We start from the raw sequence: 227,681 nt of genomic DNA on the forward strand, positions 1-227,681 counted from the left end.
ACAAGGGCCCATGGACATGTGACTATTCTGCTGAGGCTCTGATTGGTGAGACCAGGCAAACCGCCTCACTGCCCCCAGTGGGTTGATGTAATAATATACTGGTGTGACATCACAGGGATTTCCCCACCTAAGCAAACCCTTTTTTATACGTCTTTGAATACCTTTCTGTAGGGTGGGGCCCGTTCCAACTTCTACAAAAACTACCGCAAAATTGATGGTTCACAAGGCTGGTCGAAATCCATGTGACTTGGATGTTACACCTTGTGCTGGGGGTGGGGGGGCACCGAGGGTGACATTTGGTGAGGGGCAGGGGGGTTGCTAAGTTGGTAACCCCAGAGACAGATTGGTGGAATTTATTTGTGTTAGTCAGAGCCTTGTCCCAAAATATCAACGTATGTATCTCAGCTGATTTAGCTTATTATGATCCTGTAGAGCACATTTTTAAAAATCTGCCCCCAGTCAGCAGTTCCTACAGCCACACCACACCTCACCAGAATTCTAGATTTACCTGCAGCATATTCTCTGATTAAACAATGGATGTATAAGGACCTCTCTGAAATAACTCTTTTGTGTGGTACTGAGCTTGCTCATTGTTAAACTGCAAACTTGCCCTGTTTATTATTGATTGTTGCTGGTTTTCTGGACATTTATCTATTTGCTGAGTAGGATTTGATATACGTATTGCCTCCGATTGGTTTCTGGACTTCTGTATTGACCCTGATACCTTGATTACATTTTTCCCCTGGTGATTCCTCTCTTTGCTTCATCAAACCTACTTGATCTAGACTTGAATCACAGACCTTTTTCATCACAACAGCAGTTAAAATGTTGGATTCATTGCGGGTTGTCTAAGTTTTGCAGCCTACAATTTTGGTGAAATGGCTGATAGCTTAAGTTTCATGAGGGATGCTTCCGTAACATATTCAGTAAAATCATCAGTTATAGGGCAATTTGTCGATTCAGGGTTTGTTGATGACAGGAAAGAATTATGAGGGTATGACTCATAATTATAAATTATTATTATAAACAATGATGCTCATCCTCAAACGTGCAATTAATTTAATGCAAACTAATAAAATCAACACTAAAAACCTGGATTATATCTTTGTTTTTTCAAGAAGCAAACTATATTAATTACTTTATTTTATACTGAATATTTAATGTTACTCTGCCAGCATTAGTAAAATATCAGCATGCATTACGAGGCAAAAAAGTGTTCTGTAATTATGCATAAATAAAATGTGTCTGTTTCAGTGAATATGCCCCCACTTCTGCCTTGAAATTATGCTCCCCGTGTTCAGATGTGTTCACAACTTTTCACAACCCCTGCTGACAAACAGCGGTACAGATTTCATTGACACAATTGCAGTAACGCCTCCACGACACTAGAGGGCTTCAGCATTAAAACAGTAAAGTCCACTTGCGTAAGGGACTGGGAAATTATTTTCTCTTGACGACGGTAATTTTTTTGTCAGTGACTCAGTGAATATAGGAGGAGTAAAGATGGCGGACAACGGCGGCTCAGACCCTGTGAATAATAATAATAACAACAAGAATACCGCTCCGGAGGGCACTATAATCAGGGTCACGGTAAAAACCCCAAAGGATAAGGAGGAAATTGCGATCTCGGAGGATGCTTCTGTCACACAGGTCTATTATTTGAGTCACATTTTATTCCGTTAATTGCGTATGCATTGCTACTTTGCCCCCCCCCACCGCCTGGTCGTGTGAACCCTAGCTAGCTAACGATGGCGGGCTGCGGTGTGGTTGAGCAATTTTACATTACGTGAAATTCACAGTCAGAGAAACACATGGCGGAGAGAGCGATATAAGACGTTTAGACGGCATCTGCGTTGGCATGTCGCTAAGCGGTGTCTGCCGAATTGTGTCGGTGTAATTTCTAAGTGATGGCGATCGCACCTCAGTCATGTGCAATCAAATGCGCAATCGATCGCAGACAAATGTAGGAAAGTGGTGTATTTCGGCTGTTGACTAAAAGCTGCGTCTAGGTCGTTGTACAAACCACTTCTACCGATAATAGACTATCCTTCTGGAAGGTACTTTGCTGTTGTGTACAGTCCCCGTCAGACTCGCCGGGTGAATGTTCTGGAAAAGGCACTGGTAGACGGCCGGTGATCGCCCAGGTCCGCTGGTAACGCACGGCCTGCCGGAGTCTACAGATCATGCTTGTCACTGCGGTTGAAATTACCCACAGGAGGTATTTTCTGTCAGCTCCGCAATGTTAACCCTGCTGATAATACTAGTTCTAATTTGAATGGCCATTTAAGGGTGTTATGGTAATATAAGTTTTTTCCCCACATACATGAACTAGCTGTATTGAACAAGCATGAAGGCAATAAATCAAATCCGATGCGAGAAGCCGGCTAGTTGACTATTTCAGCGGAAGCTAGCGTTTAATTCGGGCGACTTTAATCAGACATGGGGTTTGGTCATTATGCGGAATGGAGATGCAGTGTCTAATTTTTTTTATTAGTACTTAATTAGATTGTTGCTTGGCTAACGTTGTAATCATATTTATGATTTGTGATGAGTTTGTATGCTGAATTCAAATATCTCTGTTCAGAAAACTGCTGTATTGTAGCTGTAAATAGTGTAATTCAAGTATACTACTCTGTAGAATTTCTGGATAACAATTTTATTCATATAAATGAAGGTATCTGGTTATGTACCCTCCAGTTGTCATGGTAACTAAACTGGATCCATCAAAATATCCGCCAGGTCAGCCTGCTTATGTTTGACATTTTAAATTTTTAAAATGAAAGTGAATGTATAGTCGTTATGAAAATGCTATGTGTAAGCATTTGACATTTTCAAATGACATTTGCTTGCAGGATAAAAGCTTTAAATCAAGAATCCCGGCTAGTATTAAAGTTCATGTGCATCATCTTTGGATTGTTTTGCAAAGGTGAAATAGCTCTGAGGTTGTTGATGTCTCTTGCTTTTGTGCCGTTATCAGAGAAATGAGTTTTCAAAAACCTGGATGTGCGACAGTCGATCATCTAGCTTAAAATATTTTTTTTGCTCTTCGCATTCATCCAATTCTGAGATCATGGTAATCTCACCTGCCATGACATTCAGGCTGATTTCCAAAATCCGTCATGTATGTCCCGTTCCAGTCGGTTGTGGAATTGTGGACATGGTGTTTATGGTGTGTCCCTTTGAGCTCTTTATTTCTTTATATGCTGCAGGATTTAAAAATTTTTTTTGCATTCCATTCAAGGAATAATTTGTTGTTCTGTCGTTTCTCTTGCAAATTTGTATTTGTGATTCTTAATTATTGCGTATGAGGGTGCGGATTTGTACCAATAAAACTTGTCTGAAGGTGAGGATATTTTATGTGTGAGGTTTTTTTTTTTTCTCCCCTGAGTATTTTAGGTGTCTATCCTGCTATGTTTGAGCTCTCTTTGGAGAGTGTACATTGTGGCGTAAAAACAGGGATGCTAAATTGCAAAAATATTTACTGTAATATACTGAACTACAAAACATCACTTGTCACTGAGAACTGTAATCATTTCAAATTACTGCAGAAGGTTGTGTAATTGACATTGTTTTTGACAACTCTTATAGACTATTGTTTTTCTTTCACCAGTAAAATCCACGAATCGGTTTAAGTTTTGATGTAGTAAAGATAATAAAGAACCTGCTTAAATTCCTTTTAACTTTAGGGGTATTTGTGTATACATATAGCATAATATTTTTCTATTGAACAGCAAACTGTATTTTTAAGCAAGGTGCATTTCAAAGAAATTTTGTTTCATTTATGTTAATCATGTTTTTTAATGTTTGTAAAGTTCCCATCCTTTGATGTTCAGGTTCTTACATGCATCTGGATTTTGCATGTCTTATTCTAATGTTTTCGTCTTGTTTCTCTTTACTGCACAGTTCAAGGAGGAGATCTCAAGAAGGTTTAAGGCCAAGCAGGACCAACTAGTGCTGATCTTTGCGGGGAAAATTCTCAAGGACGGGGACACGCTGAACCAACATGGAATCAAAGATGGCCTGACAGTGCACCTGGTCATCAAGACTGCACACAAGTAAGGCCTTAGATCTCTAGGAAAGTGTCCTCCGTACTGACACTGTTTCGGCTCAGATTATCACGTAAAGGATTTGTTAAAAATAGTTTGATTTTGATGTAAACTTCAAATTTTGGGCCTCCAGGTCTGCAGATGGCGCCAGCTCGCAGACTTCAGCCGCCTCGAGTTCAAACAGCCCACAGACGAGCAGCAATAGCGCTTCCCCCACTAGCACCAGCCCGGCAGTCAGCTCCTCATCAACTGGACCCAATGGCAGCGCCACCACACCTGTTCCCCCACAGCCAGCCAGTGTACTGAGTAAGTCAATCCTAATGGGTGGGTAGAGACCTGGAGTCCTACTGGTGTTGGTAAATGGTGCTACAGAGCTGGAAACCTGAAGGTGGGACCCCTGTGAAGCACTCATCCTCGATATGGTCTGGATTCTATCAGATACACCCTAGAACATGGGACAGAAAAGAGGTGGGGCCTGAATTTGACCTGTTGCTCTGTCTCATGCTTCTGATTGGACAAGCAGAAGCTGTTGTTACTGCTTAATGTACGTTTGGGAGCACTGCTGGCGCCCCCTAATGGTAGGTTTATTGTGTTCCCAGCCGGCTTCGGGGATCTGTCAAGCTTGAGCTCCCTGGGCATGGGCTCGGCCAACTTCATGGAGCTGCAGCAGCAGATGCAGAGGCAGCTCATGTCCAACCCCGAGATGCTGTCGCAGATCATGGAGAACCCGCTGGTGCAGAGCATGATGTCCAACCCGGACCTGATGCGGCAGATGATTGTGGCGAACCCGCAGATGCAGCAGCTGATGGAGCGCAACCCAGAAATCTCACACATGCTCAACAACCCTGAGCTCATGAGACAGGTGAGGTAATGGCTGGTTACATCTGGAGATCTTCTGAATCACGGTCTCCATCCATCCATCCATCCATCCATTGATCCTCCTGATGGGTATCGTAAGTTTATAGGGATTACAGTGTTAATCTCAAAACCTCACTAGTTAAATATCTATTCTGGTTCAGTACCTTCAGACCAGTGATTTGAGTTGACGGCTGGCAGCCTGTTAACCAGCTTCTTAACCAACACGGCCCATTTAACACCACGGCAGACCATGGAGCTAGCGAGGAACCCGGCCATGATGCAGGAGATGATGCGCAACCAGGACCGGGCGCTCAGCAACCTGGAGAGCATCCCTGGAGGCTACAACGCCCTGCGCAGGATGTACACCGACATCCAGGAGCCCATGTTCAGCGCCGCCCGCGAGCAGGTGCTCACGCCCGTCCTGTGCTGAGCCCTGACTAGAGAATTGGGGGGGCAGTTGACCTGTAGCGGGCTGTGATCCCGCAAACACCCGGCACTCACACAAAGCAGCACATGATTCCTCTTTTGCTTGCAGTAACCAGGCATCTGTTAAATGGGTTTATAAGTAATTCCTCAGCATTGTCCATTACTATATGATGATAATTGGAAACCACGTTTCTTGTCAGTTTGGAAACAACCCCTTCTCTGCCTTGGGAGGCAACACTGAGGGCTTGGGGGGGCAGCCGTCCAGGACAGAAAACCGAGAACCTCTCCCCAACCCCTGGGGGCCTCCTGGGACGACAGCTTCCTCAAGCGGGGGCGGCACGGGCGCCCCGACGCCGTCCTCGACCGGGACCACCCCAACTGTGTCAAACCCCCTGGGCATCAATGCCGGCAGTCTCGGCAACGGTACGCCCAGCTCCGAGCCCCGAAACACAGGCGTGCGCCTACTGCTCGGCTCCAGGTCAGGCTGAGGAACGGCCACAGCGCAACTCCTGTGGCTCTGAGTTAGTGTCCTTTTCCTTACCGCACACATGCGGCCTATCAGGGTTTGGGATACAGCGGTATGAGATTTTCACGGCATGATAGCCATCACAGGAAAAAATCACGTTTTCATGGTGTACAGTATTTCACAGTTATAATGATCAGGCAGTTTGTTTCCTTACATACGTAGTTGGAGCCATTCAGCTGCATGACTCCAGGTAGATAGTTAGCAACTATGCTTTTGGGAAAGACTCCCAGTAACAGTGACTTTTAAAGTAATGAAAATGAGAAGATTTTTTGCTTGAATAAACGTATCATAGTTGAAACTTGAAGCGATATTTTCAAAATAAAATGTTTAAAATACGTAAGTAAGCTGTACATATCCCATATGAACAAAAGAAATTAGGATAAAAGTGCAGGATCTTAAAATAAGCTCTTTAGATAATCGTAATAACAAAAACATTTTACTATCGAGCTAAATAGACATAATTGATCGTATAGAACATGTCAATGAGACAATTCTTAATGCACTAAATATACAGTTATCCATAAAACGTATCGCTGTCTAGCTAAATGTTCATTAATAATCGAATAAATCATGTCGATTATACAATCAAGGTAAATGTAAGCATTTTTTATACTTATTAATAACACTCCTTTTAAAAAACATTCATAAACATATTTTATTGATGCAAATGCTTGCTGAAACATCTTTTTTCCTGATCCTACTGATTTGGAGCCATATAAATATGGCTGCAACAAACGCTAAATACGCCAGACATTTTTTTAGTTCAGTGAACAAAAGTATACAAAGTACCATGTCGCTGGATAGCAGTAATTTCAACTGATGGAAAAATCCGGTGCGGGTTTTTGGGATGACCTGTTAATCAGCCAATCCCCAGGACTGGAATGGAACCGCTGCTTTATTATTGGCTGATTGAGAGGTCATCCCAAAAACCCGCACCGGCCCTCCATGGACCAGGTTCCCCACCTCTGATATAAACAAATTTTTCAGATGTGGGGATATTTAGCTAATAGTGTTCATCCAGAAACTGGAAATAGACGACCATAGTCAATTCTGAAATCAAAGAAAGAGTGAACACTTAAAATGACAAAGAAAACCGTTTTTTTTTTCCAGTCAGCAGAAACATTATTCGCAGTTTTCGCTAAGCAATAAAGCCACCGCTGTGGTTTGTTCTTAGACAGGTTTATCATGAAGTGGCAGGGTGAATGGTTTGGGCAGCGCCAGTGTAATGTGGTGCAGGCCTGCTCAGAGATGCATGTGCAGACGTGCGAGGTACAAAATCGGGCAGGTGGATGTCATAGTGACACGCTGGAAGAGATCTGGCGCGACGGCGCCAGTTGCCGATTAGGAAGGACCATGCGCATCTGCAGGTTAGATTCCCTGTTCGCTTGCATTTTTTCCCCAGTAACGGTAATAAGCAAATGTACATGGTATGATATCCATCCATCTTCGCAGCATGGTGTAGCGTGAGAGCAGTACACGGCTACAACCCTGATCAGAGTCACATGAGTATTGATGAACTTTGCTTGTGAATGGAGGGATACATGTATCCCCCGATATTTGTATTCACGTATTCCCCTCCCCCCCAAATAAATAGGCCTTTGTATTTAAATTAAGATGTAAGGTGCCCCCCCCCCCACCCCCCATATCAAACTGTGTCCTACACTGTTGGAAACTGGATGCCCATTGTTTGAAATAGACTCTCATTTAGTTACATTTATGTAGCGGACGTTCAAGGGTTAAGGCCCATGAGTGAAGTCATTCTCAGCCATGGGATTTAAACCAGCAACCATCCCATCAGAGATGGAGTGTCCGAGTCCACAGAGCCACAGCCTGCCCCATGAGCAGAGGGGTGGGGGTGGGGGCAGGGGCACCAGGAACCACAAAGCACCAAAAAAACGTGTCCAAGTCACCTTGGCCCTCACATCTCCTTATGCTCCTCTGCTCTCCTCAGGCATATTCAGCAGCCCCGGCATGCAGAGTCTGTTGCAGCAGATCTCCGACAACCCGCAGCTGATGCAGAACATGCTGTCTGCCCCTTACATGCGCAGTATGATGCAGTCACTGGCACAGAACCCGGACATCGCGTCGCAGGTCTGCGCCCATCGCCGTCTCCGCGGTGCAGTGGTGGAAAATCTGGTCCAGACAAACCATGCAAGATAAAACTGTAAAGCAATATGCTGTGCAGCTATTATGGGATGGGAAACTGAGCCCCTGAAACAGAAAATAATGCCCGTTTGTCTCTGGAGAAGGTATTTCAATGGGGTCTTTCAGTACTGTAGGTCTCCGCATCCTGAATGATGTCAGCTCTTTTTTTCCGGAGCTTTCAAAAGCCTGGAATAATTGGACACGGTTGTACAGCCGGTTAGTGTGTTCTGATTGGGCGGGTTTTCCCCGAATCAGCGTTTGCATCTAAAGACATCTTTGTATTGTTTGAATAATTTCATACTGTGCATATTTTTTTCTTCTCTGCCATTCTCACAGGTGATGATGAACAATCCTCTCTTTGCTGGCAACCCCCAGCTGCAAGAGCAGTTCAGGCTCCAGCTGCCTGTTTTGTTGCAGCAGGTAAGACGCCTGTTGCCACTTGTGGCTGGGGGGGGCGGAGGTGTGAGCGCTTAGCTGCCCAGTCTTCTGTGGAGAGGCTACTCTATACGTTTGGGTTCCGACAAGTCTAATAGTCATGAAAAGTCTTTCGTGTCACAGACATTCAGGGGGGGGACATATGCATTTGCCTCTCAGCGATGTGGAGGCTGGAAACTTTCTGGACCTTGCCTCAGCTCTGTTAGGAATTTTGTGTCTGCGAGACGCTCTCTGTTGAATAGTTGTTCTCATTCGGTCGCTGCCCAGATGCAGAACCCGGAGGCCCTGGCCGTGATGACCAACCCACGCGCCATGCAGGCTCTCCTGCAGATCCAGCAAGGACTGCAGACGCTACAGACCGAGGCCCCGGGGCTCATGCCCAGGTACGTCCATCTGCCCGGCTGGCGTCCAGTGAGCTGAACAGCGCCATCTGCAGGAACACATGGTTTCTTAAGTCTATGATCAGATGATATACTTCTGCACATGAAAAAGGCAACAAAGTGGGAGAGCAGCTGGATTCTTTCCTTCCGCTCATTAGAGTAGCTTATTTACATCTTGTTTATTTAGCATATGCTTTATCAAAGCGTCGTCACCCAGGGGGCCAACATGAAATGTCTCTGCCGTCCCTGGGATTTGAACCACCAACCTTCTGATCACAGCCAATGGCGTCCCAGCCCCCTGAATCTCATGCTACTCCGTTTTGCTATTTGACTATACTATTATATGAAATCACTGTTGATTTATGATCATTGAACAGTTAAGTTAAGATAAAGTTTACTCTCTAATGCACTAGTAAGGACCTAAAGATGTAAAATCCAGTTGTAGCTATTTTCCGATTACTTTTTCGTGCAATTATCTGAACGTTTCACTTGTGTCTGCCGGAATAACCGACAACCATCTCACCCTGTTTCTGCAGCTTGACCCCTGGAGGAATTCCAGCGCCAACTCTGTCCACTGGAGCCATGCCCTCCGATAACTCCGCCCCCACGGGCGGTGGCCCCGCCCCCACCTCTGGGACCAGCTCCGCCCAACAGCAGCTCATGCAGCAGATGTTGCAGATGTTTGCTGGAGGAAGTGGTTCGGTGAGTGAATTGTTAAGAGTGGCGTTTTGTTTTGGGTCGTTTTTGGGTTTTTGCTGGTTGATTTTGTTTATAGTGTGCTGGAGAAACTGTAATGGTCTCAGTACTGATCTGAGATGCTCTTTGCTGATGCTGCCTCTCTCCGTCCGCCCACCGCTCAGAGCCAGACCCCGGAGATTCGTTTCCAGCAGCAGCTGGAGCAGCTTAGCGCCATGGGCTTCATCAACCGCGAGGCCAACCTGCAGGCCCTCATCGCCACAGGGGGCGACATCAACGCTGCCATCGAGAGACTGCTGGGCTCACAGCCCTCCTAAACAACCCGCTGCGGTGTGGGGGTGGGGGGGGGGCCTGGAGCAGTGGAGGGGTGGGGGCAGAGGGACCAGGAACCACAAAAAAGAAAAAAAAACAAATCGGAGAAACCAAAAGCATCCAGTCCAACCCAGCAGTCTCAACTGTGGCATGTATCTTGTACCCATGGCCCCCCCAGCCCCCCCCCCACATCCATCCTGCTTACCCCCAACCTCTGTCCTCCTCCACTGACAGACAGCCTCTGCCATCTGAAATGTGGTGGTACCCCCTCACTACTTGAGGTCCAATCCTCTTATTACCCCCCCCCCCCCCCTTCCTCTCTGTCCTTTCGGGGTTGGGCGGCATTTGTGGGAAAGTGGGGGTGGAGACAGCTGCCTCCACGGCAAATGCCAGCTCCACCCCCCGCATCAAGCAAAGCCTCTTACAATAATATTCTGATTTGCCGGTTTATTCTCACGATGACCAATTGAATTATTTCTTTTTTTTTTTTTTTTTTAAATCATCACATCCATTTGGGTGGTTACAGGGCAGGCAGAACCCTTGAAAGTCCTAAGTGTTAGTTTGCAGAGAGGGTGGGCTTCTTCCACGGGATGTCTTGCTTAATTCCCTCGCCCCATTTCACCTATTTAATCTCTTAAATCCATGCCTACCAAACCTCACACTATTTATTGCAGATGTTTTAAAAGCTTCCCTTCTGCATCCTGAGTAAACATTTCTCACTGATATACGCCTGACAGCCTGTCATTCCTAATCCAATGTGGACGAAGCATCTGGAATCTCACAGGAGATGCCGTACAGGCCTCTCTGCTCTGCTCTTCTTTCTCCCCAAACCCTGCCTTCATCCTTAGGGAATGAAAGGAGCACAAGGCATTTAGTGGGACTCGCAGACAATTTAATCAAGGGGTGAGTGTCAGCGGGCAAAAGGGAATCCTGATTTAGGGAGTGTGGGGTTCTGTGACAAATAAAAAAAATCAGTTTTAAAGCTGAAATCTGTTGATTGATGATGAGTTTCTTTCATTTTAACCTGATCACTATGTATTATTTGAGGTGCTGTAGTGCCTAGAGGTTACCTGTTGTCTATCTCATTTTAACCTTTTAAGACGACAAAATGGCTTTACATTTTGTATGGTGGCACCATACCTTAAATTCTAGGTTGCTCTTGAAATACCAGCTTTGTAGTCGTGGTAACCTTGGTGACAGCTTAAATCTAGGCTTCTTCTGTTACGAGTTCCGATCCATCATCCAATTGAACATGTTGAAACTAACATTTAAAAGTACTGTACTAAAAATAAATAAGGTTGGTCAATATGTCCTCTATGTTGACTGTTGCCCCTCTATTTTCGTTACCTAGCTCTTTTTTTTTTTGTGGTGGATGTGGGTTTGACACAGGACTAGCAAACCGAAAGTATATTGCTTTCAATTCCTACTTGATTTTTATCTCTTAATTTGCAAAGTTGCTAATCATATTGGGGGAAAAAATCTTTAGTGATTGTTTTGCCAGTTTGGAGTATGTGCCTTATTATATGGTACACTGAATCTTCTCTAAATTATATATACTGAAACCCTGTTACATTGTTACAATTAAATCCGCATGATCTGTCTCATTGTACAGTGTTTCAGGAGTCAAGCTGTTCAGCAGGGTCATCCTATTACTATCCGAAGTCGATTAAGTGAATCTTTCGGTTATGTGTCTGTGGAATAAAAACTTCATCGGCAATTCTGTTCACAATATTTACCGTAGCGCTAAAGGTTGTCGACAAGTGTACTCTGACTAGAGTTCGCAGTTTTAATACACGTGGATTTTCTCTCTTGTCTGCCAATTGATCATACAAAGTTGATTGGAAAATCAGTAGATAGAATCGTATGTGGGTTAAATGCCACACATGAGGGAGTTGAGACGGCAGTTTGCAGTCAGCAGTTTGTTTTCCGGTTTGCATCAAGTAAAAATCGCGTAATAAAGTAGTGCATTTATCCAAGACAGCGAGGCGCTGCAGTGCACGGCGACTCCAGTAGGTTCTTTTTGTTTTGCTGGAAGTTGAAATCTTGTGTAGTATAACATGTACAATAATTCATTTAAAGTCTTACGACTGCATATTGTTGTCTATGCTCATCGAGTTTAAAAATACTCTCTCAGTTTTCTCATTTATTTGCTGCTTTACTGTGTAGTCCACACATGCGCAACACATTGGCTTGGTGCAAATGTCTTTCCTTGCTATTCTTACGTATTCGATTATTGTGAAATATACATTTCATGCATATTACGACAACATTTGGTTTGCAATTCTCAAGGTATGCTTTCAGGGTTTTTTTTTTAATACTCACAAAACCTCGATTCTACGTTGCAGCTCGTTAGCATTGGTTGTGTAGTTAAATACATTAACCGTAATTACTGCACCGTATTTTGCATATTGCGAGATGTTGAACTGACATACTTTAATGTATTACTCGATTTTAACACAAGTAGGTATAGCACGTCCGATATCCTGCTTCCTATACTCGCGTTTCTTGCTATTTCTGCTATGGATAAAAGACCCAAGGAAAAATTGGCAGCCGGTCTCCGACTCGCTACGATGGATTAAAAAGCAATGATTGACACGCGCATGCAGTATTATCACACGAGGAAATTCGTTTGGCAGAAGTTACAGTACTGTCTCGATCCAGTAAGCATATTAATGCATCAGTTTTAACACTGTGCAATTATGAATGAAAAATAAGAACCTTTTTGTAAACTCAAAATGAAACACCACCTAAAAGTAAATAATGATTGTGAAGGGGAACTTTAACTCAGGGTTTCTAATCGAGTAATATGAAGCTGTATTTGTAAGAAAATATTTACTTAGGAAAGCAGACCCCAGGACAGAGAAATAATGTTAATTTCATTTTCATGTTCTAGAAATGTTATTCGAACCAGTCACTGCTCGTCCTATGGGTAATACGTGCTAAGAGTGAGATGACGGCTTCCAGAAGCAAAGACCTAGGCAATGGTTCCTTTTAATGTAATAATACTTAATCAACGATTCAAAGGGAACTGTCTGACAAAATGGACAGAATAGGTCACACTAGGCGGTGACTGGGGCGGGGGGGGGGGGGGGAGTCTTGTTTCCCAAATATGGACGTGATTGGTTGCCTGGAGTCACAGCTACAAGGGCCAGATTAGTTGCTGGAGTAGGCGGGGCTTATCTACATTGACTGGACCTGTGTGGTGGTTTTACCTGTTCCACCTGCCCTTGTTTCGTGCCGCCCAGCCCCTCCCACCCCCTTTCCACTTCAAGCTAGTCTGCTGCACGATCAAACGGCAGGTTCCTTGTACAAACAAGCTGACTTTCTACCAAGCAAGGGGAAGGGCATACAGGACTAGCCTTGTCCCTGTTCTCACACACACAGGTCCCTCCTGGTGATTAGAGGTTCGTAAAGGGGACCTTTTCCTCTTTTCTGTCGAATGCTGCGATCTAGTCAGAAGGTGGTTGGTTCCTGGAAGAACGACAGACATTGAATGGACTGAGAATGGGGTCAGATGAGCCATATAATTTTGTCTTCAAAGGTGAGTTTTCATTTTTATAACATAAAGAACATTTAACCCAGGTGTTACGTTGAACTATCTGAGCATTGATATTTCTGCACAGTAGATGTGGATATGAATGAGGGCTGACAGAAGTCCTGGACCTTCTGCTTATCTGGATCTTCTGCTGAAGGCTGTCACACCATTAAATAACGTGTCTACAGGGACACATAGCAACAAGTCGTTGGCTTCATAGTTATTCAACGGACGGCATTTCTGTTTTTCCAAAGATTTCATGGCTTACCTGTTGAATCAGGAAGTCACAGACATGTGATATCACCTGATAAACACCTGCTATATTGACATAAATGGTCCCCGTGGAGAGAGGCTGATATGCACCCGTTGTCTTGAAGTTCCTACATTAATATGTTTTAGGCAGCTGAAATAGATTGTCACCATAATAGTTTGCCACTATAATGAACATATATTGCCTTGTACGTTCTTTCTTTTGTTATTCATCCAGCATTTAACACACAAGGACTGCAAATACACTTTGTGATTTACACATTTGTATGGCCTAACAAGCATACTTGCCAAAAATTTGTTACAGGTCCTACTGAATCTTTGGAAATCTTCAAGACAAATACAGGCCTTGTTTGTTATATATTATATTTTGAGGACTAAATGTCCCCACAATTTGATAAAAACCGGCTATTTTTACGTTGTGGGGACCCCCTTTTCAAACCCCACAAGGGGAAACTCAATTTTATAAAAATCTGTCAGTGCAATCAAAAAACTAAAAACGCCAAAACTCTTGTATTTTGTTTGGTTACTTATGGGTATGATTAGGGCTGGGTAGGGGTTAGGCTTGTCATTGTTGGGGTTAGGGTTTTGCCCATAGAAATGAATGGATAGTCTCCACAAAGATGTGAATATAAGTGTGTGTGTGTGTGTGTGTGTGTGTGTGTTTGTGTGTGTGTGTAAAATGCCAAAGAAGTGACAGTCACAGAACTTGGAAAGCCACAGTCATGGAGACCCATTGTTTTCAGAGGTGTCTGCCTGAGGTGCATTTCCCCGAAAAATTAATGCTCCTTTTGAACTGACGTCACTCACTTAACAAGGTTATTCGTGGTGACAAGAAATCTACAAACATTTATTCCATCTAAAGGATGTGTCTGCTGTTGAAATGAATTCTTCTGATACAAAAACATTACCTGAATGAAAACTACACACGTGTACAAACAAGACACACAGTCTGTTTTTTTTTTTTATGTACTTATTTTATATTCCCTCCAGGTAGAGAAGGGTTCCAGGATTAATGCGATGAAAGATTAGTAATACAGTTTGTTGTAAAAGAAGTCGACAAAGTGGGCACTTTAAGCTTGCCTGCTTGTTAACACAATCTGCCTGCTTATCTTAGCAGCGATTCATGTAACTGAATCCATGCTACATGCATGGAGACGGAGTCAGGAGGTTCTGTTACTCTGCGGTTAAGTGTTAGAACAGCTAAGATGTGTGATCTAAGTGAACTGAAACATGCCAGACGTAGTAGTTCCAGAATCTTAGAAACCACTAGCTGGGATTTCTTCCCCCACACTACAGTGTATAGAGTTTACAGAGAAACGGTGCGATGAAACCCTTTCTGATTGAGGAGGTCAGCTAACAGGAAGACTACAAGTGTAAAAATAACAGCCCAGTACAGCAGTTAAATGCAGGAAGGCATCTGTGAACATATCCTTAACTGAATTGAATTGAATTGAATTGAACAGAAACCTCCACAATGTTTGAGGTGGTTCTGGAGACCAAAGCAGGGATTCTACCTGGAATTACATAGGGGCCCTAATAAAGTGGCCAAGGTTGAGTATATAATGGCTGACTGAGATATTAGGCCATTTTTGGATTGTCTTTTCCTGCCACTGCATAGCCACACCTCCATTATCACTCTCAACCCACCATTACAACATCCTCAAACAGTCTCTCACAGTGATAAAATTTTTCCTTACAAATGGTGCCTGTGGAATCTAACTCACCCACTGTACAGCTTCTTTTGTAAAAAAAAAAAAAGTCCCCATCAGTAGGCATTAGTGTGCATGAGTGAAACCAGGAATCCTTGAGCCGTTTTCTGCATTTTACACGTCATTCTTGAGGCCGGTCTGCAAGCAAAACGTAAGGGAGCGGCAATCATTGCCATAGATACAATGTGGCATTTTGTCCTTCACAAAGAGCCAGAGTTTTGCTAGGTTTGGTGTGATGGATCCCAGCATGATGTGGGTATAAAAAATCATAGGGGAAGAAAAAGGCCAGCAGAATGTGCCAAAGGCAGAGTAATGTGACCTCGAGAACAAGTGGGAACTGGTGCACATCTCCCATTATATTACCATTGCTCATTAGGGGGCCATCATTTTCCAGTAAAATCATTGTATTCTTGCTGGGAAATTTAACTCTTTAAATATCCGACCCAGCAATTTGATTAGAGAACCCTATCAAACAGGGAAATGAAGTAAAACATAGATAATCATCTCAGCATTTGATTCCCTGGTGTCAGGTATGTTTACCTTAGCAGCAGATAGCATTACATGCAGGATTATGGCCTTTAAAGCTGAAAATTGCCAGTTAAGGCCCCAGAGGACACCTGTTGTTATACTCTGTAGATAGGCAAAAAATATCAACTGGTTTTCAAACCAGTTAAAACTAGTTTTGAGCTAAGTATTGAAATTATGGCTGAAATGGTTCTGAAAAGTTAGCCAGTTGCTTAATTACATGTCTCGTGGAAATCGGCAAATTTATTGCACAAGCTGTGGTACAGCACAAGAGCAGGCAGAAGTTTAACGTCTTCCCCTTAGCCGATTAAATCTAAAGCAGAAGTTCGGAGAATAATTACCAGAAACTGAATGGGAGAACAAATAAGTAAATCTAGTATCCCACTTTAACTGGATTTTGGAGAATGCTTGATGTATATAAGCTGAACTAACAATGCTATCAGAAAACCTGAGTGGAATGGACACTAAGACAAAAGGATTTATTATCTTCAGTTTTAATTTAAGTGCAGTTTAAGTTCATTAGTAGGAAACAGAAGCTGTTTATGAATAAAAGGTAAACTCTGAATGACTGTCTGCTGGGAACTTAACTGGCTCTGTCAGGAATTATTCAGCTGGTCTGATGCATTTCGCTTGATTCTGAGTGTAGCCAGTGTTCATATAGCCAATTATTTTAAGCGCTTACTTCACTGCAGCTCATTTCCGTACCTGGTAAGTAACAGCATTGAAAAATAGCTTTGAGGAAACACGAAAATTCCGTTTCACAGGAAATGAAAAAAAGGCTCACATTTTATTTGGCAATGGAGCAATTGCTTATGCCTCTGGGTCACTGATCATTAACTTGATCACTGGGAGATACACTGCTCCCCCCCTGTCCCCAAACCCCACTATGTCCTGCTTCAAACTTCACTATGGTTCAGGTATATTTCAAGTGCTGATGAGCCTCTAGAACTGCAGTCAGGTGGAAATAAAAAAAGACAGACACAAGGCTGCTTAGTGATTTAGGAGTGTCTGTGATGTCATGTTCCTGTCCTGAATGCCTGATGAAGGCAGTGAAGTCGAGCTTAGGAAGGGTGAGGCTGGGCAGAATAAGCCAGATAGGGAAGGGCCTCTCTGTGATTGTGAAACAGCCCTGGGAATGGAATTGCTAGGCCTGACTGCTCTCCATTGACTGATCCAGGTGTGTCGACTCTGACTTGCAGTGAAAAGTGGGCAGGTTGAGTTTTTGGGGCTTATTGGTTTGCCTTTCTGACGTACAGTGAATTAAGCATGCTGATCCGAGGCCACTCCAACTGCACCGGCCCGCATTTTGGATTTGTAGCCATAAAAGTTGCAAACTACCCCAAAAAACATTCTGTCTGTAGGAAACCGAGTACAGCCATGAATTTAATTTTAGATTGTTTCATGTTTGCGTGTATTGTGATTTGGTCTGGTAAAATAGGCATAATCTAAAATGTAAAAAAAAAATGTAAAGGTCAAGTAGAATGTAGGTGGATCAGGCTGCGTGCTTATCTTGTTTTCAGATGTGTTTTCATTTGACTGTAATTTGCATGAACCATCCCGCCTCTGATTATCCATTGTCATACGGCATGTCTTTTATTACAGATATTTATTTGTCGGAGACGTGTAGTTGAGCCACACAGGGCGTAGCTGTGTCTGTGTTTGACACACTTTAAGTATTAACACTTAGTTATCCTGCTCTCAGTAGATTTCGGCTGTTGCTCCATTTCACCTTTCTCAATTTGCCGCCTACCCTCTCTTTCCCAATACCATGAGACCATACTGAAATTTTTCTTCTTAAAACATGAGCATGTTGCAACTGCATTTTGTGCAGTGTTCCAGCCTGGAGCATTAAAAATGAAAGCAGTTTTTTTTTTTTAACCCTGTGTAACTATCTTCTTGTTCCTTCCAGTGGTTCTGATTGGAGAGTCAGGAGTGGGCAAGAGCAACCTGCTGTCACGGTTTACCAAGAATGAATTCAACCATGATAGTCGCACCACCATCGGGGTGGAGTTCAGCACGCGCACGGTGCAGCTGGACTCCATCACCATCAAGGCTCAGATCTGGGACACGGCCGGCTTGGAGCGTTACAGGGCCATCACCTCCGCGTGGGTCCCCTGCCCCCTCACCCCCTCCCAGAGGATTTCCCATAATGCTTTTCCAGTGTTGCAGGTTTAATAAAACACATTGTAGAAAAAAGACAATTATCACGAAATTTCTGGATGTTAAGAAATTCTAAATGACTTTTGACATTTTGAAACATGGGTATGAAGAAATGGTTCTACTTCTTAAATTAAATTTTGCCATTTTACATGAAAAATGTTTCGTTCTCTGTTTTAAATGTAAACATCTGACATACACTGCTATGATTTCAGAATGTTAATTTTATCATTTAGGGTGACGGTACTGAATCAGGCTATTTCAGGAACACTAAAATTCCCCCCCCCCCCCCACACACACACACATACACCCACACATACACACAGTAATGGAGAATCTGTGGACTCCTTCCTCTTCTCCACAGGTACTACAGAGGGGCAGTGGGGGCTCTACTGGTGTACGATATCTCCAAGCACCTGACATATGAGAGTGTGGAGCGCTGGCTGAAGGAACTCTTCGACCATGCTGACCCCCACATCGTGGTCATGCTGGTGGGAAACAAGACTGATCTGGAGTCAGTGAGGACGGTCCCCACTGAGGAGGCCAAGGATTTTGCAGGTGTCTGACTCGGATGTTCTTAGTGTCAGGTGTTGCCTAGACCTGTATATCTCTGCCACATAAGCATTGTCAGAGGTTTTCCACTCCGCTGGGAGCTCCACCAAGCTGAGCAGCAGGTGAACTACATCACAAACCAAATCTAGTTGTACCATACAGGTATGGGGCAGTTCATGATAATGAACAGCCCAGTTGGCCAGTTTTCCAGTTATGGTTCATAATTATAATGGAATTGAATATTGTAACATGAGGATTTGAGTCAGGCTTTCAGGTTTGGATATCTGATGAGCTTAAATATTTTGTTAAATTAACCTAAGGATTATTTCTGACCTTCACTGCTAAAAAGCTTATTTTACAACTCCACTATTCTTTTTTTTATTGCCCATTTTAGCATGAATGTCCCATTTGTTTTGATGGAAACTAGTTGGGGACAAGTTTATGTTTGTTGCATTGTGTTCTTGGATCTCTACTGAGAGTAAAGTACGTATACCTCCCTTTCAAGATTATACCTGGCCCATTTACTTTCCATAATTAATCAATTACATTCAATTGCATAAATCAGTTTTTCCCAGTCAGGTCCTCTGGGAAAAATGTGAATTGTCTGGCATGGAGCTGAGAGGGAGCAAAAACATGGACCGTCTTGGGGTCCTTGAGGACCGGATTGGGAAACACTGTCATAAATCAATTAAACTGAATAGAGAAGTGGAGAATACTTCACAAATCTGCTTTTCCTCTAAACGCCTGGCATCTGCTGTGTGGATGCTTTGGCGAGCTTATTAAATCAAGAGCCAATTGTGAACAGGCAGCCAACAATGTTTGTCTCTCTCCAAATTCAGAAAAGAAGGGCTTATTGTTCATGGAGACATCAGCTTTGGAATCGACAAACGTTGAATCTGCTTTCATTGATGTACTTAAAGGTAATTTCCTCTCCTACAATTTACCGCCATTTTTTATAGGAAATTTGACTGTTTGCGCTGATTTTTTTATCTTGTACAAAACTGAAATCCTGTGAGTATGTATAAATTCTGTTTAATCATATTTTAGTTTGCTATTTTGTATAGTACTACACATGCTTTGCCAAGCTGAAGTGTAATGCTTCTCTATAGAACCATAGTGGTTAAATAGCAAACCACCATTATCTTTTTGGTAGATGTTAACCATTAATGGTTGCAGAATGCCAGTTAGACATATAAATATAATATATTTAAATTTGACCCTTATTAAGTAACCCACTGTAACAGCTTGTACATGCATGACGTATAGAATTGTAGTTTCTGAAGTCTTGAATTAGGTTTGAGATGCACTCCAAGGTTCCACAGTTCAAACACACCTGATTGTTTTCAGAACTCTGACAAAAAACAAACTGATAGTAGTTGTCATAGAAACAAGGAACCCCCCCCCAGAGGTTACAATGAAGCCATTATAGTGCAGTATCTAAAAAGTAAGGATATTGTGAACAGCTATTGAAGTGTGGAGAATAGTGAATGTTGCCAGCTGGTTTGATTTATTTACTGTTCTTGAAGGCATCTGTGGTTCATTTTTCTTCTCTGCATAAGAAGTATGTTGTAGTAATACATGAGCTGGTTTGTTTTTAAAGCAAGTGTAGTCTGGGCTGATGGGTTCTCAAAATGGCCATTTCACTGTTTCCCGCAGCGATCCACAAGAAGGTGGCTAGTAGAGAAGTGACTCGTGGGTCCATCAGCGCCGTGACCCTGTCCAACCCAAACGCCATGAGTGGAGAGCAGGAAGAGAAGAAGCCCTGCTGTAAGAACCTCTGACAGTGCAGCACGGCTGACCACACCCACAACAAGAGCGCCTTTTCCTCCCAACACCCTTGGATACTGGTGTCTCATTCATAAGTTTTTCTTGCATCGGCTTGGTTCAGTCCTGTTACTGATGTCATACAGAGTTTAAAAAATGAGTGACGTCAACGGTTACGTTGTTTCAACGTAAAATCAGTCGAATATTGTAAGTGATAATATTCCCTTTAAATGCTTTGGCTGTCGAGGCCTGTCTCCAAGGGTGCAACTCCAGGAACGAGGGCCAAAAATATGAGGGCTAACAGAAAATTTGACATGACTTGAGAGTGGTTTGTATTTTGTTTTACTCCATTGTGGGCAGTAAGAGAACTGGCATTAGTTACCATTATTAGAGGATGGTGCATGTAGAGAATTTAAATGCACTACTAATGATTCAATTTGGCCTGGTGCTCACTGTAACTCGGCAGTTGTTCTCAGCTGTGGTAAAATTGAGAAGCCATCAATATCTTGTGTAAAACCATTACTTCAACAGAATTTTACCTTATTTTTTAACAGGGGCAATTTTACACTGTGCTTAAATGAAAACTACTTGAAACAAGTTACATTTGTATCAACTTTAACAACATAATTATATATGGAATTATTATGCTGGATTTTTTTTTTGCTCATATTATTGGATGTGTTTCCTGCAAAAGCAATATGAAGAAAGTATTTTACATATGAGGAGTCTTTATTTGATGAGGATTTGAAAATCTTCTGCGCTTAACTGGCCTCTTACTAGTCTTGGCTATAAAATTAACAGCATGAATATTTACATTAATCCCTGGCTGAGCAGTATGACATCTGAAATTAAGTAAACTGCATGAGCAAGCAGTGTAGGATGTGCAGAAGTAAATTACGGAGAAGTAATTAAAATGTGTTATTTAATGTTTGGTTTGTGGAGGGTGGCGATCGGGGATTTGGTTATTTTAATACTGTTCAGAAAATATGTCCGAATTTGGTTTTCAAAAAACTGGCGTGCCACAGTACATCTACTACTACTACTATGTGAGACTGGGGTGTTCACGAGTAATTATAGGTTTTTGATCACTGTGTTTTTTCGACATGTATTCATTGAATAAATGATACTTCTTGCTACGACTCGTTTCACGTTTTGTTTGGCTAATTATTTTAAAGCAATAAACGTTAATGTCTGTATACTTATTTCCTGAATTTTAATATAAATTCCCCTTTGATATTATCCATAATAAAAAAATCCTACTTGCTACATTACATCAGCCTTATATATTGCCTGCATATAACCTGTTTCATTTTGGGGTGTCCTCATTTCCATTGTGCGTTGTGTTGAACATTACCGGAACATTAATGTAGCCTAATAATTAAATGTCATTTACTTTTTCTTACCACTTCAACGCGTAAAGCTGTAGTTTCTTCAGTCATTCATTCAATAGATTTTACATATTTTCTGTTATGGAAACCTGCACCGGTCCTTACAGATGTGGTGCCATAGGCGAGTATCACTGCCGGCGCGTCCTGTTCGAGGCGGGCAAGTCGGCGTCCCCTCAAAAGTTGGCGCCCTATTCCGCCTCCAATGTCGCTTATGGGATTGACCTGCCCTGATGGACGCTTTATAGCCGGGGTGGTTCACCCATATTTTTCTATGAGGATATCCATCTTTTGTCTGTAGTGTTACATTTCAAAAAGCATGTCAATTGCTGTTTTCACATTCTTTGGTGTGACATTACAGATTTAAGATGGTCAGACAAAAGCCTACTGGACCGGTTATACAGTGCACTTCCTGTATTACAAATTTCATTCGCCTGCATTTAATTTCACTTTAGTAATGTCCGCATTTTTATTTAGAAATACAGCGCACAATATCCATCGTGATTGTTCATAAGATTTATTTTATATATTAAAACTAATTTATCTTCTTGTCAGTGTGCAGATTTAATTATCTAGTCAACAGTTAACAATACGTGGCATTTGAGTCGTGTTTGTTAATCTCCTTGCCACGGATGAGGTAACTCCGTGCACTGAAAGACCCAGAGAGCGTAACGTCATGGGGATCGGCTGAAAGTGGGTGGGACTCGGGGGTGGGACATGACCATAGTCGTTCAATAATTCCTCGCAATGCGAATGATTGACAGGTAATTTTATCCAATCACACGGCAGACATTCGGATGCCCTTGCTGTGTGTTACCCAATTGAGAAGGGAAGCTGGACGGGACAGCCGTTTAGGAGACAAAAAAAGAAATAAACTTTAATCTGTTGCTTTTAAAGTTTGTGTTCTTGAAATAAAAACAGCAGTTAGACTATTATCAATCCTACGTGTAGACTGCCCGTGTATGGTATAAATGACATCTGTCCAAGGTAACTTGTCTCATACGTTATAGCTGTGAAGTGGCTGGCCGGCCAAGCAAGGAAGTGTTGCTCGTGACGTGAGTACAAAGTAGTTGGACAAGTTTTTTTTTTGTCTTTTAAAACCATACGATACACCCATTCGGAACCTCATCTTTCTAGTTTTAGTTACATTAGGATTAGTCCATTGCTTGCGGAGCCGTGTGGTAAAATGACGAACCGGGAAGACGAATACGACTACCTTTTTAAAGGTAAGTACTTGTCTATACCGTGGTTATGTGCTTAGTCGCCTGATTTATTTATTTATTTGACTTGAAATCGACCTCTGCTGCATGTTAGCTCTAGCACATCAGGTAGGTAGCTAGCTAGCTAATTTAGCTGTCGGTCAGAAACAGTAATTTCTAACGAAAGATTTTAGCAAAACGGTTGTGAGCTATGTTACTATTTAATGCCTGTAATTCTGACAGAAAGCGACTTTCTGCTGATGGTGCCACCTAAGTTTATACAAGATGGTCTGGAATGACAAGTAGCTGACTTCGGCAGTTAGCTACCTGGCTAACTTCAAATTAAATGACGATATCATGTTGTTCCTGCTGCTAAGTGGTAGTTTTGGGATTTTAAAATGGAAATATTTCACAACCCAGTTTTCATTTTAAAATTTCTCTCAGATTAGGTAGAAGGTTATGCGAAGTTCCTTGCGTTATCATTGTCACTTAGGGGTAGGTCTGTCTGGTTAGCGTTGCCACGGTGTCACGTGCAGGTGTTCGGAAACGTCATCGGCTTTTCTCTCCTTCAGCGAGGCATAGGGCTGGACACGAAACCAGCGTGTTTGAAGTCACTGGCCAGTACATCAGTAGCAGGGAACAGCATTCAGTATAATTAATGTAAGGTCTCATTCAGTTTAACGTGCCCCTAGAATGGTCTCGAGATTGTTACACATGGCAAGCTGATAATATACAAAACGTTGTACTATTAGCATAGTTAATGTAACCTGTGTGTATCTCTTCACGGAAATCGTGCTTGCTGTGTGGCCTAACATTCCCGAGGCCTGTGTAATGTGGTAATACGAGATGATGATGGCGGTAAATTTTGGTCTCGGAAGAATTAGAAACTTCCAGCTTTTTGTAGGATTTTAAGATTGACTTGACACTTAGCAATGAGGTGTTGTATCGGTTATGAACAAACACTTGCTTCTGATGATATAGAGATCACTTCTACTGTTTTGACTGTCTTTAGATTCTTCTTCGCACATAGCAAGTGTGAGTTTAGGTTTTTTATGGCCAAGACGGTAATAGACCATACGTTTACCAATATCTTCCTGCATCGAGACAACTGAATGTGGCTTATGGTAAGCAGTAGTAAACCCAGAGTAATAATTTTGTCCTTTTACGTTTTCATGGTAACTTAAAGAAATTTTATCAATGAATAAAAGCAAATAGATAGAAGGCAGGTTGCAGGCCTGTGTTGTAACATGTGGTCTTAATTAAAATTGCAATCTAGAGACAAATCCTGCTATGCCTGATTACAAGATAACTAATGGTCTGCAGAGTAGCCGAATGGGACGGACCCTCTGGCAGCAAGTTAGACTCTAAGCACTGACGACATTTCCCTCATATGCACATCAGCTTCTTTTCTTATCAAAAGAAGATCAAGCAGCAGAGGTGAAAGTCTGTTAGTCTAAGCTCTAGAATTCCTTGTACACATTTCCTGTGTTTTTGATATGGAAAGTGGAAGATGTGTTAACATTTGTCATGCTTTCCCTGCCCTTGAACATATATTTTCTTCATCTTCACACTTTGTTGTCAAGTGAAGGTTGCTGTGGTTTGTATCCCATACAGGTCAAACTCGACCTCTCTTACACTGGCTACTGACTCTGTGGCTTGTTCGGGGCATTCCCTGATGTGCCCAAGCCAGCTGGGAGTTATAATCCAGCTAGGATACCCTCCCTCTGCCTCAGGGGCTCTGCCAGTGCCTAAGACATCCCCTTTACCGTATTGGCTATTTTAATAGATGCATATTTTAACTTGCTCTCTAAACTGCATTGCAGATGCAGTATCTTGTATTTTCTCATACATTGTGGAGTTAAAGGGGAAATAGGAAATGAACAAGGAACCTTTTTATCTGTTATATTGTGTTTCTGTTGTCAAACCAGAAAGACTAGCAGATGTTTGGAGATTAGTTTTTGGGATGTCCTTAAGATGGCAGTTGATATACAGGCCAATCATGTAAACCAAATATTCCACATCCCAGTATCACCTCTATCTCAGGTCCAGACTTTGCTAGTGAATGTTGGGTGAGTCCATTTGCCCTTTCTTCTAAGCACAAATTAGTTTTTTGAAGGGGAGCAGACTGGAATGTTGCTCTGCTTTCCCTGAGTGAGATGTTGTTGGGGAAACATAGTAAGCGGGGAAAGGTGGAGCCGGTATGTGTGAAACAATGCAGCCCTCCTCCCTCTGGCCCGTCTCCTCTCCCACTGGTGCATCGCTTCCTCCTTTGTTGATTGCTCAACTGCCTGTGTGTTTGAGCTCAGACTGCACCCGTCACTTGGGAACTGAGTCAGGTAATGAGATGGCCCATTGTTCTGCTTTTTCAATAAAACGCTTTTTTTGGCAAAAGGCTTGCAGCACACCTGCCACACACCTGCCATCAACCAGAACCTCTTTTTTTAATGAATTTTGCAAAGGCCCCTTTGAATGCACCTTGAGAAAGTGTAGCCTTTGGGTTTTGGCTCAGGCCACTCCTGCTTATACTTATTTTCATTCATCCCATTTACCTTTTTAGCTCCTGTAACCATTTTGTTGCAAATGTAATAGCAGGAGGGGCGATTCCCTCAAATCCTATAACTTGCTGATGGTACAATTAGTGTCTCAAAAAGATGTGCAAAGTGACTGTGATTTAAATAGTTTTTTTTGACATGGTCCTTAGTAAAGGTGTTTGGCAGTATCATGAACACCCAGGCAGCATTTTTAATGACTCTTTCTAACTTCTAATAGCATTAAGGATTTCTGGAAAGGACACGCATTTGATTTCAGTTTCAACACTGAAACTTGCTTAACATTGAAGTGTATTCTTAAGGGAAAACTGCTATTGACATTGATCATAAAAATGCAAGCAGTCTAAATGTCATATGATCTTAACCCTTTTTAAAACGACAATCTTTCTGTTTGTTGCATTAGAAAAATCTCAAAAAGATTTTTGCGTATCAGGAAATTATATTTTCTATCCCCTTTAAGAGTTAGACTCTGGCCTGAATGCTTTACTGCAGCCAGGAAGCAGTTTCTCAGCAGAAGTGGTCATTCCAGTTTGCGTACTTGCCTTGTTACCCTTTACACATCCCCTTGCATATTTTGCCGCCACTTCAGTTTTGCTGCTGAGAATGAAGGGGCAGTTTTGGTAAAGTGTGATGATTTTCTTTTTCGCATGTAGACATACACCCCAGCAATCTGCTCAGCTGAGTTTTAACACTGACTTGAGCATTAAGTGGGTTAGTGGGTTGTAACCCCTCATCTGTGACATGCCTGAAACAAACTGCTTTTCTTAGAGGCCTCAGCAGGTCCTAGCAGGACATATGTTTCACCAGTTGCCAGGAAGTGAGTAGAGTAATTAATGCACCATAACATTTGATTTGACGATTAGTGGTAAAACGTGCCGTTTCCTCTCACCGTTCGCTGTTTCTTTCTAATACCGTGGTGATGTGCCTTATGAGCACGGCAAGAGGCAGCTTCTCTAAAGCAAGATGGGGAGGCGGATTTAATGACCTGGACTTTCTTACTGTGGTTAGGGGGGTGGTGTTGCTGGTGGTGGTGGTGGTGGGGGGGGGGGTTTGTTACAATCCCAAGGCTACATACCAACTGGGGCATCAGCACTTTTATCTGTGTAAGGAGAGCAGGCCTGCGCTTCCCCTAATGTTTCCTGAGAGCCCGTGGGTGTGCTACACATGGCCTGGCCATTGCAGCTTATTCACATGCTCCCTGCTGTGCCAAAGGCTTTGTGAGCAGATGCTCATTCACTGTTTGAGTATAAGGAAAGCCCTTAGCTTATGTTAACAAGTACACGTGTGGTGCTATTAGCACAATGATAGGAAGGTTTACAGTACAAGAAACATTTCCTTCTTTACATTTACTATTACCCACTCAGGACCCCCCAGCCAAACATTCACACACTTTAAAATGTTAACAGTGATTTTGTATTATTTTAATTGCTTCTGACATATCACAATCTGAAGGATAGACTACTCCATGCAGCCCTGCCTTTTCCCTTACCTTTCCCTAGCTGTGTGGCCTTTAATGAAGTTTTATGAAGTGTCCCGGTGTCCGGTGCATGACAATTCCATCTCAAGACTATATCATGCACCCAATATTTTGGTTATTTGTTTGCAGTTTACTAACATGCAGCTGAGTGTTACCGCATGGTTGGCCCATGTCTTTCAGTGGTGCTGATCGGAGACTCAGGCGTAGGCAAGAGCAACCTTCTGTCCCGCTTCACCCGCAATGAGTTCAACCTGGAGAGCAAGAGCACGATCGGTGTGGAGTTCGCAACACGCAGCATCAAGGTGGAAGGCAAGACCATCAAGGCCCAGATCTGGGACACAGCAGGACAGGAGCGCTATCGTGCCATCACCTCAGCGTGAGCATCCCTCTGCGCAGCCCTGCCAGGCTGCGCTAATCTGCCTCTGTTGCGCAGGTGGCTGGGCCCACAGCGCAAGACAGCAGAGCCATAGAAATACCCAGTTCACCTGTTTATAGTGTCAGAGCATGTTTCAGGATTCCCAACTTAGACATATAATTTTCAGGGAGGTGGGTGAGGGATAACTGGGATTTCTGACCGTGTGGGTGTGTTTGTAATTATTCAACGTCACCACAATGTGATGATAAACCTGTACTTTGTACCTTGTGGGGACATTTATCCTTGTGGTGACTGGAAAACCTTAATTCAATAAGGTTAGGACTGGGTAGGGGTTTCGGTTGTCATGTTGGGATTAGGGTTTTGCCCATAGCGATGAATGGATGTGTGTTTGTGTGTGGGGGTGGGGTGGGGGGGGGGGGGGGGGGGGTGGTGGTTATTCCAGTAAAACTTCCTAATTTTACTCCTGCTGAACAGCAGTCTGTTTGCATTGTTTGCGGGTGTCAGGGAGCCAATGTCAGTTTGGAACTTACTGGAGAGGTGGTATATCTGACATTTTGTTAGTAGATTCTCCATATTGACGGGCCCCTTGCTGCCGGACTCCTCATCCACAGGTATTACCGTGGCGCAGTGGGGGCGCTGCTGGTGTATGACATCGCCAAGCACCTGACTTATGAGAACGCGGAGCGCTGGCTGAAAGAACTACGCGACCATGCCGACATCAACATCGTCATCATGCTGGTGGGCAACAAGAGCGACCTGCGCCACCTGCGGGCCGTGCCCACGGATGAGGCGCGGGCTTTCGCGGGTGAGCTCCGAGCACTTAGCGCACATCAAAGCACGCAAAACGTTAAGGGTTTAAGGTACCTGGCAGGTGGCTTCGCAAATTAGCTAGCTGTTACAAGTTGGTTTGTGTGACTGGTGTTGCCCTAGATACCCTGTGGATGAATTACAAATGATTCTCCAGCCTCTCAGCTGTTTGTGTTGTTGTTTAACCTTTAGACTGCGGGGTGTAACGGCACTCAACATTCACGGTTCGGTGCAAACCCCAGTTTTGGGTTTATGGTACTGTGCAATTTTGGTACAGTAGGGAAAACAGAATTTGTTTTGAAATTATTTGTTGAAACTGCAAACACAACTAGGAACAGTTGTAAACCAAATGCAATGCATCTGTCGATGTCTGGATAACTACCTAAGAGGTGCTTATTTTCACATAGTGAGAATAAATATGTAAAAAATAATAATAATTAAATATCATAATCATAATTAACTTAATTTCATCTAAATAGGAAAGTTTACAGTACAAGAAACATTTCCTTCTTTACATTTACTATTACCGGACTGGGTAGGGGTAATAAAGGGGTAACTATTTTCTACTAGGAAGTATGCTCACATATCTTTAACGCTAAACACCCCTATAGCTGTAAATATGTTTTTAACCCAGTCTGAACTTGCTGGCACCTTAGATGCAATGGGGAGACTAACTTGCAGAGGCAGTTTTTATTTTGCTCTGGTTCTACACAAACTTCATATCATGTCAAATGAGTTAAAATGGGGGATGTATTTCCTGCAACATGTCCGGGTTAGGTATCACAGAGGTGACGGACAATCTTGGCCTTAACAAACACTCACTCTCCAGTGTGGGTGCAATTTATCAAGAAACCAAAGTGTTCCCCAACCGCCAATTATGACTGACTGTAACCAGCATTAGTGATAACCATCTCACAGCCACAATTGGCTTACTGTTTTCCGTGTTGCACAACTACTTGTGAATTTAGGTTCCACCTCTGTCAAATGTATTCGTTTCTTTGTGTGTACCGAAACGAAAATGATGAAACCAAATGAAACATGATGAATATTTGTACCGTTACGGCCCTATAGTAGACCTTTTGTTAGAAGTCATTCCTCAGAAAATGCAGAAAACATCCTGTACTTCTGTGTAGTCAATCCTCTCATCACTGTGCACACAGTTGGTGCATCTTGGTTTATTTCTTAGAAGGTCAGTGACTCCTCAGGGGTGTAACATGTTGCGTTATATTATATACGGCTCTCGTATTAAATGTCACACAGCACAAATAGTCTTAATTTTGTCAGCTCAGGTTCAGTGGTGGTAGACGTTGAAGTAGAAGTAAATTTTTATTTCATTAAATCTATTTATTTTTGGCCGCTGGCTCTAGAGAAACACGGGCTGTCTTTTCTGGAGACCTCAGCGCTCGACTCGTCAAATGTGGAGCTGGCTTTCCAGACCATCCTCACATGTAAGTTCTCCTGGGAATCTCTCCTTACCTACACCACAACACACCCAGCAGCCAACGTCCAGGGTTTAAGTGCAAGGGAATCGGCATTGTTGCATAGGCCTCATTTTTAGCAGTAAGGCCCAACTAACTATACCCTATACTGTAAGATTATGAGGTTTTAAGTGGCCGCTTTGCAGCATAATTTGTATATTCAAGTGTCACTTTTAAAGGTCTTAGTTCACCATCGCATTGATAAAATATTACAAGATTTTTTTTTTAACCAAAAGTGGCATCTTTCAGTAATGCATCATTCACCACTAGGTGGCATCAAATACTCAGTGATGAAAATGTTGAGCTTGCCGTTTTGTGACAGCCCCTTTAGGACACACCTCTGACACAGTTTTTCAGAAGCGGTAGTGTTAGTGTGCCTAATGAACATTACTGCTTTAAGGGAGTGTCTAGTAAATGCTGTTTGTCATGTTTATGAAGTGTAATAGGACCTTGTGAGAATTACGATTTTGCCAGTTTAATTGACCGGTGTGCTAATTAAGCTTAAGCTCTGGACAGCTTTGCATCGTCCGCAAAGAGACAGGTGACAGATTCTATTAACAGGGAGTCACATGGCTGATGTGGACTGTGACATGCTTCAGCTGTCAGGTGTATATTAGGTGGAATGACCAGAAGAAGAGAGGAGATGAGTCACAGGGTGGCTTTGGTTTTGAGAACCTGCTGTCTCATTGGCTGGTAGAGGTGGGCTCTGCCTAGTAATGTGGAATCCGAGAGGGTGGAATCTCTCGTCGAGGAATGCAGGCCTCTGACCAGTCTGTAGAGTCCCCAGTCTGGCTGATGCAGCCTGACGTCACTCGGGAGAAAACCGGCTCGTGTGAGACAAGTGATGCGAGGAAGACACAGGTGATGATGGCCAGATGCCGCATTGTAACTGTGGTAATTAGATGCCCTGAGGGGTAAAACGAAGGCAGTCTCACAAACCGCATCAAAAACCATTTAGGTGCATAAATAAATGGCTAAAAAAAAAAGTCACCAAGGATGGACAAGAAGTGTCAATATGGCCTGGACACATGCAGTCTCTATTTGCTATCACACTCTATGCAATATAAACAAAATATGCCTTTTGTTCAAGCTCTGTCTCTCCTCTGTTTTGTTCTGCTTGCTCCGTCTCCTACGCAGCCATCTACCGCATCGTGTCCCAGCGGCAGATGTCCAGCCCTAACGACTCAGACTTCTCTCCCAACGCCAACGTGGTTCCCATCACGGTGCAGCCCACCCAGCACACGCCCAAGCAGAGCTCCTGTTGCCAGGGCAACTGAGACCTCCAAATGGGGAGCCGGGGAGGGGTTTGGGGTGCACAGGGGAATGTTGGGAAGGGGAGGGGGGCGGGTGGGTGGCAGATGTTCATAGGAGCCATTCCTGGTAGTTGCATGGAGCAGATAAAGGGGCAGGCATGGGTGGGGCATGATCAGGGGCAGGTTTGATGTAAGTGTCCCGCCCATCCTGCAGCACCTTCAGACAAGTTAATGCTTCGTGCTGCTGGACAATATCCCCTTGTTCTGTGTCAGGTAGTGGGATAAAACAAATGGTCTTTGATGTGAATATAAAATTGTATATCACAGCTAGATACATTTGGCCTTATTTACACCCTGTCCACAAGTCCCTCTTCATCAGTGTCTGTCGTGTTGAGTCGTCTTGTCCAGTTTTATTTTTTAAATGTGCTTTTAGACATGACGTGAATAGAGACCAACTTTTAATGAATCATTAGTGTTACATTTTAGTCTGATTGTGTCGCCCAGCCTTATGTGTGGTCTTAATCACTTAATTAGGGTAATCGAGGAAGCGTTCACTGTTTGGAGAAGATTTTTTTTTAAAGATGAGCTGTCTATGTTACATTTTGGTGGGATGGTGGGGCAGAGATACATTCCAAACCTTTTCATATCCAGTAATGCCCATCTTAGTGGCACACGCAGTGTGAGTGTTGCAAAAGATTCGCAGAATAGATAAAAGTCATTGATGGAAACACATTTTGATTTCAGCTTTTCAAACAAGTAGTATGTATTCACTTGCATTATACCATACTAAACTGGTTGCGATTCATAAAACATTCTTTTGCCTACTTTTTGAGTTATCTGTGAAGTATTTTGACACACTTGGACCATTCCCTGGATCTGTCCATACCAGGGGGTATTTCCTACGGCACAAGCGGGGGTAAGGTTTCCAGAATCACTGTTGGATGACCTATATGCTAACATGGGGATTTTCTACAGATATTTCATTCCTGGACTTTCTGGATATCAGCTTTTGACTGATGAAATGTACATGGATAAAAGACCCAAAGTGTCTGTTCATTCACCTGAAATCTGATGAGTTCAGGTTTTAAAGGTTTGTTCTGGAATACTTCTTGACAACCTTAATTTAGCTATTTTCCTGATGTTTAAAGAAATGGTTTAAAGCAAAACCATTCTCCCTCCCCCTGTCTTTATTAGATAAAACTAGCAGTGCCTTGGCAGTTTCAGTCTTTGTAGGTATGTTTGAATCTGGGTGCCAGAAGGATCCGTTTTCCATTGGTCACTGCATTTATCTACCACTCTTAGGCTGTTAGCTTATTTGCCAGCCAATATTGGGTTGTGATGCTGTTTCCTGTTTTCTTTGGTGTTTTTTTTCCCCACCCACCCCAAGTTGTAAACAATATCCTTATTGCCTTTGCTACACTGTATTTAATATGGAGAATACTTGATCTGCTAAAGGGACACCGACCAGCAGCAGCCCGCCACACGTGATTTTCTTCCTCCTAGTTGTCAGCTTGAGAGGACTGGGCAGGGGGTGTTTCTCACAGATGATCTGTCAGGGGATCAGATGATGGGCCTTGCAAGTTTAGTTAAAAGTCCGTTGCAGTTGACAGTCGGTTAGTTTGATTTTGGTCCGCTGAAGGAGCAGGTGCTGCTCACTTGCACGTAGCTACATACTCTAAGTACATTAAGTCTGGAAAAGGGTGCCTCTAAGTTAATATATTGAATTACAAATGGGTATAAATATTAATGGCCCGTTAAACATCTGCAGGTGCTTGACAAACTGCATGCTAGCTTGCATGAAAGAGGGGAGACTAGTGTAGTACATTTGATTCCTCATTTACTTATATAATTCCTCTGGAATCTGATTGGATGACTCCCCAAATCATTTCAAGCTGTTTCTGCCTCCCATTATTTAACTGAGCATTCCATTGTCAATATCTGATTTCAGTTTAAAAAAAAATCTGTTGGATTCCCGTCTTTCCAGCCACTGAGGGATTCTTCTGATGCATTATCTTTCGGCCCAAAGAATCCCGTTGCATGCGTATGAAGGTGGCTGGTGAGCAGCAGTCACTAAAGTGTACTTAAAACCTGCCTAGTGTGACAACCCATTTCCCAGTCCTGGCCCTAAATGTCATTGCGTACAATAATTGAATTTTGCTGAGCATAGAATCAGCGATAGATAATTAATAGTTATTAGTGAACGAATAACTGGTGGTCTTTGCTTCAGGTTGTTTGAAACAACTGGGTTAAATCCCTTAAGTTTTGTTCTGGCTAAAAGCATAAAAGCCAAAGTGTCAGGTTCTCATTTAAATATCATACTCATCAATGTAATTGGCAGCCCAAGTTGAGATATATGGGGACAGTAACACATTGATTTGACAAAACACAATAGTCAGCTGCCAATAACTGTCTAATTCAACCTGGCATTCAATTAACTGCTCATTGAAACCTAATTAAAAGGGCCCTTGAAACAATAAGCAGCGTTCTGCTTGTGAGCCCAGGGCCGGGGAGGTGTTGGGCTACCTCGTTTGGACCAGATGGCTGTGTTCAGCCCCACTCAGGATCCACATGGTTCTGGAAGGTCCACATCCCCAGTACTCACTTCCTACCCTCTTGAGTGCTTCCCTGACAGATTCTGATGTGGTTTGAATTTTTATTATAATGATTATTTTTTTTTGTTATGTGTGATTAAATGTGTATTGTATATTTGGCTGAAACTATGTATGTATATACAAAAATAAACATTCAGTTTGGTTCTTTCCATCTTGGAAGCGGTGGGATCATCTCCCACACCACCACACCATTTGCATGCTGACGGCCTTTTTGGTGCTTTCAAAAAAAATATATATAAATATTCATTTCATATTTCTTTTTATTAGAAACATTTACAATACATCTTGAAACCATCTTGCAAAAAATAAAAATACATGATACCAAAACTAATGTTAATACAATATGTTAAAATAAAATACAGACTACAAGTGCTAGGTCAGGGGTAGCCCACCCTCTGTCATGAGTGCCGTAGTCCTGCAGCGTCTCTGGCTGCCAACGCCACGGAATACTGAACACCCGCAACAAGCAGCTGCTTAATTTAATTCAGCATAACTGATTCTCTTAATTGAATTGAGGGTTTAGTTTGAGCATAGTCCTGACCAATCTCTTGGACCCCCAGGATCAGAGTTGTCTACCCCTGTGCTAGGCTCTAAAGATCAGCCGGCTGAAAGATGCGAGCGCTGGGCCAGGTGCACCTGGCAAGTCCGACCCCTCTCTCTCAGCAAAGACAAGTCAGCAAAACAACAAAAGAAAAAGAAAGTGATGGTAGGACCGGCATCCGCCAACCCAAACAAAAGCACTAAAACCACTATGAGACCGGTACTGAACTCTTACAGTGCTGGAAGATTCTGAAATGTACCAAAGACATTGTCAGACTGGGGAGTGGGAGAGAAAGGAAAACCCTTTAGAAGATGTAGCAGTAGGGCCCAGGAGTAGATTCCAGCCCCAAAGATGCTTGATAATCGAATGTGATGGCATTCTATTGTGGACGACCGGAATTCAGAGTCGACACGTCGTAATGACGTCTAAGCATTTTGAACAGTAGTAGCATATACACTTTTGTTGTTCTTCACAGCAGATTGATCAAACACTCTGAAATTAACAGTGCTATAGTTTCCAGTCATTAAAGTAACAGTAATTGCACTGGGGACCAAAAGCACCCCATGGACCTCTGCCGTTTATATCAGCAACTAAATGGCTCCCTCGTTTTCTACTTTGCCTACAATGAGAATCTATGTAAGGACTCCAGCGCCTCTGTTTGACTCCTTCAGTACTGCAGGGTGCTGGCCTGCTCCTCCATCTAGTCCACACAACAAGAAACATGCAAAACTAACATGGATACGTATGGATGTGCGCAGTGCGCGTTTGCTCCTGTGTCTATACGTTCCACAAGCCCTCTGGGTAATGTAGTTGGACGGAATGCGTCTGGAATGAACGGTGTCCTGGTTATGTATTGGACTGTAGACTGTTTAGGGGCTGTAAGGCTTCAATGTGTTCATAAGAGAATGTACTCTACTTTAAAATCAGTGCTGTAGGAGATATGCTTTAATTCGCATGGGTTTGGGGTTGTCACTTTACACATGTAACCGTGGGCAGCATACCTGTTTTGCTCATATGTTACATGCTGAACTTGGTATCAAAATCACAACTGATGCCATGTTTGCTTTAGAGGAAAGAGAAAAAAAACAAAATTTGATATTGGCTCAGAGTAGGCGAATAGGACATGTAAAATATATTCACCTTTTTCATTGATGGATAGAATAATATATTTTATAACAAAGAAACACACAAATATGCATTTTTGGTTCACTGATCAAATGTTAAAGGGCTTAAGCACTCTAATTTTAGAAATAAGTCTTTAATATTATTTGCACAGCAAAGGAAAATGTCCAGTATGTCTGTAAATGATGTCATTTTTTCCCCCACATCTTATAAATAAAATGCAAAGAGAGTGCCGAAGAAACATTGCAGGCAGAACGTACTGAACGCTCAGTGAAACAAAAAGGCATTTAAATCCTATCATTGTCTTTTTACCCTAATACCCTAATTAAAATGCGCAGGACTGCCTTTAAAACATTATATTACTGAGAATAAAATACAAACTATGGACAACAGACATAACCACTTATTCCTATGACAGTGAGATATAAATATTCTAATTTATTTTAACCTTCATAAATAAAACTTTTTTATTTTTAAAATTTTCCTAAAAACCAGCTTCCTGTTAGAAATATATTAATGTTTTTTGTATTAGAAAAAAGTACGAGCAACCTCTTAAGACATTTCTTTTAATTTTCATAAATACCATTCAGATATTTTGACACATAGTAATAATGCATATTAGCAAAATAGAATTTACGAAACTGTAAAATGCTTTAAATTTTTGCTTTCTATAAATGTTTAATCCAAATATGTTCTGCCAAGAAACCCTTTTATGAACTAGTCATAAAAGAAAATAGTATTTGATGAATAATTTAAAAGATGTAGGAGTGTGCATCGGACTGATGGGCATTTCTACATTCAAATGCAGAACTTGCATGTCTTCACTGAAAGTTGAGACTGTTTTGAAGAGCCTCTCTCCATCCTGAAGTACATTACACAAGTCAATATTTTCCATTACTCTACAATCACTTTTTAATTGCAGTTATTGTACAGGCATCGGCTGCATTTCTCTGGTTCTGTTATGATAATCGTATACCGCGGTATTATTGTGTTATTAGTGCTTTGCGTTGGCCGCGCTAACACTGCGTACACGTACAGTGCAGTAATCCTATATATGGGGGGAAGCTCACGTATTGCTGTCTCTGTTCACCATGGGCGAGGAACCCAAGGCAGAGGGTATGCAAGAAAAAATAATAACAATAAACAGTCTGTCTGGAAAACTGGATGAAAATCAGCAGGTTCGTGTCGTAAATCAGTTACGATTTTTTTCCCTTTTACCGAACTGTAATGATTGCAATATTATTCTGATACAGGCCACTTTTTTTTTTTTTTTAAAGAAAAAAAATACAATTTGATATTGAGGTTTCACAAGTAGTTATGGATCACTTTAAATAAATGCTCACCTTCCCCACTATTCACCTACAAAACATAAGTATCAGGCTAGCCCTTAAGCGATATTTCTACAGGAATTACAATTTAAAAAAAAAACACCCAAGTAACGCCCCCCCTCCCATCATTATTTCAGCTTAATATATTGAAAGTGTTTGCAACATATAGTGTAACAGTACTGGGAGGTGGTTTTTTTCACTAATATTACTTCATTGAAAATAAATGGCTCAGATTAGGTACTTTTTAGTCTATGACTGAAATCTTTGGGAAACATTTTTGTAGATGCAAATAGGATATGTTTCTTACAGATGTGTTTAAATAATAAATCAGCAAATGTTTTATAGGGGAATATTATACATATTTCAAATCTTACACTGTGGTTATATATATAAAAAAACTTAAAAACCTACACTAACCAATGATATAATTTAATTCTACTAAAAATAACTCTTTTAAGTAAAAATGGTGACTTTTTGTCCACCAGCTTTTTATAATTAAAACCCCAGTATAAACAAAACACAAACTTTGACAATAATAGTTTTAACTACAGATAAGGTATATCTGAGAGAATCATAGTCTTAAGACTTAAAAATAAATTATATGTTTTTATTTTCCCCCAAAACATTACCTCACATCTAACCTTTTATTCTTTGGCTACCTTTACTTGTTCACATTTATCTTGTAATTTTGCAACCAAGAATAAAACATTTTAAACGTGACACACTAACAATCTTAGTGAATAGCAAAACATACATCTGTAATAACAAATAACTTTATAAAAGGTATTAAAAACACTGAAACAATTTCTCTTAATATTATATTATGGAATATTATCATACTTATGCTAACACTATATAATGTTTATCATGTTTGGAATATTCCCTTAATGCAAGTAATATCATGTAATAAAGGTTTCATAAATGCTACTTTTTCAAAGTGGTACATTTGGCTCAATACTATGTCAAGGCATCAATGTCCAGTCTCATCAAACAGCATGGGAAAAGGGCTTCAATAAATCCAAACCACTGCGAAGTTTAACACAGTCTGACTAATCAGTGCAAAATAATAGCGAAATGCAGACCGATCCAATGTTCATACACAGAGGAGCCTTCAAACTCTCATAGACACAATGGACCCCCGAGGTTTCAAAATGGGGTCTTCCAACACGCCGCAGAGCAGAACAGTCTCTCTGCAGCCACACCTAACTGCGTGTTTGCCTGGCTACACAGACCTGTCACACGCCCACACACATACACAGTTTTCATGCTATCAGATACATTAATTTATGAAATGTGCTGTGAACAGCTGAGCTTTTTTCACAGCACAACTCTCTAAGAAAACTTTATCCATGACATCAGCAATTTTCCTCCAATCCTGTCTGAATGTTGTGCTTCTCATAAATTCTGAGGTACTGAGCAGCCCTAACACCTTGGCATTTGTCTACCCCATGCCCATAACAACATGGGGGTGTGTTTCGGCATTAAGCACAACAAGTGCTAAATAAATCACATAAATGGCACTGACCAAATTATCATTAAACTATCAAAACATAATTTTTAAAGTTTGCTATTCTTTGCTGGATATTTTAGTATCTCCCAGTCTGAGGTACAAACAGTCAAGCGAAACAATATTTCAATTTAAATATAATGTAAACAGACATGTCAAGCATATGTATTGGAAAACGAACGACTGTAGATTAAATCTTTGCTAGCAAAACAACTGCAAACTTCTAAGTATCTAAATACCAAGTGCATCTCATATGAAACAACGAAAGCAGTCTAAAGCAGAGAATATGACCAGACTTACTATTGCAGACAATGAAAATGTGGTTAGTAAGCTGTAATGAAAAGCCATTCCTACATTTTTTTTTTGTTTTTTTTGTTTGTTTGTATGTTTGTTTTACAGGTTGATAACTGTTTTTTTGTGCTGTTGTCAAACAACTGTAAATGTCTGTAGGGTCCTAAATAATCCCTAGCTGAATGCTTGCCACATATTTTTGCTATTACTGCTTACTTAAGAACGACTGTGAATAAAAATTCACACTCAACATTACTGAGTTTTTGTAGTACTTGCGGTCCAAGACCAAAACATAGATGTCTTGCATCAAATGTTAAGTGCTCACCAAAAAGAACGGTCCTTTGTTTTTTTTTTGTTTTTTTTTATTATTGCTTCTTTACAGATACAAACAAAAGGAGATCATAATGTTGTTCCATTTTTCTTCTACTTGTTTTGGTGTTTAGAAAAATATTTGTCAGAGTCCTAACTTTGACTCATGTGCATGGAGAGACCAGAAAGTATTCAAAAAGCTGTACTGGTATATTTATTCTATGCAAGACTTCATTATGAATTTTCACAGTACTAACGTGTTTTATATTTAATTGGTTGGATTATTTGGCTACATTTGAACCTAAAACAACCATTTCGCTTCAGTTTTGGCTTATCTAACAGACAGTCATGCTTAAGTAAGTGGGAATGCCCATCGTCTTTCTGAGCTCAAAGCTTGATAACTGAAGTTACAGTGTCGTTTGTATTTACTCTTTCCAATGGAGGATAAGGATACATTCAAAACATTTTTTTGCCCATAATGTATTGTAAAGTGATCCTCTCAATGCTTCATAAGCTGATAAACTGAATGGTAAATTTGCACTGTATAGTGAGGCGCAAGCATTTGAACCACTGGGTAAGAGGGAACCTGTCTGTGCCTTGAAGCAGTGAAACAGAGACCCTCTGAGGCTCTCTGGGAAACAGTAGGAGAGCTTCTATAGACAGGATGGGATCAAGTGTGATTGTGTTACTGTATTCAACTAAAATGCTCAATATTCATCCATGCAAAAAAATTTACCCGAAACTGAAAAGGGACATTTGTTATGCAGTCATTATTATATGTAACAAGTGTATTTATTCTCCTACATAAGTTAGTTTGGTTTCAAAATCTTATTTTTTTTTAAGTAATAAGGTGCTTTTTTGTATATAAAGTATCAACAATGTTTGAAATGTAGTCAGTTAAAATACCATTCTCCCTCTTTCATAGCCTTCACATTGTTCTTCATTTAAATTAGAATAATTACTGCTCATTTTGAGTCTTGCAAATGATGATTTAACCCTATTAAACGGATGTTTTGGTCAATGTTGTAGTCAGTCTGAACACTGAGGACTGACCAACAAGGGTCCAGATTCAGCAGTGACCATGTTTTTGGAAAACTGCGCTTGTTTTTCAATTCCTCGCACATCCGCACAACAAAACTCATTGCGCATTCGGCCGTCGCCGGGTTAAGAACAATTTTCTAGCGAGCGGATGTAAGACTTTATGGAACCCTTTGACCGAGGGAAGTTTTTTTTTTCTTCTTCAATTTCACAAATCCATCCTTCAGTGTCAGGAGAGATATTGCAATGCTTCCTAACCCAAACCCATGCCACCTTATTCCCTGTGTACTGGTTTTGCTCACTATCCATCGATCATACACAAGCAGCGCGCTGTGCATTCTGCAGAGGGGCTCAATGAACCCACAAGAAAAAAATCTTTTTTTTTCTCTCAGTTTTCAAGAAAAGCGGCCCTTTCAAGGGAAAAAGTCGACCCCTTTTTACCCCCAAAGGCTTCTCCCCCCGTCCTATATCCTCTGGGCCGAGTAGGAGGGAAGCGGGAGTGTAATTTGATTCCACGCAAATGGAGGCTAAATGGCACGCTGCCTCTGCGTCTATGTCAATTACCATCTTCAGATTCTGTCCCGAAGCTCTGAGGCACGGCCCTTTATATCGGAGCGGCCATCTTGGTGGGGGCAGCTGCAGGGGTCCTGGTACGGGGGTGGGGGGAGAGGTCAGTGAACTCAGACAGCCTCACAATTTCGTTTTTCCCCATTTGTTTAGAGATATTCAATAATCAGAATATTTTGGCTAATGTGTATCTGATGATGTTTTGGTTTCCTTTAGGTATTATTTATATATGTATTGAATGCCTGTCGTTATATAAATGGCTGACGATGTCTTTTTGCTCAGCAGAGAAAAGCCCAGAGCCAGCCCACGGTTTCTCCCAGAGGATTCTGTTTTTTTTTTTTTGCGTTTGAGGGCTCTCTGCCTCTCAAGACAAAGGAAACCCTGCTCCCCGTGGGGATGGGGGGGGGGGGGCGTCACCCTCCCCAGCTGCACCTCAGCCTGCCTGTCCACCCCGTGGTGGTGGCGGGGGGGATTCTGGGGCCAGCCGCCTGCCATGGGCTGAGCATTATGGGGAGACCCTCATCCCCCCCCCCCCCCCATCCGCGACCGCCCGCACCTGGACCGACTCCTTTGGCTAATTGCTGCTCGCTCGTTGAGGGGGCCGTGTCCAGACCCTGCCTTGCGCCTTCTCCGGGACAACCGCCGAGCTTGCAGAATGCGGTATGCTTTGGGGAGGGGGCAGGGGGGGGTCAGGGGACAGCCCGCTTCGCCTCGTACCCTTTGTAACGAACTCTGTGTGTGACTGAAGAGCGATGACAGAGGAAAAAGAAATTAAGCGATTTTAGGTCCCAGCTCAGGCTCGCTATAAAACACCTGCTTTTACAGCGTCGCCTCGCGATCACAAAGCAGCTCCCACCGGCTGTCGGGGGGGTGGGGGGGTCGGTGGTAAAGGGGGGGGGTGTTAGCCCTGAAGTTTTTTTTTTGTTCTGGGAGGAGTAAGACCCTGAGAGGCAAAAAAAGCACTCAAATGAGAGCAGGACTCGTTCTGCTTCCAAAGGAACTGGCCTGTTCTGTTGCTTGACAGATCGCCTTGCCCGGGGTCTTTTTAGGTGACCGATTCATTGTACGACGCTGACAAACAGCCGGGCGTTCAAATCAGCCGCAGCACAGACAGAAGCCACTTCAAAGCAACTGGCCTCTCGCACTCAACGCCTGTGGAATTTGAAACCCAAAATGACGCCCATCGGGGCCGTGCTAGAGACACAAATCCGCGTTCCCGCTTTGCACGTCGTTTAAGACGAGACGTAATCTAAGCCCTCGATGAAATGTTCCCCCATACATTATTCCAGCAGGTCATGTGAGTTTCTGTAGGAAGATAAAAGTTAACCTGTATCAAAATGACTCCTCCTCACTCCCCATCCTGACCGTTTAGCTACACGTCGTTCCATGATCAAACAAAAGAACAAAACTTTCCAAATCGTTCCACTTCTCTTTGCCCCATATTTTATCTAACAACTAAGAAATAGCAAAAAGGAAAAAGGTTAGCTGGATACTATTATTTTTCTTGTAAACAAAACTTTTATAAAATATATATATAAAAACAAATTTAAAAAATATTTATTATACTTTTAGTAAAACAAGCAGGACCTTCTGCCCGTTTTAATATACTTTTCTGGAAAAAAAAAATCAGAATGATAATTATATAAAAACATGATAAAAATAAAAAACCCAAAGTGTATGAACAAAATAGAAAAGGAAGAAGAGAGGCTTTAGGAGAATATCCGGATGGCTTGCGTGACCAGGGCGTGGCAGACAGGGCACTCTGGGTGGCTGAGCTCGCAGATGCGGATGGCGCATTCCATGCAGAAGAGGTTGTGGCCGCAGGGCACCAAGGCGGCCGTCACCTTGCTCTCGAAGCAGGTCATGCAGTCGCGGTGGGCGGTGGACTGAGAGTCGCCCACTGGCAGCCGGCCAGGGAAGCCCATACTGGCTGAGATGGGCTCGCTGTGGGCACGCCGGGCCTGGGCGTGGGGCGTGCCGCTGGCCGGCGTGCCGCCGCTGGGATCGGGCAGGCCTGGCGATAGCCTGTTGGCCAGCAGCGGCAGGCCTCCGAAGCTTTTGGAACGCTGCTGCGCATAGTAAGCCGCCTGCTTAGGGAAGTCGGGGTCCCCCCAGCCCGGGGCCCCATCTGACCCGAAGTAGGAGCACGGCTTCTCTCCGGGTGCAGGGAAGTCCCCGCCTTTGCCATAGATCCCGCTCCCACTGCCCCCAACGCCGCCCCCGCCGGTCAGGCCGTCTGAGAAGTTCTGCCGGTAGCTGCTGGCGAGAGGCTTGCGCTGAGATCCCGGGCCGCCCCAAACATGCTGCATGCGGCTCTCCAGGGTCCCCCCGCTGCCCTCGGGGCCCAGGCAGTCGTTCTCATTGTTGAGGTCATGCAGGCCGCCCGTGCGGAAGGCGATGTGCGACTCGATCTCCTCGCGAGCGCGTTCGGCGTTGCCGGGCGAGCCGGTGATCTCAAAGACGGGGTCGCGGTCACGGCTCGGTGTGACGATGTATGTGGAAGTCTGCTGCTGGATGCGCTTGATGGTGGAGCCCTTGGGACCGACCACCAGCCCCACAACGCGGTACGGTACCCGCACCTGGATGGTGGTCTGGCCGGGCAGGGGCGCTGGGGGCGAGCCACTGAAGGCCACGCCCAGCTTGTGGCGGGATGCCCGCAGCATGGAGAAGTGCTCCGCGGCGGAGATGATCTCCCGCCGTGCCAGTGAAACATCTTCCTTCCGACCCGTGATAAGAAAAACAGGGTCCTCTCCACGCACAGGGGTCTTGATATAGGTGTTGGTCTTTGCCCGCAGAGCTTTGATCTTGCACCCTGAAACACGGGAAAGGAACACAAGGGGGTGATGTTGAGAGGGACTAGAGAATACAACCCTTTTCATGCTCATCCTCTGATTTATTGATACCTTAGGCTAGAAACACCTACACTAAACAAGCTTTGATGACCTCTCCTGTACTGACAGTGCTCCTGTATCGCACGTTCTCGTAACGCTAGGAGTTTCTCACATCATAATTAGTGTCACTTTTCACATTTTTGAATTTCAAATCCTGCTTTTTTAGCCAGATATTCACAGAATAGTCCCAAATTTAAAAAAATAATAAAGCGAAATGAGAAAGGATCAATGTACTGCCTTTTTTACCAGTCAAAAATGACCCAAAAATGGTAGATGGTGTGATACTGGACAATGGAATTTATGGGACTTTTTTAATTGAATGGAATGGAATTCATTACAATTAAGATTCACTACTGATACAAACATATTGATATGTTACGATGCTTTTATTTTTATTCTGTATTATTTGTGCATTCAACACACATCTGGTCTTTTTCCACTCTTTCCAAACTACAATTCTTTAAAATATTTTCTATATCAATTTAGATATTAATCAATCTTTTACACCTCCTATGTACAACAATTGAAATTTTACATACAGTACTGTGCAAAAGTCTGCCAAAGAAAATTGTTTTATTTATGTTGGTGTAAAACAAAAAAACCCTCTCTGAGTGACGCCCCAAGCTCTGTAGTATATTGTAGTATATTTGTTGACCCACTAGCGTTACCAAGGCTGGCTAATCAATACCTCATCAAGTTATTCCACTAAGTTAATTAATTATGTGAGCTGGTGGTGAAATTTAACAAATACATGGAATGACTGAGGAGCCCCTGAGAAGACGACAAGGTGGTCTTACAGCTATCCAAGAAGATATCGGAAACTTTTGGGAGAACAGAAGAAATTCTTTTTATCTTTTATTCTGTTGCTGTTCATTTATATTAGATAAACCATTCAGGGGGAAAATCTGTATTTGCATATATTCTAACATTAAATCATGTATTTTTCTGAGCAAATATACACTTAGGCCTGCTACCCAGATAAATACCTCTAAATATTTTTCTTTGATGGCCTACGACTTTTGCACACGACTCTTGTTCACGTACAAATACTCACACACACACACACACGTGGTTCTGCTGGGCCATTGTGCGCCTGTACTTCAGTTCTGGCTCCTTCAAGGCCACGCACAGCGCGCAGATGCACACACACACACACATGGCTGTAGCTCTTTAAGCGGGAGAAGCAGCAGCATCGGACCCCACATCACTTCCTCCGCGGGGCTGCGGTGGGCTTCTGATTCCATTACATGCCCAATTTTATTTGCAGCGGCAGTGTATAATAAGCCAAATAAGATTCAACAGATCCAACAGGAGTGGACATTGGTCATTTTTGGTTTGGCTAACTGCTATATTGTTTCTGTATGGAACCTTAAGCACGGGAGAACACAGAAGGGAAAAAAATGACCATAACTGGGAGGTGCAGAGCCTCTGCAGGTGGTTAATATTAATAGCCCTAATGCAGAGGTAGTTGGGGGGGGGGGGGTTATTGTGTTTGTCCTAATATTAGCATTGTATTCCAACATGTATACGACATGCTTCCTCGACTGTGGTTCGTGATGGAGCTTTCAAAAAAAAACCCTCTGGCAACTGATGGAAATAGAGTGATCTGTCAGTGAGAGGGGAATGTGAGGCCAGGAGTGGGCCATCCGCAGTGGGACAGCCGAAAACATACGAGGCACCCGTGAAATCTACCATTACACATCTGTAACTAAAACGGGCCATGCCCCCAAAATAAATAAATAAATACATAATGAATGAAGCGTTCTACAGGATGCTCTGAGCAAAGCACCTGATTCATTAACCATATAGTATATCACTTATCCGACACACTAACCATGACTCAAACCAGACTTTCCTGGCTACCATTTGACCCAAAAGCCCTATTCACACAACATTAGATCGGGGTCCTTGTGTCCCAGGAATTCCCTACTCCCTAAATGCGATAAAACAAGGAATTGCTCAATGAAACGCTGGCCTTAAAATGTGGAGGTCTTAATTGCTCCCCCAACTGTCAAAAGAAGAAAAAAGCTTTATTCATACCTCGGGCGAACCTTACGGCTCGGAAACTGTTTATTCACGAGTGATGACCTGGCTGGAAAACGCTCTAGAACACCGCAAAAATTTATTTTCATGGTTTCACGTTAAGAAAAACAAATACACCAATTAAACGCTTAAGTGCATATTATGTATTAGTGTAAAATGCTTGTCGGGCTGTTTGTTTAAGGTGAAGCGTTCCTAAACCGTGCTTTTAAATACATTCTTTAAAGAACAAGCTTAGTTTGCCCACTGTCGCCACCAACATAGCAAACTTTATTTAATTTGAATCAGCAGTGTAATTGTGACACTATGAAACCTGCTGGCACCAAATGACCAACAAGTTATGAAATACTGGTAAAGTGACACGCTGATTGTGCTACTTTGCAGAAACAAATCAGATAGCATAGTAAAGGATAGCTAAGTTTCATTATTGTCATGAAATGTGCAAGACTGTGTTATTACATTAAGGTTAAAAAGCACAGAGTTAAACTGCTTTCAGGTATTCACAGAACAAGTCATTTCAGCAACTGCTATATTATCTCTTTTCAGGTGCTGTAGCAGACTTGTCCCTTATTTATACAAAATGTTGTCTGAAAATGTCATTATCACCATCAAGTTAATGTTGAGACCAATTTGCCTTTTAGGTAAACCTTGCAGTGAATACGGCAGCTAAAAGTATTCAATACAGGTATCAATACGAGCAAATGAATATTTAATTTAAGTTTCAAAGGCGGTATTAAAATACTCTTCAGTCAGCCTGAACATTGACTGGTGTAAACGTACTGACACAATAACACAAGCATAATTATGACAAAAAAAACTGTATGTAGTTGACATAAGACCACAATACACTGTCAAAACTTTTTTTTTCCCCAAGGCAGCAAATTCGCGGATCATTCGCGGATTCACCAAACACTTGTCTTTGTTATTAAAATTCTGGCATGCGCTTCAAAATAGTCTGGCGAACAAGTGCTGTGACCGGAGCAGTTATTTGCACAACAAAACTCAATCACCGCGTCGATAAAATTCCGTGTAGGTACACCACCCTTGCGGGAAAGCATCGCTAAAGGAGGAGGGACACCCTCTTTCGGGGGTCTCGCTTAATCTACTGTCACCCTGGTGGACTTGGGAGCGGGATGTCGGGGTGCTGCATCGGCTTACTGGGCGTGCCTCCTTTTGAATGTTCCGCACCCCCCCTTCCTCAGCTGCCCCTAACCCCCTCAAGGCCATGTTAATACAGACTCCGTCATCAACGGCAGCTGACACAAAACCTAGCCCCCGCAGAGAAAGGGGACTTTTGTTCTCTCCGGTTCTAGGGGTCAAACTCCAAAATGAAGGTGACAGGCCGGCCGAAGTGTTGCAAACACTACCAGCCTGTCCCAATTACGCAGCTTTTCTCCACCAAAGGAGGCGATTTGGGAGCGGGTGAGGGGGAAGCTAACCTACTTGGTTTCTGTGGTGATTTTTTTAACTACAGTGGTAGGGGAGTTACCCATTTGTCCAGCTTCCTTTAATGCCAATGCAAATTTGACGCTGGAGTTCAGCCTGACAGCTGCCATTATTTAAGTGTGTTCTAACTTCACACGCCAGTTAAAACTGCAGGCGTCAGTACGAATATTCGACGTATTATTTTTAAAAAAAAAAAAATAATAATAATCGATTAATCGACATGTCTGTAAATTATCCGGACTGTAAACAACGATCCTAGTTTTACATTCAGTAAATCGGGATGGACCGCAGCTACGCACCTTGCATTGGATGTTTAACTAACAAACGCCTATGTCGTGCAAAAAAAAACAACAAAGACAAAATGAACTGTCAGTTAATATTCAGGTCCGTCCCAGGCTAACATTCGCTACTTTCGCCGATTTTGAAACACTGGAGATCGCACACATGACAAAGGGAGCAAGCGCGGATGCCTGCCATGCCTAAAGTGTCCGTTACAATTCATTGTTTGAACGCTGGAGAGACCTGCAGCAAATGCGGAGTCGCCAAAGTATATTGGAAAGAAGGTCACACCTACTCGATCTTGCTTAATGTACCCTTTACATTCACGAGATAAATAAAACAGTTCACTTGCCCAGCGGTGTGGGGAAAACGTGTCTTTTGACATGTACAATGTGATGCGCTGGCTAAAAATATAGGCGGGCTACAACAACAAAACAGATCAAAAGTATGGGAGCAAGTTCCTTCTATGCTACAAGTACTGGCACACCAAAAAACACAACTTGCAATACGTCAGTTTGAAATAATACATTTCCGCTTTATCTTTACCTTGTCTGCCTACTATTTCGGCCACATGTTCGGAACTGGGCACAGGCACGCATTCGGTTATGTTACAGCCACGTCCTTTCGTTTCAGAGGACCCCTCATACAGGACACATAACTTGTTCTTCCCTTGCAAAAGCCCAGGGTCTCCGCCGCTCCCTCCTCCGATGCCGTTATTATGGTTGTTGTGATGATTATTATTGTTGTTACTCCGATCTTGCACTCCAGGAGTGGGAGTCCCGCCGCCACCGTCCTCAGATTCCCCGAGACCCAAAAGCGACAGCTGGCCCAAGGCGACCCTGAGAGCACGGGAGTCGTCCTCTTCCTCGTCCGGCGGCACAAGCAGTCCCTCGCTTCCGAAGCCAGAGACGGCCAGATCCCCGCCATAGCCCCCATTCTTCTCCATGATCCCTGATAGAACCAGCAGGCTCGGCATGGCTAACAAAGAGTATGAAACAAAGACAGGAGAAAGACTCGAGAAGCAGCATCAGTGCGCCGCCTCCCCGCCCCCTCCTTCTCCAACGCCCACTTTCAGTAGGCCACGCCCACCGGCCGCCCCCTCTTCCTGCCGGCCTGGCTACCTTCCTTTCTTCTCCCTCGACTCGCAAGGCGACAGCCCCTCTCTACATTGGAGGGCTAGGGCCATGTCAGACTCCACCCCGTCTGGTTAAATCCGCTCCCTCCAATGCAGACATACTAAAGCCGCCCCGTTCTCCTATTTCGTCTGGAGCTCATAAATCGTGTAGCATCGCTGCAACCAACTACATCAGCCCACCCATTTCCCATTAAAAAAATCCCAGCCATCACGCGTTCTGGCTTTGTGTAACTAAGAAATACATGTATATATTTTAACCGCGAATAACTTAGCATTCACAGAAAACCGACATCAGCAAACATAATAATTAGGAAAAAAACACTGGAAACAAAAATTAATGAGTTATACCATGAACAGCCTTTCACTGCTGTTTTTGGAGGAGAGGAGGAAGGTAATTTTGAATACCTTAGAAACAGAAATGTATAAATGGCGTATTCGGGAACAAGTTGTTTTGGCATTAGGAATTACTGTAGGGTATTTTTACGTCTGTGTTTTCTTTAGACTGGCACTTGCGTGACCCAGGATAAAATCCAAATCCCACCGCTCCCCTCACCGTTACAATATGCATTGAATGAGGTTGCTGCGGGTCAATGTTGGAGCGGCGTTGTCTCTGGCGCGCTTCTGCGAGGGTGGGGATTTGGGGGAGAAATGGTGTGTGAGAGCAGCACCGTGTATGTGGAAGGGAAGCTGTCTGTGAGGCTCTGGCACAGCATTGCAGTAGCTCATCGCCTTTTATTTTAACACTTTCGTTTCGTTTTATGTCCATGGGTTTTCTAGTTTATGCTCATGTTCGCGCCTCGAACAAAGAACGACTTCAAGCACGCTGTACCAGATAGCAACCGCCTCTGGATTCAATTGAAACCACGCCTGCTTGCAGCAGACAAGTCTCGAATCATTATTATTATGATTATTATTACTAAAATAATAATTATGATATTAACGATGAATGGTATTAAAGTTGTAAAATGTTATGCACTATATACACAATATAATATTACGCTAATATAATACTAATGTAATATATAACAGGGCAATATTGCTTCTGAAATAATAATCCGAGGTGGTAGTCTAATCGGAAATGCAGAATATTAATTAACAAATTGCTAATTGAAAGATTAGCAATGTAGCATCATTAACGTGGTGTAATATTTTACATTTGTGTGCAGATTACATTGTAGACGAATAAAAATAGCATAAAAATATAACGTCATGCTGACAGACAGTCCTGAAACATTTACAGTAGCTGTCCGGTTGCACACATGCGCGCGGCAGACATGCGTAATGGGCGCGTCAGACGGCGGTCTGTATCAGTGCGTGCTGTAAATTAGAGCCCAGCCTGCGCTTATTTGTGCGAGGGCGATGCTTCGTTGGGTCTGCAATGGGCCATGTCTTATGTGACAGGCGTCCACCTATGTTTTGAACACACCCTCCGAGGATTCGTTTTTCTTTTTTTTTTCTTTTTTTTTTGTAATTGCGGGGGCATGGTTTTGTGGCTTTAAACGATCCATCACCTGTTTCTAGTTTCATTTATACGGGAATGTGTTTATTTGGGTGAAACCCCATATTCGCAGTTCTCCGCTGACAGCTTGGCTAGGCTTTGGACGTACCCTTAATCAGATTATTTTGCGTTGAACGCTTCCGAGTCATTTCCCTCCTGTTCGTGGTCTTTATTTTTATATTCAAAACGCTGCACACTTGGTTTGCAATAATATTAAAACACACCCATTACCTTTAAAAGTCTTAACATAGTAAATGCGAAATCTTAAGTGTTGACTTTATAATTGACTGTAACATGAGACACGTATATACGATAAACATCGAACTAGATTGTCCCTTTACAGCGTTGTGGAGTGCCTAGCCTCTTTGAAAAATAATACGGAAAATGAATAGACTACACTTTAAATCAGTATACATTACATATTTCTGCTGATAAAACTTCACTTGCGGTTTAGGTATTTTTTTCATGTAGAGCATGGCTGCAAACAGTCGATTTATTCATCAATAAGGAATCCGCATGTGTTCATGAATACAAGTGTCCCGTTTATTGAAGACGTCCAGACATTCCAGCTACACCGGTAAAACATTCACTGCTAAATTTGAATGAATGTCTTCTGTTACACCAGGAGTGTGAGGTCACAGCCAATGTATCATTACAGCCCCAAATGGAAAAAAGAAAGTATTTTATTAAAAGGAGGGTATCAGCGCTCCGTGAGAGGCAACGTCACTTTAGTGGGTAGTTTGCGTGGACATAATCATCGTCTAGACACATTCCCCAGACACTAATTAGAGAGGGTCTCCCCTGGGGTGTTACAGTGCGGGCCAGGAGGGATCAATGTCACCAGTGAGGATGTCAGGATTAAATTTATCAGTCCACCCACCCTTCGTGCCCAGTGTCAGAAAAAGGACAACGAGCAGAAAAACAACAGCATGGCTATGAAGGGGATGAGCAGGAGGGGTGGCCTAAAAGCAGGACTGGGGCCTTTAGGGGGGGCAGGGGGGTGAAAGGGAGCAGGGCCAGGTTCTCTGTCATAGTGTCAGTCTGTCCAAAAGGTCTGCCTTCACTAATGGCGTCTACAGGAGTAGTGAGCGCCAATCAATGGCGAGTATAGATAATGTATTGGGTTTCTCTTTCGCCTGCAGTCTGTCTGTGAGTTTTGGACCTGTTTTGAGGTTTATCTCTCTCCGCTGGCTCTCTATCCCTCTTCTTTTATTTGACCATCTGCTTGAGTGGTAGATCTTTCTACTGGGGAAATCAGATCTTGTATCTGCCACCTAAGCTTTATAGGTGAATTTAGGGTGCAGGAGGAAGACCAGAAAGCTGCAAGTTTCGAATTCCATGAGGAGCCTCCCTCCTGTGTCCCTGAACAAAGCGCTCAGCCTGAACTACTTCAGCAAAAATATCCTGTAGTGTAAAATAATAAGTTTACTTATATCTGGATAATAGTGACTAAGCAACTAAAAATTTCTCTATCTGCCTGAAGTGACAACTTCATACAACAACAATTAGCCACAATCTATCTAATACTGTGACAATTGGCTTAACTGTTTCTCAATAATATGAGTGACAATTGAACAGTGACGGTGATGCTATATTTATGACGATGATAATTTATATACTAAACAATGTCTATTGATGAAATGGGCAGTCGTCCCGAAGATCACATGAGTTTGCTGGAGTCCAGATGTCCTTAAATGGAAATTCTGAGCTTCCCCACTGTGCCCACTACCGGTCACTGGGATGCATTATTAGATATTCTAAACGAAGTAGACATGGAACAGCATGCTTTCCCACCTTGATTGCAGTACTGCTAGCTTGTATCTTCTTCTCATTTTCACTTGGCTGTGCATGGGTACCGTTGGTCAGTGATGGTTTATCACACTATGGGTCTCCTGACAGCTTCCGGGAGACCTACCTCCGATTGGAGGGGATACACACTTCATATGACACCTCTGTCTTTTTCCGTCATCAATAATGTGTCACATGCATTGGGGACTTGGTGGTAGCAAAGTTCTGTTAGTTCTGAAGGTCCCGATTGTTGTGTATACTTAAAAAGATTCACTTGCAGCACAGTTTCCCCAAACTGATATATATGAGCATCTTTGAAAGCACACAGCCAGTTCCCCAATTCCATCTACACCAAACAGCTGGTATAAGTAAGAATATAAACAGTATGCATGGTTGAAAAACATCCTTAATACTCTTAAACAAGGCAGGAACTCTGAACTCCATTGGGGAATATGAATCAGATGGCTGTGACATCATCCCTTTACTGGGATATTGGCTCATTCTTCCTGTCTATTACTAATAGCCAATGATAATCTTCCTGTCACAACAAAAGCTGGGGACTGCTGTTGTTAACACACCTTCGGTGGTGATTGGCATTTACAGCACATCACCTTATGACATCATCCAAACTGCAGGGATGCACCACCAGAGATAGAGCCCATACAACGAAGAAGATAGACCATCCTGGGTGATACCAGGATACCGCCATACCCATAATTACTTTTATTCGGAAGTACCCAGATTTACATGTGACATCTGGCTCGCACGCGATCAATGCATCGAAGCAATTAAGTAAAAAGAAAAAAAAAATAGGATCTGTGACCAAATGCACGCTGTGGATCTGTCCTCGAGCTCCACAGAACCCACCTGTCATAACCTGACACCCAGGTGGCGCGATCATATTGCAGCACTTCTCTCATAATGCGCGTGCAATCAGACCAACAGACTCCCAACCCTCCAGGTATTTACCTTAGAGTGCCGCAGACGAAGGACATGTATCACAATGGCTGTAGAAATAAGAGGGAAAAAACATACACTGTAGATTTCATCTGTGAAAAAGCTTTCAACGCGCCCTTGCTGATCGTTATCTGTTTCACAAGGATTATGTCAGTCAGTTCAACCTATATTTCATATGTACGTTACTTCACTGTGTTCGAATTAAATAACTTTTCTATAGTATGTTTTGCACTTAATATAGAATATTCATAACTATAGCCTGTGTTTGCTTATATTTATTAAATGTGTGTGTGCCTTACGATGGACCGGTATCCCGTACAAGGTGTTCCCCTTGCCTTAAGTGCTGTGTTTTCTGAGTACCTGGGCCTCCTCAACACTCTACTGGACGAATGTATGGGTGATGGATGGGTAAACTTTAAAATGTATTCAGCGGTTCATTAAGTAAATCGTGAAAGTTTACCCTGACGCAAAAGCAAACAGAAACGTACTTCAATCGACGTAAAGTGATATATCCACTAGGGGGCGAAATGTCCCTATGCATGCTGTGTTTAAATAAAACAATCGAAATCTACAGGCTCAGCTGCACCGAGGTTTTTTTAAGTAGCTTAGCAACACGTTTTTATGTATTGGCGAAGAAGATGAAATCAAGTTTTGCACATTTTAAATGCAAACTTTATTTCAATTAATTAATTGCTGAAATAATTTGAAGTTGTCAGCGGACTTTCTGAACGCCTGTGGTTTCCGCGCGTGCACACGTTGTTCGCGAGGAAAGTTACCCAGGCCTAAATATACACAACTAACAACGGTTTTATGGAAATGTAGTGTAATAATGGTACTAATCTGTTTTCTGGTAAGTGCTTGTTTTTGAAAAGTTTCTGAATGCATATTGGTGCTTGTAGGCATTTATATCCATTTTTAACACGATTCGATTACCTGATGTTAAAATTGAAAAAAAAAACCATCGCTTAGGTCATTAAACCGCAGTCAACATGAGCAATCATTTGGGAACGAAGCGTTTATTAACATGTTACTGAAGAAATTTCTGTATATTTATGTTTCAAAAGATATTAGTTTATTCAGAGCAGTTCAGGTGAAACTTGATGTCCTTTGGCATGTATAGCCTAATAAAAAATGAACTAATATTTTAATAAATTGAGTACGAGGGCGATAAGTTTGTTGCCTGGTGTGTTAATGCCCGTATGTGTTAATGTTAGAAGGGGAAGGATGTTTTATCCGGTGGGATTTATGTTGTGGCAGTGTGTGGTCGATAATAGAAATCACAATAGCATAGGGGTGTCATTTTATTAAACGAACTTCTGCTTGTGGCGTAGTGTAGCTGGGTATGTATAGTCTGCACTCCCCAGTAGCTAGGTCCACATTGCCAGTGCCATTACTACACCAGTCAAGCCATAAATGGTACGCTTAGGAGATAAAAATGCGTGAGGGACCCATTTTCATAAGACTGTAACTCCCGTTAAATATTAACATTTTTAAAATCTACTGTAAGTATGAATACATCGAGGATACTGAAAATAGCCCTTCTTTGAAACTTAAATGTGACCTTTCTATACTTTCCCTTTCTTAAGATATCTGATTTTATTCTTGATCATTTGTTTATACAGTCGAGAATAATGTTCGAAGACTCCCCTATTATATGTCGAACATTTGGGAGCAGAGTACATATTTGAATGTGTTTTGGATTTGTAGTCACGCTGTTATATTTTATAAGGTTAGCTACCTGTCTGTAAACAGTAATGCTAGTGTTTATTTTGTTATGAATGCAACATTATCCTGACACTTTGAGCACTGATGTGTTCTGTTCTCCTGCAGGAAGAAATCATCTCAGACTCCCAGCACTTTCTATTCTTACGAACATGCTGAACATCTAAACCAAATTTTTACTGACTGCAAATATGTGACGCTCATTGTTAGAGGAGGGTTGTGTCGACTAGCAAATTAAGGTCACTGTTTTTGAATGCCGCCAGGGGGAGATGTCGCGTCAGTGTATTGTTACCGGCCGAATTCGCAGGTTCATGAAAACTTTGTCATAAGACTGTAGTGTCTGCCGGAGTTTGTCACTTCTCATGAATTTTAACAAGTAACGGTAAATAACAGTTCCATTAAAGACTCTCTGATTACTAATGTTGAATAAATAACGCTTCTCTAATCGATTAACACATCTTCCTGCATAGCTGGAGATTTTTCTTTCAGGGCTGAAAAATGCCACCTTTCCTAATGTAGTCCTACCACCACAGCAGAAATTATCAACGGCGTTAGCAACAGGTTTTTTTTTCCTCTAATGACTTGTTGCTGTTTGTACAGTATGCCCAAATGTTAATGAAATTAATGATTTCTGTAGTAAAATTATTGTGTGAAAAATGAAAATTTACTGAAAACCAATCACTATAATCTGTATTGGAATGAAACTTTACATTAGCTTCTTTGATATCTATGCACTGGTTTGGAGTAAGTAAGTAAATAATTCACCTTGGTGTAATCCAAATTATTCCCAGGTAAACCATTAATAAATCTTACGAAACGGCTGAGTGGTTTTGTCTGCCTTGTAGAGGGTACCCCCCCCCCCCCAAAAAAAAGAACAGGTCAAGGGACATCCCATGAAAAATGCACTTTTTATATAGTTTTTGTGTTTATGAGAGAACAAAATCGCAAGCTTCAGCCATGAAGGGCCGGTGGCACTGTTTCTCTGTGTGGGGGGTCCTTCACTGACTGATGTTTAGCTTTGATATTCATACAGCCTTTAGCAGGTACACAATGCAAAGCCTTTTTTTTTTTTTTTTTACCCCTGTGAAAGTCAGTCTTAAGCCCCTCTACTTTTTCCTTTTTCTCAATTTTACTTTGTCATAAGTAATGGTTTCCAGTCAGGCACTAACCACAGTGTTGGCAACAGAGATCAGGCTTGGTTGCCATGGATATGGGAATGTGTTGCCAAAGCTATGTTTTTTTTTTTTTTTTTTTTTACGGTAGTAGGTTTGCACTGTAACGGCAATCAACATGTACTTCAATTTGTAGTTCTTTTGTTGTATTTTCCCTTTCTCCAGGCAGTGTTAATCAGTAAACATTTACTTGTTTCAGTTACAAAAGATAATATTTTGAACAGGTTTCAATAGATCCAAATGGCTAACTGCCTACTTTAGAATCAAAGAGAGGCTTAAGCTAAATTAGACTTTGCATTTTAGGTGATTGATGAAAAGTACCTTTTTGTTATGCATGTGTTTGAGAGACCTTTATTCATTTTGACTCTTGTTCTCTAGAACCCTTTCCAACTGTGTCCCGATGCATTTCATGCTGAATAAAATAAGCTCTATTACAAATGAGAGCCTCGACTGAATAAGTGCACCCTTAACCATTTCTCTCTTATGGGTGTTGCTCTTTTAGGGGAGCAGAGGCTAGGCTCTGTATGTGGGAGTAGGTAGAGCGGGGTGCAGATTGGGGGCTGGTGGGCGACACTGTGCTCGATGTCGGTAAAAAGTGACTCATCCTTAGTTAGCCCCGCCCCTCTTGGAAAGCCTCTTGTTGGGGTGGCACTACTCTGGGCCAGCCTGGAGCGGGAGGGTGTATCGGGGGGTGGGGCTACACAGCCGGACAGCGTGTGTGGGTGTGGGCTTTGGGGTCTTGCTCCACGTGGGGTGGGGGGAGTGGAGAGAGAGAAGGAGAGAGAGAGAGAGAGAGACTGCAGGAGCCGAGAAGGGTCTTTGTTTGCCGAGCGGTGCGATTTATCCCACACTAGCTCCTGCAGTGGGATTCTGCAGGAATGCTGTCTGCAGCTTGTGTGTAATGAAGGACTGCATTTGCTGCTAAAGACCCATTGCCCTGCAGAATGGTCCGTCTCTTATATCTAGCCTTCAAATTCATTGTCTTCTGGACTCTCTGAGGTGTCTGGTTTTTCTGCTTTATTTATGCCTCTCCTGGTTATCTCCCATGCCCCCCCCCCCCACATGCCATACTCAGGCTGTGCACATTTATTAATATGACTCTCTGGACCTTATGGGTACAGGGTAGCCCATGCAGATGTGGAATGTGCCAGAATTGCTCTTGGAAAGCCACGCCCACTCCTGTCAGGTGACCTGCCGTGTGTCCATTCAGAAAGCAGACTGTGTTTCATGCCGTGAAGCATCAGCACAGTTTTATGGGGCGGCTGGCCGTGTATTAGTGAAGAGCATGAACCTCCAAATTGAAAGCTGCTGTTTCGACTCCCAAAACAGGTTCTATGTTGTATTTTCGATTGAGGTACATACCTTACATGTCTTGAGCAGAACATCCAGCTTCAGGAAGAGAATCAGCTGAACAACTAAATATGAATTGTCAGTGTCAGTTTGTGCATTGGCTGTTTTCCAGATTCTCATTTAATTCCTGATGCGATAGACAGCAGGGAGAATCTCAGGCTGTGACAAAAAAAAACGTCCTTAAGTTGATAAAGCAGCAAAACTGGAAATGTGATTCACCCATAGAGCTCTGGCTAGCTTCCCCTTGCCCAGTTTTCCAGCACTGAGTAAAACCTGCCAACTTGATCCAGTGCCTGGATCGTCCCAGGCTAACGAACAGCCTATAATGGTTCTCAACCTGCACAATTGGGCAGCAACTCTACTGTACGCATGATGGTTGTAATTGATGGCACAAGGCCCACGTTCTGGGTTGTAAATATGTTTTTTGTATATACTGTGGGGGTGTTAATCTGAAGGCTTTTAAGATGTTATTTCTCATGAGGCAGCATAGAGCTGTATATGTCTTTGCAGTCCTGAATCTTTTGTGTTTGACAAGCTGAATATAGCTTAACATGGAAGCGCATCAGTTTAATACACATTTGCATGCAGATCGCCCAAGGGGGGGGTCGACGTTCATTGGGTGTGGTGCGCAGGTAATGCGTTCATCCTGTAGACACTCGGGGAACAGGAACTGGCCATATTCCTGCCTTTTTGCTTTCTTCCAAACAAGCTTCTCTGTGCTTAATCGGCATCTGTTTGTCTGAGCTAACACTATGGGAGCTAAATCATGGTGTGAACTGTTATTTCTGCTTTTGTTTAGCAACGCAAGCCTGCATAGAGGGAAATAAGACCGTCTGCGGTTATGATTTAAAAGAACGTGACATCATAAATGTAATTGCTGTTTACCGTTCTTAGTTTTAAAAATAATTGTTTCATTTGATTTGAATGTTGTGTGGACTCCACCTCCTATAACAGGCGTTAAAGTTGGGGCTGCTTCTCTGTAAAAATTTGTCGTGGACTCTAACTGTCTGTGGGGCTTACATGTGTGACCAAAGGAAGGTTTTTGTTTGTTTGGATAGTTTTTGGATTGCTTGTGTGGTAGTTCAGTTTCGGGCTGACTCCTCCTATCCCTCCTCATCTTACATACTCCCTCCCTCCTTCCTGAAATACATAAGCTGTGACTAACCAAAATGCAGCCAGTCTAATTCAGAAGGCAGAGCTCTGCTCAGGACTGATTCAAGAGCGACTTTCTAAACCCAGGAGCACCGGCCAAGCAGCTCAGTCCACTCTGAACATTCAGGCAGCTCATCCATCCTGTTCAGGAGTTCCACTGCAAAGAGCTCGACACGCCTGTGCATTGCCTAAATCTGCAAGGTAAAGTTGCTGGGTATTTTTATAAAAAGGAAGTGTGGCATCATAAATCTAAGGGGAGGAATTCTTTGGCTTGCTTTAGGTCAAAAGTGGACTGTCCGTTTTACCTGCAGGGCTAGTAGCTGTGACTCTCCTTTGAAGTCAGAAATTTCTGTCATTTTTTCACAGAAAGTTCTGAAAACAACTTTGTTCTAATTTTCTTCTGTCTGTTCTACAAATGGAATTTTTTGTGTTATGGTTTAATTCACAGTTGCACTTTTTATAATCACTAATTATAATTTAATAATTGCAAATTATATGATTGTAAGGGTGAGTTTTGTGATTTTTTTTTGTAAGAAATAATATTTAATTGCAAAGTAAAAATGTGAACTCGCTTGTTTTTTACATTTTTTATTTATGATTTTTTTTAAATGAGAGATACACGTGAACACAGAAGTGGATAAGAGGAAATGAGTTTTCTCTGTGAATAGGAAATCACTCACCAGCCCAGGATGTGTGGAGTTAGATCCATGTCGTCTCCAGAGTGAAAATTCGGCACGAGTTATGAAGCTAATTTCATTCATAAAAAGTGTGAAAAAGCAAAAAAAATAACAGAGCCGTGACCTTGGTCAAAGCGTGGTCAGACTATTAAAATCATCATTGTCCCACTGCATCCCCTGGTGTGGGTCACGGGGACTATTAAAATAGGGCTTGAAAATGTTTTAATCTCTGTGTCCCAGATGGTGCCGGTCAGTGACCGCTGATAGTGTAACTTTTTTTTTTTTTGTGGAAACTTAAAATAGCTGCTTGAGTCATTAGTCTGCTTGTGATGCTGTTCTTATTTGTTTTAAAAGGTCTGAAGGTTCAAGGTTAATAATCCCTTTTACCTTTGTCCCTGGACGGGTGGCAGCCTATTTAGCCGATCGCCATGGAGACCCCCGGACAGAAGCGGCCTAGCCTCAGCATCAACTCGCCCCTGACCCCGAGCCGCATCACACGGCTGCAAGAGAAGGAGGACCTGTGCAACCTCAACGACCGGCTGGCCGTCTACATCGACAAGATGCGCTCCCTGGAGCTGGAGAACGCGGGGCTGCGCATGCGTGTCTCCGAGTCGGAGACGGAGGTCGGCCGCCAGCTGTCCGGCGTGAAGGCCGCCTACGAGACCGAGCTGGCCGACGCCCGCAAGTCGCTGGACTCGGTAGCCAAAGAACGCGCCCGGCTGCAGCTGGAGCTGGGCAAGGTGCAGGGCGACTACATGGAGCTCAAGGCCAGGTAGGCCCCTCTCTGCGTCTGCTTCTCCTGTTCGACCTCCTAATCAAAGATGAATTTTGGGCTCCCTCCTGTCTGTGTGCGCTTGCAGTCCTGGTTCAGCTTGAGTGCCATGCAGAAACAGCTCTAAATCTCATTTTTTAAACTTTTTTTTTTGATTCCACACAGAAGTTGTCAGGGCAGCTCCTTTATTCGCCATTGATCCACAGTATCCCACAAAGTTTACTGTTCCCCGATCGCGTCTTATCACGCACACTTCCCGGGGTCGGTACTGCGGGGCTGTAGGCAGGGCTCTGTCAGCCAGCTGTAGGCATCTCCTGACGAATCGACGGACGCAGAGGCCACCAAAATAAGCTGTTTAGGAAAGTCGAGGAACAGCAAGACCGGAAACCCAAGGCCCCCCCGGCGATATTTTCGGAAGATGAATTGAGGGTTCAGATTATTTGTGCCAATGTTTTTGGGAAGATCAGGTGAGAGTTGAGTTAGCTTACTGTATTCTACCAGTATATCTCTTCTCATGGTCTCTTCAAGGACTAGTAAATTTAATAGCTTGATTGTAACCTGAAGCTCTTTGATGGCATCTAGTTGCATTAACTCGTGGATGAACGTGTTCCTGTTTATATGCCTCGCCTGCACTCAGGTATGTTGTACAGTATGGCGTTTTTCAACCAAAACCCGTCCAGGGCTGCATACTTGTTTGGCTTTTACTTTTACTTCACATTAGTATCGGTCTTTTCAGCACATTATAGTGCAATTTACAGAATATACAGTGCTGGTATTTTGGTAACATTTTGATCCAGTTCCGTTTTGAATCGTGTGTTCTCGACACTTCCCACCTGCTCTGTGGTGGCGCACGCTGATGCTGGGGAAAACCACAGTGACACGGGGACCCGCCCTACTCACTACTCTGGGTCTTGGTCATTGGCGTGCAAGCTTGTGTGACTCGCTCTGTTTGGTTGGCATGGCAACCCGGCACCTTGTCTGTCAAAGAGTCACAGATTCAATTGTTGTCAGGCTTTTCATTAATGCGGGTGCCAAGTTTTCTTGTAGATGGGTGTGCCGCCACTGTACAGGGAGTTCTGGTCCCATTTGGGGACTGGCTCATTCAAGCGCATTCAGCCCAAGGCACTATAACATTTTCAGTTAGCTTGGTGAGTTCATTCTTGCTAATTGCTAATTGTTAATGGGGAGCTGTTCACCTTGGTATGTTTAGCGTGTTCCACTTAAGGAAGGGGTTCTCCCTCCAAAAAAAAATGTTCGTCTGACTTTTTTTTTTTTGGCTACTGAAAACTCTACGACCTATTTTTGGAGCTGTTCTGATGCCAGTGACGTTTTCTTTGTGCTTTTTGAAGCTATCAAAGGGAACTCCAAAGGAAGTCTCCCTGTCACCACGTTTGACCACATGATCTCCACGCCTGCTGCTCACTCAGACTGCTCTGGCCTCATCTATGTCTCTTGCTGTGTTTTACACCTGCCGGCATCCCTTTTAATTCAAGAATTTGAATTTTCTGCCATAAAATATACATTGAATTACAGATTTCCTCACCGGAGATTATCATTTAAATTTCAGTGGCTACATTTCAGCTGTTAATTATTGTAAGATTCCCAGATGCAAAGTAGATTTCCTGTGAATAAGAAGACGGCCTCGTCGTCCCTTAGGTTATGAAAAAATCTGCTGGGGCTGTATCGCGTTTGTTCGGTGTGGGGGCGCAGGGTCACGGTAATTCTTGATTTTAGTGGCTTTTTTAAATTCAGATTCTTGGGCATCCTGAAATCCCCGAGGGGAACTCCTGATGCCGTGTGGGCGTGTTTGGAAGCTGCAGCCACACCCCTGCTGCTTTACTGGGACTGTGATTGGTGCATTTCAGTATGGGGGCGGACCCCGCCATCACACTCATCATCCCTGTGGCTGAGTTGTGGTTGGGGGAAGCCCCAGCTGCAGGGGTTGGTTTCGCCGCAGTGACGTCAGCAGAATGTCCAGTTTGAGACCATCAAAGATGGCAGCGTGGTTCTTATGGTAGCAAGTCATCTAGTACTGACTTGTGGGGGATGTGCGACAGTGATAAAGGTGGGGGGCAGTGGTGTCAGTGTCAAGAAAATATTGCCTTCTCATGATGCACATTGTGCTCTGCGATGTTACTGGCTGGTTAGGAGGGGTCTTCGGGTGTCTGTGCGCATGTGTAACAAGGCTAGGTCAGAATTTCCATGGAACTCTGATACATCTTGGGCAAAGCCAAGCTCCATGACTCACTCCACCCCTCTTGGGGTAATTTACTTTACGAGGCACAGAAGTGAGGCCCAAGAAGCAGTTTTCTGGACGTGGCGTTCCTTCCTGGTAGTATTCAAATGTTTTGTTTACTGCAATTAATCCTCCAACAAAACAAAATAGCCAATGACTGCCCAACTCAAGGTCTTTGGCAGAAGCACTGGGTCTGCCTCTGAGGGCGTGGCTTATCTCCTACTGCTCATACTAGCGCCGCTGGTGCTCACGTGGCGTAGCGTGAGAGAACAACCTCTGGTTGTAACCACACTGGCTGGTACTTCTCCAGACCCAGGACGCACACACACGTTCTCAACTTAGAGGCCTCTAATCCAGAGCATCTGGATGCATTCAAGAGCTTGAAATTCCAGAATATGTGTATGATTAGAGCAGATGCCAAACAAACATCTCCAGAGGCTGCTCCTTTGTTTCCACTCGGATCAGTTGTGTGGGACTTAATGCATTTGAGAACCGAAGGGCTTTGCCGACGTCTCCCGATATGCATGAACTCCTTATTCTCATTCACGGCCAAAATGTCCTGCTCTGTGTCATCAAGGGGAGCGGATTCTCGATTAATCGCACCGGTTGGGAGCCGCAAGATGGCGCAAGAGCAGTTTTCGGTTTCCTCAAACTCGTGGCCATACGTTCCTAATCCCATCTCCAGTGCATTGCTTTTCGTAGCCTTTCATATCAGGGCTGGTAATTTAATGGGCCGCAGTGCTAGCACTGAGTTTACCACAGAGACGGAGAGCTCATAGCAGGTAGATGAATCACACACTTCCTGATGGTGAAGGGCCACACCCAGCCTTCCCCTGCTAGCTTCCGCATGCTGCTGAAAGGCACAGTAATCCCTTTATTGGGAGGGTGACGTCCTCCAGACTTCGCTGCGGGTGTCCCTTTCCTGCTGCTCATGTTTAACAACTTTACTAGTGGTTTTCAGACATTAATGGTGCTCTAGAAACTTAGCTCACGGTGGCAGTTTCAGGAGATGAGCAGTGAAGATGTGCAACATGAACACTGAAAGACAAGCCTGTAGTCTGTATTTGTGGGTCTTCCCTCAATCTTGGGGAAGGCCTCAACTGAGCCTCTTCACTGCCATTCAGACTCCATTACCGGGCCCTCAATTCCCCCCCCCCCCCCCCCCCGCCTCCGCCACTTCCTTCATCACCCCTGTATGAAGCGGAGGGATGTAGCATAGCATATATGTTAAATGTAGCATATATTAGCCTGACAAGAGCGTAAACGAAATCTGGGAAGACGCGCGTGTCTTTGACCTGCCTGAAACTGCACCGAACCGCTTCATGTAAAAGGCCAGAACCGCTTCATTCTGCCAGTCCCACGAGGCCCAACGCCCGCTATTGTTCCACAATATTTTGGGAAGGATGTCGCTTTTGTTGTAGCCTTTGTGTTAGTGGCATCGTCGATGTGGTTCCAGTAGTGTGGTTGACATTAGTGTCGCAATGTCAGATCCTGCAGGTGTGGCGCTCGGCTGAAGGGGCAGTATGACAGCAGCTTGCCAAACGACGCCACCCTTTGTTGCATAAATATGAATCCTAACGCTTTGTAAATTTTTCTGACGTTGGTGTTCAGGCAGGCTCCGCAAGGATCTGCAGCTTCAGGGCTAATTGTTGATTGAGTAATTATGTCCCGCTTTGGCCAGACTGGTTCCAAACCCTGTCAGTGTGCTTGGTGGGTGGCTGATCAGCTAGTTTAACTTGGACCCTCAGAATTTTATGCCTTTTCTAGTCTGAGTACTGAGGGGATCTTACATTCCTTTCTGCTTATGTCTACTGACTTCTTCCGCTTGTGCTGTGTGTGTTTGTGAATGTATATGTAAAGCTGTCTTTGGCGACATGTTGGCTCAGTCCGTCCATCCATCCATCCATCCATTTTATGCCGTGAATCCGGGGCTGTGTTGCGGGGACAGCAGGGACACCCAGACCTCCCTCTCCTTCCCTTTGCAGAGGTGTTTTATGAAAACTCAACTGTTGACAAGGTCCAAATTATTAAAGGACTGTTTGGAAAAATTAGATTTTTGGTCACTGTATCCATATGTATCCATAAATTTGAATCTATATCTTTTTTTCCCAGCTAGTTTATCTGCAAACAGGAAGGAAATAATATTGAGGTGTAAACAGGGTGTTGGAGCTCAGATTGGCCATTTAGTGGAAGTTTTCAGTCTCCCAACACCAATGGCGCCCTACCCAGTGGATTTAGGTGTCAGGAATGGAAGAGGCCGTCAGAGACGAAGTTCTGTTTCTGTCTGGTCATTCTGCTCCAGGCAGGACCATTCTGAATGCAGGGGCCCCTGTTTTTCCACCAGTATATTTTAGCACCACAGCTCCGGGGTCATGCTGGCATTCCCCGGGAACCTCCTTTCAGGGTGGTCCGGTGAATGTGCCCCATGTGGACGGTGGCTGAGTGCAGAGGAAGATGACAGATTGTCTGAAGGACCCCCCCCCCCCAACCCCCGGATGGTGCTGGAGGAAGGATGATGGTGTGCGTCTGTCTCTCTGTCTTTTGTGACTCACCCTGCATCTTGACTTTGTATCTTTTATTAGTCCTTGTGTGTCTGTCATGTTTGTGTGGGTGTTTCTCTGTGACCTTCCACTCTTAATTACTTCAAATTGATTTAGTTAAAATTAAATTTAGTTAAATTTAAGGCAGTAGTGCGATCCTCATGTCCTTTTTAATCGTGCTCATTCGTACAGTAAGATTGTGTTTCCTTTGCTGTACTGGGTTCCCCGACACGCCCAGTTCGCTGTCTTGTTCGGTCTGTTTGCTCTGAATGGCCACCCAGTAAGCAGTTGTAGCTTCTGTATCAGCCAGGATATTGGGCGTGTCTTTGGATAAAGCGGGGGATATCCGTCCGTGATCTGCTGCTGCTGGGATTCGTGGCTTGTCTTGTGTGAGGTGCCCTGCGTTGACAAAAATGGCAAATGCTTTTCTTTTTTTTTTTTTCTTTGGGTGGAGTTACCTTGAATGCTGCGAGAGAGCAGGTTTCTTACTGCTGGGCTGCTAGTGGGGCTATAAACCTGTGTGGACAGTCAGTGTTTCACAGCATAACCCCCCCGGTGACTCATGTGCTCCACCATCCCTTCTTTATATTTACAGCAAGTAGCTGTATGTGTGGAATTCCACTCACCCGCTCCAATTATTCCCCCTGAAAGTAGCACGAGAGGCCATATTTGCCGCACACGGCTGGAAAGGCATCGTCCCCGTTTCCATGGCAGCGCCACAGCAAAACAGCTAGACTTCTGTTGGCTTGTGGTTTCCATGGTTGCTGTGGCGATTGACGAAGATAGATGTGAGTCATACAAGGCTGGAAATTCAGATGCGGCATCCCCAGTTTCATTTATTCCTTTTTCTTTTTTAAACATCCTTTTCCCTGTGTTTTTACGTCACGGGGTACTTATCTTGTTGCCACAGCAACCAGAGTTGTAGATTATACAGTGAAGAGGCCCACGTGTTTGGTGTGTCTGCTATTGATTGTTATTAGTATTACTGCTTCACAACAAAAAAAAAAGATAAAAGAATTGCAGTTACTGTATTGAGTTTTTCTTTGCAGCTTTCGTTCACCCTTGAATTTAACTGGATATTTTACTGGGCTGGTACCTTGTTTGTGCTCCTTTAACGCCACCTGGGAGCTTTAGAGCAACATATTCAGCACCATCTTAACTGTAGACTATCAAGTGTTTTGTTTTAATTTTCCTCTTTCTTGTTCTGTTTCTGTATTAAATGCACACAGCAGTTTCTGCCATCTGTCTCTCTATCCATCATCCACAATGCTTGTCCAGTACAGGGCCACAGAGAGCCTGGAGCCTATCCCAGGAGACGAGGGACACCCTCAGCGGGATGCCAGCCAATCACAGGGCGCACACACCCTAACCAACTATAGAGAGGTGCCCAATCAGCCCTCAGAGACATGAGGCTGGAGAACTTACTGCTTTGCTGCAGTAAATTGTTTTTTTTGATGTTTCTTAGAATCTTGCATTGCGCCGGGCCCTGGTTTCATTAGCCAGGGATGCTTATCCCACAGGATTAATTCTCAGACTGGGTGTGACTGCGCTGTACCGCTAGGCTGAGTGCTGGCTGCGCCTTACGCCTGCGCCACTCTGCCGCGGTCTCCCCGTGATTTGCCGCGACTTGTTAAGAGCGTCTCCCTGCCTTCCTTGGGATGAATCGCGCATCTTGCCGTGTGTCCGTTTGGGCACACCCTGCCGTTTGCTCGGCGACGCCCTTGCACATGCTCCCTGCCGTTTGCGGCCTGTGTAATTGTCCATTGGCTGCTCGTGGCAGGATACGACGGGTTTGAAATGTAAACATGTGTTGGGGGGGCTTTGTGTAGAGAACGTGTGCAGAAGACTTGCAGGTTTGCAGTTCTTTCTTTTCGGCTCATATTTACTTTAATAGAATGATGCCTCCCCTGAACTCGGCAAGACTCAATACTGATAAATATTTTTATTGCTTTAAGCCATCAACCGTTTTTGTCGTTCGCACAATGCTCTACTTGTTGAGCTATCAAGTATTTGTTATTTTAAGAAGCAGAAGACCCAACGCTGTGCCGTCCAAGTCTGCCCGCTTGTGTACGCACGCCTCCCCTCGCTGCTGGGCTTGGTGGCTTTAATCTGGATAAAACTGGCACTGTTCACATGCCCTTAATAACTGGCCTCCATTCCGTGGTCTGGTGCTGGATCCTGGCCACAAAGCCTATTAGCGAGTTGCCCCGGAGCCTGGAGAAAAGGCTGTCGTGGAGACCGCCGTAGCCGGAGGCGTAGTTCGGTCCGGAGGTGCAGGATGGCATTCCTGACGGAGCTTGTTTACACCTGCCCTGCCCATGCCTGCTGTTCTGCAGAACAGGTCAAAGGTGTGGTCAGCCTTCAGGAATGCAGTGCTGCATGCCTGCCTAAACCTCAGTATGCATTTCTCACGAGCCTGACGTCTCAAGCCATTACTTGCCGTAGCTGTTCTGTCGTCCACACGCCTGCTGCCAAAGCAGGTCATTTTGCAATTATGAGTGGCTCCCTCTTTCGCGATTAAAATGACACCTTTTCCCAGATTGAGCGGAGGAATCGTTTGCCATTTCCCCCTGGGTGCTTTGAGTAAAGCGTCACTTCAGCTGGAGGGCACCCAGCCTTGTGTCAGCCTCCGTCTGTTGACTGTATTTATCTTAAGACGCAAGTCTAAAAATATCTCATTTCTAATGGATCTGCATGTGTGTTTTTGGGTGTGTTCTAGTGCAATGATGTGATTACACCTTTGGCAGAATAAGGAGGACGGTATCATAGATCATTTGATACTTTATCTATCCCCGCAGGGAAATTCTCTTTTCACCTAATCCATCTTGCTGTCCATGAGACACACATACAGGTGAAAGCAAACTTGGGGGGGGGGGGGGTGAGTCACAGTGCAGGGTCAGCCAACATTCAGCACCCCTGAAGCTGGGGGGGGGGGGGGTTAAAGGCTCAATGGCAGCATTAGTTTAACAGCCCTGGGCTTCAAACTAGCAACCTTCCGATGACGGGCACAGATTCCTAACCTGCTGAGCCACGCACTCGCTTAGGCAGCCTGGAAGTGATCTTGATGACAGATGGACAGCGTCACTGTCGATGCAGCCCACACTGTGGACGCCATAAAGGCTTTGCGGCACCAAGTCCTGCTTCCGCTAAGATGACCGATTTGTCTAGATGCTTAGTGTCCACTAGATTTGTCGTGCTCTCTCATTGGCTGGGACCGGTCTGGGACTTTCAGTTTTCTAAAGGGAGTGCGAGTGGCTACAGACAGTTTTAAATGTGTTTCATCTTCCGCTAAAGTGGATGTAAGCATGAACTAACTACTCTAAATGGGGGAAGAGGGGAGAATCTGCCAGAGGTTTATGGGTAAATGAAACCTTTTCAGATTTCATGGAGAAGGGCTTTTTTTAGGATCAGTCCTTATATCCATCATGTTAGAGCGTCACTAGCCACTGCGTCCTATGGCAAGATATGGTGGCCAAAAGATGCACATGAGCACCTCCTGCTGGTCAGACTGTTTGGGCAGCTTGGGACAGTTGGGTGTGCTGTTCCTCTGCCCCAGTCCTCCAAGGTTGCAGTGGGTTCAGTCTTTCCAGCTCTCATGCTGAGCTCTCAAATTGGTTCAATTGTCAAAATAATGCGGTGGAGCGCACGGGCAGATTGGAGATCTGCTTGCGGTGCGGCCCGCCAGCACCGGGGCTGAGAACAAATGGCTCTGTGGTTTCATGCGACGTGTATCCAACCCCACAGGAACACCAAGAAAGAGGCGGACTTGGCGGCAGCCCTGGCCCGGCTGAAGGACCTGGAGGCCCTGCTCAACGCCAAGGAAGCGTCCCTGAGCACCGCCCTGGGGGAGAAGCGCAACCTGGAGGCCGAAGTTCGTGACCTGAAGCCGCAGCTGTCCAAGGTGACCCAACATCCTGAACCGCTCGTCATTTTTTTGGTGTTTTACTGGCATCTGCTGTGCAGCAACAAAACGAATGTTGGCAGAGCTGAGCGCTTATGAAACGGACATTACAGCTGCTTCATTAACTGCTCTGTGCCTTTTGAGATCTTATCTTTTAATGCTGGTTAAAGTAGTTGGCTCATATCGCGACACGTGAGAGGCAGGATTGATCGTGAGTAGGAATAAAGCCAGCAGGTTGTTGTGGTTTTGGCATAGCCATGAATCTATGTATCAAGCACTTGGTCACCTTGTCACTGTTTTCCTGTTCAGTGAGTTGGGGAATAATCCAGTGAAAATTATTTCATGATTACTTAATAGTGACACGAGCCCGCCACCACATGGTCACTTATGGAACTGCATCTATTTTTTTTCTGAGCTGCAGTGCTTCTTTTACCATATTCAGCAAATTATTGCCGCGAGTTTTGAAAACCAGAAGAGTAACCGAATTACAGCTGTGGTTTTCAGTAATACAGTCACACAAACATGAAAGGTGACAAAGGTCTGTCATTTGGTACGAGTAAGTCCTGCAACGGGTAACCTAGACAACCATATCTCGTCTTTTTAGTGTGCGCTAGCTACCACGTGTATGTATGTGTGTGCGTGTGTGTGGCCCACTGACAACCTACCCTGGAATGTTGCCATGGCAGCTGGAGGGGAGCCTGAACGATACTAAGAAGCAGTTGCAGAATGAAATGCTGATGAGGGTGAATGCGGAGAACAAAATGCAGACCCTGAAAGAGGAGCTGGAGTTCCAGAAGAACATCTACAGCGAGGTGAGACACGACACCTACACCTGCCTGCGTTTTGGTCTTTAGAAACTTCCAGGCAGTAAGCTGGCAGCAATAGGGCAGTTGACGCACGATTTGGATAGCCCGCAGTCTGGCGAGTGGCGGTGAGCGTGGGTTTGCTGTTGCGGCTTCCAGACGGCGCGGCGCTCACGTACAACGCTTCTCGCCGCCCCCTTTTTCCTCCAGGAGCTTCGGGAGACCAAGAGGCGACACGAGAATCGCATGGTGGAAGTAGACAGCGGCCGGCAGAGCGACTACGAGAGCAAGCTGGCGCTGGCCCTGGCAGAGATGCGGGAGCAGCACGAGGAGCAGTTGAAGATGTACAAGTCAGATATCGAGAAGACGTACAACTCCAAGGTGGGCGACGGTGTGGGGGGGGGTGTCGAGCCGGCGAGTGCATGAGAGATGGGTCACATGCGATTTCAGAAAAGCACGCCATGCAGCAGCGTTCACACCCTGGCAAACACGGGCTCCGCGCAGAGAACAGTGAGCCTCGTGAAAGAGCAGTGCGAGCGGCTCTTTACACCAACTGTGTACACCTGTCTCCATGCCAGCTGGAGAACGCACGCCTGTCGGCCAACCGAAACACCCTCCTGGTGGGCTCGGCGCATGAGGAGCTGCAGCAGACACGCATGCGGCTGGAGACCATGTCTGGCCAGCTCAGCCAGCTGCAGAAGCAGGTAGGACGCCCCCCTGTGGTGCACTGTTGCCATTACGCCGCCAAAGCACTTCATTCCAAAATTTGGCCACTTTCCCTGAACACCCCTTCTGTTCGTAGTTCATAAACTTTTCTCCCGACAGTCAGAGTCTGGTCTTTGGCATTCATGTTGACCTGTGTGTATGGTTGAAATAATCATTTTGGTGCTTAATCTGCCTTTAAGCTGTATCGCTGAAAGAACATTCTAGAGCCAAGGAGGGGCTCTTGAGGAGGAAAGCAGTGAAGTTTCTCAAAGCTCATTAAGCACCCCTCTGACCCCCCCCCCCCCCAAACCCCACCCAGCTGGCAGCTACTGAAGCCAAGGTTCGAGAGCTGGAGGAGGTGCTGTCCCTGGAGAGAGATAGCAAACGGCGCCTCCTGGGGGAGAAGGAGCGCGAGATGGCAAACATGCGCCAGCGCATGCAGGAGCAGTTGGACGAGTACCAGGAGCTGCTGGACATCAAGCTGGCCCTGGACATGGAGATCTGTGCCTACAGGAAGCTGCTGGAGGGTGAAGAGGAGAGGTGAAAGACACGCGCGCACACACACACACACACACACATATACACACACACACACATATACACACACACACACATATACACACACACACACACACACAGGGGCACTGTGGCCTACCTGGATGGGGATGTGCACAGCCTGGCAGACATTGATTACACTCAGTCACACACACACACGCGCACACACAGTGAACTGCCTGTCGCTGATAATTGCTTGCCGTACAATGTCTCGCACATAAACACCATTATCTCAATGTCACTGAATTTAGAGAAGGAAATGTTTGCCCTGTAAGAGGATGATTAAGCAGTTTGTAGTTTATTCATTCGGCGCTCATACCCTGCAGGGTATTTCATGTGCTACGTAATTCTTATTAGTCTGTTCATTGAGACACAAAAGCTTAAAGAAACGAACAAGCTACACAGTAAGTTGTCTAACTACCATGGGCCATGTGTGTCTGCGTGTGTGTGTTTCTCAGTGTGTATCTGTGTCTGTTAGGGTGACCACCTACTCCATGTCAGGAGGGACACTATGAGCTACAACAAGGTTTTTAACTACCATGTCAACCATCCATATTAAAAGGACCCGGATTTCACTTAAGCACTGAGTTCTTGCTGCGTGCTGATTGGTCAGTCTCCTATAATCATGCATGAAACAGTTGGATGAGTCTTTCAATCAAGGAAAGAAACCACACAAGAACAGAACTATTTAGCCGAGCACAGTAGCCTGTCAGTTATAAAGTAGTTGGTAAAACTAGAAGTAGCTCATAGTGTCCCCCCGTCATGGATTAGGTGGTTCACCCCAGTGTCTGTAGGTGTGTCTTTGTCAGTGTTCGTCTGTGTGACTGTATGTCTGTGTGTATGTGTAAAACCAATAAGGACAGAGTCGATTCTCAGTCTCGCTAATGCCTCTCTCACTGCCTACAGTCTAACATGCATCAATGTCCTTCTTTATACAGGTTGCAACTGTCCCCAAGCTCTTCACCAACGCCGGTCACTGTGACACGCAGCTCTACTTCCCGTGTGGCCCACTCTGGCTCTGCCCACTCTGGCTCTGCCCACTCTGGCTCTGCCCACTCTGGCTCTGTCAAGTCTGGGACCGCCCACTCTGGCTCCGCCCACTCCGGCTTTGTCAAGTCTGGCTCCGCCCACTCTGGGTCTGTCAAGTCTGGGACCGCCCACTCTGGCTCCGTCAAGTGTGGGACCGCCCACTGCAGTGCCACCATCTCCGCTGACCTTGCCATCCCCAGCGCCGTCACCTCCAGTAGCCAGACCTCATCGGCCAAGAAACGCCGTCTGAACGACACGGACAGCGAGGCCTCCAGCACGGTGGGGGGGGCCGTGACACACACCCGCATCTCCCAAAAGGCCTCCGCCAGCGGCCGCCTCACTGTGGACGAGGTGGACCTGGAGGGGAAGTTTGTGCGGCTGAGCAACAAGGCCGACCAGGTGAGGGCCGTGCGGTGCGCTGAGGCTGCTCGATTAATAATGCCTGGTCCTCAGTCAGTTATCGTTTAATTGCTGAATCCTGGCATGCCTCCATGATGCCCCAAATCATCAGGCTTCCCAAAGACGCCTTCCTTGTTGTGATGGTCGAGTCCATCCATCTTCTCATAATATTCCCGAAAATTGAAGTGAATGTTCAGACTCGATTTGATGAGAACTCCATTTGTCTGTTTTTCTTGTGGTACCACAGTCCTATGTCTTCATTGACACCGACGTTTAAAGGCATCAGTTTTCTTAATTGAGAAATATTTGGACAGCTTGTCTTGCTGTGAAGGAATTTTGGTTTATTCTTATTTTTGATTTCCCCCCCAGGATCAGCCTCTAGGTAACTGGCTGGTGAAGAGGCAGGTGCACCGCCAAGCAGTTCAAACCTACAAGTTCCCCTCCAAGTTCATTCTGAAGGCTGGTGCGACCGTTACGGTAAGGCCTGCTCTGAGCCAGTGCTGCTGTACTGCAGGTAGTGCTGGCTCCCGTTATTAAGATGTGCCCATTGTTGCCTCAAGTTTTTCTGCTTCTAACTATTTTCTGTTTCTGTCCCTTTGGGTCTCTCTTTGTACAGATTTGGGCAGCTGGGTCTGGTGCCATCGACAAACCTCCTTCTGACCTGGTGTGGAAGGCTGAGAACTCGTGGAAGACTGGAGACGAGTTCCAGACCACCCTGTTCAGCTCCAGTGGGAAGGTGCGTGCTGCCCTCGTCCGGTCCCGCGTCCCCTACGCCCTCGTCCGGTCCCGCGTCCCCTACGCCCTCGGCCGGTCCCGCGTCCCCTACGCCCTCGTCCGGTCCCGCGTCCCCTACGCCCTCGTCCGGTCCCGCGTCCCCTACGCCCTCGTCCGGTCCCGCGTCCCCTACGCCCTCGTCCGGTCCCGCGTCCCCTACGCCCTCGTCCGGTCCCGCGTCCCCTACGCCCTCGGCCGGTCCCGCGTCCCCTACGCCCTCGGCCGGTCCCGCGTCCCCTACGCCCTCGGCCGGTCCCTTTTTTACGTAAATTAAGTGTTGGGATGGCACACACCCCCTAGCCTGTGGGATAGACCCCCTGTGCGGCGCTTCATCCTCATTACTGATAGGAGCCCCAGTAGCTCATGTAGCACAAGCAGAACGTTTGTCAGAATGTCGTCTTGGATACGTGACGCCGATTGCGAGCTGAACTGGGTTTTCCTGCTTTCTTAAATTCAGGAGATGGCGATGAGAATGGTCAGCCGGAGACTACTGCAGGACGACGACGGCGGTCATGATGTCGTAGGGAAAGACGTAAGCGCAGCGGCTTATAGTGACTAGTTGTGAACATGCATTTCTTATATGGATTCTTCTGTCTGTTGGTCAGTGGCTTACTTAGCCGCTGAGGTGATTTGTCGCCCCCTGCAGGCAGCTCACAGCACTGCTGTTGATAACGAGTACAACCTCCGCAACCGTACTGTGGTCTGCACCTCGTGCGGCCATTCGACTGGCGGCCATGGCAGCCATGGCGGCCCCGGCTCCAATGTGACCATCTCCCGCTCCTTCCTTAGTGAGGGTGGGGGCCTTCCTGAGGGGCTGGTGCCCCGTTCCCTCGTGGTGGTGGGCAACAATTCAGCCCGGCAGGTGAGTGAAGGGTTTGGCTGCCGCCTCACTCACAGCTGCTGGGAGTGATCAGCCCTGTGTGTGTGTGTGTGTGCGTGTGCGTGCACACCCATGTGTCTGACCTGTAAATAGGCAGAAGCAGAGATGAAACAGGTCTGGCTGTAGTGCAGGGGTAGGGCGGAGTCATGTTTCCTTGTGGAACCCCGGCAGTCCGCGGTTTTGTTCCCTCCCAGCTCTCAGCACACCTGTACCAGGTATTGATTGGCTGGGAGCTGGGAAGGACTGTGCTGGTGTTAAAGTAGAGCAATTTCCCCACACAGAGCCGCACATGCATTAAAGCCGTCGTCCTGCATGTTGCCCACCATGTCTTTTAGGATTCTTTTTTCACTTCCCTTTCAAATGTCTGTGTCTCCCCCCCACAGAGCTCCCCCAGAGCAGACAGCTGCTCCGTCATGTGACCACGTGGGAGGCCATTCTGCTGGTCCGGGCTGCTGTGACCCTCGGCTGCGGAAGGTTTTCTCTCCAAACAAACGAAAATTAAAAACAAAAAAAAAACAGGGGTTTTTCTTTTACACGTAACATTTTGTTTTGGGTGTGGGGTATAATAAGCTATAGTCCCAGCTTTGTGTGTTACCACTTACTTTGTTTATTTTGACTGAGCGGGGGGGAGGGGGGGACGTTAGGCCTGTCTGGGCTGCTGCAGTCTGACCCACCTCTGGTCCACTTTTCCTTCTTGGCTGTCATCAGTGAACACGCACAGCTCATGAGCCCCCAGCAGGGGGCGTCAGACTGCCGCAGGCCAGGCTCTTCCTGTACCTGCCATCATTATTCCTGATGGGATCTCCAGTTTGCCGTGACTCTGTTATTACACTGGTTATGATAACCAGTATGGTTAGTCTGGTTAGAGGTGGCAGTGCGGCTGACGAGGGGTCAGAGGAGAACTGGACAGCCACGTTTGAGGGCCCCTGCTTTGTGAATGCGCGTGTATAGCCCCTCAGATCACCATACCCTACCTGAGAGAGAACCTGCAATTTTTGTTACTGCTTTGCTTGGGATGGTCTGTGAGGGCAGGTTAGCTGATTAAAAGAAAAGTTTATATAAGATGTGAAAAATAATTAAATTCAGATTAGATTTGAAAGTTTGAAAATGCTAGCCTTTGTTACTCATGATGTGATTTTCGTTTCTGTGATATTAGGGCAGCTGGTACCGAGACAGTTAGAAAATGGTTGGGCTTTACTCATGGTTTGTTTTAAGTTTTAAAGGAACTGAGCTCAGGTATTTTTATTATTATTTTTTAATTATTTCGAAGTGTTGGCTTTATTAAGAAGGGGTTACAGGTCATGATGAAGTTACTTGGATGTGCAGTTTGGCAGAATGTTGGGTAGATTTCATTTTGCTGGACATTATGGAGCATATGATGTGTCGATGTCATCGTTTTATTTCCTGCAAATTAATGTGGAGCAACTGCCAGTTATGCTATCAGAGTTGAAAAATATTTGTGTAGTTTTTTTTTTTTTTTAAAGGGCTTCTTGCCAATTAAAACTAAATACCTGCTGTACTGCCAAAGCGACAGAAATGGCTCAGTGACCATCTAACGAATCGTGGCCTAATTGTCAGAGGTACTTCATTATTGTATGAAGCACTTGTTGAACTCTTGATGTGCCTTAAAGTGTTTAATTCCTAAGCAGCAGACCAAAGATCAGGGTAACTCCATAAAGCAGTGATCCCCAGTGACCCCCAAACGCTCACCGCACTGATACACTGTGACATTTCACACCACTGGGCATTTCGCTTCCTGCTCAGCCTCCTCACAGCGCCGCCCATGTCCCTCTCTCTCCTCCTAATGTGTCGCTAGGCTATTCGGAAAATGCCAGTCACGACTTGCTCGCTCGCTTGTAGGAAAGGTACGTGTGTGTCCGTGGGAAGGGGGGGGGTTCGGGGGCTGTATTTAGTACTGAAGTTTGTCTGATTTTTAAAGCCCCCCCCCCCATATCATGCTAAAAATGGTGCTTTATGAAAATTTTGTATTTACGCCTCACAAAAAAAATATTTTCAACACCCCATGGTGTTATAACTCATTATAATAAACTTGTAGAAAGTAAATTTTTTTTGTATTACTGTTTTATATGAAAATGCAGATGCCTGCTTGGGAAAACAAATTACTAGAAAAATGAAATGTCGGCCAATAGCAGCATCCCTGCTCTTTAGGGAAAAAATGAAGGCAAAATTTATTTTGGGTTATCAGTCACAGCTTATTGTAAAATGCTGCCTGTAGCATAAACCACAGAGTCTCTGTTTGCTGGGACAGTGTTCTGCTGCATACCCACCATCGGCCACATGGGGCAGCAGATCCCAGACTCACCTGATTTCCTACAGTACTTGTATGTTAATGAGGGTATCATCAGAGAGTCAAAAAGCCCAGTTGCTTCCCCAATTGTAATAATAATGATGATGAAAAATACAAGATGGTAAGTTGACCTGTGTTTGTTATGCAGTACTGCTACTGCAACATAATGGAAATTATATTAACGTTTGTGCCATTAAATCAAGGGGAGACGTTTTTGTACCTACAAAGAAATTTGACCTGCAAACTCAGCACTTATTGCCGACAGCTTCTGGGCTACATGCATTATTTTCTGTTCACAAGAAAATGCTGTTACTGATATCTGTGATTTTCTAAATAAACCTCTTTCATAAACCATGTTCTGCGTTTTTACCTTACAAACCCTGTATTGTATTTGTACGCCATATGGGGGCGGGGCTTTTTTTTTTAAGAAGTGCATTAAAAAAAATAAGGGGGGGTGTCAAGTAAAATGACGTTTATTTACATTATATACAATGTGAATGTTTACAGGCACTGTGCTGTGAAGCTATAACCATGTGATAATTCTCAAAAAGTGTGGAAACCCATAAAGAAGAGATATGAGTGCGGTTCACATGTCGAAGTCTTGGGTGCTTCCACAGTCAGTGGAGTTCAGTGTACCTGCTTTGTTCAACCACTTGAGGGCGAGCTTTCCTTCCCCACCTGAACGTGTGTCGGCTACAGTCAAGCCAGAGCACAGTGTCAGGTCTTTTCAAGGGTGGGTTCGAAATACTAGAGAAGGCATGCAAACTGCTCATGGGACAAGGCACCGTGTGGCTCTGTGTTAGGATGCTGGGGGGGGGGGGGCTCTGTGAGTTAGGACTCTGCGCCTGTGCTCAGAAGGTCACCAGCTGAAATCCTGAGGCTGGCATGAGTGATTTCACAGTTTGTGCCAGTCGTTCCAGGGACACTGGTTGACCTGCCCTTGTGCGTCACTTTGGACAAAAGCATCAGCTAAATGTAGGGTTTGGCCACTCAAACCAGCAACTCTTGTTCATTTTAAAGGTCATTTAGCCTCCCAGCACCTTTGTAGCCATTACTTGAATCCACAGAGTAGAGAAAAAGTCTAACTTTGATAAAAAAAAAAATATATATACATCTTGACAATATTGAGTAAAGCAGTGTTTCTCAAAGCAGTCTTTGGGAACAAAAATGTAGACTCTTTGGCAGGGCTCTGGGAGAGAGCTAAAATGTGGACCATCTGCGGATCCCCGAGGATCAGATTCAGAAACACTGCAGTGAAGCAGCATAATAGAATAGTGTTGGAATGTGCAGATCACGTGACGATGGGAAGAAGTCGTCCTCCATGTTGCCACAAGGTGGCAGTAGTGTCACACTGGCGTAATCATTCTGCTGCTGTTCTGTGTTCGCCCCAGATGTGTCAGTGGGGGACTGTCTGTGGCGAGGGGGAGGGTGGACGGCGGATGGGCGGCAGGTCGTAGTGTCCAGGTATGTGACTGTTAATAGGGAGGTCATAATGATTCTGGAATGGTTCCTGTTCGGGGACGTCGGAGAGGGAGCAGCATTCTGAGGTGTGGGGGAAAAAAACATCAAAAGGAATGATTAGAACCTGGAAAGGCATTTAGTGGAATTTCGAAAGCTACATTCAAACAAGCTTCCCCAGACAAAAGGATGTGAGAGACCTTCCTGTCCTTTTTTCCTTCTCATCCTGTTTTAAAAACCTTTGTTTTCTCGTTTCACAGGAAAACCCCGTCAGTCACCACTGGTCCCTTCACACACACACTGACTTCTGATTGAAACTGGCTCCGGTCTCTTACCCCGGTGCATGGAGGGTGGGGGTGGGGGTGGGGGTGGCGACGGCAGGCGCATGTCAACGTGGGGCCGCTCCTGATGGGTGTAGGACGCCATCTCCATGTAGCTGCTCTCCAGGGGGTGGGCCGGTGGGGCGGGGGGGTCTTTGATGGTGGCATAGAGATTCTCACTATTCAGAGAGCTGTTGCTCACCGCGGAGTCCCTGGACAGGCCTGCTCAGGGAGGGGGGGGGGGGGGGGAGTCCCTTATTAATTTTCAGTTGAAATATGTGTTGACAGTGTTTTCTTGTTTGCTAATTAGGAGCATGGAAGAATTAAAGGTAACTATAGTAAATTCCAGGAGAATCAGGGTGTAGATGTGGGTATGGGATGTGGGTATGGGATGTGGGTATGGATGGCAGGGACACGTTTCATACCTTTGTCATAGAGTTTGCCAAGGGTGGCGCTGTAACTATAGCTGCGGTCTATTCCGAAGGCTCCTGTGGACACACACGGAAAACACGGCTGTATTAGAGAGACGGGGGCTTGGTGGGGCGGTGTGGGGCAGAGGTGGCTAGATCAGGTCCAGAGAGTAAAAGTCCAGACCATGATTTTGTTCCAGCCAACCAGTTGAGAATCACAGAGAATAAAGAATCACAGTCACAGGTTACTCAGCTGGCTGGTTGAAACAAAATCATGGTCTGGACTCTCTTACATGCCTCTGGAGGGGGGTGCAGACATACCCTGGGCCTTATGGGACAGCGGCTCGTGGTGCTTCCAGCGGGCCGGCAGCGTGGCCACACTGTCCCCTCCCAGGGGCCTCAGCCGCTCTTTCTCCACATTCTTCCCACTGAAGAACAGCTGCTTGTTGGTGTTCTGTTGGGGGGGAGGTGGATGATGTCAGCCTGATGTGTGTGTGGCCAACACGTGTCACCATGGGCCCCCCCACCCCACCCTTCCAGGCCCGTGCATATGTGCAGCACCATCAATGCCAAAAAAAACACGTCCGTGATGGCACACGTCCGACTCCACAACCTGACCATCTCTCACGTGCTGTAACCTTGCCATGACCTTGCAATGATACTATATACCACTAGGGGGCTCCCCAGTGCTGTTGTTTAGCAGTTGGATAACTTCAGAAAGCATATACTGCAACCTGATGTTATACCCATTACAAAAAACTTAAATTTATCAATTATTTTACTTGTATATTTCTCTAGCATTTATTTATCTTTGCCTCTTTGCAAAAGAACTTGAGAATTTTTTGAAAAAAAAATACAGTAAGAGACAGAAGTCCTAATTGTACGTAACCAAGGTAACAAGCGCTGACATGAGGATAAACGTGATGGCAAAGGTGGCCCACCTACCTTGACGTAGCCGAGGGGGCGGTCTTGGTTGTTGGGAACGTGGGGCAGGGGGGGTTGGCTCTGAGACAGCGTGTGGTAGCTGGGGTTCGAGTAGTAGTGGTGGTAACCGATGGCGACGTCTGGAAGACAGGGGCCACGGTGACGCACACAGCTGCAAGTGTTCGGCTGCAGTCAAACACTGTGGTAATTCCCACCAAATTCACCCGGGGCGACTTCAAACACATTCAGCAGAAATTCATCAGGCTGTGGAATTCCAGCACGCTGCCAGAGCAGCCAATATCAGCAGCGATCGCTACTGGGGCTCTCGGGGACGGCGTCTGGGCGAAAATCAGCCGTCTCCCCCGGACCTCAAGACAACCTCATTCAGCTGCTTCAGGTTTAACAAAGGACTGTAGGAACTGCTGACTGGAACAGCAGGACCGTGATGTACAGAGCTGGGCCCGGTTCTGTTAAGGTTTAGTATCAGTATTATGCTAATTTGAACTAATTAAGTCTCTTCAACTGAAGGCAACTCCCTTAGCAGAGGCTTTCATCCATGTACACATGAGAAACATAAAGAGACAGGGTGGGGGGTGGTGAGTGGCACAGTCCCTGTGCCCACAATCCAAAGGCTGCAGGTTCAATCCCCAGCCCCCACACCCTGGAGAACGAGGTGGAGGGAGCAAAGAAAAGCTTAAGTACAGTAATATTCTTGGGCATTTCACGAGTCCATATGAATTTCACCTACCTACTTCATTTTGCTCTTCATAGCACAAAATACACAGCACAGTCAGCCACCACCACACCCCTGCAGCTGAGAGACTTACCCAGGGACCCACAGCTGCTCTGTCCAGGCTAAGGATTGAACCAGCAACCTTTGGATCATGGGCACAGAGACTCAACCCACTGAGCCACTCTCCAGTATACCTCTACTTGTGTTTGAACATTTATAAAGCAAATCAGAAAGCCCATGGAATAACTGGGGGGAGGGGTCCTTGCTCGAGAGCCCAATAATGAGATCATATCATAGTGCCAACTATGGGGTTAGAACCCACAACCTTCTAATCACAGACACAGAGACTTAGCCCTCTGAGGCACTCACCACCTCCACACAGCATCCTCTGCCTGAACTACTTAGGCCATTGGGGGTTTATTTGGGGGGCAGGGGGGTAACTCACCTGGGACGGCGTACTCGGAGTTGATGGTGCGGGTAGCGGAGTAGGCCACGGCGGGGGTGCGGCTCTGCTTGTCCTTCTGTCGGCGCCGGTAAGCCAGCAGCAGGCACAGGAGCAACACCATCAGGGCCACCAGGCTCACGATGCCAGCCACGGCCCCCCAGGACACCTGCTCCCCTGGGGGGAGGGGCACCATCTCGCTCTCATCCTTCTCTGGGGGGATGGGTTCATGTTATTGCTATGTAGCATTAAACATCCTAATGGACCCATCATGTGACCTGGGGCTCCTGCTGGTGTCTGGATACTCAGTCAGTGATGTCTAACCACACCTGAATCACAAGTGCACACAACCGGGAGAGAGAATGCATGCTTGGGGGGGGCGGGGTCCCCTTAAATTGAACTCCCTACCCCCCCCCCCCTCCCCAAATATAATCTTATAGCATGTAGCTCCCCAGATCATTAGTAGTTCTCACTGTAAATAGACCTCGATGGAATTCCAGCCCTTACTTCCATGACATGGTGAGGTCACCTAGCACCACAATCCCTATTCCCCACTAACCTGCAAGAATCTGTCTGCAGACTGCAAGACAAGCATGGAGCATGTAGGACAAACTGACCAATCAGAGCACACTGGGCTCATCGGGGGTGGGACTTAAGTTAGAGTGTTTCGGACAAAGTGAATAGAGATTTACAGAATGAGAAAAAGAATGTGTTTTTAGAACACTGAAACATGAAAATCTATTATAGTACTCCCAAAAAATAAAATTGTGAGCATAATAGGACCGCTTTAATAAAAAGTCGTGGCACTTTCATGTCATAGTTAGACTGCCCACCAGGGGGGGCCACCAAGGTCTCTGACACAGTTTGTACACTGCTTGGACCTCTTCTGGACCTTTAAGTGAGAAGGCCATCATTAAAGCACATCATCTGAATGCTGGTGTGATGTGTAGACTGGGGACTCCTCTGTCCCACTACTGGGATTTTCTTTATTTCCAACAGCTGAATGATGAACAGCTTTTCAGGTCCAGACACCATAAACTGTACAGGATGTTCTGGTCACTAACACATCCTTTCTGCAAACTAAGAACAAGCTGCCAGCCACCACAGCACAGCTTGGGTGGTCTGGGAAGGCAGGCGGAGCCCTTACTGGACTGGCAGTGGGGGCCGGTGAGTCCCTGGGGGCAGGTGCATGCTCCAGTCACATGATGACAGGGCCAATCACACTGGCAGTGCTGAGCACAGCCCAGCCCATAGGTGCCTGGTGCACAGCCTGAACAAAATTGGTGGAAAATAAGAAAATAATATTTACGCAAGGCACTGCTAAATAAATGGAGAAAAAATATGTGTGAGAACAGGAGTTTGCATAGAGCATACATGGCCATTTTGCTGTGGGAATGTGTGATGAAAGTTTTGTGGGTAAACGGGCACATGTAGGGCACCTACGCAGCGAGCAGTCAGCCCCGGTCCAGCCCGGGAGGCAGTGGCATGTTCCGTCGTGATGATGGCATGTGGCATTGTTCACACAGCGACACACCCCAGCACACTGCTGGCCATAGGTTCCCATGAGGCATTCTGGGAAATGCAGATGTGCATCATGTGACTAGTAATGGAACCATCCACATTGCCTCACACCAATTCAGGGTCACCCCGCATAGCCAGGGTCAGTGACGTCGCTAACCAATATCAAAGTTCGGATTTGGGGTGGATCCCAGCATTCTTTTTAATTGACTGGTATTGGCTACCACAGCCTGATCTTTTTTTTTTTTTTTTACCTATACAGTTTTATCTTTCATTTATTTTTAGCTACACTACTGCACATTGGGTAATTTACTACTCTTACTGGTTTATTGTTTTTTAATGTTTTTTATTGCTTATTGTAATATTTCTACTACTACTTCTACTTACTTTTTTACTTTACTTTGCTTTTTTCTCCCTTAACTGGTTGTTGAGCAACTGCAACAAAATAATTTCCCTCTGGGGATCAATAACATTTTTCTGATTCTGATTCTGATTCTGATTAAATTTCCTGTGTCAATCCAACTCACATCAGTTACGCAGATTATACGGGTCCATCGCACGTTGCAGTAAGCCTGAGGCATAAGGATTGAAACTACACTCTATTAAAATGTAAGCCGTGCGGAAATTCTTTAAATTGGAAACTCAAAGTAGCTCAACAATTAAAGGAAGCTTCATGAACCATTTGCTATCTTTTCTTGACCCCCCTAGATGGTGCTCTTGGCTTGCTTGGTGCATGCTTTGAGCCCTTTTTTGAACAGCATCATCTAGTGGGTTCAGAAAGTACAGCAAGTACTTCAGGAAGCTTCATTTGGCCATCACTACCAACAAATAATGATGGGCAAATGATACTTATGAACCATTTGCTGTATTTTTTGACCTCACTAGATGGTGCTCTTGGCTTGCTTTGGGATATGCTTTGAGCCCTTTTTTGAACGGACAGCACGATCTAGTGGAGTCAAAAAATACATCAAATGGTTCATAAGTATCATTTTGCCCTACCAACAACTACCTGTAATGTTTGCAATGGTATACTTTTGAGAGGAGGCAGCAACAGAACATCAAATAATACAATGAATTGGGCACTTACAGAAACATTATAAGGAAGAATACTGCGATACTGAGTTCAACTCAGGTGAAGAATGCACTGATGTCTACTGTATGGGTATGGAAATTGAAATATTTATTAAATGACTGCATTGCATTTACATACTGAATAGATCAGATCAGATTGGGGTATCAAAAAAGTGGTTTGGGACATCCCTAGCCAAGACTCCTGATTTAATGACTGACTGTGTCACACAGCACAGGTCTCTGGGACTCACCTTGGTCACACAGGGGCCCAATGTAGCCTGGGTCACACTGGCACTGCCCTGTGACGTGGTGACAGGGGGCGGAGCTGGCACACGGGGGGCAGGACAAGCCGCACTGGGCGCCGTAGTTACCCGCAATACACACTAGTACAGACACAGGTACAGGTCATTCCACACAGAACTATCCAGAAAAATATATGGTTACAAACCTATTACTATTTCAAAGTGATACGTGAGCAGAAAGAGGGTGACAGGAATCTGTTACAGGAAACAAATGGACAGACTAATCAAAGCGCAGCAAAACCAGGAACGTTTCAGCATTGATGGTCGCCACACTCACCATGCTGACACTGAGCTCCCTGGTATCCGGGGCTACAGATGCAGCCCCCACTGTGCGGCAGGCAGGTGGCGCCGTTCAAGCAGAAGCAGGTCTGGTTGCAGTGGCGCCCCCAGGAACCGTCGGGGCACGGCTGGGAGCAACGCGGTCCTGTAAGGAGGGAGGAATATTTTTGTAATATTTGCTATATTCAATATCTGAAGCAGATTTTACTTTCACTTTTACTCAGGCTTCATTTTGCAGTGCTTTTCAACCCAAACCCAATCCTCAGCCACCACCACCCCCATCCCCCCCCGCCCCCAACCAGCTGACATTTTTGGATGCATAGGAGGAGAAATGGAAGAAAAACATGGACAGGTTTGGGGGGGTGGGGGCTCATCTGAGAACTGCTGTCTTAACTTGACAGCAAAGCGTCCATCAACCAGGCCCCACATAGAGTTCAAACCTGCAACCTTCTGTTAACCTCCAGACTCACTGTGGGCCCCTGCAGAGGGAGCATCATAATCTGAGAAACTCCAAAGTTTCACATCAGCTTCACTGTATCTGCGGCTCCACAGTCTGCTGGCGTTCTTCAAACGCAACTCTTTACTGCTCTTCACTGAGGAAGCTGCTTGTGGAAGTTTTACTTACACAGAAATGTTCTGAGGGCAGGATGAAAACTTATTGGTTCAGACAGATAACCAATCAGATTGTAGAGGACGTGAGTCCAAAACATCTGATTGGTTGGTCCTGTCTCATCTAATTGCTTGGATCCACCTCCTTCTCCTTCTCTGAACCAATACATTTTTTCTGCCCTCAGAACATTTTTGTGTAAGTAAAACTCCCATGAGTGAGGAAGCCATTTGTACCTCAGCTGGTACCAGTCAGGTACTAATTAAACCAGCCCTGGAGAGCCAACAAGGACCCCAGGATTAAGACATTTGCTCTGGATGGCAAACTAGTGAGGCCCCGGGTGTCTAGTGTTACCTGTCCATCCCGGCAGACATCTGCAATGGCCGCCAAATCGGTCACAGCCTTCTGCGTGGACGCAGTCGCACTTTTGCAGACAGCTGGGCCCATACGTGCCATCCTGTACACAACACACGCAAAAGCCGACCCATCAGTTGGCGAGGTCAACCATATGTCACCATGCCATTCAGAGAGCTCACTCACATACCCAGAGCATCTCCCTGAACAGATACGGAGCTGGAGCATGACAGAGGATATACACAGCAGAATACCCTCAAGGGTCAAGAATTTTTATTTGTCGTTGTGTAAGTGTGTCACACAATGAAACGGGTGCCTTTTCATTATAGCTTTCTGATTGAGACTCAAAAGTGGGATGCTAAGGAAAAAAGTAATAATACTAATAATATTGCTGACTTTTTTTGTTGTCTTTCACTTACTGGGCAAACCTGGTCACAGAGCGCCCCCTTCCACCCTGGAGGGCAGGTGCAGGTGCCATCGGCCGGATTGCAGGGCGCACCGTTGGTACAGAGACAGGTCTGATTGCAGCGTAACCCCCACGTCCCATTGAGGCACGGGAGAGAGCAGTCTGATCCCATCCAGCCTGCGGGGAGGCAAGGAATCAGCAGGGCTGGCTGTGGACTGAGCGTGCTCAGATGAGCAGGCTGATGCTCAGTCACGGTGAAGACAGAACATCCTTAAAGCAAAGGTAACTTGGAGTGTGTGTTTAATCGCCGTCCTCTCACCCTCTCTGCAGAGGCAGGTGCCGTCGACATGCGAGCACGCCAGGGCGTTAGCACAGTTGCATGTCAGCGCACAGTTCTTGCCGTAGGAGCCTCTGTCGCAGTGGCTCTCGCAGTGCTCCCCCTGCAGGTGAATATGACCACAACACAAGCATCACTCAGCTTACAGTGCGGTTCCGCAAAAAAGTCGTTGATAAATGAATGCATGCATGATTAATGTGAAATTATACATACAAAAAGATCGTACTGTAAATCGATTCTGATACTAGAAATAAGTGTGCAAATGATATATTAAAATTATATAAATGATTAATATAAATGTCATATAAATGAATCAGTTGTATTTTTTGCTTAGCTGATATTTTTCACTCAGTTCAACAGTAGGGTCTAGCTCTGAGACTCGTTCCAGCAAAAATGAGACATGCATGTTGTCCTTCATATGTCTTTATACTACGATGCCTTTCATTCTCTTACCATGTAACCTGGGGCACAGTGGCACTGCCCACTGACTGTGTTGCACATGCCCCCGTTCAAACAGAGGCACGGCTCCCTGCAGGCCAGCCCGTAGTAGCCCTGTGGGCAGGTCTCATTGCAGAAAAGCCCTGCCCACCCGGGCTGACACGTGCACTCGCCCTTCATTGGATGGCAGCTGGCCAATGGAGAAACACGTACCAAGTTTCAGCCTATCAGACCATTAGGTAGCTATTTTGGCATAAGCAAACAGCTGGCCACTAACCTTAGGGTGTGCGTGAGGTTGCAGAGGCAGGGCTGGTCACAGTGCACGCCGTAGACCCCTGGTGGACACATCCTGTCGGCGCACTGTGGCCCCCGGAATCCTGGCTCGCACAAGCAGCCCCCATGAATGTTGTAGCAGCGTGCCCCATTGGTACAGTCGCACACGCCCTTGCAGTCCTGCCCGTAGCTGCCCACTGCGCACTCTTCACTGCACCTGGAGGGGCACAATCACTCACTCCACAAGCAGCCTCTGCAGCAAGTAGCATAATACTAACAAATTGGGAAATACAGAAAGTCGTGGAAATCTGAATATTAATTGCAATATTAAAATTACCCAAGCTGGGTACTTACACTGAACAGCTTTAATAAATAAATCCAGTGAATAAACACACATTTAATAACTGTACATTTGGATCAGCTAAGCAGCTATTAAAATAATAACAGAGGAATAGTACATTTAATAGTAGGGTTGCCGTTTCACTAATGCTCACCCTGACAGGAAAGAGTGAGGCCTACATATAGACGCAGAGGGTCCGCAATAGTAATTCCATGTTTCCATGGGGCCGACTGTCCGAAAGCCTCTGTACCGATACGCATTAAAGAAGCCAACTAATGGGAACGGTGGAGCATGAAGGGCCCTGAGGTCCATCTCTGACGTTTATAAAACACGTGAAATGCTCCTTTACCTCGACCACGGAGTCCATCGCAGGAATCGTAATCCATAAATTATTAATTACACAGATTACCAAGAGAGAGGAACAAAGACAATGGAATAATATTCAAAATTTAAATTATATTTAATCCTCGGTAAAAAAACAAAAAAACAAAACAGATATTTTATGTGGTCCACTGATAATTTCAGGTCAAATTATTAAAGTTCCATCAGTTGTAAACAGCAGGGAACAATCTTACGGCTGTAAACACTAAACTCTTCCCTGCTTTGCCAGACGACCTCGGGACGACCTCGGGACGACCTGAAGTGGCCAGTGATGCTGAGACAGATGTTTGTATTTGATACTCATTTCATCCACATTTACGATATTTACTATAAAACTGCATTTTTACCGAGCAAAATAGTTCCAGACAACCATTTTCAGCATGACTCCCTTCTACTGGATGATGACACCAGCATTTAAGCCAGAGATGGAAAATAACAGGAAAACGTCCCATGGAAGGCAGCCTCAGTTCAAACGGTTCCAGGTTTCATGCCAAAACAAGAGTTTTGTACTGTGGCCAGGTGGTTAGCGCTACAGCCTTACCTCTCCTGGACAGTGGGTTCGAGTCCCACCTTGGTGTTTACGGAGTTTAAACGCTTTGCTTATGCAGACTTTCTGCCACAGTTTAAAAACAGCTATATGAACTAATATCAGTTGGTCCATATTTTAGCAGCTAAGAGGGAGCAAAAATGTGCAGCACCAATCAAAGCTTCCCCTGCTGTGTGTCACACACTTCCTGGGACAGATCCTCTGTGAGCTGGTACTCTATTAGAAGTTAAGGAAGATGGATGAATGTGACATCCGCCATGGCTCAGAAGATGACGAACAATACTGCTAACCCTGAAAATACGGCAGCTAATGCAGCCCAAACCTAGCCGGTAAGGAATGGGTCACAATAGGAGATCTACTGGCACTGAGGCAGTACAGACCTGTCCCCCGTGAAGCCAGCCGTACAGTGGCAGTGCCCGGTCTCAGGGTGGCACTGACCACCATTGTGGCACACACATTTCTGGGAGCAGCCCATCCCAAACCTGCCCTTGGGACAGCGTTCCGTGCACACTTGCCCCTAGGGGAGGGACAGAGAAGGACTCATAAGAGGCAGAGGTATTTAATGTGAGACAGCAGAATGCTTCAGTCTGTAGGGGGCGATGTGGATTACAGAACAACATCCTGCACTGTAATTGTACCGTGGTGGCAGAATTAACACAGCAACCGGTCGGATGTCTGCTACTGAGAGCGGAGACTTCGAAGTGTCCAAGCAGAATATTAAATATCACAAGTATTAAATACCAGAGCAACATCCAAAAACCATCTATAGAATCCTCTATGGAAAAATAACCCAGAGTAATGCTGTGTTCTGATACTATAAGACTACAGGGACACACATTCATACACCCACAAAACAGCAGATGGATTTAGCAGTCAACAGAGGCCAGGCGTATTTTGACCAGATGGTTTTGAACGTTAAATGTGTTAAACTCTTCAGCCATGATTATTTTTTGAAGAAGAAGCTGTACTTACCGTCCACCCTTTGGGGCATGTACAGACCCCCTCCCCTTGGCAATACCCCCCATTCTGACAGGGGCACCGGAGGCGGCATCGATCTTTACGACAGGCTGTGTCACAGCTGTGGAAGAGAGATACATGGGCTTAATGACCGTTGGCAGCTGATGGTCATCCACATGGATGAGGCAGATGGGCCTAATAATAAATAATAATAATAGGTTACATTTATATAGCGCCTTTCACAATCTCAACTCACAGCATCCCAGTGAAGCCTTCGTTGCACCGGCACTCCCCTGTCTTTTGGTCACAGGTGCCTCCCGTCCCACACCGGCACTGCTCCTGGCAACCTTGGCCGAAGGACCCCCTGGGGCACATCTGTTCACAGTGGGGCCCACGGTACCCCGGGGGACACCGGCAGGAACCTGTCAGGGCATCGCAGAGGCCCCCGTTCTCACACCTGCAGTTCTGCTGGCAGCGAGGACCCCAGTGATTCTCATCACAGGCTGCAGGACAGGAAAAACCCCGGGGACACAGAGTCAGACCTTGGGACTGCAGGACAGGGAAACCCCCGGGGACACAGAGTCAGACCTCGGGACTGCAGGACAGAGAAAACCCCAGGGACACAGAGTCAGACCTTGGGACTGCAGGACAGGGAAACCCCCGGGGACACAGAGTCAGACCTCGGGACTGCAGGACAGAGAAAACCCTGGAGACACAGAGACAGGCCTCAGGACCATAGGACAGGGAAAACTCTAAGGACAGAGTCAGGTTCCAGTGGGTGGCTCAGTAGTGGGTTAGGCCTCCATGACTGTGATCGGAAGGTCTGTTGTACAAATGCCATCCTCAGCAGAATAGTCACATACTCGTTGGGCTCTTGAGTAAGGTCCTTCACCCCAACCCCCCCCACCCCAAAATGCTGCCAGGGGTGACAGATAAATGGTCTGACCCTGTACTCATACCCCAAGTTTCACTATCAACTCTGCATGTGTGTGTCAAGGACAGCATGATGTGAAAAGAAGCATTTCAATGTTGCTGTACTTGTACAAATGGCAAATAAAGCATCATTTAATTTCATTAGAGCACCTAAGTCAGGTGCCTCAGCCAACACCTAACAGCAGAAATGGAAATAAAACAACAGCCGAAAAGTATGTGAGAGCCGCTGCTCTCTGCCAGAATGCCTGACGTCCTGCACCTGATCCCGCCCCGCCTTTGCTGGATAGGGTTTCGGAGCGTGACGCCCTCCCCAGGCACAGTGTTTACACAGCATCGCTGACAAATGGGGCCAGAATCTGGAATGTTACACAGGGGGCCAGATTCCAGGCCACGTCAGTCGTCAGCGTGGCGCTCCCCGGGGGAATCTCCGGTACCATGAGAACCAGCGTACATCTTCGGTAACTCTATCCATCCCTGATTCTTAACGCTGACACTGTAAAAGGTCGGCAAATTATATTAAAAAAACCATACAGACTCCAACATATGGAATTCAGTTTGGAGTGCAGAAAAATGCAGACTCACTCCAAACACCGGGCAGGATGAGAAATAGCTCTCCACACCTTCCCACTGCTCGCTGCGCTCCGTCTTCCGCAGTCTTAAAAGATAATACGCGCTGCACCCCCCACGCTGACCTCGTCCTCATCCTGAGCTTCGAGTCCGGGCCCTCACAATCTGAGCCAAGCAACTAATGCACACAGGATTTCTCTATTACGTGGAACCGGACCACCGCACACTCCCACGCAAACGCAAATATCACTGCAAGCTTCGCACCCACTGCAGTGAGCCACTGAGAGAGAAATCACAGATTTCACAGAGAGATCGGACACAAGTCTCATGAAAATAGGGGCCGTTTTCCCACTCCTCGGGGAACATTCCAGAATGTGGGAAAATGGCGGCCCCGGCCCGTCCCTAGGAGACGCTACCACGCTATTGTTCTGACCCTTCCTCCCTGCTCCCACTTTTCTCAGCACGCAGTTAATGTCAGAACGTCCCTGCACAGACAGTATTAACCCCAATCCCCTTTCCGTTCCCCCAGCGATCTCATAGCACAACCATGCAGGAAGGGCTTACTCAGATTCTGCCAGTGAGGTCTAGGGAGGGTTTGCAGTCTAAGTCACGCTGTCAGTATGGGCCGCCTCCCAGGCCGAGAACATTATTTTAACATTTCCTGTTCACAGAATGCCCTCAGAAGCCTGTGCGACCCTGTCAAATGCATTAACCTCTTCAGAAAGCTTGACGCTAACATTTCTATAAAGACAGAGAGAGGGCGACAAAAGGAGGAAGGGATGCGTGTCCATAATGAGCATGGTCCAGGAAGCTAAACTGCCCACACTGAGCTTCTGACAAATGAGGTGGCAGCTTTAGACAATTATGACCCATGCCATTGGCCACCGATGGGGTGGAGGACGGCGGTCTCACCGCTGGAGCAGTCGTCCCCCCGCCAGCCAGCCTCACACTGGCAGAGATCGGGCGCCTGGCAGCGGCCGTGGACACACTCCTTCGTACAGCGTGCTGACGGAGAAGGGGACGAAGTTGCAAGTGAATGAACAGGGGCAAACGGGTGGAGAACAAACGACAAACAACACATGGAGTAATTCACATATACGTGACCTACACTGTCGACTGATATTAATTACGGCTAACGCTAAATGCTAAATAATAATGCTAAAGCTAATGGCTACCATCAGGAATCATCCAATCCCCATATATCGCAAAAGCGCCCCCTCCTAGTCACACACTTACGGACACACACATCCTTGCTTTCGTAGTACCCAGGGCAGCACTGGTACCTCCTGCGATAAGCCATCTTCACGGCTTGCCGGTAGGCTGTCCTGTACGTGACGCTAGCCAGGACACAGGAAACAATCCACCAAGACATTATAACATGTACATGTCACAGACAAACATATGCATACACACGCCTCACTCCCACCAGCTCACCACGGACCTAGCTGTCACGGGTAGGAGGCTCCCCCTAGTGGCCTTGTTGATCAACGCTCACCTGTGCTGGGTGCATGTATACAGGCTGAAGGCATCTGCACATGACTCCTTGACCTGGTCAAAAGGGTGGGCGTAGGATTCCTTCACGGAGGTCGTGTAACTGCGAATTCAACGGGCACAGGATACAGCAGTGGGAGCAGACGGAGAAGGACGCATTCACACAGCACAGGATACATTAGTGGGTGGCTGCTGTCAGTGTAACGGAATGCCGATATCACCATCAGCAATGGCATGAATACTATCCTCTGCTAGGGAGCAAGCTGCTGAAAGAACTGGGTTGATATGATGTGTCACATTCCTATGAGGGTATGTAATCCGACATGCTGCAGCTAAAATAATCTGCTGCATAAAAGGGTTTAAGCATAGGAGCGGTAAGACATTTTGAGTCCAGGGTGCTGAATTTGGAATGACCAATAGAATGTATTGAAGTTCTCTTTGATCGTCGGTACCTAACAACAGCTAACAATTATAGTCTTTTTGGATACGTAATCATAAAGCCTGAGCCATTGTGAGGTATTTAACATAACGCTATGTATTTCTTTAACGAAAACTACATTACCAACAACAACCAGAGAGGGTGCTGATGCACACTCAGCGCCCTACTTACAGCACTACTGGGTGTAAGTCAGTAAGGAATGGACATACACAGCTAAAGTGTACTGTGCCAACAGAATTGAGTCTTACCTCTCCCATTGGCTGCACACGTTAAGGTCACTGGGGTTCAAAGGCCATGCAAGTTCAAGCAAGGAGCACAAGATCAGCAGGGCTTGCCAGCCCATTGCTAAGGACTTCATCCTAGGAAACATAATGAGAACCAGCGCATGAGAACCAGTACATGAGTTCCAGCACATGAGAACCAGCACATGAGAGCCCAGAAAATCGATCAGCTTGCCCACATGTTATTGGGCTCCTAAGCAACTCAGAAGGGGTGGAGGTCTCTGTGATTGAGCAACTGACCACCACTTAATGAATCATACTCCATTGGGTCTCAGTTTAGCTGTCACTCTATGACAGCCTACAGTTGGGATTACAGTAAAATCCAAGCTAAATTTAAGCACTACTTATGGACAAACGTGTCAGCTAATTATGAACATGGGCAGTGTGTGGCTCAGAGGGACAGAGTGCTGTGCATCTGATTGGAATGTTACCAGTTAAAATTTGCAAAGTTATCAGTTTTACATTAGGCCATGTTAGCTAAAATTTTACGTCTGCCATTTTTTCATTTTACTCCAACAACATAGCATTTGAGTATGACATACTCGTAATTCCGACTTCACAAGGGGAAAGTAGCCCCTTCCGACTAGCACATGAAGGCAGCATTATTCATGTTAGTAAGTGCTAATGTGACTTTGGAGTGCATGGCATAGTTCGCAGTAGTGATGGCCAAAATGACGGCCTTGAACCATTTGCTGTATTTTTTGACCCCACTAGATGGTGCTCTTGGCTTGCTTTGGGGCATGCTTTGAGCTTTTTTGAACAGATAGCACCATGCTGTGTGGTCAAAAAATACAGCAAATAGTTCTTGAAGTGTCTTTTTTGCCATCACTAGTTCGTAGCATGCACAAAGTTGAACTTCCATCTAGATGAAATGAAGTCACATGTTCAAATACCCGTCTTAGGCACTGCTAAGCCCATCTCGCAGCATCCTCCAGGTCATATGTGCAGACACAGCTGCTAAGCTCACATGCATTTCCCATAAGTCCCTTCAATGAGGCCACAAACTATGAGCTTCCAGGGCCATTGTGTCCTGTGATGTTACATCCCAGAACACTTGCAGAATGTTGTTTATCTGCAGCCCCAAGGCATCACCTCCTCTTGCCGTTTTTGTGCCAACACCAACCAACACACAGGGCTCGCTCATCTGGTTCCCATCACCGCGGCGACCGCCTTGGGGCCACATCCAGCAAAAGGGGGGGGGGGGGGGCTTCTTATCCCCTCTCCCCAGATGGGACCATGAAAGAAAGTCCTGTTAGTTGGCTGGCCTGCTGGAAATCACTGAGCAGGCCCTGCTGCATTATGGGAAAGGCTGTCTCTCAATAGCTATCCATCCATCATAACCAGTTACCCAGTAAAGCGTTACTGTGAGCTAAGATCCTATCCCAGGAAACAATGGACACAAGGCAGGGGGCACCCTAAGCATGATGCCAGTCTATTTCAGGACACACACTTACAATCACACATTATGGGCAAGGAGACAACAACCCTCCTAACTGCAAATCTTTGGACATGGGGGATTCAGCCGAAACACAGGGAGAATGACGCAGGCAGAGCGGGGGGCAGGGATCAACCCCCAGACCTGGAAGGGTGAAGCCGTGTCTTATAATAAAAACAAAAATACAAATATCTATTACACTCAAAAAAGTTAAATTAATAGAAAAGCAAGAACTGTATTAGTGTTTATGTCCGAATGATTAAATCTGGCTTTAAGACTCAAGTATTTGTAGGTTTTTCACCATCAGACAGTTCCAGCGATTCGGTCAGCACCTGGACACACGTGTCCAAAAACACTGCCAAAATAAGCGAGATCGCAAGATGTCACGTGATGGAAGAGAGTTACAGGTGATTAATGGCGGGTTATACTCGCCAATTTGAGCAGCTCCTGATACTGTGTTACGAGCCGATGGAAGGAAAATAAGTGGGGAATCGCGCACGTTTCGATGCAGCTGACGGGGATAAGGGACGACCTTCTGGTCCGCTTGGCTCGGCGGAGTAAATTACGACAGCTTCGGGAATGCGCTCCACATTCTAGCAGGAGGGCAGCATAGAAAAACAGAGTTTTTATTGGCCGGAGCAAACGGGATTCATTAAGAGGGCCGATTTTATTTACTATGCACTTGATATTTTAATTACTTTTTTCCCCCCATTACTATCATTTTATTAGCAAATGCCTCTGAACCGCATTTGGATTCTTATGCGCCAACAGGAACCGCGTGCAAAACAAACACGGACTATTAAAAAAATGCCAAAGGTCAGATGTGCTGATGGCTGCACATGATACAGAGGTGCATTAGATGCTTAGAAATGTTTACCTCCAGGTGGTAGTTTAATTGCAGTTAAATGCAGCGGACGTCCCAGCATGCTGTTTAAAACAGCAGCATCTCATAAATAACGACTGTTGCACAAGTGCTTGTTTGTCAACAGCACTGTGATTTATTGTTATTTGTTACTGGCTGCTGTCCTTATTGTCCATATACTCTGGTACTTATGTTATTCTTGTATTTACTTATCACTATGGTGTGCAGGAAGCACAAGTACTGGCCATATATGACAAAAACATTGAAACTTTATATTCACTTTATATTCTAGGAAGTAAAACAACGGATATAGAACCGGACAATAAGTGCATGAGATGCATGGAATCAGGATGCCTTCTGGAAATGGTGAAAATGGTGAGCAGAAAGCATCTTCTCCCTGAGAAGATTCACTCTCATTAATCACGTTCCATGCTGGCAGCAATCAGCTCCGACGAGAGGTGGATCTCCATGGTACCAGAGGATTGTCAACAGAACCAGAACTGTTCAGGCCAGCTGCACTACTGGAAGGGAATGAGCCACAATCCGTATAGGCAGCTCTCTGTCCCTCTCATCTGCTCGGATCCTCCGCCAGACCATACGGAGCCCAGTTGTGCACACTGCAATAAATATTAGACACACACACACACACACATATATATATATTGCATTTTTAGGTGAAATGTAAACTTCATAATATGAAGACAGACTAAAATGTTTAAGCTATTACTAAAATAAAACCATCATGAGATGAGATGTAAATATTCGTTCAAACAAGACGTTCACTCCAACCATTGCAAATTAGGAATTAGGAGCATAGGTCAAAGGGTGACTTCGGTTCTGGTTCTAAAATTTTAAGCAATGAATCTTGTTCAGTTTCAGACGAAAGAGGATTCGCCCAATGGACAGGCGTGACTGCAGCAAATGTAATAATGCTGAACCGTGAAAAGGACACCCCCACCCATCCAGCCACCCCCCCCCCCCCACCCATCCAGCCAGCCACTGCTTCAAACTCTTCAGCTATGCCTTTGACCCCCATGACCCATATATGTGGTGCCCAGTTACAGAATCAGACATGTGACCATTGACATCACTTCCTTTGAAGACGAATTTCCTCATTTAAAATCAGAATAAAGAGATATGCTGCTGAAAATGTCTGTCCTGAGACATCCAGGTCTTACCATGGAAAGAGAAACCACTCCCCCCATTTTAGCAAATAAGTTAAATATATGCCTCTGAACACATGGAACTGATCAAACTCTGCTTTTGCTTCTCTACCCTTGACTCCTTTGGTGGGTTGAGCTCTTAATTGAGGGAGAAAATATTACTCACTTTTTGGAAAGGACAGGAGTTCGAAGAAGGGAACATAATGAAAGGGGAAAAGCAGCTGACTGCCGTCGAGTGACAGGATGATACGTGTGTGTGTGTGTGTCAGTGTGTGTGTGTGTATGTCAGTGTGTGCGTTTGTGTGTCAGTGTGGGCCAGATGTACATTACACTATGGGGACCAAATGTCCCCACAGTGTGATAAAAACCTGTTATTTTGAAGTTGTGGGGTCCATTTTTTTGGTCCCCACAAGGGGAAATTCAGTTTTATAAAAATAAAAAAAACTAATAATTCCAAAAGACTTCTATTTTGTTTGGTTACTTATGGTTAAGGTTGTCATTGCTGAGATTAGGGTTTTGCCCAATGAATGGACGGTCCCCACAAAGATGAATATGAGTATGTTTGTGTGTGTATGTGTGTGTGTGTTTGTTAGAAAGAGACAGAGAGGCTTTTCGGGGACAAAATTTTGAGAAGATGCCGAATAAAATCTGGAAAATAGACACTGCAGGGACATCCACCCAAAAATTTTTTACTTTGCAAAAAAAAAAAACAAACTTGGGACAAATTTGCTCTCTTGGTCAGTTTTCTTTTACTCATTCTTTGGATGAGTTAGATATTGTTACACTGTTTTTGGGTCTGAGCGTTAACTATTTTTCAGGCTGTGGGTAGAGAGACAATGCAGAGACAACATACAGTCTTGAAAATGGAAGACGGACTTTACAGCCCATACAGAAAAGTAGTACCAGCTCCTAACAACCAGAACTGTATCACTCCACTCCAAAGCGTTATGTAGTTCCCTTGTATTTTATACATTACATAAAGAATCATTAAAAAAATAAACATGAAATTATAAAATAATGAATCTTAATGAAAATAAATCTCCTCCTACAATATCATTATTTGCATTACAAGAAGGAACTGAGATTTCCCTCATCACAAAAAAATCCATCCATCCATCCATCCATCCATATATCTTATGCATTATATGATCATGATGACCTTGGAGCGTCTCCCAGGCAGCACAGAGGATGAGCAGCCTGGGTATGATTCCGGGTCACGCCAGCTCATCACAGGCTCTTTACACACAACTGTTAATATAGGACTTGTCTTCTGTTCACATATCTTTGACATGCTTTGACATTTAATTTACTCCAGTAACCCAAAAGCATTGAAAAAGCCTGAGCAAAACAAAACTGACAGTGATCTATTCACAGTGCATCGCTAAATGTTTTCCATGAAAAACAGATATTTTTAGATGTGTGAACCTCCTCGGGGGAAATCCATGGAATGTCGTGGCAAAACAAATCTAAATTTGACTGACAGTCATAGTTCAGTTCCAAAAAAAAAACTATTAAATTTGGGTTTACAGGACTCTAAATTTATCTTGGACATCAATGATCAGTTACTCAAACAGCTTCTGCAAAACCTTGCAGACATTAACCAAAAGGGAAAGTGATCTCCTGATGGACGAATTGTTACTTCAAGCCAACCAATGACTGGCACTCTTCATCTGAGTGCTGCATAAGCCCCGCCCACCAAGCATGGCAGGTCAGCTGCAGCTGGCTCTCCTTATTAATGCTAACTGAGCTCAGTCACCCTAATGAAGCCCCCACACAAAGGGCGAAGGGCATTCAGGCATCCCATCTCCCCCGGAAACTCCAGAAGTCTCCCGCAAATTGACAGCAGCTCCCTGACATCCACAAATGATGCACAATGTCCCAGAAATGTGTCGTTCTGCTAGTCAGTTTTGGTAAAATCAGCCGGCAAGAAGTTTGACCACCACTCCCCAGTCAGCAAATTTTCCCCCTCCAGCTTAGTTGCCAGTATATATACAGCATTACTGTAATACCAGCCAAGCATTGGCCAGCACCCCCACCCTCCCAGATGCCCCTCATCTGCCTCCCTGAAATCAATATCCTTAAGGTGGGATGTCTGGGCAAGGAGTCGACGGTGAAATCACTCCTCCAGCTACAGGATTCGATCTGACGACCTTCCGATAAGGTGCACAGAGTCCCAATCCATAGAGGCCCCCCACCTAAAAAAAAAAACCTGCCATAAAATTTGCCAGCCCACAACCTCCAAAATAACAGTGCCAGAGACTTGTGACCCCCTATATAGTCAATCTCCCCCTCAGCAGATTTCACTGATTCGGGGAGATTTCACTGATTTTAAACTGTTTATAAAAATATTCTTAAAATCATCTTGCGGCCCCTATTTTGGGATCCCCTTCTCTAAGCATACAAACAATGCAATTAATAATTAATGCTAAGTACTCCTTAGATTTGATGTCAGTCCATCACTCACTCACTCTCTCTCTCTATCTCTCTCACACACACACACACACACAGTCCATGTATTCTTATCTTTGTGAGTTGTGAGGACTCGCCATTCATTTTTATCCAAAACCCACCAATGATGACCTTAACCCCCACATAGCTCGAACCTTAACCATAAGTACCCACGCAAAATACAAGACTTTTGATTATTTTAGTTTTTTTATTGCATTCCCAGATTTTTATTAAATCTAGCTTAAAGCAAAAAGTTACAGGTTTTTATCACATTGTAGGGAAATCTGGTTCTTGCAATGTAATAATTGCTTAGGGTGACTGAATAATTCATGTCAAGACATGATTGTTGTGACTGGACATGATTTGTAAACTGCCATTTCAATTAAAGGGACCTGATTTCACTTAAGCGCTGAGTTATTGCTGTGTGCTGATTGGTCAGTCTCCTGCAATCATACATCTGTCACTAATGTTCATTTGAAACAGCTGGGTCAGTCAAAGAAACAAACCAGTAAAGCATAAGAAGAACTTAACTGTTTAGCCAAGCACGGGAGCCTTTCAGTTTGAAAGTAGTTTGTAAAACCTGAAGTAGTTCAAAATGTCCTCCCTGACATGGATTATCTGCACACCCTTAATTACACTCACACACACACACTCACACACACACACACACACACACTATGGGTAATTTGGTGAAGTCAATCCAACTGGACCACATGTCCTTGGACTGTGGCTGAAAAAACCAACACAAACGCAGATACTAAACGCAAACTGCATCCATAGCTGGGACAGGAACCCATCGCGGGCCCCTGCAGGGCTACCCCCCCATACCCGCTTGCCACCCAGCCTTTTGTAAACACTGCCCCACATCTATTTTCCAAAGCTGTTTTAATTCGGCTCCGTTTGGTGCATCGTCCTCCGTAACATCAGTGCTGTAATGAGAGAAATCTGCAGGGTCCCACTGCGTGGGCTCGTGTTGTATAAAGCAAGCTAATTAAAAACAGCAGCAGCAGCATGCAGGGGGCAAACTGCATATCACACAGACATTATTTAGACATACAGTTAGGGGGTCATTCAACAGATACTGCAGGTATCATGATGGGTATTATTCCATGAGGTCAGGACTGTCCATTACATGCTCATAAACAAAATAAACACATTCAATACACAATCAAAAACACACTGAACATTTCTGAATCTTTATTTTGTGTTTTTGGTGCAGAAAGACTTGGCAGTCAAGTCTGGGTGTGATGGTCTGAACTGAGGAAGATGAGGAGGTAAAAACAACAAGCATGGAGGCTGGTCACTGCTAAAGAATGTGTAAGTCACACTGGGAAGGTCATCACATACGGCACAAAGATTAGTCACAGGTATTCAAGACTTACATTCTGGACACGTCAGAGATTGTGACTGCATAGTTTAATTTAGCTCTTCCCTTCAGGGCTATGTGGCATTCTCCTAAACCTATTGTTCCCCTTTAAGACGGCATACCATTCTCCTGAAGCTAACCCTCTCCTTTAAGGAAATGTAACATGTGCCTGAACTTACCCCTCCCCTTTAAGGTAATATACCATTCTCCTGAACCCATCCCTCCCCTTTAAGACTACCCGCCATTCTCCTGAAGTGACAATGCTCCATGGACTCACAGATTTTTTACTATAAACCTGAGCTAAACTCACTTCCTGCTGCTAAACAAGAGCACGCCCCTGTGATGGCCGTGTTCCGTGACAGTTATGGCCACCGGCAGCTGGGCGGCGGGGAAGCCAGACAGCACCTCTCTGTCCGGCCGAGCCGACCGAATCACGCTCGTGTCCCGTCTTCATCCAAGGGAAACACAAACAACAGGATGCGGGCCTCCCGCCGACCCGCCACCCTGGCCTGCACATGCATCCCCGCCCTCCGGAACGGGAGCGCGTTATCTGGCCCCGGCTCTGGAGCTGCTCCAGAAAGATGAAAGAAAGCAGCACATGGAATATCTGCAGGCGAGCAGCGCCTGGGTGCACCTTTCCTGCCTCCCACAACACAGCTGAATGGGGCCTGAAAACACCGACTGAGGAAACTGGACAGCAGACTGGGGGCTGTTTCAGAGCCTCGTCCAATGAGATTCTCTGAATGTAGACTGGGGGCTATTTCAGAGCCTCGTCCAATGAGATTCTCTGAATGTAAACCCTGGTACCAAGTGAGGCACAGGTTAAAGAATAATGTCCATTTCGATAAGGAAACTCGCAAGGAGCAGTTGCTTTATGCTGTGCGTGACTGACTAACCTATAAATCTCCAAAGCTCGCACCAGTTCTGAGTGCCTGCAAAGAACGGATGAGGATGAGCAGTCATGACATTGTCCCCAAAAGCTGCCACCACACATCGCAACACAAATTGTAAACATCCCTAAACATTCAGCAGACACTAAAACAGCAGATTCATACTTGTTATACAAGAAAAGTGCAGCATTGTGGCTTCATAGCTTCAGGGTTCGGGATTCAGTTCCCGTTCCTGGCTCTGTGCTTTGGGAGTTTGCACGTTTCCCTCGTGATTCTGTCGGTTTCTTCACCCGGTCCAAAGACATGTGGTTTACATGGACTGGCGTCACTATTCCGCCCTTAGCGTGTGATCGACAGTGTGCCCAGTGATGGACTGGGATCCAGTCCAGTTTGTCCCTGCCTTGTGCCCCATGATTCCTGGGAAAGGCTCCAGCATTACCCTGGATTGGGTATGTGATTATGGACGGATGGATTCAAACAAAATGTCAAAGATTTTCCTTTCCCAGAGAACAGAGCTTAAACGCGCAAATTCAGACAGTTACAATTTGACAAATACCTACTACAGTGCCACTCAATTGTTCAACTGTTAGTGGAAATGACTGCTTGAAGTCAAAGAATACTGAATACTAAAACATACACTGATAAGTAAACAAGAAAACCTCAAATAAGCCACATTCTCCAGTACAGTGTAAAGCTGTAGAACAAAAATAACACCAATCCGAAGGTCCCACTTTTGGTCAAAGGCTGCACCAACCCACAGGAGAACCCCAACCAGCTTTTGTTGGTGGTTTCACAGCACTGGACATTATAAACACTGCCAACTTAATAGGAGGGGACCACACACAGAGACCTATACTTCCACACACATATGACCATGCACATGCAAGTTAGACACATGTACACTCACAGACAACAAAAGGGACAAGGCAGAAATCTAACCCAAGAACACTAAAAGGGACAGAAACATACAAACAAGACATACAAACAGACATACAAACAAGCTCCACGATACAATATACTCAAACTAGCTGAGGATCAAGGATCGGTCACCAGACTCAAGCTAAGCTATTCACACAGCACACTCACATGCCAGTTACAACAACCACGCTCAGCTTTTGTGTTTTGTGGGTTCAGCCACACTCCCAAGGCATGTGGAGAACAAAAAACACGGAGTTCCAGTAAAATGCGAACACCGTGCTCTGCCGAGGAAGATGGAGACACTGAAAACATTACGCAAGCCACTCGATGTTTGTGTTGATAGTCCACTGCTGCTGGCCTCTTTGTAAGAGGCTCCAAACCATCACAAAGACTTGGGATGGATTTGCGGTATGAGCGACTATGCATCCATCACGCCACAGGCTGCCGCAAGCTGCTCTGTCCCCCCTCCCATTGATTTTCACCTGCACTTCTCGTTGAGTCTGCCAGTCACCTTGCCTATCCAGCAGGTCTTCCTGGTGGTACTGTTCTTCAACGTGCAAGACCTTGCCTGACCAGCAAATCGGTGTGGAGGAATGGCTGATGACCTCAATCTGCTTACCAGCCTTCAGAAACCCAAATCCCATGTCTGTCGCAGCTCAATCGCAGCTCCACGTTGGCAACACCTAAGTCAACCTTCTGCTCACATATATGAGAGGAAGGCTGCAAAATGTTTAGAACTCTGAATCATACTGGGGGGAGGGTGGATTGACACAACAGATAAACAACGTTTATAACAATGGTCATCTGACAGCTTGACAATCCAAACACTAACATCTGTGGCCGAAACTTGTCCAGCTGGCATCATACAGACCATTTCCTTTTCATAGGCCATTAATCACTCAAGCAGCTAAGAGTGCAGATTAGAGCTTTCTAATTGGCTGATGCCCGACTGAGACTCTCATGTTTTGAACAGATGAACGAGGGAGCAGAAAACACACAGATAGAGGAAATACAGGGCCGCTGTTTGCGAGCCGGGAACAATGGTGCAGACATCAAAGATCCTGCTTCCCTGCATCCCCTTGGAGAGAGAAGGCATGCAGCCATCGCAAGGACGTCTGCCCCCATCCTGCCCCAAGTCACAGTCATGCTTCGGGAACGACAGACTGCCCAGTTGTGACTCCCTGGACACTGAAAAACATCAGCTCTCACTGTCATGAAAATGTGGACACCCTGTGGATAGCCCACAGAATCCATGACCCATGCAGTCCTTAACATCTGTCCACTCAGCACAATGGTGCTGCAAGACAAAGGTCAAACTTCAAGGTCCCCTTTGTCCTCATCTTCCTTCTACTGTGGCCCAATAAAGACTTTGGGGGTGGGGCTTGGGCTATCCCACCAATCAGAATTTCCCTTATAAAACCTAAAAGAACCATGCACCCAAGTAGCATGGGCAAGCATAGTGCCTGACTGTAGCCCCCAGCGCTAACAACAGTGTGCTGTCCAAGGTCCAGATTAGTACAGAAGCATTACCACATCCAGCACGAGGGCCAGACCTATTTCACAACTACCCCCAGCATCTGGGGTCGGGGATTTATGAATGGAGGGTGTCAGCCGGCTTGGGAAGCCAAGGAGCGGCTAATAGCGGAATATGCTGCAGGTTAACAAGCGGCAACTGCCGTCGCATCTGGTCCGAATCAGCCAATTACCAGCGGGCTTTGGCCGGCACATTTATTCAGGGGCGAGGTAAAAAAAACCGGGAAGCTTTTTTATATACTTATTATCGGCAGCTATTTAGCGGGCGGATCCGCACGTTATTTCATTTTGGACGGTAAACGCTGCCCCGTTTGGGAGATTACCTCACCAGAACCGCTTGGCGATGAGACCAGATTGGGGTTCCTGTGTGAGGCACCTTAAACATGTTGCTGTGAGTGAGCCAGTGCTGTCCCAAGTCCATCACGGTCACACCTAGGGCGTCGTGATGGAGCTCACGGTCCCTGTGATGCAGGATTAGTCTACTATGTGAAACACCTGCACAGCTTTAGCATTCGCCGTTAAAACACCCGCTATCAGAAGCCGACCAAGGCGCGGGTTTCGCCGGGGGCCCCCCCACATGCCAGAGAATTCCCCGATAAGCAATGGGGCTGCTAGCCCCCCACTCCCACATGCTTCCTCACTCGGCTCCTCGTCCTGGTGAAGGGAAAAGCTGCACTTTATTATCACAATCTGTAAGTCGCACAAAAGCAAAAAAAAAAAAAAAACAACCATGCAGATGTGTGCGACTACAAAGCCGGCTAAAATAAAGCCTGACTTTTTTGCACATTTTCTGAATTCTTCTTCCCCGTCAGCACTCTCTGCTTAACATGAAAGCGGGGAGCATATATACTTTAAAATGAGGCACGTCGGCCTGAAGTTCGCCAGGTGTAAACACTCTGCCCAGATCACATAACCACCAGAATTGTCTTATTTGGAAATGGGTCACTTCCTGTTGTAAGACTCTTCCAGACCTTCAACATTTCTTAGCATTTCCTAACCCTGATCCTCACAGCCCACCATGGGGTCTTATTTAGATTTCATTAAGCTGTGGACCCGTTTACATTACACATTACGCAACAGCTGAAGGCAGATGTGCTTCACTCCACTGGAACAGGGTGAAATTGGCCGGTGAGGGGGGGGCGCTGGAGGTGAGACTTGCCTACAGGGTGGAACATGAGCATGGAATAGCACTGCTTCTGCCTCCTTTGCTACACCATCGTAGAAAAGGGTGGGGGTCTGATAACTGAAATGGCCCAGGGGCCTCTGACCATGTTAATGCATCTCTAACCAAGCCCCAAGGTCTTCAAGCGTAATACCTTCTCCAGTTCGATCCAGCAGCGACTCCTGGGAACTTTCACGAATTCTCCAGAACGCCGAGCATCAATCAATATCAGGTCTCTGCAGCTGCTGAAGCTCTCGAAGGCCAAGGACTGAGCTCACAAGAGCAGGCTGTCAGTGGTCAAACTTCACAGCAAGTTCACAGCAAATCCTTGTTTGTAGGTACGCTGCTCTGCCATTGGCTGTAGAGTATGTCGTGGGTGAACTGGGACAAAGGCCTGTATAAGCCCATAGTACACAACTTGAGAGTAAATCCAGGGCCTGCGTCAGACATCCTTTTCCTGAGGCTAGTAGTAAACACAGCAAAATGCACTGTCAGAGTGGTGGGGGCGGGGGGGGGGGGGGGTTAATCTATGCCATCACAAGGCCCTACTGGTATTTTGTCTCCGTTTGACCCGCTCAAGTCACATGGGGATGCTCTGACAAAGTCCAGGACTTTGCCGGCAAATTCCCCGATGCTCCAGGATGGGAATACCTTTTGTCCCGAAAAACCATTCCCGCTCAGTGACTAACACCACAAGGCTGCCTTTCGTTAAAAGGGCAATTGCCAACTTTTTTTTTTTTTTACTTTTCGTGTGACTTACGGGAATGCCTCGAGTTCACCCGGAGCCAACACGCCGTAAATTCACGGCACAAAAGTAAAATCTGAGCGACGTGATGCATGATTGGTCAGGGCCGTGTGTGAGAGAGACCAGCAACTGGAAACAATTCAGTAAAAAGCTTCAGAAAGAGCTACTCTCACGCTAAATATTGCTTTATTATTATTAGTTTTACCAGCTACTCCTAAATCATTTGCCATATGGCAAACTACTTATTCTACAGAACCCATAGTAGAGAAAAATTATTGTGGACAATAAAACTCCACTTGTATCTTCATAGTGATTGAGAAAACTAATTTTCAATTGGTATTGATAAGATGATGGACCTGGAAATGGATCCACAGTGACTGAGAGAATGAGGCAAACTGTCTAAACAAGGTTAAAATGCCAACATGGATGTATAAATGGTGAATGGAATGGGACGCAAATGAAAAACACCTTTCTTTAGCCTATAGACATTATCTGCACTAGGAACATTATTTTATTTATGCACATAATTTTGTTATATTGTCTTGATTGTCCTTGACCGTTTTGTATGACACCCCAAAGAAAATGACTTGTAAAAGTACTTAGCGATAAATAAACATTTCTGATTGTAATGGAGAGGCCAGTTCTAATGGTTGACTTAGTAGTAACGTGAGCAGGAGAGCAATTCAACTGATAATTAATTAGCTTTAGAACACGAAACGCTACTACGACTCCCATCAGAGGGCGCCCCCTTCGGTCTCGGGGGACTGGGGTCTGCCCCACCCCATTTATTACCAACTCCCAGCAGAGGGCGCCCCCTTCGGTCTCGGGGGACTGGGGTCTGCCCCACCCCATTTATTACCAACTCCCAGCAGAGGGCGCACCCTTCGGTCTCGGGGGACTGGGGTCTGCCTCGCCCCATTTATTACCGTCTCCCATCAGAGGGCGCCCCCTTCGGTCTCGGGGGACTGGGGTCTGCCCCGCCCCATTTATTACCGTCTCCCAGCAGAGGGCGCCCCCTTCGGTCTCGGGGGACTGGGGTCTGCCCCGCCCCATTTATTACCAACTCCCATCAGAGGGCGCCCCCTTCGGTCTCGGGGGACTGGGGTCTGCCTCGCCCCATTTATTACCAACTCCCATCAGAGGGCGCCCCCTTCGGTCTCGGGGGACTGGGGTCTGCCTCGCCCCATTTATTACCAACTCCCATCAGAGGGCGCCCCCTTCGGTCTCGGGGGACTGGGGTCTGCCTCGCCCCATTTATTACCGTCTCCCAGCAGAGAAGCCACAGCCCTGCTGAGACACCGGTTTTTAATTCCCGGCGCCTCCTTCATCCACCGCGTCCTCCCACCCAAGAGCGCGATGAAGACCGAAGGAGCGATCCTACACCACTCACTGGGGTTTTTGTGGTACAAAAAAAGCACCTCTGCGTTCACCCTTGTTTGACCACGGTCACTCTGCCAGACCTTGTCCCAGGGAGAAAACAGAGGCCCTGAGAAAATGGGGTCTGTTACCCCCAAACCACTGACTGCATGCCTTCAGGCTCCAAACATTCCCTCTCCATGGCTACACTGCCTGAATTTCACCGATTATATAAAAGTGCAGTTGGCCATATTAAAAGCCACAGCCTAATTTAAATTGTGCCTGCTTGTTTTTATGGAAAGCCGACTGTTGCACAAGTTACCATATTCAAATACGTTAAATGACACCAAGATGTTGCACAAATGTTGATTTCCATCACGCTGGGAATATATTCCATCTTATTTTTACCTGTAATTCAGTTATATATGTGAAAACAAAGACTGAAACCAAGGCATTTCAGCATTCCTCCACACTCCTGATTACTTCTCTTTTCTGAAGGGTTGGCTGCCATCATATTTAATCTCTTGCTACGTTCGCATTTCTCTAGGACACGGTGCATCTACAAAATAAGTTTAAAACCAGGTAAACTAAAGATAAAGGAGTATCTGATTAATGCAATTTATGCAGATAATAAAACCATGGAAACGGCAAAATAAAACAATTAAACAAAAGAAAAAGATGTCTATTATTCATTGTGTCAACCCGATCCTTGTAGCATATCGAGATGTTTATGGACATAAAAACCTCAGATGTTTTGGTGATAAAATACTTATCAGACAAAACAGGGTATTGTATAGTACTGTATATTATTGTATCATATAGTATTGTATAGCATTGTATTACATATAGTACTGTATAGTATTACATGGTATAGTGTTGCATTTACAAGCGTAATCTTCTCTTCACTTATGATCTTAAAATATCTACATGTATACACACACACACACACACACACACACACTTATATATATATATTGCATTTTTAGGTGAACTGTAAACTTCATAATATGAAGACAGACTAAAACGTTTAAGCTACTACTAAAATAAAACCATCATGAGATGTAAATATTCATTGAAATAAGACATTCACTCCAACCATTGCGGATTAGTTAGAGACAAGCACCTTAAGCAGATAAGAAGGACAGCAAATTGTAGGGGAGACAGCTAAACAAAGTACAGAAAGGAGTCTCAGCTCCAGGCTCCAATAAAAACAAGACTTTATTGCCAGACACAAAACAGGGTGTAAAGATGGTTTAAATGAATCCAGAAACACAAAGACACCATATTGTCACACAGTCATTTGCAGCTCCCAGTATCTGAAAGCCACCCAGCTGGTCACATTTATCCAGAGCCATAGTCAGCGGGGGCCCCCCGTCAGTGGGGGCCCCCCCAGTCAGAGCGTCGTCACAGGGCCGGTTATCCATTACACGGGCGCCAATGAACACACTTAAAGTGCAAAAACCACCATACGGGGACACCTGTGATCATAAATTAAACCAGCAGTGTGGAATATCTGCACTCTGACATTCAACCAAAGATCTCACACACATCCTTCAAAAGTTTATCGGTACAATTTTTTTTATTACAATGTACTCTCCAGACAGTAACGAATCATATCTAACAGTGGGGAAAAAATAATTCCTTTCTGAAAACGTTAGACATGTTAGACAGCATTTGTTTATCAGTAGGTTTTGGTTGAGATGATTGGTTGACTGCAGGGTGAAGATCGGAAGGTTTCTGGCCTATGGTGGATCTCCAGATCCCCGCATTACACCCCACGCGCCCTGTTCACCTAACCACCCACCCCGCACCCACCAAAAGTCAGAAGGTCCCTCCTCACTCTAATCTCATCGACAAAGACCTCCTCTTGTTCATCCCAACATCAAACCAACAACCACATGCACAAATATTGAACCCATCACCCAATTAATTAGTGCACAGGCACAGGCCTGCATGATTTTAATAGTCACACAAAGGAATGCAGGGACAGAAATGAATCACTTTCCTGAATTAATTCCCATTAACTACAACGGAATGTGGCATCAATTTTACAACCACACAAGACTCTTACATAAATCCCATAAAAGAGGTCCCTTAAAATAAATAAGGCCATGTGTTTTGTCAATTGATCCTTCATGTGTTATCGCTGAGAAACGATATGCACTGCTGTGTTTCTGCCAGCACGTCTCAGATTAAATCCACGGCAGCAAAAAGGGAAAAAAGTCTTTGGGGTCAGTCAACACATAGATCTGATTGTTTTGCTATTGTCTTTCAGAAGCAGCCACAGAACAACCAGAATTACTCTGTACTGCTGAGTAACCTCACCATAGGAAGGGAGAGGGCCTTGAGCCCAGACCCTATCAGGACAGGAAGTAATGGCTGGCCCACCCCAAACTCCCTCTCTGCCGCTGTGTCACTGGGGTTGTCCCAAGGGGGAGGAAGAGCTTTTTTGCTCAGAAGCTCAAATGCACTCAGGCACATAAAGCATGTTGTCAGTGAAATAAAACTGAAAAGAGAAGTATCATCTTTTGGCACATTTTCAGGCTCAGTACTGAGGGACAGTTTGATTCTTTAACTTAAATAAAGTTTAAATAATGTTTAAATAAAGTGTAAATAATTAGTTCAATCAATGGCTTTCATGCTTGGGAAGAATGAAATCACTTACACACTGTGGCTTTCAGAGGCAGAGAACTAAATACTGAAGTCCCACTCCAAATATTTGTTTTAAATTATGTCTAGGTAATAAGAAAACTCTGTTTGTTTTGTTTCAAAGCATTCAGTCATTAAAAAGTTATTTCTAAGCTTAATTTCAAGAAAACCGTGTTAATGGGAATGTGGCCTTGGACACTTGACTTTTGGCTCCTGTGAAATGGAGCCCCAACACCTTGCACAAGTCAGGTTAACTAGTTATATACCATCAGGAAAAATGCTACAGCCTTGGTACAGTTTTGTACGCTAAGGTACAAACAACATTAATGTACCCCCAATGGTAAAAATGTTTCTCGAAGTCCAGTTCTGTACCTTAAATGCACAGCTTTAGATTTCAGGTCCAGAGTGTATAAATCCAGACTAAGGTTTTGTTTCAACCAACCAGTTGAGTACTCTGTGACTTTGACTCTTTATGATCAACTGGTTGGTTGAAACAAAACCTTTGTACTCCCTGGACCTGAAATCTCCATCTCTGCTTAAATGGTACATTCACAGCTAGGGTACAACTGGCAGACTCTTGAGGGAACAGCCCAAGCGCCACGTTAATTGTACTGTCAAAGGTACAAATTGGTACTTCTTTCTGACAGTGTACACCCTTTGACAGAAAGAACACTAGTAATACCTGCTACTTGGACTGAAGTTCACCATGTCTTTACATGAACTTCATAGTATCAATCATTGACTTTTCCATTATCATGTAGAATATACTATAGGTTAGGAGGCAGTGTGCTCATTTGATCGATTAATATAACCAAGCCCAGATACATTAAGATAATGAATTCGAAATCTATCATTTGGATTAAACTTCACTAGCCAAATATATTACAATCAGGGTTGGTAGCATTGGCAAATGCTGCACTCTTAGAAAAAAGGGTAAAAATTTGTACCTTTGCTTGTCGATGGGGCTGTACCCTTGTAATTGTACCTTTAAAGGTACAGAAATGGAACATCCCAAAGGTACAAACAACATTAATGAACCATCAATTCTACAGAGATGTTCCTCAGAGTCAATTTCTGTACAATTATCTACAGCTAAGGGTACAATTGGCAGACCATTGAGGGTACAGCTCCAGTGACAAGCAAAGGTACATATTTTTCTGAAAGTGTGCATTAAATGGTGTGCCTTCAATTAACCAGACGCCCAAGCTGTCAGATATTGCTTCGGAATTTCGGCATGTTGGTAGAAAATGTTGCCGCAGGTAAATGAAAAAGTCCAAGTCCGACAAGTCCAAGTGTCATGTTACATTTTGGGATCTTTAAAGTTCGACAATTCTGTTACGCCCGTCTATATAAAACGCCTAGACTGTTAAAATGCGCGTTTAAAAAGTTTTTTCTTTCTACAGTATTCCTATAGAGTTCTGGTACAAGCTGCGCATTAGATACCCAAATTCAGCAGCCAGAAATACAGGCACCCCCAGCAGTCTTCAGGTAGTGCACGCTGTTCGTCAAAGCTGCCTGATGCACATCACACACTCGTAAATAGGTGAGTTAATTCATGCGTGTTTATTGCATTGAATATTCATTTTATATACTTATTACTTTGGTGTTTCCACGCTCAGCTACTAAAAGCATACAGAAAGCAACATTTAGGCGGGGGGGGGGTGGGGGTCCAATTTATCATCACTGACCGCCAATATTTCGTTTACGTTTGGGTTTTAAAATATAGAAAACACCGTAACTTTACAGAGGTACATGTACTTGAAAAACTCGTAACTCTAACCATCCGCTTTATTGTAGAAGTTTCAAATAAATAAAGCAGGCAGTAAATTTCATTAATTCCAAACCTACAACGATTAAAAGTATCTGAGAGGAAACACGACTGAAAATAATAATAACACACATGTTATCTGCTTACCTTGTCGGCAATAAAAATACGTTTCGTATATATTTGAGTGAACTCCAAAGAGTCTTCTCTGCAGCGAAAATTAATCTCCAAAAACAATTGCAATACCCCAAGTGTTAACCCACCAACTATCTACGGATTTATTTTTAAATAAACCACGAGTTTTATAGAATATGCTACGTCTCGGGGGGTCCGGTCAGTCTGTTACATCCATCAGGTGTGTATGCAGCATGTTTCGACCTGCGGTCTGCTGCTTACTGAGCTGGGAGCGGCTTTGCCTTTCATACTGAGCGGTGGCAGGAAACTGTCCTACAAGAAGGAAAAAACGCATAGAGACACTGGGACGTAGGCTTCATGAAATCGCATATACCCTTCCAGGGAGAACTTTTCTATATGGGCGTGAACAGAAGGCAGGACATTACTGAAGAAAGCGCTTTAGTCTGCTTTTCAAAGGGATTTGTCACGTTTGGCGATTTCGCTAATTGTGCGCGCAGTGACCAAACCTATTGTAATTTCAGGTTACAGAATATATTAACTTTCGAGAAACATCACGTTTTGTGCGTGGCATTTTGTCTGTATGTTTTTTTTGCCCCCATACAGGCCTAGTTGAATGGCACCCAGTAAATAAAAGCATTCATAATTCATTGCTTGTCCGAAGTTGCACCGTGTGGCTGCTGACGTGATTTATTAAGAAACGTGCTGTTGTGTTATGGTTTCTGTTGACACGTATCCGGCGCGGTGTTTCTCTTCCTTTTTCCTAGTGGTTTTTAAGGATCCCTTCCTTTCAGGCTTCCTACTGCGAGTATATATTTCCTTTACATTCTTGTTTTTTTAAAACAAGAATATATAGGGCCGCAACGTTGGTGATCAGACAGAACTAAATCACGACCATTGGTTGACCAACTCCTGTCCTATCAAAATACGTGTAAAAGTAATCGTGTTGTAAAAATAGTAATAAGGTTGGGTGAAGATGTCACGTACTTGACTGATGATGGGACTTTTCAGAGCTGATGTGAGTAACAGCAATAACGGGGGGGGATACTTTATTCTCTTGTGGGCTGGAGTTTACGGTTTCCTGGTCGGCAGTAAGCTGGCAGAGATAAGGGCAGCTTTCGATGGCTGCAGTTACTGATAAACGGTATGCGACGTCTGTCAACAATGATCATCCTTCTAGCAAGGAAGCCAGAAGCTCTGGAATGAAACAGTCTTTCCTTATGATCTGGATCCGCCAGCTGTTTGCACTAGGAGAAGCAATCAAGAATGCAATTTATTCACAAAGGAAAAAATTATACTGTATATTAACTGAAAATAAACAGATGGTAATTCTTACGATCCGATTTTAGGGCATTTATTTACAGTAATCTGATGTTTTTATGACTCGCAGGATCCTGAACCTAATGCCTATAAGCCTCGATCATGTCCTGGGCGTTGGTGTTGGGTGCCCCCTTGTGGTGGGAGTGAGCACTCCGAGTCGTCTATGTTACTCGGCATCTGGGCCGATTGTGCTCACGTCGAGAGGTTGGAAAACGGTTGGTTGAAAATTAATGTTTAAACTCTTTTACTAGTGCAGAATTAACAATCTAATATGTATGAAGTAACTTTAATTTCTCCAGTTATCTCCTGATAGGTTTCTGGTACATCGGTTAATATATTTTTCTTAATAAGTGTAATTTCTTGACATACTGTATATAGGCTACTCCTTGACATAATAACGTTGATGTTACATGTAGTCATTTCATAGAGGGTGTTTTTGCTTAAATAATTGAAATGTAGGCTGTATAGGTTTTTGTTGATTTGCCTTTTTTTGGTTTGTTTTCAGCTAAAAAAAAAAACACTTTCTATACAAAAGCACAAGATGGGGAGTTTTATTTGCACCTACCTTAAACTGCATCAAGATGATTTGCCCTGCGGTCTCGATAAGGGTTTCCTCCTTCAGCCATGCTGAGAGTGCATACAACTCACAGCCTTTTTGTGAACTCGGATTAGACAGAGCAGCCCCAAGACGCCCCGTCAGCTCAGTCCCTGACAGACCGTTTGTATGCAAACTGCCAGCTTGGCTTAACTGCACTCTTTGTTTTCTAATATAAATTATTTTGTAATTGTGAGAAAGCCACCCCCATCCCCCTTATGACGTGTGTGTGTGTATTTGGCGGGGGGGGGGGGGGTCGTGACCGCTGGCCCTACAACAAATAGCGTAGCACTTACATTCTCACAAGTGCATACACAATGTGTGTGTGCGTATATGAATTCTTTTGGCTATAAAGACAATTTTTCCTTTCTATGCTGATTTACCTTTCATCTGGCAAGTGCTTCTATCAGTGTGGACAAAGCTTGGGGTGAACATAAAGAGGAGCAAAATCCACGTCTGGAACCGACTGGACAACATGCATCTGCTTATCTGTCATCAACAAAAGTCAGTTTACATCAAATTAATGAAGATGGCTATCAACAGGCAAATAAGTAGCTTTTTGTGATTTGCATCAACATAATTCAGCATTAAGCAGCTTGTTTTCACATGTTTAATTCTCTCACAAAAAAAAAATCATTTAAATCAGCCCAGCAAAAGGAAAAAAGTGCATTGCAGCCGGTTTCTGACGAGCAGACAGCTTGATGGGGGACCATCCCACGTGACGTCCGTAGCTCCCACACGCCTAGGTCAGCTGAAGGACGCAGTCGGTGCCCAAGTACGGCGGCAGATTCAGCTGGTACTTCTTCTCCAGGGCCGCTGGCACGAAGCGACCCCCCAGGAAGTGGTAGCGGCCACGGAAGTGAGTCGCCGCCTTCTTGGGAGCCGTGAGAGAGATGAGCAGGTCTGGCTGCAGTCCATCTGGGCTTCCTTTCTCCACATCCCAACCTAGAGGTCAGGAAATGGAGAGAGAACAGGATGGAGGCTATGGAAAGAAATGACTCTTGAACTGGTTTGTGAACCCAAGTCACACTGGGCGAAGGAAGTGAAGTAAGGCAGCCATGGGAATAACAGCGATTAGACTGTAAAAACGAAGCCGCAATGCTCCTCATGGCCATAACAGAAACCCTACATCTCCCGCCCACCTGAGGGGATATCGACACTGGCGATGGGCACTGTGATTTTCCTCAGCGTGGCCAGGATAGAGTTGAAAGGCTCCCGAACGGCGCCCTGGAAACTGAAGCCGAAGATGGCATCGACCACCAGGTTGTAGGCCTCGTCGATCATTTCCGCCTTGGCAAACAGGAAACGAGACATGTACCGTGGATTTGGCACAAGTGCTTGTAGATCAGTATGCATGTTGCATGGTTGCTGTACCCAGGTACCTCACTGGGCATCTCAGAGAGGAAGGGAATGTCCATCTTCTCACACTGGACCACCAGGTTCTGGAAGAGGGGCTTGTTGGGCCGCTTGGGGTAGATTATACTGGGCTCATAACCCTGCAGTGGGACAGATGCATGGGTCTCGTCATTTCCACCAACCCAGTGCTCAGGGACCCACAGGCGGTCTGTGTTTTTGCTCCCTCCAAGCTCCCGGTAGACAGCAAAAATGTGGACTGTCTGGGAGGGAGCAAAAATGTGGACTGTCTGGGAGGGAGCAAAAATGTGGACTGTCTGGGAGGGAGCAAAAATGTGGACTGTCTGGGAGGGAGCAAAAATGTGGACTGTCTGAAGGTCCCTGAGGACCAGGTTGGGAAACAGATTCACACAGCATAACTTAACTGACACTAACTGCACACTGCAATCTCCAGTGCTGTACATGCTGCAGAAAGAATAAGTGAATGGATTCAGAAAAAAATCTAAAACAAATCCATGTAAGATCTGAATTATTTAAAACACCTCAATTATATACAACAGAGTTAAATAAAAATAAAAATTAAGAATGTCATGTTCTAGGATGCATTTTAAATAGCTAAATTACTTTGGAAATGAGCTGTGCAATTGTGCTTCCTTTGGAATTATTGTACATGACAAAACTGGCATCTCCTTTAAAACAGTATGAGTGAGCGAGAGAGACACACACACATTTGTATTCATATCTCTGTGGGGACTCACCATTCATTTCTATGGGAAAAACCCTAATCCAAACTATGACAGCCTTCACCATTACCCAACCCTAACCGTAACGATAAGTAACCAAACAAGATACAGGACTTTTGGCATTTTTCAGTTTTTATAAAATTCAGTCTCCTGTTGTGGGGACTGATGTAATGGTCCCCACAATGTCAAAATAGCAGGTGTTTAATCACTTTGTGGGGGCATTGGTGTGTGTGTGTGTGTGTGTGTGTGTGTGTGTGTGTGTGTGTATATATATATATATATATAGAACCCCCCACCACCACCACACACACATGCGCACACTGAAATGAGCCTAACCAGCAATAAAACATGGAGCACCCAAAAAGCACCGCGCACAGACAGGCGCGCAGACAGGCACACAATACAAGTGCTGGTGCTTATAAGCAGACGCTTGAAATGAAGACTCACTCACAAAAAGCTTGAGGTGGCGGGCGCAGACCAGGCCGTCTCCCCCATTGTTGCCAGGACCACACACAACGAGCACTGAAGGCTTGGGCTTGACCAGGGAGTCCAGTGGGTAGGTCTAGGGGAAGCAGGAGACGGCACACACACACACACACACATCACAATGCTTTCAACTCCATAAGCATGCAGCCGTTGTTTCCATTTATGGGCATTTTGTTTGACTATATAAACAAAAACACAGAGGGGCATCTTTTACCCGGGCAACAGCTGTGGCACAGCTGAGCCCAGCCAGCTCCATCAGCTGGTCCACACTGAACTGGTACTCAGTGAAGAGCTCCTCATCGATGCGCTGGGCTTCCTCCTGGCTTCACGTGTAAATACACACGCACGCGTACACACATAGGGGATCACACATCAATGCTAACAATATACACAGAATTAATATGCTTTGCAGAATTTATTAAACATGGTGGTAGGACCAGACACAGAGAGGTAGATGTTTAGACTCACCCAAGGTATTTAATCGGCTGGGCCATGGACAACAGGCGTCTCGGGCACTCCAGATGGGGAGGAGTACTCCCACCAAGTAAGGGACAGGATGCCCTTTGAGAGAGAACTCTGGCTCCTTGTGACGTCACCAAGACCCCAATCCCAACCAGAGCCCGCAGCCCCAACATACAGAGGGCGCTCTCTCACACTCCTAAGCATTTCGGATCATTTCATTAGTTCATGAAGATTTATCATGAAAGGACTTTGTGCAGTTAATGTAATTAATGCTATAAGGGTATAAGGAATAAACGAACAGCAATATATGTGCAAAGAGAGAGAGCTTGGGATTGACGCGTTTTAGTAAAAACCGGTACAAACATAGCGAGACACATTGTTCAGTAATGTAATGGAGTAAATCACCCAGACTGCGCTGTATAACAGGGGTCCTTTGTCGGTGAGTTGCAGAAACGCAATAACTTTGTTACATTCACGCAGACAGAAGGAGTAGATCGATACGTCAGTACTTGCATCGGTATTGACTTTAAAATTTATCGCATATCTCTAATTTCAGTGCAAGTAGCATTAAAGAGCATTAAAGATTAAATCCATATAAACGTAAATTAAAAAGTATATTATTTAATGAAGTTGTTATCTCGATATAATCTTAGAATGAAGACATAAGTTTAAAATAGTTAGGATAATGCTGACAGGTGTTAAATTACCAAACTAAGAACACCTGAGTTTAATGCATTCTTCATAACTTTAGATTTGGCTATTAGCACCCTGACTTGTCAGTTAGCTATACTTGCTATTTGGGCATATTTCAAAGAGACACTTACCTAACTGCTAATCAGTAATTACTACCAAACGTTCGTTGTGCAGTATCTTCCAGTGTGCAAGAAACGATAAAACAGAACAAACCTAACCTTAAAAACAATGTATACAGAGCAACTCGTCTACTTGCTTTTTCGCATTCCTAGTTATTGACATGAATAAGGCCTCTCCAAACTGAATACCGCCACCTAGTGTGCGGGATGATGAAAATAACGAGGCCCGAACCAATATCAGAAAGCTCTACCGGTAAAAGGCTTAAAAAGTCCAGTTACTCCGGAGACAAACGTTATTAAATGGATACGTCATATCTTCAGTGAGCAAAAGAACAAACATAATTTCATCAAGTGCAAATTGTTAAAGTTTATATGCACATATATGAATGAGTGTAAATTATGGGGGGATGGGGAGATTGTACCCCCCCCCCCCCCCCAATAATCAAAACCAGCCAATACACCCCCCGGACCTCCTTAAATGGGTACAAACCTCAACCCCCCGACCCAGTGCTCAACCCAATGTTATGCCTTTCGCATATATGTGTATATGTGTAAACTTTTACACCAATCAGCCATAACATTAAAACCACTGACCGGTACAGTGAATAACATTGACTCTCATTACAATAACACCTATCAAGGGTGTAAACCGGTGATCCACCGATGGGGTCCTGGGGGCCCAAGGCTCATTAATGCATGTGAGGAGTAACACGCAGGATACGATTTTCATTGTATGGTGTGACTGATAATTAACGCACATATGACAAACTTTTTAATCTCTTCTGTGCTTTTTATGTGTGACCGATTCTACCGGTTCATACTAGTTAGTCGCTCAAAGGAGCTTTTACCTGGAGGGTTGATCCACGATTCACAAAGCCTCTTTCTACCTGCGTGGGTGAGATTTTACCCTGGTGATTTGTATGGGTGAGTATTATGATGATTGTGCTGTCGGCATCTTTGAGGGATTTCACCATGGGCATTATAACCTACTGCTGGTGATGTGATTAGGGTAACGGTCTGTTATACTGTTCACATCAACTGTGGAGCGTTCACCAACTCATAGCAGTACATTTTTTATAAATAGTTTGGGTTAAAGCATCATTAAAAACAATTGGCTGGCAACTAGCCTAACTCTCAATGATAAAATGAGCCACTTTCAAAATAAGTGCTGTGAATGCAGACTCATGCTTCAGCTGAATATACACTGACTGTGTTCAGCGTAACTGCAGTTTGCTTTTAACAAAGGACAGAAAGCTGTGAGATTCAGTTTAAATTTATTTCATGTTACAGTACCATACACATTCATAAACTGGCAGAATAAAGTTCACACAAAAAGCATACTGTGAAAATCCAAATGACTTTAACCATTGTTTTTAGTTTTGCTTCAACCCAAGTTTAATTCTCTAAACTATATTTACTCAAAATGGAATACAAATTTTGAATACATACCTCTACGTCTTCACAAAATGTGTAGGTAATATCATTATCAAAACAAATCACTCATTCAAACTCGTTAGCTAAAAAGCCCACAAACAACCAGAGAGGAAAAACCCCACAACCATAAACCTGACTTGTCAATTTAATCGCCAAGCGTGTTTTCTTAGGTCTTGCAGTGGGACCCGTGTCAAAGAGCCAGTCAGGCCCAACAGCTGAACCGGGCTCGTTTTATGAACCCCCAGAGCTCCCTCCTGTGGACACGTGGTGTAATGACCAGGGACAACACTTTGAAAGCAATTTACTATTTACCTCGATCAAGAAATTCTTTTACAGTTCAGTTTGCATAGGTAAACAATCAACGACATTTAAGGAAACATTTCTCAAATGACAAAAGACAAAAAAATCCATCCTTCATTTTAGGTCAAGTTGTCTATTTAATATATAAAATACAGTAAAACATACGCAAAAGGGTAAGGTATCAAGGGACAAATGGATACTTTGGTACAATAACAAACACTTTTTGTAAAAGCAGTATAGAATTTTAATAACATGTCAGTGCATACTTTGTTTATGAAAATATACACAAGTTGTATATCATTCTCCAAAAACAACAGAAAAAAACATTTAAAATTTTCTTTACAACAAAACTCAAAGCAAACTAGCCAAACACAATATATTAACTATAATTTCTTCTTTTAAACTTTTTTTCTTCAGCTACATTTTCTCTTGAGGTTTACATTTTTATTAATACATTTGTTTACTTTTAAATGCATGTAGCTTTATTATGTTTGAATACCATGCACTTTATATTACTGACGTCGTCTTTGTGTTCCATGGCCAGAAATTAAAAAATGTATTGTCCCAAGTTTCAAAAAATGCATTTCCAACCGAAAATTTCAGCATTTAACATTTTGAAAATTTAACTTCTGTTAGGTAACATGTTGCTTTCATTCATTGCTTTAACTAATATTACTATAATCACTTTATTATTAAACCGTGCAATTTTAACACCCCTTTGAATAAAAACAAAATCAAAAGAAACAAAATATGTATTTATAATATATATATTTATATATAAAATAAAACCAAAATCAAGATGGCTACCCTACACAAAACGACAGAAAAAGTAACAATGATATTATTATGATTATTATTTACTACTACTGCTTTGTTAAAATGTAATAATAATAATCATAATAACAACAATAATAATAATAATAATAAATGACAATAGAACTGGCACCAGCACAAAGTAACACTAGAAAAACGAGTGAGAGTTTAAAAACATCATTATACACTGGAAAGGGGTGCATGTTTTTCCTTTTTTCCCAAGATTGTCTTTCGATACCATAAATTTGTTTCCTTATATAGTTCTGTCAGAGAACCATGTTGACGTTTTCAATGACCAGGACCCGCGAGTGTCAGCGGCGAGAAGCGTGGCGGCAGGTCGATGTGGCCGGTTCACGTCTGTCTGGTGTCCCACCGGGGGCCTTCAGAGAGAGTGGATCGCTTCCACTGAAGACTGGGATGTGTGGCCGGTTAGCAACTCAGGGCACGGGCGTGCGGATGCACCTGGGAGGCGTGTCTTCGGCTTCTGTTAGCAAGATGTGCTAATGCTATCACGTGCCGTTACCGTTCATGACACCCAAAGACCTCGCCGTTACGGATCAGGCGGAGGCCAAAGGCGTGCGATCACGTATCTGCCGACGGCTCAACATGTCATACACGCGGTCGCGATCCCGTCTTCCGTCAGAAGACCTGCTCGCTAATAACCGGCGTCTCCCTCAGCCTCCGCCCACCCCTCCGGATCTTCAAAACTAGCCGGGGGGCGCTAACCGAGCGAGAGCCCACGTGACAGCGAGAGGCGCCAAGCGGCTGCCGGCTGATCAGGGAAAGATCCAAACTGCTGACGTGGCAGGCGGGTAGTGGTACAAGAAAGTAACACTGGCCGTAACTGGTCGATTGTTTAAGAATTGCTTAGGGGGTAAAGGTGTGGTGTGAAACGGGGGACTGAATTCCTGGGGGAGAGTGCCTTTTCGTTTTAATCAGCTTTGGGAAAAGACCCACCCCGTCCAAAGAAACAACAGGGGGACGGGGGAAAGTGTCTAGGAAGTGTCCTCAGTATTTAATCCCCCTGACGGACGGAGGAGACGCAGCATACAGAGCAGGTAAGGGAGGCTTATCCAGCATCTCAGGTATTCAAGTTTCCCAACGAAACGAATTATTATTAAAAATGCAGAATGAACAGGGGAGAGCGACCAATATGAGCCACGGGATATGATGTCATCAGTCAGAGGCTGCCGAAAATGGGGGGGGGGAGGTTCCCTCGAAACATGATCTTAATGCCACAAAAAAACCATGTATGACCAACGGCACCGATTCTTCCCCGGAAATGACGTCACCCACGATATCAAAGCGTATATCAAAACGAAGGGGGGGGGGGAGAATCTAAGAATTTTCCAAAGGTCACACGGTGAGGCGTTAGGCAATGCATGCATTAATAACAGACATCGCTAGTCTACAGTCTGGAGTATGCGGTTGGTGTATATAGACCATGAAGTGAGTAAGGAGAGACTCGCCCAAAGAGAGGACGGTTTCAGAGCACGTTACAGCATCACATGGGTTCCACCATAAGAACGAGAGACAGAGCTGAGAAGCAGCAAGGCATTGCTTGTTCATATCGAAACGCCTCCTCTAAGAAGTGTATCCCTGAAGAAAACCCGTCGTCATCATGGAGATCTCCATCTTCTCTCGCCTTCTGCGGATGCACTGCCAGCGGGTTACCGTCCTGACACCGGGGGATGCTGCAAGGGGTGGGGGGGGGGGGACTCCTTTGGCCCCTCCCCCATCCTGGCAACAGCTGCCCATTGGAGGAGGGGGGAGGGGTGCGGCAGTAACGACCTCCTCCGTGGGACCACTGGACACGAAAGGGGAACGGAGGGGGGGGGGGGGCCCGATGCTGGACGGACCCACAGGAGCCTTCGGCTGACAGCCGTGCTTCTCCTGTGAGCGGTGCAGGATTTAAAGTGCATGCTGTGAGTAACCATCAAAGAGAGACCCCCAAAGCTACTGCAATTACAGCCTTCTTCAGTACACCAGCCTGCGATACACAACATCTACATATACATAAATATACAGACAGATCCACTGAGAATCAACATGTCGCTCGCCTTGAGGGATATCCAGCAAAATATATGTGAATATATTCATATGTACACCATCCCTTCAGTCATTCGTCTCTCGCACGTCAAATTCTGTACGATCCGAGCTGTGGGCGGGTGGAGTCCCCTATCCGTGTGTACGCGAGCTCGGGTTGGCCGTACGGGAACGTCGAAAATGTCGCGTGTTCGCAAGTTGTATTCCTTTATAAAACGTCATTCCAAAGTTTGTCTTTAAAAAAAGAAACCTGTTACGAATACTTTGATTAAGCTGACAGATATTCCCCTGATATAGGCAGCCAGAGGGGCAGAAAGACCAGCTGAATAAATGCATTGCAGCAGACGTGCGGGATAATGGCGTCGTCGTGTCAGTGTTGCGCCCGATTGGCCCCCATCCTCCGATGGATTACGGAAAGTCTAGCGCCATCCGGTGGCCATGTCTGCTTTTAGAGTCTGACCGTGTGCAGCCTGGAGCCTGAATGGAGCTGGAATTCACTCAGAACAAAAGTGAACATCACTGAAACACACCATGAGAAAATAAACAAATGAAACCAGACAAACTGCAGTATGAGAACGTGAAAATGCGTCATAGGGCAGAGGAACAAACTCGGCATCCCGTAAAATGCAGAATGGGAGCAGGATGGGCCGGGGCGTGTCCTGAGGGCGGCTCCCTTTGGTATGCTGGAGTGCGGCATGCGGTGCGCGGCCAGCACAGCATTCTAGGTAACCTGGGCATCCAGAGGCCCTGGGCAGCTGCGGTGTCGGCCATGGTGTCCCTCATCGTGGCAGCGAGCCGGGCTGGGACTGGGAGGGGGGACCATGCATTTACGCCGGCTGGATCCACCGAAAGAGTTTCCAGAAGAGTTTCCTGATGTGTTTTCTTTGTAGATTTTGAGAACGCGCCAGCCACCTGAATAAAGCTGTGCTGGGGCTGAGCACGGGGTCAAGCGCAGGCCGCCCCCGCACCTCGGAGACAGCGGCAGTGCTGCTGTGCCGCACTTCTGATGGTTGAGGACAGTGAGGGAATTGTCCAGTGCAGGGGATCGCCAGCCGCGATTGTACTGTACAAGTGAAATCCAAGTGAAATGTGCAGTGCAGCACAACTGTGTGGAAGTTCCTTTCAGTATCAGTGTCTCCCAGTGAAGTATTCAGAGTGCCAAGCGTGAACGGTATGTCAAAAAGGGGGGAAAAGGTGCGGGGGGGGGGGCTAAAATTAAAAACATAATCAAACCCAGGCATTAAGTTTGCTAAGCCCCACCCCCACACTACCTCATTTGGCCAGGCCCATCCATCTTCTTCAGAGGAAGTCACTTCCTGTTTTGGTAACTCAGCCCTCATGTGTTTGGACGGGTTAAAACGTGCTGGGGGGGGGGGGGGATGTGTGGTAGTGCAGGGTGGGTGGGGAGGGGGCAGGAAGGTGGGGGTTCGTACAAAGATTCCCGTTGCTGCTGGTGTTTATGTGACCCATGTGTCCATCCTCATGCGCTTGATGGTGCCCCCCCCCTCCTCGGCGTCCCCTTGAGCCCTGAGGAGGCCTCCGGTGGCGCCGAACTCCTGCTGCCGCACCTGGGCGCCGACTCCGCCGTCGTCGCGGTCGCTGCCCTCGAACGAGCTGCCATTGCTGCTCAGGCTGTCAGCGGGCGAGCGGCCGGTGGGCTCCAGTCGTAGGGCGCCTGGGTACTGGGGCCCGGCCCCCAGCGTGCCGGCGGACACGGAGCAGGGGGTGCTGCGGTCGCGGTTGGGTGACACCGGCTCGCTCTTGATGCTCATGTTGGAGATGCCAGAGTGAGAGGTGTTGACCGTCAGCGTGGCGTGAGCCGCGGGCCTGAGGGACGGAGAGGGAGGGGGGAAGAGGGGGTTCAGACTCCACATGCCAAAGAGCGACCAGATGCACCAAGTTAGTGTGGCACAGTTACCAGCGACGACGAGGATGCCACAGCATCGTTACCAGAGACACCCGGGACACACAGGCGTGACTGAGAGCGTGAGTGGGCGCCACCGGGGGCAGCGTGGGATGCCGGGGGGGGGACGGGGGGGGTGAAGATGTGTGGCGATGGAGCCCAGTGGGGGCATACAGCCACTGAGATGGGGGGGCATGGGGGCAACAGGGGGGGAGGGGCAACTGCTTCTGTCCAAAGGACTGATAACAAGCTCATGCGGAGGCCCACAGTGAACACACACACACACACACACACACACACACACACACACAGAAAGAAAGAGGGGGCGGGATGAAAGGGGGGTTGTCATACGGTACCGGCTTAGCCACTCCTGCCTCCCCGCAAGCAGCTCTGACTGGGGGGTCACGCTGTTGGGGGAGAAATTGGGAGTTTCAACACCAGGGAGAATGAAGGAGAGAAAGAGAGAGTGAGGGCAAACAAGAGAGGGAAAAAACCAGGTGGGGGGGGGGGGTTTTCGTGGCCGGCAGGTGAGGGCAGCCGACCCGCGTTACATAATGTAACATTATCCAGCGGCCCAGAGGCGTGTGCTAAGGAGCGCCGCCGTGCCGGAATAGAGAGACGCGGAAACGCGGCCCCCCAGGGGCAGGACACACACTGGGCGCCGCCTCGGCCCTCGCTTCCCATTAGCTGTTTGCTAATAGAGAATAGTGACGCCCAGTCACTAAGGGAGACACCGGAACATTCCGCCATGGGAGGCCTGGGGGGAGCCTGACCCACAAAGCTGACCCCACCAGGGTCATAGGAGATGGCTCCTCCCCACCCTGTCATCGCGGCTCAGATGCTGCGGACAAGAGGGGCAAACGCTATCATGGCTGCCATGTGACTAGCAGCCAATCAGCCTCCAAAGAGTCCCTTAAAATGCTGGGGGGGGGGGCTTGTATTTAGGTCAGTGGTTCAGGACATGAGTAGGAGGTTCTTGCTTATGAATCAAGGCCCCCAAAAAAAGATGGCATCAAGAAACAATGATTACAATCAGGTCACTAAGGTAAAATGTGACAAACAGCCCCATCTTTGACTACTAGGGAACATCGATAGTGGTATGGTGTGTCTGGAGAGAATGGTGGTCCCATACTTTCTACACAGCAGCCGTGTTGTTTCATGGCACTGGATGGGATGATAGAGGGTCAGTGATATTGGGTCAGAGTGGTCATGGGTGCAGTACTGGAGAACTGCCACACGAGGCACCATGTTGACTTACACTAAGTTGTTGAGTGAAGCCAGGTTGACTTGCTGTTGCTGAGATACTGGCTGCTGCTGCGGTTGCTGCTGCTGTTGCCATGTGGACACGTTGCCAAGTGCCAGGGCACCTGGCGATGTGAAAGCTTGAAGTGCCGACAGATCTGCACTAGTCAGCTGATAATCTGAAGGAGAAGAGAACAACATGCCTTCACCACAGATGCAGTATCTGAGACACACATTTTCTATGCAGGCGATTGATATGAAATCAGATCAAATCCCATCTCCCCTCAGCATCAGCAATGTGCTCAGATTCTGTCATGTTGTCGCTTCTGTACTGTGTCTAGGCAAGACCAGATGGTGTGAAGGAAAGGGGGGAAGGCGTGGAAGAGAGAGACAGCGCTCAGCTGGGAGGAGAGAAGATGAAAGAGGTCACACTCCTGCACAGCAGCCCATGTGCTCGACACGTTTCCACTGCATTATGGGATGTGTGAAGTCTCAGGCTGGAGGTAGGAGGACAGGACAGCGCCCCCCCTCCCCCACTTCCTGTGATACGCTTACGCCTCACAGTAAGACCCCTTTATAACCCTGGGATAGATACTTACCCTGAACCTAAAACAGAGCATAAAAGATTTATGCACATACATTTAAAACGTGTGTGTGGCAATCACACACTGTGACAAAGCTAGCATTAATGAAACATATGTATCTCAGAGTGAGTCAGACTTAAGACACTGTGGCGAGAGGAGAGCCCCAGTGCTTCATGAAGCAGCACTGCAAGAGGAGAGCCCCAGTGCTTCATGAAGCAGCACTGCAAGAGGAGAGCCCCAGTGCTTCATGAAGCAGGACTTCATTCCTACAAAAACCCAAATAACTGAATTGTGTGTTTTACAGCCAGGGGGGTCGGAGGGACATGGCTACCCTGGCAGATTCAGGGGACTTTATAAGGCCCAAATACCTAATGACGGGGCCTAGTCAACAAAATCTACTGCCCCTGTTCAAGTCCACCGTTAATCCCACAGATTTTCCCTACAATAAGGATACTTAGTGCATTAATAAGCAAAGTTAAGGCCGTCATTTAAAACAGGGCAGTGACCTTAACATCATCTCACCTGTGTTGTAGGCCGTCGGCATGGCGGAGAAGGGCAGCCCCTGCGACAAGAGGCTCGGCGTCGCCACGGAGACCACTGGCGTGGTAAGTGTCTGGGCCATCTGAGGGACTCCCAGCCTCTGGGCATTCTGGGAAGACGGGAAAAGAACAGTCAAGGCACCAGTCCTACTGGTGAACGGGAGAGGGGTGCGGTGATTTGGGAAAAGGTACTTTTGTCATGTGGCGGGGTGACAACACACTGTACATGAATGAAAAGTTTAAGGCACTTTCATTTGGTTACCAACAAATGATAATGCAAATAACAAGCTTTGAATGTATGACCCAGGGAACCTCTGTGTGACAGATTCACCACATCAAGGTCAGGCCTAAACTCCATCTCTCAGTACAGACAAGTGAACCAATCCGATACTCGTTTCCTCGTCTGCTCTTGAGGGTAACGATGCAAGATCAGACGGCACTATCGGATTGGACCCGACGTGCACCAGCGACATGCTCGGGAAACGGATCTCGGTCTCGTCAACACTGTGGCAACTGGGGCTCCGGGTGACAGGCGCAGGGATGCTTTTCGGCGCAGCGGTGAAGCAGAAAGGCCACGGTTATGCGAGAGGCCAGTCGGGACGAGACAGGGCCCTCAGAGGAGCCGCTCCGTCGCTATGAGCTCCGGCAGCAAGGCCAGAGCACAGGCCACATGAAGGGGCACTCCTGGGACTCTCGAGTTAGGCTGCCGGCATGAGTTACAGCACTTAAGTACGACATATTTCACCGTTTATTACTTATGTCTTCAGCGCGTGCCGAGGTGCTGACCCAGCTGGTGCACAGGGAGGGGAACACGGCGCCTGGCGATGTGACGCAGCCAAGGTCTCACATCCCCAGTGCAGAGCGCAGTACAAGCATCCTTCATTGTCAGGAAACAGGCAGCATTTTCTGCCATCCCTGTCAAGCCCACAGTAAAATGTGACACTCTGGCGGCCAGATTCAATGCGAAGAAGTACCTGATGTAAGGTTTTTAAAAATAATTTCAACTTTCATTCACGTCCTTGCATATTTATTTATATGTGTGACCATAAGGCTTCCTGAATATTACCAGCCATAATTTGGTATCATTCGTTGGAGCCGGTTCTTATTCAGTGCGGCAAGCCCACAGACTTATGGGATGTGACCCAGCCGCGTTGTAGACGACATGACAACCCTGCCGGGCATCGTCACCACGGCAACATCACCAGCACGTGAAGGCGGGGAGAGCGGAACGAAGCCTGTGCAGATGCGATGATGGGAGCGGTGGGGGGGGGAGCTAATAATCCCTGCAGGGTGATTCGCTAACAGCGCTGGAAAGGGGCCGGACTCCCGCAGACCAACGGCCCCTCCCCACGTGGTAGTGGGCTTTGCTATATCGCCCCCACCCCTTCCGTCACACTCGCCTCATGCCCCAGCTACTGGGCGCTGAGGACTGAAATGGCCGTTTCACTCAGAGCGGCTTCTGGTTCAGTGAGCGATCATGCAAATTTCTAAATGCAGATGTTACAACATTAATCATCTTTTCGGCCAAAAATAGGCAGCATGCATGTACATTTTAGCACAGAACTGAAATTATTAGACTTATTATTTCATTTGTCCAAAACATCCTCACCAGCTGAGGCAGAGGGAGGTGAGTCTTAAAGTCTACCGCAGAGCACTGCGCGTTCACATGCTTTGTTACCAGCTCACTGCGCGTTCACATGCTTTGTTACCAGCTCACTGCGCGTTCACATGCTTTGTTACCAGCTCACTGCGCGTTCACATGTTTTGTTACCAGCTCACTGCGCGTTCACATGCTTTGTTACCAGCTCACTGCGCGTTCACATGCTTTGTTACCAGCTCACTGCGCGTTCACATGCTTTGTTACCAGCTCACTGCGCGTTCACATGCTTTGTTACCAGCTCACTGCGCGTTCACATGCTTTGTTACCAGCTCACTGCGCGTTCACATGCTCTGTTAAACGGCTGCCGCCCCCTTCCAAAGTATCTGCCTGTCATTCCTGTGTTTTTAGGCCCTTCGTTTAAATGCAAGTTTAAATAACTGTTCTCTGGTTAATTCTGCATCACATCTCCATGCCTTTAACCTCTTTCTACTTCGCTTGGCATCCGTGCCTTGGGCAGGAGAGCATCACATGGGCAGGACCCCGCAAGGCTATCAGGGTATATCCATGCATGCATTGCAAACATGCGCGCGAACACACAAGCACACATGGGCGTGGGACTGCGCTAAACACCCGACACACTGACGGCTGAACTGCGTTTGGGTCAGCGTCAGGGCGAGTGCACAACACCGGTGACCGTGGAAACTGTGTGCGGATGCTGGTGACCTCATAGTGACCAAAAGCTATTCACCTCACTCACCAGGTCCAGCTCCTCGTCAGTCTGCGGGATGGGGGGGGGGGGGGGGGGGTGGCGGAGGGCAACAGAATAGAAAAAGGGGTTGGGAGGGGAGGGGGGTTTACACCTCAAATCATTCACAGTCTCAGCAAAGGAGCCATAAAACAACATTTTAGCCAATAATCACTGCTGAGCTGCTTACTGAGCCTTAAATTACGCATTTAATGTGTCATAATTATCATTGCCATTGCGGATGAAGGCCCAAATAGCAAAGGGCAACATGGGTTTAAAGATACTAATCTGGCACATTAATTAATCAAGGCTGGTAGTGTCACTTTACAAAATAATATTATACAGTTACGGTAATTTAACAGAAAAAAAAAAAAACTGTCAAAAAAATAATCATTGAATGAAAATTATTTGTTAAAAAAACAGGATCTGAACCAAGACATCAATAAATGTCTTTGTTAAAAGAATGTTTTTCCCTTTTAAATAGCACTCAAAACGTAGCTTTGAGGGAAAACATGGAGGCAAATCTTGTCCAATGGAAGCGCCCAAGAGCCACTTTAAATGATAACTGGTGCCCATTCAGGCCGGGTCCATCTAAACGAAGCGATTCTGCTCACCAGCTGCATCAGACTCTTGCCACTCTGGGACGTGATGACCCGGAGGTCCGGTTTACGGCTGTTCACCATCTGAGGGCTCGATGGGGGCGGAGACTTGGCCGGAACTACTTTCCCCAGGCTGTTGCCGTTGGAGACAGACAGGAGGCCTGGAGAAGCCCTGGCGCTGATGTACCCGTTTGCTGTGTGAGGAGAGGAAAAAAAAAAACAATTTATAAATTACAGAGGCAGGTAAATTCATATAATCTGCCTCTATTAAAACTCAGCGCATTATTACCCAGAGGAGCTGAGCACATAATTAGAACTGCCCACTGAATGGAACCAACAACCTTTGTTCGTCTCCGATGTGTTTCTCTCTACATTATGTGCTGCATGCCCACAGGAATACAACACTAGAGCACATATAGAGTATTATTAGAAGGGGATTCAAAGTTGGAAAAACTCCCTAATCTCACCAAAACCTTCCCTAAGAATTAACCCGAGACATGTGACTTCGACCACCAGTAGGGGAGCCAGAGAGACACTGTACACTCTCTGTGTGTCGGTGCAGGCAGTACTGTGAAGCATACTGCAGCCAGAAAACTAGTCTTAGTTCCACTAAAACTCCATCTTGACTCAGATGTCCTGCGGGTGCGGGTGCGGGGGGGGGGTTTGCACGTATGGAGAATGGCTGAACAAGAGGGAAACACGACAGAAAAGTACTCAGCGTAAACAGCATTACACCGTGCGACTGCAGAGGGTAGCAGTCTGATTGACAGCCACACCTGAAATGCTCAGCTGTCACCGCGAGATAGACAAGCAGAAGGGACTCTGCAGCAGAACAGACGCTTTGTCTTAAAGTTCAGGTCGGGGAACAGGGTGCAGGAGTTCAGCATGCTCCTGCAGGGAGGGACACGGCTTGCTGCGTCAATCACAAATGGCTTTTGACACGGTGTGCCTGTTCCGTTTCTTCTGCATCTTTAAACTGACACTGCAAACAGCCCTGCGCTGTGAGCTGTGCAGCCTTCTTCTTGGGGAAAATGGAACAGTGGCTACAGATTTCACAAGAGCCCCAGCGTGAGTCTTCACCCATAACCCACATCCAGGCCCATGAACAGAAAGGGGGAGGGAAGACTGCCAGCCCCCCAGCGCTGGTTTCCATCTGCCCCCAAGGGCCTGGGTCCCAGTGCGTCCGAGTCCACGGTCTGATCCCTCCACCCTCGTCTCCCATTTCCTGTTGGCCAGGGCGTGGGAATGCCAGGAATGCTGGGAGTGACGTCAGCAATGACATTCCCAGAGTTTGGGCCAGTGCAACAGCTGAGAGCTCAGCAGGGAGGGGAGGGGGGCTGGGGGGGTAGGAGGAGTCTCTGGTGGGAGGAAGGGGAGATTATTCTGGAGTCCGGTTGCTGTGCTGTAAGCGAATCAAAAAAAAAAACGAGAACGATCGCGTCGACAATGCAAAGCTCCACCACAATCTTCCTCTGCTTTGAACCCTATATGGTAATTTACTGCACTTTACTTTGGCATCAGATCCTTGTTTGCGTTAAAAAGAACTTGGGAATTGCGAGTGTTCTGCAGAGGCAGTGCTGAGAAGCCTGTAGTCTGCTTTAGTGTGGGCAACCAACCAGATGTGGCTGCAGAACAAAAATAACAGAAGGAACACAGCTCATGTGGCACAGTGTCATCGACTTTATGGCGAGAGTCACACATTGTTCCTCGTGAACAAAACTCAACACGGGAGCCCGAAATATGACACTTGCGCTGGCTGTCGGTGACACCTCTGAGGAGGGGCCGGTGACAGTGTGCGCACCCTCCCACCCACCCGGTTGCTCCCCGCTGAGATCTGGGGGAACAGCTGAGGGCAGCAGGGGCGGGGGGGGGGGGGGGGAGTGGTGTTGTCAGTACAGACCATTCATGTCTCTCTCTCACTGGTTGGACACAGACACACCTGTTTGAGCTTGGCAGCTGAGGGTCACATGGTAACAGACCAGGAAGCAACGCGGGACGCCACCGTCCTGGATATCTGGGAGAACGTTGCAATGCGAGAGGACTGAACGAGGCACGGGGGTGTGGATGGGCCGCCACCGTCTGTTTGTGTACACATCCGAGGTCCTCGCCTAAGACGGCTAATGGCTAAAGACGTCTTTTGTTTTGGTCTCCCTAAAGGAAACATTCCGCGGCACAGAAATGGGTGGGGCTGCTCCGCCACATATTTTGAGAATCACGCCCGGCGAGATCCTTCACGCGAGGGCCCCTGCTCCCCGCCCGGAGGCAGCGGAGGTCCTGTGAGTCACTAACACTGACCCAGGTTTGCGGCTAACACCGGAGCCCGTGGCTTATGCGGTCTGGCATTCACCCGTCTGTGGCTCAGGCTCCGTGCATCTCTTTTATCTAACCTATCTTCAACGTTCCACTCAAAAGGCAGAATGGGGGTGGGTGAGCAGTTCTACTCAGATCTTAATGCCACATCCTTATTTGCATCAATATTTGAGGAGAATCACTCCGAACTGTAGAATCTTCTAGAAATTAAATTGGATACAATGGGGCAGAGGAATTTAATCAAATCGTTATTCACTTATTCTTACTATTTATGCTGCTCCCTCCATTGCCTGTTCTAAACATTCCAGCATTGTTTACATTTAACATTGTGCGTTTATGATGTCACACTTTTTTTTTTTTTTTGCATTTGTCCTGTCTATCTCTGCACTAACACTGAAGCAGGGGAATATATTATTCTGCTCCACCGTATGCTGCGTACTCAATACGACTGGCGTGACAATAAAGCCCGACTAAGATGAGAGCCAGTTCGCCTACGGCGATGTCCAGCTATTCAGGTGACGATGAGGACCATGAGGGGAAAAGTCATTGTGCTCCCCACCCTAAATGCTCCCTTATTATGGCAAATCACCCCCCCGTCACTCACCTACTGGGCTAGGGCAGGCCCCATTCGAGTTACTCAGGTCCCCTCCTAGAAGTGCGCCTGTGTGGAGGAAACAGGAGGTTCACATTCCAACATTATCACATTCTGCTTAGTGCAGCCGGCATGGTCACTGTCACTGACACGGTCACTGACAGAGAGTGAGGGCCACTTAGCAAATCACACAACAGGGCTATCAGACTATTCCAGTTCATTTTTATGGACCATTTTATTTACTAATACCCATAATTGTCTTCTCTGCACTGCTTAATATTTTGGGTCATATTATTTCACTGCATTTACTTGTCAACCGATTGTAAACAATCTTTGCCCACAAAAATGGATGCTTCCCATTTGGTGAGCTTTCTCACCTGCACTGGCTGGTCTCTGTGGTAACCCTGGAGACACTGTATTCCTCTGGAGAGCTGGTTGCTGTGGCGACAGTAGGCGGGGATCCGAGAGCGATGAAGTCACGAAGGAGGTGGTTACCAAGGTCGCACCAGGGTTGCTGAACTGTAGGGTGCTCTGATTGGACACTGGGACAGTGACAGGCATGGAGAATGCAGGAGGGGCCGCCGAGGACTAGAACAGAGAAGAACGGGAAAGGGGAGCAGATACAAGCTGGATGATAGGTATTCAATCACTGGCCATCCAGTTCAGTATTTACTCGAAATTCTCTGATCACGTGCGACTTTGAACATAAGAATTCAATATTTTAACTGTGCATCGTATCATATTCAGTCGTTTCAGGTGAAATATTTGGAAAACGCAAAGTGAGAAGGAAAATGTAAGCTACAAAATCATTTCAATCTGTTCTGAATAAAACAACAAATGTGTATATAAAATCCTAGTATAAATGGATAATGTTTCCCCAGTTAATGGCTACACACTGTACAGTTATACTATGGTGCTTGCACTACAGTGAATCAAAATTATCACAGAGCTACTGAATTCACAGTAATCTAAGCAAGTCACAGGCAAGAATGAAAAATAATAGAGGCATATAGGTATAAATAATTAATTTTTATGTTGGTTATTATGGCCACATTCCTCACAACCAAAAAAGGAAGAGGATTCGCTATATGCTTTCTTAGTCAGTTTGCCTGGCATATGTTCGGCCGTTTACAGAATTTTTCTAAGTATAGATCTCTGGAGATGCTCCCAGCAACGTAGGCAATCCAGAAACAGCCAGTCTCCAGAAATAACAGGAAACCACTCATCTTTACGCAGCAAATGGCTCCATCCCTAATGTGTAACTGTCACACTGCCATTACGTGGCGCGCACACAACCATACTCTTATATCAGCTTGACACTTGCAAAATGAGTTTTCTAAGAAGTCGTTGAATAATATTACTACACTGTGGTTCCGGCTTAAAAAAAAAAATTTGTTGTGGGGTTTTATTTGGGTGTCAGAATTAGAATTTCTGGGGAGAAAAAAATAGGTTATAAGCGATGCAAGCTGCAGGGCAAACAGCGGGGAACCTAGCGCTGGATAAATGAGACCCGCTTTGGAATTTCACACTTGGGGAGAAATCAGAGATGAAATGTATTAATTGTGACTATTGAAATGAAGGCGAGGAAGTGGATGTTTGCCGAGTGAAGCCAGCCTGAACAGGGCTGTGCTTGCTTGCAGTGCCTGAGTCACTGATGCTGTACTTTGGTTACGCGCCTGTCCCCTGTGGTGCAGGGCTCTGTACCGAACACGCTGCACCAAATGCTCCCTTATTATGGCAAACCGTCCCCCCCCCTCACTCCTCCAAGGACCCTATATTTAGAATGTGGGACAGACTGGGGCTCGCATGTCCGGAACAGGACCCAGTTTGAGGGGGACTGGTTTCGTAGCTGCCTGTACCCCTCACAGATTTCCTCTGATTGCCTCGCTGAAGGACGCCTTTAGTGGAGCGCTGGACCAGGCTGCTGGAGGCAAACTGCCCAGTCGCACATCCTTCATACGGAAGTCTGCGCGGCCAATGGAATATTCTGGAAGGTTCTTTCAATGGGACGCGTCACCCGGCTTTAGGCGATGAGAAAATGGAATCCTAGTTAATACACATTTTTCCAACTAAAGTAGATTTGATGGTGTTACAGGAAAAACCTTTGCGGAGGCTGTCTAAGATTTACAGTGCTTCCAAGCTGGGCTACTGTTTATGCTAAGAGCTTCAGCAGCACTCCTGCATCTACTTTAGGTGATGCATAAATTTGAAACTTATTCCACAAGCAATTCTCTGTTTGCACATTTGAATATCAAAGCAGCAGTAAGCTTGAGAAGGGAGAGGTGTACACAATTTGGAGATTACTCATTTTAAAGTGAAATTTATCTACCAATTTTGTTTGTTTGTTTGTTTATTACAAATGCTAGCACACAGCAATTTGTCCATACAGCTTTTTCCTCAACCAGTACACAAATGCAGAAGGCAAACACATAAGCTAATTAATAATTTAAGAATCTAACAGAAAAAAAAACAGAATGAACAAAAACAAAAAACAGAAGGAACCTAAGAGATAAAAATTGATTGAATTCCCTGCAGACACATAAATATGTGTGCTAATGAAATGTTGTTGACTCACTTCTGCACTGGACCTTCCATGTAAACCCCCAAGAGAGTCTTAAACTATCATGATGACTCCAGATGGACCTGGGAATCAGACCAGAGCGTGACACCCTAAGAAGCTTTCCTGACCCATCCAGAGGTTCGGCATTTTTCTGTGCCCTGTCAGCAAAGATGTACATAGAGTTGTTCTGCCAAAACAAACTTAAAACGAGATGCAACAGGTTCACCCTGGACTCAGTGGACTAAGCTCCTGTGCTTGTGACCGGAAGGTTTTCGGTTCCAGCCCAGCCTCAGCAGAATAGTCACGTCTGTGGCTCTTTGAGTAAGGCCCTTAACCCCCAGCTCCCTGGGCACAAGATGGCCACCTGTTTTACTGTGACCCCCCCCAAGCTCACTCCCACCTGTATAGGGCAAAACAAAAGGGGAATTTCCCAACTGTGATTGATATTGTATCTCTATTCTACGAATGACATGCGTCATAGACAATTTTCAATAGACAATTTTGGTTGCAGGCTTTGGTCTCCACAAATCTAACCATGCAAATCTTTTGGTTTTGCTGAATTAATTTAGAATTAAGGATTTTTTTTCTCATTAAATGCAAGTTTGACACATATCTGCATGCTAAATGGACTAACCATCTCACAATCTCACAAGGCCTTACAAAGGCTGACACCTGCCTGCCGGAGTCTATTACAGCCCCCCAAACCTGAGACGCAAGGTCTAATGACAAACCATCACTACTGCTATTTATCCCAACAAAAGCCATTAAAGAAAATGATAAAGGTAAAATTAAACTATGTGCATATTAACTGAACCCAATGGCAGAGAGACCCCCTTAGCATTGTTATTCCCAGACACCCCCATTTGTGGTTAATCACTCGTCTTAATTGGCTAAGCTTTCCCTTATGCCTAGACGACATGAGCAACACTGATGAAGTGGAGCTTTGGTCTCAATCTGAAGGATCTCAGCCTCCGCTCTCCCTTTGTCACAGATTCTCAATACCCTCTAGGCCACTTATTAAGGGTCTGCTTCAACAAAATCGCCATGTCTGGCCTCAACTCAGCGGCCGCAACCGCACTTTCCAGCTCTTTCACTTCCTGGCAAGTTGTTTTCTTGCTGTAAAACTGAGATAGACCTGGTTTTAAAAAATTCCTCTGCAGAAGTTAACGACAAACCAACCCATGCAGATACAACCTGCCATCAGCAGAAGGGCCCCTAAAGGCCTCAGCAGGGCTGTAATACATGAATCTGTGGCGTGTCACTTCCTGTCAGGATACGAGTGGGTGGCCAAGATCACAGACAAGGACTACAGCACCACACACCAGCCAAGCACACGGAGGTTAGGAGCACGGTTTGAAAAAGGAAGCACAAGCCACTTTAGGCTCAAGCGATGACACCGCTTCCTTCTTGGGTGTAGGAGTCTTTATGGAGTTCACCTAACCACAAGGTTCTGAGAGATGATCTCTAAGCTTCTGCAACCGATCCTAATGGTGAGGGGAATCTCTCGAAAGTCTGGAGCTACCCATCCAGGGGTGCATTTCCCATTAGCCACTTGCATAGCTGGACTCATTCACTTGCATGGTTAAAAACTATGCAAGTTGCTAACGTACTTAGCAACTAAGCTTTTGGGAAACGCACCCCAGTCCGTTTTCCTTGCCGAGCTAAATACCGACCCCTCAGATGCCAAACCCCCCTGGCAGTCTGGACCTAAGGCAAGCCCAAGTCTGGAGCAGCACTAACCCATTTTTCAGCGCTCAGCTTCACTCTGGTGAATTGCCCACATGCAAGGGTATCGAAACAAATTAAACGGATGCCCTACTTCCATTCACTTTCTGTCCTAGAAGCCTGCAGAAGCATCTCAATCAATCTCTTATCAGTCACGTAGTGTAGCAGATAGGGCGATATTGCGGCCATCTACATGAACGTCGTCATCGCCTTTGTTAGAGGACATTTCAGAAAAAACGCACCGTGCAACTTTTCCCCTAATAACACAGTAACTTAAAATGATATCATCCTAAGCTCGTGAAGTGTAAGTAACAATTTAAGAAAGATAACTTTTTGACCTCGTGAAATCCTACCGCTTCATCATTAGTCATTTCACGGCTGGCAGCGCAGATATTGAGTCACGCTACCAGGTAGAAGCTAACAGGTCTGAAGGGGGCTCCTATGTGACAACAAATGACAAAAAAAAAAGCAACTAGGGAGCGGAGTTTGCGAGGCTCGTCTCTGGCACGAACAGCAATTACTGGGTCTCCTCAAAACATAAAATGAAAACAGGGAAACAGAACTCGTAAAGTTCCAGGTTGCCTCCCTTCCTAGCAGGCAGAAACGGGGATATGCAAGTTTATCTTGGCTGATAGCTTCCACATTGGGATTACTTGACTGCCAACCACCGCAGCTGTGTGCTAGATCTTTCTGTTGTCCGTGCGAGGTGTGCCATGCGGAAAGAAGGCCAGGCGTAGGAAATGGGTGCTTGTGAACTGTAGAGCAACGCCAACCTTCATTCTGCAGTTCCCAGATCTCTTAAGCAAGAATGGGGGTGGGAAGTGGGGAGGGAGAGAAGGGGCGGAAATGGGCCACTCACGCTGTATCTCTTGAACAGCACGTCCAAATCCTCATTGTTCTTGCGGTAGGTGTCGTCGTTCAGGGGACTCTGGTCGACGGAGTCCTCGCCATCCGGCTCGGGACTGTCGCAGCCGTTGAAGCCTTTCTTCCGCAACGTCTGCCCGTGACACAGAAACAGGAAGAGGAGGATGGATTGAGCACACAGCTGGATGGCCACTGCGACCAGAGACGGGCACATCTGGCCTCAGTCTGGCATGCATAACATTTTTTTGGTTGTTTTTATAGATCCGTATGAAGTAATTCAATAAACGTAAGAATGATGTACCCATTCTAACTTCCGGACAGTGTTTACTATATCAGGCCCAGTTAAAACATTCCGTATGTCCAGGTTTCACACATCATTTATGAGCTTCCATTTCAAACAGCTTACCAAGCTAAAATGGGAAGCAAACGCAGTATTACCTCCCCACCCAATGACTTATAGCCTCTTCTGTAAACACAGGCAGCCGAAATGCGTTCGGCGCAGCAAAAGACGCATTTCCTGCAGGTTTCCTTCTCCTTTTTTTGCTGGTGGCAGAACTTAAGCCTCAATCTCAAGTTTGCAATATAGGTTAAATGTGAAAGCGGGCTCGGGAACTGGCCCATTTCTCCGCGCCCTTCAGAGGAACCACACTTAAGGACGCTTCTAGCAGCCCGCCCTTCCTTAAGCGGCAGACAGCTGTCTCCAGCAAGGCACAGGGCTTATTAATTCTTACGCTCCAGGTAGTGCATTGGATATACTTCTTCCTACACAGACACCACCGTAATGTTTGCGGCACAGCAATGACGGACAGGTGAGCTAGCCAATAGCATCCCATTAAGCTTCACTCCCTAACGCATTCGATTCCGGGGTCGCTGCCACCGTTTCCCACGTTCTGTTACTCCATCCCCACCTCCCTGTACCGACAGCTCTGCTCAGCTCATTACATTCACCACTTCAACCCCTCTGACCTCTTGCTATACACCAGCTTCAGTGCACCTGCCCTCCACCTACGTTTGTGAAGAAGCCACGTTACATTCATACCTGTGTGTGTATGTAAACAAAATACACACATATACATACACAAACCATCTGTCCATCATTTAGAAATGGCCCGATGACAAACTTCAGATCAACGCCATTTCAAGTATGGTATGGTGTTGTCATGGTAACTAACTATGCATCAGTTTTTTTTGTCCTGTGTCTGTGTTGGCGAAGGTTTGCGAACCAAACGAAACCGATCTAAGTGCTATGGTTCGTCTCTTTTCCCTTTTCATTAACCGCACCCCCCCTCCCATCTGTCCAATTATGCACGTGTCTCTCGTTTAGCCAGTCCTCAGATCTCCCCCCCAAATGCACACGCAGCCCTTTGTGTTGAACACCAGGAGGCAGTGAGGGAATACCTGCACGCCAGAGTCTATTACAGCCCCCCCAAGACCCGATTCTGCACCAAGGTGAGGTTCTCTCAGAATCATCCTGGATTGCAAAAGCAGTCACCCCAGCAACAGGCCCTATTGACATACACACAGAACCTATGAAAATGATCACAGGCCGCACAGTATCAATGGTGCAGGTGGACGGGGGGGGGGGCCTGGGCCAAACCCTGAACGGTGGTGGCTAGTGAGACGACCAGAGCGCAAGCAGGAAGGGACAAAAAAAAAAAAAGCGCTGCCCACTTCCTGCGAGAGCGACCATGCGGCTTCAGGCCGTGACGCAGCGTGAGGCCTGGTGCGGCGTTAAGAGTCACCACAGTCAAATGAGCAGCCTGGATGTCCGCTGCACCAGAACGAGCGCTATTCAAAATGACTGGCACTGCTCAGATGTTTGATACCACGTGGTCCAAGTGTGGGTATGTGAGCTACCGCTGCTCGAGCTGGTGAAGCGGCAAGATCTTCATGCAGACAGACAGACAGACAGACATTACATTTTTGTGGAGACTGTCTATTCATTTCTATGGGCAAAACCCTAATCTAAAAAAATGACGACCTTAACCCCTACCCAGCCCTAACCTTAACCATAAGTAACCAAACAAAATACAAGTCTTTTGCAATTTTTAGTTTTATGATTGCAACCTCAACCCCACAACGTCAAAATATTTCATTTGGTCACCACAGTGTAATGTATATGTCTGTCAGTCAGTCAGACAGGACAGGACAGGACAGACAGAGCTGAAGGTAAGCTCACATCTCTACCGCCTTTACAGGAAGCTCCCTCATCTGTGGAGCTATGAGCTTCATGGTCCAGCAGCCCCAAGGCTTCCCTCACAGGTGTAACCATTTGCTGGTCAGGTACGTAAAGCTGGTGCACCTGCTCCTCTGCCCACCCCACCACCCTCACCCACCCAAACCCTGGTGCACACTTTCCAGCACCAGCCGTGTCGTCGGGGCAAAATTCCCCCACAGAGCTCCCATCAGCCTGTGACTGGCTGGTCCGCTCCCCACCCCAGCCCACCCCCTCTGCCCAGCTGAGCCAATCTCTAGCACCCTCTTCATCCTGGCCCGCCCCCTCTGCCCGGCTGAGCCAATCGCTAGCGGTCTCCCAGTCCCAATCCACCCCCACCGCCCGGCTGAGCCAATCGCCAGCGGCCTCCACGCCTGAGTCAGTCCCCCTCTCTGGCTCGCTGCGGTGCAGTTTGGCATGTGGCCCGGGCGAGCCCAGGGCGCTGTGAGAGCAAGGCCAGCTTGTCGCCCCGCGTCACGTCCCACAGTGGGGGATAGGGGGCAGGGGGCGGGGCAATCCCAGGGCTTAGCGACATCCCCTGGGGCTTAGCCAGAGAGCCTGTCCCCAAACCACTGGGCAGACTGTCGGCTTCTGGTACGATGGTCGCTGGACTGCTGCGCACCTATAAACAGCAAACGAAACCCATACCGGCAGCCTGCGGTCGTGGCTCCGACCCTCCTCCTCCAGGCCCAGTAACCACATCCTCGTCCATACTTCAGAGCAGCATTCCACCTGCGTTGCACCCCCCACCCCCCCACCCCCCTTCCCACAATCCCCTGTGAAGCTATGAGTCACACGGTCCACACATTCTGCCATATGGTCTTTCATCAGACTCAACCTACATCTGCTGAAGACAGCAAAGGCAACAGGATCTAATTGTGAGCCAGGTAAGCATTATGGAGATCCGCTGATGTAACCCTCGGCAAGCGCAGCGGTCTGATTGCGTGGAGCGGAGCCGTCACCGAGCCTGCCAAGGGAGGCGAGCGCGTATCCAGGCAACCGCAGGTCACCGTGTGACCTGCGGAGGCGTGCCTGAGCGGCTCGCCTCCCAAGATGGATCACAAAGTGGGCATATGACAGGCCATAACATCCACCGAGCCTGTTTGACACTCCAAAGCGGGCTCAGCTCGAGGGAGTATTGCCGGGGCAACGGAGGGGAGCATCCCACGGGGGGGGGGGGGGGGCCGCACTTCACTGTAGCAACAACGGTCCAGGCCCTACCATAACAAGTGAAGCTGCTTCTTTACGCAGGGTGAGTGGGAAAGCATTTTATTCCAGGAACTGGTAGCAGAATTCACTTAAAATGTTTACATCCCTCCACCCCCTGGAAATGTTCCTCACAGCACCGATCCTGTGTGCGACTCGTAATAACACTTCATATCCTTATAATGCTTCTTTAACAGTGCAGCCTAATACCTATTAGCTACTTAAAAAAGCTGAGATATTTCACGGACTCGTTCTCTCCTTTCATCTCCCCATCACCCCCGCTCCTACACCCCCCGCCCTCACATCCCTCCGTCTCATCCCGCTCTCCCTCTGTTTCCCGTTCGGGATCCGTAGTCAAGCGGATTAACACGCTTTGGCAAGAGGAACAGGGCTGCCTGCACACACAGAGCGTGTGGGAGAAAGGGGGAGAGAGAGAGAGAGAAAGAGGGAGGGAGAGAGGAAGGGAGGGAGGAAGAGAAGTACAGTAGCAGTAAGCTCGTGTGTAGGCATCACTTTGAATCATCTGCTTGCCTGCGCATACGTGCCGAAGTCTGCGTTGCCGCCTGCATCCACATGTGTTCGGAGATACCGGGCATAACGCCGACCCGGAAGAACCGGCCGGCTGAAGGGAGCGGTCGCCACACGCCCCGCTGAGCACGACCGTGCCCTCGCTCTGCGGGCCGCCAGCGCTGCAGCCCTCACACGTGACTCGCCATGACGGGACAGAGCGGCCTTCGCATGGGGAGACGAGCGGCCGTCTGATTTGCATAAAAGTGATGCTACCAGAGAATCAGCCAGCATGTATTTAACTGCGATGTGTTACGCGATACGGCATTAGGTGACGATCTTACGTGTGTAAACGGCCGCCTAAGCAACACAAAGCTGATCCTCCCCCAAGCCTCCGGTAAAGCCTGTATTACATAGATATATACAGGAAACTACAGAATATTTGACTGTGGCAGATCAGTGTACAAATCGCACGAAACTTCAACGCAGCCTAAATCCATTTCAGATACTGGTCTCCCCAGTATGACTGTGCGAGAGAAGCAAGCCTCTGGCACCCACGTCCGCAGTCTTGGAGGGAAGGAGCCGAACACGGGCCCGTTATACACTTCGGTCATCAGTGACGGTTTCGCAGGTGCCGTTTCTGTTTCTGTTCCAGCATCACCCCCAAAAGGTGACACTGCACCATAAAAAGGCCGGACCTGTATGAGGGAAAAAAGCCGCAGCCAAGGCACCAACCTAGAGGACCTGTCCACCGAACCACATGTAGGACCCGAGACGGCTATTTGGAAATTCCCCTCGCTGATCTGCCTCCCCACGCAGTGACCTGTGGCGACAGCTGGCAGCCCAGTACAAAAAGATCAGTGTGGGGTTATAACCTTGAGGTCCAGGATCACAGCTATACCCCAGAGGACCACAGTTACACCCCTGAGGTCCAGGATCTCAATAGGCCGCCCCAGGATCAGCATCGAAGTCAGTGCTCCCGTACCTCGATGATGTCGGCGTTGGTGCGGCTCTCGTGCGGCTCGTTGTACTCTGTGTACTTCAGCAGCACCTTGTCCATGTCGGTGCTGGCGTACTGGAAGAGCTTGTTGGAGTGGTTGAAGATGATGAGGGCGATCTCGCAGTCGCACAGCACGCTCAGCTCGTAGGCCTTCTTCATCAGGCCGAACTTGCGCTTGGTGAAGGTCACCTGCGGGTTGTGGGGCACGGGGGAGGGGGGGGTTGTTAAAGACAAATAAAATGAAGGAGGGATAAAAGAGGGATGATCACAGGGGTGGCAATAAAAAGGGGGAATGTGAGATAGGCAGAGCGAGGGCCCGGATGAGCGGCGGCCCCACGGAGAGGTTTCTGTCACGCTCGGCGGGGCACCGCGGGCGGCGCGGGGGGAGCAGAAGGGCACGGCGTGGGAGACGCAGGCTGCGTGCAGGCGGGGCGCTGGGGCACTGCCATGCCAGACCTCGGCTCGGCCTCGCTCCCCGAGTGCTGCCTGACTGAGCGTGTACCGTGGCACGGTGGGCCAGAGCACGGCCCCCGCCCCCTCTCTGCCCCCCCCCCCCCCACTCACTCTCTCCATGTCAAAAATCTAGAGAAATTTTTCTTCTATAGAAAATGGACTTCATTGTATCACATTTCATGGCAAGCTACCCCCAAAACACACACACACACACACACAAACACATATGTGACAGAACCTCTGAGGAAAAAAAACAAACACAGGAGGAAAAAAAAAAAAAAAAAAAAACGAAATAACGGAACTCTGTACAACACAATACAAAATGTTCTCCTTTTACGGGTAAAAGACACTAAATATCAATAATATCACTGAAAAAATTGTCCAAATGTACCTATAATTAAACCAATATTACATAATTATACTTATTTTGTTCTGGCTGATAAATGCCTCTGTAAGCTAAGGTCTTGGGGCAAAAGGGTCCATTTATGGTAGAATCCAGTGCCCCCTGCCCACTTTGCTGATGGTATCGCCCAGTGCCCCCTGCCCACTTTGCTGATGGTATCGCCCAGTGCCCCCTGCCCACTTTGCTGATGGTATCGCCCAGTGCCCCCTGCCCACTTTGCTGATGGTATCGCCCAGTGCAGCCTGCCTCTCTGAAGGCCAGTCCCTGAATGGTTTATATGGCCGACTAGTAGCTTCTGGCTAAAGCTAGAGCACTTGGGGCTGTGAAGGTTCACTGGCTAACAGTGATCCCCACATTACGGCACAATTACAGGGGATGGAGAACGATGGTTCTCTGTGGGAGTGGCGGGACCCAGGTTTTAGTTTAAGGGTCCCATAATCTCATCTAGAACTTTGTGGAACTGCATTTTCACATCCCATTCTGGCTGCTTTCTGTGGCTGAGCTTCAGTTTCTCTCTCTCTTTTTTTGTTTTCTGCCGAAGCCACATCCGACCGTCTCTGGCATGCGGCTTTTCCTGGGAGGACGGCTCCGTGCCACTGAGGTCAGTCAGGCGAGATACACCCGCCGCTGCAGTAAAAACTTTGCCACTTGCTGATGGGTAACAGCCCAGTTTGGGGGCATGTAGATGCAGTCACAGGCAGATCCACACCCTATACCCACATGCCCGAGGGCAGAGGTGGGTGTCTTTCTCAGCAGAAGAAGGTTGCCAGTTTGAATCCCAAACTCAGGAAAATAGTCGCATATCTGTTGGGCCCTTAGCCCCTAAAAGTGCTCCAGGGTCACTGGACAAATGACCTGACTGCATGGGCTCGGACCCCAAGCTGCACCCTCGACTGTATGTGTATGTGTGTGTGTGTGTGTGTGTCTCAAATAGAGAGCATTTTGCGTGCAGAGCGACGACAGAGAGCCCATTTAGGCTCCACCCCCAGGGCCCCCCCCCTCGCTCACCTGCTTGTTGCGCTCGTCCGTGATCCTCTGAATCTGGATCTTTTTCCTCCCCATGTTTCCGGCTTGGTGACTGTGAGCTGTGGTGGGGGGGGGGGGCTCCTTAGCCCTCGTTATACGAGGGGAAATAAAATAAAATAAAGAATGGAGAACAGATGTAGGCGATGGGTGGGGCGGTGGAGTCTTTAGTTCATGGTCCACTCAGAGGGTGGAGGGGGGTGGGGTCAAGCCTCCGTCCTGGGGAGTCTCTCACGGTCGGTAGATGCAGGGTGGAGGGTTACTAGGGAAACAAGCAGAGAGGGACATTAAAACCATGATGAAGGTCATGCTGGAAGCCTGACAGGCAGCAGGAGAGGGAAGGCCTTGTTACATCCCAGGCGCTTCTGCAGACTTCATGACAACAGCCGTCCCAAGGAAACAAATCCGGCTTCACGCAGAGCAGCCTCCTCAACCTCGGACAGGCCGCCACATTCGATACGCCTCAGATTTAAAGCTGCGATGTCAGGGAGCCAAGGAGCGACCGAGAGGGTGAGCAGATCCCAGCTGCCCACCGCGGGACCGAGTGTTTCGCCACTAGCATGTACCAGGGCTGCCCACCGCGGGACCGAGTGTTTCGCCACTAGCATGTACCAGGGCTGCGCACCGCGGGACCGAGTGTTTCGCCACTAGCATGTACCAGGGCTGCGCACCGCGGGACCGAGTGTTTCGCCACTAGCATGTACCAGGGCTGCCCACCGCGGGCCCGAGTGTTTCGCCATTAGCATGTACCAGGGCTGCCCACCGCGGGACCGAGTGTTTCGCCACTAGCATGTACCAGGGCTGCGCACCGCGGGACCGAGTGTTTCGCCACTAGCATGTACCAGGGCTGCGCACCGCGGGACCGAGTGTTTCGCCACTAGCATGTACCAGGGCTGCCCACCGCGGGACCGAGTGTTTCGCCACTAGCATGTACCAGGGCTGCCCACCGCGGGACCGAGTGTTTCGCCACTAGCATGTACCAGGGCTGCGCACCGCGGGACCGAGTGTTTCGCCACTAGCATGTACCAGGGCTGCCCACCGCGGGACCGAGTGTTTCGCCACTAGCATGTACCAGGGCTGCGCACCGCGGGACCGAGTGTTTCGCCACTAGCATGTACCAGGGCTGCGCACCGCGGGACCGAGTGTTTCGCCACTAGCATGTACCAGGGCTGCCCACCGCGGGCCCGAGTGTTTCGCCACTAGCATGTACCAGGGCTGCCCACCGCGGGCCCGAGTGTTTCGCCACTAGCATGTACCAGGGCTGCGCACCGCGGGACCGAGTGTTTCGCCACTAGCATGTACCAGGGCTGCGCACCGCGGGACCGAGTGTTTCGCCACTAGCATGTACCAGGGCTGCGCACCGCGGGACCGAGTGTTTCGCCACTAGCATGTACCAGGGCTGCGCACCGCGGGACCGAGTGTTTCGCCACTAGCATGTACCAGGGCTGCCCACCGCGGAGTCATTAACTCCCACATATCCATACATAGGATTTTCTAGCCACACCCAAAGAGTTGTCAGGTTCATTAGTCATACCCACATAACATATGATTTATTAGCCACACCCATAGAGTCATACCAGATTAGCTACACACACATAACCATATAGAATTCATTAGCCAGCACTGGTCCTAGCAGATGGGGCACCCTAGTTGAGCCTTACTGCTGGCATCCCCTCCTTGCAGGGCAAAGTCAAACTGGCTGGCAAGTCAGAAGATTGCCTATGTCACCTATAGGACAGACTAGCCCTGGTTGTATACGATTTATTAACCACACCCACACAACCATATAGGATTTATAACCTCCTCCCCAAAAGCCACATAGGATTTACTATCCCCACCCCCAAAGGCATGCAGGATTTATAAGGTCTGCCCCCAGAACCAGAGAGGATTTATCAGACTTGTTAGGCCTGCCCAGTACACGACCAAGGTCACCAAGGCTGAGCCCCCTGTGAACCTGGTACTGTCAAGCAGCATTCCTGAAACAGACGCAGATGGGTAGACAAAAGCCCTTTCGTTTACACACATGCCGGGATGCGTGGCTGCATGCGGCAAGCAGCCCCGCCCCCCCACCGGGTCACCATTTGCAGCGGGCCCGTGGTGGCACGCACGTGAAGAACACCCCCGCGCCGGCCTCTGCCAGAGGTCCCGGAAGGGTGAGAAAAATAATTCATCATCAAAAAATAAATAAATAAAATACTCTTGCATGAGCTTATTTTCAGAGTGCTTCAGCTCTTCGGAGGGGGGCAGAGAAACGTTTCAGTTTTTGGAGTCGTGTGGCTTTTCATTTGCATGGGGGAGAGAGAGGGAATGAATGAACGAACAAGAGAGCGAACAGACAAACATAACCCCCAGTGGCTGACGGAGCCTGTGATCATTTTAAGACCTGCAATTACTATTTGTGGACGAAAAGAGAGAAGGTCTTAAAAATAGAGCACTATCTATAAACATGAGGGGTTTGTACATAGTGCTGCGTGCGCATGTGCGCGTGTGTGGAAGGCAGCCAGGAGAACGGGGGGGGGTTACAGCGACACACGCTTCCGGACCCTCCCCCGTCACATCCCAAACCCTGGCGAAAATCAAAAAAACAACCCGTCACTGAAACAGCATGACTGGTGCTTTGCTCGCGGGGGCCGGGGGGGGGGGGGGTCGTGCTCCTTGGGGTGATTTGCATGGAGCTCCGCCCTCTCATTTCCCCTGAGCCGTCACCCCCGGAGTTTGCCCGCAGGTGCTCGCAGAACAGGGTCTAGTTGTTGTTTGAGGCCACGCTGCGCATTTTGGCCCAACCAGAGGCCAGGATCTGGTGAGACTCTCAGACAGCACCCTGCCTAAGTGCTGGGGGGGGTCATAGGTGAACAGATAAGAGGTGGATGGATCGATCTTGTTCTGGGCCGACGTGGCGAAAAGGATGAGGCCAGTGTTTGATTAGCCATTCTGCTGGAGATTTACCAAGCTGCTTTACGGCCTGATCATCCTGCCGAATTGCACTCAGCCGGCTCAAGGGCGCAAGGCTAGGCCCCGAATCCCCGGCGTCGCCTGCGAGGTGTCGGTGACGGCGAGCACGTGCGGTTAGGCCGCGCACACATGAAAGGGCCCCGGGCCGCATAGCCTCCGAGCGCAGCATGCCGCGTGTGGCGAGGCCAAATCCCCACCCTGCACTCTGTGGGCGAAACATGGGGTGAACGGGCCACTCGCATGCCCGTGACTCCGGAAGGTCACGGAGGCGACGCTGGGTGGAGTCCCTGAGCAAAGCCCACGAGGTCCCCCCCTAAGTCGTCCTCAAAGATCAAAAAACCCGTTCCTAAAAACCAGCACAGCGAGCCATGCTTAAGATTTTCAAGTTGCTCAATCTGGACCCTCTCCTACGTCCAACCGTGTGACTCAGTGACACACTGTGGATGCAGTTTGCTGGGCCGAGGACCATAGACGAGGCAGACAGCAGCTTCCCCATCAGCCTTCGCCGGTTGTTACAGTACTGCTGCCTCTCACCAAACCCACTTCCTGCACCTCTGTTGCCAGGAAAAGTGGCAAGCCAGCATCACCCCACGCTAATGGGGTGGGGGGGGGGGCAATAGATTACCCGAGGGCCAGTGTTAATGAGCCAGGGGGCGGGGCCTTCTTGGAATTAGAGGTATCATGTGACCCCCCACGGTTCTCATGCTCAGTATAAATGTGAGAGCACATCACTGCCAGACAGTCATCGCTCCACACCATTGTGTTCCTGAGAAGGGGATCAGTGATTAACCAGTTCCGCGGTTATGGGATGAGGCAACCGGGAAGAGGATGGTATGAGGATGTGCTCCAGTCATGGTGAGAACATTCACAGGCCAAGTGGAGCTCTCTAGCTAATGAAGTCAGACCTGTTGGACCACTGTGATCAGACCCAGTGTGAAGTGGCCAACCACACGCAGAAAGGCACCCGTACTCCTCAACCAGACACACTCAGATGGACACCCCCACGGCGGCCTAAACGATAAGCAGGGTATGGACGGGCGAGGACGGGGATCCACCTTCCAGATTGTTACGCCATTCGGGGAAGTGACATCAGAGCAGATGTCAAGGTCGGCATTAGCAGGTACCGGTCAAACACGTTCCCTTCAATAGAAAACTATGCTAGGTACCCGAGGAGCCTCCCATCGCAAATAAAAAACAAACAAACGAAAACGCACCAGGCTGTCACAACAGACAGAGTCTGGGCTAAGGAAAGGCCTATCGCCATGGCGAGGAGATCAGGACACCAGACAAGCTTCCAAAAATGTCATTGAGCCACGTTTAAGCGACAAAGGGGCCTGCGGAGTCGGGACGGGTCTGTGTGGCAAAAACACAGGCAAGCACAATCTCAGACGTACCTCCCAAAGGCAAAAGGACAAACAAACCAGAGAAAAATCTCCCTGATACACATTCATTTCCAGTTTAATTGCAATTATAAAACAGAAATATCTAAACACAGCGATTTAGACAGACATTAGCATACTATTTTGATTATCAAATCCCTACCCGAGCAAAGAACCCCCAAATTCACAGCGTTGACCTTTGCTAACCAGGCGGAATCCACCTCAGAGTAACCGCAATGGCCGCCGCCCCCCACCCCCCCCCACCCAGCAGAATGAATCACAGCATTATTAGCTGCCCTAAGCTGCGCCCGCAAAGGGAGAGACCTCATAATGGCGGCTAATGAAACCCCCCAGGCAGCCCCCGCTTGCGAGATCGCAGCCGCAAAGCACTGTACCATCTCCGCGCCGGATGCGGAGGACGGAGGCTTGGTTAGGCAATCGCGAGCAAACCCGCGGGCGGCAGGAAGCTCGGTAACCGGGGGACGGGAACGCTGGCGCTCTGAAGAAGCAAGACGCTCACTGCAGCATCGGGCGCCGAAAGTCATCTCACCAAATTCGCCCCGAAAATGACTGAACCGCAGCAAATGGAGAGCGGATTCGACAGAACGAATCAGATTAGCGGCACTGACACGTACGACAGGGCGGTCAGAGGCGGTCACAGGTTTCTCAGGCATGAAACTGACGGCGTGAAAAGGAGAGCGAGAATTCCAACAAAGGAAGATTTCACATGCAGTAAGGCGCATAACGTTGAAAGGGACAGTGTAATGATTCAAACATGCACCCGGACTGGCCCAGTAACGCACACCACTTCCATGAGGCACGTGGAGGTCCGTCAACGTTCTTCAGAAAAGAGATGCATGCGCGCGCACACACACACACACACACACACACACACACACACACACACACACACACACACACACACACACACACACACACACACACACACACACACACACACACACACACACACACACACACACACACCTCACCCGGCTTATACGATCATGCCAAAAGAACAAGAGAACTGGCAAAAACAACAACGCACCAACCAAAGGCCACAGCGTTCCAGGCTAAAGCCGACCAAAAACCTGCTCAAAACAGGAGCCTATACCAAACCTGTACCCATTTCTGGGGATTTTCATTCCAGTAGGATTCTTTTCTGCCTGTGCGATAAATAACAGACATTATAAAGAGACCAAACACTGACTGCATGCCGGTGTGCCGTGACAGTAACACTGGGAGAGATAGCGGGATAATTAGGGGTCCTTTGCCCTAAATAATGTGGCCTCTTCAAATACACTCTCTGATAAAGCCTAGCAGCATACAAACTGCACATACAGCACAGCTAAATTAATATTTTTCCCCCTTACTATCAGTTTAGCAAATTCAATAGACGCAGAGAAAACGTCACATTGGAAGCACGGAGTACAAACCATACGACGGGATCGGAAGTGGGAACGGGCAGAACCTGGGAGCTCACGTCCATCCTCTGCTTCCCAGGAAGGCGGCGGAGAAACGAGCCTGGGAGGCGAGGAGGAAACGCGGCCCGTCACGCAGAAGAGATCCACAGAACCAAGGGCCACATGCACCACCGGATGATCACTTTGGGTCACCTGCACTCTGTACCGCAACACTTCCCGTTGGAGTGGGTGGCCATGGGCGACAGAGTACCCAACACACCACAAAAAAGAGGCCAGGACTGTAACCAGCAGGCAACAGGAGGGGCAGCGCATGCGGCCGTCACGTGTGGCCAGCGCTGTACGTACCCCTGAGCGTTCGCGGTCATCTCCGAAACCTGGACATCCACTGACCGGGGTAAAAAAAAAAAAAAAAAAAAAGCTTCCCTTGATGGAAACACACGGCTTTTAGATGAACTGGGACCATTTTTCCGATGGGAATCAAGGCCCTTAGGCTGCATCACACTGGCACAGGGGTGGCACATGATCACGGCCTGGATTTGCCCGGTGTCGATGTTCCAGAGGGCTGCCCATGAAACGACTGCCCCACGTTTTTTGGTAAGCTGCCAGAAATCATCGCCTTTTCTCCTAAAGCACGAGGCCGTTAGTGATGTGGCCGTTCTTACCTCAAGCTGCACCTCGCCCAGAGCAACAAGCCAAGCTGAAGGAAGCTCCTGAGGTTCTGGCAGGAAGGAAACAGCAGCCCAGTCTGAATGAGGCCCGATAGCTCCGGTCACGTGGATTCGGCCCGACCCAGAGACGAGCGCTGGCCGTCTGTGTCCTGCTGCAGAGTGACCAGCTTGGGGGGGGGGGGGGCATCCTCATGTCACTCCTCTTCCTGCCCCTCCCTCACTGTAAAAGCCCAACAGCAACTGGCCCTCATTCATCAAAGTCTGGGGGGATGGGGGGGGCCCACAGTGAACAAGCTAATGCTAACCCCCCCCCCCCATCTCACATGTGTGCACATTCCCTACTCGCATTATAAAACGGGTGCAGCTGCCAGGACACCTTTTGTCGTCCCACCCCCCCACAAAGCCAGAGGGACACACACAGCCGTGCTTGCATATCTTCCCCCCCCCCCCCCAAACGCTTACCATCACTTTAATGTCGAAGGCTCCTAAACCAAATCAGGCACATAGTTACAGTGCCCCCCCCCACCCCACCCCACCCCACCCCGACTGCTGTTATTCAGGCTCTGACGCCTTCAAGGGAACGCTCCCTCCACACTGCACATGCTCAATAGGCGGCACACGCATCGGCACACGCATCGGCACACGCCGGACAGGAGCGCACAGAACCTGGAGGAACACCTCGGCCCGGCTTGCCTCACGGGGCCCGGTGCCACGCCGTGGGACAGCTGGGGACCGGCGCGAGATGCGCTGGCAGAGCTACCGGCTTCCTGGGCTCCTAACCGGGTGACGGATGCTCGGCAAGGGTCTTCCCGAGAAGCTCGTCATCGCCGGCGGCACGGCGCCTGGTCTGCTCTAGCTGGGCCGCCACGTTCGCCGGCACCCCCGGCCCGTGTCCATTTGGCTGGCAGCCCGACGGTAGCGAGGTTCCGTGTGACCATGTTCTGCTGCCCCCCCATCACCGCGCCTCCAGGGCCCGACTTTGTCAGGAACGTATTCGCTTCACCTCTCGCTTCCCCACTCAGATGGACCCCCCCCCCCCCCCCCATCATTGGCTCCCCTTCCCCCCTAATCAGATGACGGTGTTTCATAAAAAACAAATGACTCGGTATAAATGAGCCTGTGAACGTCACGAGCACTGGGCTCTCTCTCAGTATCCGACCCCCCCCCCCCCGCCTCCCCCCAAAATCATTAAGAAGGTTCAGTTAGGGATTATCTTTGTCCCTTTAGCCTGAAGACCTTTAATGTGCAACTCATTTGCAGGCAAAAGGCAAAAAAGTGAGGTAAAAAAACATTGTTTGTAAGGCAACAAAGACGCACAACCATCCTTCTGCATCTGCGGGGCCTTAATGTACAAAAAAAAAAACGCTTCACCTTAATTTATCAACTTATGACCTGATAAGGAAGTTATTTCCAGAAAATTCTATCACTGCAGCGTACCCCAAGGGTAGCAGGTCATAGATTACCCAGCCTCATCACCGCCACTCTTCAAGAGCTCCATTACCGACCGGCATGCCTGTGGGCTACTGGTCAAGTCTAATTCCATGAGCCTCAGGCCTAAAATGAACTGTCCGCTATAAAATACCTTCATTTATTTAGTATATCATAGATACACTAGAATGGAACGTTGTACACAAAACAGAGTGTAAAGCTTAAAATGACGCCCAACCAGGGAAACCTCAGGTCCAAGCAAACATGGCTGCCCGACTGCTGGACCTTCCTGCGCCAAACCAAGCCGCTGGAGGCCCGTCCTCGCCAGGCGGTCGGCCACGCACCAGCCAGGCGCCCCAGCGTGGCACTCCGGGGGGGTCGGGGGGAGGAAAACTCCACCCACCTACGACTGAGGGGTGTCAGAGGAGCAGGAATGAGGGATCGATTCGTCCAGACGGGCGGCCACGGGGTTCGGGTCTGGACTGGACACCGGAAAGCCTCACGTTTCTGCAAAGCACCTGCGATGGCTTCAGTGACCTCTGCAAGTTCAGTAGTGAAACAAAAGCTTCCTGCCCCCCCCCCCCCCCACCAACAAAACACACAAAAACACAAAGAGCGACTCACTGCAGTCACGGATTTTTATGAAATAGAGTTTTCCCATATAGGAACCAGCAAAAAAAGAAAAAAAAAACGAGTATTCATCATGTTGTGGGGACATTTGGTTCCCACAAGGTAAGGTATACCTGGACCCCACACACACACACACACACACACACACACACACACACACCCCGCAGTAAGAACGGCACAGTGCAAGGCTCAGAATCAGTGCCGTTAGCCAGCAAGACAATCATGTGCCGCCTGGCATCCAAGCGCCACACAGAAGGAGGCGGAGACACGCGGAGACCTTCCACCCAGTTTTCACAGCGTTCGCTCAAAATCAGCTGACGCTCTGCGGACCCGACAGCTGACGAGCTACAGGTGGAGGGACGAGGGGGGGCCTTGCCTCAGGTCCCGCCCAGCCCTAGTGAACCCGACCCCACAGCTCCCACCTCCCTCTCGCCCCACCTGCGGCCCCCGCTGTGAAAACACCCCTCACCGGCATCTGCTATTTTCAATTCCCTTTCTCAGTCTCTCCCTCATTCTGGGCTGGAAAACTCCTCTAACAGCCTGAGGCTGCCAGCAAGGCGCTGGGTGTCTGACACCCGCGTGGCGGCTCTGGGTGCCACTTTCCTCCCCCCCCAAAAAAACAAGCCCCGCTTTTGTTTTCTACTGAAGTGCGGTCGGGGCCAGATGGAAAATGGTGGAAATCAATGGGTTTCCACTACTGGTGGAAAAATCTCGGACCGGTGCAGAAACAAAGACGTCTCCAACGAATAAAACGAAACACGGGCAAGCGGATCTTCAGCCAACACACAAGACAAGTTACCATCAGCAAGTGAAGTGGGCCTGATTGCAGGCAGGGAGCCGCAGGTAAAGGCTGCGCGATTGGCCGGCATCTTGACCTCACATGCTTTGGAATGTAATGGCCGGGGTCACGTGATCCGGCGCGGCGAATCGTGAAGCGGCAGCCGCCACTCGGTTCAGTGCGAGACAGGGTAGACATTCGGGAGGAAGGAGATGCTCCACACAGCGGCCTGCGGCCTCTCAGGAAACTACAGCGGGCGCCATTTCCACATGTCAACAGCACCATGACAGGTCTTCCTGGCACAGACGGGGGGGGGGGGGGGGGATGCGTAGAGCAGGGGGAGGGCTTGAAAGAAAGAAATGGGGAAGACTCAGGCAGGGGATGCGCGGGAAGAGGCTGAAAACAGCCTGTGGCTTTGCGGGGGGGGGGGGTTAGGGGTCATACTGGTGTTCGGGCTGCAGTTCTTCACCAACCAAACCACTTCCCTGCAGCAGGCAGCAAAGAAAAGGGAAACGAAAGTGCTGGCTGAGGCGAGGGCCGTGGGCTCCACGCTCCGGGAAACACGTGTCCTTTCGCAGAGCCGCGGGGGTGGGGGCACATTACAGGGGGGTGCAATTTCAATCACTGTCAGCACTATACCCTTAAAGCAAGAAGCTGCTCAGGCCATCACTGCTGACAGGGTAATTCTTCACATTTTTAAAGAGGCTTCGCAGATCCCAGAAGAACAAAAGCAGGATGCGGCCAATAGCAGGCGCTGCTCACACTGGAGGTGCCAGCGCATAAAAGAAATACCTCATGAATAAAGCGATAAGCGATAAGCGAAGATCTCGCGCTAAAAGCCACATCAGTGCCATTACAGATCTATACGTCAACTGAAAAGTACAAAAGGCGCCACAACAGAACACAGGAGATGAAATGTTAGATATGAATGAAAAAAAGCATCTGGTGACGCTGACGACGCTCCGAATTCAAAGGGACAGACCGTCTGTTAACAAGTCGGCCTGGTGTTGAAGGCTGAGGGAGGGGCATTCTGGACCGGTTAAGGTAAAGCCGGAATTACGGCAACCCCGTTAGGGGGCTTTGCTGATGAACCTTCTCTGGACCGGCTCCGGCTCATATTCCCCGTCCGTCCTGTTGCCCGCCGCAGGCAGTACGGACAGGAACGGATACGCCGTGTAGAGCATTAACACTGATGCGCTAACAACCATTAGCACAGTATAAACAGGGAGGAGCGTCACTCACAGGAGCCCAGAGGAGCCACACAAGGTGGGGGGCGTGGGGGCACTTCCTCCTTTGATCTGGACCACCACTGAACATGGGGGCCGGGGCGCTTGAAGACATACGTGGGTGGCGGATGTGTCCAAGGGAAAAGGGCAGTCGTAAATGCTCACTGGGGAGGGCGACCGGGGGGGGGGGGGGCATGCTGACAGATGGACCGCAACGGGTGCGTAGTACAGTGGGATTGTTAAGGTAAGGAGAGGAGGAGGGGGCCCAGAGGTGACGGTGACGGGGATGATGGTAAAGAGGGTCTAAAGAGTGGTGATAACACACGACAGCGAAGAGCCAATAAGAGCCGGTATGGAGACAAGGGGCGGAGTCAAGCGAGCAGCAAGGAGGACAAAGAGGCGGATTATAAGGAACTCGGAAAGGCCCACGGCCCAAGGTGAAGCTACGTGTGAGCAGCCATCCTTCACCATCTCCACGCGGGGGTCCTTCACCGTCACCGCATCTGGTCCACCGCTTACCCCCGACGCTTTACTGCCTCAGCCAAAACCAGTAAACACATAAATAAAATATATTTTTATAGTGCGCTGAGAGGCATACAGTCACAGCCAGATGAACTTAACCTCAGTGGAGAGAGTTATGCAGAAGTAGGACAGCGTGACTTTTAAAAGACTCGAGGGGAAAAGGCATACAGTCATGTTGTGTTACAGCTCCTAGCAGAACAAGTGGCATGTTAGCGATCGGACTCTGCGGCTGTTTTTACTGAGGCAGAAGGGAAACGGCAAAGTATTCATCAGGGAGATGATTAACAGACACATTAGTATTGTGATAAACGGATATATTCGATAAATTGCAGGAAAATGATCAGCTTACGGGAGCCGTTCTCCCATCAGCCAGTATAAAATAAAATTTTAAAAATAAAAAAAAATAAATAAAAATAAATCACAGAAGAGGCAGGAGCAGCGCTACATGGGACAAGATGCGGGGCGCGGCCCGAAAATAGCAGCGCGCGGCCGCCAGAGCCGCGATTAGCTCTGCGTGGTTCTGCTTTCCGAGCGGCCGCTGGACCGCACGGCCACGTGGACGGCAGCTGAGCAGAGCTGAGCAGGTGTCGGAGGGCCAGAGAGCAGCGAGGACAGGTGCGGAGGCAGCGGGTCATGTTCAGAGGCCCCGCGGCGAGCCCAGGGAGCACGTGGGGGTGGGGGGGGTGGCCTTTCAGGCAGACACAGCACTCCCCCGCGCCAGGAATCCTCCAGCTTTAGCTCCTGGACGGGCCCAGGTGTGTGCAAAGGCCTGAGCTCGTGACCTCTGGAGTCAGCTGGTCGCCGGAGGATTCAACCCCAAACCGTTCCGACGTTCCAACCCATCCAACACGCGAAACCTCCGTTTTCTATGCCCACCAACAGCAGAGGTGAACAGTTTACCAGCAGCACACAGACAAACATACAGAAAGCTGTGAAGCTGGGCGGCATTCCAAACTGATTTACCACTAAATGCCAGTTAGAAGAGAATCACTGACTAGTAATTCATCTGGAACTATAAGCTACAGAACACAAACATGAAAATATCCAGATAAATCCGAATTTAGACTAATCAATACGCTACAAAATGACTGGAAACGCAGGCTATGCTGTGGACGGCTATACGCTCTACACGCCTGAGCAGTCGTCTTTGGTTTCATTACCAATGTCACAGCAGTTTCAGAAACAGACGCGCAGATTATTCCACAGACTGATCGAGCTGGATGATTTAAAAAGCGCTTTGCACAGATAAATATTAAACAAAACTCTGGAGGAATAAAAAATTTAAAATAAAAAAAGCATCCTGGAAAAGTTACACGCCCCCCTCATAAGAGCAGAGCTTCACATTTTAAAAGAAACACGAGAGGATCACATCGCGCATTAATTCGCGGCCTGCTGCGGCAACTCCAGCTGCACGAGGTCTGAGTGCGAACGCTTCTGTCCGGCTCCGGCAGGAACTGTTATCAGCCTGTTTACAATTAGACATCGACGCACAAAGGAGCAGCTGTTCCATACGGGTAATACATGCACATGGCGTGAACCCGAAAAAAGGGGGAGCGTAACATTTGGCAGAATCGCAGCTCCTGAGCTCCGGCGAGAGCAGCTGGGCGCCATGAGAGCGAAGGCCTGGCATTCTGAGTCACGAAACTTCTGACCGACGAATTCTCAAACCCTCCCAACGAAATACACAGAGCCAACAGAACACGGTCGCATAAAAAGAAAACACGGTGCACGTCTGTCCCCTTCCTTTAAGACATCAGGGTTAAAATAAACATCGGCAAGCAAAAAATAATTTTAAATAGTCTACTTCAGTTTGGACCGTTTCATTGGCTTGGCCACGCCGACATCACACACCTCACTTAAAGGTAAAGAGCTTGAAAGGTGTCCTCCAATCCAAATACAGAAAGATTTCTACGAAACAGAGAGCAGAAACATTTAATCGGGATAAAGCCTGTGGCCTGAACCGCCCTAAACAAACGTAACAGGATACGGAGTCAGAGAAGAGCTGAAATCCCAGGCATTAAAAGCAGCCAGATGAAAAGTGCTTCGACACACTCCCACACTCACATGCAATAACTCTGGATATAAATAGCCTCCGTTCACTATTCACAATTTTCATTTATTTGTTTTGTTTTCGAACTTCCCCCCCCTAGGCGGCCCTCTGTTCCATTTCCGTTAACAAGATGGATATTTTAAGACCCCCCTTTCCCTCCCCCCCCGTCCTCATCAGAGGCAAGCTGGATAAATTTAGCACACTGATCCATGTATTTTTAGGCAAAAGCACCAGGCGGCACATGAAGGAGCTCAGATCGTCTGACTGAGTGTTTCCTTCCCTCCGGTCGCTGGCGGTTGCCACGGACGCGGGCCGAGGTTTCCGCGGGGTGGGCGGCTGGTCATCGTTTAGACGGAGAAACTGACACCAAATCGCCGGGGCCCCGGCAATGACGAGCTTGTCCTGAAGGGCCCCCCCCCCCCCGCGGGGCCTGGCCAATGGAGCAGTCTTTTTAGACAGGGTGTCCTTTGTTTTTTCTTGCAGAGAGATATTCGCGGTTAGTTTTTAGGACGAAAGCGGCATAGACTGGTAGCTGGACCGGCACCCCGGCGTACACAGCGGCCGTCGCCCGGCGACCCCGAGTTTGCTGAGCCAGACAGAGGGAGACGTTCAGGCGTGGCCGCCGTTCCGGCTCCTTCCTTAGGCTCTCCTTTGATCGCCACTCTGTTCAGTGTCCAGTTTCTGTTCTCAATCTCCAGCCTCTCATTTCTTCCTAAACACAAACACATCCTCTGAGATCATCTTAAGATTCCTCTTTCCCCCACACTATAAATTATACAGAATATGTATTAACATACATTAATCTTCTCTTCCCTAGAATACACTGGAAATAGAGACACTCCCCAGGTTACAATGGCTCGTATTACGATATTTCGACTTTACGATGGGTAAATGTTATTCACTTTCAGTACGTTATTCAATAAAATTACACGAGATATTCAACATTTTATTATGAAATAGGCTTTGCGTTAATGATTTTGCCCAACTGTATGCTAATGTAAGTGTTCTACGCATGTTTAAGCTAGGCTAGGTTATGATTTTTGCCAAGTTAAGTGTACTGTATTAAAATGCATTTTCGCCTTACGATTAGGTTTATTGGAACGTAACGCCATCGTAAACTGTGTCGTGTGCGACAGGGCCTATAAGAGCAGCACATGGTATGACAGTAAAACACCCGTTTGCAAGCGGCAGGATTATTCACAGGGAGGGTACCTGTAATTAATCCGGAGAGCTTGGATTAATATCCAAACCGATAAACTATGCAGGGCTATAATCACGGAGTGTCTGTTTCATATATAAAAACTATGATACAACGATATCAGTATGAAACAAGATGCCAAAGAAATGACAATAAAAACATCAGCACAATGACATCCAAGCACTTCTGCAGGGCTCAGTTTTTCCGGTATTTTCTTTCATGGCTCGATGTGTACCAGATAAACAGGCTCGCAGTATCCGGAGGTGACGACACACACATGCAAAACCTCTGAACAAACCTGCCACACATTAACAAACGTAAAGCATGGTCACGGTGCAGGCCAGAACCCGGCTGAATGAACCCTCTCTCGTGTAGGCCAGGTCTCCAGCTTCCCTCACAGTTCTTCCTATGGTGGCCACACCCACATTTAACACCTTCAGGCCAATCACACGTCGACTTCCACCTGAACACCAGACCGGGTCACTTCCTCCCCAGCTACCGGAGATGCAAAACATCAGTTTCTTTTGTAGAGTCCAGGTTGCGAACATCTTCACGGTTCAAGAGTTCGAGCCTGGTCTACAGCCATGGAGACGAACCAGAACGCGAAAACAGCAAAGAGCAGAGGAGGAACGCAGACATTCAGCCGTAACGCATGAGCGGGTCACATGGGCCTGAGCTGCCCTGGTCTCACCCGCCCAGCTCCTGACTCACCACCCTCTCAAAGTCCTGTGAATTCCACTGGCCGCGCCACCCTGCGCCACCCCGCCCTGCAGCCAGCACGAGCTGGAAAGGGCTCCTCTGAGAGCCGCCGGGGGGATGTGGGATTCTTGGAGACGTGCAGCCACATCATCAATTTCCACATCATCCTCTCCTCACCGAGAGGTGCTTGGTCATCTGGGAGAACGCAAAGCTGAGCTGGGCCAACACTCCCCGCTTCGTTTACTATGTAATTAGGTTTTCTGACCTTTTAATGAATTAATCATCGGCAAGCGCCATGTGGTGGACCCTGGCGGCGGGAAAGCGGGACTGTGTGATGTCTCTCGGCAGCGGATTTGACTGGCAGCAGACGAGAATCTCAGACAGACCTTCCCATAGTGGGGGGGGGAAAAAAAATGGCCATTTGATCTGAACGGGCTAAATCCGGAGTGTAATGAGGTGTCTGAGGAATACCGTCAGCACAGCAAGGTGACAAACGTACCACTTTAAGCAGACCAGAGATAACATACCCAGAACTCCATGGAATATTCTACCAGCGTGCTGGAAACTGTTCGCTGTTTTTCATTATTGCTGATCCTGATGCTTTTTGTCTGAAGGAACTTCTTGAAAAAAAAAAATGTCTGACTACGTTTGTATACATGTACAGAGAGTCTGCAGCATATGCTGGATGCATGTCTGATATGGAAAAAAAAAAGGGGGAACAAGCAGATGTTGAAAAGGACAAAATGATTCAGGAACAAAAACTGCAATGAAAGGCCTCTTTTGACCACTGCTGGCAGCGCTAACCAGTTACAGCCTCATTATTTTTACAAATAAAGTCCAAAATGGGCCCTGGGCTGTAACCAGGACCAGAAGATTAGCCAGCCCAGACAGCACAGGCGTCCTCCGCCGTGCCCGAATTCCCTGCCATGTCCCTATCGGTCCAGATAGCTCAAGATGGGCGTAAAGAGGAAGCAACGCACTGAATCAGATAAAGACAGAAAGAGCCGAGTGCTGTGGCACTTCTTTCTGGCCTGGTGATTATTTGCATCACACCTCAAAACGGGCAGCTTATCGTACGTCAGCGTCACGCTGCTTTGGAGTCGCTCGAGAGGCTGGCTGGGCCGCTCGCCCTTCGGCGCAGGCCCAGGGGGCGAAGGAGGGCTCCACATTAGCCCCAGAAGTAGCTTCTCTCTCAGTATTTGGAGCAGAAATCAAGCAGACCCCAGACTGGGGATGGGGGCGGGGGGGGTTGTTTTGCCGAACGAGGCAAAAATCAGCAAATCAGGCTCAGCATTGTTATTCGATAATGTTGTTTAATAATAAAACAAGCTCAGTCACATAAGAGTGACAATAAAACATTTTCTAAACTGAAGCGCTGTTTTATTGCAGCTGTGATATCTCAATAAAGAGAGGTCTCAGTTTTTTCCAAGCCCCGAAAGATTGCTAGGATAAGTATTCAGAGCCACTACAGAGGCCGAGGAAGACGTCCAAAACAAACAACCCTTAGCGATAATAAATTTACACATTATTTAGGCATTTGATATACTGATTTTTCTTCTAAACAGCTACAGCTTAAAAATCTGTGTAAACATAAGTATGTATAAGTAAAGACACTCATTTTTATTGGTACAAATGCTCATTTGTTTCAGGTCAGACAGGGCTGTCACCTAGACAGCTACAGCAAAAGCATGGGGTGTAGCTGACATCCAGAGCTAAGGGGCTTTGCAGCCAGATGGACCAATACAAGAGCTTGTCCGACTTTTAGTTTAACATCGTAATGCATCATTTTTCACCACGGAAAACCAAGAGCCCCGTGCACTGCGCTGCACTTGACCAACAAAGGGTACTGCTGTGTAGAGAGTATCCTGTAACATGAAGGGAGGAGGGGAAAAATGACTTAACCTCACTGGGGAATACTGCTGTCCAGGGTCAGGAGAGGTCAGGACACACACACACACACACACACACACACCCCGATGAGGGTGCAGTCAGGACAGTGTTAAGTGTAACGGGCAGAGTTTGTTTACAGTCCTGCAAGGTGTCAGCAGCAGAACAAGGACCAAGTGAGCACAGTATTATGGGAGCCAAGGGAAACAATGAGAGATCATTTGCCCTTTGTCCTAATTCCTAGATCACAGGCTCATATTACCATCAAATCCCCCCCCCCCCCCCCCGGCATGGTTCCACCCCCCCCCGATGATATCTCGCCTTGGTACTGCACCATAGCACGGCATCTCTCGTGCTTAATGACCCTCTGGCTGCACTCGCCCTTCACCAGGAAGCCTGAACAGAGTCAGGGGGGGGGGCGGTGGTAGGAGGGGGGCGTCTTGTTTCCTGTTACAGCAGGGTTTGACGCTCGATGGTTTATCGTGTGGTGGCTTTGGGGGGGGAAGGGGTGGTGGGGGCTGGTGGGGGGTGGCGTACTGGCTGTGGCGTGAGCCATGTGCTGACCATGGAAAGTCTCGCTTGTTGGGGTCTGATCCTGACACGGCAGACTGCAGAGAGGAAACCATTTTCTACAGTCTTAAAAAAAAAAACGATGGAGGCGGAATCCACAAAAGAGGCACAGACAGGCAGCTGACTTTCCTGTATAGCCTACAGCCGAGGGAGTGTGAGCAGAGTCAACACAAGACTCCCTCTACCGTCAGTATTCTTCCCGAAAACCAGCCGGCGGACAGCCTTGAACTTCAGCTCAAATAACCGGTAAGATTCTCTGCGTGAATCATCTGATTTCATCTGTTATTCAATTAGCTTTATCCTCAGGAAAAAAAGGAAGGAAATTTCCAGAACTTGAACTTCTTCATTAAAATCATTATGCTGCTGACTTGCGCTGCGCAGTGTCACCTAGTGCCAGTCCTGCAAAGGTACGGGAGACCTCACCACAGCCTCTAAGTACTAACTAGGTTAGTTCCATCCCACCAGCTCTAAGAGCAGATTGCCCGCCCCCTACCCCCCAACGTACCAGCGGCACAGAAGCACCATCTCCTGTGTCACGTCTCAATAAATAATAAGACCCATCCCGGCCTGAAGTTATGTCAGGAGGAGAAATATTCTCCAAGCACAGCTTTCCTCTTGTCAAGCGGGCGGTTGGTTAACTGCCAGTGGTAGTGAACGTGAGATTTGAGAAGAAGAATAAAGCGTACTAATCCCGGTGTTTGCTCGTGGGGCGGCACCGGTGTTTGCCTGGGTCGCGCTGCGGCGTGCCGTTCGAGCACTCTGTGAATCCCGACGCCTTAAACGGCCGGCAGCATAACAGATGCGATTACCGATAAACCGACAGAAGGCAGAGAACTGGCCAAAGGCGGATTCCTCAGGCCGAAGGCTGCCAGTTCACATCCCAGGCGGGAATCTGCCGGGGTAGTTTTACCTCGATCCCCCCCCCCCCACCCCACACACACACAAATTTCCTTCTGTATCAACAGATAAGGCAAGAAGCTGCAAGCCATGCACACAGATTTGGATACAACTGTCCTGTCAACAAGTAAAATGACACCAAGAGAGAGGGGCGGACCCAATTAAATCGATTCCAGCTAGTACAAGTCAGGTAGGCCGTTTCGTAAGTTATGCTCTAGTTTCCCCCCCCCCGTTATTTCCAGAGAGGTGCCAGCATGAGGATTTGGCCCCCGGTGATGCAGACACAGCGTGTGGGCTTCCTGCAGAGAATCGGGGTTCCCTGCCACCTGTCCAGGCCGGCCCCGCTTGCCGCTCTGACGTGCTCGCACCCAGGACATCAGGCTAGTCCTGCCAGCCTCGCTCCTATATCTCCCTCCGTTACACAACCCCCACCCCCCCGAAATGCTACTTTCGCTCCCTATCAGTCATATTCCCCTAGCGGTTACAGAGATGGTCTCGGGTTCTCCAAGAGGCACAGTAGGTCTCCCTTTGCAGGTCCTATTAAAATTACCTAGCAAACTGGCCTCTATTGTTCACTAAGGAAAAGCCTCACGTTTTAACAGCATCCAAGATGGTGATGATGTAATATTTTTTGAATTTTTGTCTAGACCCCTGCCGCTGTGGAGAGTCGAATCCCATTCAGTTTGAACGAGGGCGCCAGGCCTGATGCAAATCATTATTCTTCGTTTGTTTTTTTCCTCCCTTCCCCTCATTTGCGCTCACCCATTTTAGGTGACGGCAACGTCCCATCTGGTGCGGCAACGGTTACTGAACAGACATATTGAAGATAAGTGTTTGCAGGGGCCGCGTTCTGATCCGCGATGAATGACTCGCGACGTCGGAATATCAAAGGTCACGCCGGCCCTTGCGCGGCACCGTCGCGCGCAGCTCCCACGGGAACGCGCGTCCAGATGGAGCCAACAGCGGCCGAGCAAAAAGGCTCCGCGTGTCCCACTGATGTCAAAACATGCCGTGGCAAAAGGTGTTTTAATTAAAGTAGGCAACATACCTTGGGGTTTGATTGTTTATTTTTTGACAAAATGCAATTGTATCAGTTGTAGTGCCTCGCAAACCCACACATCCACAGCGGCTAATTGCTCTCTCCCGGAGCTGGCTCAGTTATGCTCTTTTACCCTTCAACAGATTCCTGCATTGTGCTTCTCCCTCTGCTTCCCGAGCTCCATGGCTGTCCAATCAAAACCGCAAGACCAACTTGACATTGACGTCTGCCCATTTAACATGGGACATGTAATTTATAAAAGTCAATTTGGAATGATATGGAGAAGCCATTAAACGTCACAAAGCAACCACTTCGACTCCTGAATGGTATCCCCTTAACAACTAATCAGTTTTATTAATTATTTATATGATTTACTTGATTTGATATATTGAACACCATGAACTAAACGGTTTTCGTGCGAAATGAAATTACCTGACAATATCACTGACACCAGAAACAGATGCGACATAAATAATACGAGGCAAAAGTCTATTTCTGTAAAGAAAACTATTTACTGTACTTCACCCTGCATGCCAAGCGTCTGCAAACCTTAGTGAAATTTTCAGCTAGTAAAAACAAAAGGCGACATTTAAAACACAAAAAGTAAAACACACGACTGACTCCACATTACATTACAAGAGACATATCTACAACCGTCAACTAAACTGATAAGGACTAAAAAGAAAAAAAAAATTATCAGTGTTTGCCCGCGATCAGACGTGCGCCTTAAATCGGAGGCTTTTACTCGTCCACACCAAGGGCAAGAAGAACGACAGTATAACATCAGGCCAATAATAAAGTTAAAGACAGTACAACATGTACTGTACTGGAATGGAATCTCTATTGACAGACGAGGAAGTTAATTACCATTTATTCTATTGTCTCACTAATACTAAAAATCAGAGAAATGTTTCGTAATAATAATAATAATAATAATAACAAAACAACAACAATGTTATTATTCACTTATATTGTCGGTAGTATTTTTGCCGGCTGTTATTATTGTTGATATTATTATTACTCATTCTTGTTGTTGTTGACGATGATGACGAAGATAATAAAACGTGCCAATAACAGTGTAGAGCACAGCTTCCGCGTAAATGCAGAGCGAGCCAAGGTGCCCGTCGCCGTTCTGCCGCTGACAGCTCCGGCGCTCGGCGCGCACCTCCGTCAAGCGCAAAAGGCGAATTCATACTCCGAAACATCAACATGGAGGGGGGCAAAAACGCGTAACCTATATCTAACCCCGATCCACCAACATTTCACAATCAGTCACGAAGGCGACACCCATTACCCTAAACTCTTCCGTCAAATACGATCTCGCCGTTAACTACACAGGGAGAAAAACACGCAAGTGGCCGAGGAACTGCGCACTTTATCGAAACGTTGGCGTCCGGCGGTGAAACATCGCGTTTGGATATAGGAACTCCTTGTGTCACGGAACCGAAGAGGCATATTTAAAATGGGAAAAAAAAAACAACTGGCATGCAGTCGACAAAAACCAAAAAGAAGATATATCGCTTCACTTACCCAGAAACGGTGTGCCCACATCTGGAACATATAAAATCTAATTATTTAATTTAAAAACATATAAAAGTTGACGTTGACAAAAATGTTCGTCCTCGGCGTTTAATAGAAAAACAATTCTCGCCCCTTTCCGCTTAATGTAAAAGGTAACTAGTTCAGTCAAACGATACAATGTAGAAGTGAAGCGCAATCTACCATGATCGGAACGCTGGGAAGATTGATGAAAAGTTAGCCAATAAAAAGCAAGTGCTTCTTTCACTTAGCCAATGAGAGAGCTAGTAGGTGAAAACGAATGCGTAGGAGGAGAAGGAGGGGCGTGCGTGTTTTGGGGGGGAGGGGGTAATAATGATCATGCTTGCCTGGTGTGCTTGTATCCCTCCGCCTTGTCAGTCAGCGAGGCTTCGGGTTCACTCTGCATTATAGGCTTACGTTGTGATGGGTCTCGACGACGACTGTAATGACTGAAATATTTTTTATTTCATCCGATCGGTCCTGGTTTATTGATAGCTGTACTGGTTTTGGTGTGCATTAAAACTATTAAAACCTGACCATTTGGAGAAATGTAGTAACAAATGTCACAATTTGTGTTGTTTCAGTGTTCCTAAATCTTTTGCTAGGCTAAATTAAATATGAATAATAATTACAATTTTAACGAGTGACATTTTTAAGTGCAAAAAAATAAAGGAACATTCTGTTTGACTATTGAACCTAGGAGTGGCAGATGCAGTAAATGTGAGTTAGGCCTATTCTACGCTTAGTGTTCTGTATTGAATGACCATGTTCAAAAATCTGTATTCAAATGCAATATGTTCATAAACAATCCAGCCAAACTACCTTAATGGAAACTATTATGTCACCCAGAGAGGGAAAGAAAGCAGCCAGTGTGGTTTGGAGTGTCTGCTGCTTTCTAACAGTGATCATCTTCATTAAAGGGAACATTGATGAGGAGCTGCATTAGCAGTGTGCAGATGGTCTCACCATCAGCAGAGACAAAGTAGTATCTTCCTGAGATCCAGCAATTCATTTTTGTTCTCCCTAGAGGAAGTTTTTGCTCATATTTTACCACGCAATACATTCCACACTATTAACTTCATTTTCCTGTCAAATCAAAATTTTAATAAATATTTTTTAACCCCCCCCCCCCCCCCCAACTGGATCTCGGGAAGTTAAACAGGTCAGTGCTGGATTTGGGATTTTCTTACGAAGGACATGCAAAAACTCTGTGGCCACTTTATTAGGCATTTTTTTTAATTTCTCTTACGATATGATTCCATTCTGTAAGAAATGTGCATTCTAATCTATTCTAAAATACAAAGTATTAAATATGATCCCCTTTGGTCTCCAGAACCACCTTAAGGGTATGTATTGTGTGTACAGAGAAGCCATTCTATACAGCACTATTGTTCTGAGCTGATATTTTTGCACTGGGCCTTCCTGTCAACTTTAACTAGTCTCACAATTCCCCTCTGACCTCTTTAATTGCAAAGATGAAGCTCTTGACCATGTCTGTACGCTGTTAGTATTCAGCTGCAATAACATGATTTTCTATTTGTAGGTGCAGGCTCTGTACGTCACCACCCGTTTGTACCTAATGTAGTGTCCACAAGATATTCAAATTAATATTGGACCTGCAATAGCTAATTATACTGGCTACCCATACATTTTATACATAAAACAATAACTTAATGCTATAAATCCTTACTGTTATTTATTATCAGACCCAAATGGCATAAACAGGTCAAGATCACCCAGTTAGTTCAATTTAGATGACAAATGAACATCTTAGATGAGCAAAGGAAGTATAATTATTAGATTGTTGTGGAAGAGGGAATATTAATACATTGTAGCCACTTGGCCACTGTGAAACCAGGGTTGACACATCCAAATAATTACTTCAATAAGACCATAAATACTGTGTTTATGAAGTACAGGATCTGGATATTACTTCACTATGACGATCATTTAAGGTGTTAAAACTTGTTAGTGACAATCTTTGTGTCCCTCAATAGGTCATGTTATATGGTCTTTATGGAAGATACATAGAAAAGAATAAGTGAGTAACCTCTGTATGGTGCATTGTGGATGGTCATTACTGTAACACTGCGTGGTGTTGTACCAACCGTACTAAACGCCGTGAAACATTGAGTGGGGACTTAAGGGGTAGTAATGGTAGCACGTAGCTCCTTAGCCAACAACTCAGGCTTGTTTGTTAAGAACATGACGGGGGGCTAGTTTTACACCGCAACATTGCTTAGAAGTTCATGGGCATTGCTCCCCATGCCAGTGGACTTGCAAACGGACAAGAGCAGGTGCAGAGCAGCTGTGCTGCATAGCCTTGTAAAATTCCCTTTCGGCTGTCACTGATACACTGCGTGCGCCACCTTCCTGAGATCGCTGCATGCTCTGCCCATCGCCGATCTCATAAACAATGCGCTGCATCGTTATATTCGCTCCTAGATTATGGCGTGTTGCCTTTTCGCCAAACTGACGGCATCGATATTACGCACAACGAAATGTGGCAACACCCGTCATAAAGATGAGTTATGATAAATACGATAAGAAAGAATTACAAGAAATGCCCTTTAAGTCAAAAGGAGTCAAGTAGTTTTAGGGGAACTTCGATCATAGTTGCAAAAGAACCGTATAATGCAACTATACATCGATATATTCGTTTCTCAAGGACGGAAAGCCAGTGCAAAATATTTCAATTAAACCCAGTTGGATATTTAGGGGTCAAACGTAAGTTTTCCTAAGTTTTTCGGAGGACTATTTAGTCTCATCAAAATCATTTTGTTCTTTATGTAGTACAGATGACTACCTGCCTGTGTGCTACAACAGTACAGTAAAACACGCCGCTGCATTAACAGCGGCGGAAGGATACAACAGGGTGCTATGAGAAAGGAAGTATCGCGGGAGACTGATATAGATATTCCACTAACTGCTGTATGCGACTCCCCGTCTCCTTCCGTCTTAAGCTCGTCGATATTAAGTACTTCTGTGAACTAATCAGACGAATAGTTAGTTTTCGAGACACACACCAAATAAATAAGCAGCATTCGAAGTTAAAAAAGGAATTTACCATTCAGCTTTTATGGTAAATATATTGTGATGAAGTGTAGAGAAAATAAATTAAAGGTTTAAAGCGGCACTGTTTTAAACTTTACTTTAATGGATACGGATTTATTGGAATGCTGTAGGAGTTACGTGGGCACGGGGGCACTTCGCCTTGCTAAAATAAAGCAGTACTGGTCTTGTGTTTCTCCTTAGCGCTTGACGTATGGCACAACTGCGTCAGGATCTGAGGAACAACACTGGCCGGAATTTAAAGAGATACGACGATTTATATATTGTTAAAAGTGTGTCATTGTTGTTTTTTACTGTGTGAATTTAATGTTTCCCATAAATAACTGTCAATTACATGCTGGCAACTAAATTTTTACATATTTTACATGCAACTTCCTTTTTATGTAACTTTTGTATTTGAAAGAAAGTGGTATGAATGGAATTGCCATCAGTCCATTTCAAATTTACATGTAGCTAAAAAAAATATGAAAATGAAAAAAAAAATGACTTGCTAAGTATGAGACTATCACATTAAACAATTCAGCAATGCAACGGGAATCCATTATGCTCAAGCACTGCAGTGCTTTACAATATGTCACAATACACTCCTACACATAAATTCACATATCAGATGATACATTGCTGACTGTGCTTAATAAAGGCTTTTCATTACAGAGTTATTTTTGGTGTATTCATATTTACTCGCATTTCTTGACACCTGCTCCGCCATCCCACTACAGTCAGTAGTGATTTAATAATAGGAGACGTTCTAAAAGAGCAAATCACAGGCAGAGCAGGATAATCAGTGATACAGCCAAGAGGAGAATCACTTTGTTTTCCATACAAGAAGCTTACGTCCACGGAGAAGGCCGGAACTGCATGAAGATATGCATCCAAGCGTCATGTGACATGCAAGCCGTTTTCTTTGACTGGATTACAGACATTTTCGTGAGCTGTTTGGACGATGCAGTTAATTGCATGAAAGAAGAAAATTAATCTCTCGCACAAGCAGCGGTTCTGGTGTCCTTTCATCCTTCCCTCACTGAAATCTTTGCTTTAGGTGGTGGGGACTGTGCAGCCTCTGTGATTCACAACTGATAATTACCACAGCTGCAATCTTGAATACCTCGCAGAAACCGTTACACTACATTAGATATTGGATTGACAGACACCCTTTTGTTGTAAACTTTCACCCGTCTAATCTGTCAGACGGCTATAATTTCTGGCAGGTATAATGTTTTGGCCAGTCTCTCCTATTTGGCTGCGAGCCAATTTCAGCTGTCGAGGCCGTGATGCGTTATGTCACACGTCTGAACTGCCTCATTACTGTCTGGGTGCTCAAGGGCAGCAGGTAGTCTAAGCGATTAAAGAAGAACATCGAATGATAGGCGTTTCTGCTCCTAAGAACACCCATGCTGTTGTACCCTTGGGCCAGCTGCATTACCTCAGTAAACCTAGACAGCAGGATAAATGTATAAAGCATCAGCTATGTAAGAGTCTGCCAAACGGCAACTTAGTGTAATATTCCTACGGCCTCCAGCAACGTTGTTTCACATCACCAGGGATAAAGGTTTGAATCCTGTCTCTGCTTCAGTTGTAGTGCAGTGCAGTGCAGTGTATCCATGTTTGCTCTGTGCTGTGATGGGTTGGTATCCCATCCCAGAATATCCCGATCTGTTGCCTCATGCTGACTGGATAGACTCCAGGTGACCCTGTCCAGGAAAAGCAGTTGGATGATAGATGGATGGATATTTTATGCATTTGTGGTACTGCGGTTGCCTGCTTGTCTTTTAATTGGGTCTGGCTCCAGCTCTATGACCCTCAGAGGGTCTAGGGGGTGTGTTTGTGTGTAAGAGTTCGAAAGGTTTTGAAAAATCCATGTGCTTCCCTCTTATTTATGATAATTGATGAAAAATAGAGAGATTGGCTGGCATTTACCCAGCATTAGGTGCGTCAGGCTCATGATTGGGTGGGCCGAGTCTGTGATTGGCCAGGCCAAGCTTGTGACTGAGTGGGCCAAGTTTGTGATTGGCCAGGCCAAGCTCGTGGAGCTGGGCCTGGTTTTAATAATCTTTAAAATCATACTTTATCGTTAACAAGAATGCTGTGGCTTTTTTCTCCCCCATTTCGACAGAGGCTCTTGAGGTACATGCAGGGAGGCCTAATTGCTGATTGTTCCCAAGAAAAGGCACCTCTTGGCTCTGCTGCTCAGTTTTATGTGTTTGCGTGGGTCTGTTTGCAACCACAACACCCAGCGATGCTGAGAGTGCGATGCCACACATAGCATTTGTGTGTTAAATGTATACCTTTAACTCTTTCATGCAACAGGAGACCCTACCCCTCTGAAGTCCACCTCAATGCACCGTAGTTATACTTATTTGCTATGTCTTAAGTAATTGAGTAGAGTAACACTCTACATTCCTTTTAAATTAATCGACTTTCTAAGCCTGCTAATGAAATAAACCCCCCAGATTAATTTTAAAATCATTCAGTGGGTTCAACCTGTATGAAAACGGGCTGCAGCGCGAATCCTGTAGCAGGCGTGGAAGCGTAACAAAGTGTCGGGTCTCCACCTGTATAGATTTGCTGAACGAGCTGAATTCAAGAGCTGATGTCCCTAATGAATCCCCAGAGCTCTTTTTTAGGCTAAAATCCAACCCGGCTCAAAGCAGCCCAGACTGCGCGATAAAATCAGTGTTGTGTAACAAGGTTGCTCTTTTTTTAATGATGTTGGGTTAAGCTCCTTGCTTGGGTGCACACACGCGCTTGAATGACAGCTGCGAGATCAGCCGGTTTGACTGGGTGACCTGTGATGTAACCTGCCGCCCTTAGTATACAGGATTCATTCTTCTCTGGCTGCTAGTTACATTTGCTGCTCAATGTTTTCACATGTTTTCCTTTTGTACCAGTGTAAACACCTATCCATTTGTGCTGATCTGGGGTGCATCCCACACAAGACCAATCAAATGCATTTCTGGGGAGCATCGTGACTGTATAATGCATAGGGTTTCATACTGAATCAGTTTCAGTGATCAGGGTTCGAGTCTCTGGTCTGGCTCTATGCGTGCAGAGTCTCATCATGCCATCCGGGGTTCTCTGGTTTCCCCGCACTGTCCAAAAAACATGCTGAGGTGAGCTGGAGTTGCCAAAACAGCCCGTAGGTGTGAATAATGTGTCTCGTCAGGAAAATAGATGGTCTCCGTATGGATAAAGCCGACTTTGAACTCATGAGAGTGAATCGTAAGAATTACGCATTTTGAAAGTCCCTGAACTGCAACTTGTCTTTATAACAAATATCAGTTACATTGGAAAAGTTTATTCCTGTCTTCCTTTGTTTCTTCTTGGCCTCCTCATCCAATCACGTATACTTCCTCCATCCCCATCACCCCTCGCACCCCCCCCAAACCACTCGCATCCTCGTCCAGCAGATATATGTGTGAGTGTCGATCCCTCTCTTCGCAGTGACCCTCTGCTCCCAAGTTCTGTGGCATCCCGCCCGCTGCCTAGCAACGCTCCGGCACCATGGTAACAGAACCAACAAATCCACCCCCGCAGGCAGCCCCCCCCCTCCCACCGCCTCCCAAGCTCACACCTCCACTACCCGCGCCCCCACAATCAGCACCTGTGCTAAAGAACAAAAACATCAAAGTATGGCAATCAGGGAGAGAGCCGGCATGCAGGCAGTGTGGCACGCACAGTGGGAGGCAAATGTTAAAGCCATCACCATAAAATGTGCACTTAAGTTCTGAGCCACAGTCCCAGACGAGGCACGTCAAACTGCAGCCCTTTGACTTTAGCCGGTAATGGTTGGCATTTAGACACAGCATCCCGGTGTTCTGACTGGCGTTCGAACGCACGCCCTGATCCGCTCCTTCCTCGCCGAGCTCTCCACAGCGTGACATAGGGCGCTCCCGCCACAAGCTGGCGCTAGAAGCACGTGATCCTGTTTGCCGGTCCGTATGTACATTTTTCATCCCGATACATGCATCTTCATTTGGGAAACCGGGTCCGCTGTATAATACGACATCGGAATGGTCAAACCATACTTCATGTAAGAGTTCACGTAAGTGCCTTCCCAGGTGGGACTTCAAAGTACAAGCAAAATATTAGTCATGATATTACCGTCTCAAAACCCAGCCATGTCATTTCGAGAAACATGGTTTTATGAAATGCTTTTTTCAAGTATAAACATTCGATAAAAGACGTTGCACAGCTATAAATGATGACATAGTTTTGATTCAAGACTACGTCTAACTTTCATAAGTTTTCTCTGTTTATGCTATAAACATTTCATCACGTAGCCTATGTACAGCATATGGTACTGTGCAAGTTTACGTCATATTCAATGACGACGAATTCTTGAATTAAATTAATGCCTGTGTGGGGAGGTATTTTTTTTTGCATGATACTTAGCTTTATTTCAGCCTCTCAAGTGGAAATTAGCAGGATCACCGCACGGCATTTGATAAAATACCCACACTGCTGGTTATCATTACAGGCGACCACGTAACTCACGCATACTGTTCATGTGCGGGGTGATATGCATCAGTTAAAAGCCTGTACTGCTAAACAACACCTAGCAGCGCACAAAAAAACGACTTGAAAGTGACCTGGCGTTAGACTGACGTAAAACGTATTTTAACAGGCTGAATTGCCTGAAGCGTGGCTGGGAAGAAGAGACAGCTGTAAAATGCAATACATACTGACACCACAAGATGTCAGCATATTCTTATAAATGTTGTCTTCAGCTCTCGCAATAGATTTGGTGCTTTATAAAAATGTTTAATAACGTGTTTGGGTTATCGGGTATATTATTATTATTATTATTATTATTATTATTATTATTATATGCGTAAATACCCTATTTAAAATGTCTGCTATATCAAAGCGACTTTTTCGTGGGCCTGTCATAAACGTAAATACCAAATGCTATTTCCCTTTCTTGCATTAGAGCTTATTTCAAAAAGTCCTCAATTCTGCTGTAACACTGAATAATCAGTACTTACATGAAGACCTAAGAGTTTGGTGTGTAAAGTTATCGTGCCAGTCCAGCATTCCGCAGGTGCGTTGTCTCAAAGAAAGGTAAAGCGAACCTCTTTTTAAGGAGCATAAACTTTTGATTTTCATTTTCGGTGATGCTGCAAACCAATATGCAGTTTTCGTTTCACTGTTAATTCATTTGATAGGATTTATTAGTCAGGGAAAAAGCAGATGGAAAAGCAATCGCAGTAGAGTAAAATCTTGATAAGCTAGGCCCTTAGGCTCTAATTAAACTAAAGGACGGTCTAAAGTGAGTTCTATGTGGTAGTTTGTAAGCCAAATAATTAGCATGTTCTCAGCCCAGAATTGCCTAAACCAAACCCGAACTCCTCTGATAGGTTGTTTAACTACTAGTGTGTTGTCGAAATTGCAAGGTAAATTGCAATGTGTTATCCACATTGTACCGATTAAACAGTAGAGAGGTTTGCAGTTAAACAGTACCTGGATGTCACGCTGCAAAAAGTGGTCATATTGTACAGTTCGTCGTATGTAACAGGGAACTTGATAGTAAAGCAATATGGTACTTCCGGCCGCTTGCGGATAATGGAAAAAAACCGTCTTTTATTTGGACCTAAGTACAGTTTAACTTGTTTAAAAGTTAATGGCGGGGGCAAAGAAGACGACGCATAAATAAACACAACCTGTGTCTTCTTCAAAACTAAGTCTTTCATCGACCCCTTGTCCAGGGATTAGCGTCTCGGGCACTGCACGCTAACCCACTGATGGATCTCGGTGGGCTACAAACGGTAGGCCTACGATTGGCATAAAAATACTGAATGGATTCGTCCTGTCACAACCCATTCTATTTTATAAACAGCGCTGGTACATTTTTAAGATTGCTGCTTATATCTGAACGTGTTTCTATTTTTACATGATATTTGGAAGGCCTTCAGCCGCCTCCAGGGTCCCCGCCCATTCAATTTCAAAGCTGAACGGGCGAGCTGCTGGATACTCGGATGCCGGCTGAAGCTCTCCCTTGGACTTTGGAATCATCTTTAGCTTTTAATTTATGCGCATATTAATCATTTGCTATTGTAACTGCCAGTCTGAGATACAGCATGCAAATGAACAGTGCGTTCGTAATACCCCCCCCTCCCCCTTTTTAATCCAATTCCTTCATCATCCGAAATATATGATAAAAACTCCCCAGGTACCCTTTCATGATGGTAATGATATCTTCCTGTAGGCGCCCAGAACGCGTTTTTGCAACTGAGTAACTCCTCTATCTGGACCGGTTTCTATAGAACTCTCCGGCTAAAAAAAAAAGCGAGGCAGAATGCTTTGACTGGTACTTCAGGTAAAGGCACATAAAAAGAAAACGTTCACTGCCCTACATATGCAGTTCGAATTGTTAACTAACAACACGTGTACGAAATGTTTACCCAAAGTTCTAACAGGCGAAGCACTTTTTGGGTGCAAGAAAACGCAGATTTCACGCTAATACAAAAAGTGGGCTACTTCACAAAAAATGAAATTACAGTAATTTAATAATTCAATTAACAACGATTCACCAGTGGATCTTTTTGATTCAAAGGCGACTTATATTCTCAGCGTGAATTAAAACAATTCATCATCCGGGTTTCTGTCTACATGTCTACATAATAACATTATTACGTATGTTTTGAATTCATTTGATACATGTAGCCTGTTTATGCTGAAATAGGCCTACATTACGTGTGGTTACTAAAGTATTGCACGAAACAGCGTTCAGTGGCCTGGTCAAACGTTAAGGTGTCTTTCGAAATGGCTGTAAATAAATAAGGGACAGGTTCCGTTGCAGGGAAAATGCACAATGTTTAAAATGGGCAATCAGTGACAAGCTTGTGGGATAGGTCAAGTTACCTGATAATCTGTGACCACGGATGGAACTAACATTTGGTTCAACGATGGATTTAACAGATGCCTCAATAGATTTTCCCTTGTGGTTGCTTAGTTTATCTATTAAAAATACTTTAGGTGGCAAGATGCACCTCCGGTGGTGCGACTCTGAAATGTGAAATTAACCGCAAACACCCTAGGGAGGCAGACTGCACCGTTACCCCTGAGATTCCCTGATTTCAGGATTGTTGCATCCTATTTACTGGAATCAGAGAGATAAACAAGAGTGTCCCCGAAAGCCATTCAGAAACATCCCTTCCTCATTTCCAACAGGCCTAAATTAACCAGACACATACGCACAATCAATCACTCAATCCCGATGGAAGGACTTTGTCGCGTGAAAGTGATATTTTTATCCCATGGGAAAAAAACATACATATTTGAAGGAAGGTCCCTCTTATGCATACGCGCTGAACAATTAAAGTTGGGTTATGTTTATGCCTTAACTTTTTTGAATGTTATTACTCGTAGTAAAATTGCATTCCGACACATAAAGTTCCATGTAATCAACAACATAAAACCCAAAACCGTTTAATTAAATTGCTGTTTTCTATTAAAAACCTTTAACGTTTTTATGACCCAGTATATATTGTGTTTTTAAATGTCAGAAACGCAGATAACTGCGTGTCCATAAACATTTCGTCATTTGGAATAACTTTTAAAAATTATTTAATACTAATGTACAATCAATCAGGTTAATCGAAACGTCCAATAATTAGCTTGACGGCATTTCGATGCTGATTTTTTTAAATTGCACAAAACCCCCCAAAAACACAAAGGTATGCATGCAGAGTAGATTAATAACTGTCACCATGATCTTTATTATTATTATTATTATTATTATTATTCCTGCTGCTCTAATTCCACAAAGCGGCATTTCTGTCACCGTGTACTACTTCCGGCTTTAGTCACGCTCTCCGCACCACTCACGTCCCATGAGATACTAAAGCATAGCATTACCGTCTCCACCCTAAAACTCCTAAAATGGAATATAATCATTTAACCACCAAAATTAAAATATGGTAGTTGATTTTCTCTTAACCATATGAAAATAGATACATTAATAAGTTATTAATAAATATTTTATTGACGTGGAACTATTATTATTATTATTATTATTATTATTATTATTATTATTATTATTATTATGTGAGTCACATTTTAGGCGCCAGGACTCTCTTTCCACCCCCTCATATTACCTTCTGTGTGCAGCTAAGAATAGCGGTTAGCAGTGCGCTCCTTCCCCGGTAAGTTTTGCTCATTAAGCGGTGCGGTCCTACAAGCCGTCAGCTAAAACGCAGTCGCGTCCTTCTTCTTAAAAGTCAGAACCAAAGTAAGGTTTCAGGTGAAATATCGAACCCACTGCAAATCTAAAATTGTGCGTTGTGGGGGAGTGACATTTGCTATATAATTAGTAGACGAAAACTTGTCACGCAAATATTTGAAATTTGTGCCCTGTAATATTTTGTGATACGCTGTATTTATTTTGAAATAGAAACAAAAATGAAAATTATTACAAGCCATTTTTATTCCAAATGAAAGTCCAAAACGACTCAAGTTTATACCTTTTATTCAAATCATCTGTAGCAGTAGGCTGGCATAATCCCCGACAGTCAATAAATAGCGGTGACAGTTTTCAAAATATACAAGCAAGATACTTTAAAAATAGGTTTTAACAGAGATATATATGGATATAGTCGATCATCATTTGTAGAAGGGAAAAAATCAAACAAGAAGAACGACAGCAATCTTTTTTTTCATAAAAAATTAAGAAGTAATGATATTAGATTGTAGAAGGAAGTACATCACAGTTAATGAAGACTTAACGTTTCCTTTTTACAAAGATGTATACTCAGCTTTGACACAAGCTGTCGGAACCCTGAAATATTGTTATTTGATCGGTTTGCATACTGATTTCCTTCGTAGTCATAAAAAGCTGTATAGCATTCGTAGTTTTTTTAATTTATTTTTTTAAATAATCGGCTGATTGACTGATATATGTTAAAATGTAGCACTTTCTGAAAAAAAATCACGAACAAAGCCTACTTGCAAGGTGAAGTTGAAGATAAGCTGCAGTTTTTATACATTTTTATGCATACACTGTTGTTTAAAGTTGACACTCTTTAAAATGGATAAATGTTAGGTTTCACTACACTATCTTGTGCGTAATGCATCAACTTAAAAAGTAAATATGTTCGAAAACTCAGCAAGCCACATTTTGTGACGAAATGTCACCGACATGTCAAAGCAGCTGCCAAACTTCAGCACCCTATAGAGTGGACAGCGTCGCCAACATCACTAAATTGTCTAAAGCGAACAGCAGGTACTGTCGCCTTCAGCCTGTGGCCGGAAACGCCACCTTTAATGGCACATAGATAAGGCCTTTGCGAACCCTCAACATGTTACCATTATAGTAACCAGAGAAAGCAAGTATTTAAAAAAGAAAAGAAAAGAACAGAAAACCCTGCAAATAGTTTCAGCCCGTCATCACACCGAGGAATGCAAAACCCTGACACGAAACTTTCTACGAAACCGGTCATATCTCTGAATTTCTCGAAAATTCTGTAACACTAAGACAGGTTCCTCCTGGCCTGTACGATAGGTCCTGTACATCGTGTAACCAAACCTAACGAGCCTGTACAAGCCACAGTTTATAGACACACCCTGTAAAAAATTCTCTAGTCGATGTAACATTATTCCACATGTCGTGGAATAACGTCTACTTATGTTTTAGCAACGTAGGCAGATGAAACGCCCTCCAACTGATAAATGAAACTATTTCTTTTTCTTTTCTTTTTTATCTCTACTCGTGTTGTTGACTAATTAAACCAATAACCATTAACACAGAATCAAATATGAATTAAGTCTTTCCTGGAAAAAAATAACTAATTGGATCATGCATTCAACTAATATGTTTCTATTAAAACAAAGGGAAGCCGCTAATAAACAATTGAAATCGTTTGCGTTGTTTTCAGTCCAGTTCTTCCTCTTCAGTAACACTATATTCAATTAAAAACGACATTTAAAACTCAAAGTCTGTGACGTACTGAAAAAATGACCAAAAATTCCAGCTGAGTTTCTCTAATCGCCCTTAAATCCAGGGTGTTTAAACTAATATAGGCTTGTCCCATGATTTGCGCACTAATATCATAATCCCATCAAAGCACATCTGCTTCCACCCCCTCATTTAGCCACCCCATTGCTAAAATAAACAGGAGCATCACGGGCTCAATAAACGCTTTCAAATCGCCCTTTGTGCCGAACGTGGAGGAGAGCAAGAGAACAAAAATCAAGTCCCCCAAATTTGTCAGTGCGCTGTGTGGATGCACGAGACGAGGAAACAAACATTAAAATCCTAGGTTCTAAGGGGGCATTGTCCGCGCGCCCCGCGACCCCTGCTTCTCATAAAAGAGGTTCATTTCGTGGGGGCTGGGTCGCTATTTTATCAACACCTTGACTTCCTTTTTAAAATACGAGACCCATGCTGACAACTAAATCACCAGGGCCGAGACTTCAAAACATATTCTGACCATTATGGTCATTCCCACGCGTAATTCCCCATTTCCCTTTCTCCTCATTCTTTTTAATCACAGGAAAAGAAGAGAAGGAGCCGGGTATTTGCACGGATCGGTCTGTTCTTTCCAGACTTCTCATGAATACCGTGTTAGAATCAGATAATTAACCAGAACTACTCGGAAACAGGTGACGTTAGATTCCCAACAGAACGGACCGTTAGGTTGGGCACCCGGGTTACAATCAAGTATTAAAACATCAAAATTTAATCAACACGACATGGGTATTTTTTTCAAAAGCAGAAATCGTAAAAGAAGCGCCAAGAGTGTTGTCAAATGGCATTGATTTTTTTCTGGTTAAACACGCTAAAGTTAGTGTAGTTTGATCAAAGACAGCATGTCACGACAATTAATGACATATGCAGTTGTCGAGAATTATATTCCTTATAAACGCTGTTGGAATAATTAAATCTAATTAATCTACGAATTATTTTTAAATTATTTTTAAACAAATAAGTCAGTAAATAATATTAGAATAACCTGTACAAAATGTGTAACAGGTATTACTGCTTCGCATGGTAGTATTGAAAAAAAAAATAATCTCCCAGGAGACACATCTTCAGCTGGAATTCCAGGACTGAATCTAATTACTATGGAATTTTCACCGCTCGTGTAGAAGAGCAGAAAATCCCCGTTTACCTAGTCCGATGTAAACAGACCAGACAGCTTAAAATGTGAATGTTTCCGGTGTATTTCGTGATATGTTATTTAATCTTTAAGGTTCCTTTTTGTAGCCTGTCACAAGCCAGAACTGTGGAGTTCATGACCAAAATTCGAGATCAGTGTAAGATTGCAAGTTATTGTTACGTAAATCCAAATGAGACACCCATCGCCTCTTTCGAAGACAAAGTTGGAAAACTGCCAAGAATGAACAAAGAATCTCCGCAAAACTGGATATATATGTTTGTCTCAGTGGGTAAGTACGTATGCGCCGGTGTAACGCTGATTTAAGACATTATAAACAGACAAACATATTCATTTGTCGAATGGAAGGATTTTTTTTTTTCAAAAAGGATAAGTGCCGATGTATTTTTGTGGAACCAATGTTTAATCAATAACTTCAGCAATGTTAACTGTACGTCACTCTTCGCCGCGGTAATGTGATGTTGCATCAATGGCACGTTGTGTGTGTGTATGTGTATCTGTGTGTGCCTGCGTGCCTGAATAAACAGCAGCTTTACTATTACGCGAAATAATTGATATATTTAGTAGATGCTTGTACTGTGTGTGAACAACTCAACGTAATACCTATAGCATAGCTAGATTTGCATACAAGTTTTTTATCTTTTGGTTGTGGTATTAACTTATATTAAATCTAACGAACTTCTGCCCTACTTAACTATTACCGTTATTAGTAGTATTATTTATAAGAGATGAACGACACAGAAAATTATAAATATATAATTCATGTCTATATATCTAAAATCTTCATTAGGCTATGCTGAACACTTTCTGGAGGCCTACAGCTGTATATGTTTTGTATGTGTTTTAGTGATGTCTAATAATTAAGCAACGTGGCAGCCAATGTAACAAATGTCAAAATCTATGGACCGATTAGCTAAAGGTGCCGACTATAATATTCGGAATATTTTGAAACGTGTACAACGTGGTGCGATCTGCTCGTAGTTCTGTTTTGCAGCGTGTAAATACACACACAAAAATCCCCTAGTCTTATGCAAACGTTCTTTCTTTATTCAGTTGTTTGGAACGGCCTGGGAGTGGCTTATATATAGACTCAGTGGCCACTTCGTTGGGTATCCACGTGCAGTTCCAGGTAGAATCCCTGTTTTTGTCTCCAGAACCACTTAAAGATTTGAGGAGTTGCGCTTTCAAAGATACCTCTCCTCGCGCACGGCTGTATTGGACTGTGATATTTACACGCGTGGCTATCCTGTTAGCGTTAATGAGTCTGTACACTCTCCTCTGACCTCCCTGATTGCCAAAGGTGTTTAAGCAGTAGACTATAAATACTGGATTACGTGAAAATCCCAGGACATCGGCTGTGTCTGAGATGCTGGAACCACCGCATCTAGCACCAAAAACCATACTTTTAAAATTACTCAGGACACGTGTCGTAACCGTTACAACTGACCCTAGTGAACAAGTCTGCATGCTGTATGTATCCAGCAATACGATTCGCTCATTCTAGGAACTTGCAGTTTTGGATTCTGAGCACACGTACAATATACCTAATAAAGTGGCCACTAAATGTGTGTATGTGTGTGTGTGTGTTCACCACACGCAAAATAAATCATACAATACCAGTCAAATACAACTAATTTGCGTTTTGCTAAAAGAACGAGCGAACGAATAACCTAAATTGTCTGAGCAAACCACAGCCTTAGGTATGAACTGAAAAGAGAATCATATTTGCTGCGCGTGTGTATGCATGTGTACACACACTTACATTATAGTGAGTCAGAAATCAAGAGGTACATTTACTTCTTTGCTTTTGCGACAACACACACACACACACACACACACAAACACACACAGGCTTGTAATTATATCTTTGTGGGGACTCTCCATTCATTTCTATGGATAAAACTCTAATCCCAACAATGACAACCTTAACACCTACCCAGCCTTAACCTTATCAGCAAGTAACCAAAGAAAACACAACAATTTTGGGATTTTTAGTTTTTTGGTTGCAGTCATAGATTTTTATAAAACTGAGTTTCCACTTGTGGGGACCGAAAAATTGTCCCCACAATGTCAAAATCACAGGTTTGTGTCATATTGTGCGGACACACCCCCACACACTCAGCAAATAATAATGTTAACACCTCTCTTTAGAACCAAGTTAGGATTTTAAATATTCCTTATTTCTGCATTTGGACATATGTAATTCATATTATGATATGTAGTGTTCATCACGAGGATTTATTGCTATAAAGGAAAATGAAAAGTACGATATTGTAGTCTTTAAAACGTGAAGTACAACAAGCAACAAATCATCGCTGCTGGGTCGTGCATATATGGCATTTCCCAATAAAGAACTTGATATAATGGTAAGTGTGCATACCCTCCAGTCAATTAAACTAAATTTGATTGTGGTGTAATCAGTTTTCTCCATCTCGCGCCTTTCCGGCATATCAAGAGTGAATACAGTGTGATAAACGAGTGAATGTTGTAATCATTTCATACTGAGGGTTGTCACGTGGAGTACAAAATGTTACGCTACGTCAATAACTGTCAAATGCTGATGGCTCAAAACATTTCCCAGTGCCTAAACTAAATATAAGGACGTCGACTGACATGTGTAAAGAACAGTATTCAGTACATTACTACGGTTTCTGCATGTGACGAATCTGTGTCCAAAAACTGCTTTCTGTACATTAATTACACAATACCTTTATTCAAATGAGACTTGTCAATGCATAATCATTTGTATATCTGACTTCAAGTAAACGCTCGTTTGCTAATCACAAGGTCCTACGGCTGCTTTTTATTATTGACTGCAGGTACCGCTGAGTTTTGTTCTGCTCGTAATGTCTTCCCATTCTTCCATTTTGCATACACATAAATTTGCCTCCTATTTGCATATATGCAAATCGACGCAATTTCCCTTTTAATTACCCTGCAGGCGTACCCCCTTTTAAAGGGGCCGTGTTTTGTTTCTTTCTTGACTAAATACAAAAGGACGATGCGTACTGGTAACTCGTGTAGAAATATGGCATTGCAGGTACAACTCCTCCACGCCCTCTACAGGTACGCAGAGAGGCAGAGGGCACAGGCCAGGACGGGAAAACGGAAATTTGGAGACTGAGAGTAAAAACACAATAGTTCCTTTCTATTTCAATGTGCTCTATCTGCTGCTTCATAGAGAATCTCAGCAAGGGTTAAACCCTTCCCTTCCCTCATAGTGTCGTTTAGCAATCTATTTCATAGCAGCCGAATTATGCATTGTTCCTCTTTAACACACATTGCACTTTGCATGTGAATACATGTATGGGGAAATATCAATGGCATGAAATATAAAAAGTACCAAGGAAACTAGTCAAATATTGGATCATTGTTTTTTAAGAGAAAAATACTCTCAGGTAAGCAAAACGTTATTTCTTGTCCGAAGGCCGCGATTCTAAGCTCATTCACAAAAATATATTTAAATGAATGTTACCAGTGTGCACCTGTCCGAACTGCAGACACTATTTATGGCTGCCCCTGTTTTCGATAGCATTCAAAACAAATCGCACACTAACCAGCAAATCCAGAACAACGACGTAGTGTTGCGTAATATACGTCTCTGTCCTGCACAGGCAGCTGAATACCGAGGGGCACTGAAATAAGTGCACACTGAAGGCTGTAACCAAATGAAATAAAATCATTAGCTGTTTTTTCCTTCGAACTTTAATTCAATCTAACTGCCATGGCATTGGCCCTAATTTTAAATTTGAACATTTTACTGAGTAATATTTCGTCAGTACTGCAGTACTTTCTTATTTACAGCCTATCAGAAATCAAGAAATCAAACAAATTCGAAAAGCGATATTTCTTAAATTGTTTAGTTAAAATCACCCGCATGCACCGTGTTGATTACTTTGAACGTAAGCCATGATGTTCCTTAGTTAACACTTTTTTATTTCATTTATTTATTCTTGTCTATTTTCTGGAAAGGGAACGTGGGGAATCGGGGTGGGGGGTGTGGTTCGCAATGAATTGGGGGGGGGGAGGGGGAGCAGATATCGGGTCCTGCGGACAATATGACCATACTTACTGAACAAAAGGCGGCGGGGTTTGGGTTGCTGAACACGTTTGAGAATCTAGACTACCCAGACAACAAGGCACTAAATTTATTGGAAGGCGGTGAGAAAACTGCGGGGGACTGATATATCTTTGTTGGTCTCGGAGAAAAACGGACTCACAGTATCTCTGTTTCAAACGCAATCACGCAGGGATAACTAGTAAATAAATGCAGTGTAGCTTTGATCAACATATTTAAACAGGAACATGCCGGACAACCAGGGCAGATTGGATTAAGGCGCGAATATCTAAAAAGCCTAAACCTTTAGATTAAACTGTACTTCTTCCATTTAATTTTATATTCCTTAAAGGCACCAACTTGTGGAAACGATTGATAACAGCTTTGTCAGTTGTTTCATTAAAAATGTAGAGAACGATCTGCGCTTTGCCTGAATCGTTTTGCAGGATTACCAGAAGTTGTGCATATTTACGTACGACTCACCTTCAGAAAGCGTCACGTGAATACCCAGATCTTTCAGCCACATGCTAAACCTATGAAATATTTGGAAACCGCACACCTTATATACTTACACGGGTTTTTCCAAGTATAACCCAAATGTTTCTAATTATTTTGCATTCTCTATTTGCTGTCTTGCTTACATACAACAGTCTTCGCTATTTAATTATTAATATCCCCACTCTTTGCTTCCCTGCATTTAATTAAGCCATTCAGGTTAAGCAACACGCTTAAGGGTAAACATGCAGAACTGCCGTCGACTGGTACCTCTAACTCACAAGTTTAGGTATTTGCTACTTGATTCCTCCATTTATATAAGAAAAATGCATGTTCAGGGTGGAAAATACCCGTAGAACTAATTAAACACGCAGTCCATTAGTCTGTGCCTGGAACGTAAGCATAAGGTTCATCATCACATCTCACAGCATATATATGTCACGTAAAATCAACAATACCCTGTAAATGTGTTCATACTGTAACCAATTTAACTTGTTACTAATTGGACATTTTCTTTTATAGTTAAATTCATAATCATACAAACGACATCGCGTTTTAGATTTAAATATGAACAAACAAAATGGCAGCTAAAGCCTTTACCGACTGTCAGCTTTAATAACAACTTTAATATCCCAGCATCTCTCGAGTAAACTCCTAAAATTAAAACGATTCGGCTGATTTATGTTATGACGACATTATACATATTACTGCTCGGTGCTACATTGTATGTTCAGTTGAGCAACATTACAAATGATAAATGAATAAAACTGCAAGGATTCCACGATACGACACGATTATTAAGATTCTTAATTTTGGTAATCAAGGAAATACGGCCGTTGCAACAGGCAGCGATTCTTTAATTTCTCCAACCCAACAAAACACCCAAAAAAGAAAACAGAATAGTATAGACTAGAAGTTATATTTAATCAGTGTTTCCCATTGTTTTAGCGGGTGATTTATTTGAGTGAATACACTGTTTTAAGGGGGGGGGGGGGCGGGTCGGTTTAACTGCCATGACATATGTGCATGCCTGCAAGACAAGGGTTTCATTAAGTATTAAAAATATAACCTAATTAAAAATGGGGTTGGGGAAAACATAAAATGAACATTTATACTTCAGTCCAGCTTATAGGCCGATGAATATCCAGTAATTAGTTTGTAGGATGTAAACGGCTACACCACAACTTCGCCTATGGAGTTAAGCGAAAGTTTATAGTAATTGTGGCATCACATTTCCAATTATTGATACTTTCGGATGCTTAATAATTTCGATTTGGTTGAGTCTGCGGTGTTAATGTGCCAAGAACGAACACCACTTGCTTTCCGATATTACCATATTGCGATTACGTCATGGCTGTGGCCAACACAAAAGAAAAACACTATTTTAAAGGAGACGGCCCGGTCTGGTCATGGAACTAACGTTGTCTAGTTAAGGTGCTTAAATAAACCGAGAACAATGCAAACCCTTGTCAGGACTGAAAGTGCAGCTAATCGCATTGGCCGAATTAACCCGTTCCCTTCAATGAAGAGGGGAGCCTCTTTCTATTCATTCAGGAAGAACACAAGAGCTTTCCAGAAATAAATCTCTAAACGGCACGCTATGTCGCCATTAATATACGAAAAAATGTGCAAATTATATTTCTTTAAGTTGGTAAGTCGTTTGACAAGCAAAGACGCGGCCACACGCTGTTTTGTTAAAACATGCATGTCTGTTTATTTTTTTAAATTAAAATATAATCAAGACGGTCGAGGACTAAATACAGTGTTCCAACAGTTTATTGTTAGTACCATGCAGTTATCGTGTGTGTGGTTACGTCAGATCCGACCAAAACCATAAAGTTATTCGACGTTGGCTTCCTTGCTGATGCAGGCCTGTAACAAAAACTTCAAACGGGAAAGAAAAGACACTGGACTGATTGCACGTGACCGCCGTCTAAATCACGATGCGGATTACGCACGATAATTGCTTGTGTATGTTTTTATCATTTTTCAATGTATTTCGTTAATTGAGTATCAAGAAAATTCTGATATAAAAAAATGGCATAAATACAGACTTAAATGTTTGTATTTGAGGGTATGGACAAACTCTTACCGAGTCTGAATAATTACTCCTATGGATGCATATTTTTAACATCTGTTAGTTATATTACTAGTAATAACTGTGCCAATATGTGGCTTAACAGAAAGCTGTGGATTGAATCTCAGACTGTGACACAAAATATTCTAGAACTATGCTATACTTCTAAGCGCTGGGACAGAAGAAAGGGCCTTCCGGCTAACGCGGAGTCAGATAGTGGGTATGGTAAGACATGGCGCCCAAAATTAATACATATTACTCACATACACATAAACAAATTCATTTTTTCTAAGCTTTCATTTAATATTGTGACAATAAGTGGTTTAGGTCTGAATTTGCTCTGGAAAAACAACTTTCAAAGTTTGCAGAAAAAAGGGCATGTAAGTATGGGCTGTAATTTATTCCACTGCAAAATCTATGAACTATTACCTAACAGATTTTCTTGGGATATAGCACGATGAAGCAACTGAGCTGTTTATTCTTGGTGTTAAGCAAAGGTTTCGTTTTAGCTCGAAAATAACCCACATTCCAATTTACGAAAGGGTTATATAAATACAGTTGGTTGTAGTTTTAACATTGTTGCACATACGTACAACATTGATTTTCTGTCTCTAAATGAAGACAAAACAGGCAGTATACAGCTGGTACAATAGCAAATATACAAGCTAAACTGGAGAAAACCTCTGCAAGACTACATTCTTGCAATAACATAATTTTTTAAATAGCTTATATTTAAGAATAGCTTTCAGGGGTTTTAAACTGTTAAAATAAAAGATTTTTTGTAAACTACAGGTTTCATTAGGACCACAGGTTACATTGTAGTAGCGAAATGTTTGCCGGTAGAACAGTACGGATATCGTAACCGTTTGCGTGAGTACGGGCACAGCGTATTCACGTTAAAAAACAACCCTAAAGCCCAGTTATCATATATGACCTCAATATAACAAAGGAGGGTTTTTCTCATTATTTAGGTAGCTAGAACATGGGTGGATCTATTGTTACATAAGTGGAAAAGTATATTTCAAGTGTAAAACCGATGGACTTTATTTATTTTGGAAAATTTGCGCAGCCTTTCAGAAATATTTTCATGAAACCAAACCTACATTTACACATACAAACTTGCGAGTGAAAGAAATTATGAAATTTCACACCACCTGGCATAAAATGAAAATGCAGGACATTTAAGTTTTTAAAAGCCACACTTTTGAAGCGTATACACAGTTATTCCATAGAAAAAACACTAAAAAGTCACTCGCATAAACAGATTCTGGGTACAGTGTTACCCAAGCAAGCCTGGAATGTATTGCCTATTGTATATGGTTTGTGCGCATGTGTGTTGTGCAGGTGTGCAGCCTGTCGGCGATCAAGCTGCGCAAACTTTAAAAAAATAAACTTAAGAAAAATAATCACGGAAAAGTGTATGTGTGTGTGTGTGTGGTTTATTTCTCTGTCCCCTGTTGGCGTGCCTTTCTCACAAGGCTTGACGGACAACTCGACAGGCAGCGTATTGTTCTCCGGCTGGGCTTGTGGAAAACAACAGGACGATATTGCACACGGCATGCTGTCGTTAAGTTTCGTCATTAACCATGATATTCAGTCAAGTTTGGTTCTCATACGTTGTCTCTTGGCAACGTGAGTTTTTTGTGCTAACGAAGTATTGGGTTTGGGAGACGCAGTGAAGTTGGTGATAATGAACTTGAGGCATCTCATCACGATTCAGGAGGTCTCCTGTCAACTTCGGTGCGTCTGGGTTCCCATGCATTTGAAGGAGAAAAACGAAGCCATTGTGCCTTATCCATAGCCCATTAGCCGGCTCTCGCCCTGGCTTCCAAAGAGTCCCGTGGTCCGCCCCTGGTAACCAGACATCGCTGCACTCTCTCTCAGTTGAAAAAGCTTACGAGGCTTAAACCAAATACGAAACAGTAGCTGTATTTATAGTAGTTTGGTTTCTAGGAGGGCGTCCAAAAAATGGTGGGTGGGTGCACCCACTAAGGAGGGGGTAGTTAAAAACCAAGGCTACGTTTAAGAGGGAAGTCAGGAACCGGGCTGGCAAAAGATGAATACCGATTTAAAATAATGTATTCAAAAGAGAGTTTTATCCTCGAGATGTGATTATTATGATAATCAACCGACCTAGACCCCTTTCGCTTCGGATGTCTGCGAGTCTGAACTTGGTACTGACAGTGGAGGGTGATTTGCACGGTTTCGCCCTAGTGACCCAAAACTCGCATTCCAAGAATCCGAGATATCCAAGGAGAGACGCGAATATGGGGTGTGCAGACCCTGAAGTTTTTTTCTGGCAGGATAAAATGAACAGGAATAAAGTTGGTGTTACAAAAACGTGGGGATGAATGAAGCAATACAATTAGCATACCCAAAGGACTGCATTTAAGTGGCATATGATTGTTTTAACTGAATTTCATTTACTTTACAAATAAAATGATATAATTCAGATCTTAAGTATTTTCGTAACTACAGCACCATAAATGGTGACCCTGAGTCTCAATGTAGGCCTATAAATACATCTAAAATGGTATTTTTGTACATTTTTTTAATCAATCATAATATTATAACGTTGGCGATATTCATATTATTTTTGATGACGAAGTGCGAATATCTTGTGCAGTACAATGGAAAATGACCGCGGCAGGAATTTCTGTATCTTACAGACTATAAGAGTTTCGCGTTATGCAGATTTACTTCTTCTTAATTGGGATGGACAGCGTCACATAGAAGAGCAGACGCTGAAAGGTAAATGGGAACGAGGTGGTGGGAAACTGGTCAGGAATATCTTAATATTCCCCCATCCTTCCCAGTATTTCAGAGGGTGGGGAAATGTAGCCGCATTGTGTCATAGAGGGGTGGGCCTTAGCGATGATATATGTTTTTGGCATAAGTGGTTAAGTCCACAGCCTCCCCGATACAGGGGACAGTGTGTCGCGATGCTTGTCGTGGCAGGCGCGCCGAGCCGTTTTTCTTTCCCTAGGGGAGGAGAAACTTATCAGCATGGAAAATCATCATGATAATAAAAAAAAAAAAAATCAGGGGAACCCGGTCTAGAAAAGCTGAATGGATGGGGCCAGTGCGACGTCACGGCAAGCCGCAGCCACGAAGCACAAAACCAAGCGGAGAGCGACCCGCGGGAGCTCAGTTATTATACGTCGCCAGGTTTGTTCGGTTGACGGTTGTGGACCGCGTATGACAAATCCCTGGATCCTCGCAAGTCCACGGGGAGGGGTAAGTGCATCCTACTTGCAGAGAAATGTGCGTATTATGAGTATGAACAAAAAATAACCTACAACGCAATGTCCGGATCCTCTAACCAAAGCACACGGCTGAAATATTTCTCATTCCGCGGCGTGGCACGCGCGGGGGCTCCTGCGTATCTGGGCACGAGCGCTGTAGGTGCCTTTGGCAGCATGTTAGAACTGAAGCGGTACGCGAACATCACAATAAGACAGAGGTAGTATAATTACTCTGCTTCTATAAGGAATACTATTCATTGAACGGAACGAATACTAAATAATCAATTTTGACATGTGGTTTTGTATCAAATTTCGGTAATACCACAGGAATATGGTAAATTAACAGGGTGATTAAATGTAAATTTGCACAAGGTGTAGTAGTTTCTAATGTCAATTCCTCTTTAAGTTTTGCAGTGAAGAGGAAATTGCTCTCGTCCGACCGGATTAAAATAGTCTCGAGGTACACGTCGTTCTCCTCTTTCTTCAGGCGTCTGTCATTCACTTTTAATATTTTTATTTTACTGATTAAATTAGGTGAAGAAGAAAAGTCGAGGCTCTTTTCAATCCATAAGATAGTCAATCGAGGAAGGAGATTACTACATCCGTCAACACAATTCTTGCGACTACTCCATACTCATCCTGTCCACTAAAGACATGTCCATAAAGAGAACGTCTATCATCTGTTTTACCCGCCATAAAGAAATGGTATCATGTTCATTTATTTACCTGAGGTATTGCATAGTTACAAACCAAATAGTGAAGCTAATTAAATATGTAAATATAGAAAGATACTGAAATGTTAAAATGATTACATTTATGCATTTTCATTCGGCGCACGTCTAACAGAGAAAAGGCATTTAGGGCACGCAAACTACATAAAATAAAAAAATAATCACTCGCACCTGTTTTGTTCAGTAGGCTACTACTTCGCAAAACAGGCCTCTATACTCTATAAAATGTGCTGCTCATCCTCATGAAAAAACATGAACTGATCCACTTCCAACTACGCACAAAACATTTTTCACGCATTACGAGAATCAGTCATCAGTTGCTCTGTGACCGCCCAATTAATGGTCTAGAGGTATTCCCGTGTTAGGACTTACCTCGTGTTATATACATTTACGATATAAGGCGAATTATTTTAAAGATATCATTTCAGAATTTCAAATACAAGATATCTGTCACGTATAATAGTTCAAAAGAAAGCGCTTCAAAATCGTTAACCGCCGTGGTCGTCCATTTACATTAAGTGAATTTAATCTAACGCAAGATACATATTCCAATAAGGAACGATTAAAAAGGAATATGTTGCAGAAATGCATGCTATACCATCTGTTTTACTAGCGTAAAAACGATTAAATCAAACCAATAAGACGGAATGCATGCGTTTTGACAACATGAGATTAAAAAGCAACAAGCTTATTCGGACACTTACGTAAGGTATTTAACCTTTAAAACACGCGGCTGTAAGCGGACGTGGGTGACTTGCCCCTATTGTAAACTGTATAAACAATCATTTTAATGCTCTCACGGTTGTTGTTGTTCTATACAATATTGGCGGTACGAACTGAATATTTTAATTAATTCCGGTACATGTAGGTGTCATGTAGGTGGCCTTTTTTCTGGATTACACATCAGGCTTTTAATATGCGATGGACAGCACCGATGCTATCAAACCCGATCTGCAAAATAACTGGTTTAAAACAACCCACAAAACAGCCGGTTTTGAACAGAAGTGTCAGTTATTTGAGAGTTGCCTCTTTTAATGCTGTACTTGAATTGTTCTAGGAAGGAAGATACACATCGGAATCCGCAGCTGCTTATACCTTGGTACTTAAAACCAAACACGAATGTAAAATTTCACACAAGGGTAGGCCTATTATTTGTACTTAAATAACCTCGTATTGTTGTTCTAACTCCAGCCATATTGATCACATTTTGTTGGGAAAGTGTTTTGCACAGAATTTTATCATTTATTTCCCACGTAAAGGGTTTTTCACGCAATAGCGGAGTGGGCCAGTGCTCTTGATACATTCTCCAATCGCTGAATAATAATTAACCATTGTCGGTGGATTGTTGATACTGTGTAGATCCACCGAGTAATGTAATTATGTCTTACATTTGTTGTAAATGATATAGACAATTAGTTAAGAATTCAAGTGGTTTGAAATGGAACTTAACGGTGATTTTTAAAATCAGTTTTCTAGTGCTATTAATCCACGTAGATATACCATGCGTTCATAATGTTCACATATAATACTAAAAAATGGTGTCATTTTATAATCAAAATTATTTATAAAGATATTGAAAATAATGCTGACGTCAACATAAAGTTTGGGACTACCCTTTAATTACAAAATACGAAATAAGCCAGCCACACACGTTGCAAATTTGTTTCACCATGAGAATTAGTGAGACTGTTGAATTAGGATGCCTGAAAATTACTGTGGGTGCGAAGGTGATATCAAAACGAACGATTTTACCTGTAACTTTGGCTATTAGTTAATCTTTTTAGTTATTTAACATTAATTGGGGAGCGTAACTGGGATACACAAGGCCTAGGCTTTCAAGAAGCTGTATCACCTTTCATTCACTCTATTAGATTCATAGGGTGTTCGTAGAAATTTCTTTCATTTTCTACAGTTATGCATCCTACGTTATTTTACGTTAATTACAGTAGTAAATTGGTCACCTGCAAGGTCACGAACCGACAGAATTGACACAAATTTATATGACATACCATTTATTTAACGTACAACGAACAATATTCACCTTCGTCCACCATTGGTTTGCATTTTAATTTACAGCCTAGATGGTGTACACCCACCTGACGGGCGTGTGTGATCGCGACCTGCATTAGCCTGTATGCATGCAGCCTTCTTTAAATCCATTTCCATACTCCATCCAGCAAAGATCAGGCTATACGTGTATTACCTGGAAGGGCTTTTGATTAGAAATAATATAATTGCACAATATTAAAGTAACAATTGTAACACTTGAGAAACAGCACAAAAAATCTAGGCCTGTAAGTTGCTTGTTGCGTTAAATTAACACTGTGGGTAATGCAATTTAAGCGAGACACAGGCGTCACAAAATTGAACTACACTAAAACACTGTGGGAATATACATATGTTCACAAAAATGGTAGCCGAACCATGCCGATATAATTTGCTGTTTATTGTATTTCAGGACTTTTCCCGAGGAAATTACTGAGCTGGCAGATCACGTGATTCAGGTAACCTTCAGAAGCACAGATAATTACCTCTCATATTTGAAATCATTGAAATTGGGCTATTTTTGGAATAACCGGCTGTCATTTTATTGGTGCTCCTCTTTATGCCTTATTTCAATGGGCCGCAGTCTTTAAACAATCACTTAGTGAGCGGAAATACTTCATGTTTTAAATTTAAAATGGATGGCTGTTCTACCCACGTCACTATCCGTACAGATTAAGCTGTATTATTTGAATTTCTCAAACTCCCTGCCAGAAACAAAAACATACATTTAGTAGGCCTAACATCCATATATATATTCATTTCATGCACTTATTTCGCAGTTGAAACTTTATGACAGTAATAGAAGAAATATTAGATGTGATGGTGTATTATAAAAAGTTTGTATTCATGTTATAATAAATACACGTGCTGTACCGCAGGTTTCATAAGATTTCATTTTAGACAAAGACCTGTAACTTTAATTTAAATCAGTTCCGATAGTGAACTACTTCGGAGTGGACAGACTTAAATACAACGCATAATTGCACGACTTGCAGTTAATCAACTAAAAAATTTAACTAATGAAATAGTTCTCTATTTGCAAGTTTTCCCAGTCGCATAACAATGAATAAAACATGTTTTGTAATGGCAAATGCGGATGATTACTTTAGCTTTACCGATGTTGGTCTACATAAAAATTAGATCTAAAAATTATAGCAAAATCGTGTCATCGCGTAACAGGTGCATCATTTAAAAGCATTAATTATAGGCTACCTTTAAACAGTAATTACGTCCCTTGTTTTGAAGGCTGACAAGTGTTTCCGCATTTAACGGACATTAAAAATATCTCGTGATTTATGCTAGCGTATATGATTGTAGTATTGTTTTCTGCCTACGGAAAATTGGCCTGTATATGAAGACAGTATTTAGCAGAAAGAAGATGTGCGTGTAGGCTGAGTACAGTAATGCAAGTATTTAGAAAATATGGATTTCATATGTGTTCGTGTGACACATCTATTTTTCGCCCCCCAGAAACTTCCATGTTAACGGCAATGAAAAAGGCTTCTTAATTTTTCTAGTGATCAAACGAATAAGTCATAATAAGCTACTGACACAAAGAATACAAGTACATAATAGCCTATTGCATGTTTGAATATCAGCGGATTTTACAAGTTAAAACCCTACTCACAAAACACAAAAGTGATCCGTGTATCCTCATCTTTACATGTATCACATCATAATCAATTATTCCGCATAATTAAGTCATTAAAAACACACATAAATGTCCATTTAGTTTTTTTTTAACGGATATCGTTCTGATTAATAATAGCGCCGGAATCCTGCTGTGACGCATAGAAATCTTGATCCCATATTTTAGAGAAAAAGGGCCTAAGTGCTTAAAGAGCATAAACTTGCCGTAGATTTAATTAGGGCGTATTTCAGTTCCTGCTTATTTCGGCAATCATCGGCACTTTCAAGATCTGACCAAACAAAGGCAAGGCCTTTCCAGTTGCAGGGATCGGAAGGATAAATTACAGTTTGTACCCCGCCACCATATCCATCAGATAAGAATAATATAAAATGCCCATCAAAAATAAGTAGGCGCGTCGTTAGGCTAAAAGACGTCACTCCGGCAAGTTAGCCAATGGCAGCGCAGTGTTGGATTAGTTTAGTCAGTGAATGAAGCGCCCCTTGACGATTCAGCATGTGGGTCGGCGCGCTGCAGATAATACGGGTGCATCGGGATCAGTGCCCCTTTCAGGCCGCTTACTGCGGCAAAACGGCCGCCCGACTCTATCATACGCGAGGTCTGTTTTTGTGCGTCTGCTTTGTTCATTTTTGGTTCGATGATTTTTCTGTTTGTATAATAATGAGAAATCCGTCTGTTTGTGAGCAGCAAAACACGTGGTATCCTGAATTGCTGCTTGCAAATGGCATATATTGTCTGCAGCCGCGTAGTAGTACGTTGATGAGGCTTTTGTCAAGTGAGCATTGCGGGCTGCTGTCCACAGGCGCGAGTGCTGAATGGCCGCTCGTGCAGCACCAAAACAGAATCAGCTGAAAACGAGAACACCGATCGACGGACGACAAAAATATTCATCATATGAGTGGACAGTAGACAATTTTGTGCATCATTTAGTTCGTAATTGTCTAGTTTTATTTATAAGTACTTACGTACATTCATGTATATATCTGAAAATAATATCATTTCAGCTGAAAATGTCAATTCATCAATATCAATATGAAATCATTATTTAGTAAAAAATTATTCGAAAACTTAGATTTGGGAGTCATTGTTCGTAGTTTTTTAAATTACAAATGTACTCAGAGTACAGATTTTGATATTTACTAGTAATCTTAATTATAGTAAATTTATTAATGTCCATATAAACATTTAATATAATTCCATCGTTATTAATTAGTATTAATTTGTCGATATTAAAATGATTATGCAAAATGTTACCTATCTGTGTAATAAATGCTTTTGCACTGAATTTAAAACATCACTGAAAACTGATTAAATTTAAGCAGTGACTTTTATTAATCCAAGCAAAAATCAAAACAAAGCAGAGATCAGAAATTTCTGGAAATGCGTTTAGTGGGGGAGGTGGAAAACTGAATGATTATTGTGATGTAGGTTGTTGTTGGTTCGAGTCCAGAGAAAGGACTCTACTATACTGGTTCTAAACTCTGACTATCCCATTAAAATGCCTTGTTCTTTACACCACATCAGGTGCAAAACATCTTCTAAATAGGACATGGAGTATTATTGGAACTAAGTTTGTTGTGGGTAATTTTTGTTCCATGCCTGGGTGTTAGTTTATATAGACTGTGAGGATCAATATATGTAACTAAATGAAAACTGCATTGTGGATCATGGATAAGTAATATTGTTGATTATCAGCAGTCAGCAAATTCCTGTCAGCAAGTTTTGTTTTTGTTTTTTTTTGCTCTGAAGTGGAAACTTGCCAGGAAAATTAGAATGTTTTTCTCTCCAAAGAATTGTTTTAACTGATGGTGTCGAGTTCAGCTGTATGTCACTCAGATAAAAATGTTATGCAGAGTATTAAGGGTCAAAGCAGTGCAGGCTGTTAATTTGGGTTTGCACGCCTGCACAGGTCTATGTTAGGCTCTCTGCCTCAGATCCTGTTTGAGTAAAAGCTATACAATTAGCCAACTCATTACTCTTTGTAGGTGTTTGTGTGTGTGGGATTGTAAGGAATCCTGTGTAGGGGCCTGAAGTCCTTCTTTACTGATGTGGGTTTCTGTGAAAATCTAACGCAAATGCGGGTAGTGGTGTGTGGATGTGTGAGCGATGAATTTCGGATGTGTTTATGTGTGTGTGATAGAAATAGATTTTGTTTGTGTATGTTTGAGTTAGAACGAAATACTAGGATTGCTGTGCATGTGAGAGGGCCTGTGTTGGGCTTTTTGTAATGACATCCTCTGTACTCAGATGCTTGACACAAATGCAGTCGCCGTCAGCATGCTAATCAAATGGGGAAACATGGTGGCTTTTGTCTGTCACACATGAAAAGCTGTCTTGGCTTACATACAAGCCCAGGTCTTTTGGGAATGCGTCGCGATTTCAGGAATGGCGTGAAACAGCTTCTGATTTTACTCAACTTCAGAGAGACCCAACAGGATACTACTGCCACTATCAGCATAGGAGTCAGATGGACAAACAAAGGGATTCTGGGATTGCGGTCACTTGCGCAAAGCAGGAATTGGATTGAAGCTCCTTAAGCTCAGAGTACTGGTGTGTGAGGCACAAGGCCTAGAGATCACGTGACCAGAAGAGCGGGAATACTGGTGACCTGCCTACCCATTCATTTTTTTTATAATTATTTATGGCCACCTCAGGCCTGTATGGAGCAGAGGGAATGAACATGAATCAAGATGGCGTCCCTGTATGTGTGTGTCTCAGAGGCGGACAAGCTTACATGCAGCACAGGTTGGGCTTTTCATAGAGAGACACTAATCGCTACAGGTTCGAGGCCTGCAGTCTTCCCCACGTGTGGGCCGCAGCAGAACTCCGGCTTCTTAACGACGGAACATGCTGACCGCTTTGGCTCTGTGGGTCCGTGCCGCTGCTGGCTCCCGCTCGCGGCACATTTGGCGGGCAGCCCAGCGGGACAGATGGGATGCATGATGTCTGCACATTCGCAGTCCTCCATGAATGCAGCATGCGATCTTTAGCTGACAGGCCCGACTTTGCTCATTCCTGGATCAGTGTCGGGTCTCGTTTGGTGATGTCTGTAATCGGGTCTTGTTTGGCGATTCTGTATTAAACGCTTTATGTACTGTTTTTTTACAATTGTCATTGAACAATTTTAGATTTGCGAGAGGATATTTTGAAGCCTGTATTCCTTGCTGAGAGGAAATTGCTCTGTGGCTGTCAGGCAGATTCCAAAGCCAGCTACCCCAGCATCGGCTGGCTATGAACCGCACATCGCGGCTGAGATTTGATCGGGAGCAGGATCATTAAGCCAACGCGGTGCTTGACGTCCAAACCGATTAGGCATGGGAGTAGGCAGCGCTCATTAAAGATATTAAGGCTGTAATGTGCTCAAATACAGGTATTGGGCTGCACTTTATCCGTTTTAGCACTAGCCACTGACTCTAAAAAAATCCATCAAAGATCTGAGACATCTGAATGTCTTGGCATGAAACACCTATTAACCAAATCATTCCTGTTCTGGTTTGACACCTACTGCAACATACTAAGTAGGCTGCCCCAGATCCCAAATGCATTAACCAGATAAGTTCACACTGTAAACACTTTAGCTTCAGTTTTAACACACTGAGATCTGCCTTTGATTTCAACCATTTGATATCTGCTGTGCCAGTTCCGCGTTTCATCTGGTTCTCCTTTATTTATAGACCTCCATCCACACAGAAGTTTGGGTGGCCGAAGGGGTTGGTTGTTATCTTTGGTTATCTAGCTGTATGAGTGGTGTACATTCTTCATAAAGCTAGATAACCGAAAGTAACAAGAATCCCATTACACTCCTGAAAGGCAACGGGACCCCCCCCACCCCCCTCTGGCCCCCTCCCCCGGCATCTTACAGACCCCCCCACGTTCTTCAACGGGCCGAGGGGTCAATGTACAGTCAGCGGAGAAGCCCGAAAGGTAAGGCGACTGCCTGGAATGTCACAGGTCCCCACACTCAGACCACCTGGACGCGTCTCATGTATGTTAATCAAAACTCTGGCCCCGCCCAGTGACTCCCGATTGATCCTGCTTAGGAATGGACGGACACGTTGGCTGTTGTCCACATTAGCGCCGCGTCCTGCGTTTAGCCTTCATAGCCAATCCTTTGCGCCCTACACTGGGACTGTGTGCTCACTGGAAGCCATCGGGGCAGGAGGTAACATCCATTCAGGGAAGCACGAGCGTATAATCACCTTAGAGCCCATCTGAGCGCCGAAGGCCCCCTTGTACTGGCCGCCCCCCCCGTCCGCTAGGCCTCTTCAGCAGATTGCCGCAGCGTAGCCCCTTGTAAGCTTCTTATCCCCCCCGCCCCCCGGGCAGCATGCTGGAGCTCACAACCCACATCAAGCGCCCACACTGAGCTCGGCCTAGGGGCCTCTTAAGTGTGACGTGATGGAGCCTGGCCAGCTTCACCCCCCACCCCCCGCTCAGGGACACGCCGGGAGCACCGGCCGTTTTTTGGGTGGGGGGCAGTTCCCATCCACGCATATGGGTACCGATGGGAGCGCATGGAGCAGCAGTTGGGAGGTGTCGGTTTGGGTCTGCAGGGTGCCAATGACCAATTAGGACTCGCTGAAAGAGGGGCATATGCTGCCCTAATAGTGTCCTGGCGCCAGCCCGCTCCGTTCCCGCCGAGCTGTGATTCCGCGTCAGCGCCCCCCTTGGCAGGCAGTTAGCGAGCTCCTCTGTGATCTCCTCGGTGGACCTGCCGCTCGGAGGAGCATTTCCTTCATCCCTCGAGAGGCACTCAGCCTCAGGGATAGATCCAAGATGGCCGCCTGAACTACTTTTTCAGCAGCCGACGACGGTGTCGGTTGAGTCAAACGACATATGAGTGACATGGGGTTTTGGTGCGATGGCACCCCCTACAGGCCAAATGAGATACCCAGAGACATGCACAACCAGGCTTCAGGGCTCATGTGATCAGTATCCTCAGGAGAGTGACGGCGCCCCCTACTGGGCTGGGAAGTGGAAACTAAACAGGCTGACTAGCCTGCATCCGTGTAAATGCCGTTATGTGGTGGCCCAGTAAAGGGGGGTGTGTGATTGGAAACATGGGTAATGAAGCCTGTGGACAGGAGAGTGACCCTCCCAGACATACATGACCAACAAACACTGCGCCCTTAAGAAAAACCACTCTGTTTCGTAAACATACAAGGTTTCACTAAAGGTGGGTGCAGTGTGTGGCTCAGTGGGTTGTGGACTCTATGCCCATGATTAGAAGGTCACTGGGTCAAATCCCATGGCTGGCAGAGTGATGTCACCGTTGGGCCTCCCCAGCCCTGGCTGCTACAGCGAATGTCGCCCCCGTCGCTCTGTTTTTCAAATGTACGTCGCTTTGATCAAAATGTCCGTAAAATAAATCGCCGAGGTCCGGAGGAGACTCCATCCGCCAGAGTTGAGTGGATGGAGCTAGAAGGTGGGGGCTGTCGCATTCAGAGAGCACATTTAGACCAAGTGTCAAGTAGGGAAAAAAAATGAGCTTTGTTAGCCTCCACGGAACGCCAGCGCCGGTCGCTCTCATGCCAAACCCCCTCGTCAAGTACAGTGGTCTCAGGGAGACAATGAGCCCCCCCTCCCCGTCAGCACGGGTGGGGCCGCCGGCCGTGGTCCCTCCTGTGCCGCCTGAATGGGACACGCCGGCGGGGTGTGGGGACGGGCCCGGCTGTTTCTCAGCTTCTATAGGGTCGACCCCCAGACGTCCAGGGGAGAGACGGCTTCTATGGGAAGTCAGCAAATACTGGGGGGGTGGGGGGGCGCTTAAAGAGGCTAACTTACAGGGAACTTACCAAATTAGAGCAGGTGAAACACACACATTGTCCAGGCTGTGCCGAGCTCCCAGAATTCCCTCTGGCTGCACACACTCCCACCTCCCACACACACACACACACAGCGTTCCTTTCCCACTGCCCTACTTCCCAAAGTCGAGCTTGTTTGGCTGCTTCCTGACGCACAGACCCAGAACATCCAGCCCCTCATGGATGCTGAGAATTTCCACGGAGAACAGAGCCACCATATCGGAGGTCCCACGCGTAACTGACTAAGCCGCTTCTGTTTAGAATCAGTGATGTGCAGGCAGCGTAAATGGCTGACATCTTGAACCCAATCAGCCTTGGTTTTGCACCCCCCCCCCCAACCCTGCATCGTCTAATGCACCCCAGGACGGCACGTTCATAAATGTGACGTTTAAGGTTACAAATCAGCACCTTGATTTCTTGGGAGCTTATGAATAAATGAGGCTCAGACTGACAACCTGCCGGTCCCCCTCCCTGCCATCTAGCCGTTTACAGGCGCCCCCAGCCCTGCCTTTTTTCTTGCAGTCACCTGGGACCCCCCCCCCCCACTCTGGCCTGTACTATCAGCAGCCGCCTAAACACCCCACCCACACTTCCCACAATTTGCATAAGGCACTTTTCCAGTGAGGGGGGGGGAGCAGGGACACTCGAGTGCCAGCGTGGAAAAAAAATGTCAAGTGCCAATTAAGGGGAGGTTTGCCACCATTCAGAGGCCCCGTCTCCCTTCAGTGGTGCCCCCCCCCCCCCCCGGGCCTCCACTCCCACCCGCACCCCAGCATCACCCTATGCACAAAACAGCAGCAGACTGGGGAGGGTGGGAATTACTCTTTGGAGGGTTTGACAGCAGGGGCGAAATCTTTGTCACTCTACTCCCATTGTGGGGGGGAGGGGTGGAGGATGAAGCGGGGGGGGGGTCAGACAGGACAGGTGCAGGCGGGTACAGACGAGCCCCCGTTATTTAGGGGACGGTGCCCCCGTTAAGGATGATTGTATTTAAATCCACCATAACAACAAAACACGACTGTCTCAATAGTGGCCCATGTGTGCCCCCCCCCCAAACCCCCAACCAGCACCATCAGCACCGAACTTGTTGTTACACTAGCAGGGCACAGCAATGGGTACACTTTCCAGTACTGGCCTACGAGGCGTCGCGAGACTCCAAGCCCCCAAAGTAGGTCGCGTTTTAGCCGGTCAGGGGTCCGGAGAGCCTTGCGGGGGCCCCAATGGGCTCGGGGGCGAGGCTGGCGGGGGCCCTCAGGTCCAAATGTGACGTCCGGCTGCGGTCAGACACTCAGCTTCTAGCAACACGGATGAGGGCCTTCACTGGGATTATTAGCTAAAAGAGCATCTTTTGGGGAGAACAAAGAGAACGGTGAGGCAGCAGAGTGCAGGCAGAGCTGCTTCCTTCCCCCTTTGTTGCTGGGCCACTGCTTGCAAGCTCCTTTTATTTATTTCTAATATTACCTCTCTGCTCCTTTGAAGGCTGTAAACTATACAGCATTCTAAAAGCCAGTGTGTGTGTTTTTCTTAATTGACTGGCTTTGCTAATTTAACGGCCAGTGTTACTGCGAAGGAACGGCGGTATTTTGGCCGGCTTGACGGTAACAAGCACACTAATAAATAATGCGCGTTTTCGGGGGGGGGGGGAGGGGCGCCTGTGGGGCACGGTAGCTTGGCATCGCCCGGGGGAGGCACAGCTCCTTGCTCGCCTCTTTCGTCCTCCACGGGCCATCGTTCCATTCCATCTCACGCTGCCTCCCCCCGTCCTGCTGCAGAAAAGGATTCTCCCCCCTCATTCTTTCTTTCCTCCTCTCATTCATTTCATTTACCCCCCCCCCCCCTTTTTTTTTTAACCAGCCTTGATTCTCAGAGGGTCGGACCCGATTTGCATGAATTTGCATAATGAAAGTCATTTGCATTCTCTGGGGCAGAGTCTGTACCATGAGAACAGCCACGAGAAGTGCATGTGTGCGTGTGTGTGTGTGTGTGCGCTGCTTGTTTACACGCATGCATGTATACCCAGAGCGCATTGCATGACTGCACATGCATACACATGGACACACACCTTCCCTGTGCATCTCAGAAGGCATCACACCAACACTGTTATGTCACGGCTACTTGCAGTGCACCAGCAGTGTCTCTCATACGTGGCTTCTCTTCTTCCCCCGCCGGCCCGCTTCCCATTGCGGTGTGTTACTGTAGCCTCCCAGAATGCTCAGCTCCAAGGAACTTACATGAGAATTGGAAGGAAACAGAATGGGGGGTGGTGGTGGTGGCGGGGGGGGGGGTCCTGCTCACCCCAGGCCGGCATGCCTTCCCCTTTTTCCAGTCTCCCCTGTGGAAATGCCCTCCCCCAGCAGTTTGCCCCTTTTGCCTGCATCGCGACATACATGCACACCCGAGCCACCATCTTAGGAGACGAACTAGCACAAAATGGAAGAGGGACCCCGAGCAGGTACAGTCATGGGGGTCTGGCCCTGCAGTGCCCGCTCAATCCCCCACCCCCCTTCGCTGCCAATCTGGAGGCTGTTTTAATTACTACCGATGTGTTAATTGCCTCGATCGTGAAATGTGATGATAGGAGCGCGGGGAGGGGGGTGTGAGGCAGCGAAGTAAATCAGCCTGTCCTCTCTGCACCCTTTTTCAAGCAGGCACAGCGAGGGCACCTGGGGTCCTTCACTAGCCGCACAGGAATAGTCACGCCCGCCTTCCCATCAGTTCGGAAAATGGCGGCGGCGGCCATTTTGGAGAGACGCCGACTGGCACCTCAGCACGCGGTCGCCTCCCCTCCCGCATTCATGCAAAGACGCGTAATTTCAGCGGCATATAATTACTGCCAGGAGAAAAAAAAAAACTCTGTTTATTGCTCGAGCTACATCCACAATTAAGCTTTCCACACGCATTAACACAAGGGCCGCTTCATTTGATTGCGGGCCGCGGTCCTCATATGTTACCGGCACTTTTTACTCGTTGTGGCAGGTGTTTGGGTCTCAGCCGGCCGTTATCCAGCGTCTAGCTTGGCCTCTGCCTGGCTCTTGCCAAGCTGCTTTGATGACACCACAGTGCGGAAAATGTCGGTCCTCTAGTTAAATCAGAAACAAATGGAGTCATAGTGGTTATAATCAAGATGTGTTTTTCTGTTCTTTTTTTTTCTTCAGTGGGTGGAAAAAAATAAGAATCTGAAAAGAAAAAAAACCCGAATCAATTAGAAAAGCATAAGTTCGAAAGATCCAGGCCCTAGTTGGGCTGCAGTAACGAGGACAGACAAGTCAGCCATGAATAACCCTGAGGTGCCCCTTCCCCTGCCCCCATAGCCCCCCACCCCCGCTCTTTTATACCACCGTTCACAATGCAAATCGCAGATGAAAGGATCGCTGATCGCAGCCCATAATGGCCGCATTTTTTATGGTCAAGCAAATACCAGCACGCCGAGCATGATCTGCTTTATGGAATAAGCCCCTTACGGAAATCCCGGCACACCGGGGCCAGCGTGACTCCTGTAATGGCAGCACAGTGTGCCGCTGTGAAAGCAGCACGCCACAGAGCCCGCCACACCTCCGATTCGGCCCGGGGGGCGGGGGGGGACCTTCATTAGCTGCAGCGCCTACCTGCCAGTAGTGCGGCACAGGAGGGCCACAAGGCACCGTGTAAACTGCTCACTCGCTCTTTACCCTGTTAAACACACGTCTGCTGCTTGCAGAGGCATCTTTTGTGATTCCTTGGTGGTTCTGTTAACAAAAAAATTATTACCGCGGTCTACTTAGTTATTAATACCATACTGAAAAACTACATATGTGTGTGTTCAATAACATGCAAAATGCTACCGCATTAGAAATTTCCTTTTTTAATAGTATAGTTGTTGATTAGTAGCAGTTAGTATTGTATTTTTGGAAAATTGGTGTAGTTCTTTCTATTGCTGTAGATCATCTGCCAGATACTGTGCACCTGAAAGCGAGATGGCAGGGGGCATTGTGGGTAGGGAGTCACATGGCAGTTATACCTGTTCTACTTTCGAACAGGATGGCTAACAAGTATCGCTTTCGTAAAAAAATAGCTGCAAATGAGGTGTATGTGTGCAATTAAAATGAATTGGGTGGGGGGGCACCAGCACAGGCGGGGGTATTAGCAGCGGAAGACCCCCTTTGTGTCTGCGGGGCGAGCTTCCCGGCGACCCGGGAGGGGCGCACAGACAAACCGGCCTTTGTTCCCCGCGGCGCGCTGGCATGCAGGCCAGGCCGTGCGGAGCTTAAGACCCGCTTAGGCGCAAACACCAATTAGAGCCGTCTGGGCCTGATTAAGCGAAGCGGGGGAGGGACGCAGCCCGTAAACAATGTGGCCCACCGTCTGAATGGAGAACCCGCCTTTGTTTGCGGGGTGGGGGGGGGGGGGTGATGAGGCGGCTTCGCGCTATTGCGGGGTCTTACGGCGCGTGAGCCCGCGTCCAGCCTGCCACATGGGTTATTGTTCTTGTGTGGAGACGAGAGGTGGGGGGGGGGCGGTTTGGTGAAGAGAGAGCGGGCAAAAGGGGCCGGGGGTGGGGGGGTTCTTTTGCGTATTTCAACCTTGGTGTTTGTTAGCAGGTTGCATGCAAACAAAGCCAACTCAAAACAAAATTCAAAAACGCAACTCAAAGCAAAACATGGGAAAAAAGAGGCCAGGGTTGGACTTGTGGCTTGGATGGCAGGGGGTCCATCTCCAGCGAGCTCCCAAGCAGGTCAGCACATGTGGCCAGGAACAGCAGCTATCAGACAGCCGACTGCTTTGTAGCTGCGTGACTGTACACCCCAGGCCCCATATTTCTGTATGTGTACATGTCTGAGGAATATAATATCAGTGACACATTGTGAACGGGGCATGGGGCAGGACCCGGCTTTGCTGTTTTGACTACCTTGACTGTAAAGAGAGGGTGGGATGGGTCGTTTGTGCCTGGGGAGAGGGGGGGGGGGGGGAATCTGGAGCTATGGGACCAGGCAGAGGCTGGGGCTGGACCCATCTGCTTCTCTAGGGTCTGGTCCCATAACACCCCCCCCCCCAAAGTCCTCCATCTCCCTCACAGTTGCTAGGGGAGCAGCTGTGGCCGACACCAACATGGGGCCCCTTTGCTCTGGGAACCCCACTGCAGCCTGGGCCCCAAGCCCCCCCCCCCACCCCCCGTCGCCCCCACACTATCGACTAACCCCCCCATCACCTCACCCTCCCAAAACTGAGGGCCTGGGAAGGGCTTCAAGTTCACGGCCAGACCTCCTATTGAGTTGACAGGCTAGCTGTTTGCTCAGTTTGGCTCTCTATTGAGAGTTTTTTTTTCCTGGGCGGGGGGGTTGGAGGGGGTTGAAAACTGAGCAACACTGTATCACTGTGATGGTCGGGGCAGCCAGACTATTCATGTGGGGAGCAACGGGAGAAAGTGGGAGAGAAAGGCAATAGAACAGGCGTAAATAAAATAACTAAGATTCTGGGCACGCAGTTTGCTCTGAACAATTTGTGCATCCGGCATCCCCCAACTCACAAAATTGCTTCATTGAGGCTTGAGCCCCCCCTCTCCCCGGCCCAATGGGGCCCTCGAAGACACAGAGAGAGTCTCCCGTCTCTGCCTTGTTACCAGCCCTGTGAACCTGCGGTGTGAAGGTTGTAAATAAACGACAAACGGCCAGGTTCCCCCCAGCCAGGCTCTAAACATTAAACTGCGGAGCTCAATTTTACCCCAAGACACTGGTTAGCTGGTATCTTTGCAAAAATCAGTAAAACCCCCTTTGTACTTCAACTGTTGGATTTCCTCCCAAAAGCTTTAAGAAGCACTCAACAGAACAGCCATTAATGATGAAATACATTCTTTTGTGGCACGAATATATAAGAAACTCAGCCCTGATAGTTAGAAATCCCATGTTAATCAAATCAAGCTCAGTCTTATTCACAACTTTGAAGTTTTACTGGGAGATGGGTGCCTAAACGTCATGGTTAGGGAGATAGCCTTCCTAGAGGTAATGGCACCATCGCTGTAGTGACGGCCTGAAAAAACAGTTTAGTGTTGAGCTGATGGCTCCAGGACCATCTGGATTCAGGACGCAGCCGAGCCCTGGATACCTGTCACATGCTCCTGCTTTTTATCACTCCCCAAAGTGCGGCACGGAGCTCTCATTTTCACTGTCAATCCAATCGCTCGACTCTGCCCACTGTGTTTCGGGAGTCTGATAATTCCCTCTTATTCCCGTAGGTGGCAGACAGCTGTGACCTGCGGCTGGACGGGGCTCCATCTCAGCCTGTGGGTCTGAGTCAAACCTTCAGATTGATCCCAGATTCTCTCACCCCTTGGCTCAAGACAAGCACCGTTTCCTTTGTCTGACGCCCCACAAATGTTAGTATCAGGGCCCTTTGGTGCCGTCAAAGAGATCCTGAGAGACCAATCGAGGGATATTGGGCTTTCAAGTCTTCAAAGTCCAGCCGTGTGTATCTGGGACTTGTGTAGATGACCTCTTGACCCACTTCCTGTGAGCCTTCGGGAATCCTGGCGGACAGCGGATGCTGGATCCCCGTGGAGAAGCGAAGCTGTCTTGGATATACAGAGCCACAAGTGAAAGAAATCTGGATGAAGGAGCATATGGGCGGCCTGAGTTTGCACTATAGACTCTCAGAACTGACCACTGGGACCTGACTGTAAGACAAATCGTAAGGCGTGCCCACCTCAGAGTGGCCAGAAATACAGTCAGTGCTGCAGTACAGATACAGATGCCCACAATACATCCTTCCCAAAGAATCCAACAGTCAAAGATTCTCAGAGAATAGGAATGCCTGGAAAGGATACACAAGCAGAAAGGGCGCTGCTGGCTGACCCCAGATCAGTTTAATACTTAATGCCACACTTATAGCTCATGAAATCCAGGATTAGATTAACAATGATGAGCTGATCTGGAAACAATGGCCAAAGGCAGGAAGTAGTAATGTACTCTCTGCTCTTCTCTGACATGCGCTGAATGTACTGTGACTCCCAGTACAGCCACCTCCCTCTCCTCATTATAGCCATTTATCTCCCTAGTGCAGCCACCTCCTATTCTCCAGTAGTCACCTCCCATTCCCCAGTACAACCATCTACATCTCCCCAGTACAGCCACCTGCCTCTCCCCAGTACAGCCATTTCAGTTTCCCCGATACGACCATCTCCCTCTTCCCAGTACAGACATCTCGTACATCCAGTACAGCTACCTCCCTCTCCCCAGTATGACCATTTCCCTCTCCCCAGTACAGTAACACACACTATGGAGACTCCATGTTTCTATTGGACATTCCTGGATCAGTTGTCATAGTCAGTTGAATTTGAATGTAAAACCTGGAGCAGCGCTGAAGGAAACTGCACTCTGAATGGACAGCCCGGCGCTGTTGGGCTTTCAGGCAAAGGGTCAACCTGTTTGTCTTTGTTCTCCGTGCGACACGCAACCAACCTTGCCACCATGGGATCCCATGGGCGCCATGGCAACACCGTGGTCAAGCAGAAGGATAGCTAGGCCTCACAGGTCAGGCCGGGCCTTCTTACCATTCTGAATAAGATTATCAAGACCTGAATTTTGACAATTTAATTCCTCCGGAGCAGCAATTTTAATAAAAGGCAATTTATTATTCAGGACAATCATAGATTATATTAAATTCTGCATTAGGCTTTGAGTTATCTGTGTCTTACACAGTGCGAATTAGACTATCCTTAAAAACTATGCAAGGAAACTATGCAAGTGATGTACATTGTTTATTTTTATTTTTTTGGAGAATATGTAAGGTCTTCAAATGAAGCCTAGCAGGCTGGCTTGAAAATTAACCTCTATTTTGGGCAGTGGCAATTGTTAAGTAGTAGGGTGGATAAGACTGGACTTCGATGTTTCGAGTTCAGAGGATTGCAGATCTTTGTTTATGATTGTTCTCTTTGCGCTGTGAGCTTGTTTCACATGATGCTGTATCCTGTTGCATATTTGATCGCTGGTTTGTGCTTTGTAACCCTCCCCCCCCCCCCCAAAAAAAAAACAAGAACAAATTTACACCCAGTCTTATAAATGACCACCAATGATAATCATGCCATGAGGAAGCTTCATACAATCAATAAAAGTTTACACCAAAAAAAAAATTGGTCCTTACTCTCTTCCTCTCTGTGTCGATGTATCACACCCACACTGCAGGACGGGCCTCTGCTGACTCGACCATCGCGGCCTTGTCATCCATCACATAATTTCTATACACTGTGTATCAAAAGCACTTAACGTGTAGATTGCAATTTGCTTTTCTCCATTTAAGTGGGATTGAAAGGGAGACACGGTGAGACCCTCTAATCTCTGAGAGGGCTGCTTTTACCTTAAAGGCCGAAGGTCACAAATGCGATTTCTAAACACTGGCTTTCAAAGGACGATCCCAGTAGACACTGTCAGAGCACTGTGGTACTGTCAACATGGCACTTAATCACTTAATATTGATGGTCATAAGCTGGAAACCTCATTTACACAAAGACAGTTAAACAACCAAATTAAACACAAGTAGATTTTAATTAATTTTAAGGTGTGTTCAAATTAAACTAGATTCCTGCGGTAATTTACATATCTGGCATTTTGAACATGAGGCGCTATTGGCTAACTATGGTCCACAGTTGATCAGCTGGCTGGAGTGAGATTTGCACACGCAATCTGCACACGCATTTACATGTAGGTAACAGTTTTATTCCCTTGTAAATAGTCTGTACGGTTTGCAAACTACCCCATTCATATCTGTCAGCATAAATCAGAGCAAACTACAGTTAGAGATTAAAAATGGACAAATAGACACGTGAGTGGACCACGTAGACGAAGGAAGCAGATTCTTACCAGCTGATTAAAAGCTTCCACTGAACAAACAACGCGGTAACTCAGATCCCTGTACCTTGAAATGTCGGCCCCCATGTTTAATCCAGCACAAAGCAAGATGACTAAGCTACACCAGCCCGCATTAACCCAAGTACGTGGTGCTAGCATAACTATTACGCTAGCAGATGCTAACCCAGTTAGCTCAATCTGCATAAATCCCAGCCCTAGATATGCTAACAAGGCTATTCACTGGCGTGCACAGATAGAGACGAGGTGGTGCTGAAGCACTTGCCCTTTTGCCCTCAGTCCAAAAAAGTGCCCTTTTGAAAGACGTGATTTTTTTTTTTTTTAAAGCTGCGCGATTTAAAAAGGTGTGAAAATAATGGCTTGATTTGTGCCCCTTCTTCAAAGACACCCGAACCCTGTCGCTTTTTCACTGTCACCGTGTCACGTGAACACGCTTGCAGTTCATTTGTTGTGAGGCGTGTAGCAGCGGCATGACATAGGACTACTTGGAGTAGGCATAGTAGGCTAACTATAGCGACTGGGAGCCACGGCGGACAACACGGCAGCTCTTTCCCTTCCCAACCAGTCAGGTAACCCATGAATCGAGTGAAATTATTCTGTTTGCCCTCTAAGACCAACCTGCAATTGTTTTGTTGTGAAGTAGCCTGTCAGTAACTGCACATGACAAACTTTGCCAGCTTGCCCCCTCCATCCATCCATATGGATAAACAAAAAAACTACACATTTAAAATGTAACCTAAACCATTTAGGCAACCCCACTCTCCATCAATTCCGACCTTTTTGCATACACTATTGAAAATATCACGTTATGCTATAGGCTACATGCCGTTAGGCAGAGGGCTCTTTTGAGCCCATTTTTCGTTACAAATTTTAGGATGATCTCACGGAAATCTGTGAATAAATACAAAGTTTTCAAACTGAAGTCAGTGACGGGAAGACATCACACTTTTTAGAGATGGAACTGCAGAAAAACCTAAAACCTTGACATGATTATGAATAATAGAATTATGGACGTTTCTCCGTTTTTGTGGATTAGCCTTTCCATAACTAACGTCAACTACTGTCCTACTTTGGTAAGATTGAAATTAATGTCTTTGACTGTCTTTAGTAGGTGTGATTTTTGATTTTTAGAGAATGTTTTGAAATAAAAGTCAAATTGCATTTAACCTGTGCGTTTTTTTTATTATAAAAAGAAAAGGTTTTCCACATATGCAAAAAGTGCCCTTTTTTCCCCCTGGAGCACTTGCCCCCCAAAATGTCTGTGCACGCCACTGAGGCTATTCCTATTTACGTGAAGGATTCATAAACACATTCCTGTTTGTCAGTGATATTAGCAGCCGTGGTGCCAAGGCAGTGTCCTCCCTGATCGTCTGGCCTGTAGTTAGCATTTATAACGTAGTAACCAAACATGGGTGGGGCAGAATTCCACGGCAGAGCGCAGCATGACGCATAACACACCCTGAGGCCCGTTGCACAGGCGTTGGTTCACCAGGGCCACAGTAGGAGTATGGACATCCTGGCAGATTCAGGGAATCCAGCACATTACAGGGGTCCATAAATATGCAAAATTATATTTGAAATTTGGGCGGGGGCAGAATTTCTAGCTACGCCTCCAATGTTCACACGATGTTTTTACAGACACACCTGAAAAGAAACAGGAATTGAACACTCTCATCCTGTCCACTGCTCCTTTCAGTGTGGGATAGAGGCGGGGAGGGTGGAGTCAAGGGGTCAGCCCAGTAGGTGCATGTTGGTCACGTCTGGAACCCAGCGCCCATGACTGTCAAACCCAGTTCAGTACGCTCAGGCTGGGGGTATTAAGGCGAGGCTGAAGTCTCACTGCACTGGCTTGCTTAGGGCCCTGCGCCGGAGCTTCTGTCTCCCAACACAGCTGGCGGCACGGCAGGCCGGCCCTCGGCGGCACGGCAGGCCGGCCCTCGGCGGCACGGCAGGCCGGCCCTCAGCACTGCATTGTGTATTATTTCCCAGCCATTCATTAAAAACGTGCCGGGCCTGCACAGGAGGTGAGGGAGAGCCACGGGTATTCAATGGACGGGTTCTGAGCATGAAAGAACAAAGGGTGAGTTTATTCGGCGCCTGGTCGCTGCTCTAACTTTTCCCGCATGAGCCTCCCTGCCCGCGTGTGCCTGTGACAGCGATGGAGGTGGGGGGGGGGGGGCCACCACAGAATGGCGCCGTGACGTACGTCACCCGTTTAGTGGCGAAATGGTGGGAAAAAAACACGATGTATAGTTTTATAAAATGGTACCAATGCTGCAATACAAATAGGTCATGCTGGTGCCGCGTCAGGTCCACGGCGCCGTCTCCGCTAACCGCTAACCGCTAACCCCGCCGTAGCTTCCTTCGCCATCACGTCAGGCTGCCAACGGATGCGGCTTTTAACGAGGCGCGTGGCGGCAGCGGCGGTGGCGACTGGAGGGCCTCTGCGAGCTGCCGCCCGCTTTGCCGTTGCTGTGGAGACGCGTTTCATCGCGTCTGGGATTCCGTTGGATTTTGCACCGGAGCGGGTGGAGGGGTGAAGACATTAAAAGTCCCTTTGTGGATTGATTCTGGCACAACCCCCCCAACCACCCCCCCAGCTCCAGGGGCACCGGATAACCTGCTGACCCCAAGCCCAGCTCCCAGCTCTATATTTGTGTGTGTGACTCGAAGGAGAGCATGATGGTATAGATGGAAAAAGCATTCCAATGTACCTGCACATGTGCTTATACAAATGCAAAATAAAGCATCATTTCATTTTCATTTCATTCTCAGCTACGGGCATGTTTAGTGCCAACATCTATTACAAACTGCCTTACAACACTCAGGGCTCAGACATATGTATGCAAAGTATCAGTTAAACACAATAGGGCTATATCTCAATTGAAAAGCCCAAATTTCTCTTACGCTCAAGTGTCAAGCCTGAACCTGTCCCATAATCCTGAAAACCAGAGCCGGACGACTGGGTGGCTTCAGATCCCCAAAGCCTGACTAGTAACTCTTTAAACATAATCCGGAAGCTGTTTTACAGTCGTTTTACCCACTGTAGCTCATGACCTCTGACCTCTGAGAGGCACGTGTGTCTGGGTCTGTCTGCCCCGCCCCCTCCTTACCCCCCGCAGGGTGTGTGAAACAGCTGTTCCTCCAGGGGAATGTCTGTCTGGGCTTGGGATCAGGATGCTTGGTTTCCACACCAGTAAAAAATCCAGCAGACATCCTCCTCAGTCTAAAGCCAGAAACACATCTTACATATAAGTTACATTCTGTAAATTAGACCAGCTAAAAATATCATCCATCCATCCATCCATCCATCAATGCATTTTACAGCTGCTTATCCCACACACAGCTAAAGTGAGACAGTAACCTATCCCAGGAAGCACAGGGCATGAAACGAGACACATGCACTCTATACAAGACATTTAGACACCAATTTGTCTAACAATACTTTGGGACTGCAGGAGGAAACCCAGGCTAACGCTGGGAGAACATGCATGATCTCCACCCTGCACGGTGGCCTCTAAGCCAGCACCAGCACACAGGAACACGAGCGGCGTCTTGACAGCCGACGACAGCCAATGGCCTCTTCTGAAAACTTTGCCATTCTCATAACCTGACTACCCACCACAAGCACCCACAGACAGTATGAATAAACTATGGACCTGATCGGCTGCCGTATTAAACATCTGACTTGGACAAACGCTTTTTCGAGTGTGACGTGGCCAAACAGAGTTAACCGAAGAAGCACAGCCTTCAAGATGCACAACATTTGTTGGCTGGTAGGTAATACAAAGTAGGACATATTAACTATTTTCTCACGAGTATAGCTTGGTAGCTTGTACCCACATCTGGGAATATTTACAGGGGATGGCAAGGCGATGGCTGTCGTGTCATTCATACATGTGTTTAACATGAAAAGGTTCAAGTTCATGTGTACTTGGGACAGTGACATTAACAAGGCAGCCAAGCGTGTGGACGTGTCACCTGAAATCTGGCCGCACAAATATCAGGGGGTAGATCCACCTACAGGACCCTTGAGCGAGCGAATTAACCTGAACTTCCCTGGTAAAAATATCCGCCTACATAAATGGGCCCAAAAGTATATAGGTCATGCCGGACAAAAAGTATCATCTGTGAATGCACTGAATGCAAAGGAAGCCATTTACTAGGTTGGTGACAGTTGGCTTGAACGCCGCTGTTGTTTTCGAACGCCGGTGTTGATGCCGGTAACCAGGGCAGTCAGCTAGTCCCGCGACGTTGAGACCGTGGAGGTTAATAGTGGTTGTCTGTGGAGGTTATGGGTGTGAGTAATGTCTGTGTCTCAAAAGGACACCCCGCCCCGCCCCCCCCAGCCTCATACAGCCTCATTGGTAATGCTATTCAAATGCTAATGAGAGGAGAGCTTTCAGATGCCTGTTTTTCTTCTCGTTTTTTTTTCTTTTACTGCTGTTGTTTTTTGTGGGCGAGATGCTTAGTATGTACACGTTGTCTGGTCCATTTGCCTGCTACTAACTGACAGGAATGGGGGGGGGGGGGGGGGACACCAGCGCCAAATGCCCATACTCCCCCGCTACAATTCCTTTATCTAAATTTCTGAAGAAAATGTCAAAAAAATAATATTATATATATATATATATGTGTGTAAAATTATAGCTCCAATTTGTTATTCTGGGCAACATGACTGATCGCTTCGCTCTTGACACGGGGGGCAAAGCACCATGGGGCCAAGGACTGGCAGAGACTCTCTACTGTCTTGTGCGGAGTGGCATGCGCCGTACAATATACCCGCGTGTAGCGCAGCGCGGAGAGCCCGGCCTGACTCGGCTTTGCGTTTTCTCGCAGAGACAGTGTCCCTGCTATTTTCTAGAAGTCAATCTGGTCTGTAGATCGTTTAAGTAAGAGCATCTTTGGGGCGTAACAACAGCCATGACATGTGTTTTTAGCAAGTACCTGTAACTTTTGGTTGGAGAGACCTGGGTTTCAAATACCTGCTTTGTCTTAGACAGACAGACGCACGTGTACACTCAAATCTGGGTAGATGCGTATATCTGAAGGCTAATCCCAAATACTCCCTGACAGTTGTTCCGCTTCCAAACTATGCACTAGATGCTCAAGTCATTGCTAAAAACCAAGCTCAGTCTTTGTAACTGTGGATACCCGCCAATAAGTGAGATGTGGTGGGACCCGTCCTTTGAGTAACAAAACAGACTCCACCTGGATTATTTCCTTCAAATCTAAAATTGAATTTATGCTTCCACATTACAGACTAAACCTTATTGGACAGGACTGGTGTCACTCTCAGGAAAAGTATGGGCGACAGCCAATGGCAGACATCCAGCACATCTCACTATGAACCGCCTCCCCCCAGTCCGCTGCTAGATATAGATGAGCAGACATTCGAACAATTGCTTGCAAATAGCCCATTAAGATGGCTGTAACACCCTGTGATGAACGAACCAAAAAAGAACCGTTAACAGTACATTTTCCCTAAAAATAACCATAAGATGTTTCACTAACATCAAGAGATTGCATTCTATAATGTATTTGAATTGCATGCTGGGATCCATGTGACTAAGCACGTAGCACAAACATGTGTGTCAAGGATAGCGGCTGTTCCTTCTATTAGTGTGACACTTAATCTAGATGCTCAGGTAGCCCTACAGCAAAAGCTCCAGACGCTGTCTAACTGCAAGGAAATATTTTAGTCTGTCTTTTTGTACATTTTGGACGGTAAGAATTCCAATTACAAAGCAGGTTGTGGATCCCGTGATATAGGTTCTGCTTAGTTTTTCTTGAAATATGATATATGTCAAAGTTTTCTCGTTATCTGACGAACTGCATGCGTGTCTCTCCTGTGTTTGAGTTCATCGGCATCAGTAGAAGAGCATCCATTTTGCCTCGTGCCACGGAGGAACCACATGGAAAGTTAGCTCAGTATTTTCTTACTCTTTTTTTCTGCGGATCTCAGGACATCAGAAAGGCGACGGAATCTCGGGGGAGGGAAAAAACAAAAGAATATATCGGGGTCCGGTCTGTGGGAACGGCGCTGCGGGTCCAGATTAGCATTCGAGGACCAACGCCCCACAGAGCCCTCAGAGGGAAACAAATAAGGAAGACGGCGAGGCCGGGCTGAGGCGAGGCCGGGCTGAGGCGAGGCCGGGCTGAGGCGAGGCGGCAACGTCAACGAGGACGTTTGAGGGGGGGGTGGAGGAGGTGGTGTGGGGAAGGGACTTAAGGGAGTTAAGTTAGACAGCTCGACAAAAGGGGGCAGAACCTGGTGGAGGGGGGGGGACAACAGAGCAGAGGTCAAGTTCAAGTCTACAAGCACCGTCTGCATCTTAACACAAATCCCTCCGCCGCCCCCCCCCCCCCCCCCCCTGTCCCACGCTCGAGCCAGACTGCCTTTACTGACAGCTGGGCTGGCTGCCAGAGGCACGGAGAGCCGGAATTCAAGCACCGGTGCAGCGTAGAGCAGAAGATGGCGGCTCCCCATCAACAGTGGCCCACCAAGAACCACCCACAAGCGGGATCCACACACTACAGCCTAAATAACCAGGAGGGGGATCCACACACTACAGCCTAAATAACCTGGAGAGGGATCCACACACTACAGCTTAAGTCACCTGGTCTGCAACACACGCCGGTCACTTAATCTTTGGAGAATATAATCTTACATACTTAGAGACAACCCCCCGCTATGACTGGTCTGCAGGGATAACTGTTATTAAATAATATTTACTCGTTTTGCCCCATTTTGTCCATCACCCGTAGCGAACGGCATGTCTACAGAGAGCGGTCCAGTGGGGGTTTCCTTGTCGCGTGCTCTTCCTGAATTAGCCTGCTAAGCGCTTTCCACTGTCCCACATGGGCCACCCGGTGCGCAACACGACCAACCAGGGGACAACGAGCACGACCAACCAGGGGACAACGAGCACGACCAACCAGGGGACAACGAGCACGACCAACCAGGGGACAACAAGTACAAGGCAGCAGACCAGGTTTCTGGACTCGACAACGAATGACTGCAGGTTACACGTTAATTACACCTTGCCATGCGTTTCTACGTGACGTTTGCCAGGGGCTACAACCCTTTGCCAGCCATACTCAAGCCGACCAATCAGTTTATTATTTAGTCCATTAATGACAGAAATGCTTTTAATGAAAGGTTTGAGTTATTTTTTTAGGCTGTACGGGTTTATATGATTCTGGCAACTTAAAGAGGAAGCTTCTGGAATGGAGGAAGAACTTTGACGGCAGCAGAATAAAAGGTGTCAAGACAGCACTGGGTCGTTAATGAGCTTTACGGCGTGTAGAGGAGGAACATGCGAAGGCGTCTGCTCAGACCTACGTTTGGAGCCTTAACGACAAGCGTTACATCCTGTGCCCTTATCACCTCTGTGACCAGGAGGCAAAAGGAAGGTCAAGCTGGTGACACATTTGGGGGCGTGTGTGTGTGAGCTGGGGGGGGGGGGGGGCTCGTGTCTTTATGTTTCCGCAGAACAAGTCTTTTGGTCCGCAAGGAGCTCGTCAACTTTTGACCCACTGATCGGCAGGCACAGGCTGAGAAAGCCAGGCTTTAAGCTGGACAAAGCCCAGTCCTGAGGCTAAGGGATTACCCGGTGCAAGGCAGCGAGGTGTTCACTCTTACAATAGCTCTCCACCTGGCAAGCTCGTGCAAGCATGCTGGGAAGGGGACCTTCTGATGTGAAACCTGCAGACTCAAAGGCGGAGAGAGAGGGGGGGTGACCAAGGCTCAAAGACAGCATGACAAACCTGAAAATGTAATCCATTCTGATACCGCGTTTAGATACCATGTCTTATGGTCCGTCAAAGGGGAAATCGGTGGTATCTGTACACACACATGCACAATGGCTGACAGACAAAGCAGTGGAGAGCCTCCCTCTACTGCTGATCTGCTGCCATTTCTACAGCGGCTCCAAGTTACCTTGGCAACTGGCTCCGTTCCGTCGCGCGCGTGTGTATTTCTGTGTGTGTCTGTAAATGTGCTTAATGGTGTCAAGCAGGGACAACCGCGATAGGCAGAAAGCAGAACGGCAATGCCGGGGCACAAACCGCTGTGCATATACCTGCCGTTCAAGTGTGGATTCTGGTACAGTCTAGCTCACTGTCATGTATCTGTGCCCTGGCTTTGCAGACACAGAGAGGGATACTGCATACGCATGGGAGCCTGATAAAAGGCCACCACGGACAGCCAGAGGAGTCAGGATGAATCACATCTGTGACAGGAGTGATTGACATAATCAGAGCACCAATAACAGCGGTTAAGGTCAGCATGAAATTCAACGATTGGTCTTTGACCAGAGGCCAAGGTACCCTCTTCATCTTTCATCCCCTCCCAGATTGTAGCATCCGTGGATTTTGATTGGACAGCATCACAGGCACACAACTATGCTGCACAAGGTTACATCACATCTAAAATGGTGCCTTTTCCCAGCAGTGAGAAAGTAACCGGAACAATTTCAGCATGTGAGACCTGCTATTGGCAGAGGACACTCAAAATGCACGTTCCACTTTCACGGCAATTTTAGACAATGCCAGCTGAAGGCGTCGATGGGTTCAAAGCTGGCGATAAAATCGGTCCGGCCAAAAATCGGGCGTGAGAAAAATCTCAGCACCTAATCATCAGCAGGGAAGGCTGGAATGTCAGTTAAACTGTCATTCAGGAGGTTGTCATTCACACAATGTATGGACAGAAAAGGTCTCCATCATGCTCGAGATTAAACCGCCCTGCTAAGGGTGAAATGCCTTTTCACGCTTCGGGACGTCATGTAGGACTTCCGAGTGCATTTCAAGGGGTCCCATCTGCATTGTCCTGTTCCTGACACAGCTAATGCTGGGACAGGACATGGCAAGACCATAGCACGTATCTCCTGACCTTTAGGATAACGGGGGGGGTCAGTCACTTGACCTCAGAGTGTGTGAATATCCCCCTCCCCAGGGATAATTCATTGTGACCTTTCGAGACCTGGAAGGACCCATCAGCCAGGTCACATGGGACGAGGACCAATCAGAGGAAGCGCGGGCCCACAGGAAGCACTTCTGCTCAAAGCCATTTCCACGCTAACTGCCTGACTGACAGGCACTTCAGAGCAAAAAGGCACAGAGGGGCGAAATTAAGAGCCTGTTTTGTCTTTCGTTTTTTCTTTGGAAATACTCATTCGAATAACTTGTGTGCCGATGGTGACTCCTGTGCATCCACGATGCAGACTCCGCTAAGACAACGAAGAGGCGGCAAACGTTTAAAGAAAAGCCACTTTCAAAGCGCACGCATTACAGCTGCACACATGCATACAGTATGTATACATATTCAATATTTATATATAAATCAACCCTAAAATAGGAAGACATCAAAAGCAGCTTTTTAATAAAAAATCTTAGAAGAAAAATATGAAAAAGCAGCTTTTAATACAAAAGTTCATCCATCTTTATCACAAAGGGATTAAAGATTTCGTCCAAGGTTCCCCACCCCTATCCACAGGGACACCTAGACCGTCCACATTTTTGCTCCCTTCCAGCTTGTGAGGGAGGGAGCAAAAACTGGACTGTCTGCATGTCCCTGAGGCCCAGGTTGGAGAACACTGTTCTAGTCTTACGTCTGAGCCTCAGTTTCTCTGTCCTAATCCCAAGAGGGTTCCATTCGTTGCAGACCTGAGTAAAACACCTAGCCGGAATGGCTTCGGCAAATAGCCATACAAATTTGCACCATTGTAGGTTGTTTATGACCAGAAGCTGAGCACCCAACAGAAAAATGATGAGCTTACAGTCTAGGCTGTTCATGGATTAATCATTTTAATGGATACAGGCTGCTCATTAAAAAAGGAGCATCACTGGACAGTCAGTGACAAGAAATACTGCCAAAATACAGGAGGTTCAGGTAACAGGCAGGAAAATGGATCTCAGTGGGGCTGCTGAGCCACCGCGTTGAGCAAGGATCATGGAAGATTCCGGAAATGCTGTTCGACACGCTTCTTTGGACGGCATCTTTAATACTAAACTGCACAAGAGACCCGCCTGTTTTAGGAGCCATGGAAGAATGCCTCATCGATATGACCAATTAAATAAACAGGCCTTTAGGAGATAGAATTTTTCAGTAAAGATTCAGTCCTGAGTGGTGCAGAAGACAACAGAACATCTGAATGAAACAAGCAGACCAAAGACATTCTAGCAAATCACACCCACGACATTAGAATTCTTCTGTTACAACAACACTCAAAGTGATCTTATTCCATCAGGCATCTCAAGAGCCTGCTTCAAACAGGCATTGCTGTGCATTATGGGTAGGCCTGTGTTCGTTAGGCATCCCAGAAAACCATGATGTGCTCATGTGACTGTGCGAGATATGCATCAAAATTATCTGGAAAAACAGAGATGGTCAAGGAAGCCTTTAAGAATCCAGAAGCAAAAAAAAACAAAACAGTAGGACGATTGTTGGAATGGTACTGGCTAATGTCCCCCATTATGGAGAAAAAGTGGATTCTGGGATATGGGACCATTTGATGGGATTACTCCGATTCCCAGCTCAGACAAGTCCACACATGAAAGCTGGCAAGAAAGCGCCATCGCCACCGGGCACTTTTAGGGTTAGAGCCCTTAATTAAAATGTGGAGAAGAAAAGGCGACCAGGACGCTGGAGACAAGCAAAGAAAGACAAATGAGATGAAGCTCTCCAGCCTGTCTGGAGTAGAGTGTGGGAGTGCGTCTCCCTCTCAGTTTCTTTTTGGGGGGGGTGGTGGTGCTTGGTTTGGATGCAGGGTGGGCGATGGCTTGGGAATTGACTTTGGTATCGAACAACCTAATTGAGATTTCTCCCGCTCCACCCGAATCCCCTGCTTTGGGGTGAACGTGCAGACATGGGGTGGGTGGGTCGGTGGGTGGGTCGGTGGGTGGGGGGGCTGAGCCACGCCATCTTCACTGCAGCTATTTGCTGTCTGAGGACCACAAAAGAGGGAGGTCAAGGGGCAAATAAGTTCACAGGGACTGAGGGGCTTTCTCATGCTAATGCCCCCATAGGGCCCCTGCGGGCATAGGCATAGGGATACGGGTGCGTTTGGGGGGCGGGGGGGGGGCAAGTGTGGCATCCCTCCCAAAACGACAGGGATGAGCATAGCGCCGGCATGTGATTACGAGGCTGGCGTTTCCAGTGCCTGTCCAACGTTAATCAGAATCAGTCTGCAAACAGATGGGTGGGTAAACATTTCAGTTTCATAGCCCTCTCCCCTCCGGTCAGGCAGAGAAACCATTTTATACGCGTTAAATATCTCCATATTTATATACATAATCTATTAGTCATGAAAGAAAACTTCAGTACATGGTAATTATGGTCGGAAATAATTATAAATAACAGTAGAGGTCTTTCGATTGAGGATGTAAAGTAGGATGACACTGATGACTCAGGCATGAAATCTACCCATCGTTTGGCATCCTGGCGTCAACAGTGCCAATCGAGAGACGCACACAGTCGCTCCAGAACGGAAGGCGAGCCAGCTAGACGAGTCACACCGCAGCATCGATATGAACAGCTATGACAAAATGACCCATTAACACTATCAACAACATGGCTAAATGATGCAAGGAGATATGCTACAACTTAATGAGTATGTGTGCATGCAATGCGTGCAATGGAACAGCCTAGGTACTGCAGTGTTTCCCAATCCGGTCCTCGGCGACCCACAGCCGGTCCATGTTTTTGCTCCCTCCGGGCTCCCCGACAGACAGTCCACATTTTTGCTCCCTAAGGACCGGATTGGGAACTGGTTCGAAGGCAGATGAGTTCAAAGCCAAAAACTTGCCCAGCAGATGCCTAGATGAGTTCAGTTCAAGTGGAGATCTTTCAAGGACCAGCTGCTGACCATCTGAGACCTTCAAAGGAGGTAGAGGCTATAGCAAAGGCACCTTTTGAGATACAGATGGATCTTCACGCCCACACATGGTCATTGTACGTTACCCCAAGGCTCTTATCAAACGAATGCTTTGACCCACATGCTAATCAGTAATTACCAGCCATAAACCTCTATTAATCAAGGTTATCCGTGAAGATTGGTGGTCAGGCCGCATCGTGATGTACGTGCGCATGTGTTGGGTTCGATTAGGCCCGGCAGTGTGCATTTTGGGAAATCAAGGCAGACTTGCTCTGGAAGGAAGCGTCTGTCCGGAGAGCAAGATGGTGGATGGGTGGGGGGGGGGGGGGCGTGTAGGGGTGGCTGGAAGTCAGGGATGACGGATGCTTAAATCGGAACCGGCCCTATCAATCCCAAGCCACCACTGTCAAACTCAGCGAGACTTGAGGGAGGCACAAAGGGGTTTTATCAAACGCCCCCCCCCACACTTAAACACACACACTCTTAGATGGACAGAGCTGTCTGCTGGGGGGGGGGGGGGGGTTGATGCACCCAGAGCACCAGTGTGGGAGCAGGCCGTCGGGCCTGACTACACGTCTGAGTGTCTGAGCGCGCTCTTCACTGCCCCCCCCCCACCCCAGTGACAGCAGGCCCTCCGCAAGACCCCTGATAGAGAAATAATGAGCCGTGCCACTCGGTGTGAAAGGTCTGTCTGGACGGAGGCTTGTGTTCTCTTGTGTAGGTCCCCCCCCACACACCCCCCCCCGCTTTTGTGAAAAGGGGGTTTTGGGGTTATTGAAACGACTGTGGGCGGGGCCTTTTACAGCGCTGGAATTTTCATTGCATCTGATTTTATCCTGCGCTGTGGTCGCTCTCCTCACAAGCTGGCTGGAATTTAACAAAAGCCCCTTTGAGAAGCTGCCCCCCCCCCCCCCCGCTGAAACACCAATGTTGACAGGCTCCCGTCAACCCCCCCAACCACCACCCCATCCCTATGTGTAATATTATAATTGACTATTGCCTGACACATTCACATCTGTAAGCTGTAAATTAGACAAGGTATAAGTTATTCAAACAATAAAATTGTCAACAACAGTAATTCATCAGGTCTTCCGGGGCGTTTTTCTTTGTTTTTAATTTTATTAAACAAACACATCAAACTTATACCATTGAGCAAAACCTAATAATGACCAAAAGAACCACAAAAATCAGGGCTCACATTTGCACACAGTGCAGCGGCTTCTCTCCAGACTGGATGACTATTTTTTTAAATTACTTAGCAGAAACTGTGATCCCAGGTGTGACCTGCCTAGCTTATGGTTCACCTGCTCATAATTCAGGTTAAACGTCCTGGCCAGGCACAGTAAAGTGAGGCATCCTCTAGGGACAGGGGACGGAAACTGCCTGCCACTACACTACTTATGTATGTTTATCAGGTGATATGCATATTAAATACATACAGATACATACATACTGTGTGCCATATCAACAGAACTGTTCCATATGACCGTCTCCAACGGTGCCATTTAGATCCGGCACACGGACGCCAAGCTTCACTCTCACCTATATACAGAGGTGGGTGATTCAGGTCCAGAGAATAAAAGTCCAGACGAAGATTTTGTTTCAACCAACCAGTTCAGTATAAAAAGTCACAGTCACAGAGAACTCAACTGACTGGCTGAAACAAAATCTTGGTCTGGACTTGTACTCTCTGTACCTGAACTTAATACTTCAGCTTGTGTGTGTATATATATATATATATATATATATATATACGTATGTGTTTGTGTGTGTCTCAAAACAGAGCATGATGGGATATGTGCAAAAAAACCATTCTAGTATATTTGTGCCTATACTTGTGCAAGAAAGCATCATCTATCTATCTTCCAACCCCCTGACTAATTACTGGAGACCCCAGTGGGAACAAAAATATGGAGTGTCTGCAGGTGCCTGAGGACCGGATTGGGAAACAATGCCCTAAGGTAACCTTTAGGAATATTCAAAATGTTGCCATCTTACATATTTTACTTTCATATAAAAGAAATCCCACCCACTGAATTTTCTGCTAGGTGAAGCTGTGCTTCTGTACCATCTTGATAAATTAAAACTTGATTCAGTAATGTTTTTGGGAGGACTATTTTTTTGGCATTCAAACGAGAATGTTGGGTGTAATGCGCATTCTGTCTGCCTCACTGCTTCTGGTTTATGCAGAAAATCAGACACATTGAGCAAGGTACTGCTGCAGAGTTTCAGAAGGATAACATGAGAGCAGAGACGAACCTGGGAGTCTTTGAAGTGCGTCCTCGCTACAGGCTACACTAATTACTGATCGCCATTACCGATTTTAATAGTACTCACAATAATTATCACGTGATTCCTTTTTACCACACTAATAACAGCTCATTTCTGCAAGCGTGTCTGACCGCCGAACAGACAAGCTATGTTCAAAACCAAGCTAAATCAGGATTGTATTGCGACAACATGACAGGGCGCGCGGCCAAAGACGAGAGCGGTACTTGAGTGATATTTAGCCATTAGCAACGGGGGCAGCCGCAGAATCAACTTCATTCTCCGTCCTGCCTCCTGAACCTATTAGCATGCTAGCACGCTAAAAGACAAAGACGCTGCTATGGCGAGATCATTAATTACTGGTCGGTAAAGCGTTACTCTCTTATGAGGATCCAAAGCATGTCCTGGCTGGGTCCCTTCTGGGAGACATTATGCAGAGATTATTGGGTTATACAGCAAACTATTACATGTATTTGTAATGGTGTACAAGGGCGGCTTAGTGACGGAACTGCAGCCTCACACCTCCCATGTGTCAGGTTTTATTCCCAGGCCGTGTGTGTTTGGGCATGTATGTATTACATTGTGGGGACACTGGTACCCACAATATGATGAAAAACTATTATTTTGACCTTGTATTTTGTTTGGTTACTTATGGTTAAGGTTAGGACTGGGTAGGGGTTGTCATTGTTGGGATTAGGGTTTTGCCAATAGAAATAAATGGTCAGTCCCCACAAAGATAAGTAGAGGTTTGTGTGTGTGAGTATATGTCTGTTTCTCCATGATAGTAGATTTTCCTCCAGCAGTCCACACGTGGTTAAATTCACCCATACCTCTTATTTGCCAGTATGGTGTGTGTGCCCTGCAACGGACTGACATCCCATCCAGGATTTTCTCTGTTTCCCAGGCTAAACTCCAGGCTTACTCCAGGCTTACTACAAACCCCACACTGCTTATGTAAGATGGATGTAACTGCATACAGAATATCTGCTGACATCTCATACTGACTTTTCACGAATCCCTCATGAGATACATGACCCGTTAACACGATGGACAAAGATCCAGGCTAATTGTGTTAAAGGTTCCATTCCAAAAAAAAAAAACTCATTTGAATAACCGAATTAGACAACTGTATATAAGCTAAGTTCATCTGGTGACCCGTCAGGCTCATCAATTTGAAGGCTAGTTGACAGCAGCTCTGAGTGGTAACTAAAACTGCAACATACAAAAAATAAAAAATAAAAGCAGCTATTCATGCCGCCAATTCATTCATTGGCGGCATGTTTTTTAGTCTCTCACAAACTTCACTGAGGTGGCCATTAATTTTGGTTAAAGGGAATTAATGCAAATTAAATGGAATTACTGTAGTATTTTGTGTTTGTCACAGTCTCTCAGGGATCAAACTGAATGAGCTCTGGCCAAGCAGCACAATAGCCATTAAGGTACGTACTGTAATTGCCATACTTGCACCTCATCAGCAGTCAGTAAACAGTTTGATTTGTCCGAAGATTTTTTTTTTTGTTGTTATTATTTATTCTGGAGCGGAATTCTAACAATCAAACAGCTTTGCTTGGATTGTTTTGTTGATCTTTCAAATTAGAACGAAGCAGAAGGGAACCAATCAACACTAACACTGATTACACAGTTGTAGCTGCTGTACCCACAGATACGGCTTCTGCAGACCTGATGCATTCCCACTGGTCACAGGTGATCAGGCCATATGCTTGATCCGCCCTATGCATGCGTATCCCAGAATGCCAAGGGTCATGCAATACGACGTAATGCTCAGCTGGAAAGTGTCTGTCTGGGCTGCGTGTTGGGAATACAGACCTGGCACATTTATTTTCCCGCAATAACATACGAAAAAAAGAGATGGTTGGTTCGACCATCTCATTAACGTAGAACAGAAAGAAGGATTTATCAAATGTCTTCCTGTTACTACTGACATAAAATTATTATTCTGATTAACAAGATAATCAATTGTAATAACAATAAAACAAATATAATAATTGCAAAGAATTATTAACAATGTTTTTGATTGAATATACTTTTCACAAAAAAGAACCCAAAGACCTAGACAGGAATTACAACACTGATGCAATTTTAAAGTGAATAGAAAGAGTTGTCACAGTATACACTTCTTACAAGGTGCTTATGCAGATGTTAATACGTGCTAATATGTATATTTAATACAGTGGGACATTTTCAGTAACTGATTCCTGTAAGTCTTGTTCAATTAAATAGAGAGTTAAAACAGTATATTTTGTTATAAGCAGACGTTAAACATCAAACAGGTTTGGAAATCGTGGATTTAAGTTATTTGCAGGTCTCTCAACATCTTCAAAAACGATTTAGTGATTGTAATCAATAGCGTGACATTTAGTTTTTAAGCAAAAGAATTTAAGATTTTATCGTACAGTCAAACCGCCTAAAATTGACAAAATCAAACCACCACCTTAAAAAACAGAATATAATTAAACTATGATCTTTGCATTTCAGCATACTAAATAACATTAATATGGCTCATTTGCATATCTACATTATTTGTAGTGTTACATTCTTTTTTCAGTAACTTCGCAATATTTGCGCAGAGTAGGCCTACTAGCAGCTGTATACAGTAGCTTAATTATGTGCAAAATTTTCCCCGAAAATTAATTACGACAATTTAAAACCTATAGGATGATGACAATCCCTTACAAATTACATGCAACATAGACGCTTCAGGTCAGGTTACACAAAATGGGAGGGGCTGGTGAGAGCAAAACGTGGGATAAATCAACTGTTTGGTTTCGTGGTTTATGAACGAACCGCAAAAAGCTGAAACTTCAAAAACCAATCAAAAAAAGGACGTTCAGTGGGTAGACATATTGTTCATAGCCGTCAACATAAAAATCAGAAGCAGGCGAGTGGCTAAATTATGGCTACTCCCCCCCTCTCTCCTTTTATCATTGACGCGTCTTCAATTCGTGTTCAGATGCGCCTTCTACTGGCAACTCGTGTTATGACAACTGCTGCTGCTGTCATGTTTGACAAATACTGAAGAAACCCGGCCATAATCACTTACATACATATTTCAATATTTATTACACAGCGCCTGCACAATACACAAAGTAAATTCCTGTTTCAGGCACAATAACAATTTCCCTATAACTCATTCAGGTTTTTAATTGTCATCTTCCGATGTTGAACATTTATATTATAAGCAGGTTTGCTATTAAAATGTACGTATGTCAGATGCTCCGAAACAGATTCTTGTATAAATAGAAATCTAGAATTTAATAATCTGAGCTGTTCGGATACCAAGATTACCAAAAAGATAAATCAATGTACAATTTAAAGGATAATTTTATTTAAGACAAAATATTCTTGTGGCCCAGGGGTCTATTTAATATAATTAGCCTATTTATTCCGTTTACGATTCACAAACTAAAACACCAAAATTTAGCTTCGGCGATCAGAAAGATTTATGCAAACCAAGCATACATCATTGGGCGGGAAAACGTATTATCTGCGAGGTAGGCTATTTGCGAATTTGAAGCACACGTTTTAATGCAGTGTTGGTGTCGAAATAAAGTTATGGCAGAATTATTTTTCGTCTGTGAGATAAAATCCGTGCCATACAAGATATTCATTAGATAAATATGAGTTTTTCAGGGTTCAATGCCTATCGTCGTATCGGCACTTGTAACCTTGTAGTTGATTGGTACGGTGTGAATCGTTCGTGAATCAGGATTTGTTTTTCCTTGTCAGTAACCAAAGAGGTCTGATTGAAGAGAAGTTAGTTAAAATCCCTGGTAAACACTACATATAATCCATGCCCACGGTTAAATGGATGAAATATAGTCTGCCAAATTTCAGCATGAAAATGATCATATGAGAAAATGTTTAGGCTTATTGAAAACGTACACCTACAGCTAAATAAAATACTTAATATATATATATATATATATATATATATATATATATATATATATATATATATATATATATTACAGAATGGCTAATAAAGTATTGCATCGGCATGGTATTTAAACGGCCATACAAGCACTAGGCCTATTTTACATACAGTACTTAGGTCATCATTACGCATTATTGTGAAAGTCTCTTGTGCACATTCTGACAGAAGTCCTTAACAGCAGGACTGGAAACTTTAAAGCACTTTAAAGCACTTTTTAATATCATTAAACACTAAATAATTGTATTTCTTTATTTTTGTCACTTAAGGGCCAAATGAAACGAAATGTCAAATTCAAACAATATTACAATCAGAGATGCAGTTTTCATTGCCAGCTATTTGCCCAGCCAATGACATAGAGCCTTAAATATGTTCTGCATATTCCCCGTATAGAACCTTTACATGTGATGCGCAAGCCTCATTAGGGACCAATGGTTTTACCCCTTTGATTCTGAGAACCCGGAATTCTTGTTTAGCTCTGTAGGACTGTTGAAAACCTAATGACCCTCCCCACACACAAAGGTGCAGGGTCTTGATGCATGCGTGTGATGGTTTTTGCACAGTTTCTCATCCAAACAAAGATGCTTTGTTTTCCCGCCTTTTCTGTGCATGTGCGTTGTGGAGGTCAAACCCTCCCTCGATTTACGGTCATTACCTCGATCTAGACCCAATTAAAAAAGAAAAACGCCTTAACGCCTAAGAACATCCTGTCACGAACTGCTTTGGTGCATTTGCGTGCCAGTCTACAATGGGGCAGTATATTTCTGCAGTAATGAGGCTCTCGCATGGCCTTTGATTGGCAGCAGAAAAATGACGTAACACATAAGCAGGATCACAGCCATGCAACTGACTAGTGGGCTTCGAAATGCGTTGAATCCTTCAGAAAACTCACATAAATTTAATCAATTAAGAATTTTCTTTTAATTAAAATGTCTTATTGTGTGACAGTTACACTTTCATACAAATCTCCTAATAATTACAGACATGCCTAAAAACCAAAACGCTCATGTTGTGGTAAAGCTTCTCAAAGCCATTTCAGGTTTTCACAGACCATAATTTCCATCGATTATTTCACCATCTCCTTAACTTTATCTAACATTGTAATAAAATACAACAATATTTACATAGTGAGATCACATTTCCAGCATTACAATGGAGATCTGCAGTTCATTGTTGTGACCTTTGTATGCAGATCTGAATCCAGTAAAAATGAGTGCAGCCATTTTCGATCTACATTAAAAGAAACAGAAATCTCTGTAGTCTTGTAAGTCAAAACCAATCATTTCAGTTTATCATCTAAATAATTATTTTTACTATTACCATATTTAGTATCAATTTACCATAGTATTAGGAGGCAAGTTATATATATATATATATATATATATATATATATATAGCAAGAGGATAATTTTATATATATATACACACACACACACACACGTGTGTGTATGTATGTATGTATATATCCAATAAGCCAACACACGATTTCTCTTTTTATAAAATCAGACAATGTATATTAAATTTTTTCATTCTGGCATATTCATTACTAATCTTAACAATGTGGGCTGCTAAAAATAAAAGGAGAGAAAATAGACACAATGCCAAATATCAGACGGTATTGAAATTAACCAAGCAAAGCATCTTTGTCACATGATGGAAAAAGATTACACCCATAAACGGGTAGGATTCAACAAGCAGGGTACAAAAAATATTGGGAGCACTGGGCACATGTACAGTAAGCCTGCTTGTGTGGTCAAGGGTGGATAATGAGAGGCGACAGGCAGCTGAAGGGCTGGTTATGGGTAATTGGCATAGAATCGTGGGAAAGCGTAAACAAACAGCTGCCGATGGCATTTTGTTGTCCCCTTCGCCCATTTCCCCTGAATAGGCGTTTACATGGGGCAAAGCTGGCAGCTGGGAGCGAGAAAAACAGGAGCGGAAGGGAGGAAGGAGGATTAGCCCTTTCTTCCCCCATTTGTCCGCATTACCGCGAATGACGAAGAAACACTCAAACGCATAAGACCATATATACAGCCGGCGCGAATCCCACGCTTTTGCTTTGTACCTATAGTCGGCCTTCAAGCAAATCTTCGGAGCTTTGTAATTAGTACAGCACCGATGGTACATAAACACAATGTTAGGGCCTATAAGATGAACTGGTTTTATTTTTTAATTGGTTCAGTTGCTTTTATATACATATCTTCTTCTGAGACACAGAACAACAGATCAAAGAAGGAATGAATTCCATTATGATTGGGAGGGGGGGCTCCCAGTAGGGTAGGTCAAGTGATTGCATCGATCAGGACGAATGGAGATACAGGGGACGTGTGAAGGCGCACAATTGTCAATAAAGGAGAAATTTGACCCTGTTCTTGGGGCTGGCTTTACTTCAGTCTGGTCTCTGAATAAAAGACCATGCAGGGTAGGAGGGTGTGAAGACAGGACAGACGTCAGATGAAGAGGACTTGACAGATTCCCAGTTCAATGAGTTTTGAAAATGAATGCAACAAGGGTGGTGCTATAAGGCCGTGAACTTGCTGTCCTGTGTCCCTTAATAGCCAGGGTACTAGCGCAGTTCTGAGATATTAAGGCCTGCAGGATACAGCCAATAATCAGAATGAATGGCTGTGATGCTCTTCGTATAAATACTCCCACTTATGCTTTTGGTGTGGCTAGCTTAAATATATATTTATGCAGCGGATCTGTGTGTGATGCAACTAATTATAGTTAAGAAAAGAATTCCTGTGTATTTATAGATGTAAGATTCAAAACACTCATTTAACCTAGTAATTAATATTACAAATATTCACAGTTGTTCGTTTTCCTTTCTCCCTTTATCGCTGTTCTATTAATATGTAGGCCTGACCAATAACACTTTACATTATAATACCAAAGTGGCTAAAACAAAACGATGTGGTTTGGTTAAAAACAGAAAAACAAAAACTGATATCCGCATCAATAATTTATGAACTATGTGATTAAAAGCAGTTTCAGTAGAAGCACTGCCACACTGGCAAAGTCTGCTTTTAAACCACGAACAACTGAAATTGGTTAAAATAAGTGCAAAGTACACATGACTAACATGGTCTAAGTCACTGCAGGATCTGCCAATGAATAAAACGGACAACAACGCATCCATGCAGACGCATTCAAGTGTGCGATACACTCAGTGTTATCCCAAGATCGATATACGACAGACACAGCTGAGGCCGGCCGAATGCATTGTCCGTCGTCTTAGATCTATGCAATTTCACTGCTGTGAGGTAGAGAGCACATTGTCTGGCCGTATTTCTTCTTGAAGAAATCTTTGTAAGAAGGCGCAATTAGGACAAAATTCAGTCAATGGGGGCAACCCGTTTTTCACATTGGGGGTGGTTTCAAAGCGTTTCTTAAAATTATTTACTCGCTCGACTGCAGCCCTTTCTTAGATGTTAATAATAGACTTGTCCATCAACGGTTTCACATCCGGAGTTAATTGGTACTGTGCAACGGGAGCCTTTCCTTCAGCACGACTTGAAGCCAAGGCGTCATTAGATCACTGGAATTGATCTTATCCCCACCTGCTCTCACCCGACACCCCCAAAGCCCAACCAATGACCAACCTGCACAAGTGGGCCCATTCACGACATGAAATATTAATCCATACGTGTTAATAACTAGCAGTTATTAGCTTAATAAACAAATTACACTATTCTCTTATCCCATCTACCACCAGAACATAATTCA

At 45.7% G+C, this 227,681-nt stretch overlaps 8 protein-coding genes and 2 long non-coding RNA genes across 25 annotated transcripts; 6 read left to right on the top strand and 4 right to left on the bottom strand.

Moving 5' to 3' along the window:
* Nucleotides 1-1,461: 1,461 nt before the first annotated feature.
* On the top strand, nucleotides 1,462-11,141 carry ubqln4 (ubiquilin 4). The gene is made up of 11 exons (XM_023830425.2): nucleotides 1,462-1,650; nucleotides 3,904-4,055; nucleotides 4,180-4,352; nucleotides 4,646-4,908; nucleotides 5,152-5,310; nucleotides 5,531-5,753; nucleotides 7,808-7,947; nucleotides 8,338-8,421; nucleotides 8,704-8,819; nucleotides 9,353-9,518; nucleotides 9,677-11,141. The coding sequence occupies exons 1-11, from the start codon at nucleotides 1,504-1,506 to the stop codon at nucleotides 9,827-9,829; spliced, it is 1,776 nt and encodes a 591-aa protein (XP_023686193.1). The 5' UTR covers nucleotides 1,462-1,503; the 3' UTR covers nucleotides 9,830-11,141.
* A 603-nt stretch (nucleotides 11,142-11,744) lies between these two features.
* On the top strand, nucleotides 11,745-21,472 carry rab25a (RAB25, member RAS oncogene family a). Its single transcript, XM_023830489.2, has 6 exons — nucleotides 11,745-11,833; nucleotides 13,209-13,365; nucleotides 17,773-17,968; nucleotides 18,385-18,578; nucleotides 19,412-19,492; nucleotides 20,229-21,472. Exons 2-6 carry the CDS (start codon nucleotides 13,329-13,331, stop codon nucleotides 20,351-20,353), a joined length of 633 nt encoding a protein of 210 aa, XP_023686257.1. The 5' UTR covers nucleotides 11,745-11,833; nucleotides 13,209-13,328; the 3' UTR covers nucleotides 20,354-21,472.
* Nucleotides 21,473-22,517: 1,045 nt separating this feature from the next.
* Nucleotides 22,518-30,940, top strand: rab11al (RAB11a, member RAS oncogene family, like). Of its 2 annotated transcripts, XM_023830444.2 has the most exons (6): nucleotides 22,518-22,776; nucleotides 22,859-22,947; nucleotides 27,127-27,322; nucleotides 27,934-28,127; nucleotides 29,497-29,577; nucleotides 30,745-30,940. In XM_023830444.2, the coding sequence occupies exons 2-6, from the start codon at nucleotides 22,908-22,910 to the stop codon at nucleotides 30,882-30,884; spliced, it is 651 nt and encodes a 216-aa protein (XP_023686212.1). In that variant the 5' UTR covers nucleotides 22,518-22,776; nucleotides 22,859-22,907; the 3' UTR covers nucleotides 30,885-30,940. The 2 variants fall into 2 exon arrangements, with proteins under 2 accessions (XP_023686212.1, XP_023686211.1); XM_023830443.2 differs by having other exon boundaries at nucleotides 22,519-22,947.
* Nucleotides 30,941-33,714: 2,774 nt separating this feature from the next.
* Nucleotides 33,715-47,886, bottom strand: LOC111853498 (RNA-binding protein MEX3A-like). The gene is made up of 2 exons (XM_023830442.2): nucleotides 47,378-47,886; nucleotides 33,715-42,987 (listed from the first exon to the last, which is right to left on the bottom strand). Exons 1-2 carry the CDS (start codon nucleotides 47,805-47,807, stop codon nucleotides 41,885-41,887), a joined length of 1,533 nt encoding a protein of 510 aa, XP_023686210.2. The 5' UTR covers nucleotides 47,808-47,886; the 3' UTR covers nucleotides 33,715-41,884.
* Nucleotides 47,887-52,744: 4,858 nt separating this feature from the next.
* On the top strand, nucleotides 52,745-75,538 carry LOC111853505 (lamin-A-like). 2 transcript variants are annotated; one of them, XM_023830470.2, is made up of 14 exons: nucleotides 52,745-53,059; nucleotides 57,693-57,806; nucleotides 58,693-59,054; nucleotides 67,575-67,731; nucleotides 68,418-68,543; nucleotides 68,745-68,915; nucleotides 69,113-69,238; nucleotides 69,559-69,779; nucleotides 70,733-71,222; nucleotides 71,592-71,699; nucleotides 71,839-71,958; nucleotides 72,454-72,528; nucleotides 72,643-72,858; nucleotides 73,260-75,538. In XM_023830470.2, the coding sequence occupies exons 3-14, from the start codon at nucleotides 58,711-58,713 to the stop codon at nucleotides 73,293-73,295; spliced, it is 2,190 nt and encodes a 729-aa protein (XP_023686238.2). In that variant the 5' UTR covers nucleotides 52,745-53,059; nucleotides 57,693-57,806; nucleotides 58,693-58,710; the 3' UTR covers nucleotides 73,296-75,538. The 2 variants fall into 2 exon arrangements, with proteins under 2 accessions (XP_023686238.2, XP_072561488.1); XM_072705387.1 differs by lacking the exon at nucleotides 52,745-53,059 and having other exon boundaries at nucleotides 55,876-57,806; nucleotides 70,733-70,841; nucleotides 70,932-71,222.
* Nucleotides 75,539-75,641: 103 nt separating this feature from the next.
* LOC111853504 (uncharacterized) lies at nucleotides 75,642-111,485 on the bottom strand. 5 transcript variants are annotated; one of them, XM_023830466.2, is made up of 23 exons: nucleotides 111,302-111,485; nucleotides 90,960-91,070; nucleotides 90,277-90,375; nucleotides 90,018-90,118; nucleotides 89,694-89,786; nucleotides 87,538-87,784; nucleotides 87,297-87,402; nucleotides 86,705-86,841; nucleotides 85,061-85,273; nucleotides 84,799-84,973; nucleotides 84,328-84,448; nucleotides 84,022-84,185; nucleotides 83,603-83,705; nucleotides 82,640-82,786; nucleotides 82,312-82,443; nucleotides 80,915-81,043; nucleotides 80,619-80,741; nucleotides 79,475-79,684; nucleotides 78,318-78,436; nucleotides 77,694-77,826; nucleotides 77,388-77,450; nucleotides 76,978-77,184; nucleotides 75,642-76,726 (listed from the first exon to the last, which is right to left on the bottom strand). In XM_023830466.2, the coding sequence occupies exons 2-23, from the start codon at nucleotides 91,067-91,069 to the stop codon at nucleotides 76,581-76,583; spliced, it is 3,078 nt and encodes a 1,025-aa protein (XP_023686234.2). In that variant the 5' UTR covers nucleotide 91,070; nucleotides 111,302-111,485; the 3' UTR covers nucleotides 75,642-76,580. The 5 variants fall into 5 exon arrangements, with proteins under 5 accessions (XP_023686234.2, XP_023686231.2, XP_023686233.2 ...); XM_023830463.2 differs by lacking the exon at nucleotides 111,302-111,485 and adding an exon at nucleotides 109,435-109,769; XM_023830465.2 differs by lacking the exon at nucleotides 111,302-111,485 and adding an exon at nucleotides 109,681-109,767.
* Nucleotides 111,486-111,927: 442 nt separating this feature from the next.
* naxe (NAD(P)HX epimerase) lies at nucleotides 111,928-115,376 on the bottom strand. Its single transcript, XM_023830432.2, has 7 exons — nucleotides 115,200-115,376; nucleotides 114,382-114,571; nucleotides 114,128-114,236; nucleotides 113,879-113,989; nucleotides 112,714-112,827; nucleotides 112,474-112,621; nucleotides 111,928-112,276 (listed from the first exon to the last, which is right to left on the bottom strand). Exons 2-7 carry the CDS (start codon nucleotides 114,546-114,548, stop codon nucleotides 112,074-112,076), a joined length of 852 nt encoding a protein of 283 aa, XP_023686200.1. The 5' UTR covers nucleotides 114,549-114,571; nucleotides 115,200-115,376; the 3' UTR covers nucleotides 111,928-112,073.
* Nucleotides 115,377-116,444: 1,068 nt separating this feature from the next.
* Nucleotides 116,445-162,948, bottom strand: LOC111853516 (myocyte-specific enhancer factor 2D homolog). Of its 6 annotated transcripts, none has more exons than XM_072705390.1 (12): nucleotides 162,728-162,948; nucleotides 141,836-142,112; nucleotides 139,957-140,160; nucleotides 135,039-135,176; nucleotides 130,272-130,482; nucleotides 129,907-129,963; nucleotides 127,008-127,186; nucleotides 126,406-126,426; nucleotides 124,032-124,158; nucleotides 122,942-123,104; nucleotides 122,040-122,090; nucleotides 116,445-121,607 (listed from the first exon to the last, which is right to left on the bottom strand). In XM_072705390.1, exons 2-12 carry the CDS (start codon nucleotides 141,887-141,889, stop codon nucleotides 121,238-121,240), a joined length of 1,575 nt encoding a protein of 524 aa, XP_072561491.1. In that variant the 5' UTR covers nucleotides 141,890-142,112; nucleotides 162,728-162,948; the 3' UTR covers nucleotides 116,445-121,237. The 6 variants fall into 6 exon arrangements, with proteins under 6 accessions (XP_072561491.1, XP_072561489.1, XP_072561490.1 ...); XM_072705388.1 differs by having other exon boundaries at nucleotides 126,397-126,426; XM_072705389.1 differs by lacking the exon at nucleotides 162,728-162,948 and adding an exon at nucleotides 154,709-154,728 and having other exon boundaries at nucleotides 126,397-126,426.
* Nucleotides 118,653-135,228, top strand: LOC140581846 (uncharacterized). 2 transcript variants are annotated; one of them, XR_011984863.1, is made up of 4 exons: nucleotides 118,653-118,792; nucleotides 123,267-123,428; nucleotides 124,043-124,114; nucleotides 135,088-135,228. It is a non-coding gene; the product is annotated as an uncharacterized lncRNA (long non-coding RNA). The 2 variants fall into 2 exon arrangements; XR_011984862.1 differs by lacking the exon at nucleotides 135,088-135,228 and having other exon boundaries at nucleotides 124,043-124,180.
* LOC140581847 (uncharacterized) lies at nucleotides 159,228-161,504 on the top strand. Of its 4 annotated transcripts, none has more exons than XR_011984867.1 (4): nucleotides 159,228-159,507; nucleotides 160,227-160,348; nucleotides 160,930-161,193; nucleotides 161,341-161,504. It is a non-coding gene; the product is annotated as an uncharacterized lncRNA (long non-coding RNA). The 4 variants fall into 4 exon arrangements; XR_011984866.1 differs by having other exon boundaries at nucleotides 160,930-161,179; XR_011984864.1 differs by lacking the exon at nucleotides 161,341-161,504 and having other exon boundaries at nucleotides 160,930-161,205.
* Nucleotides 162,949-227,681: the final 64,733 nt, after the last annotated feature.

Source organism: Paramormyrops kingsleyae, chromosome 23 (genome assembly GCF_048594095.1).
Source record: "Paramormyrops kingsleyae isolate MSU_618 chromosome 23, PKINGS_0.4, whole genome shotgun sequence".
NCBI lineage: Eukaryota > Metazoa > Chordata > Actinopteri > Osteoglossiformes > Mormyridae > Paramormyrops > Paramormyrops kingsleyae.

Excerpts from the sequence above, each read along its gene's own strand:
- LOC111853516 (XM_072705388.1), bottom strand. The coding sequence starts at position 141,889 with ATGGGGAGGAAAAAGATCCAGATTCAGAGGATCACGGACGAGCGCAAC. Across the intron at positions 126,427-127,007 it reads GCAAGAGTCTGATGCAGCTG|ACTGACGAGGAGCTGGACCT; the intron begins GTGAGCAGAATC and ends CCCATCCCGCAG. Across the intron at positions 123,105-124,031 it reads GCCGACGGCCTACAACACAG|ATTATCAGCTGACTAGTGCA; the intron begins GTGAGATGATGT and ends CTTCTCCTTCAG.
- rab25a (XM_023830489.2), top strand. The coding sequence starts at position 13,329 with ATGGGGTCAGATGAGCCATATAATTTTGTCTTCAAAG. Across the intron at positions 13,366-17,772 it reads ATATAATTTTGTCTTCAAAG|TGGTTCTGATTGGAGAGTCA; the intron begins GTGAGTTTTCAT and ends TGTTCCTTCCAG. Across the intron at positions 17,969-18,384 it reads TACAGGGCCATCACCTCCGC|GTACTACAGAGGGGCAGTGG; the intron begins GTGGGTCCCCTG and ends TCTTCTCCACAG.
- rab11al (XM_023830444.2), top strand. The coding sequence starts at position 22,908 with ATGACGAACCGGGAAGACGAATACGACTACCTTTTTAAAG. Across the intron at positions 22,948-27,126 it reads ATACGACTACCTTTTTAAAG|TGGTGCTGATCGGAGACTCA; the intron begins GTAAGTACTTGT and ends CATGTCTTTCAG. Across the intron at positions 28,128-29,496 it reads TGAGGCGCGGGCTTTCGCGG|AGAAACACGGGCTGTCTTTT; the intron begins GTGAGCTCCGAG and ends CGCTGGCTCTAG.
- LOC111853504 (XM_023830466.2), bottom strand. The coding sequence starts at position 91,069 with ATGAAGTCCTTAGCAATGGGCTGGCAAGCCCTGCTGATCTTGTGCTCC. Across the intron at positions 90,376-90,959 it reads GTGTGCAGCCAATGGGAGAG|TTACACGACCTCCGTGAAGG; the intron begins GTAAGACTCAAT and ends TTGAATTCGCAG. Across the intron at positions 84,449-84,798 it reads ACTGTGCCCCAGGTTACATG|GGGGAGCACTGCGAGAGCCA; the intron begins GTAAGAGAATGA and ends ATTCACCTGCAG.
- naxe (XM_023830432.2), bottom strand. The coding sequence starts at position 114,548 with ATGTTGGGGCTGCGGGCTCTGGTTGGGATTGGGGTCTTGGTGACGTCA. Across the intron at positions 112,828-113,878 it reads CCCGCCACCTCAAGCTTTTT|GGTTATGAGCCCAGTATAAT; the intron begins GTGAGTGAGTCT and ends GTCCCACTGCAG. Across the intron at positions 112,622-112,713 it reads TCTCTGAGATGCCCAGTGAG|GCGGAAATGATCGACGAGGC; the intron begins GTACCTGGGTAC and ends CTGTTTGCCAAG.
- ubqln4 (XM_023830425.2), top strand. The coding sequence starts at position 1,504 with ATGGCGGACAACGGCGGCTCAGACCCTGTGAATAATAATAATAACAAC. Across the intron at positions 5,311-5,530 it reads TCAGCGCCGCCCGCGAGCAG|TTTGGAAACAACCCCTTCTC; the intron begins GTGCTCACGCCC and ends GTTTCTTGTCAG. Across the intron at positions 8,820-9,352 it reads GCCCCGGGGCTCATGCCCAG|CTTGACCCCTGGAGGAATTC; the intron begins GTACGTCCATCT and ends CTGTTTCTGCAG.
- LOC111853505 (XM_023830470.2), top strand. The coding sequence starts at position 58,711 with ATGGAGACCCCCGGACAGAAGCGGCCTAGCCTCAGCATCAACTCGCCC. Across the intron at positions 68,916-69,112 it reads AGAAGACGTACAACTCCAAG|CTGGAGAACGCACGCCTGTC; the intron begins GTGGGCGACGGT and ends TCTCCATGCCAG. Across the intron at positions 71,223-71,591 it reads TGAGCAACAAGGCCGACCAG|GATCAGCCTCTAGGTAACTG; the intron begins GTGAGGGCCGTG and ends TTTCCCCCCCAG.
- LOC111853498 (XM_023830442.2), bottom strand. The coding sequence starts at position 47,807 with ATGCCGAGCCTGCTGGTTCTATCAGGGATCATGGAGAAGAATGGGGGC. Across the intron at positions 42,988-47,377 it reads CGAAATAGTAGGCAGACAAG|GGTGCAAGATCAAAGCTCTG; the intron begins GTAAAGATAAAG and ends CCCGTGTTTCAG.